The sequence below is a fragment of the Carassius auratus genome, chromosome 30, assembly GCF_003368295.1.
Source record: "Carassius auratus strain Wakin chromosome 30, ASM336829v1, whole genome shotgun sequence".
NCBI classification, from domain to species: Eukaryota; Metazoa; Chordata; class Actinopteri; order Cypriniformes; family Cyprinidae; genus Carassius; species Carassius auratus.
In genome coordinates this window covers 19,365,873-19,654,230 of record NC_039272.1, presented here as the reverse complement: position 1 = coordinate 19,654,230, position 288,358 = coordinate 19,365,873, and the positions used below count along the sequence as shown (strand labels likewise).

Sequence of the window (288,358 nt, the reverse complement as noted above, 5' to 3'; positions counted from 1 at the left end):
TTTTGAATGCATATTAAGAGATTTGAAATAGATTTCAGTGAATAACTCCAAAAACTTCTACTCCACCACAAGTGACATCTAAATACGTCACGCAATGACTTATTTTGAGCTTTAAATCAGATAAATCAGTTGCAAGATAAAGCAGAAAGTGCCCAAATGCAGATACCTCTGTTTATCTGCTCCTTCTGCCCTTGAGGGGTTAATCTCACAAGCTTTATCTCAGCGAAGGAGTTGATGTAGATGATTACCTTAAGAGCAGCAGTTCAAGAACATGAGTGAGGTATTTCAACTTTTTATCTTTGACTTCTAATCTTTGACCAAGGAAGGGAACAGATATTTGTGCAACCTTTCGTAGTTTATCCAAGCTTTCTTATGATTTAACCCTTTCTTCTGAGTTAAATAATTTAGAAAAAAATAAAATATATATATCAGTAACGCTCAAGTACACCTTCAATAAATCAAGCTCATGTTCAAACATAAACATGTTCATTGTAACTCGTACTGAATATCATTTAACATCATTATAATCAAACTTATAAGTCATTTAAACTAAAAATTATTCATACTGTCAGTGATAAACAACTATATGTTTATCTTTTGCAAGTTTTGACCCATCATATAAACTTTCTGAGATATTTTGTTTTTATTATATAAATATGTTTTTATAAATAAAACCCAGATGGATGTTTAAATTTTTTTTGGTGGAATGTAATTATTACTAAAGCTCTACAAGTATGATTTATGACAAAAAGGTAAATGCACCATTATATGCATGTTTAGATGACCATCGGAGGGTCCCGATAGCATGGCAGTGCCAAAAACACTTGTCACACACAGTATGCAAGTCAATAAAAAGCCTTTTTTTATTATCTCGCCAGTGCATTTGTAAGTTATGAGACAGCAAGACAATACAACTAAAACTGGAATTGTGAATTATATACATGCGATCATATTTTACTATGAGTGTTAACCACATCATTTGCATAAAGCAACATTTACAACACATCTTATCTCTAAAAATAAATAAATAATGTGTTTCTCTTTTTATTTGAAATAATTTTTATATCAAAGAGAGAGTAATCTATCCATATTGGAAAGATACGTATCTATATAAGTATCTTTCCAAATGTCCCCGGGTGTACACACACACCCCTGCTTGATAGTCACTGACTTAAGGTTTATTATTTGAGGAACAGATGTCAGTGCTGTTCACAGGTGGAGAGAGGAGGAGTGAAGAAAGACAGAGAGAAAGAGAGGGGGAGTGCTGGACAAATAGACACTAAACAGTGACATTTTGGACATGCCGTTTACTGAGTGATTTATTAGTGTAATAAAGAAATTACCCCAATTATACACACAAACACTAACACATACACACACACACACACACACACACTGCATGAGGCCCTGCCATATTGAAACACTCATGCCGAGGAATGGCTGGGTAGAAGTAAAGAATCACACAATTACACACAACTCACAATTATCATTTATATAAGCTGGAATAAAATGCCTGAAAATCTTCAGTGAAAGCTTTGGAATCATAATACATGCTCTTTTGTGATCCAATCTGGATTAGTTTATCTGACACAACAAAAGTCTCTTCAGGAGTAATCATGGACAAAGATTCTATCAGTGTGTGTGTGTGTGTGTGTGTGTGTGTTCTCTATCTCGGTGCCCACATGGCCAGATGTATTCTGAGCCGCCATTAAAACACCAGAGAAAAGGTCAAGCAAGAGGGAGAGACGGCTGGAAAGAATTGAAGAGGATGTAGACAATAAAGAGCATTAAGAGGGAACAAAATAAAGATAGACAGCATGAGAAAATGCAGAGTTGGAGGATAAAAGGGACAGAGAGATGAAAGTATGGAGTGATGAGGTTCATCATGTTGATCCATTGAACCTGATTGATCTTTTTGTCCAGACACTCAGCCTGAATAATGGAGTCTAATGCGTGTATGTGTGAGTGTGTATGTGTGCGCAGCTCTAATAAGTGGATTTAAATTGGATAAGCTTACCTATGAGTGCCCTATCCTCAGGGGTAGTGAAGTGAAAATACTACATTATGCTTGTTTTTTTGTATTGTGTAACTCACAAATTATTCAGAGTCAGATGCGGAAAGCAGCAGTAATTTTCACAAAATTGGTACATTGGTAATAACTTACAGCACAATTCATGCACTATAACCACATCAGGTATGAGAAATTCAGTCCTCTATCACAGTATAATGGACTGTTTTAGTAATGATCAACATGGATATTTAAAAAAGTGTTGATTGTTCTGTAAGTGTTCCTTATGTAATTTTCTTTTTATTGTTGTTTGCAACTTAGCTGTTGCAAATTAGCATATGTTTTCTTATGTTTTCTTAAATATGTTGTCTTTGGCACATTTTGGCATAGCTAAAGATAAATTAAACATTAAAGATAATTAAACATTAAAGATTTACATTCCCATCAAAGTTTTTTTTACTGTTACAATTAAACATCCTATTGTTATGACTGTAACATCTGCCATTTTGTACTTCCACAATAATTTAACTATATTTGATTTAACGTTTAAGGAAATTTTCTGCATTTTAGGCTAAATATTCTCTTAATAAATATGCAAAAACCAAAAGGTACAGTGTTACAATAATGCACTCTATGTACACGGCTTATCTAAAACACTAAGACAAAGAATGAGAGAAAAACAAAAGAAAATCATCACTGAAATGTTATATAATATATATTATGTTACGTAATGCCACTACTTTGTGGGGATAGTTTTACTTTCTGCAACTGTTATCTGTTTGGTTAGCTGGTCTGGTAAGGGTTAGGGGTCAGGGCCGGGGATTACAAATTAATTAAGTTAATTCTAACTTGTGCTAGATGTCTTGGACGGTTGACGGTTATCAATATTTAGATTGTTAGCAGTGAGATTGCAGCTGTAATGGCATTCTAATATAGAGGTCAGTCACAAACCAGGTTGGATGAGATAATGAAAAGGAGAAACCTTTTAAAAATCAAGTTAAAGTGTTAGCTCAAACTTCTCAGAAACACAGTTTGTGAAAGAATGTTTATATCATAAAATCTTTATGACTCTTTCATGACTTCGCAATGTTAAGTGGCGTAATTATCAAATAAAAAGTAATAGGACTATTTTCCTTTCACCTTGAACAGACTTGAGAGTACACATTAATTATTTTAATTTAGAAAATATACCTATGGAAGAGAAAAAACAAGTATCATTACTTTTTCGAGTTTTCTGGTTACTCCACCTAAACTGTCCTTGCCTTTTACAAAGGTCAAAATATCAAATTCACTTAAAAAAAAATGCCATGATGGTCTACAGGGGTCCTCTCTGTGACATAATTTTCTGTTTTACGGTCAAAAGACAACAAAATGGCTTGCTGATTTGGTGGATAAAAGTTTCCATGTAACTGCTTCACTGCTTATTTCTTCTTCTTTTTGTTAAGTAATGATAATAAAACAACATGCCAAGCTACTTCTTCTTTTTTTAAAGTAATGATAATAAAACAACATGCCAAGCTACTTCTTCTTTTTTTAAAGTAATGATAATAAAACAACATGCCAAGCTACTTATGTGAAAGCATTTTTCTTTCTGTCTCAGTTTTAGCCATTTAAGGAGACAACATCTTATTTGTTTCCAATCTCTAAACAGCTACTCCCCCAACTAAAATATGTCTATTTAAGTCATTGTATGCATTGCATTATATTATGTACTTTTGAATACCTTGCTTAATTGACCCATAGGCTATTATCCATCCCCACATTACCTTTTCCAAAAGAATCGACAGCTCTGCCAGTTTTCTTTTATCAGCAGTATTAACGTTGTGATAATCTATTCAAGATGTTTATAATGTCACAGGATACTGGGTATGTTTTAAAACAAAAAACTTCACAGATTAAATTCACCTGGCATAATCTTTTACTTTAGCTGTTTGAAGCATGCAATTTTTCCCCACTGCAATCCAAAAATAATTTTGATGAGTCACTTTTGACCTATTTAGCTTTAGCCCAGGGCTGTTGCTACCGTTCAGCACGGCTCTAACATGCACCCTCTGACATCCTTCAGCATGTCCTTATGCCGTCTGAGGAATGTGACTCTCTCTCTCCTTCTCATTCCTTAAGTTAGGCGGAGAAAACAGAGCGGTTGACATTCTGTATTCCTCCCACAGAAGAACACAAAACTACAGAGTAGCTTTACTACTTTCACCCTCCACACAGATGAGAGGGGAAACAGTAAGCGGTCAAATGATTTGATCTAAGAGTTCTGAGAGAGTAAGTGAGAGTGAATGGAAGAGACAGCATCTAAATGAGCTTTGTTCTTCCCACATGGCTTTAATTGTGTAGCTGGGAAACAGTAGTTTAGATGATCACATTGTTTGCACATAGTAAATTAATGCTCTGACTCCTCTCCAAAAATAACATTAGAGCTGGCACTGGTCGGCAGCGGAGCCTTCAGACTCAAAATACAATATTACACACAGGAAACCTTCTTCAAACTTCAGTGCAAACACATACGATGGCTGCCTGTCCGAGATAAATTAAAACTGAGGAGTGTCTATCAGATATGGGCGAGAATGAATGTTTTTTGGTTTAAATATTTGCCAGGAATGGTGTAAAATGGAAGTTTGTTTGTTAGAATCTCAAGGTCTCTCTCTCTCTCGCTCTCTCTTTCTCTCTCTGTATATGGTGCAGTGGATTTGCTGGCATCAGAATGCAGATCAGATTCCGTTGAAGTAAACACGAGTGGAAGTCAATAACAGCTTGTAGAAGCTGGTGTGTGTTAAAGACATAAGAAGTAACGATTTTTTAAACAATTTTCCCTCTTAACCCAGCCTACTACTTCCAGAAACATGCTTATTTTCCATTTTTCATACTTAAGTATTTTGTATTTACAAAAATAAATTGTTGGGGTTTTTAATCAAAAGCAAACATTTTATGACATTAAAAGGATAGCTCACCCAAAAATTCTGTCATTAATTACCCTTCTACGTGTGGTACTCTCGTAAATTGACATGGAAGAGGACAATTGTTGAATAAAGTGGTTATTTTTGCTTTTTTTGTGCACAACAAGTATTCTCATAGCTTCATAAAATTACTGTTGAACCATTGATGTCACATGGAAAATTTTTCAATGTCCTTAGTACCTTTCTGGGCCTTGAACGTGATAGTTCCATTGTTTTCTAGGGTCAGAAAACGTCTCAGGTTACAAATGTAACCTTGGTTCCCTGAGAACAGGGAACGAGACAATACGTCAACGACGCTATGGGGAACGCCTCAGGTGTGACAGGTGTCTGAAATCAAATATCAACTCACAGCAATCATGCTGACCGGCGACAGCCGTGAATCATCAGCTTGAATGATGAGCGTGCGACCTGGATATAAAAAGAACGCCTTGAAACCATGACAATATCCTTTCGTCTGAAGGGACTGTTTGGCAGGCAGACCCTGAGGCATGGCTGGGAGACGTATTGTCTCGTTCCCTGTTCTCAGGGAACCAAGGTTACATTTGTAACCTGAGACGTTCCCTTTCGAAGGGAACTTCGACAATACGTCAACGACGCTATGGGGAACGAAATACCCACGCCGCCATGCTAAAGGGAGTGCATGCCCAATGGCAGTGACAACTGTCAGAACCAGCATTCAGTGAACGCTAGAACCACTCACCCTCAGGTCACACAGGGCTGTCAGTGACAGCACTCCCTACGGTCATAGCCCAAGCTATATGATACCACAGAAAACCTCCATAAACATAGTTTAGTGAAAGGTCTACCTGGGCCTGCTCAAGGGCCTAGGACCACAACTTCAACTTCTTAGAAGGGGTCCCTTCTAGGGAATGTGGCTAGGGAACCCGAGGGAACCCCAGCCAGTCACTATTCAGGGGAATGTACCACCTGAAAAGCCACCAGGCAGGCCTGACCTGGTGTCACTACATAAGACACTACAGACTGGCCACTTCCTGTCTGTCCGAAGACAGAGCCTCTGGACACTTGCCTTTAGGAAGGCATCCAGCCCGAGGAACTGCGGAGCAGGCAGTGAACCACTCGGCCCGGATCTCAGAGACGGGATATCCTGGAGAGTATGACTCAGCGTAGTGCTTTACAACCCTTGCCAGCGAGGGGAGTTTCTCTACTCGATCCACGGATCTACCCAGTGTTTGTGTTTCAAAAACACTGAGGAGGCCTGTGAGGGCCTTAGGACTGATCTAACTGGGAGGCCTCATGAGAGGCCTACGACCGACGGACCAGACTCAGGAGACCACATACTCACATTGACCCTCAGTGAGGGGAGCATAAGATCTACCTGGTAGGCAACCAGGCTGTAGCAGGATAAAAAGGTTCCAGGAGGGAACCCGTAGCAGAGAATAAAAACTTGAGCCGAGCCAGGGCGCAAACTCACCTCCAGTAGCTGCCTGATAAGGACTGCTAAACTGAAAGTAAGTGGCCACTAGCTTACGAAACCCAGCATCACCGTGAAACTACTCCCAGGGAGACCTGGAGAAGCCTACTACCTGACAACCACAGTATGTGGGAGCTCACCTTCAGAGAGGCCTGGTGAAGCCTGCTATCTGATAACCACAATATGTGGGAGTTCACCTACAGAGAGGCCTAGAGAGGCCTACTACCTGTTACCAGATAACCACCTTAAGTGGAAACTGAAAGTCATTTGGAACTCAACTCCAGGGAGGCCTGGTGAGGCCTACCACCTGACAACCACAGTATGTGGGAGCTCAACTTCAGGGAGGCCTAGTGAGGCCTACTACCTGATAAACACAGTGCAGGAAAGCTTACTTTCAGGGAGGCCTGGAGAGGCCTACTACCTGAAAACCATAGCTGATAGTGAGCCAGACTGGCAGTCCAGTTGACTGTCTTTGGGGCTTTGCCTTCAGGGAGGCCTTATGAGGCCTACTGCCTGACAGTTCAAAGAAGCGGGAATTCAACTCCAGGGAGGCCTGTGGGGCCTGCCACCTAGTAACCACAGTATGTGGGATTAAACCCTCAGGGAGGCCTAGTAAAGCCTACTACCTGACCACCACAAAATGTGGGAGCCCACCTTCAGGGAGGCCTGAAGAGGCCTACTACCTGAAACAGTCTAATCAGCTGGATGTAACTGCTGCTGGGGACTCGCCTAACAGGGAGGCCTGGGCGAGCCTGCTAGCTGATAGTGAGTCTATTCTGCTACTTTACCGAACACTGCTGGAACCATACTATTAAAAACTTTTCCTATAGTTTTGTCCAAGTGTATGTTCCACAATGTTGTGACCCACCTCAGAGGAGGCCTGTTAAGGCCTACTAATCAGCAGTGAGCCTTCTGCCCGAACTACCAGGGCCAACCATCGAAGGTGAGCTGGCCTAGGAGCCCTATTGGGGGCTATTCCGTCAAGGAGGCCTGCTGGGGCCTACTACCCAACTGCAGCCTTCGCGGCAGAAATCTGTTGCTACAGCATCCTGGTACCTAATCACATTGCCAGAGGCAGTGTACTCAGCAAATAGCAATACCCTTATAGCAGGGGAGTACAACATACGCCATTCTGCCTAGTGGAGGCCCCATTAGGGGCCTACCTACTAAATGCATAGGCATCAGCCCATGGCAATGCTCTGGCTTCAAAGGGAGCGGAGTTCAAAAACCGGAATGGAATGTAGTTTAGAACTCCCTGCTCAACCGGAGCCATCGTGGTGTGAGGTAGATACATACAGAGCTGAGAATGGACTACTCAAAACTACCCTGAGTTAGCGGGGGAGTAACAACCATATGCCCCTGCAATGTTAGACAGGGAACAGGCCTGCAAGTGGCTCCAAAGGGTGACAGGGATTTGTCCTGCGCCCAGCCTAGGGGAGCGGGGGGGCTAAATTGCAAGCCAACCCACTTCAACCCATCGGTCGAGCGATTAGCTCAACGGGCTGAGTGGAGCCAGCTCTAGAGGCCCAAAAACATCTCTGTTCTGCAGGGTCTGACAAACTCTCACTTCGCAGAGCGAAAGATGGCCTAACCCTGCCAGACTGATCCTACCTCAGCTACCACCCTGCATTACTCTATCACCCCTGAATGCAGAGAAAGGGGCGGGCCTTGGCCAACAACTCCCATTTAAGGGAGGAGGCTGAAATCAAGGGGAGGAAGCCTAACACATAATGAATGTGGCAGCTATACTTAGCAACACGCCTCCAACATCCCTAGCATAGCCTAGGCCAGCTACAGAGGCGGCCCGGATGAGGGCCGACCTACAAGCATAGATCTACCTGAGGGCTCGGAGGAGCCACAGCCTACTTGATTGAGAGGCCGTGAAAACACTCAACCTACTGAAACCCAACAGAGCTCAGGGGAGCGAGTACTCAGGATACCAATGTCACAAACCGATAGGCAGGACATCTATCTGAAGATCTATCTGAAGCGCCAGCGTCAGTCTAAACCTAAAGCAAAAAAGGTTTGTTTTTTTTTTTTTTCTAGGAAGACCAACTACTCTACCCTCTGGGTGGCTAATAGCCCTGAGGCTAAACAGAAATGAGCGGTGGCCTACCACGCATATAAAATGTTATGACAGGAAGGCCATCACATACTCAGCACAGAAGCCAAATCTTCTTTGAGCTTCTTCCTAATTCGTTCTAGCCACCAACTGGGGGAGGCTTCAGGGCCCTAAAGTCCATACTTTAATTGCTCCTCTAAGAATGACCCCCTAGGTCATTACAGGGAACAGGGTCTGTAGAGAAATACAATCAGTGTTAGTTATACACACAGAATTTTACAAACCAAAAGTTCACCTGCGGCGTGCGGAGTGAAGACTCGCCAGAGAGTTCTCAATGAATCTGGGGTCCACCACTTTTACATGCCTAAAAGAGGCGCTCACATCAACCAGTTGCTACGGCGGCCCATCAGAACATAGTTCTCATCATAAGGCCCATCCCCAGGGCTGGTGTAACGTAAACGCCTGGGGAGTCAAGAAGAGGGAGAGGGCTGGTAGAAAAAGCCCTCCAGGGAGATCAGACCCTACTTCCGCTGAGCGTTGCAGCGCTTGTGCTGAATGACCTCCCTTAAGTCCCACTTTTTGCGGGAGGCTCGCCTCCTCTGTGTCCTACTCCTCCATGGAGGGGGGGCACGAGAGGCGACACTAGACCTCTGGTCCTGCCTACGGTCCTCAGACCAAGACGGACCAGGTCCTCCCGCCTGCCTGGGCTGGGGCCCGGATCTCAGCGGTATACAGGTCTTAAATGCAGCTGAGCGCGCCTTCGCCTCCCTAAACTTCCCAACCACCGCCTCAACGGAGGTGCCAAAAAGTTTAGCAGGCGAAACTGGTGAATCAAGGAGAAGGGACTTTCCTTTCTCCCCGATATCAGCCAAGTTGAGCCACAGATGCCTCTCTGTGGCCACCATCGCCGCCATCGATCGGCCGATCGCGGCAGCAGTCTGTTTAGTGGCCCGGAGGGACAAATCTGTGGTCCGGCGCAACTCAGCGACCGCCTCAGGGGACAGCCCTGCCCCCTGGTCGAGATCCTGCAGCAGGTCAGCTTGGTAGGCTTGGAGCACTGCCATGGTATGAAGGGCAGCACCAGCCTGACCTGCTGCCGTGTACGCTCTGCCATTCAAGCGAGCCGTGGTTTTAAGGGGCTTGGATGGCAGAGTTGGAGCTTTTAGTGTCGACACCCGCCCAGAAATGAGATAGTTCGCAAACGTCTCGTCAACGGGCGGCATCGACACATAACCGTACTCACCGATCCCCTCAACATCAGCGAAGTTACCCCGCTGATGTCGATGAATACGGGCAGAGTACGGTTTCTTCCATGCCCTCTCGATCTCTGAATGGAGATCAGGAAGGAATGGAAGGCTCTGCTGAGCTGGTGGTCTATGTTCAGGGAGAAACCGATCATCCAAACGACCGCGAACGATCTCTCCCTGAGCGCGCCGCCATGGCAACTGAAGTTTGTCGGTGGCGCGCTCCATAACTTCCACCAACTCTGCGTACACGGGGCAGGATGGCTGACGAGGTTGAGGATCTAAATCATCCTCCTCAGCCATCTCTTGCCCGGCCTGAAGAGCACTCGCTGCAGTATTAGTAGGAGAAAAGTCTCCGTCATCCCCCTGCAGCTCACTCTCGTCAGCCGATGACGCGTCCGAGAGGTTAACGCCCCCCTCGAGACTGTCAGCGAGCTCCATCTGGGAGCCCCATGAAGCGCGTCGCCGCTCTGCCTCGGCACGAGCGGGACCCGATCCGCGAGGACCAGACGCTGAACTCTCTTCCCTCGAGAAGAGAGCCAGACGAGAGCGGAGCGTTCTCATAGGAAAACGCTCACAATTTGCACAGGACGCTCCCTCAAGAGCATCCCGTGCGTGCTCTTCACCCAAACAGCACACACACATCTCGTGAGTGTCACCCGGCGACAAATATCTTGGGCACGGGTCAGCACATTTCACGAAATTTTTAGGACTTGCCTTAGATGTGCGTTTCATTTTCGCTGTAAGCAGACGTTTAAATCAGACAAAACAGTCCCTGAAGACGAAAAGGATATTGTCATGGTTTCAAGGCGTTCTTTTTATATCCAGGTCGCACGCTCATCATTCAAGCTGATGATTCACGGCTGTCGCCGGTCAGCATGATTGCTGTGAGTTGATATTTGATTTCAGACACCTGTCACACCTGAGGCGTTCCCCATAGCGTCGTTGACGTATTGTCGAAGTTCCCTTCGAAAGGGAACTCTGGGATTCCATCCAAAATATCTTAATTTGTGTTCCAAAGACGAAACAAAGGCTTTATGGTTTTGGAACGACATGAAGGTGAGTAATCAATGACAGAATTTTCATTTTTGGGTGATCTATCCCCTTAAGTTTTGTGTCTTAGTTATTTATGAGACAAATGTTAGTATATATGCTTCTCTTCTTTTTCACTTTTGGCAGTTATATACAGCCAAAAATTAATTTTAGAAAACAATATATATAAATCAGTAAAAAATAAAAAAAGAAATCAATATTTTTCAATGAATAAGCTGAGTAAATGATTCAAGTGAGTCATTCATGAAGACAGTCCCTTTGTTTCATTGCTGAATAACTCAGTGCTTGTAAACTAACCATCTAAGCAAATTATTTAATGACTAACTTATAAAAACAGTCCCTTGTTTCATTCCTGAATAACTCAGTGCTCATAAACTAACCATCTACACAAATGATTCAATGACTTACTTATAAAGACAGTCCTTTGTTTCATTACCGAATGAATTCCTTAAGCTGGTTTTAAACAAATCACTTGAGAAAAGGTGGCTGCTAAATTTATTTCAGTATGGCGACGTATTTCCAACTGAAATGGAACACTGAATAGAGGGCTGGGTTTTCTCTCAAACTAACGGTTGGAGGTGGGTGGTTAGGCATATTCTGCCCAAGCCGCCAAACTTGCATCATCATGCAAGAAGCAAGAAGCAAATGTTCCGATTTGGATTATTTTATTTATTTCTTTATTTTTCAGCTGATTAACTTGCATTAATTAATTGTTCACTGTAGGACTAGCAATGTGCCGTAAAAAAATAAATATTAATTTTTGATTTCATGTGGACTTTAAAGATGGACACTTATGTCGTTATGTATGTATCCGGCACAAAGAGTCACTGAAAAATTCCGATCACAAATAAAAAAGTATTTTGGGAACAAACAGTTAAGTAGAGTGACACAAACTGTGGAAAAACCCAGTGCTCCTGGACTAAATATACATTTTTTGAACAATGTTTGGACAATTAAATTCAAGGACAGGGACTGTTGTATAACAGCAAATAACACATGACACAAGAAAAGCTGCACTCCTCAAATGACTTGATAAAGTATTTAATCCAGAGCAAAGGAATGTGAGGTTTATGTTCACTGTGAATGTAGAAGAGGTAAAAATTAATCATGTGAACTTTTCATCAAGGTTGCTCTTCTAAAGAAATGTTTTTTTTTCGAGGGCCTCTCACATGAACTCTTCATTACGGGCCCTCTCAAATACGAACCCTTCATCACAGACACTCTGTTTTACATTAACTCTTCATTACAGGTCCTCAGCTCTCACACATGAACTCTTCATCATATCAGCAGGTGCTAATGAGTTCTACAGAGTTAAAACAGCCAGGGTCTAACATTTGACTCTGAAAGGACCAGGATGGAGAGTGGGCAGGAATTGATGTAGCAAACTTTGCAGAATTGCAAATGAAATTTAAGGATGTATAACTAAAATGAACTAATACAGACTAAAATATAACTAAAATTTACAGAAATAGTTTTTACATTTATAAAAACAATTTATAGAATATTTAAAATAATAATTTATTTCAAATGGTTATGTGTGTGTGTGTGTGTGTGTGTGTATATATATATATATATATATATATATATATATATATATATATATATATATATATATATATATATATATATATATATATATATATATATATATATATATAACCATTATATATTAATATGGTACTATATATTAAATGGTATTTATATAATATATATTTACATTTAATTTTTAAAGTGATGTATATTGTACATATAAAATAAATTTAAGAAGCAATAAGTATTATTTTAACTGACAATAGAGGGTTAATTGGTCAAGACAAAGTCTGAATTCAAACAAGGTGTTGTTTCTTTTTCTTCCTCTGTTCCTCTCATTTAGTTTTTCTTTTCTTTCTCAGTAAATAAATATGCTTCATCACTTTGATTCATCTCTGTCTTTCTACTGATCGAAACCACCTGTGGGCAACAAAACACTAACCTGAACTAGAATGTTTACAAAAAACAATCTCTGTGTGTGCGTGTGTATTTTGGCAATGGTAATTACTGATGGAGTCAAGGCCTATCCAATTCAATTTCTCCATCTCCTCTTGGCCTGATGTGAATCTAAGATATCTTATGTGTGTGTGTGTGTATGCATTTGCCCTTTTCCTGCCATATTTTCACTCTCCCTCTATATATCCTTTTCCTTTTTCAACTGTCTATGCATACCAGTGTGTGTGTCTGTTTACTGTCCTCTGTCACTCTCCATCTCTCTCACCTTCTTCTCAATCTTTCTCTTGCCAGAGCGCTGATGACTGCTACAGCGCCATACAGCTTTTCTTCACATTTCCCATGTATTTTTAATAAAGAGGCTTATGCTTCTGTTTACAATCAGATTGTGTTCCACACCTGCGTGCTCGCACACACATGACGAGGCCCAGCCACTTGGGAAGGTGTAAAGCTGATAGGTTTAAGGGAGGAGAGATTGAGATCTCTGACTAATCTGAACCCTGTTGGCAGGAGGTTTAACCTGTAGATGAGAATCTCTTTCCATTCACTGCTCTGAGGCCTGCCATTTAGATCTGTTTCCCCAGCTGTGTGTTCATAAATGATTCAATTAAGCTCAGCTCTGTTCTGATCCAAGATTAGTCTGAATGCTCCAAGAAAAAACATTCTGAACCTCAATGAAAAAAAAAACTAAACAAAAAAAAACTAACGTATGTCCCTTGATTCATCGCCGGATTTACAGATAGATGGAAGCAGAAATTGGAAATTTGCATAAAAAGGTATGGAATGTTTAATTAACCGTCTGTACACACAGCAGGGGTGGCCAACATCCAGAACTGAATAACTGGCTTCCTTTCAGTTCATGACTTGAAATATTATGTGAACTGACCCCACAAGATGTTAAATCAGAATGGGATCTGAATGGCCAGATGCCAAATTTACTGACTGATTCATTTTGACTCATTATGCCCATTTAAATAATCCCTGATATGTACCAATAATTTAAATGTTAACAAAAACTGGGCCTATTTGATCTTTTTTTTTAAACAAAAGACTTTGCTCTTCAAGCAGGCTTTTGGTTAGTCGAGGTTTTTTGTTGTTGTTTCTTTGTTATGTTTGCGTTTTGAATTATTTTGTTAAATGTATTTAAATTGTTATTGTATTGTTATTTTATTATGAAGAATTTTGTGATTTGTGAATCTGTGAAAATTGCTATATGAATAAATATTCCACTTACTTTACTTACTACTATTTAAAAAAACAGGGGAATTATGATAAATGATTTGTGGCTAATAACCAATAGATTAAAAAAAAAAAATAAGTAAAAAATATGAAGATTAACTAAAATTGAAAAAAATTGAAAATTGAAATTAAACAGCAATGCAAAACAAAAATGTTTTTTTTTTCATATTCATTTTAATATGTAGAATATTTTTTTTCTCAACTGATTTGTGCTGTTTCTTTAAACTAAATTAAATCCCGTCAAAACCATCAAAATGCATATTTTTCCAGTACTAAACAATTTCCATCACATAACATATTGTATTGCGCAATATACCACTAAAGTGTACCAATAATAAACAAGTAGTGCATTAATTCTGTGATATTCCAGATATAATGCAAAATCCAGAATTTACATTTATTCATTTAGCAGATAAAGAATATAACAGGTGTTTCATCCTAAGGAGGCAACAAGTTTCAAACATTGTTAAGTAAAGTACAAGCTAAAACAGGGAGACAGGGCTGAGTGCCTTAAGAATTGAATTAAGAACAAAGTCCCTTTCAGCATAGCATGCCATGGCAGCCATATTTGCAATGCCTCTGGGTAGTTCAAACAAGACCAAGTCCTATCTAAATGGATGGGGGGGATCCTAAACTCTCAAAAACTGCTCGATGATATCACAATTAAATTACATAGTTTAAATCAGCAACAAAATCTGAAATTAACTGCCCCATGAATGTTGTAATACTCAAATAGCGTTAAAAAAGTTTATTTTAAAGGATAGACCAGCCAATGAGCAGGTATAACGTGCATTATTTTTAAATACATTTCTTGTATTTGAATATATTTGACATTTTAACATAAACTAAGAAATCAAAATTCACTTAATCATTTGACATATTAGAGGTGATTGTACTATAAAAACACCCTGTAAGTTTCAGAACTCAAAACTTTCTTGTTAGTCTAAAAACAGCTTATATTGAAGCCAATCTGTCAAGATGAAAGCTTGTGCAATGTGCCACTTTATAATGTAGGCTGGATTTAGGCTGTCAAACATATACAACTGTTAGCCAATCATAGCAGTGTGTAAGACTCCTCTTGTAATTACTCTCCAAGCCACTAGGGAGCGCTGTCTGCTACCACATGTAATTACTCTCCCAACCATTGGTGGGCACCCCCCTGCACCTTAATGAGAACTTTCCAGGCCACTAGATGGCACTAACGGCCGTGAACTCTTTAATTAAGACTGCTCATTAAGTTAATGTTTTCCACCTGTTCTTTGACCTATTTAAGTTTGGCAGTTTCATTGTGCTGTGTTCAGTCTTGAGCCTACCCAGTATGTACTACCTGTGTTGTAGACCTGTTAAGTTTCATTTTCCAGTTGCTTATTGGATTACCTTCTGTTTGGTGCTGTAAAGCTGTAACTGATATTCTGTTTATATTTTTCTACTGAGATCAAGTAAAGACTGCCTGCCTTTGGGTTACCTGAGCCTCTGAGTTTGCCCTTCCTTCTGCACATGGGTCTTCTAAGAAACTGTCTTTCCCAGTAGACCAGAGGTAGAGAACTAACTTACCCTGACTGGGAGACCCGGGTTCGAGACCCACCTCAGGCACTTCGTGCCAGTCCATCGTGACAGCAAGACTGAACCATGGAAGTAGACCCAGCAGAGGAACAGACTCCTCCCTCCAACGTGGAACGGATACTATCTGAGCTCTCTAGTCAAGCTGCGGCCATTCATAAACATGAACAAATCCTGACTGCGATTCTGCAGCGTCTGAGACTTCAATCTGTATCTCAAGCCTCTACAGACCAACAAACCCAGTCCATACCTCAACTTACTCCAGTTCTGCCAGTCCTGTCCCAAGGTACTGCTCCACCACCTGGTCCCCTGCTTGAGCCTAGACTTCCAGCCCCTGAGAGGTATGATGGGAACCCAGAGAGGTGTCGAGGATTCATTACCCAGTGTACCCTTGCTTTCCAACTGCAGCCTAACAGTTTCCCTACAGAGAGCAGCAGAGTGGCTTATATGACAACCCTTCTTGTGGGAAAAGCACTGGATTGGGCTACAGCTCTCTGGGAGAGGAGGTCTCCTCTCACGTACAACAGTGATCTCTTCATAGCTGAGATGAGGAAGGTCTTCCACCACCCTGTTAGTGGAGCAGAGGTTGATCATCGACTTCTTCAACTTGCACAAGGAACCCGCAGTGTTGCAGAGTTTGCTATCGAGTTCCGCACCCTGGCTACCGAAAGTGAGTGGGATCAACGAGCCCTGAAAGCTGCATTCCATCGTGCTCTATCACGTGAGTTAAAGGATGAGCTGGCCTACAGAGACCCAGCCCCTGATTTGGAGTCTCTAATTGATGTTGCCATCAGACTGGACAACCGCATTCGAGATCGTCAAAGTGAACGTTGTCATGAGACTCGACAACCCGCGATCCACACCCCCACTGGTTTTGTGGAACCTTCCTCACTGATTGGGTGTCCGGAGGAGCCAATGCAACTGGGAAGAACCCGGTTATCACAGGCTGAGAGGGAGAGACGAATGAGAGATAAGTGTTGCCTGTACTGTGGTGAGTCCGGTCACTTTCGGTCCAATTGTCCTGAACTGGCGGGAAAAGGCAGCTCTCGCCCAAGACGAGGGGGCCTGGGACGAGAGTAATTACTTACCCCCGACCAGCAGCTTCGGGCCTTTTGATTGATGTTTCAATTTCCTGGGGCAATGAACGTCACGAGCTCATGGCTTTCATAGACTCTGGTGCTGCCGGAAACTTCATGGATTCCGCATTGGCAACACAGTTAAAGATCCAGCCCATCATTCTCCATGATCCCTTAACTGTTACCGCATTGGATGGAAGGCCCCTAGGTTCTGGCCAGGTAAGCCAGTGCACCACATTGCTCCATTTTCAAGTAGGTTCTCATAGAGAAGAGATACAGTTTTTTTTAATTAATTCTCCCGAGTTCCCTTTGATCCTTGGGTATCCTTGGCTAGCTCTGCATAATCCAAGAATTGACTGGTCTTCCAACCAGATAAGTGGGTGGGGGCCTAATTGCTGTGTGTCTGGTTTGTCTCTCTGTCATTCTCTTGAGCCACAGGCAACCTTCCCATCCAAGGAGAGCCTGGCTATATCTGGAATGAGACAAGTGGCTTCCACAGATCTCTCTACCTCTCCCGAGTTATCCCGTGTCCCCCAAGAGTATGCAGACCTCTGTGAAGTGTTCAGCAAGGAACGTGCTGCCTCTCTTCCTCCCCATAGACCTTATGATTGTGCCATTGAACTGCATCCTGGCACCTGTCCACCTCGAGGGAGGCTATTCTCTCTGTCTGCCCCAGAAAGAGCTGCTATGGAGGAATATATCAACAAGGCTGTTGACAGTGGATTCATCCGCCCTTCAACCTCACCAGCAGGTGCTGGGTTTTTCTTTGTGGGAAAGAAGGATGGCAGTCTCCGTCCATGTATTGACTACCGGGGTTTAAATCGTATCACTGTAAAGAATCGTTACCCACTGCCATTGATGACCTCCGCCTTTGAACTTCTACAAGGTGCCACAATATTCACCAAACTGGATCTTAGGAACGCCTACCATCTGGTCAGGATCCGTGCCGGGGATGAGTGGAAGACGGCGTTCAACACCCCAACTGGCCATTATGAGTATCAGGTAATGCCCTTTGGTCTAGTCAATGCCCCAGCCATTTTCCAGGCATTCATTAATGATGTTCTACGAGAGATGCTAAACAAATTTGTATTTGTTTATCTGGATGACATCTTAATCTTCTCCCGCTGTTACCAAGATCATGTCCAGCATGTCCGGCAGGTTTTGTCTCAACTGTTAAGAAACAAGCTCTTTGTGAAGATTGAGAAAAGTGAGTTCCATGTATCAACTGTCTCCTTCCTTGGGTTCATTGTCTCCAACGGCAGCATTCAGATGGATCCTAGCAAAACCCAAGCAGTTCTGAACTGGCCTCAGCCTTGCTCTGTCAAACAGGTACAGCGCTTCCTTGGGTTTGCAAATTTTTATAGGAGGTTTATAAGAAATTTCAGCTCTATTGCAGAACCCCTTACAGCCCTTACCAAGAAGACCTCAAAGCCATTTCAGTGGACTGAAGGGGCTAATCAGGCATTTGAGCTGCTCAAGCACCGCTTCACCTCTGCACCCATCCTGACCCTCCCTGATCCAGATTTGCCTTTTGTAGTAGAAGTGGATGCATCAGATGTCGGCGTGGGAGCTGTTTTGTCTCAACGGGCCAAGAGGGACAATAAGCTTCATCCTTGTGCCTTTTTTTCACGTCGACTCACCCAAGCAGAAAAGAACTATGATATAGGTAACCGAGAGTTACTGGCGGTGAAGCTGGCACTACAGGAATGGAGACACTGGCTAGAGGGGGCCAAACACCCATTTGTCATTTGGACAGATCACCGGAACCTCACATACATCCGGGAGGCTAAGAGGCTGAATCCACGCCAGGCCCGATGGGCTCTCTTTTTTAACCGCTTTGAGTTCATTCTCTCTTATCGACCTGGCTCAAAGAACTCAAAACCTGATGCCCTTTCGCGACAGTTCGACGTGCCAGATGTGGAGGACAGACCTGAGCCCATCATTCCCAGCTCCAAGGTGGTGGCAGGGGTTCAGTGGGGAATAGAAGTGGCAGTAAAGAAGGCTCAACGACAACAGCCTGACCCAGGTAATGGCCCCCCAGGCCGCCTTTTTGTTCCTAATGTTGTACGCTCTGATGTGTTGCAGTGGGGACATGCATCTCTTCTTTCGGGTCACCCTGGAGTTGCAAGAACTTTGAAGCGCATCCAGACACGGTTTTGGTGGCCCAGTATGCAGGTGGATGTCCGAAGATTTGTGTCTGGCTGTTCTGTATGCGCCCAGAATAAAGAGTCTAAGACCCACCCTCAAGGGCTACTCCATCCTTTACCCATCCCAAGACGTCCATGGTCCCATATCTCCCTGGACTTTGTTACTGGACTTCCTAAATCACAAGGTAACACAGTCATCTTGGTGGTAGTAGACAGATTCTCAAAAGCATGTCACCTGATACCTCTGCCTAAGATCCCCACAGCTTGTCAGACCGCAGACCTCATGATGCAGCACGTCTTCAGGATCCACGGGTTTCCTCAAGACATGGTCTCTGATCGGGGGTCACAATTTACTTCTCGATTTTGGAAAGCTTTTGGCCGTCTAATTGGAGCATCCATCAGTCTGTCTTCTGGTTTCCACCCTCAGTCTAATGGGCAGACAGAACGGGTCAACCAAGAGATTGAGAAGACCCTCAGGTGCCTGGTGTCCAATAATCAAAGCACCTGGAGCTCCCGTCTGATCTGGGCTGAATTTGCTCATAACACCCTACACCACTCATCCTTGGGCATGACTCCATTCGAATGTCAATTTGGGTTTCCCCCAGTTTTGTTTTCTGAGCAGGAACTGGAGGTCCAGGTACCTGCTGCAACTCAACTAGTCAAGCGGTGTCGTCAGGCCTGGCGGAGAGCACGTACAGCCTTACTGAGAGCATCACAACAGCAGCAGAAACAGGCCAACAAGCACCGTAGAATTGGGCCATCACTACGTCAAGGTCAGAGGGTGTGGTTGTCAACTAAAGATCTTCCACTTCATCTAGAGTCTCGGAAACTGGCACCCCGATTCATTGGTCCTTTTAAGATCCTTAGGAAGATCAACCCTGTGTCCTACCAGCTACTCTTACCAAGGTCTATGCGCATCCACCCCACTTTTCACATTTCACGTTTGAAACCGGTTGTCTGTTCTCCTCTGTCCACAGCCAAGAAGCCCCCTCCATTACCCCAAGTCGTGGGTGGGCAGCCAGTGTATACGGTCCGTCGACTGCTAGATTCACGTCGAGTCCGTGGGAGTGTGCAATACCTAGTGGACTGGGAGGGTTATGGCCCAGAAGAGCGGTCCTGGGTGCCAGCTAAAGACATCCTAGATCCAAACCTGATCAGAGAGTTCCACCGCCATGACTCCAACCAGAGCCAACGGAACGTCAGGAGCCGTTCCTGAGAGAGGGGCTCCTGTAAGACTCCTCTTGTAATTACTCTCCAAGCCACTAGGGAGCGCTGTCTGCTACCACATGTAATTACTCTCCCAACCATTGGTGGGCACCCCCCTGCACCTTAATGAGAACTTTCCAGGCCACTAGATGGCACTAACGGCCGTGAACTCTTTAATTAAGACTGCTCATTAAGTTAATGTTTTCCACCTGTTCTTTGACCTATTTAAGTTTGGCAGTTTCATTGTGCTGTGTTCAGTCTTGAGCCTACCCAGTATGTACTACCTGTGTTGTAGACCTGTTAAGTTTCATTTTCCAGTTGCTTATTGGATTACCTTCTGTTTGGTGCTGTAAAGCTGTAACTGATATTCTGTTTATATTTTTCTACTGAGATCAAGTAAAGACTGCCTGCCTTTGGGTTACCTGAGCCTCTGAGTTTGCCCTTCCTTCTGCACATGGGTCTTCTAAGAAACTGTCTTTCCCAGTAGACCAGAGGTAGAGAACTAACTTACCCTGACTGGGAGACCCGGGTTCGAGACCCACCTCAGGCACTTCGTGCCAGTCCATCGTGACACAGTGGGCGTTTACTTCAGAGTTTATGCCTATTCAAACGGACCGTTTCGATGAGGGGTGTCAAAACAGGACAGAAAATAGCCTTAATTACTTCTAAATTATCATTTATTTATTTTTTTAATGAAAAATCTAATATTGTAAGTCAGAGAACGGTACAAAAATAATAAAAAAGGCATTTCATGACCCCTTTAAATTCAAATTACTCTTCTCAATCCAGTTTACTATCAGCACAATTCAAATTCAGGAATTGAGATAGAATTTAAAATCCACTGTAAATTTAATTCTACAAGGCACCCAAGCCTGACGAGTAGAGGAAGAAATCTATGCATTCATTAGTAGCCCATGAAAAATGCAGCTCATTTCTAATATGATAATTTCTTTCTCTCCCCCGGGTTCTGGATTCAGTAACGTTTAAAGGGCTTTAGTGTTTAGCGTAGCGGCAGAAAAAAAACCCATCTGCCTTCAGGCATATAAGTTAACAAAACAAGCAGCCCCCATTCTCTCGCTCTCTGATGTCTAAATGGGCATAAAGAGATATTACACAGCACATTATCATCCCTGTTATGAATCAACACGGATGAACTAAATTTCGGTTTCGATAATGGTGGTAGCCCCGAAGAGGTACTGTTCATAACCATGGCACAGGAGGAGACAGATTAAATGACAGAAAGAAGGAAGGAAGGATGGATGGATGGCTAGGTGTATTGTACAAAACACTTGGCCCAATTCAGTTCATAAAGAACGAATCACCTCAGCTCACTGTATTCACTCTCGTTTTCCTGCCAATGCAATTGAGCTCAGAGAAACTGGAATCCGGACAGATCCATTCCGGCTCTAAGCCGTCGGTCACTGGCTCCCCTCCACATTTATAATGTGAACTAGCGGATCAAAGCGCTGAGAGTGTGTATATGAGTCTTGGTCAGAGGCCCCTAAGGGTCCTCACTGAGCCTAAGGTGGCCATTGCATGCCTAAGAAATGGGGGTGAGATTTCACGGAGCATGAGAGGCTTTAGACTGTTTGCTTTGCCACAGAGTTATTGCGAACATATGTGACACACACACACACACACACACACACACGTACACACTCGTGCAAGATGCTGAAGGCATTTTAAATCTCTGTGGTGGGACAGTGATATAATCGCTCTCTGTCCGGTCTCCCGCGGACATAGACGAAGAATCCTAATGATATGAAATGAGAAGAATTCACTCACATCTTAGAGTATCAGTGAGGATGACATATTTTATTAGTCAAAATTAAACTCTGATATAAATCTTTCCCTTGTGATATTATGCCTTTAATAATATTATAAAATCAAATATTTTGACCCATCTATTTCAGTCCTCATCAAACACAGACCCTAAGGCCATCGCCGCTATTTACTGCAGGAAAACAACATTAATCTGTCAGGGTTCACTGTGAGAGCGCACATGGACAGACGTTTGTGCATACAACTCTCATTCATCTCCAGAAACGCAGTCCCGCTCTGCCACAACTTCTGTTTGTGTAGGGACTTGATGTGTTTGGATGGGCAAAACACTGGGATCGTGAAGAGAAGAGCTGACAGAAATAAAGAAGGGAAGAGGGAGAGGAATAGCAAGGGAGAAAGAGCCTGTCCAGCCTTTATGTGGGGGCTTACTGCTCTCAGCAAGTGCTGACCACTACAGCCAAAGAAAACTTGCCTAACCCTGCAAGATGTTTTCTTTAATGTTTATGCTCTCTCTCATTTTGTTACATCCATACCCGCCGTTTCAATGGTTTCTTCAGGAACAAAGATGTTAACAGTCCCAGAGACCACTAGTAAAACAGAAATCAGGATGCAGACTTTATGACACCATTGTTACTTTAGCAGCTGTTAGAGCTCTGGGTCATGGTGGCTTGACGGTGAAGGGTCTGGACTGCTAACTCAAAGGTTGTAGGCTCTGTTTCAAGTAGGGCTGAGCCAGCAGCCAGGGGGCTGGGGTTAGGTTTTGGTTGTGTTATGAATTACCATTAGCCCTTGTAAATGCAGGATGTTTTAAACTGTTCATGCATAATAGGTATGTGCATATGGCTCTGTTCCAAAACTCAGTGAGCTGCCTGCGTAGGCAGCACTTTAAGGCATCATGGGGACGCTTTAGACATAAAGCCTCATACCAAAGTTAGGCAGGCTTTAGAGATAACTCCATTAGACTAAATTAAGCACTTTATAAAAATGCATAATGCATCGCAGTTAAAAAGATCCATCCAAAATTACAGGGAAAGGTTGTAGATATACATGGAATTCATTCAATACCGAAAATTACCATTTGTCTTAATAAAAAAATGACAATTTCACTCAAAATTTGTATATCTGTGCTTAGTAGAGTTTCAGGTTTTTAGCTTAACAACATGCCAAACTCTACTGGAAGTGTCAAAAACACTATTTGAATGAAGTACTGCTGCTGTTTATGTAGTATGCTCCAAATAGGTCATTTATGAGGTTCCATTTCAGTTAGTTTGCTGCCCTAGAAGGCAGCTATAGGCAGTAGACAGTGAGGCAACACACAAGGTTTTTGGAACAGAGCCCGTGTGTGGGAGTGTGTGTGGGCCACTACCCAGGAAGTACAGTTTGCTGACTAAGAAACCATGAACTAAAAATAAACAAACACGAACAATAAAGTCAGCACAAACATTCGGAAAGATTTGTGAACAAGCAGGAGTGCGAGTTGCTTGAATAATTGTACCTCATTACTCCTTCAGTTATATTTTGGAGAATGTACTTGACTCAAGTAGGCCTGTTCCTGAAGTACTCTGTATTCCAAGGCCAACATGATACAACTTCTTTACAATTTCCAAAACCTCCAAAGTACAGTACATAGTACGTTCTTTGAAGTTCATCATGACTTGAATCTCTTTTTGTCAATTTTACTGAACTAATAAACAAATCTAATTACTCTCCCAGCTGAAATTATAGCCAATGACGTTCAATTAACTGCAAGTTCTACTTGGAAAAAGCTACACTCATTTGTCTTTTTGAAGAGACAATACATCAGTCAAGTAAGACATTTTAATTGAAGACAATGCTGAAGATGAATGGACATAACAAATAGGAATGCACCAAAATTAAAATTCTTGGCCGAAGCCGAACAAAATGAAACACTGGGCCGAAGGCCGAATACCGAACATGTTTTTTTTCCCATGTAGGCGACCTATTTTGCCGTTTTTTTTTTTTTTTTTTTTTTTACAGTTCCGTTAATTAAATTAAAAAACTGTTTTGTCCTGCTTTTCAAATGAAAAATAAATTACAAAACAACAATTTAAAAATATTTATTTAACACTGAACATTTTTTTACATTCTAGCAGACATCATACCAACAAAGCATAATTTAACTTAAATTCATATATTGCTGAGCAGAAAATACTTTTTAAAACCCAGATCCCAATTTGAACAATATGGCCTCAATCCATTCAAATATTAACAATTAAAGAATTACAATCTCTAATAATATTATTGTATAGGCTACATAAATATGACGCTTATTTATCAAAACACTTATACTGTAATTCAGAGAATTTTTTTTTTTTTTTTTTTGAGAAAGTAAAAACGCACATGCAAGTTTCCTGTGAGGGTTAGGGTTAGGTGTAGGGTTGGTGTAGGGCCATAGAATATACAATATACAATATAATACAATATAAAAACCATTACACCTATTGGATGTCTCCACTTTACACTCAAACAAACGTGTGTGTGTGTGTGTGTGTGTGTGTGTGTGTGTGTGTGTGTGTGTGTGTGTGTGTGTGTGTGTCTATGCCATCTGTCTTTCTGTATGTCTGCATTTAATGTTGGGGGAGTAAAAGCTGCAACAGGTCACTTTTGGGTCCATTATGTATTATATTATAACTATATGGTAGTTTATATTATACTACAATACACTACAGTTTACTGTAGTAAAAGCTAAAGTATACTACAGTATGCATTACAGTTTATCAGTACACTATAGTTAATATTACAGTATGATGCAGCATTCAATAACAAAGTATTGTAAATACTATATAATACATACAGTATTATACACAATTAAATTACTATAGTATTTTTCATCATTTGTTTAGCACCATTAGCAATGTCAAATTCTGTTTGTTTTGTGATCAGTTGTACAGTAGCTGTCAAATGTATCCATTGTAGAATCGCTGTTGTCTAGTTATGAATGAATGAAATATTCACGTCAGACAATGTGTAATGCAGTGAAGTGAACGTTTGGACTAGCGATGTCCTAAGATTGTACTATAGTGCTGTTCATAGGCTACATGCTTTATAATGAGAGAGAAGGGTATAGGTAAACTCATGTTACTGTCCTGACAGGCGACTCACCAGAACCATTGGCTCAGGAGCAACTGCTGGTGTCTCTCTCTCATTAGGCTCGATATTTGGGCTGCTGCTGCATGCCAAAAATCTATTTGTTTATTTATTGCATTTTGTAGCGCCAGTGTCTAAGGACTTCACTTTTTTTCTTTTAGTTTCTCCCAACCCCCTTTACTGTATCTTTACACTTCTTGCTTGCCATCAAGGTGCGCGAAGATGCATGAGTTCATGGTGACTCAAGCTGGACATGCACACCTGTGCAAACAATGTAAGTGTTTTTTTTGTTTGTTTTTTTTTTGCCTAGTTTGTCCAAGGCTTTTTAATTGCAGTTCGTTTTATTTTTATGGTATACAAAATTTAAATATAATTTATTTAAATACTATTTGTACAGTATTGCTTAAAATTGTCTTGTGTGCGAAATAAACACAAAAGCTTATGATTATTTAAATCAGTTTATATGTATTGCTAAGAATTCATTTGGACAACTTCAATGGTGATTTTCTCAGTATTTAATTTTTTTTGCACCCTCAGATTTCAGATTTTCAAATAGTTGTATCTTGGCCAAATATTGTCCGATCCTAATAAACCATACATAAATGGAAAGATTATTTATTCAGCTAGATGAGGTATAAATCTCAATTTCGAAAACTTAAAGGGGGTTAATCAGTTAATTCCAAGAAATACAATACTATTCACAGATTTCAGGCCGGTATGATTTTTCTATTTTGTATGTCTTTTGTTCACCAAGCCTGCATTTATTTGGTCAAATTTTTAATTTTTTTAATTGTTTTATATTGCTTAAGAGTGGAAATCATGATACTTTGTTGGTAAATATGTAATTCAAAAGAAAATAATTTATTTGAACTATAAAACGTTGAAATGCCCTTATAACAGTATAAATGTCCTTAGTGTCACTTTTGATCAATTTAATGCTTACAGTAGTTACAGTGCTAAATAAAGAACATATACAATATTACTGACCATAGATTTATGAACGGTAGTGTATATTTGCAATTTTAAATACTATATCAGATTAAATTTGTTTAAACACTTAAGTATAGTTAAATGTGAGGGTAAAAACTTAACCTTTCACTGAAGTATGTTTAGCTCACCACATCCTTGTGCATAAAGAGAATAAACCAGGGTTGCCAGCTTTGGTTGCTCAGCTGGAGTGAGATTCCAGTTACTGAATAAAATATTCCTGGCTGGATCCATATGATCAATGTGGTACTAGATGCACTTTTTAAAAACTAATTTGTGCGCCTTTTCTCTCATGCAGTACAAACCCTACTGTAAGTGACATTACTTACCACACAATTGACAGTGAATTGACACGGAGCTAACTTTTAATTTAGGGCCCATGTAATCTATTTGATTTCCCCCTAATTTCTGTTTTCCCTTTTATAATTTTTTTTTCTGGATTCTGTGTTTTATGATTCAATACTAATGTATCATAAAAAAGAATGTCTAATTAACTTAATAAATACACCTTAACAATTAAATCAATCTTTTAACCTGTTAAATGTCACCCCGTCCCGTATACGGGACACCTACGTTGACTATACTATATTACAATCAAATTTAATCTAATCTTGACAAACTATATATCGTTGGAAAGGTCTAAGACTCCCAAATATATATTATACCAATATGTTTTGTTAAAAATTATGTAGGAAAAGTAAAAGATCAATTTATGACAAGAGTGCACCCTCAGAAATCTACTTTACAAAAGGAGCTTTGACCTTTGTTTAAAAAAAAGACTTCCTCGTTGCCTTTTTCTCTATCACATTTTAGAAATCATCAGAAGTTATATATCACTTGAAAACATAAAATGATCTCAGCTTCAGTGTGGATTGTGAGGAACTGATCTCTGCTTTATTACTGTTTGCACATATTTTTTCATCGCGAACGTTGTCTGTCTTCAAAACACCCGTAAAAGAGTTGCACGATAACGTGTCATCACTATGACACACACTTTACGCCATTGTTTCTGGCTTTTGTTCATACGGAAGCCAATCCGGCAATTTTCCGGGATCAACATCCAGTGTGAAAAGGGCTTTAACAAAAAAATACCTTTGTTGTATATATTCCTTACAATTTTTTGTATTATTATTATTATTTGAGAATTACATTTTAGTATACAACAACAGTAATAGATTTCTGTCATAATTTCTTCAAGTTAAATCAGAATTTCATTTTGACATGTTGTCGTGAAGTTCTTTCAGTTTTACTTTCAGTTTCAGTGTGTCTTTGTGGTTTTCTCAAAGTAAATGCTATCAAGCTGCTTAAGTAACTGGAAATTAAGTTAATGTGTTCATGTCCTCATATACTGAGATGCAGACACTGAAATCACTGTCAGGGCTGTGTGTGTTTGTGTATCAGACGAAACTGTGCCATTCATTCACACAGAGACACGCGGAGCATGCAGAGGTAAGGTCCTTGCACACTGAGTCCGAAATTTCCATTTGCGTTTTTTCCGTATTTGCATTTTTTTGACAAAAATTTGGGACTCAGAGTGCAAAGACCTAGTCTAAAAGCAACAAGAAGTGACTGGCTGTTGTCACATTTATTTGTACTGTTAGATTAATCCATATTGTATAAAAAATGTCCAGAGCATATCGTTCTCAAGAAATTTTTTCGCGACTCAATATGATATTGATTTACTTGGGTAGCGTGAGAGTGCGAGACAGAGACAGTGTCCAAAATCACATACTCAGCTGAGTAGTTACTTATAAATGTAATCTGATTAGGTAGTTCTAAATGTAATCTGGACGTAGCCTACTATTGCACACTTCAGAATCCCTCCAGAAGTATTAAGTCATCTGGGGTACGTTTTGCCAACTCTTTCAAGAGTACTGTGAATTTGGACATACTTTTTTTTTTTATCACATACTGTTTTTGCCTACTGTATAGCAAGGAAGTATGCTGTTTCAGATGCAGCCAGGGACTGAATGCGTGTCTCACGCCAAATGTGTGAGAGTTGGCAACGCTGGATAAACCAACATATAGAAATGTTCAAGGATGAGTCCTTTCATTAAAACGCTCTCTTGTCAGAAATTACACCACTAAATTGAGACCTTTCTCTCCTCACTACACCACAGATGAGTAGGTTCTAGTCACATAGGATATGACACACCCAGGGGAGTCATTTCAACTGGCCAATGCAAACACATGCTTCAGAAAGGCGCACAGTTTCACTTCTTTGAACAATTATATTAACATACACACACACAGGCATATCATATCACCTGTCAATCTTCAGAGGCTATAATATAGAAGTGTTTTTCTTCAGTATGGCCATAAACTTCACTGCACTCCATAGGGTGTTATCACAACACTAAATCGACCAGAGGGGTCACACACACTTTAGCTTTAACTTTAATATATTGCTGATGACAGCTTGCACATGTAAATGTATACACAGACACTCACATACACAGACATGGACAATGAGGATGTCCAACGTGTATCTCATACCCTGATGGGGACAGTTTCCACAAAAACATTCACATACTTTACCACATGTCCACGATGGGTGCGAAGTGAGAAAGATTGGAGAGGAAGTCTTCCATAAGCCTCACATTCCTCACTGAGAGCAGTGATAGGGTGGTTTCATTTCCACAGAGAACAATTTCCTGTCAGGAATTACACACACACACACACACCACTGGCTATGCGTTAGGGAATCACCTTACACACAGTGGACCAAAAATCCTCTCAGTGGGAAAATAACCGTTTCGTCTCAGTAAGAGAGTGTTTTATGCCTTTTTGAATTGTCCTGCATGTATTTGGGCTGCAGTGTGCAAAGACCATGAAATCTAAAGGATAACAATGATTTTTGCTCATTGATGTGCTAAAGGATTGTTAAGGAAAATGCTGAGAATCTTTAATCTAGCATCTGAAAATCGCTTAAGCAGAAATGTCTGACGTGTGATCACCAGGATCTTTGGGAGATGTGAGATGAAAGGTTTCCTCTACTGATCTTAAGGTCATACATATTTCACATTACAAATTAACCTTCTATTGTTGAAGGATCTAACAGATATTAACACCCATAGAATAACATGGACAAGCTAGTGTAAACAATCATATTATTGATACTTAGTCTGACTCCAGCATAGAACAAAACATTAACTGTATTAATATATTATTATGATTTAAAAATACAATTATAACCATTCAATTATTATTTTTTTTTTATAAAAAAAAAAAAAATGATATAAAGCTAGAACATACATCTATTGTATATTCACTAATGTTTAATTGTTTAAGGCCAGTACGTTTTTTAAAATCTTATTCAGATGATTCATTACATTTATCAGAAATTACAATAAAAAGTATGTTACAAAAAACCATAAAAAAATGCTATTCATCAAAGAATCTTCATTGAAAATGTATTACAGTTTCCACTAGAATATTAAGCCGCTGTTAATAATAATGTGAAATGTTAATCAGCATTTTAAAATGATTTCTGAAGGATCATTTAGCATTTAAGCAATGGCTGTTGAGAATTCATCTCTGACAGAGGAATAATTGACATTTTAAAACATATTACAATAAAAAATAGTTACCTTAAACTTTACATTTTATGTAAAATTTTATTTATATTTTGAATCAAATATGTCGATGGATGGTGAGCACAAGATACTTTTTAGCCTACCTATAATGGTAGTCTGTGTGTGTGTGTGTGTGTGTGTGTGTGTGTGAGAGAGAGAGAGAGAGAGAGTATACATACTTTTTTCACCATGCCACAAAAAGCAATAGACATATGAAGAGATGTCAGGGTGTGTTACAGTAACAGACCATGATTTAGACCAAATTCACCATGTTTACCTTATTGTAAGTAACCCAAACATTTCTTTTGTGAAATATGGGTATTTCACATGAGGATAAAGTGATATGGGTATTTCACAAAAGGAAACTTCAGGTCATTGTTTCGATTTAGACTAATTCAGGTTACTCTGAATAATTAGCATTCCGCTGCTGAGGCTGAGGCTGAGACTGCCAACGTGCATTATTTGTGTTTTTTTTTCTTCTTCTCTATATTCTTTTGTTTCATTTTGAACAGAGCCCATAATGACTAAAGAGAGAGAGAGAGAAAGATACAGAGCAATTCAGATTCCTTTCCTCTGTATTCATGCTGTGGTTTCTAAATCAAATCCAGCATGTTCATCTGTTCTGCTGCGAGAGTGTGTGTTTGCTGATTGATTGAACTGGGGCACTCTAGAAGTAACACACTGTATCATTACTGTATTAAGTTTTTATTTAATAACCACAGACCAGTATGACATAAATGAATTATTGATTAACTATTGAGTTTCTATCATCTCATGAAGCTTTATGCACAATTACAATGAATTACAATTATGAATACTGTTGCAAATTAATCTAAATGTGTGTGTGTGCGTGTAAGTGAGTGCAAGTGCATGTGTGTGTTCTCATTAGGACTGTAGGAAAAGAGCAGCTGTCCACATTACGCCTCAGTTCCAGCCTATTTCACACAGCTGTGTTAACAACACAGAGAAAGAGAGAATGTTACATTCCGCCCATGTCAGTTGGACTGCATAAAGAAATATCACAGCTCTCGGCGTGCGTGCGTGCGTGTGTGTGTGTGTGTGTGTGTGTATTCACACACATGTATTGGCTCCTCCACAAACACAGCCTGTCTGCGAGATGTGACTTGTCTTAGAATCGCCCACGTGGCATCCCAATAGAGAGCAACATGTAACCACACACTCTTCCTCAGACACACACACACACACACACACACACAATCTCTCATTCTTTCAAATACACATCTGACTGCAAACATACATACAAACACTTATTTAGAAGACATATAATAACATGTCTGTCATAGACTGAATAAATATAATTTCAAATTAGTCCACGGTTTTGAGCCAGGCCGAAGTCTCTTAGACCGATATAGTCTAGTAAATGACACAGTAAGCAGATGCACTAACAGCTATATAAATACAGTTTGAGACCCAAATGACATGGATGTTGCTTTTTAGAAGTGACTGTGCATCTTGATTTCCAATAATTCTGTTATAATTTATCTATCTATCCATCCATTCATCTCTCCATCTAACACAATATATACACATATTATACTCAGTTATAGAAAGTAAGAGTTTCCATCTTTAAAATCTATAAACCTCTGTGCTGTAGTAAACACATTATGAAAAACCTTCCACAGTTAAACAAAATCGTCCAAACTGTGATGTGTTTAAATGTTCCTTTGGGAAATTTGCACATTGTAAATATTTACGAGTTATGCCTGACATCTCGAAGTCTAATTTCATTCGCTCTCTTTTTCTCACACACACACACAGATCTTTTACAGTTGGGGGAGACAGATATCATTTGTAAATTATGTTTGTGTGTATGCTGACTGAAAAGTAATACATTTGTAAACATGAGTTAAATGCTCTAGTGGATACACTATCTTTTTTTTTTTTTATCTGGGTTTGTGATGATCTGTTAAAGTAGATGTTTTAGGATGCTTTTAAAATGGTTTTGAGAGATGTTGATTGTTTAAGTTATGGCAATTATGAAACAAGAGGTTAAAGTTTATTCAAATGCAAGAAATGCAAAATTAAACACACTGGTTAAAAATTTATGATGTGTTGAATGTATAAACTTTTAAGATAAATTCTGTAAATTTGTCAGGAGCAATGTGTAAAAATCTGCTATTGAGCAGAATTTCTACAAGTATATTTTTCCGAGTGTTTCCTAAAATCATCTGCTAACACATTTGGTAATGATTGCGATTCAGAGTTTGCTCTCTAAATCCCCTTTTGTTTGGCTGGTGTGAAACCTACTTTTTGCATCTGTGTGTGGATTAAATATTCAGTCTCTCGTCAACATTAAAATGTCATTCTCAAAGCGATCCCATATGGACCCTGGTTTCGTTTTACATATAAAAGCAGTCCCACCCAAATGTCTACAGCTCAGTAAATAAATCGCTGAAATGTTGAACTTTGTGAATAAAGTGTTAAAATCCAAAATGGTTCCATCTCCCAAACACAAAGGATCACATTACAGAAAGTAACTAAATAGCTGACAATTCACCATGAGCAAACGATATGGAAGCTAATACTGGTTCTAAACTGTGTATGATATTCTTATGTGGAACAAAGTATATTTTAAGTAATGTATTTTTTTATAGAAAGTCATACAGGTTTAGAATGAGGGTGTTAAAATTATGAAATTACATATCTCACTATTTATTATTTAGTGAGTACATGCCACCTCTTTCTTAGACCAATAAATGAACAACCTGCAGATACAGTCATTTATTTGATTTATTTATTTGATATTTAAGGTGGCTTAGTTCAGTTTTAAGCTGGTTCAAATCAAAGTAAACAAAAATATGCAATACCTGTGATACTTCGTGGTTTGCAGCACACTATTGCATCAGTGTGTATGTTCGGTATTCGGTAGCAAGTTTGATTGTAATTGCTGCTAACCACCAAAACGAGTATTTATTTTATTACTCTCATCACTGTCGTGATATGGATCCCAATGAGGTCGTTCTGGAGCTATGCATAGGCACGCACACAAAATGAACAAAGTTTATTGAACGTTCAGATGTTTAAAGGTTGAGTGAGAAAAAGATTCCTTGTAGCTTTTTGTCCAGCAGAATCTTGAACACATTTCGAAAAACGTTGCTGTTCTAGAATGTCTGGGATCGCTGTATCTCAGCCAATCATCTTGCTTAAGAACCACAGAAAGGTTCGGAGAGTCAGTTCGGCAATGAATTCAGCCATGCCTGCATGGATACCCTGAACATCTGGCCAGCAGAGAGGCCCCTGTGATTACACTGCTTGCGATACGCACCGCAGACAAACTCACTCGGAGCTTTAGAGAGAATGTGTGAGCCCTGACAGGAGGAGGGGGGGGGGGGACACAACAGGAGAGAAAACAAGAGAAGGACAGAGAGAAGCAAGAATTAGCAGGCCAAAGGGAGGAGTGAACGGCAGCTGTAGTGTGGTACTGATCACCGAGCTCATGTGAAAGGCTCATGTGTTTGGCCGCAGCTCGCTTTCAGCTCTCCTGAGGAATGCTGGGAGATCTGAGGCTCTTTGGAAGCTTTCCAGACGTTCACACAGCTCAAATTGAACGCTGTAAAACCGTGCACAGTAAGCATTCTGAAACATATTCCTTTACAAGGATTGGGAAAGGTCCCCACTAGGTGGGATTCAGCAGGGAGAGAATAGAGGGGAACCCCCACGGACATCAGAGAGCAACTCCAAGACCACTGGGGCGAAAAGAGATGGTCTGCTCTTTCCATTCAAAGCTGTGTGAGAAACAAAGAGAAACATATTTGAGCTTGTTGTATGATGAAAAAAAAAGTGGCTCGCTGCACTAAAGAATAAAAGCATGTTTGCAATACTGGATTAAAAGTGAACGTCATGCACTTGTTTGGAAAGTGTGTCCTGTGGTCTGCATTTTTGATGAATGTTGTGTGTGATTATTCATCAACAAAAAGTCATTGTTCACATCCTCTCCGAAAAAAAATTAAATAAAAATAATAATCAGGATTTATGGTTTTTCATTACTTCAACCATCACACCATACATCACTGTTAAACAAAAAATGCGTTTGAAAAATTGATCTTGAATCAAAATAATGTTTTCCAAATGGTCCTTTTTTGGTTCTATCTTGGCTGAAAGCTCATATCAGAGAAGAAAGGTTTTATACTTTTCCAGCAGGCATCCAAGTTAGCCTGAGAGTCAAACTGTTCAAATCATATAAATGGTTTTCTTTGATTGAGAAATCCTCTACAACAGTCTAATGCTTAGCAGCAGTTAACAGCAAAAAAGGGATAACTACTTATTGGTCTTTTAATGAATTCTTTCTCTCTTTTCAACTATAGTTTACTTCAACAAATTGACACTTCACATGGAGCTTGACTGACGGGAAATCCTACCAATCATAACCCATAAATCTGCCATTTTTACGGCCCTATGATTTCTACGATGGAGGAAACGCGAATGGAATTGTGTAAACCAGTCATAAAAATGGAATTTACTGTGTAACACCTATGGAGTAGTGCCTGTGAATAAACCACAAAAAAATATTATTTAAATCTTAATCCTGCATGTTCTGCATGTCTCTGTGTGAATGAATGGTGCAGACACGCAGCTTCGTTTACCACACACACACACACACACACACACACACACACACACACACACACACACACACACACACACACACACACACACTGAACCGTGCGTGCATGATGCTCGAGATTTTTCCAGCCTCTGCTGCCTCAATATATAAATACATGAACACAAGTACATCATCTCCAGAGCTGTTTCGAGAGTCACTTAATGAGCATTTGACCATTTAATTTGAGAAAACTATCGTTATACTTTATCATAGGCTACAAACAGAAACTTGAAGGTCTTCAAAGCGACCCATCAAAATAAAAGTTTGGTTAACTTAGAAATATATTAGCCTACTTATAGTAATTATATTACTACTACAGATAAAATTATCATCAAAATATAATTTTTAAGGAATATTTAGCAGAAAAATGATTTACCAGAATTTTAGAAGCTTTTGAATATTAAAATGTAATGAAACTATTGAATTGAAAAGTAATGGAAAACACAGAATTTGGCAAAAAAAAAAAAACAACAACATTTCATAGGCACTTTTTTTTTAGAAAGTACTGGTAAATTGTGTAAGTTTCAAGATTTCCATTAATTAAGCATGCTTTTTGATTAATCATATTTAATTGAACCATTAAAACAGAGTGTAGAAAAATATTTTTCACTGCGTGAGAACATGATGTGTGGTATGAGAACGGCATGGCTTGTCGAACATAGCAACAGTAACTAAGGGGGTGGGTCTTTGAGAAGGGTCAGTTATCCTTAAACTAGTACCAAAAAGGCCTATGTGCTTTAATGATGTTGTATGTGAACTTGGAAATGCTGCTGACAGCCATACGCTTCATTTCACTACTTGTTTACAATCGTCACCGTGGGAACATGAATGCATGTCCCACACTAGCTCCCTCAGATAAGGCTTAAACCCAGGTGCACTATCACCATAGAAACTACTGGAGCAACCGAGGGGACCACAACTTACTAGTATTTCTCAAGTTGTGTTTGTCAAGACACCTAGAGGAAAGACACAAGAGAGTCGCTCCACTGCAAGTGCAAGCCTTAACTGTAAAAGAAGAAGAAGAAAAATCATTCAACATAAGAAAAAAATGTTTTCCGTTAAATGTTTCAAAATGGAAATTTCTTTCCAAACTATATGTAAGTTGTATATGCATATGATTAGTCTAATTATAAAGGAACCATTTCCAAATAAAAAATGGTTAATTACTGTATATAAAAGATAAAAAAAGCTCTAATGTTATGTCATTTCAGTCACAGCAGTTAAAGCTTGCGTGACATGTCCTTTCAGATCAGAAGGAGGCAGTTTATCTTTTATTAAAACTGACAAAACACCTCAGACTTCATGGTGATGTTTCCCTCTGGAGCAGCGAGAGACCTCACATCAGTTTCTGGGAAGCTACTTCGAAACTGTAGTTTGCACTTAAAGTGCTTCAACTACAGTCAAGCTATTCTTTAGAGAAAAGCTGTTTGCTCCATTAAAGTTACTAAATAAAAGAAGCTAACTACTTTAAAGCTACATCTATTTTTAAAATATAAAACATAAAATTAAATGGTCAAATAAACAGGATGATATTTTTGTTCCAGTACTGTCACATTTTTATCCTCAGACAATTCGGATCTCAATTTAAGAGGCAGTTTAATTAGATCTGAACAGATTAATTTGAATAATACACATCAAAAACACTATTTATTTATAATACATAACCGAACAAAAAACAGAATGATGAACAGCAGCATTGGATTAAATATTATGTAATTATTGTAATAAACATTTCATATTATTCATTTGTTTTAATTTACTCGACCAATCAAATGTTTGGGGTCAATAAGATTGCTCAGTTATTTGAAAATAAGTCTCTTATGCACGCCAAGGCTAAAAAATAATAAACATATTGTATTGTGAAATATGATGACAATCAAATCACAGATTTCTATTTGAATATAAAATGTCATTTGTTCCAGTGATACCTCCTGTCTTCAGTGTCCCATGATCCTTCAGAAATCCCCCAAAATACTTTTCCTACTATTATCAATGTTGGAAGGATTCTTTGGCAAATAGAAAGTTTAAAAGAACAGCATTTATTTGAAATAGAAATCTTTTGTAACAATATGAAGTCTTTACGGTCCCTTTAAAACATTGTAATGCATCCTTGCTGAATAAAAGTAATAACTGATCAAATCTTACTGACCCCAAATTTCTGAACAGTATTGTATAATATTTATACTATTGATAAATAAAAAATATAACTTGACTTACCATTGCTTCATTTAAGAGAGAGACTGGACAGTTTGCAAGCTCGTCTAATTATAATAATTGAAAAAGTAGCTTGTTACTGGAAAAGCTGTCACACTACAGACAAATGCAGTTATGGAGTCAACAGCATAACTGCCGAAACACAAACATGGGATGCAAGTTATAATTCTACTGTACGAAACCTGTTCCAGTTATTTGTGACGGGAAATGATACAAGATAAAGCTTAGCCTACATTGAGAATATATTGTATGTGAATAACATAACCAGTTAATATATGTCTGTGCATGCATGTAAGTGTCTCCCCGTGTCTAAGACCATTATTGGCAGAGAAATGTCGCCTGAAATCCACTGTGTGAAAATCATGAGGAACATTCCAGAGCAGATGAACTAATGTAGCACTCCAGAATCACTAGATCATCTCGAGATTTGGAGACTGAACACACAAAACCGTCACATGGACCCCATTACCATCCATATACACCGCTTTTAGAATTGCACGGTTGTTTGTCTTTATAGATTTCTAAGGCTAAATCTATTCCATCTTTGCTTTTCTCGTGAAAAATGAGTCGCTTTTGATGTCATCAATCAACAATTCTGCCTCTGACCCTCTTCAAAGGTCATTTGATATTTACAAAGGAATACTTCCTGTCTAATAACCCGCATCATTAAAAAAGGCTCACCCTGACGGCACATGCAATGGGAATGCTGGTGTCTTAATTACAATCATCAAATCTTGCATTTGAAAACACATGCACTCACTTTCTTTGTGTTTAAATAGTAAAGAAGAGCACTACCTGTAGCAGAAGGGAAATCGCAGCTGGAAAATGTCACCTTTGGCCTAACGAGGAGAGAAGAAGACAGTCACAAGCATGCAAGGGGAGAAAGTGACTCATGCGGATGAGAGACCAGGAGAGAAAAGAGAAGGAAAGAGTCAGTTTTCACAAGGCAGAGGGAGGCTGTGGTGAGTTTAGGCCTGGTTTTGGAAACACTATAAAGACAAAGAGCCGTGCAACCCTAAAAATGCCTGTCTGTGACACGCACACTAAAGATTTTACACACACTCATGCATTTAGCAGATGCTGAAACTTTGTGGCCTGTGCAAGTCTGGAAGTGCAAGCATCTAAAGACTGATAGAGATCACAAGGGTGAGTGCTTGTTGCCGATCTGAAGCGATTTTCTCACATTTTAAAGCCTTATAGAGACAATCTTGACCAAAACCTCTGGATTCTGGTATGTGTTAAAAAGCTGAACTTTGACTTTCTTCGTCTTATGAGGCAAAGTAAGTCTGGCTGTGTCCATTGGCAAAACAAATGACCTTGTAAGAACCCTGTCAAATACCTCAGACAACCTGGAGTTTGGAGAGTTCAGCTGGACTGGCTACACTGTAATAGTTTTTCATTTCATAACAAATATAAAATCACTGAACTGTTGAGCATTGAGCAGGAACAGACAGAATCTGCGGACCGCTTTGGTTTAACATTTTCTGCATAGATTTTGTAGAAGAAATCATGGAATTCTGTGGAATGGATTTAATTATGGTAAAATGTCTTACAATGCATTTACTGTAGGATCAATTTGTTATCTATAACTAACATTTAATTTTTTTTATGAACTGTTTTAAGATTAAGATTGTTTTTTACAACAAGGACACACTGAATTCAAAAGCAATAGAAAATAAATTTATAATGTAACAAAAGATCTATTTTTGGGGTGGAAAATCTGTTCTTTTGAACTTTCTATTCATCAAATAATCCGGAAAAAATATTTTAGATTTTCCACAAAAATATTAAGCAGCACATCTGTTTTCAACATTGATAACACTGAAATGTTACCTTAGAGCCAAATTAGCAACAATAAATCAAGTACTAAATACTGAATCAGTAATAATTGATGTTAAAACTTTAACTTTGCATTTACACTAATAAACAAATAATATTAATACCATTATATATATATATTAAAAAAAATGCAGCCTTGAGACTTCTTTCAATTGTATCATTAACCCCTAATGATGAAAGCAGTGTATACTGTTCATTGTTAATTCGTGCTTTTTTTGTTGTACGATTACTGTTAAAATTTATTTATTAACCTAGGTTATTGTTCATTGCTATTTCAAGATAATGCATTATTTAATGTAGGCCATTTGATTATAGTCCTAACCCTAACTCAGAATATATATATAATTTTTTTGCCACAGCAGCAGAATAACAGTCAAACAGACGTTCTTCACTCGTGTTGCTGTTGGTGATCAGGGTTGGCATGACCCTGTTCTGCTCAGCGCTCTAAGTGCTCTATCAGACAAAGTCAGGTTGCTGAGGCACAGTCCAGAAATGCTCACAGCTGTTTTGAATCGGTTACAAAGCGAATTTCAATCCAAAGTGAACTGCACCAATTCCCCCTAGAACAACCTGGAGTTAAGTGCCTTGCTAAAGGGCACAACAGCTATAGAGCTCTCTCAGCATCGCTGCGCTTCAGAGGTTCACACTACCTGGAATTCAACTCGCCAGCCCAGAAGCTACTAACCTCTACCATGTCAGAGGTGCTGATCACTGGAGAAAAAGAATAAAAGATTTCAGTGTTTCCTTATTCATGCGAGAGACAAAAAATGACCCGGTATGTGTGCACTGGTGTGTGTATGTGAGTGTTTATGTATATGCGGGAGGCTGCTCACGCTGAGGTAAATGGAGTGTGAAGACTTTTCCTCCCCAGACATTCGTGTCTGTCTCTATGAGATCTGATTACTCAGCTGCAATAGTTAAAAACACACACACATCCATGCATGCACACACACACAAACACACCCTTATAAACAGGAAGTCGGGTAGAGTTGTGGTGTCAGGGTGGATCTGTAGAGCCCAGGACACATGCATGCTTTTTTTTTTTATTTGCATCCAGACCTCACACATACACACAGGACACCCTCAGAGTTTTTCCACTTCGTTTTAAAAGCGCTCTGTTTAATCTGGTGGTCTGTTGCTTCAAAACTGACTTTGACTCTCTAAGAGCCCATCATTTCCAGCTAAACAGCCTGAACACATCCCACTGGAAAGACAGGAAGCATTCTACTGGAAACCCCCCGAAAAAAAAATGAAGTCAAAACATTTACTAACTCAGAGACTAAAGTAACCGTTCCACTCCCAAAAATCTCTTAACTTCAGGAATTTTGCATTTACACAATGGCAATATATCTTTAAGAAATTAAAACATTTATTCTGCTGGGTCAAACTCCAGCTGTTGGAACTGAGGACTGGTGAAGAACTTTGCAGTGGGGATCATTGTGAACTCTTTAGTGCTTGCAAATGTTTTATAACAATGAATACTGATTATAAAATATTGATCCAATATTTGTTCTTCAAGTTTTATGCAGCACATTTTCTGTAATACAACACTTAGTTCCTGTCCACCAAGAGTGCTGATAGTGGTGGGGATTTTTCAGTAATTCTTTCTGGAAATTACATCATTACACCAGGTAGATATCTTTATGAATGAGTCAATTAAGACAAACAATTCGTTAAAATACACTGACTCATTCAGGAATGAAACAACCGTGAGTAATTAATAGAATCAGTCAAATAATTTATTCAAAAACACTGATTCTTTTTACAAAACAAGTAACTGCCTATGTGACTAAAACTATTTTTACTAAAGGAGCAAAAACTGATACATTGAAAATTGTGTTTCTAACATAAATTACTAAATATTAACTTCTTGGCTGAACTGTTGTATAACAGCAATATCACACTTGCAATTAGGGCTAGATAAGGCAATACCATTTATATCGATAGTTTGATGTTATGAGCGCTTCTAAAAAAAAAAAAGAAAGCATAGGACAATGTGAGTTGCCTCAAGGAAAGTGTAAAATTGTCCTAAACATGAGACAAGGGTTATCTTAAAGGCTTAAGTTAATAGTTGACGTGTACAGTTGAATATGTATGTTTAATTCACAATATGAGTTGCTTACGTTAGAAAGAATCTGACAAGAAAAAAAAAAAAAATCACAGAGAATGATCTAAACCAGCGACACATCCCACAACATTTTAATTTATACATTATTCTGGGTAATATGGAAGAGATTTGTAGAGAATAAATTTATTGACTGTTTTTGAGGGGAGTACAATATTTTTTATGTATGTATATATAGGGGGTTTAGGAATGTAGACTGGACCATACAGGACTGTGAGAGAATCCATGTCAACTGTAAACCCTTAGAAACCTATTATGATATAGATCAATGAACTAAGACAGAGAGAAAAGGAAAGAGAGCGAGAGCAGCAGAGAAACAAATAGGACAGTTTGTTGCATTTTGTAGGTGAGACAAACACTATGGGGACACAAGAAAAATATGGAGTCAGCAGAAACCCCCTCACACACACACACACACGCGCACACACACACACACACACACACACACACACAAACACACCAGCAGACAGAATTGGGGCGAGAAAAAGGAGGAGGCAGCAAGCAGAACCGATGAAATGTCCTTATGAGGGAGGACACTATTCAGCAGTGTTCATTTCACCTCAGCAAATGAAACTTGCCACACTTATCAGATTTAACCAAAAGTAAGACCACATCAATTAATAAGACTTGGTTCAACATTTTTCTTTTTGGGTTAATCTGAACACTGGGCCAGAATCACTGACACACACAGTGTCCGTTTGTCTGGATTATAACACTGTTGACACCCTGCTGTTTAATACAGGCCTAAGGTCTGTGATCCTGCAATTGACAATGAACTCATGATTAGTGTTTATTTGCAGTCGGAGTTCAGCTTTGCGGTCTGCATCCTGCGTTCACCTGCAGAACAAAAGCAACATCCTGAACCACTTCAGTGCAGTTGCAGAAGCACAGATCTCAAATAAAAATACAGCTGAATCCATTACATTGTATGGACTGAACAATTTTGAGTTTATAAACTGGCTCCCGTTTTATTTATGAGATGGAGGATGTTTTATTGGAATTTGAATTGGAGTGACAGGAAGATGAATTTTCTGAAATAATGAAAACTTAACACAATTTAGTAGCACAATTTATTTGGTGATTAATATAAACATTTGGGGAGTTGTTGTCTCTTCAAGCATGGTCATTCAAATTTAAGTTCATTTAACTTAAAATATCAAATAGTTAGCGTTTCGTTTATTATTAATTTAATCTGTTTCTGGAAATAACCCATATATTGTGTGTTTAATTAAAGCAAAAAAAAATTTCAAATTGTAATTCTATTTTGATTCTACTTTATTCACTTGAAATTGTAATTTTGGAGACATTTTCAATTTGATTCTGAATAGCATGCTACAAAAACGTACAAATTAAAATTCTGTTATCATTTGATAAACCTACATGGAAGTGTTTCCGCCACTGGATAAAAAATTAAATATAAAAGGAAATATAAACTCACAATTCTGACTTTTTTTTCTCAGAATTTCTTCATATAAACTTATAACTGTGAGTTATAAAGTCAGAATAGCAGGATATAAACTCAAAATTGTGAGATATAAAATCACAACTGCAAGATAAAAACTCTAAATTCAGATTTTTTTTTCCCATCAGAATGGCGAGATATAAACAATTTACTATACATGTAAATATTCTACATAGAACAATGTCTGCAAATCTAAAATATTTGCCAGAACAGTTTATCGGAACACTATTTCTTATAAAGAATGACATGGAATTTGCCATCTCAAGTTTAATCCAGCTAGCCAAACGACCACGAGTTAATATACTCAGTTGTTCTTGAGGGATTCCAGGGTCCATGAAGGAGTAATTTGATTCACCCGTGAAGTTTAGCTCAAGATAAATGCAATTAATCAGCAGATTAAATGCAGTTTGCCCAATACTAATGCGGTTTAGCCCAAGAACAAGTTTAATTTGTCCAGAAAAACATCCAAACTTGAATCAATGGAGCCTTGGAGCCAGTTGGTGTGTTAGCATGACAGGGGATTAGCATGATGATATGTGAGCTGGCATGCTAATGCTGTAGTGACAGGCTATGGTCAGATAGCATTAGCTAGTGCTAATGATACCTAACGGATGTGTGAAATGTAATTATATCGCAAGCGCATAATTTACAATATTGCTCCATACAGAATGCTTGTGTGTATGTGTGTGTGTGCAAGTGTTTTAAGCAGGTCCACTTATGTTACTGTACTGCACCAAGCATGTGTGTTTCATCTGGACTCTGAACTGGGACAAGCTCTTTCTGTCCCACGATGCGTGATTGATTCATACCCTGAAGTGTTTAGGAGCCTGGGCAACAAACCATATGTTCTACGCAAATGCAACAAATCCTAGCTCAAATTAAAGTAATTCTTGATCAAAAACATAAAGCCCCTAAGTATTCTGGACAAAACAATCCTTCGCCCTAATGAATCTTTTGGCAAGCAGGACCTGACCCAAAAAATCTACTCACAAGTAATCAAGGTCCTCATGAATCCATTTGGATTTTGCCTCATCTTATAGTAACATTAGCCATTCATACAGCCTGGTTTAAATGAATCTTGGCTAAATCAATCCAGCTCTGCTGAAAACACAATGGGATGGCATGCTGGTGTTTTTGCCAGAGACTTCCTAGGTCAGTTTTTTTGAAAGCGATTAATACTACTTTTTTATATATATATATATATATATATATATATATATATATATATATATATTTTTTTAAACAGATTAAACAGATCAAAAGTGACAGGAAACACACACACACACACACACACACACACACAAAAAAAACTTAAGGGTGGCACGGTGGTGCAGTGAGCAGCTCTGGTGCCTTACAGCAAGACAGTCCCTTGAGTCCAGGAGCCAGGAGGCCTTTCTGTGGAGAATTTCCATGTTCTCCCCATGCACAAAAAATTAAAGAAATAATAGACAACTCTCTTGCTAAAACACACACAAAAGCAAATAATTACAAAATATTTGTAATCATATATTAAACTTTGTATTGTTAAACAGTGCAGACGTTAGATGGGCCGCAGGTCTATTCCATTATTAATGAAAACTCTGATGGTGTTTGTATAAAAGATTGGTGCGTCTTAGTGTAAGGATGCTCTTTAATGTTTTCTCTCTTTTCTTTCTCTTTTTCCCCTCCTAATATCTCTTTCCTTTTATACTCCAGGTTTGGCCCTCCATCATGTGAATGTGACACTGAAGCCTGGAATGATGTCTGTTGAAAATTCAGATTTACCATCGCAGAAATAAATGACATTTTACAATAGATATAATATAATAGATATCAATATATTTATTTTAGTTGAGCTACTTTGAATACTACTACTACTACTACTACTACTACTAATAATAATAATAGGATTTCATTCAAAAAAAAAAAAACATTTTAAAAACTCTTAGCGACACTTTTGGATGGATAATTAATCTTAATACATTAAAAGGTGCTGAATTTAGTGTATTTATAAATTAACATTAGATACAGTAAGTACTGTAAAAAATTTAATCATTGATTTATAAAATACACTAACCAGTGTTAAAGTATTAAACCAAATCACATACTTTGAAGCAGTCAGCATAAGAAACACAATCAATGTATGAATAGACTATAAAACTAATTCTGAATTCTGAACAAAGACATGTCCTCGGTGTCTCTTTCATTGAGAAACAAGGTCCCTGTCTGTGCAAGTGTTTTTGAAGGGACTGCAGCCTGTTGAAAGCAGCTGGTGGTTAGGCTACCCTTGGCCTGTAGCCCGAAGCGCTTTGAATAACACATATACATCCACACACACTCTGCATACCATCACTGATCATCTCCGCACATGCAACATATCCTCTAGACACACTCACCAGAGCCTTAACCCAGCACCTGGCCTGCTCTGTGTGTGTGTCAGGTCTTGGCCATTTGCAGAGACCTTAAACGTGAACACTGCACATATCTTCTATATTATAACTGTCTGTGCTTTACTTTTAAAACAGAAAAGATCTGGTCTGGTCCAGGTACTCGAACACAAATCATACTGCACATCTTTTTCGAAATGACCTTAGAGCAATCTGATGTACAGTAAATGATGCTTAAAAAACGCTCAGCAGAAGTGTGCATGGTGCCTCGAGGTCCTCCTCCGTTCCCAGCACCTCCAGCCCATCAGGGTCACTCCATCAGCAAGCCACTTACAGCTCATTTTCCATCCATCCAAGCATATTTTTCTTCCCCTCTCTCCATTTATGTCTTTCATCCCTCAAACCATCTCTTCCTCACTTGCTTTCTATAATGCTCCTATCTTGTTCTGATAATGCTCTATTCTTCCACTTTTCCCTGCTCTTTCTGTCTCTTACTCTCATTACATTGCCAGTAGCTGAAAATGATGTTTGCAGGCTTGTGATCTTGACCCTTATATGCTAAAAGTCTGTGCCTGCGGGGTCTGTCTCATATCTCCCTTTTGCTCATGGAGAGAAGGCAGAATCCAGATCTCAGCTAAAGCACATATCCAGATTACAAACACATAATGTTCCATTTAAAGCAGAGAGGTTAGCACGTCAGAGAATCCTCGGAGATAAAAAATGTGGACTGAAAAATCGCTGTAGACACAGGGCCATATTTGGTAACTTTATGCATGATTTCCGTTTTTTTTTTTTTAAACATGAGATTGCTTTTAAGATTAGGCTACATCCCGAAATGACAATGCAAAAGCTCCTAACAGATGCCAGCATAAATATAACATTGACTTCTGGAGGCTTTTCATAGGCATGGGTAAGTGTGACATTTACTTTAATTCTTTTGTGTGATTTTTTTTTTACAACTTTCTTTAAAGGTTTATAGATGTTTTTCTGTAATTTTTAAATGACAGACATAAACAGAAATGTTATCATTTGCAGTTTAAACCTATTAAAAATGGAAAGGCAGATTGGATAATATTCATAAATTACATAATTAATCACAAAATATTTTATTTTGATGATAAAGTTGAATTTTCAGCCGTCATTACTCCAGTCTTCAATGTCACTCGATGCTCCAGAAATCATCATAATTATGCTTATTTGGTGCTCAAGAAGCATTTTTTATTATCACTGCTGAAAACATGTGTTTTTTTGCTTCTTCTTTCATGAATTGAAATATTAAATAAAAAGCATTGATTTGACAAAGAAATATTCCGTAACATTATAAATGTCTTAATTGTCAGTTTGGATCAACTTAACGCCTCCATGATGAATAAAAGTAGTTCTTGTAAGTCAATAAAAAGTAAATAATAGAAATACAAATAAATAGTAATAGATTTTTTTTTCTTCTATTCAATTGTATAAACAGTGCACAATATTGTATAAACTGGAACAATATTTTCCAGCTAATATTTTAGTATAGTGACTTTAGGACAAATACAACATATATATATATATATGTGTGTGTGTGTGTGTGTATGTGTGTGTGTGTGTGTGTGTGTTTGTGTGGTTTTAAGTCTATTCATTATATCTTGAAGACGTTGCCACAGTTCTTCTGGATTTAATCTGTCTCAGTTTGTTCTGTTGTCAGGCTCCTTGTGCAAACAAAAATCTCACTGGATTATTATAATTAATAGTTTGGAAATGTGAACTGATATTTCCTATTGAAACACCACAGCAAAAGATAGAAATGACTGACTTAAAACCATTAAATTTTTTTGTGTATCCAGTATTTTAGTAATCTTAAATAAAATCTAACAAAAAAAATATATATACTGTATTTCCAGACGGCTCACAAAATATAGATCTTCAAAAGTGCATACATACACATATAATATTTATAAGAAATAAATAATCCTAAGTAAATATAAACCACCTATAAGACTGAATTTACACACACCCCCACACACACACACGTTTGTTATGGGGGACATCCCATAGGCGTAATGGTTTTTATACTGTACAAACTGTATATTCTATTACACCAACCCTACACCTAACCCTAACCCTCACAGGAAACTTTGTGCATTTTTACTTTCTCAAAAAAACTCATTCTGTATGATTTATAAGCGTTTTGAAAAATGGGGACATGGGTTATGACCTCATAAGTCACCCTCTCCTTGTAATACCTGTGTCATACCCATGTCATTATACAGAGTTGTGTCCTGATATGTCACAAAAACAAGAGCACACACACACACACACACACACACGGATAAAATTACTTACATATTGCACATATCATTTAGCAATATACAGTCCAATATTAATACAAAATATTTTTATTCTCATAAATCACAAAAATCTTCTTCTGTTTAATAGAGGTATCAGTATCTGCTTGCCAGTATTCTGGACAGCACTTGTTGTCAGATACAAAAGAAATCAGTATGGCCCATTTTTGTAATCCAATCATGTTTGTTCTTCTGTGTTGTGCATCAAGTAGTCAGAAAACAGTCCCCAATAACAAACACTAATTGACCATTTCAAACTTTTGTGAACGTTGTGTGTAGCAGTTTGACTTAAAAACACCCTATGAGCAGTAATACACAAGAGACATGTAAATTCAGAGCTTTCCTACAGCATTACTTTAGAGAATTATATATGCTTTGAAACACTGACAACACGTCATTGTTAAGTTCTCTTTTTGATCCGAGCAAAACACTCTGAAGTGCACTGATTTACAACGCTTCAGCTTTCAGATCCCCCCATCAAATTCTACTCCAGAACCCCGGCGTGTTCTCACATTCTGCCACACACCCCCACATCCCCTAAAACCGTGAGCTTGTAAAAAATCAATAACATGGAAAACACTGTCAAAAGAATCCAGACAACTCATAAAAGAAGACATCTTACAAAATGAAAAACAAACACAAGCAGCTGTTCAGCTAGCATGTGCTCGTAAACATCACACGCCGGCCCCAGAAAAAAAGGGGTGGGGGGGGATTCTTTTTCCTAGCGATGACTTTTAGCCTTTCTTTGCCAAAAAAAAAGGTTATCAAGTGCTTGTTAAATACAAATCAGACATTCAATATCCCCGTATTTTCATTGCACTCGCTCTCTTTTATTTTCTTTCTCCAACCCAAAAACACAAAGTTGGCTATGATCCAGACATACTATTACGGGAAATGCGAAGAGGAAGAGGAAAACGATCAATAGGCTAATCAATGAGACAGTGTGACAGAAAAAGGAGATGTGTGTGGGTGAGTGAAACACAAGAAGGGAGATTTAGAGGTGAATCCAACAAGCTTGTTAATGTTGTGTAGCTTTTAAAGGAATGAGCTGTTTTAGCCTAATAACAATCAAAATAAAGATAAACAGAGCACTTCATTAGACAGCCATATCTCCCCAGTGCCAATGAGAAATCGTTTGCCTTAGCGCTAGTTTGCTTGTTTATAAATCGATCTTCAGAACAACAGAACTCTGAACCGATACTGCTTAATTATCATCTTATTTTAAAACTGCATACAAATCTAAAAACTGTGCATAAAGCTTTACTGCATAATGATCAGTGCACTGGAAAAATCCCAGTAATGAATGCAGATTATTGAAGAGACCGCTTGTTTGGTTGTTAGTGCTGTATGAGATTTTAAATTGATACAATAAACTGAGATGTCTCAATAAACTGGTTATTCATTTGCAATTCCTAAATGATGGGGTAGATGAGTAAGGGTGTATCAATCAGGCAATCCCAGGTAACTACCGGGTTCTATTGTAGCTAGGAGAGACAATGACGCACAGGCTAAACATAGAACTCAGGTGTGCACACTGTCTGCCCTACCTGTCAGTGGTTACCATGGAAACACCTAGAGATAAATCGCCTAACTTCCTGAGTTGAATGAGGTCACTCTTTAGCCACTTTTGAAAGGACGTTAATGGGACAACCTCTGGTCCCTCTGGTGTTGTATGTTCCCCAGTCAACCTCATATCTGATGACGCAGCATTTATGGGCAAACTGTGCCTTTCTTCGAGAAATATAATACACTGAGAAGTCAAAAAGTCATATCAGTGGTGTGTGTTTGTATGTAACACACTCAGTTGGATTTTCATTTCAATTTAGTGTCTCGTGAACAGAAAAGAAACAGCATCTATATTATATTATTTTTGTATATCATTTTATATTTTTAATGTTTGTGTTACTGTATATATACACACACAGACCAATTTAAAAAATGTATATTTAAATTATACATTATCTAGTTAATAATTTATCATGAATCAAAGTATCCAATCATTCATTTATTATTATTAATTAATTCAATTATTTGAATTAAATAAATTGTGAACAAACAGGAAGAATCATTCAATAAATCTCTAAACAAATCATAACAAGAGCTTTTTTGAGAAAGAATTCAGCTAGAGGTGTAATGCGTATCCCTACTGTTGTGTATCGAAAATAAATACAGCATTGTTTTAACCACTGCATGAGTTGAACTTATAGTTTTACTATAAGTGGAAACGTATAGCTATATATATTGTTACTTTTGATAAGAAATAAAGTCTTATCTTTCAAATTATGTCATTTTTTCGGGAAATTCAAACAATAAATGCAGTTTTGGTTCTCTTTGATGTGGCGTGACAGATCGTTGAATAAATGTCTTCAGTTCAAACGGCAGCGCTGAGCACGATCAGCCATTGTTCTTTACTACTAGTTTTAAAATGAAATGGTGTGACTATGAATGAATATCCCATGCCGCATGTAATTTCTCAATCAGTGTTTCAACTGCGGAAATACATCAATAAAACAGCTTATAAACAAAATGTCACAGCATTTAATTTACCTCAGGCAAGTCATCAGTGTACACAGTTCATTAGTTCGCTAGAGAAATGGCTGCATCTGAAAACTCTAAAATGCTGCCTTTGGAGAAAGCATTCTATGGCAAGAAGGCATCAAGGCATGTTCGAATCCAAATTCTGTTTGACTTCCTGTATCCGGAGGTACCTTCTTCTGGTTTTGAAGGCAGCATAGATGTATCCTTCACTGCCTTTGATATCCCACAATCCTATGCATTCCATTCCGTGATGGTTGAGCTAAAAAAACAAAAACAAAAAGATGGCTTCTGAAAACTGCGTTTGGTGGTAAGTTTGTGTGTAAATGTATTTTTCTGACTAATCTTTTGCACTTTTAATGTTAGTTCTAGCAAGAAATCAGTATTATAGTAATTCAATATGCATTTAGTTCTCACAAAAACTCATTCTATTTTGTTGTAGATCATTAAACAGTTATGCTGCCTCAGAAGTCTGTCTGAAGTTTTATGAGATGCCTTTGTGCAAAAACGATGTCTGCAAAGGAATTGCCTCATTCGGCAGTGAGGCAACAAGTCAACTGTCTAAATTTTACATACTCATTATATTTTACTTTACCTGTTAGCGATGTCTTATTTAATGTATGTTTAAATTAAAATGTTATGAAACAAGTTATGACAGCCACTGTGTAAATTAATATACTGTATTTCAACAACAAATATAAATTTTATAATTTAGAAGTTCATTTAAAAGCTGCATTACAGTTTGTGCAATTTACATGTTTGCATACAGTTTATTTTATTATATTTTTTAAGTTTTGATTATTATATTTAAAAAAAATAGTAATTAAATTAAAGTTTGGTTTCTGTGTTAACTGTAACCCTATAGTTTAGAGCATAAGCTGATGTAGTTCTTTATCTCTAAGGTAATGTAAATTATAATTAAATTTATTCAAAGAGAGCAATTTGTTTCAGAAGCTACTGTGGAATAAAAAAAGAAGCAATTTTATTTTAGTTTTTAGCTTTTTTCCCCTGCTGTACCGAAACCATACTGTGATGTCAAAACCGAGGTTCGTATTTGAATCGTCATGTTTGTGTACCATTACACCCCTAAATTAAAAATAATTTGCTGACTGCACAGTGTGTGTTTGTCTCTCCATATGTTACTTTCAAAATGTGTCAGTCATTTCACTGGGCTTTTGTGTGTGTTCTTTAGTTTCAGCGTGTCTGTATGCCACATGGAGACTAGTGTTTGTGCTTATGTGTGTCTTAAGGGTATGTGGATCTGTTGGCAATGAAACTGCTTGCAGAGAATGAATGCCAATGTGGACATGTAGTCATTACCCTCTCTTGGCCTGGCAATGATGTGGTTAGTGTAGCGTAGCCTATAGCCTTGAGCTCTTACAGCACGGCCTAACCATCAGAGCACCTGCACAAGCCAGCATGTCTTGTTGCCTGTAGCTCATGCAGAACACTGAAGCACTCATAATGCTCTTCTATCCTTCAGCTGCTCTGCGCTCTCAAAGTGAATACTGCTTTGGTCACACCTTTACAAAAGAAAATTAAGAAAAATTAAAATTAGCCTGTGTTTTACTCACCCTCGAGGCATAGATGTATATGACTTTCTTCTTTCAGACAAATCCAATCGGAGTTATATTAAAAATTGCTTTCATTGCAGTGGATGGGTGTTTCTGTGAACATTCCACAAGACGTCAAATAAAGTGAGCACATCCATAATAAAACATCCCTCACACAACTCCGGGGCATGAATAAAGGCCTCCTGTAGCAAATCAATGTGTTTTTATAAGAAAAATATCCATATTTCAAACGTAACATTTTTCACTCAATTGCTGACTGTCGTACATGGAAGCTGTTCCCACGGATGAGGCTACTGAACTGTTCCCGCGATATGATGTATGTCGCGTGTGCTTCGCGGAGCAAAGGAAGCAAAGTTTCCTTACTTGGTTTGTGCCTCTAATTCGTGACTGGCATTTTGTTCTGTTCCCTCTCCGCCTTCATCATTAATCATGCAATTCCAATATCCTACGTCATCTGCTGGAACTGCTTCCATGAATGACAGATAGCAGAAGTGATAGAAAAGTGTTTATTACATTTGAAATATGGATTTTTTTTTTCACAAAAATGCATGGATTTGCTACAGGATGCCTTTAATGATCCCATGGAGCCATGTGAGGCACGTTTTATTATGGATGCACATGCTTAATTTAAAGTGTTTTGGATTGTTGAACAGAAACACCCACCCACTGCAATGATAGAGCTTAGAAGATCCAGGACAATTTTTTATATAACTCTGATTGGATTCGTCTGAAAGAAGAATGCCATATACACCTAGGATGCTTTGAGAGTGAGTAAAACAAAGGCTAATTTTCATTTCTGAGTCAACTAACCAAGACTCAAAACTCTTACTCATGAGACACGAATGCAATGTTTTCTTTTGTAAGAACTATCAAATGAACTAGATGGAAAATATTTTTCACCTAGTCCGTTCATTGTAAAGAAAAAACATTTAATTAATTACTAAACTTAAATGTCTAAACTTAAATTATATTAAAATGCTCACTTAATAGTAAATTACAAATATTACTAAATACTAAAGTAATATATAAATAAGACTAAATCAGTAGTGTGCAAACATGTTAGCACAAGGTTTTCCCATAGACATTATTGCATTCTGTAAAAATTCATTTATGGAGGTAATTTAATATTATTTAACTTTATTGTGACTTTAAATTAATGTTTGGTAATAAACTAGCTAACCTCTACTGAATGAAGGCTTAATTAACATTGTTATTTCTGGTGCAACATATCCATGTTCACCATTTACAGCACTTAGTATCATTGTACTGAATGTATCTGTGTAGACTGATTGAACATGAGTGGCCATTTGTTGTCTGAACTCCTCACTTCTGACTATTAACTATGCCACCAAAGTCCTCAGCCTTTAATCTCAACCCTGCACCTTGCTAATACTGCCTACAGCTGTACACCTAATCACACACACACACACACACACTGTCACTCTCACAAACACATGAAACAAACACTCTCTTTTTCTCAAGTGTCCAGCTTCATCTTCTTTCCACCTCACTTTCCATCACACACACATACACACACGTCTGACCGGTAGAGATAAGCTACGTGGTGAAGGTAAAATATTCCCTCTCTGAATGTTAAACAGTGGAGAGTTCCTGGGAACATCATTTCTGAGACGGCCAATCGTACCGGCAGACGAGTGGACAGAGTTATCAGAACAGACATCAACTCAATTTTCTCTTGCATCTCCAACATAAAACATGACCCTTTTCAAGGTTAACTTGCTACGGTGTAATAAGTGTAACCGTGAACTCCATCTTAGTTGACTGACTGGAGCTTTAGCCTCTGTGTGAGATGGCAGACTGATTCAATAAAGTGTATCAAATATTTGAAGCTCGCATTTGACTTGCTGATGCGTTTGACAGACTAATGTCTGGGGAACCGCTGCTGGATATAAACCTAAAGCAGAGGATTTAACAGATCTGAACTCGAATAAGTAAACCTGGAAAGAAGCGAAGAAGTGTTGACTCCAGAGCAGTTCAAAAGTTTAAAGCGCTGCCTCTGAAATGGAGGTCAACCACATTAACAGATCCCAGATCTGTTTCATTGACTTTCTTATTATTTCAAAGAGGAAACTTCCTTTCTTCAGTGTAAAACAATCGACAAGATGGCAAATAATAACACTGTGGCTTTGACAGGAAATCTGAAATTGGGTTAGTTTACATGCTATCAATGCAGTGCATTTGTGTCATAAACAGAGCGATCTGCCAAAAGTGCATTTTAGCTGGTGTGTTGACAGCATATACATATAATGCTTCCTCCAAACCAAATATTTACAGACAAGTCTGCTATTTGGAAGCACTGATGGACTCTGCTAGGTTATCGTGACGTCTTGAACCTCCCCAGACATGAAACACATAGAGGACAAACACGCACACGCATACTGACAGTACAACACCAGATGGTTTCAGATGCTGTTTGTCCTTCATTTGGCCTCTGCAAGAGTTTACTGAATCTAAAACTGTTCACAAATATTTAGAAAGGGTAGCTGGCTGAAAGGTCCTGGAAAGAAAAACGACATATTTATAATTAAAAAAGTTCTATTAGTTTGCATAAGATCTGACCCAGCCTTCCTCAAACCCCTCTATCAGGCGTTTGTTTAAATAAGGCGTGACAAATCGTGGAACAACAGATGCGCAGCACTGATAGCATAATGGAATCAGCCTATGACACGAAGGTTAAGACGAGATGTTCTTATCTGATGCCACATAAAGCCATTATTGATTTGATGTACGAACACGGAACTGCAGGGCTGTTGGATCATTCGAGCAGGAGCAGGTGTGGACGTTGGAGAGCGAAAAAAAATAAATAAATAAAAAAACACAATCAGCCAGACCAGGAGCTTTCATAATACATGAGAGGACAGTCTGGCAGTGTAGATTTCAGATAGATTGAGAAACACAGACGTATAGATAGAATGAAATAGAGAGCCAGACAAATGGAGGCATATACGAAGCTGCTTAACAACCTCATGTCTCTGTCTGTTTCAGTGGGAATAGCGCCAGAAAAGACCCCCATTACATATCATATCACATTTCATATGTAGGCGCTGACCTTTAACTACTTACTGCATGGTTAGGACTGAACACATTCCACCCATTTGGCAACAAAAATCTTTTTTCTAGTCAGAATATATTCAAATATATGCTAAATATAGGTTGTAAACAACATAGCTTAAGGAAAAATATTTTTGGGCTACTTTAACATTGCTGCTGCAGGTTGTTTTTCATATATTTTGTTTTCTTTATATGGTTTTATTTTGCATGTATTTTACCCTCCAGAATGCAACGGGGGACTCCCATTGAAACGCAATTGGGCTATTTTTGGCTGGGTTTTGTTGTGAAAAACTGGCAACCCTGTCGTTTTTACTCATTACATTTACTTATTATTAGAATAACAATTAATTATGCATAAATACATGCAAATAACCTTGAGCCAAAACCTAATCCTAATCATATAGTGAGAACATGTAGTTAATTAATATTACTCAGTACTTAAATGTATAATTACACTGTAACAAGGACACCTTAAAATAAAGTGTAACCTATATTTACTTTATTATTATTATTATTATTATTATTATTATTGGCAGTTTGAATACATAAGCACTGCATTCTACACAAGCATGTTTAATTTGCATTCTAAATGTTTCGCAAACCCTGACCCATGGACATTCCTGTCCATCACAGCACATAGCCACACATTCATAGCCCAATGTTACCCATGACTCAGTTATTAATAATGACTTCTCAAAAATGAGTTTAACAATTCCACCTAATTTCTGTGCGTATGAATAGCGTTTGAAGCCTGCAGCCCACGGCGATTATTATTACATATTTCTAGCTATTACAGCATGTCTAGGACAGATCAAACACGCAACCTGTCAAACACAAATGGCATGAGAGACATAAAGTGCGTGTGTGTGTCTGCACCGCTGCAAATTCTCCTCCACAACCATAGAACATTAGAGAACGTGCTTTGATATTGCTTTGAGCCTAATATAGTCAGCAAACTCTCTAACCACAATGAATTTATTATTTCTGAAGAGGGGAAAAAATCTTCAAATGCAGAAATATTAGCTTAAATACAGAGTCCACTCTAAATCTCAGAGTCCCACTGCTATGACATTAATGACTTTCAGCTGAAGTTCAGGCCAGCGATGATCTATCGTTCCACCCCAAATGAAGACAGTGTTTTTGGCTGTCCAGGTTTCATTTCTAATAGAAAACTATTGATTTAGCAATAAGAGGCATTCTGCTGCCATACAGGTGGTCTATGTATGACAGCATGATTTACAGCAGAGCATTAAAACTGTATCCATATTTTACTGCTTTGGATTTTGACTCAGGACCATCATTTGGGCATTAATGTCTATGAAGCTAAAACAGACAGAAAACAGCGGTCACTGTTTTGTTAGCTCTGTGTTCAAAACATTAAAGGTTGAAGAAAAAAAGTGTCATATTTCATCAGCTTTGCCTTACTAAAATCTCCTAAACTCACACACAGAATAAACATGCGAGAAATGGAATTCAAAAATAAGCTAACATATATACTCATGCACATAGAGACACACACACACTTAGGCCAAAAAATGTCAAACTGTGTACCTCTTATTGACAGGTGTCACTAAAACATACTTTGGCCCCTGAAGGCAAATGTGAGGATCAGGCACTGATGAGACTCTGACAGGGTTTTTGGGGACTTCTGCCGGTGGCAATTACTTAATATAGCAAACTGACATCAAGATTATTAGAGCGGATATTAAACAAACACATGCTCTTCTTTGTCTACTTTGTGCTATATTTCACTGGAGCAGTGTTAAAGCAGAGAAGACGTTAATTTAAAGACAAATACATTACATGCAAAGATCTACATACATACAAAATACATGGACTTATATTAATACAACAGTCACAAAGACTCTCTATTCCACATGCACAAATGTTTCAAAGACATTTGATACAAAAACAGATCAAGGTCATTGTGTGTGTGTGTGTGTGGTGAAGATGATGTAAGTGTTTAAATAGGCAATTTCCTTCTCAAACAGTGGCTGTCCCATTTATTCAATGAGCTGCAGTCTCTCTCTCTGTCCTCTCACTCCTCTATTAGGTTACAGCGCTGTGGCTTGTTGCTCTGTGTGCCTGTAATAATTGGGCAAGTAAATGTGTGATCATGCTCTCTTTACGGTCATCATCCATTTCTCCATCACCGGAGAGATAAACAAGTGATAGTATGCGCACACACTGTGGCGGTATGATCGATAGCTAGCCTTCATCATCATCTTCATCATGGCTTTTTGTTGAATGAAACTGACCACACATACTTAAAAAATAAAAATAATAAAAACACATTTGTTTTTCTATCATTGTTGGGTATTTCCACTGAATTCTATGTTTTTTAGTGAGATAAATGTATTTGTATTTTCAGATGGTCATTATTTATCAAGTTTATCATAAGAAAGACCATAAAGTACATGGTGTATTATACACTACTATTACAAGTTTTTCTGTTTGTTTGTTTGGAAATAAATTAATGCTTGCTTTTATTCAGCAACGATACAAGTGATCGTTGAATTGATCCAAGTGAATTCGAAAAAAAAAAAAAAAAAATTACAGGGGTCATATGATGTTGCTAAAAATACCAATATTTTCAGTTTTTAGTGTAATGAAATATGTTCATGTGGTTTAAGGTTAAAAAAACATTATTTTCCATATACTTTACATTATTGTTTCTAGTCTACTCACCGCCTTTCTGAAACATGTTAATATTTACTCATCGGTCTGAAAAGCGAGGTGTGCTCTGATTGGCCAGCTATCCAGTGCATTGTGATTGGCTGAAACGACCGGGACTAGAGTGAAGAATGGCCAACGGATTCGATGAAAGATCATCCGCTGGGCTTGAAGCAACCACATGCTACGACCCCAAGCTGGATGCTGTTTCATCCACAGTGAAAGCTGATCAAGCGATCCACAGTGCAAAGTCGATATATTTCCTCAGTGACCAGCACGGACCAGCTCTATGCATGATGAAGTAGTTTCATTTTCACAATGAAGCGCACAGCGACTCCAAAACATTGCACCGGCGGCAAAAGCAAGAATAAAAGGTGTGCCTTCTTTCTTTGCATGAACATTTGGGCTTCCCACACAGTGACATAGACATGTGGGGGGGTGTTAAAATGAGCCGTTTAAGGAGGACTTGGATAAGTCTGAACTTTTATAAAGAATATCTCTTTATATTTGAGACTTTAGTTTTTGATCTTCTTTATGCACCAAGAGCTTGTAAAAAAGTGAAATTGCAACATATGACCCCTTTAATGAAATTCTAACTATTTTATTATACTTTTGGTCCCCACAATGTTGCAATACCTAATCCAACATCTACCTCTAAATATACAACTTACTGAATTGGTTTTATTTTTTGACGTTATTAAGTTGTTTTCCTCATGGGGACAGATGGCTGGTCCAAACAATGTAGGTGATGTCAGGTTTTACTGTCTTTACTGGGACATTTGGTACCTAGCAGACTGTCAGTTACACGCACATAAATAAATGCGTTGTTTCAACACAACTTTGGGTCAGATATGGACTAACCTAACTTTTGGGTTAAAAATTGAATGTAAGCATTTAACCCAATGGTTGGGTTAGCTCATATTTGTCTCAAAGTTGGGTGGAACCAACCCAGCTATTTTTAAGAGTGTACAATACTGGTTGTTAGTGTGTCGTATTATGGGTAATGACAGCTCTACTTTTTTTATATTTATAAGCAGGAAGGAGATGAAACATCCTGGTGTGTCATAAAGCAGAGTGTCCAGACACCTCGTAGCTGTCTGATAACCTGCCAACACCACAGCAAAAAGCCCTCACTCACACGCCTCTCTCATTGCTTCTGCTTCTGTTCTTCCCTCTCTCTCACACACTATCTCACCTACAGCACACAATCTGTGCCTGTCATATTCACTCAGACGTGCTTTACCTTAAAAAATCTTTAATAAAACTTTTACTTGCAAGAACTCCTACTTCCAACTCTCACTCACTGATGTTTAAAGAACTCTCAATGTTTAATTGATATCTAATGAAGGCAAAATAACACAAGAGTTATCTAGTAAAATTAAGCTGCTATTTTCTGTACTTAAAAAGTGACTGATAACCATGACCCCACCCACTTTGACTTTTATGGAACAGCGAAGCACTCTGCTAATCTTCTGAATTCAATACAATAAAGTAAGGAACGTCATGAGGACAAAAAAAAAAAAAAAAGTACTTTTTTGAGGTAACTACCACTTCATATAAAATGCAATATATGTCTAATGAATTAATATTGATAATGAATTATGAATTCTTATTGAATTAAGATCAAGATCAGGCAGACAACACTGATTCTCTCATTCTTATTTTAGCTTATTAATAATGACATTATTATTAAGGGAATTTTATTTTTCATAAGGGAAATCATTTTGCAATCAAATGTATATAATTTGATCATAAGTCGACGGAAGCTTATGGAGGCAGGTTATCTCAATGTCCCAAAAGCCCTTAAAAAAGTGCAGACAACCTGACGTGTTACACTACGCTCCTTATGGTTAAATATTCATAAAGCAGCATTTATGAATCAATAGATTATTTATAAAAACTGACTCAAAAAATTCATGTTGTAAAAGTAGAAAGTGGTATGTATGTGTTTGTGTGTTTTAATGCAGTATTTCAGCCTTATTTCACTTTTATATATCACAAAACTTTATTTTGGGTATACATACAAATGTAAAACAGACAAAAAAAATTTAAGTTAAAAGCCTAAAGTTATAAAAACAGTTTGGGGTATGGTTATTATATAGTAATTAACATGGATACATACTGTATATGTGTGTGTGTGTGTGTATTAAAAAAATAAACTTTTTTTTAAACCTGTAGCTTTTTTTTTTTTTTTTTTTGAAAGTTGTAAAGGATATTAATAATTACTTACTGTACATACTGTACATTATGGGGACCATCCAAATTAATGACAAGGCTAGAATTCCAAAAGGCTTATGTGAGGGTTAGGTTTAGGGGTTGAGGACAAGAAAATATTATTAACCTAGTATAACAACAACAACAGAAACCCCATCATGATAGAAAACAAATCTGAATGTGTGTTTTGTTTGTGTGTGAGAGGCGGAGGAAGAGAGAGAGAGAGAGAGAGAGAGAGAGATACACATTTGAAATGACAAACTGCTCAGTGTGAGTAGTGAATGCTGGAGCTTCATGCTGTAAACCTCTCAGACAAGACAAAGCGAGTGAATTTGCAGAATTAACAGTCCTGACAGAGAAGCTTGACTTCAGAGACACTGTCATACTGACAGGACATCACCAGAGCTCACCCTGCTGGCCACAGTAAAACCCTACAACCTCGCTGCACACAAAATATCACTAATTTCACTATAACACTATAACTATGACACCCTCTGATCCTGGATGAATCCAAAGTCATCCTAATGTCTGTAAAATGATTATTATTCAAATGACCATACTCTTTAATTGCAGTTCTACAGAGATCCTTCCTCTTCAGTCAGTTACAAATACAACATATCAAGCATGAGGAGTGAATATAAATGAATCATTATCTCACTCACATATTTAACATGCTAGTGTATTAATATCATACTGTAACGTCCAGCATTGGTCAAGACTTAATTGTTGCACAAATAAGTACTTTGATATTAACACAGATACTTCATCTCAATACAAAAAGTTATTTCAAACATTCGGAACAAATAACCTTTCATGTTATTTTAAACACACACGGTAACCCTAAACCTAATAGAAAACTTTCTGCATTGTTAAATATATATAACTAATTAATTAATGAGAACATTCCCAAAAGGAGGTCTTGTCAGATTTAGCTTACTTCTGGCTAATAATTTGATTTGTCTTAAAATACGCTTTGTCAGATTTAGATCTTCTGGGGACAAATTTGTCCTCAAACTAATGCTAAGTATACATACACACAGCTCTGTGGTCTGGATATGATTTCCATGCTTTAGGAGTTTTGGAAGTTTTTGGAGGCCATGCCTACTTAATTTCCTCTGAGGAAACACAAACCCTGACTCTAATCACCCAAACACACACAAATAATATGTATAGACACACACACATACACACACACACACACACGCGCGCGCACACACACACACACACACATAATCACTACCTCACTGCACACAATATCATACTGTTTATTCCAAACAAACTACTAGAGAGAGTGTGAGTCAGAGCTGTGCCATAGGAGAGACGAAAGACAAACAGAAAGAGTGATTACAAGCAAGTGAACAAGAAAGACAAAAGCAAAGGAAAAAGTAATATCCTGTTTGGCTGAGGAAAACAAAAATAAACACATTAAAAAAAGACGAAGACTTTTAGAATACACACACACAGAGAGTTTCCACAGAAGAAAACAAGCCTTCATGACAGGCTTTTGTGCATTTATGATCATTGGTAAGAATTTCTGTGTTTATATATTAATGTTTTCATTTTTTAAATAAAGAAGGAGGTTGTATGTACGTGTATGTGGTTGTGTGGATGTATTTGTAGGGCAGCTAAAAGCAGGTACAAGGAGAAATTACCACACTCATTTATCACCTGTGTTATCTGTCCTAAAGGCCAGCACATAAACACACACACACACACACACGTCCTCAACACAAACTAGTTACAGGAACATCCAAAAACTTTCACAACAAACTTCGAGCCTTGAGAACTCTCCATAAATCCTTGAGAGGCTTATGCATCAAGATTAACAAATTCTACAAATTTGGCTTTTCCCTCTGGAAAACATTCACAGCGACAAAGTATTAAACGTTTGGTATTAAGTATTAAGCTCAACTCATTTCTCTCTCGCTTTCCTTCCTTTGCACAGGAAATGTGATATTTACTATTCATATTTCTAACATATGTTGCTTGATTAAAATCTTAGAAACTCAGCAAAGTTTTAACAAAAAAAAAAAAAATATTATTCTATATTTTAAATATATTTATAATATACATTTTGTGCATCCTCTTGATTTGAGTTGGAAGTTCGCAGTTTTTTGTAGTTTTAAGTTAGTTGCAAAGACCGTTCAATCAGGTTTAGTTAAGCCATTTCTTTTCACTAAAACCTTAATGAATCATTAACATGTTTAATCCACTTTTGACATAAGGCTAGGACAAGTCTGTAATGAACTAGTTAGACTGGTAAGGGAAGCTTTATGCATGTATAGTGGGATTACCTCAAGATAAAAAAACACTGAATTATCTGGAGATCATCTAGAGACCCCCGCCGAACCGTATCTAATTTAATCCAAATGCACTGAATTTTAAGTCAGAGGTTGGAAAACACTGTCTATGTTCTCAGGCAAGGCCATGTCTGGGTCTCCAAAGCATTTTCTCTATTTATATTCATTTCTTACCAACATGGCCTGACCAGTATATACCACTTTATAATATCCTGAATAATAATTCATTAACATGTTTCAAAATTCTAAACAGATCAGTAACTGATGTGTTTAATTTACGGATAACAGTCGAGATTAGACGTGCTCATCTTCACTTACATTTAGGTGAAAAATAATGCTGTCACGTATTAAACAATTAATATTAAAAAACACTAATATTTTAACACCACTGATAAAAGAAATACTTAAATTCACCTTAAATAGCACGAAGAAAATTAATTCAATAGCAAACAGAACAAATACTGCAAAATTTATCAACTTGGCAGAACCATTACTACATGCTGTAAACTAAATGCAAGCACAGTCCCCTGCAGCAACCCGACTTGCTCAAGGGCAAAGTCTTGATCTCAGTAAGTCTGCATCATGACTTACCTGAAATTAAATATCCTCCCTTCGTGTTAATACACCAGATCATTAACCATCCGGCCGTGATCTGAGCAGAAACTTTGAGGAGGAAATATTTGGGCACCGTGCTGGAAGACTAAAAACACACTGGAGGAAATTTGATTTATCTAATCTTTTATGGTGATCAGTCAGTCTGGAGGGAAGCGGAGAGTCGAACCGTTTTGGTTGGTACAGTTCTGCGCACAAGATTTATTGATTCTTCACTTTCAGCGTACATTTAAGCCTCTGAGAAAATGTGTTCCTTCGAGTTATTTGAACCAAGTGAATTATAAAGCAAAACATGAAAACAAACTTGAGGTTGCTTTCCGTGGAAACACGTGTTTTAATGTGTTCACTACAGGCATGAAAAGTATGTTTATATATTACTATGACTTTGATGTGTGCTCCAGATAATTTGCCAGCTATACCGTTGACACAATTAACATGCCGCACACATCTACAAATATTATTACGCATTATTAAAAATGTATCATGTGCCAGATGTTCAAATTAAGAGCATAACCACATTAAATACAAGGATTTCAGACTACAGACTCGTTTCAGTATTTACTCTCTGTGGATACAAATGCAGGTGTTATCTAAGAGTATTATATAGTTATACACTTAACATATATACATATAGGCCTATACACATTCCCATTCGTGTTTCCCCAGCCTGTCCTGAATACAGAGAGTCCATGAAGAGTACTTAGTCCCAGCAGACCCAACATCATCTGGGTCAAAGATTGAGTGGAAAACATGTGTTCCAAAGAGAAACACAGAAAGAGAGAGAAATGATGTTCAGATGTGAGCATACAAACCACTCACTGTGAGAGGACATACAGATATGGATCAGCTGAAACTCAATCTGAGCTGCATGTATTGAATTACATAAGAGATCTAAGAGACGTCTATTGTTACCCCCCACAGCAAAATACTTTTTTTCTTTCTTACACACACAAAACAGTCAATTCACCAGTCAATACACTAGCACTGGGACCATTAGGAGTCATGTTATAGATTTTTTTTTTCATGTCAGACGTGCTGTGATTCTTGATCTTTTTAAAATAATAATAACTGTATAATTAAAAAAATAATACACTCACTCACTCACTTTGGATTGATATCGGATTCACACACAAAGCAATATTACTGACCACCTCTATATTAAACACACACACACAGTGATCAATGTTTTCTGTCAGACTATAATAACATGAAATGAAACATTTACAGCCTAAACAGTGCCACCTCCTCGGTTCCAATGAGAAAACTAAAATTCACACTTTATATTCAGTGCAGGTAATACGTGTGATGCATTCCTCTGAGGACTACGCTCTTGTCTTTGTGCTTCTGAAAAACGTGTGGATCTGATGGAGGGAGAGAATGGGTCTTGAAGAAATTAAGCAGCTGAAAGCAGCAAGTCAAAATACTGTATGTCAGATGACATCCTAGTATGTCAAACATATGTTGTACACACCGACACATGCACAGACGCAACTCCTAAGCTTCGGTATAGTTTGAGCATTTGAACATCTCTAAAAATACAAATATGCACCGTTGCTGGTTTCCTTATTTATTTTTTATATTAAAAAAAGAGCACAAAGGGAGGAAGGGCGGTGTGAAAAAAGCTGTAATAATGGCGGCAGGTTGAACTCTCCTGTGTACGCTCTAATACGGCACCATTTTCACATATATTTTAACGCTGAAAATGTATCACTGGGGACCACAATGTGCTGAAAAACAGGCCTGCTGACCACTCACACAACATAAAAATATGTTCAGTACCTATTGAATATTTTCTTAAATATAGTTGCGTTAAATTTCACTCATTCATAATGATCATCAGAGACAGAGATATGAATGCTCACAATGCAATTTATGTTTATTTATCTTTTTTTTGTACTTTAGTATAGGGCCTAATTTTCACTATTAACTAGTTGCTTATTAAGATTCCTATTATTAATCTATTGACTGTTTATTAATATGGTAACACTTTAGAATAGGTAACACCTATTAGTTGCTTATTAGCATGCATATTACTAGAATATTAGCCATGTATTAGTGCTAATTAAGAACATATTAATGCTTTATTCTACTTGATCTTTTTCTACATCCCTAATCTTACCCAATACCTAAACCTAACAACTACCTTAATAACTATTAATAAGCAGCAAATTAAGAATTTATTGAGAGAAATATCGTAGTTGATAGTTAATAAGTGTTACCTATTCTAAAGTGCTACCATTTATTCTATCCAATACCTATACTACTTAACAACTACTGTACCTTATTAAATATTAATAAGCAGCAAGATAGGAGTTTATTGAGGCAAAAGTCACAGGAATTGGTTTGTTAATAACAAGAATGAAAATAAAGCGGGAAAAAAAGTTTAGATTACTTTTATTTTAAATTAGACGTAACTGTTTTTTTACAGCGGAAGAATTAAAAACATGATGAACTGATTTTCTTGATAAGGAATGTTTCTCACAACAATTATGGAAATTGGATTCTGAAATAATGTGTTTTGAGTTTGGAGGCCTAAATATTTGGGAAATGAAATGAGTTTTAAATTGAAAATATTAATTCTTTTGTGTGAAATCCATTCAAACAATCAACAAATGAAAAGTACATCATTTACAGATGAAGGACTCACTTAACAGCCCTCTGTGTTCGTGGGTGCATGGCTTTGTAGATTAGAGTGCGTATTGTCCCTTTAAGAGCACAACTAGGTCGGCGGTCGCTGTGGCGTCGGCTGTGTCTGCGAGGCTAGTGATCTGATTGGTTGTGATTTGTGGGAGAGCTGATCTGATTGGTGGTGATGAGGTCTGTTTCACAGGGCCTGGCTCATGTGGGCCAGGTGTCAGAAAGCATCGTTTCCACGCCAACGCATTACAATGAGACTGGAACAAAAGGGCTGACGGCGCAACCTAGAGAGAGAAGGGGGGTATTGGGGGTACCGAGCGAAAGAATGGAGTTTAACTCCAGACTTGCCTGACATAACACTGAAAATGCAGATTAACCCCTACTTTCAGAAGTGGAGCAGAACCACAAGCGGTCAAACTTGCCTCACCTTGAAATCATCTACACTCATCCTATCAAAAACACAGCAAACGTACGTTTAAGCTCTTTTACAAGTAATTCTTTCAAACACAGTCACAAACAAACAGCTAGGCCCAACCTCCACAGAAAAAAGTAAGAAAACATCATACTTCTATCAACATCGATGCCCTAACAACAACACTGTCACTCCTTAACTCATTAACTACGCTAAAAGGCACAAATATTTGGCTGTGTATCTACACTTCCCGTGAAGTGCAAAGATGTCAGATAAAGTCTTAACCATGAGGACCATTTCAGCCCACTATCACACTGAAATATTCTTGCACTGCCCCCTAATGGTTCACTCCCACACTGCAAGGCACATGGCATCTCTCCACAACAGATGGGAGAGCGTTCTTTGAAATATTCTTTAGATATCTCACATCCCATCTATACGAACCAGAATAGTCAGCTAATGCATTAAGTGACAGTGTAGAGGTAGGTGAGAATGTCATTATCACTTAAGAGATGTCATTGACAGGGTGAAGTTTATTTACTGTACAGTGATCAAGCAGAAGATCAATATGTGTGTGTGGGTGTGCGCATTCGCACAGCGAGAGGATGGTCTAATTATCTAATCGTTTCTGTTGAACGATCGTTCATCCCCAGCGTGGCATTTGGAAGACAGGCATCAGAAACTCATTTCAATGCCTATTATTAGTGCACACAATACTGAGAGTAGGAGTGCAGAAGTGAGGAAGGGAGAAGGGTGGGCGGCTCTGAATGTCAGATTCTCTTTTATTAACGCTGGAATTTTTAAAATCTAATTGAATGTTTTCTCAGGTTGGGCTGAGGTGCTTACCTCAGTCAGCACACACACACACACACACACACACACACACATTCAGTGCTGTTCAAAAGTTTGGGATCAGTAAGATTTTTTATGTTTTTTTAAAGAAGTTTATTATGCTCAAGAAGGCTGCCTTTATACAGATATACAAAATACATTTTTTTTGTGAAATTTTGCAATATTTGAATATACTTTTAAATATAATTTATTCCTATTAAGCAAAGCTGACTTTTCAGCATCATTACTCCAGTCACATGATCCTTCAGAAATCATTCCAATTTGCTTATTTATAATCAATGTTGTAAACAGTTGTGCTGCTTCATTATATACATTTTACAAACCTATCTATACACACACACACACACACACACACACACACACACACACATATATATATATATATATATATATATATATATATTTTTTTTTTTTTTTTTTTTTTTTTGCTTTGAGATCTTTGATACATTTCTAAGGATTCCTTGAAAAATTTAAAGTTAAAAAGCCTTTGAACGGCAGTGTATATAGAAATTTACTTGATTACTTGATTAACTTTATTTTCATACAGTTTAACGAATTAGGACGTCCTCAAAAAGGAGGTTCTGTCAGGTTTAACTCACTTCTGGGTAAATATGATGTATTTTCTTTTTAAATTATTGGTATTAGTCAGCACTGAGATTTCCTTTGATGTAATCTAACAGCTAAAGTTATTTAAAAGACAAATAAATAAATATTTTTAATTGTTTCTTTTTTCATATTGTACTTTATAAAGATGTGATGCTTAAATTAATTTGTTACATTTATAACAACTGATTTTAGTTTTTAGGTTTCAGCCAAAATAATGATCAGATTATCAGTATCAGATATATTTTTTTAATCATAATAACAGTAACAAATACTGATTCAGAATTAACACTACTATTAACAGAAACTGTAAGATGAACAACCAATTTCTCCCACTTAGTGATATCAATGCAACATGTTCAGATCAGTTACAGCTTATTTGACACCCCGTCCTGCATTGATTTGCTCATATATGCATTGATTTTCTCCTCTATTCAACTCAATACACATGTCACGGAACAGAAGCTCAAGGCATCTGATCATCATTTAGCACGCTGGGACGATTCCCATCTCCCAGAACAGTGAAAGATCCAACACTCATATTGAACTGAAACATTCAAAGCACTTGACTTCCCTCTTCTAATTGGTTCAAAAGGGTCTTTGGTTCAGGAAAATGTCTCTCAGCAGTAGTTCTCCAGTTTCAAATACAAAACTAACAGCCTTTAAACATAAATCAACACACACACACACACACACACAGACCAATTGACATACGCAAGGGACCACTGATCTCAACTACAACCGTTTAGTACTCATTCAGGGAGGATCTGAAAAACATTAAACCTTAATATAACCCTAATATTAATCTTGATGAAAACAGTTTCATTTCTCTGCAATAATGAAAGATCTCTAGTAGAAGAAACAAATAAACCAACCCTCATATATGCCAGCGGCTGTTTTTCTTCATAAGCAAGAGCATGAAAACAGCCCTGAACGGTAAGCTCTTTCATCTTGAAGAAAATGAAGAGTTTCTTATCCACGGATGCTTAAGCACCAAATATAAACTGAGACAGACACTGCGACATTATTGTGTTGCCTTTGTAACTGCTTTTTTTTTTTTTTATAAAAGAGACTTTTTGCTTGAGATTTCAATATTCAGGTTTTAATTTTCAGCACTCAGATTATTCAATGCATACACAAGAATATAATGAATCTGTAAAGACCTCTCGGTGCAACCCAGATCATCAGATCAATTCACAAAAATCTGTGTGTGTGTTTCTTTGTACAGTAGCCTGATTGTTGAATCTGGGGAGTAAAAAAAACGATGATCATTCAATTAAACGAGCTGGTTACCATGTGTGTACACTTATGTGTGTGTGTATAAAATGGGAATCAGAAGGAGAGTGCGTATGTGTGTGAATAATCATATCATGGTTGGATGCCTGTTCACTCACTGTGCAGCCAATGATGAGCTGATTAACAAGGATTTTAATTATTCATCAAAACAAGGTGCCCTTTCACACACACACACTGAAACACAACAGTAGCAGACAGACGGTGGCATCCTGTGGCGCCATGGTTCTCTGCAGGCACTGAGATGTTCATTGTGCCCACCGATTTCTGTCTGGATTTTTCAAAACACTGCAAGAAAATATGATGTGCGCATGCACAAAACTGAACACATATGCACGAACACAGGCTAAAGTGCAAGGGGAACGCAGCTGGCGAATCCTCTGGTGTAACATCTGATGTAATTCAATTTTAAATGGGCTGCTGTATGGTAAAAAAAATAAATAAAATAAAATATCATTTCTGTATATCTACATGAACAATTCACTCACTCGATTCCCATCTGGGAAGTGTTGAGTAGAGATGGACTGGAGCAAATTTGTTTGTGAGAGACAACCAAATGAAATGAGCTTTGCTGAACGCTCGACTGCACATCATGACACTACAGCGGCTGAAATCTTGATCTAGTGAAGACGTCAGCAGACAAATCTTTGAGTGCAATAGTGCAGCGAGAGCAAATGCTTAGGCGGGATTCTGGTAGCGGTGAGCTTTATTAAATGAGGTCTTGCTGAGCTCATCTGTTAGAAAAGATGTGCAAGTCTAAATGTGACTGAAGAGCCTCCTAAAGAGTTGTGTGAAGTTTTGGGGTGTCCAATTCTGTGGCTGTGGTTTTTGCTTCAAAGCAATGTGAATGACTGGAATATAGATTTACTAGAACAGCAGAGTTCAGTGAAACTGCTTTCAGCAGCTTTGGTAACCCACGTCTAAAACTGGATTGATGACAGTTCCGTTCATGAATATATTATTTAAGGCAGATGTGATGTGAATGAAATGAAAAATAAAAATAATGTTTTCATGGATTAATCTAATTTAACATATTTAGATCATACACACTTTTCTCAAGGTGGGCAGAGTGGAACCAGAAACAAAAACTGCTGCTGTGATCAATTTGTTCCAGCCCTAGACAGGGTCAAAACGTTTTTTAGGATAACAATCCAAGTGAAAAGTTGAATTGACAGATTTTTTTAAAGAAAAAAGTTAAAATGGTTGTAACGATACTACGTTCGTAATCATCGGGAAGAAGGAGGCGGGAACCGGCGCACAATCAAAACATTTTAATATTCAAAAATAAATACAAAACAGTGCACCAGCCCCTCACGGACGACTGGTGCGCATAAATAAAAAGCAAACATAAAATAATGTCCCAGGCCTGGTCCTCTCTCGTCCTTCACGGTCGTCGCTCCAGTTTTATATCCTTCCATCTCCTACGTGGGACTCGATATCACCGGCGGTGGGGCGCAGGTGCAGCTCATCTTCAATCACTACACCGGGCCTCACTCCTCGTTCCCAGGCCTCTCGGCCCCGCCCCACTCGCCACAATGGTCAATCAAAAATATACTAAAAGTTGATTTGTGACCTGGAAATATCCTTTTTTTTTCCTTGATTTTAAACATAAATTGATTTTAAACATAAATAAACTGCCCCATGGAAATTTGGATCAAATGCCAACTAAAATGCCAATTCTTCTAATGGAGTATTCCTGGAATTCATTAAATCATTTCAGAAGAGTGCAATGCATGCCACTTTAACTGCCCTTTAACAAAGACATGGTATTGCAGGTAATTTGCAATAATCAATTTCTTAAAGGAACACTTTTTAAAAAATAGGCTCATTTTCCAACTCCCCTAGAGTTAAACAGTTGAGTTTTACCATTTTTGCATCCATTCAGCCGACCTCCGGGTCTGGAGGTAGCACTTTTAGCTTAGCTTAGCATAGATCATTGAATCTGATTAGACCGTTAGCATCTTGCTCAAAAAATGACCAAGATCTCTAGCAATATTTCAATATTTTTCAAATATTCATGGTATGGCAGCAAAGTTCCTTGATTACACCGGAATGAGAGTATAGTTCCTAACCATATAAGCCTAGAAAATCACTTTTCATTTTCATTTTCCATCGGTGTTAGTATACGATGTAACTACTGAAGTCAAGTTTTAAATAGGAAAAATACAGAAACTCTTTGGTCATTTTTGAGCGAGATGCTTATACAGTCTAACCAGATTCAATGATCGATGCTAAGCTAAGCTTAAATTACCGCCAGACCCGGAGGTCAGGTGAATAGATTAAAAAACTGTAAAACACAACTGTTTAAAAGGGAGATGGAAAATTTGCCTATTTTCATAAATGGTGTACTGTTCCTTTAATGAATGAATCTAATTACATTTATTGTTATATCAAGTTAAAACAGTGTCTTTTAAATATACTAACATTTGATTTGTGACCTAGAAATAGTATTAATTTTACAGTACATAGTTTAAAACATTAAAAAGACTGATTACATGTACAGTGTGTGGTTTCAAAATGTCTATGGCAATTGGAATCAAACTGAAATTGAGTAGATTATTTGGGGTGAACCCTGAGTGAACCAAACTCATAATTAGTTGGGACCACCCTGCCCCAGATATAATTGTAATGGATGTTATTGTTGTCTGAAATGTGGAGGTCAGAATAGGTGGGCTGGAGCACAGCAACCAGACATGTCTGCTGGCATGCATAGTCACTCAATGAAAGAAAACAAGAGCAACGCAGAATCAAAATATATGTTACTAACTCCCTGAGTCCCTGATCTTAATGGCAGAAAGAGCTCAGGGCTGTAAGTCTGAAGACAGCAGACTCGCAGATTAGTCAAGAAGTTCAGCCAAACACTAAAACAGATGTTACAGTGCAGGGTTTCCCAAAAGGTGGCCCATGGCCTTCATCGGGACAAAGTCAAACTGCTGGTTATGTTGTTGACTACAACTAAAACTAAACAATTTCAATTGGTTGAACTTACTTTCAAATGAACAAGAAGACATGTGTTGTCTGTATATATACTGTATACTGTATATACACGCACACATACTGTATACACATGCAAAATCTTTGTGTTCTATAGAAGTTATTTCTTATGGAGGTTTGTATGACATTACAGTGAGCAAATAAACAAAATAATAAAAAAAAAAACTGTTATTGATGGAGCTCTGTGGGTGGACAACACAAGGGTCTGTTAAGCAGACTAACTGCTGCACTCCCAGCACTAATAGCATTTCACTGCATTATTGATAAAGCAGTGTAGTGTAGTGTGCCAAACTGTGCGAGAAAATAAAAGACACCATGGATACTGTGACATGGCTCATAAAATTTCCAGCCCATAACATTAGTTCTCAACCTCTGTTCAGTCTTGCTGCAGGAAATGCAAAAGATTACAACCTTATGCTGCATAACAATGCATGCTGGCTTATGGGCCGAATGTCGGAGAAAGAGTGTGAACTCAGAGAGACCTTTGTTCTTTTTAAGCAGCCTACTGAGCAAAAAGCCGTAATTCTTTCACAGTGATTCACTGCTCTCATCTCAGTCTATCTGAATGTGAATGTCTCACCTCAATCATCTTAATTTGCAATTGGAACGCAAGAACCACAAAGTATGAAACCGACGAAGCTTTCCAATTCCATCTCGCCTTTCCTGTAGTTCAAACAATGGAGCACTCTGCTACAGTACATTGGTTCAATTCCCAGGGAACGCATCAACTGATAAATTGTGTACCTTGAATGCAATTTAAGTCTATTTGGATAAGATGATCTGCCAAATGCATAAAAGTAAACCTGGCGTGTTAGAATCAGATCCAGACAGAATCTGTCGTGTGAGCACAAAAAAAAAAAAGGAACAAAACATGGGATGCACACTAATGCATATGTTCATGACAAGACTGACAGAGGATTTCAAGGAGCATCAATCTCTTAAGTGAAATCCTCTGGTCTATGCAAACAGACGTTTTCCATTTCCCTGGCCTGAAGACTGCTGAGGCCAAAAAGCCTGGAGCAAACATCTCTTCTTCTGGAGAATTCTTGGAATTCATTAAATCAAAGCAGAAGAGCGAGACTGGGTGCAACTTACGCTGGCCTTCAACAAAGAGGGGGTTTTACAGGTGTTTTGAATGGACGGCTAGGGCTAAGAGGGTATTTTAGGCCTGCCCTCCTCCATTTGTCAGAGATTATAAAGCTTTATGCATCCTAGATTGATGATTCAGGTACCAGTTGCGCTGTCCTGGTCTCAACCATGCCAAAAACTGAACTTGATAAAAAAAAAAAACTGCATGGTCATGGAGACCCTTGTTAGAAAACTGGTACACTACAAGCTATAGAATTACCTGCTGGGTCACTGTTTCTACATTACTAACAATGTCCTTGAAGGCAAGAAATAAAACGCAAGGTAACCCACAGCTTCTATGAGATTCAGTAGATTTTTATCACAGTCTGACAAACCTGAACAGGGAAGACAAGAGGGAAGGCAAGATTCTGGTATAACCCATAAGCCATTATGTTATGGACAATAACCATTAAATGAAAGATTTTATTCTGATTTTTTTTGTCTAAAACACTAAAATGCATATTAATTCTGAGAAGAGCTAAAATTACATTTGCCGGTGGTAAATTATTAGTTTTTTACAAATTTTAAGAACTTTCATTGAGCATTAAATAATGGCAAAGGTAATCTAAATGTAAAAATAAGGGTTTAATGAGTATGCACAATGAAATGCCCTACTCTTCTCATACTGTAAAGATGATGCTATATTATTTTCATGATTTACAAAAACACACACACAGATCCAGCTTCCATCATCCATTTTTAGCATCTCTCCTTCATTGTATTTCAGGAGGATTGATCTGCGGTGTCAGCAGCGACTCACATTTCATTTTCTCAAATGGGTAAAATATAATCAAAGGGAGGGAGAATATAATACGGCCAATAGAAGATTCTCTACTGAGTAGACAATGAAATCAATTGCAGTGCGATCGAAGCTCAAATTAAGTTCTAAAGAAGACAAAAACTGACAAGAAGATTGAAAAGAGGTTTTGATTACTTTTCATTTAATACCTGCTTTCTTTTTTCTTAAAGTGCCTTACAATACCTCAGTTGTCAGGCAGGCTTCTGGAGCAAGGCTGGGTTAAATGAGTTTCTCAAGTGCACAACAGTGTCATCCACACCAGGGATCAGACTTTGACCTTTGTGTTTCCAACTCAGATCCTTGATTGCTAGGCAAAAGCTATAGAAAGCCTTTGAAAAGAGCCTGAAACAAAGAGAAGCATTTATATATTGACTGGTTAATGCATATTTTACATGAAATCAGTTGAATATTATAAGAATTTATTTAGAAAAAGCTCAAACAAGCAGTCTCAGTCTGAACTGTTGATCATCTTTAAAGTGTGAGCTGCAAAGATGCTGAAATGTCATTCCACCTTAGGTGAAGGTTACAGAGATGCTTTTGCTTTTGGAGTCAGAATGATCTCATACAAAGGAACATAAATCAGCTGTAATGACTTACAACACATGGGACTTCTAATAGGCTTAACATGAATGCCTGATCATTACACCTGAGTGTGAGAGAGACAGAGAGAGAGATGAAGGTGAACAGAAGGACTGAGAGATGGAATGTGATCTTAATAACATGAGAGACGATGAGAAATATGATCTAAAGGGCCTTCAAAAAGTGTTCAGAAGTGTCACACAATAGCCTATAATAATCATGTTCTTAATATCTTTTTGTAATCCACATATGGCAAAATTAAACATAAATAGCATAGATACAGATACTATCTATCTACATGATGTCCCACAGATCCATGTTAAAACTGAGCCAACAGAAATCCAACATAAAATAGAAGAAAAGTCCAGATTGAGGAAAAAAGCAAATGCAAAGAGTCTTTACAGGGATAGTCTACATCATCCTTCTCATTTCAGAACTGTATACGAATTTTTAAATAATGTGCTAGTCACTGCTTTCCATGCAATTGCTATGAATTCAAGGTCATGAAACGTCCAAACAATTATCATCAGTTATCATTTCATAAAAGTAGTTCATACAACTCATGCACTATAGAGTCTTTTGGATCTGAAGTCATTTTTTGCTGAACTAATCCCTTTAGAGAAAACCTAAACTATTGCATAGTGTAATACGAGTCTAACAGAAACAATTTTGCTAAAATAGCTTATGAAGCTCAGCCAAAAGCAGACTTAAACATCAAAAAATGAAAAGCCTGTAAACTACAGCACATAGAGTAGATGCCCTCAATTCAGTCCGACCGCACTAAAGAGGGTCTGATAGTAATAAGAACAAAAAATTGCTAACTCAACAGAATTCAAAGTTACAGTTATTACCAAAAGATAATAATAAATAATAATAAAATGTATACATAAAAATATGCCAATGGAGGGGAAAAACAAAAGTGTAAATACAATCCAAGTATGTGTGTTTGCTTATTTATTTGTGAAACAAAGAACAAGGCCAAAAACACAGATGATGAAGATAAAATAGGATGGATTTCCTGAAATTGGGAAAAAGGAGGCTAGTCTGGGAGATGAGTGTGGTGAGATGAAAGGTCAGAATCACTGCAAATGTCAGACAAAAAAGGAATATTTTTAGAGGAGATATTTAGACAGACAGACACAGAAACGGAGACTATGATGCATCCACTCTGTATATTTTGATGCCACCGGTGCCATTTTCAGCTATGATGTTCAGTGATTTGATGGAGAAGAACAATCTAAAGGTCATTTAGTGTAATCTGAATACAGTGGTGTTTATCTGAGCAACATCCATTTGAATACAAGATCTAGGCTGTCCTTCGTGTTTATGAATGAAGGCAGCAGCAATCAGAGGATATTTTTTCTCTCGTTTGGCTCATGCAATCAAGTCCATTTATGAGAGAGAATGAATCTGAGAAACGAAAGCAGCAATGTTATGACTTTCATCTTTCTCACACACGCACACACACACACACAAGCTCAGAGGGATTCAGACCGGCTAATCTTAGTAGCTTTCCTTCCAAAAAAAGACAGAAACATAATCGTGATTGCTGCCACAATTGTTCCTTTGAGACAGATTGTCTCTGCTCTCATCCTTTGAATAAAATTTACTGTCATTTACTCTGCCTCTCAAGTTATTATCTGCTTAGGCCTATCTTGTAATAAGACTAAAAATCTCGGTTTCACACGCACAAAAACAACCAGAACAGAGCCTTTCTTAGCTGACAATTCAAAAAGAAATAAAACTCCGAAAAGAGTTTCTTCTGTATCCAGATAAAATTTACAGACTCTTTTGTTTTCGGCGATATTTTGGCTTGTTTGTGCTCAGCCTGAGGTTCTGTGTCGATCTACCTGTTGCAACCGAGCTGTCACAGATGAAATAGCTCTGCCACCTAGTGATCATAAAAATGAACTACACATCTGAGATCCAATGCAGAACATTAATGGCTTCTCACAGTAACGTAATATATGTCTTAAATATTTTTTTAAACATTAATCATCCCTTAAGTAGGGTTTAAGTTTAAGTTCATTGGGGTCAGATAGACCACAAACTTTTACAAAGCGATTGCATAAGGACTATATATATATATATATATATATATATATATATATATATATATATATTGCATAATATGATTAACTATATATAATTTCTTAAATGTTCTTCTCAACTATACATTTATGATGTGTTTTTTGTGGATATTTTGTAGTTTTTTTTTTTTTTTTACCTACTTAATGACTTAATGCACAATTACTTTTTTAAAATAAAAGAACATTTTATTTTAATGATGATCTTAAATCTATATTGTATTTTGACATTGCTCCGTTAGAGATAGAATACTGCCATCTACAGGTTTACAATATGAGCTGAGGCGTGGCATTATACTGTGTACAGTATCTAACTATATAATATGTATTTTTACAGTATATTGAGAAATTTGCCAGTATTATATTTATACAGTTTTTGACAGAAATACACTGGCATATATGTTCACAATAAAATTGTACTGGCCCTAGATTTTAAATGGTAAGAAAGAAAGAAAGAAAGAAAGAAAGAAAGAAAGAAAGAAAGAAAGAAAGAAAGAAAGAAAGAAAGAAAAAAGTCAATATATTTTTCTGATGTTTTTAGAACTACACTGATTTTAAAATAACTTTAATGCAGTTCTTTACCATACAAGAGTTCATAGTGACCACTGCTGTCAAACAGTACAAAAATGAATTTGTGTACTATAATCTTCTGAAGCCATAAACTGTGTGCAGAATAGACAGAAATGTGGGTCGTTTTCATGGAAAAACTTACCCTACATTTTAAATTGGCCAGGGCTCACTGAGCCCAGAGGTGGAGCTGCACAATAAGACCCAGAGGTGGAGCTGTACATCAGGACTCATTTGAAGCTAAGGAAGAGCTGCACCACAGGACACACTGAACCCAGAGGTAAAACTACACCATGGGTCCTACAGAGCCCAGAGGTTGAAAAAACACTAAACCCACAATGCCCAGAGGCAAAAGTTGCACCATTGGGCATACTGAGCCCAGAGGTGGAGCTGCACCATGGGGCCCATTAAACCTGGAGGTGGAGCTGCACACAAAGCCCAGTGTGTCTTTATAATCATAACTAACTTCTTTACCAGACTCTGCTGCAGAAGGCTTTATAGAAGAGCATCCCAAAAATGTCTGCAGTTTCATAGGATTCAGTACAGAGCCAGTCCATTTTCCCTAGCTTGACTTGACAGACTTTTTAACCAAATATATAAAAAATACGATAATATAACTAATCATGATGCTGTCTTCAGAAAACAGATATTTATGTGATACTATCATGTAAAATTAATTTTTATATGATTATATTTTAGAATTGGAAGAACCCAAAAACTAAGTTACATAAGAAGCTTGTGTTTATATTTGGTGATTCTGATGGGAGTTGACTGCCTTTGAAAGCAGACACTAGTGTTGAGAAAAGATCCTAGATGGGTTTAAATATCTGGTCAAAGTGAATCTGCTTCCATCACCTGTCATGAAAACCTCCCAAACTTCACTAGTAGTTACCTGTCTGACACCATCAATGATGGCAGGTCAAGGAGATGTGGATACTCGATTTGCGTGCATGGTTTTCTGTTTCTGTCTGTAACGGTCTTCGCAAGATGTTATGGAGAATGTGATATCCTTATTGAACTGTATCAACACTTTTGTTGTTGTTGTTAAAGGGATCATATGATGCGATTTAAAATGTTCCTTTCAACGCATTCGGCCAATCATAACGCACTGAATAGCTGGCCAATCAGCACACACCACGCTTTTCGGAAGGATGAGCTTTGTAAAAATCAACACATTCCAGAAATGTGGGGCATAAAGAAGCAACTACAATGTAAAGTATGTGGGAAATAATGTTTTTTTGTTGTTGTTGTTTGTTTGATTTACCTAAAACGGCATGTTACACCAAACACACAACAAAATGTTATTTTTTGCAATGTAATTTTGCTAAAAGTTCCCATTGACTTCCACAGTAGTAAAAAAAAAAAAAAAAACTATGGAAGTCAATGGGAACCACCAACTGTTTAATTACCAGCAATCTTCAAAATATCTTCTTTTATGTTCAACGTGAGAAAGCAACTCACGAAATGAGGGTGGGTTAATGATGACAGTTTTCATTTTTGGGTGAACTATCCCTTTAATTCTAATTAGCTTTAAAACACTCTTCATTATAGACTACATTGCTAGACGCAGGCATTACGATCTCCCTTAGGCTTTCTCCAAATGTTAAACCCTTAAAGTGGAAGACTTAGAGTGAAAGTCATTAGAATGCTTTACCTCTCTACTTTATGCAGAAATCCGGCTTCAGTACTAATCACTAGAATACAGCTAATCCCTTAATTGTGATCATGTGTTTTTCATTATGATGGCCACTAGAGGGCATGTTGAGATCATAATTTCTAAAGTCTCCACCGACGGTTCAGACATCAAAGGAAACAGCTGCTAAATGTCATACAATCTGATAAAATGTAATTAAATGAACTGGCACTGACTTTTCCCTTTCAAATGAAAGCGTAATATTCAGTTACAAAGCTTTTCTTGAGCTCTAAATTTCCAAAGAGCATGGGAAATTTCTGTCAAAATGTCCTCAAGCTGCAGGAGCAAAGATCAGAGAGTTTGTTGTTGTTGTTGTGGCGTGAATAGCCGTGGTTACTGGTTTTATAGAAAAAAGTAGGGTAAATTTTCTAAATTCGTGATGCCTGGAGAAGATAACAGTTTGGGATCGGAAAAATAAACTGTTAGGCTTAGGTAAAAAAAAAAATACAGAATTGTTATTTTGGCCTGAAATAAAATCTTTAGAGGGATCCATCCTCCTCTCTTCTGTGCGTGGTCATACACATCTGACAGTGCTCAGTCTCTACCCTAGGAATTTCACTACCCACTGACAGTCTCCACACATACACACACACACACACACACACACACACACACACACAGATCAGGACACCGATTACTGCAATATTGTTACAGCCTGGGGAAAAGAAAATCAGGTTAAACTCAAATAAATGCACGGTACAGATAGATTGAAGTCACTGATCCCTTATCCAGCACACACCTCAAAACCGACTATAAAAATAAAACATATAGGCTACAATGAAATTAACACTTTTGTTTAGCAAAGATGTATTACATTGATCAAAAGTGACTTGACACTAAATAATTTTACATTTAAAATAAAACAATATTCTTAGAACATCAATAAAAAAAAAAAATGTTTTCCACAAAGATGAGCAACACAATTGTTTTCAACGTTGATAATAATAATAATAAATGTTTCTTCAGCACCAGACCAACTTATTAGAGTGATTTCTTAAGGATCATGTGACACTGAAGACTGGAGTAATAACTGCTGAAAAATTCACTCTGCATCACGGGAATACATTACATTTTAAAATAATTTTTAACAAATAAAATGCAGCCTTGGTGAGTGTAGGAGACATCTTTCAAAAACATAATATATATATATATATATATATATATATATATATATATATATATATATATATATATATATATATATATATATATACTAATAATTATATACATATTTCATTATTAGCAATTATTTTGACAAAAAATTTGAATTAAAGAAATGTACATTTGCTCATAGTTAAAGCAATATACGTATATACTGACCTACTCGTTTGCAGAAACACAAATCTTTCCCTCCAACCAAAGAACAATTTCTCGCCCTGTCAACACCCATACCGTCCCACATCAACATGCTTATATCTGCACTAACACCTACAACCCCCATCAATAACACACACACACACACACATCACTGTCAGCGTGAACTCGAGGACCTCCTTTAAACTTTAAAAAAAACCTTGATATTCATGAAGATACTCATACTCATATAGCCCATACTTCCATGACTCATGTCACACGCTGTGATATATCCACATCTGCTTTTAATACACAAGCACTATTAAGAAACCTTTAGAGACTTAAATTACTAGCTGGTTTATAATTAAAAGTTAACAGGGCAAAGACAATAAGACACACTCTGACTGGAGGAGCCGTGGGACAGCAGGAGCGAGTGTGTATTAATCTGACTCGCACCAGCGTCCACTACTGAAAAAGTTCTTGCCCTACTGCTGACTTTTGTTGGCAGCTCTCCCGAGCCCATGAGGAGAGACAGGCTGGACCGATCCGTGCTCTGCAGCATGATGTGGAGCTCAGCAGAGTGTTTGTGAGTGAGACTGTCTTGAGGAGCCATGTGTCAGATTTATTAAAAAATCAATGGTTTAGTTACTTGCAGTTTGCAATTTAATGTGGTATCTTTTTCAAGACACTCTTGAAACTGATTAAAATTATCACACATTAACCTTTGCCCACACGCAGGCCTGTAGAACCATCCTACAGGGAGATAAGCCTGTTATATTCATGACACATATCCCACTGGGTTAATGTTGGGACAAATCTGAATATAGGCCTGTGTATTGTTTACCAGCACAGGAAGTGTACACACACACTCTCATATAAGTGTTTTTATTTCTATTTGTGAACCAAATTCACACCTGATGACAAGTCAAAAGGTCTAAAGTAATTACTTAAGAATTAATCTGCTGAATTAAATATCACATCACATCAAAATACCATTATGGTTTAGCTATCATTAACAACATACAAACATAACTAGTCTCAAATTACAAACTGTAGAATTTTGTTTTTTAAAATTTTTGCATAATTTGACAAAATTACATCTTAACTGGAAATGACATAAAAACAATTAGCTTTTATTTTGATAAAATAAATATAACACAAAAATAAAAATAAATTATAGATAAATAATAAAAAAATAATTTAAAGACCAAAAATACATTTGCCCTCTCTGCTGGATAAAGGTTTACAGTACCATGTATAAACTTTTGATATGATTCTTATAACTACATATTTCAAAATGTTATCTATGTAAAATACTAAATGAACCATTCTATTCAAAATTACATTTTAACAATTTGAATTTAATAACTGATGACAAAACAAAGTAGAATGCAGTGAAAAAGATTGATCTGAAATGTAACATGAATGACATATAGGCATATGATGTTCAACATTACATGTTTTTTATGGTAGCAAAGATGTCTCAAATTTACCCTTCCCTCAAGATTTAATTTGAACATTTTACTTCAAAATAATAAAATAACTGGAATTTTTACTTTACAATCTAAACACTTTTGTGTCCAAAAATCCCTCATTAATTTATAAGGGGGCAGTTGTGGCCTACTGAAAATAGTGTTTGTGTATGTGTGTGTGTGTGTGTGTGCGCACGCACTTGTATGGGGTAAATGCAGAACACAAATTCCAAGTATTGGACACAATACTTGGCCACGTCACACACTTTCCTTTCCTTAAACATACATTAAAAATTTAATATTCAGTAAAATAACACAGATTGTTTTATTCCAGATACAAGATAAGATCAATACTGACTAAATCTTGCAAATTTTGACATTCAAATTAAATGACAAAATGAAAATTAGCATAAGCATTCATCAAGAGCTGAGATGAGATTTTGTGTTGTCTGTGATTAAAGGAGTATAGGTGTGTCATCTTACCCTATAAATGGCTGAAGTTTAAATAATGGTCAAGTATGCAGCTGCCTGAAAGCTGCTCACCTTCAAAAAATCTCTGAAGAATAAAATCTTAAGCAACCAGTTTATACATCACATAGTGCTGGCTATTTTCTGTTATCAACAATCTATCAAAATTTGAACACATTTTCTCACTTCTAATGAACAGTTCATTCTTCAATGAGGCATTCACAGCAGGACTGCATGTCAAATTTTTCTCATTACACCACCGAACAACTGCCAACACGACCTTTTTACCCAAAAATAGCATCTCTAATTACAGGACAGAAGTTTTAACAAGAATCTAATGAAGACATTTAAAAACAAACCTTCATTTGCAACATATTTAAAATAATTGGCACTGATGTTCTTGTATTACTGCTACACTGATTATATTATAAAAAGATAAATGTGTCATATGTAGTGTGTAACCTGACACAGATGATAATCCAGCCTCCCATTTTCCAAACCGCTTATTCTATTTAGTGTCATTTCTTTTGATATACATCTAACAAAAAACAATGCTCATCTAGTCATATGTCAGCAGCAGATGAGCCCTCGATCTGTTCATTACAGACGGTTTGGTATGGTGCCGGTCTAGCATGAGAGGACTATTAACTGCACCTGTGCAGGTACAATGTCTCACTGGGGTTTGTGCAGGTGTGAAATAATGCTCATGTACTGTTCACTGATCCAGAATCTGATCATTAATCACGGACCGCACCGGACGGAGAAACACTGGCCCAGCCATACAGATACACACATCTTTCTTCCTGCAGGTGCACATCATCACTGTTCAGAGGTTCTCTAAGAGGTTCTGTCCACATGGCACTTCCAGTGATTTGCTTGATCGATCTTGCTCACAAAAATGAACAGAACAACTGAACTGAACATGTGTGAATGTGACCATGACACATGCCGGGTTGAAGGACAGTTACACAAAAACTCTATTGCAAACATTACACAAACACAGTGGCCTTGAAATTAAAACTCTGTTAATGTCTGTATCTAATAGAAGATTAAAAAAAGATGACAGCTGATGTAATAAAATTCTGTTGTTTTTATTGACCATTTAAACAAATCTGTGAAAAAAAAAAAAAAAAAAAAAACTTTTCCTCCCTTCATACACACAAGTGCACAAATACACACACTCTCCAGTAGCTACATCTAGACATCTCATTCATTTGCTCTGTCTCTCTCATTTACACACAATCTTCATTTGAACTGGTTGTCAATGAGAGTTCCCTTCATCTTGGCTTTCTTCGCCTCAAGCTCCGCCTGTGTGGAGAGAAGCAGTGTTCAGATTGCATATGAAATCAGTTTAAATCTGTTAAAATCAATACCACATTATCATTTAAGTCAGTACTGATACCACATCCTCTAACTGAACCTTTCTCTGTGGGTTTCAAAAATAATATATGGTAGCCTTACCATTCACATATTATTCACACATTATTATAAGCAACTGTCATATTTTCTTTCTTTCAAAAGAACATCATTCATGTACAAATCACATTAACAGAGTCTGAGTGAGTGTGTGCAATAGCTAAAACTAACTGCACAAAGAAACTCAGCATCTCCCGCAGTCTTTACTTTTGCCTGGATCTGCAAAACTCCCAGAGTGAAGTTCTATAGCTCAAATGGACTTGAGTTATGGGTTTTGTGTGTCTGCACAGCAAGTGTTTCAAACTAAATGGGAACAGGGAAGTTCTCTGTCCATCCCCTGCAGTCCATATATAAATATGAATGTGTGTATGTATACATGGTATATACATGATAACTAGCCGACCGCAATAGAACAGCAAATCCTGTGAGTAGCGCACTTGAAAACAAGTTCACTAAACAGTGAACATTTGGTGACTCTGAATGCGTCTCTCACAGACTGACAAAGCAGTATACTTTTAAAGATTGTGCACTCAACTGTTTGCGAAATGGAGCTATGTGCTCATGTATCCTACCTCTCTCATTCAGCACAAATCCAAATATTCCATAATATTTACATATTTGCGATGTAACGTATATAAATGCTAAACTATTATTTATTATGTTTGGTTCATTGTGTTTTATTTTGATAAAGTACCAACTGTGCTGTCAAGTTAGCAATGCTGGAACTGATGTGTTTTGTCAAGTTAAGTCAAGTCAAGTCACCTTTATTTATATAGCGCTTTAAACAAAATACATTACGTCAAAGCAACTGAACAACATTGATTAGGAAAACAGTGTGTCAATAATGCAAAATGACAGTTAAAAGCAGTTCATCACTGAATTCAGTGATGTCATCTCTGTCCAGTTTAAATAGTGTCTGTGCATTTATTTGCAATCAAGTCAACGATATCGCTGTTTTGTGTGTGTGTGTGTGTGTGTGTATGCATGCGCCAGCACAATCAAGTCAATTGTTTCCTTATACCAGCAGAATCAATTTTAACTTGTATTGGCTTGGGGAGTCGTGGCATAGTGGTTAGAGAGTTTGACTCCTAACCCTAGGGTTGTGTGTTCGAATCTCGGACAGGCAATACCACGACTTAGGTGCCCTTGAGCAAGGCATTGAATCCCCAACTGCTCCACGGGCGCCGCAGCATAAATGGCTGCCCACTGCTCCGGGTGTGTGTTCACAGTGTGTGTGTGTGTTCACTGCTCTGTGTGTGTGCACTTTGGATGGGTTAAATGAAGAGCACAAATTCTGAGTATGGGTCACGTCACTTTCACTTATTAATAATGCATCACTGTATAAAAGTCTACAATAGAGATTGTTTACAATAACAAAGAAAACAATACATTGTGCTTTTGTAAAATAAAGAAGACAAATAAGATGTTGCTTTCTGCCATTTGAGTTTCCTTTCTGTGAACAAATTAAGCCTGTCACAAAAATTAACTGAAACTCAGCTTATTTAGGCAATACATTATATTATCAAATATATTTTACAGATTTATACCTTGCATGTACACTTGTACTGCAGATTATATATATTTAACAATGTAATAATATTTCGTATTTTCACATCTAGGTGGAAAAATGTGTAATTTGTACTACTGTCTGTTGAAAATAAATTAAAAGAAACCGAGCATAGTAGATTTAGTAGAACATAGTAGTTATTTTTCCCCCGCTGTACCGAAATCGTATTGAACCATGACACCCGAACCAAGGTAAAAACCAAACCCATATATTATGGGCTGGTAAGTGATTAATATTTGAATCTTTTTAATTGCGAATAAATCAGACATTACTCCCAAACGATGATGTAAATTCATTACAACAGACATTACAAAAAGTACCTTTCAGCAAGAAGTATTTAGTTTGATTCAACATAAAAATGTATAACATATACTCTTTCAGACTATGAGGGTGAGAAAAGGATGACAAAACGTTCCTTTTTGGGTTGGTGAAGCCTTTAATAATTGTATTATTATTATTATTATTATTACTATGAAAATATGAAATTATTTATTTAATGAAATGATACCCTAAATAATAAACTAAAACTGCCAGATAGTAGTGATAAATGTCTTAATAATTAAGTCATGGAGCCATCCATTAATTCATTTGATTGGTTCAAATGGCTGATTCATTCAGGAGTGAAGTAAATGCTTCTCTTTATGATTGGTCCATTGAATCATTAGGCTTGTTCGACTTGAAGCGGATAATGACCATCAGACCTGATCGGTGTGTGGCATCAAAGTACCAATAGAGAGATCAGAGAGCAAACTCTGCATGCTTTTTAATCGCTCTTGCGGCACTTTGATGTCTTACGCCGATCTGTCTCTGCAGTGCCGCTTCATATCCATCGAGCCTAATGGTTCACCCATTTCTTTCAATATGTGCATTAAGAAATGAAATCTGCAAATGAAACTTGCTCAGAGAAAAACAGTTCTGCTTTTTCTTTATGTTTTCCTGGCAAAATTGAGCAAAACATACAACATTGTGTCTAAAATAACAGAATATTAACAAATTATGTTGTATTAAAAAAACTGTTGTATAAGATCGGTATCACATTTGCACTCGTGTGATATTGCTTAACTATATGATGTAAATATGAGACAAACACTCATATAGCAGTGAGATGTTGCCCTGCCTCATATTTGTCAACTGTATGAAATGTCAGATGACCCACATAGGTCTGGGGCGGGGCAAGTGTGTTAATTGCGTTAACGTTTTAACGCATTATTTTTCACCCTAATTAGTTTCAATAAAAAAATGTAAGCTGGAAACTGCTTCTGAATTGTAATAATTTTTCACATAAAAAAACTTAATTTGAAACAAAATATACAAAAGCCATGTTGTGATTATCACATGAAGTTCATTTAGCAAACAATCGGTCAGACTGAATCACAACTATAACTTTTGAGTTTGTTGTTCATGTCGAGTTTTCTTGCTGATTTTCATTAAACAGTTTTTAACAGCAAGTGAAATCTGTTCATGACCTGGCTTCATGCTGGCCTAATGTGTGTTTAAAGTGCGACTCAAGAACTTGTGTGTGCTTATCTCCACATTTTTTTAAGATAATCAAATACAAGCCCTCAGCTGCTTAACCAACCCACTTTAAAGAGCTGCCAAAGTAAATAAGATTAAGAGTGTGCGTGTGTGTGTGTGTGTGTGTGTGTGTGTGTGAGGGGTCTCTGTCATCTTGAACTCTAAATTCATTAACTGTTGCAGACTATATTAAAGTTTCAATCTGCCTGAAGCATGAATGCACATCGCCTTTTCTTTCATCTTCCTGTGTGTGCTCTTACCAGTTCCTGAAGGCGTCTCTTGCTCATTCCTTTCCTCTCCAACTGTTTCTCAATCACTTTGGCATTCTGGGCATAGGAATCCGCCACCTCCCGCTGTAGGATAAACAAGTCACAATCAATCAAAGCTCTTCGACAAAGAGAGATGATGTAAGGGATGAGTCAGGCCAGATAGGCAGCTGATGAACTTAAACTCACCGCTTCAATCTCTTCCTCTTCTTCATCGATCGTTGAAACAGTAACAGAGCTGAACTTGCCCATGTCTTTGGTGCGTTTTGTCATCATAACCTACAATGCATATTACACAAACTTATTCACCTCATATTCTGCAATTCTCACACATCTTTTCAAATTAAAATGTGGTGTCTTACCCTGACTTTCTTTGGCGTCTCTTGTTTCTGGCTGTATACGCTTGTGTTTCCAAATCCCTGGCCGAACTTCACCAGCGCTCCATCCACGATGAACGTCACTGGAGTGCTTTTCATCTGATGCTGATAGAACAAGAGCAGACCACACCTACACAGAAAAAAAAAGTAAAAAAAGTAAAAAAAAAAAAAAAAAACACATTAAAAAAACAGCTGATTTCTCAAACTTGACAATCTTTCAATATTGATTTATGAGAAAATACAGTTTATCAGATTTATGCCAATTTCACAATGTGTGATTGTTGCCACAATTTTGGTCGTCTTAGACGAATTTTGAAAATCCTAAAAGATTTCTATAATCCTAGGCTAAAATCTGTAGTCTTTGATCGTTAGTTTGACATGTTCACCGGCAGCCGAATAATGGCCGTTGCGCTCATATTTGACCTCCGACGAACTACTGGCAGTGTCAGAAGATTTGGTGCACAGTCCTGAAGTGAGCCATCTCCTACGACAAACCTCAAACTGTCTTCGTTTTTCAAGACAACTATGATCAGAATTAATGCTAGAGATTTCTTCTAACTGCATAAACTCCAGCGCTTCTGTCCTCCGCTCACAGAATTCATATGATACTTCGTCTTTGCTATGATAAACACTGATGGCGCTGCCATTTTCATGTGGGTTATAGTGCTGCTTGCACTATTCTTCTTAAATATGCCAGTATTGCCGCCATTCGTATACTTCATACACATTAATATACATATAGCCAATATTTCAGCCCTGCATGCAATGCAGCTCGCAGTCACTGAATGTGTACGAGTTGATCATGAAGAACTACAGACAAGTTTTCTTGAACACACTCATTTTTAACATGTGTTGACTGTCGTACAGTCTGACATTAATGACAACTGAGATCCCACAGTGTGCCATGATCATGTTCGTACAGTCTGACAAGAAGTCAAGTACAATCCTAATAGAAAAAACCTGTGTGAGCTCAGCTTTAGACAGTAATCAAACTTGCTAAAAACTCTGAGATCACACATAATTAGCATATTTCACAAGCAAAGTGCCACTGCTGCCACTTAGCTTCTCTTAGCCTTGACATCAGCCTCTTGGCCACAGCATGACAGAGTCATCATGGTGACACAGGAAACTTGATACTGACTGTTGTCTTGTGCATGCTTATTTAAGGACAGGAGATAATATGACTGGAAAAGACGGTTTTCATGATTGAGTCATAAACTGAGAGACTAAGTAAGGACGGTTATGCATCATCCTAAAGGGGGTAATTTATGACTACATTATACAGTATACTACAAACCTGCTAAATAAATAAATAAATGGACACGGAATATTGATTCAATCGTTTTATTACACTTCTGTTTAAAAGTTTGGGGTCCTGAGATTTTTTTTTTATATTTTAAAAGAAGCCTCAAATGTTCACCACGTCTGCATTTACCAAAAATACAGTTAAAACAAAACTACTGTGAAAAATTATAATTTAAATGAATTATATCATTTCAATTTAAAATAAATGTGACTATTCCAATATACTTTAAAATTATTATTTTCTCCTGTGATGGCAAAATTGAATTTTCGTTAGCATCACATGATTTTTCAGAAATCATTCTAATATGCTGATTTGGTGCAAAAATGTATTATTATTATCAGTGGTTTTTGATTAAATTTGTGCATCCTTGCTGAATAAAAACACTAATACATTTTTTTAATAAAATTAAAATCTTAATGAACCAAACTTTTGAATGGCAGTGGTAAAGTTTCCTACTAGCTAATATGAAATAATGGCCACAGAAAGGAGTGGTTGACTAATCAAATTCAAGTATTCCAGAGAGCAGTGGCTTGTAATAATTATTACTGAATGAACTGTATGCTATAACCAATGATGTATAATTGTGTTCGTATGTAACATGTTGCATGCTGAAGTAGACAGTTTATTATCACACATTCGGTATGCCTGATGTATCTTCTGTGCATTGTGAAATGAGTAAGCGGGCTTACTTACTTCCCACATTTTTTGCGAAACTGTCTTTCGATGCCCTCTGACCTGCAGAGAGACATACAGCGGTAAGTGAATCTTAATCAGTGTCTCAATTAATAACTTCAAAACAAACGTACATACAAACACACACCTCTTCAAGTACACGGTCTCATCTTCCTCCATGTTGCAGAACTTGTGGGCATGTTTTGCTGCATCAATCACTCTGGCTTTGTCCCGTGGTCTCATGGGTAATTTTTCTATCTGACAGTCTAAAAAAAGAACACATGGGCTTAATTATGTCTCTCTTTACTTCTAACACAAAGCACACACACTGCAGAGCCAACAGACAAAACCTACTCTTGTAAAGCAAAAAGGTGATGTCTTATTGACCAGTATGACTGACCTTTCCTGGTAGATATCATCCAGAACATGCAGATGTCTGCAATATTTGTCTATACTGATTGTACACTAAACTGTATTGGATTAATTGTAAGTTACATTTAGTTGAAATTAGGGGTGCTCCGATCACGATCGGGCGATCGTTATGCGCATCTCGTCAGTAAAGCCGGTTCTCTAATCAGCTGTTAATTCCATCAGGTGCGTGATTTCACATAGAGTAGCTGTTAATACACAGAGCCGTTGTTAATAGAGAAGATGCGCAAATCACGTTAATTTTCAGCGTTTTTTGACGCATCTTCTCAGTTAACAACGGCTCTGTGTAGTAACAGCTGCTCTATGTGAAATCACGCACCTGATGGAATTAACCGCTGATTAGAAAACCGGCTTTACTGACGAGATGCGCATTAACGATCGGCCGATCGTGATCGGAGCACCCCTAGTTGAAATTCACCATAATGTAGTAAAGAATAGACATTTCAGTTGTGTAATTGTCTATGGAGGGTCAGAAATCTCTCGGACTTCATCAAAAATTGTCAATTAATTTGTGTCCGAAGATGATCAAAGGTCTTACAGGTTTGGGAAGATATGAGGGTGAGTAATTAATGACAGAATTTTCATTTTTGGGTGAACTAACCCTTTAAGAAACAATATTTTGGTTGCCAGCCTAAACTAATCAGATTAAACCAAGTGTATATCTGCTGAATGCAACAGTTTGACATTTAGACACATTCCGGAACAGGATTCGGATGACACAGATGCTCCTGTGCTTTGGGATGCCCAAAAAACCTGAGCATCTCATATCACGTCCACGTGCCAAAGTAGAGGACAACACATTTTGAAGCGCCATGCGTATAAGATGACACCTATCTTACAATATTCACAGCATAAGTGAGGCTGAGTGGGACAAAGCCCTGTTGTGTGAAAAATCAGTCCGTCTGCTCTAAAAGCATTTCCCTGTTCACACATTCAGCTGAGTTCAGGTGCAGACACATAGGTGTGAGGAGAACACAATGAGGTTAGAGGACAAAGCTGAACAGTGTAAAGGATTTGATTCAAACCATTTATTTGAATCATTTGAATCAGTAAAAAAAAACTTTCAGTGCCCCTGTTACACCAGTAAGTGACTGTCTTTCTGACACTCTTTATGAATGAGTCATTGAATCATTTACTGAACCAAAAAAATAATCATTTAGATTTGAAAGAAGCAATATGATGACTGATTTATAATAAAGAGGCCCGATTAATCATTAAAAGGTTGCAATCTTGATTCAAACACCCACGCGATCTTATTTCTAATAATGAATTTTAAAAATTAAGAATAAAAAAAGAGGTTACATAAAATAAATAGTACAATCAGTTTGACGCAGCGCAGTACTCATGTAGTAAATGTACAGCTAAACAGACGTGTTTCTAATGAGTCTGCATTTAAATGGTCTGCACTTCAGGCCTACAAATAACCCTAAACACACACATTTATTTCTGCGAATTGTGGGGACTTTCCAGAAACTCCTATTATTTTTATACTGACCTTTCAGATAAACATAATTTACTATTTTTAATATTTTTTCCCTCATGTTTTACTATCCTTCTGGGGACATTTGGTCCCCCCAATGTAGAGTTATCAAGTACACACACACACACAACACAACACACAGAGAGAGAAAGATGAATCGAGAAAGCTTCCGTTATAATTGGTGACGCTGTCCACACCGCAATTTTGTCATAACGCTAAAAGTGAACATGGGACAACAACATATTAATAGGGATGGATTAACGCATGGGCAGTTTGGGCACATGCCCAGGGCACTAAACCAGAGAGCACTAGACTGCTCCTCCAGGAACGTGATTTCAACCGTGCCCCCACAGGATTTTAAGCAAAGTGGATTTTGGATACGGCTTCCAAAAGATGGGTTTTATATGGTAGGGTGAAGTCAGCTAAAATGGGCCATGCTTTGGTAAATGACTTATAATACCATCAAATAAGCTATGCAAGATATCTACAGATATATAAATATATACATACAGTTAGTATGAGTCTCTTAAATATATATAGGCCTATATATATTTTAAATGTGAAAAAGTATAATTATTTTAAAATTATGAGAGTTAGAGTATCAGAAAGTACCTTCTTGAGCCTAGGCTCACCATTCAGGTAAAATGGGCCAACAGTTCTGTTAAAATGGCCCAGGTAATTTCGGCTGAAATAATTTTATTTTTAATAGTAAATTGACACTATTGTCTTCAGCGTGCCATTGTAACAACACCATGAATGTTTTTCATGAAATAGAAAGTCGAACCAATATTTAATTAAACAATGCAATTAAAAATGAAGTGATCATGATGTATAGGTGTGTGTTTCAGTGCATTGGTGTCTTTTGTGTGCATGCTTGTCAAATACTTGTCAAACATGTTGTTGCAGATAAGGACATATCTGACAAACAAACAAACAAAAACAATTTAATATTTCCTATACATTTTTTGAAAGAGCACGTCAAAACCTTGTTCATAAACCTTGGTTTGTTGGTACCCTTATTAGTGATTGATGAAATTTGACAGGCTCACTTACCTTAAAATTTCTCTGACATTAATGTAACACTCTGCCCTGCCCACCCTAAAAACTCAGACCAATCTAAATTATTTTTGCATGTCAACAAGTGTTTACCTACAATGCAAGATCCGTTATTATGATTGGCTACAACAATTTAAAAAGATATGAGGCTACAACCTTTTTTGTCAACCTTTTTACCTGATAGCCCATTTTAGCTGACTTCTAGTAAATAGATTATACTAATATTAAGCTACTTTGCCATTCGACCATTAAAAATAAACTAACCCAATCTATAAAGGTGAACCATGTATTTATTTTCATTTAAGAATCATGATATTTTATGATATAGTTAAAAGTCGGGAAAATTTCGAATAAAAAAATAACGAAATTTCAACTGAAGGGGCCTTAAATAGTTCTGTGCATATTAAGCAATGGAAACACGATGATTTCTTAAACTTCAGTTAGTCTGATAGCTGGTGACTGTTCGCTGAATGTAAACAGTGAATTACTTGACGGCTAAGATCATGACTGGAAACTTGGGCTAACGTTACTCACCCAGTACAAGGACCATCTGGCCACACAGACAGTAATACACGTGCAGAGGTTTCTCCCCGTCATCATACTCCTCCCTGTCACGGGTGTCCGAGCACACCACACTCCGAGACACCACCTTGGGCATATTAAATCTTCGTTTACTTTACTTTTAAGTTCAGAATGTGTTTTCAGGTTTGTTTACTCCCCTGTTGTCGCCCGGTGATGACGTCGTCGTACGGTTCTGTGACGTTAGGGAGTCCCGCACATCTTTGGTTTCCTCTAGATGGCGCTGTGGATGTTAAAAAGTACTAGAATCCTGTGCGTAAAATCTTCTGTCTGTAAACTGGATATGAGTCACTACATAACAACAAAACACAGATTAAAATGAGTTCTAACGTTGAAAGAAGGCGCTTTTGCTGATACAGTGAATTATTATTTTTTTGTCATACTACAACAACAAATAAAAGCTATATATATCATATCATAAAGAGTCTTTCTCACACCCCAAAACATTTAATAATTTTTTATTGAAACAACTTTCCTGCATTCCTTGATAGACGTAGACGCCTTTAGTCCAGCTACTTGTAAGTTATGTTTAATTTATATGATTTATTTATTAGTTATATTATTTATTTATAATTTGAGGCTTTATTTTTTAGCACTCCTAATTTATTATTTTATTACTCCTAATTGAAATTATTTTACTTTATTTTTTATTGTTTGTTTTAGTTTTTGACATTTTGCTTAAGTACGTTGCTTGCATTACACACAGCTAACTAAGATGGTGCAAATTCCTGCTAATTTAGAGGGATCTTTACCATATAGTAGTTTTTACAATTTATAATAAATAAAATACAACCTTTGTGTTTCTGCCTCTTACATTCTGTAGACAAATATACACATGCACATTTCTGTTGTCAACATTAAAAATACTCTCTACCTTACAAAGTCTTAAAAGCAAAGTAGCAACAGGATGCCTTAAATCAGTGGTTCCCAATCCTGGTCCTGCAGGAGAACACCCCAACACATTTTGGTTGTCCCTCTAATCTGACACAGATTTTAAGTCTTGGAGTCATCACTAATGAGCTGATGAGTTGAATCAGGTTTGTTTGAAAAAGATACATCTAAAATGAGCAGTGTTTGGGGTTCTCCAGGACCAGGATTGGGAACCACATGCCTCAAATAATAGACAGAGCATGGTTTTCCTTACGCAAGCACATGTGTGTGAGTGTGTATTTAGAAATCATGCTGGTTTGGAAGAGAGTATCTCTCCATGTCCAAGTGCTATCTCTGTGATATAGATGTGAGTTTCTCTCTCTCTCTCTCTCTCTCTCTCTCTCTCTCTCTCTCTCTCTCTCTCTGTGTGTGTGTGTGTGTGTGTGTGTGTCTCCATTGCTCAGATCAGCAACTAGCAGTCTAGGAGATACACACTCACTTGTCTCTCAGAGCACCACGCATCATGCTTCCTCCTCTCCTCCTTTCCTCTCTCTCCTTTTCCCTTGCTTTTCTTTCAGGTAAGACCCACTAATGTTTTTCTACTCCGTCTCTTCATCTCTAACTGTATCTGACATGGCTTTCTCATTCTGAACACAGGTAACCGCATGGCAGATGAATGAGAGAATGAACCATCTGTTGAATGAGTCACTATAGTTAATGGGTTGCACTTTTCAAAAAAGCTTTATCAGTACGAGTCGAGAATGGTTTTATAAATGTGACTGAATGAATATAAATGCTTTTTACAATGTAAATGAGCTTCAGTCAGTTGGATCTGCCTTTCGGGTCAGACCTTTTAATTAATATAATTAGAGGTTGTATATCAATGCCTGTAAGAATTATGCTGGAAAGAAATGGAACGCTGGTTCTACTTTTATATGGCACTTTTGTGAATGGATAGTCTGCAGAAATGACTTGCACATATGCATTTTAATTTTAGTTTTAATGTTAGTAAAGAAATGTTTGATGATCCAGTACAGTATGTGCGTCCTGTTGAGGTTTCCATGTAGCTTTTATAGATATGCTGTAATTGTTTGGTATTTTTTCATTATGAGAAACTCAACCTGTTTTAGATAAGATTGTGCACATAAGAGTATCTCCTAAAACAGGTACAAATGTGTGTGTGTGTGTGTGTGTGTGTGTGGTTGGGAGAGAGAGAGAGAGAATGAGAGAAGGTGTGTTGAATTATTAAGAAGTCAGAAGATTGATGGACGCAGATACACACATGCAAGAACACACTCTGTGCAAAATTCCCCAAGGTGCTGGAAAGCAACACCATATTTATTCACTTGTCTGGAGATTTTATATTCTGTGATATGACCTCTGGCATCTCTCATGATCCATAATCTTTTGTGTTTTGGGTCATGGACAGTCACAAGTATGAATCAAGAATTCAGTATTCCCTCAAGGACTGGAGAATGTACGCATCCTTCTATGACACTCTCACCTCATACATTGTCTTTGAAATCCTTCTGTTGGCTTGCAGAGTTTTGTTCTGGTTATTAAAATTACCCTAATTTACGTGAGAAGATTGGTATCTATATCTAGAGTACCATATGAGTTTAATTTTTGAACCTATTGGTATCATTCAGTATTGAATATTTAATTGTGCATTCTCATTTTTCCTCTCTGCTGTCATCAAATAATCACTTAAAGTACAATATTCAAAAGTAATAATAATGTAATAAGCCTAAAATAAGCCTAAATAATAATTTAATAAGCCTATATATATATACATACATACATATATAGTGTTTAATTATTGGTTATTAGTCATGACATGATAACAACTATCAGTGTTTATATCGGCCAGAATTGTATTATCAGTTTAGTCCTATATGTACATCGTTATCTTGTTCATTTGTCTTTTTGAAAGCTTATACAGATGTTAATCAAGGCTAAATACATCTGTAAATGTTTCACTTTTTCTTTTGGGGTTTAACGTGACCTTCTAAAACCATTAATCAGTTAGGGAGTCTCTGCTTAGAGAACAGCAGCTTAAGTCCTTTGGTATTTAGAAATCTTGTTTGATGAGGTCAATTATTATACCTGTCTCCAGGGGTGTATTCCAGAAGGTGGGTTTTGTTGGAAACTCAAGAGTTTGTTAACCCCAGAAAAAGGGAAACTCAGTATTTTCGTTCAATAAAAGGCAAAACTAAACCTCTTGGTGAGTAAAAATTCTGAAAAATAATCTTAATGAAAAAGTAAACAGGATTATTTTTCTCACCGGACCACTTTCATTTTAATCATGCAGACACAGTCAATGTGGCAAAAATGGCGTGTCTTTTTATAAGGGATCCTGATGAGGAGGCTGCATTAGTTTGTGGGGACTTACTCAGGAGAGGATTCAATTTGATTTGTTTATTTTGCCATATCCACATGCAAATTTATTTGAACGTTAGTCTAACATTTTTAAATGGGGTTCACTTGATAACATCTGGTTGAGACCTCTAAGAAACCTAATAATTAGAACTTCCTTTAGGATTTCCAGTGTGGTTGGATGCATTGATTACACGCATGTTCTCACCGTCACACCTTCTGAAAATGAAGCTGATTACCTTATGGAATGGAAGGATGCCAGATGGAAAGGTAGTGCAAGATAAATGCTCGGTATTGTGGCCCTCTCCTCTTCATCTGTCAGTGATGCTGGTGCAGGTTCTCCTCCCATTTTACAAGTCTCTGCCTTTTTGCGGTTTGCTTCTGAAAAGAAGTAAAATGTCTTTCATTAACCTATTTAAGAAATGTTGCATGTTGCATTAGATAACATTTATTTATGTGAAAAAGAATTAGACTATGTGGAAAAAGCTGCTGAACATTTTTTTCCCCTCACGGTGCACGCACTAAACCCTAGAGACAACCTACTCCGAGTGGATTTAACAACTCTGTTCCGCTGTTCTAAAACGCCAATCTCAGGGTATAAGTCAACTCAGAGTTCACGTTTTAACTCAGAGTTTGTTGATCATCCTTTCTGAAATACACCCCAGAAGAGCACATAGAGTTTTTTGTATTTTGAAGAACGTTTATTTATTTTTATTTTTTATGGCAGCATCTTATTTTAAATGACGTCATTAATGCTTAGCCTTGAAGGTTGGATGAATTCTTAATAGATGCCTGTACTAGGACAAAGAGGAATGAGTCATATTGGGTAGAGGAGCATGAAGTGTGTCCATGAGCAGAATGTGGTCGTTTGAAAATAATCTCATGCATGCAATCAAATTGCAAAATAAACTGATGAAGAAGTAGTTTCCAGGTTGGAATCTGCCTCATCCCAGAAATACGCTGAATTGAGCAATTTAAAAAAAGAAAGCAAGAAAGATACATTGATGACTTAATGAACTCAAAATATTTATACTGCATATCAATTGTCCCAGCTCTGAGAAACAATTTTATTTAATTTGTGTTTAACGATAGGTAGGACAATTAAAATGAATGTTGCGTCCAATCAATCAGTTTAAATGTATCAGTCTATTTTTATTTTACTTATACAATACAATAGTCACCTTGGGCCCAACGGTGGCTATATGGGCACCCTCAGAAAAATGTGCTAAAACTGCATGTAAGTTAAACATTAGTACAACATAGCTATACACAAGGACGGTATCCTCAAAAGGGACATCTTTTCACTTTATTTATTTACCCTTGAATGGTTCATACTTTAGGAACATGATCATACTTTAAGGTCATAATACGAACATTTTACACATAGATATGAGTACAAAGTTGTCTCTTTTAGGATACTGCCCCCATGACAAAACAGTTGCACTGGATATAATGTATCTCCCTTAAGGTGATAAACTAGAGCGAGTTAGATTCTGGACTGCATGATGGTGTGTGATAGAGAGAGAGTGCGGCAAACACACCTTTCCGTTTCAGAGTCACACATCAAGTTAGATTTATTTTTCTTGTCTCACAGATTTTCTTTAGTCATGGTGAAAAGTTGACAATGCAGATCATCTGTGCATGTGCAAGCAGATGTGTTTTAATTTGTGCCTGCCTGTGTTTGAGAGATTTCAAGAAGGAAACACCAGAGTGTGAAGGTTACGGTGCTGGAGAGGTGAGCTAATTGACTAGTGTGTAGTTCGGGGCAGACAGACTTAGCATATACATGACTGACTTACTACCTGATAATGATGGCAGAGCTGTGAGTATATTGGCAAGGTGTTCAAGAGGATTATTCAAGTGTTTACATGTGTGTGTGTGTGTGTGAATAATGGAGAGAGACCCTTAGATTTGATGGGGATGTGTAGAGGTGTCTGTGCTACATGACAGCAGCTCCCCGGAGCTTTACATAGACCAACCACTGCTTTATATTCATCCTGCAGACAGAAAGAGAGAGAGTCCATTGACTAGAACATAGCGTAGATGAAAAGCAGAATGAGGAATGTGGAACGGACAGTGACTAAAGTCAAAGAGTCAAAGAATGAAAGCAAACGAAATGCCACTGTTTTCTATGATGTCATCAAGACTGTTTTCAGGGGGAGACAACATTGCCTTGTTTGTGTTGAGAAGGACCCTCTAAGACTCTATGGTATATCATACTCACTGTGGGCTAAAGGAATCTTACCCATAAATATTTGATCCCCGACTGTGTATTTTAACAGTGACCCAGCATCAGAAATGAGTTACAAAGAAGTAAATGAATAAATCAATAGCACACACTTAGTTAAATAAATACTGCATAAATAAATATGAAGAAAGTGGCATAGATTAGTGGTTTTCAACTATGGGGATGCCAAAGGCTGAGAACCACTGCTTTAGAAGTTTTTCTTAGATTATAAGATATTATGTTCATAGCTTTATAATTATTTCATAATGAAGTGCTCATAAGTTCATTTAAACACAGTAATTAAAAAAATGAATTGCCTGATGTACAATAATATAGACACGATGTTCTCCAGTCACATACTGGCAGATATTATCCTCCAGATGTCTAACACAGTTATTCAGATGAAATATGATAGATAAACCTGAAGCAATGTAAACTTCTCCTCAATCCAAATGCAAAAAAAAAAAAAAAAAAACCTGTCTAAGTACCCTGCAGAGCGGAGAGAGCTTTGAGAGCTTTTACTTTAAGAGCTTTATAAAAATACTTAATTTATTTTCCTCGCATGATTCCAGTTCAATAACTTTCTCTCAATATACTGTAATCCTGGCTGGTTGACTTTTGTTGTGTTACTTTAATAGAATCTTTTATTGGAAGTGGCAGATACAACGGGTTTGAAACCTGTTCATTGGTTGCATATCTCAGGTTTGAATGTAAAGATTTACATATTAAAAACTGATTATCAGGTAAGATTCCACACTTATTCAGAACCTTACATTCCCGAGGTGTTACATCACAGCTGCAGAGTCCTGTAATGTCATGGGTTTGAGACATACTGTACAATGTGATGCTGTCATGAGGCTGAGAGGTCACGCGAGTGGTGGCAGGGTTACCACTAACCAACTTAAGTCTTCCATCAGTCACGTGACCTACCTGCATCGTGAACTCTGACCTCCAGAAGTGCAACGAAAGGGACGACAACAACATTCGCATTATTTCAGTTGGGAATCAGTTCTAAGCAATACAATGTAACTACAAGATATGTTTGACCAGGGATTTTGTGTTTTATACGTGTTTATTTGCCATTTGAAGATGTGTATGTATTTATGTATCTCTCATATTCCACATCCACAAAAAAGACAGCTTGAGTTGAGAAGTTGAGCACTGAACAAACAGCATGCAGAGAGATTTAGACAAGGAAAAGACCAAGGACAGGGACAGGGACAGGGACTCATTCAGTGTAATGTGATAAATGAATCAATGTTGCTGGCTGATTGATTAAGTCAGGACTGTTTGAAATGTGTCTCTCACTTGGATTTGATTAATTCTGGAAAACATATTCAAAAATTTTCATCGCAATTGTATTTATTTATGACTAATTCTGTTGTTGTTTATTCTGACAGTAATAAAAATGTACTTAATTTAAGTCAAAACCTAAAGCCATGTCTGAGCAGATATTGGCATCACCTTGTTTCTGTTAATGGATGTGTTGTGTGAATGTAGATTCTTCAGGCTCTGATATGTGTCCATTGGGTCAGTTTCCATGTGGGAATCTGTCAGTGTGTTTGCCTCAACCACAGCACTGCAACGGGCAGCAGGACTGTCCCAATGGAGCAGACGAAGAGAACTGCGGTAAGACTGTGGGCAAGACATACGGACAATAGTTTGTATATACAAATGCATGCACAATAATGCAAGTGTGCAGAAATTTCCACATTATATCATTATATCATCATTAACAGACACCCACATACACATGCAGAGCTATGTGTGTGTAACGTAATATATTACATCATACATTTTAGGTTAAATATTCAGACTACTTTTTAATTTAAATAGAATGATCCTATACAATATTTATATAAAAATAAAGTGTGTAAAAAATATATTCCATTCCTTGTAATTAATAACATGAAGTGTATATACTTTCACCAAATATATTAGGTGAAAGATGTTCAGATGACAAAAAAAGTTTGGTAATGCTTATATTACATGTAAAAAAAAAAAAAAAATATATATATATATATATATATATATATATATATATATTCAAGGACATATATATTTTTACATGTGATTGACTGAATGTGAATATACTGAATGTAAATAAGCAGTAGGCTATTTTAGTAAGGAACATTTAAAAAAATGAAAAATAGGAATTAGGCAGAATTAATAAATTATGAATAATTATTTGCTATTGTATATTATGTATTCATGTAATAATAATAAAAAGTAATTATGAAGTTTAATTAAAAATGTAATTTTTGTAATTCTAATTCCAAGTATTTCTTTTTTGAAACCTGATTACATAATCCAGATAACGTATTCAGTTACTACCCAGCTTCGTACACATGCACACAGAAATATGAATATTCAAGATAAATAAGTGTCAATATCAGAAATGTGTGTGTGTGTGTGTGTGTGTGTGTGTTGCAGTGGATAACAGTGGTTGGCCCCATCTGTTTGATGCCTTCATGAAAACAAGGGTCCAGGAGTCGAAAGAGTGCAGTAAGTATTCTCATTTGTCCTTCCTTCCTCTTTTCCTCTTTTCCTCTTCATTTGTTTTATCTTTGCATGTATTTGTGAATTGATTAAGGATAAACATCCAAAAAGACTACATATACAGTCATTAAAGGCTGATTATGTTGTGTTGAGTCCTGCAGCACAATGTTTCTCTGCTATACAAAAAAAAGACATGTGAGCAAGGCTTTCTGTTCACAGTTTTCATTTGCTTTCTATATAATCTATATAATACTCCTCTTAGAAATAAAGGTGTGTAAACCCATGAATGTGAGATGGGTTTAACACTTACCAACTCTCGGTTAGATGGAATAGATCCTTTGAGTGCTATCACTGGGTATTATCTATAGGTGTTATAAAGTGATGCTAACACTAGATGTTATTGTGTGGCTTTATCATTGGGTGTTATTTGATTTTAGAATTAGGTTTCTTTCTTTATATATTCTTTTTATTTTCTTATTTGCCTATTGAACAGGACAGTAAAGATTAGTTAAGAACATAATGTGCACTTCCTCTGATTTTAAATCATATTTCATTGAAATGTTTAATGGGAAAAGTTGTCTTTTTTATTCCCTTGAGAACTGCTTTGAAATTCTAACAAACAGAAATAGTTTTATTTGGCCAATCTCTTAAATTTGTAGAAATTTATTTCTAAAATAACCCTATATGACACTTCTCAACTGATAGAACTATATGAATATGGCTCTTACAGTTCAGCTTCAAGAACTCATTGAGTTGTTTGTCCTTCTTTCATATTTGAGTGCCAGAAAGAAGGACACAGGCAATGTGTTAGTTTGGTGAATTTATTGGACACGCTTCATTGTCTCACTTCTGAAGATCAATTTGTTTTTGAAAAAATGCAAACAACAAACTGTTTCAAACTCTGCAACAAACCAATCTGTCACACTTCTGATTTGATTATAAAAACTTCTAAGCAAATTGGCCTAAATGAAAAAGTCACCCAAAAGAGATACATTTGCCTGGATGAAAGGGAAGGAAAAGAACGAGAAAGAAATTTAAACTTGACAACTCACACAATATTTTTTAATGAGGTTTGCTGCCTACAATAATCTGCAAAGAGAGTGAAAAAATGAAAATGTGTTAAACAGAACTGAAATGTAAACTCAGCATCCAGTTCAGCTAAATGTTTTATTGTCTCCATAACTGTGCAATTAAAATGTAGTGATGCATCTGTAATGTCTTTTTTATATATAGCCTACATATGTAAATATGCTAGGCTTAAAATGTACAGAGGGCAAAAGTGATGACCTGTATTCAGTAAAGACCTGCCGCAGTTCTCTGCAAAAAGAAAATGCTCATCTTGAGAATCCACTCTTAATGCAAGAGGTGTTACAACAGTGTAGCATATGGAAAAGGAAAGGGCCCGAGGGTAGAAGAGCCAGGTTCAGGTTGCTTTATTGTGGGAGCAATGCAGGTTTGCTTGGGGACAGTTATCTTGAAGTCTGATGATACGACACGCTCTCTCAACAGACTGCAAACAGATTGGGTTAAATGAAGTCACCAGGAAGGTCATAAATACTGATTTGCACTTTTGTGTTTACGCCAGCTCCATTATGTATGAGAATCAAAACATTACTGCAAAAATTCCTTCCTCAGAAAACTCAATCTTTCTTTTTGTTGCCCAAGTGAAGCCCTTTTACTTAAAGGTTCTTGACCCACCTAAGCTGTATTAAGATAGCAAAGCCTTTGGTTTCCACCAATTACTTTCGGCTGGCAAGAGGGCTGGTGCAGTGTTAATAGACTGACCATAGTGGCATGAACTCAAATTCAGATCATTTGAACATTATTACCCGGCAGTGCCAGGACAGGAGTGAGAGAAAAACTAAAAGAAAGCTTTTAGAGATTGATAGGAGAAAAGGGTGATGGTGGTGATGTCTAATTCCAGGGTAAATATACTTCTTATTAGCTTGGTGCCTGCCCTCTACTATCACATATGACTGAAGACCCTAATTAAACAAACATGATCCAACTAATCAAGTCTTTAGGAGTGCCAGAAACTTCCAGGCAGTTGTGTTGGAGCTGGTTGGACATGTGTTTGACACTCCTAGCTCCTTAATACTCCTTGCATCCCCTGCAAGGACCCCTTTTGTAATAAAATGTAATTTCATTACATAAAAAAGTACATTTAAAATTAGCATTTTCATACCATTTTTCTTTGAACATTTCCACACATACCCATTTGAAAATCTCTTGTTCATACAGTCATTCAGTAGCACAGCAAAACAGAGCTTTGAGTTTCATGGCAAGCAATAAACTGCTGCTGATTTCTGAAAGAAACTGTCCTATCTGGGCTGAGAGGGAAGTGATATTCTCACAACACTACTGTAAAACCTTAGAGGAAACAAGGCAGAGTTCTGCAGAGGTTTTTTTTTTTTTTTTGAATCCTTTTTGTAGAATGATTTGTATTTTTTGAGGTATACTGCAGCATAACTGACTGGAAAATATAATAAAATAAAATGCTCTGTAATTTTACATTTCGACCACAGATGGCGATAAAGAGACCCAAGTTCTGCAGCGCAGCTTTCATTAAAAAGCACTCTATATTTAAGCCCCTATCTCTGCTTGTCTCATGTTCTACATGCAGATTGATTTCCAATGGATAATGTTTCTTTAAAACCAAATACACAGTTTAAAATGATCAATGACAAATACGGTCCTATTCAATATTATAGCACTCCAGAGTTAAGGAGATTGTCTTAATTTTCTTACTCTCGTGGCATTCCAAACCTGTATGACTTTGTTTCTTCTGCAGAACACAACATTTAAACATATATTTAAAAGAATGTCTTTGTTCGTACAATCAGAGCCAGAAGTTTTTGAGTACACAAACGATGACAGCTTTCAAGCTACATTCAAGCAATCGCCCTTAATTCTTGCAATGAATTTGAACATGTCTGAACTTATAATACAGATGTGGGTGATAATAGAGAATAAATGACGCAATGTGTGTGTAATATATGGAATCTGTGCAGGCATGTGCTGATAAATGCTGACTGCCTGTGGAAAGAAAATGCTAGATGTTCCTTTGCCTCGGGTCTGATAGATAAATGGGGTCCTTCCGTAGGGTGGAAACAGGGTCACAGTGATGTACTGGACAGTATTTACTATCCATTACAAGGCATTTCTGTCAGCACCAACACAACTTCTCTAGGCCAGAGTGAGTCTGTCAAGAAAACTCTCTCCCCCGTGACGCACCAGCGGGAAAAGGTTCTGCTTGTTGATTAGGGTGTGTGGTAAGATTGTGTTGAAAGCTGAATTGAAATCAGTGCATCCTGAAGTGGGGTCTTTACTTTCCAGGTGACCCGAGTGTGAGATGAATTGCGGTTGTTATGGCATTCTCGGTTGAGTGGTTATAGGCATTCTAGTGCGGGTTCAGAAGAGCTGGGATGGAGGCTTTGATGTATGCCTTGACCTGCCACTCTAAGCAGTTCATAGCAACGGAAGTGAGCGCCACGGGGGGATATTCATTCAGGAACCTTTCACTGGAATAATGATGGTAGATTTGAAGCAATGGAGGATGAAGTACATCCTGTATACACCAGTTGCAATGTCTGCTTACAATAAGTACATTCAAAAGTTTATTCAAGACTTTGTATATTTTACAAGTACTTGTTTATAAGGACTACTATTTACTGTAGTTAGTCGATAAAGGTGAATGTCGGTGATGCAGCTCAGTTCAACATTATTATGAATTATTATGAACCACTGACCTAAATATGTATGATCTATTTTAAATCAGTGGTCAGCAGCACACTTTAAAAAACATTTTTAAAATACAGTTTCTTTGTTCGTTTTGAAATGGGCAAGTCCCAACAGCTATTTGTTCAATTGAGAGTTGCACCAACAAGATCTCTGAATCAGAGAGTTGTTAACTGCTGCATTCATATCAATTAAATTCACTGGTGAATCATTAAATGCTACTTGTGAATCCATCCAATTGGTTCTTTAAAGTAGAATGCTTAATTCCTTTCAATTTCAGTTCAGTTCTGAGTAACAGTGGATGGTATGTTTTATTCCAATGATATCCAAGATATTAGTTTATACTTTGGAATGTAGTAACTTTTTGCAGTATTATGCTTTTTCAATCCCAAACAAACACTTACCTGTACTAAAAAATAAAAATAAAAAACTCGCAGGAAATAATGCTTTACCTGACTGTCGAGGTTAGGTGAGAAAGACACAGCTGTCTCAAGAGCCTGAATGTGTTGAAAAATGATTATTTCAGTCTCACCGGGGGATTAAGATGTGGATGTCTCAAATCTGTCAAATCTGTCAGAAACTCTTAAAATCTGTCAAACCACAATGGACAAACAATATATGGGATGACCAACTATAACAGTGTTTTTATAATGAATGCTTCAAAATTCTGAATAAAATTTAGTTGATCTTTCAGTTTCTTTTCTTTGACACATTGAAAATATATGCATATTTTATTTTTTTTGTTTTTAAAGAATAAACAAAATGTGACAGTTTAACAAGAATAAAAAGTTAACATGAGTGCGATGCACTTTTTATTTTATGAACTGAACAAAAATAGAACTGGAGCAGTTTACTTTATTAATGAGGAATGTGAAAGAATTTAATCGTATTTTATTTTCACTCTCTCTGATTTCAGCTTAACATCAGTACACATTATTTATTTTAACTGGTGCAAGCATGAAACATGGCACTTTATTTAGCAGGGAAACAAAAGCTTATGACCCTCGTTGTGATGATCTACTGTTTTTAAATGGATTGAGCAAGGCATAAAAAGAACATAGATTTTATACTCTAATGGATAACACAAAAGGGGTTTGAGAGAGTCTGAGACAAAAGCCAGTTTTGTCATGTTAATGGCAGGAGTTTATCTTTTCGGGAAGACATAAGGTAATCTGTCTCTGTCTCTTTCATGCATTCTGTCTTTATCAAATGATTTCTGAAGTATAATGTAAATACTTATTAGCACAGAGCCTGTAGATGAAACATTATAGCTGGTCTCATAAAAGCAGATAAATACACACACATACAGATACACACGCTGTCAATGAATTTTAATTATACACTTAGTACCTTTACAAGTGCACATTACCCTTCTTATCTAAAATGAAATGAAATTGACTAGCCAACCATAATCATTATTAATATGGAAATTATTGCTTGGCAAATAGTACCATTCAGCATTTATTTTCGATGAGCAACACTCCAATGACCTGTTTATGTCAATTTGTTTTCAGTGTTAGATGTCTATCCAGATGTGTGTCATTGTGAGGGTCGGAAGGTGAACTGTAATGGCAAAAACCTCCTCCATGTACCTGTTGTGTCCTCTAATGTAACTGCACTGTAAGTATGACAGAGTATAACTCTTCCATTATATATAACAACTAGACTCTGAAATGTCAGGGTTACTGGTTTCAGAGGGCGATTAGGTACTAACTGGCTCAAGCGGAGCCAACTAGGACCAGCAACTTTTTTTAATCAACAGGGAACAAGAAACAAATCACTATATTTGTTTTCCAAATGTAATAGTTGCTATTTTCCTCCCATGCTGCCTTCAGAGAACTGAACAGTAACAGGATCGAATCTCTCTCTCGTGATCTGTTCATCCGCTACAGACACCTGGAGAGACTGTGAGTGACACATCTCATCTTCTCCTTCCCTAATCCTTCTTTCTTTTATCTCTTATCATTTCTCCTTGCCTCGAGCTCAAGTCATGATTTATATATAACGATTAGCCACAGCTTTGCAATGATGAGTTTTCCATTTTCTATAAAACACCAAACAGAGAGGTTTCAGAATATGTATGTATGTGTTTACTTAAGGGTTCAAAACAACACCTATGAAATTATGAAATTGGCCAGTTGGATAATAACTTTAAAAAGAACTGCAAATTGTAGTGGAAACTGTAAGAATAATAGTCTCTCCCCAATGTAAGCAAAACAAGCTGTTCAAATTGAAGAGTTTACATGGCCAACAATACACTTGCCATTGTCAGATGTGAAAATAAAATCATTTGAGACGTGCATGATTATGTTTGTGTGTGTCAGAGCTCCATGCATCGACATAATAGCACCTTATTTTATTCAGACTCCTCATTACCTTACATCTTTTCTTTCTGCTGACAAAAAAGAAAAAAAAAGAAATCTTAATTTGTCACTAAGTGCAGTGGAGGTTTTAAATCTCAAGTTCCTTTGTAGATTTCAGACAGGATGACGTTTTTATTGCACATCAAAGTTCAGCTGTGAAGCTCTCAGTATAGCCAGACAACATTTCCTCTTAGACAGATGAAGAAAGACAGAGAGAACCCCTCACAAGACATCTCATTAATTAATGATAATAAATGACAGACACTGCATCGAATAGAGTAGCTAACCAGCATGGTCATAGTTTGGTCTAAACAAACAAACAAACAAAAATGATCTTTGAAAGGTTTAGATATGTACAACACATTAACTACAGATTAAAAACAGGTAGTATGTCTTTTGATCTGCATGCGAGCTCCATAGTTCATTAATTGTGTAGACATAGTTCTATTTTATATCTAATATGCTGTGTTATGCGAATTATTTGTTTCCAATTGAAGGGTTTATAAGTGTACTTCCATTCAAACGTTTGAGGTTGGTTCTGATGTTTTTGAAAGAAGTCTCTGTGCTCATTAAGGCATCATTCATTTGATCAAAAAGCAGAGTAAAAATATTATTACAATTTGAAATAGCTGTTTTCTGTATGAATGTATTTTTAATATTTTATGGATTCCTATGATGGCAAAGCTGGATTTTCAGCAGTGGACTGTTTTTTCAAATTGTTCTAATATGCTGATTTAGGGCTCAAGAAACATTTCTTTTTAAAATTGTTACATTTACTTTAAACAAAAACCTTTGTAACATTATAAATATCTTTACTGTAACTTGCAAGAAATGACTGACTGACTAAATATAGACCAATCATTACACAGTAACTTAATAATAAATGCAATATTGATTTAATTTAAATAGAAACTATTTTATTATCTGAGAAGAGCCATGAAATGCCATGAAAACCATGAAACCTACACACTGTTGAATTGGCTTCCAGGCACCTGGCAACAAATTATACATTATTCAAAACTTTTATACAACAATATTTGACTGCAGGATGCTGCAATTGACTATTCATTTCTTTAGGGGTAAAACTTTTTTAATGAGGCAAAAAAAATACAGAGCGCACCTAGAGCGCTACCTCAAACTGCAATGAATATTCTCTCTCTCTCTCCACAGACATTTGGAAACGAACAGTATAGAAATGATCTCCAAGAGGGCATTTTCAGGACTAATCTCTTTGCGTAAACTGTGAGTGACGTGTAAATGAATGGAACGACTGTGTGTGTGAGACTGTGCACAGTTATATCAGTGACATGTCGTGTATAACATGACATTCATCCTTCCCTGAGCTCCTGTTTAAATAATTGTGTAACTGTACATCGCTGACAATCTGTCTATGTAATTATGAGTGTCCCATCTGTTTCTTCCTATCAGCCAGCTTGAGGCTTTCATCATCTACCCATTCATATAAAAGAAAAAGAAGGGAAAGGAGGATGTAACAAAGAGGATGGTGGATTAGGCTTGATTCAGGCAGAACAGATCCATGATCTAAGAATGAATTTTAATGCATCCTCCTAGTGCTAATGCTTCAATGTGTTCACGGGCTCTTACATTCAGAGTTGTGCTTCAATACATACATAATCCACATTAAACTAATACTAATCAGACAGCTAATATAAAGAAGAGACAGAAAGGAAGGAAGGAGACAGTAGAGGAAGGAGGAACAGTAGTGATGGTCACAGCAGAGGGTCTTTGTAATAATGGCACATTTAACCCATTTAAACATCAGATCTGCATTAATGTGGCCTTCTCTTTCTCTTTGTCTCATTCTGTCTCTCTCTTGTTTTTTTTATGCAGTTTTTTGAGTCAGAACAGAATTGCATCTCTGAAAGCGGGAATCTTTAGTGACCTCAGAAGTCTGGAGTGGCTGTAAGTAGAAAAGCACATACACACTCACATTATTGATCAAATTGGATGCCAGGTGTGATTCGGCTGGGAATTGCAATTTCTCTTTCTTTCTTTGTCTCATTCAAATTTTTGGTATTCTGTAATTATTTGATGTAATTTTGTCTGTGTGTAGGATTCTGGATGAAAACAGACTATCATCCATGCGTCAGAAGTCTTTTGAAGGCCTGAAATCATTATTTTTCCTGTAAGGATGACTTGCTAATTTACCTTGGCAGACATATCAAAATGATGAATTTTGATATACAGTATGCAAAGCTATTGTGCATTGGCCTATGAAAGTGTATGCCTGTTTTTCATTCATTGTAAAGTAATTTCTTTGTTGATTGAATTGTATTGCTCAACAGTGAGTCTGCATATCTATATATTTTGCAGGTCTTTATTAAATAACTCTGTCGAACAATTTCCTAAAACTTCGATTTGCCTTGAGATGCCCCGTCTCAACTGGCTGTGAGTTAAAAACATAGTACTTAACTATCTTGATATCCTATGTGAAGTAGATAGATATAAAATATTTATATTTCATAAAGAATAATGTATTTACATCACTGAAGCTGTTTCTTTCTGCAGGGAAATGGAGGGGAATAGAATTTCATCTCTCTGGGCGTCTAGTTTTAAGAACTGCTCCTCTCTTACTGTCTTGTGAGTATCCACAAACCATACATGCACATTAATGGGATGGGATCCAGGGCATTTACAGTATAGACTGTTTATTTGTCACAGCTGAGAGTGAGAGAAGGGGACAGAAGTGGGACTCATCTACAGCTTCTTCTGTGTCTCTCACAAATAAATACAGATTTAGGTTAAACTGAATAATTCAAGACCTGAGTAGATTAAAGACATCGGAAGTGAATAAATGACAATATTTACTCATGTTTTAGATGTACATGTTGACGTTTGAAGGACAGTCTGTCCTGAGGGACCGAGCCTGCAGCATCATCTTCAACTACAGGCACTTTTATGTCCCAGAAGTTGTTTTTAATGAAAACTAACCAATTTTAGTATTTCATTATTTATTTTTACTTAGATGCATGGTGAACTTTTATTAGTTTGCAAATAAATGAATGTGAGTGTATGACTCAAATGTGCTTATACAATAGTTAAAGAAACACTCAGAATAAAAAAAATACTCATTTCATTGAAGTGTAAATGAATATTCCAGCATCTGACAGGCTGAATTCTCTCTTCTACTCGTTCGGTATGTTACTGAACCTTACATCGACTGAAGTGACGGTGTGTTTGTTGTGATATCTGATCCAATCTCAATTCAAAGCTGTTGTAGTTATCAACACAGGCCAGATTTATCCAAATATGTAAATAATGCATGTCTTTTGATACGTCCAGTGCTTTTCAGACCTAATCTGGGACTGTCAGTGTGTCCTTGTGTACTCAAGCAATATGGAAAATGTTCCTGGAAGCATGAACCAGATGGATAGTTCTTAAGTTTGATCTTAAGACCCAGCAAATAGGAAGAGCTGATTTACATATAGATGTACAGTATTTGACTTGGCCTTGGTGAATTGGGGTATATTTTGAGGCAGTGCTACAATACACATGTTTTTTTTTCCGGTTTAGAGCATTGAGAAGAAATCGCATCAGCACAATAGAGGAGGGAACATTCACAGACATGCAAAGATTGATAGACCTGTGAGTATACACACAAACACATGCACACAAGTAAATGGAGGCATTCATTTTTAGGAGTCCCTAGATTACATTTTTTTTCACCATTTTTTCAGTTCATTGCTTATATAAAATGTGTGTGCTGGACAGAAAGAAAGAGATTGTATTTATGAGCCTTTTAAGGGTTAGTTCACCTTCAAATGAAAAGTCTGGCTCTTGTTCTCATTTACTCACCCTCATGTTGTTCCAAACCCGTATTTCTTTTTTCTTCTCCGGAACAGAAAAAAGGATGAAAAATGTTTACATGGCTTTCTCCCATACGCAAAAGCATATCAAAATGAAAAGCAGAAAAGGGCAGAAGTTTGTATAGATTCACAGCTAAGGTCGAGGCCAAGAGTCAGAGTAAATAAGTTAAGTTTGGCTCATTCTGACAAAGCAGTCACATGGCTTTAAAAGACAATGAATATAGTGCACATATTTTGTCTATGAAGCACTTTTTCCCCTTCATTTTCCCTGTTCATGTTTTTTTGTTAAATAGAAAAAAACTACATTATTCAGCACATCTTATACTGTCTTCTGCAAAAGAAAGAAAGAAAGTCATACAGGGTTGAAACAATGTGTGGGAGAATAAATATATGGTGGCCCAGTAGTGCACAACAGAACTAAATCTCCATGACAAAACAAACACAATGAGATTAGCAAAAAATCATGGAAACAAGATGCAACACAATGAAATTAGCACAACACAACAAAAACAAGCCGCAACATATTGAAAACAAACCACAATACAACAGAATTAGCACAACACACAGGAAACAAACCGCAACACAATGGAAATAAGACACAACACAACGAATTTAGCACAAAACAATGGAAACAAGCCTCAACACAGAAAAATGAGCACAACACAACAAAACTAGTCCTATGTGTTGTGTTGTGTTGTGTTGTGCTCTACTGGGCCACTATAGATCTATCTTTTTTAACCAATCTTTGCTGAGATTTGTGGGACAAGAAGAGAGACACCTGCAGAAATAATTTCAGCCTGATAAGCACAAACCTTGGAACAGATCTTCAATTTGAAGCTATTCTTTTTAGTTTAATTTATTTCATGAACGATTAAGTTGAAAAATGAGCTGCTGAACTTGCTTTGACTTGATTTACAGAGACGTGTCTATGAACAAGATCAAAGACCTACCTCCATCTCTGTTCCAGAACCTCCAGAACCTGAAACAGCTGTAAGAGCCACATTCTGCACTTTTTTTTATTTCTGTTGCAAAGGGTGTTGTTTATCAGTTCTTGTTCCAAGTTTATATTTTTATAGATATTTCTCAGTGGCACAATACTTCAGTGTTCATTTTGCATTTGTGCTGAACTGCCCAGTGATTCATTGACTGGTTGAAAGCCTCTTCAGACAAAGTGACAGGCCTTATGAATCACAGAAGCAAAGTGTGGACTTCATCGATAACTATTTTACTATTTGTGTCTCTCTGTGTGTTTGTTTCAGAAATATTTCAAACAATCCCCTGTCACACATATATGACAATCAGTTTGACAGTCTGGTGAATCTGCAGTCACTGTGAGTAAAAACCACATCATTTAAGTTATTATACTGATGCTGTGTAGTAGGGTAGATCTTGTATTTATTCATGTGTGTTCACAATGTACATAGAAATCGATATCATATTTACAGGTGCTTCTCAATAAATTTGAATATTGTGGAAAAGTTCATTTATTTCAGTAATTCAACTGAAATTGTGAAACTTGTGTATTAAATAAATTCAATGTCTTTTGTTCTTTTCATTATGATGATTTTGGCTCACATTTAACAAAAAAACCCTCCAATTCTCAACAAATTAGAATATGGTGACATGCCAATCAGCTAATCAACTCAAAACAATTGGAAAGGTTTCCTGAGTCTTCAAAAATTTTCTCTCAGTTTGGTTCACTAGGCTACACAATAATGGGGAAGACTGCTGATCTGACAGTTGTCCAGAAGACAATCACTGACACCCTTTACAAGGAGGGTAAGCCACAAACCAATCATTGCCAAAGAAGCTGGCTGTTCACAGAGTGCTGTATCCAAGCATGTTAACAGAAAGCTAAGTGGAAGGTTTGTCAGGCAAAATCGATTCAAGAATTTCACAAGGAATGGACTGAGGCTGGGGTCAAGGCATCAAGAGCCACCACACACAGACGTGTGAAGGAATTTGGTTGCAGTTGTCATATTCCTCTTGTTAAGTCACTCCTGAGGGGTCCTGCCTGGGCTAAGGAAAAGAAGAAATGGACTGTTGGGGTACAGTGTCATCTGCTGGTGTTGGTCCATTGTGAAATGGAGAATCTATGGGGTATTGAGAAAAAGGAAATTGAGAAACAAGAGACCAAACAATGCAGATGAGCTGAAGGCCACTGTCAGAGAAACCTTCCATACCACCTCAGCAGAGCCACAAACTGATCACCTCCATGCCACAGTACAGTAAATGAACATACTTTCCAGAAGGCCAACAGTTCAATAAAAATGTTTTATTATTATTATTATTATTATTGGTCTTATGAAGTATTCTAATTTGCTGAGATAGTGAATTTGTGGGTTTTTGTTAAATGTGAGTCAAAATCATCACAATTAAAAGAACCAAAGACTTAAACTTCTTCCATCTGTGTTCATTTAATTTATTTAATACACACGTTTCAAAATGTATGTAGAATTATTGAAATAAATTAACTTTTCCATGACATTCCAATTTATTGAGAAGCATCTGTACATGCCCCTCACGTTCGATACATGACTACTGGTCTCAGCATGTGATCAAGCACAGACTGTTAATCAGAGAACAATTAAATATCTAAAGTCACATTGAATGAGCTCTTTACACATGCTCTGATTAGGCAGTCAATTAAAGTTACAAACACATATTACATTAATCTTAAACGATGGGTTTTATTTTAAGGGTAGGGGTTGGAATAAAGAGCTTGGAGGTTTAACAAGCATTCAGGTGCTGTCAATGATCCTTGCATTTTCCACAGTCTCTTGGAGAGAAGTACAGTAGCTCACTTCTGCTCTGTAAACCTGCACTACGTGATTTACAGAATATTCCTGGATCGACATCAAATGTTGTTTCTGGAAATTATTTTCTTTCAGCCAATTATAGCCCCAGGCATGTTTAGTGGTTAGAGGACCAGGACACACATATAATCCTTAGGTTAAATAAAAATAGAACCAAATTAATTGTTGACATAAAGTAAAATTAAAAAACAAAAGTTGTCATTTTATGTATTCTCACTACTTTATATGCACAACAACTAAGAGTGAGTTCAGCCAAGCCTATAGTGAGTTCTGCTGACCACGGTCAGAAATTAGCAAGGCTTTATCAAAAAAAGTTTTAGTCTTTCATGTTGTATTCTATACTGATATTACACTATATTTTATTGCATTGTAGTTTAGGACTGTTAGGAAGATTAGTATGTGTTTTAAGCATTTGATGTAAGTAAATGGCATGCTCTGTGTTTTAATATGGTTTTGATTATGGTTATAATTAAAGAGGTAAAACTGCACCTGAAAATCAGTTTAGGGTAAATTTTGCCCCTGGTCAAAAAAAAAAAAAAAAAAAAAAAAAGTACCATTAATTTTGGTTGATTGTGTGTTATTAACAACCAGAGAGAGAATTATGCAGAGGTAAAATAAACAAAAAAATAAATAAATAACCTTATAAATGATAATTATCTTGACTTTAGGCATACCATATAATCACAGTGAATGTTGTTTTGCAGTCCACAGATGTAGATGATCTGTTTAGTAACGTCCAGGACTGCAGTTTTCACTAGACTTCTGTCTGTAAAATATTCATTGATATTTTTCTGGGAGTTATGCCAGTCATTATTCAGCTGACTTTACTGGCCTACCATTCTTTGTTTAATTGGCTTTGAAAATTTACTTTTATTCTGGATAGATGAAGGTAAAATGTGCATCTGCTCATTCTGTGTGCAGGAGTATGGAAGAGGTAGATATTCCCAACATCAACATCAGGATGTTCCGACCCCTAACTAACCTCACGCACATGTAAGCGTACTCAAAATTACAACTACATATGTAAATTAAATATGTAATATGTGACCCTGGACCACAAAACGTCTCAGGTTACGCATGTAAACATGGTTTCTCTTCAGGAACTCAAGCTGCATCAGAGAACGCTTTGGGAACGTCTCCAGCGTGACCGACTCTGAATCATGTTTGTAATCAGACCAATGGATGGGCGAGACACCATCGGCAGGTGACGTCAGAGACCAGGAAGCTTAAAAGCATGTGTGGCAAAGTCGGCATTTAGTCTCAGGAATGAAGAAAGCACCGGCAGAAATGCTGGAAGTGTAGCACTGCGACTCAGCATCTTGTTCCCTCGAGGAACCATGGTTACATACGTAACCTGAGATGTTCCTCTTCAGGAACTCGAGCTGCATCTGAAAATGCTTTGGGATTGAGAATGCCCACACCACCAGACTTACAAATCTCTGTCTAGTGTGGGAAAATGCACAGCTAATTCGGGAAGAGCCAGGAGTGGCTTGCATATCCAGTCTACAGAACCTGAGAAAGGTTGGGAGTGTGGATCAACCCGTAGTGTCACAGATGTCCCGCATGGAGACACCCGCTAAGAAGGCCTTGGATGCCGCCACACCTCTGGTAGAGTGAGTCTTGACCCCCAGGGGCGAGGGGAGATCAGAGGACTCGTAGGCTGTAGAAATGGCCTCTACAAATGGCCACTCTTAGGGGGGCCATAACAAACAAATTACTGGTCCGCCCTTCTCCACAGGGCAGTTCTGTGGACGGACGTATGTATCCAGTGCTTGCAATGGACACATACAATTAAACTTCTTCTGATCTGGCTCCCTATAGGGAGAAGGAGTGAAGGCCTGGAGTACAACAGGCCGTGGTGTAGAAGAGGGGACGTTATGGACATACCCCACTCGAGGGTAGAGAAAAGCTTTGGCCAGACTGGGTGCAAAATCTATATAGGACGTGGCCACGGAGAGGGCCTGTAGGTCCCCATTCCTCTTAAGAGGAGATATCACTTACAGGAAAACCGTTTTTGTAGTGAGAAGGCAATTTGAGATCTCCTCGATAGGCTCGAAGGGAGGGCCACAGAGAGCCACAGCCAGGTCCCACATGGGGACACGAGAATGTACCGGAAGCTTCAGCCTCAGCACACTGCAGAGGAAACGTGTAACTAGGGGCTGTCTGCCCACTGACTGGCCACCCGAGAGGGGCGTGGTAGGCTGCAATGGCCACCACGTAGACCTTCAGGGTGGAGTGGGTCAACCCTGTGGAGAAGCGGGCCTGCAGGAACTCCAGCACTGTACCAATCGGGCAGTTAACTGGGTCGAGCTGGCGGTCTCCGCACCAAGAAGTGAAAAGCTTCCATTTCAAGGCATAAAGTTACTAGTAGCAGACGGACCCTATCCCAGTGCACTCCCACCAGAACATGCAGAGCATGGAAGCTCCGGCATGGAGTGCCAGCTAATTTCGCAGAAAGCACTCATCCAACTTGCTTTTCTGTTGTTCAGCCTTTTTCTCGATAGCCGACTCTGAATGCTCCACTCCAAGGTAGATGTAACATGGGCAGGGAGGACAATGCTTTTTTGACCCATCCATTGGTCTGATTACACACATGATTCAGAGCCAGTCACGCTGGAGGTGTTCCCAAAACGTTCTCCGACTAGCTACTCCGAAGTGGAACCATTCTTTAGTCGCTGGGGTATATTTTTAGCATTAGCAAAAAAAAAAAATTGTATAGGTCAAAATTATCGATTTTTCTTTAATACCAAAAATCATTAGGATGTTGCGTAAAGATTATGTTCCATGAAGATATTTTGTAAATTTCCTACCGTAAATATATCACAACTTAATTTCTTGATTAGTAATATGTATTGCTTTGAAACTTAATTTGGACAACTTTAAAGGCGATTTTCTCAATATTTAGATTTCTTTTTGCACCCATAGTGCGAACTACGGGGGAGCTAGGGGGAGCTCGGCTCCCCTTAATAAGACATGGGCTCCCCTGAAAACGAGAAATCTGAAATTTTGGGGGGTCTCAAAAAATACTGACAATGTGAATATTTTTAAGTGCAATTTCAGTTTTGTAATGTGATTATGATGGCAAAAATATTATTCATTCATGCATGACGGCGATTAAAACCTAATTAACTTGCAACTGCAAGCACTGGTAAACCTCAAGCCAAGCCCACTGTGAAAACGCATGAAGCTGAAGAAAAGTAATCTCTGGGATCCTAACCCCTCTTGCTTCGAGTCCTCTCTCGCGTTAAACTGGAACAGCCAGCAGTGGAGAGACTGGAAGAGCCAATATGCATGGCTGTGTGTTAAGGATGGAAGCTTGGGGTGCATCACTTTGTAACGCGTTGTGTCAGGAGGGGGAAAAATATGGATAGCTCACAAAGTAATTAGGCCAGACAAAACTCACGGAGGCGATTGACATTTAACAAAGACTCGTTTTATTTCTCCAATCGAACTCGGGCAATTGTCTGTCCCATGTTCCACCGTCCACAGCGTAACCAAAACAAAACAAACAAGATTAAAACAAAATGATTTCCAAACAGAGATTACTTGCATACATGGGGGATTCGAGTCGCGCTTGTATACATTATCATACAGAGTGCATACCGTTTTACAGGGAGCGCGCAGCTCTTAAAGGGGCCACATTTTTTTCCACTCGTTGCAACTTGTAAGGACGCAAAAAACCTTCTTCTGTCTGAAAAGGTACCTGGCACGCACTTGTCTGAGGAGTGGATTAATGATTAATGCTCAGAACCAGTCGCGAAAAATTATATATAAATACAGGGACAGCATTGCACACAAGATGTCCATTGAAGTGGCATTGACTAAGCAAAAGGCGATTCTGGCAAATAAAGTAATTGAGGTGAATTCTAAATTAACGGAGGAGACCGCAACATCATTCAAGGCTGTCTTCCTGACCTATCAATTTGTGTCGATAAAGTATAATAGGGCATATTGTGTTATGTATCTTTGTAAGTCATTATATGTCCTTTTTTGAGGCACTCGTGTCGATAATGTATAATAGTGCATACACTTGTAGCTGTTGTAAGTCCTTATTTGAGGCATGCGCATGTGCACGACCTCCACCCCCCCCCCCCCCCCCCAAAAAAAAAGAGGTGGGCTCCCCCAAAGGACACGGTATAGTTCGAACACTGTTTGCACCCAAATAGTTGTATCTAAGCCAAATATTGTCCTATCCTAAAAAAAACACACATCAATGGAAAACGTATTTCTTCAGCTTTCAGATTATGTTTAAATCTTAATTTTTTCGAAAAATGTACACTTAAGGTTTTGTGGTTCTGGGTCACATATATACATTTATAATTTTATCTTTTGTACTTTCTTTGTCTACCTTTGTCTGTTCCATATTTAATTTTTTATATATGTTGATACCCTTGTGTGCCCTCTATGGAGAGTTATCAGTATGTTCCAGACTTCCTCATACTTCATAGTCTCTCATGAGTCAAGACAAACAACAAAAACCTCCATTAAGCCAATAAGTCACACAGCACACCCTCTAAGTGAGATACAGAGAGAAGTCATTACTGTTGAATGTGCACTGGATGGTAACTGTCCATCGCAGGGTGAATGATAACTGCATTTGAAAAGTCAAACCTGCTGGTAAATACAGCTCAACTTGAACTCTTGATTTTTCGAAGGTGACAAGATTGCTATGCTTCCTTAGGCTTAAGAATTATCTTGAACTTATCTTCAATAAAATGTAATATCTCCAGAACAGATGTGAAATGGAAATTAAATAAAAAAGTAGTAGAGTGAAGGCCCTCAGAGAGATTTTTAAATGGAATGTCATTATTTCTTTATGAGGAATCAGTCCCCTCCACACCAAGGACTGAACAAAAGAGCCGCCGCATGCCAAGGAGAGTTGCTGCATCGAAGTCTTTACAGCTCTGAACCTCACGTTGAACCTGTCTGCACTTTGATGTGGAGATGAGGTTTTCGGGATTGTTATTTTGCAGATATAAGCTGCACTAGAAATTCACTTTTGATCTGAGACAGCCCCACTCTAGCAGACTGTGACAGTAACAGAAGGTTAGCTCTGCATTTTACAAACCTGTTGATGAGATTGATGAGGGGTACATGTGAACAGAACTGTTTGGATGTTTTGTAGTGACATTTGTTTTAAGAACAAACTGAGGAACAGATACTATGCTTGTGCTGAAGTGTTTGACTGTGCAGCAGGGTAAAGTGTTCATTCAGGTATAAGGATTAGGTAAAGGTTTTTATTTAAACGTGCTCAAATATGTCATTTTACATTATAAATATGTTTTTTTAGGGATTCTGCCAGAATTGACTCGTGCTGATTCTAAATTATTTTATTGAATCTGTGGAGCACACATACACAAAATTAAATTCCTGTTGTATGATGATTATGAATAATAATTAAAGTGGTTCATATGACTTGTGTGATATGTTCCAAGTTCTCTGAATCCAAATGAAAGCTTTGTGTAGCACTGAAATCTCAGCCATAGGAGTCAAACAAAAGATCAGTGTTCACTTTAAGTAGTCTTTTTTTTATTGGGTATTACCAAATAAATATTTGTTCAGTTGTTTATGAATCAGACTTAACTGTGTTTTGAATATTGTTTCAGTGTTCACTGGTTGACCGCTCAATGAGTGATTTTCAAATTAGTCCTATTTAAAATGTCCATTATGCAAAACTATAGAAGCTGCATTGACTATTTTTTTATCATACTTTTATGACACATTTATGACACAACCCCGGTCCTTAGTCAACTTATTATACTGAAAAATAAAAGAATATCAGGATACTGTACCTTTCTGGTTCCACAGAAGTCATACAGGTTTGGAAAACATGAGTAAATGATGAGAATTGTAATTTTTTGAGTGAAAAAACATTTTTTAACCACAAAAATGCAATTATGTGTAAAATAACTTTGCTTTTTCTCTTTTTATGTCATTTATGTGTTGGACCATTTCAGTTATTTTAAGCGTTTTGAATTCTGTGGATATTCTCCCAATGTGCGGAGCTGCAAACCAAACACAGACGGAATCTCATCCTTCGAGAATCTGCTGGCAAACATCATTCTGCGCGTGTTTGTCTGGGTCGTCGCCTTCATCATTTGTTTTGGAAACATCTTCGTCATCTGTCTACGTTCCTGTTTTGCCTCAGAGAATCAACATCACACAATGGCCATCAAATCCCTTTGCTGTGAGTCCATTATGCATCAAACATGAGCGTGACACAACAAGTAAGCAGCTCATACTCAACCCAAGTGAAGCTCAGATGATCAATCAGTCCAAATTCATTTCATGCATTAAAAAGTGAGACAAAATCTTGCAAACTCAAATTAATTGTCTGACTACCAGATAAGAGTGACATTTCTACATCTCCACAATACAATAACGTAAACACCTAAAGTCAAAATTAAATAGCATTCACATGGCATTTTAATTCTGTAATACTTTAAAATTCAAACAAAGTGTTCAACTAGAAAATAGATCTCAACTATATTTTATCCATTAGGAACTGATTGGATTATGAAAGACTTTCTATACCAGAATGAAGCCAGTAGATTTAAGAATTTTCAATATTTTTGAAAGAAATCTTCAATGCTCACCAAGGCTGTATTTAGTATATTAAAATCAAAACAGTCAAAACAATAATAACATCATTCCAGTTTCAATAAGTGTTTTGTTTGTTCATGTAATACTAATTTTAATTTAAACGATTCCTCAAGTTGAATTTTCAGCAGCCATTATTCCAGTCGTCAAATATCCTTCAGAAATCTTTCTAATATACTTCTTTCAGTTTAAGAAATATTTATTTACATTATTATTATTTTTTTTTATGTTGCAAACAGTTGCTGCCTTTTCAGTACTGTTTGATAAATAGAAAGCTCAAAAGAAAGCTCATTACTTAAATGAAAATTGTCACAAACCAAAAGTCTTTATTGTCCCTTAATAAATGTAATGAATCCTTTCTGCGTAATGGTGTCAGCCCACAAAATAATTAAAACAATAGAAATACATAAATTATTTAATTTAAGCAGGAGACAGGATTGCCTGACAAACACTTTTTCTGAACACGTTTTCTGAAATGGAAGCCTGTGAATGCAAGGTCTAATTTTGGAAGTCCACAGGCGTCAGACAAACAGGCTTAAAGGGTCGTCGTCCCCTCTAATTGGAGCAATTACACACACACGTGCCATTATACACACTCAGCTAATCATACACATCAACACATTACTCTGAAACTCACTAAATTATACATCTATGCAGTATCACAAGCTTTTAATAAACATCAAAACACAAACACTCTTTCCCGCCCGCTAGGCAGATAAATTATTACAACAGTTGGCATCTTTAGACACAGAGAGAGAGAGAGCTTTGTGACTTATGCACGACCTCGCTGACACATGACGCACACTGCAACAACACGACTCGTACCTGGGCACACACACACTTTCATTCAACTACAGAAATGAAAAGTGTTATTAGAAAAGGTTGGATCAGCTTACGGTATCTAGAGCTGTTCAGCTGAGGATCAGAGTCTGAGGACTAATCTGTGTCTCAATGATGGAGAGAGATACTGTAGCAGACAGGGGGCTGAAAAGAGATGGATAGATGAACAGATGGCTGGAGAGGTGCAGTTTTTAACCCACATAGAGTTGAAAGGACATGTCTCTCTCTCTTAAATTATCAAAACCTGCCGCCCCCTCAGATGAGAGACATGCAGAGAGAGGTTAGAGCTCCAACTCTGGAGTTTCCCACTGGCTGACAGTGGCTAGAATAGGTTTAGTAGTGGTGGTGAAAGTTGGAGGGGGAGGGGGAGGGTTTAGCTGTCTCTGTAGGCCTACTACTCATTCAACTAGGACTACAATAACACGGTATCATTTCTTGCTTGCAAAAACCCATTCACAGTGTGTGAAACATCTCACCTTGGCATGCTCTGATTTTGATGAATGAAAACCGAAGTGGGGAGAGACATCTGTGAGGGAAAGAAAATGATTTGGAGGCAGTGCAGTGAATGAAAGTGTGTGGCTGATTTGGTGCTTGTTAATTATCAGCTGAATCAACTGCTCAGCAGGTTTCTGGGACACACAAATAGAGAACTGCAAAAAAAAAAAAAAAAAAAAAAAAAAAAAAAAAAAAAAAAAAAAACCAACCCTAATAACAAGAGACACAAACTGGCCTGACCATGCACACACACCACAGAATTAAATATAGCACAAAGAGCTAGAACAAGACTGACTGATGGAATATGAATAAACAGATGGATCGACATTACTATTCCATATTGTTTTTCTGTTTACATGTGTTGAGCTCTGTTTTAATGGTAATCAAAATCATGTCTAATTAATTAAAATCATGAAGCTTACACAATTTAAAAGCAATTTATTGAAAGTAAAAAAAAAAAGCCCTACAAAATGTTCATTCCGTAAAAAATAATTTTATATTTAATAGTATCATAACATTAAGTAATGTAGGCTATTTCTGTCACAGTTTCTTCAAGTTAAACCACACTTCCTTTTTTTTTTTTTTTTTTTTTTTTGATGGATTGCCATCAGGAACTTTAAGTTTCTGTTATGATATGATGATAGTTGTTCTAAAAAAAGCTTTAAAATTCTCATGAAGTGACTCGAGATTTTGAGGCTTAAGATAGGTGGTTAGACAAGACTGTATGTATGGCAGATGATCTTATAGATGAGAATTGATATATAGATTGACGAACAGGTGTTAAATAATATATTATTTATTTGTTTACCTCTAATAGGTGCAGACTGTCTCATGGGTGTGTATCTGCTTTTCATTGGTGCCTTTGACATCAAGTATTGTGGCGAGTACAACCGTCATGCTCAGATATGGATGGAGAGTCTGTCCTGCCAGTTGATTGGCTCTCTGGCCATGTTGTCCACAGAGGTATCCGTCATGATGTTGACCTACATGACACTAGAGAAGTACCTGTGCATCGTCTTCCCATTCCACCATTACCGTGCCGGACGAAAACAGACCCTGTGCTCACTGACCTTCATCTGGTTGCTAGGATTTATCATTGCTGTTATTCCCTTCTGGGATAAACAGACCTTTGGGAATTTTTATGGGCGGAACGGAGTATGCTTCCCTCTTCACTCAGACCAGACGGAGAAACCTGGAGCCAGATGCTATTCTACAGCTATTTTTCTCGGTGAGGGCAAAGTGCAGTGAAGTGTGTAAAGTTTGTACTGTGTTTGTGTGAGACCTGGATAAGCCAGTGTGTGTGTGTCTGTATCATTCTCTGGAGGTGACTCAGCTTTAAATTGGGCTTTTCCAGAGTTATCTAATAATTTAACTGCATTTCCCGGGAGATTCAACAATGCTCTTTTCTTTTTTAATAAAGTAAACTCAGAAAAAGATCCTCCCTTGTAACAACAAAAAAAAGGTCTATAATCACTATTGTTCTAGTTTTCCAACAAAAGTAGCTAAGCATCCTTAAGGCATGGTAAATCTCTTTGGAAAGACTGTATAAAATATTAGGATTTGTCTTCAGAGAATACACACTAAATTAAGTTGAACTAGCCTAAGAATTTTTAATTTCCCCATCGTCAGTCATTTGTTTTTAAATGGAGTAAAAAAAGACAATAAAAAATTTGTCCAAAAACCTAATAAAACACAAGTCTATTTTCCATATTTAGTATATATATATAGATGTATGTATATACTAAATAAACTATAAAAAATTCCTTCCCAAGTAAATGTTTTGTTTTGAGTACGGGGTATTTAAAAAAAAACTGGAAATCAATTCAGTCAATTCAATGCAGTCATTAGCACTAGAAAATATAAAATATATAACAAAAATATTTTTGTGTGTGTATATATATATATATATATATATATATATATATATATATATATATATATATATATATATATATATATATATATATATATATATAGTAATTCTAAATTGGGGAAATGAGTCAAATTCACGTTTGTTGAAAAGGTTATTTAGCTCAACACAATGAACTTGACGTTGCTAAAGATTTGTGTGTGTGTGTTTCTTCGTCAGGTCTGAATCTGCTGGCCTTCGTGGTGATTGTATTCTCTTACTCCAGTATGTTTTACTCCGTTCAGAAGACAGCGAAGACAGCACGTCAAACAGTATTTGATCGAGAAGTCACAATTGCAAAGCGATTTTTCTTCATTGTGTTCACTGATGCTATGTGCTGGATCCCCATCTTCCTCTTAAAGATACTATCACTACTAAGAGTACATATCGCCGGTAAGCAGATCCGTGTGAACACATATTACAAGCAGAAGCTAATATGTGTGAAAGAACACACTGACAGGATATTATTTATAAGTGTATCACTTAACTCATAATTGCCGTGACCGCAGTCTGGCTGCACATTAGCTAATGATCTGAATGAGGCAGCTCATTAATATTATACCATGCTTAAATGAGACCTGTGTATTGCAAAGCCTAGCCTGCTTTCCAGTTAATAAAACTGCAATTCCCCAAGTTTGTTCTTGTGGATGTTTGATCGATATAGAAGGATTTTTCAGAGATTTACATTCTCTGATCTGGCCTCTCCACTAAATATTGATTTGATTTTTTACTTTTTGAAACTCGACACATTGCACAAACACAATTACTATACATAAAAATAAACTGCGTCACATGGACGACAACTAAACACACATACATCCACAAAAAATAAATATTAAACATTAAAATAAAATATCAGTGTAGGTACACTATGCATTTTTAAGGTAGAATATAAGGCACAAAGATATCCCTTTAAGTGACAAGATGTTGTACCCCTAGGTAAATATATTTTTTTCAACTAATATGCTGTCTTTTCTAGGGGGGTTACAGCTCTTAATATGCACATTACATCTGATGAATGGGTATCAATTTTTTAAACAGTTGACTTTATCAAGTCCCAATGAGCCAATTTCATTCTTTTCCTTAATCCTGAATTTTAAGCCTGAATCCAGATATAACTGTTTACTCCTTGTACAAATCCGGAGTAAACATGTGAGTTAAGCAAGTAGCCGGTCTGAGCCGAGAGGCATATTTTGATTAGTAGATGGCTGAGGAACTGAAGCCCTGGGCACAGGGAGGATTAGACATTCAACCGCTATGAGCACCCATGAACACTTATCAGCTAGAATGGCTTTGCAGTTCTTCCCTTGGACAATACGGTTTAATCTGCACTTTCTTTTCTCTCTCCCTCTGTCTCCTCCAGGTACCCTCATTCTGTGGGTGGTGATTTTTATCCTTCCCATAAACAGCGCCCTGAACCCCATCCTGTACACTATCACAACCAGCGCCTTTCAGCAGAAACTCAAACAGTGTTTGAAATATCGCTGTCAGCAGACTAACTGACACACACACACACACACACTATGCACATGCTCTAAGATTAATATTCCATGTGGAATAAAAGGTTAATAGATGACAGGATAATGACCACACACACAAGATGCTCTCATCCTCAGCACAAGTTAATAAGGCTTGTAAGAGCCTGTAGGGTTGAAGTAATGAGAGCACACACCGCAACATTCATATTCAACCAGCAGTCCATCATAAACAATATATGCTTATGCAAGTAAAACCAAGCCTTATATGAAAAACTAAGAAATGACAAACATGCAAATCCAAGAGACTTCAACTGCCGTATAGACTTAGAGCAGTGTGTGTACATGCAGGGTAAGCCAAACTCTGTGGCTGTCAGAGAATGCAGGGAGGAAGGGTTCGGGACAGACCCCGGTGGGCTGAGGATTGGAACCCTTCCGACTGATTTAATTGCATTTTTAGTGTGCTTGTGCTGATGTGTTTGGAAAACAAAGAGGCAGGTGCATGCAGTCAGGATAAAAAAAATGACCAAAAACTATATGGTGGTGAAGATCACACTAAAACCAATCCTAGCATCTGTGAAAATAATACAAAGAAATACAGATCTTTATGGTGTTCACGTTGGCATCAAAGGACACATTTATTCCAGATTGCGGTTATTAAGATTCCATGAAGTTATTGTATAAGTCTATTATTTATGGAATTCACGGCTTTCATTTTCACCGTCTGCTGTAATTTGTCAGTTGTCTACAATATGTAAAATGAATGTAACATCCAAATAATTGCAATGAATAAATTATAATTATTTCATTACATTTCATTGCACCGGTTTGTCAGAATCATCCTCTGTTCTTCTGCTCTGACGTATATGTCTTACCACTAAATCAGCTTTTAAGAAAGATTTATAGACTTCATTACCAGAGAGCAGCTTCACTGGATAAAGACATTCATGAGCTCCCTGGACTGCACACACAGTCCTAAAAAGCATCCCAGGACCATCACCTGTCTACTGAGCTGGATGAAAGTTTGCGGTTAGACTTTTAGTCTCACAAAGTTACATAGCATACAACCTGATCCAGATTTCAATGTATTCTGTTTAAAAGCTGTTTACCCAGGACATAAACTCTTATCATACCTGCTACAAAATGCCTTTAAACAAGAATTTGACTGTGTAAATATGGAAAATCCAGTGACTATTTCATGCTCTTTACCAGTACTTTATTAGCACATTTTTGTTTCCATGCACTGAAATTACCTTGACTGCCAACCTATCATTTGACTGCTATGGGCATTTCATATGAGGCTGAGACAATGCTTTGTTTTGATCTCCCAGCTATTATTTTCAATGGGTCCTCAAATCAGCAGTGGAGGCTCATTTTAATAATCTGTATAATAACCTTACACCGATTTAGAGCTTATAATGTTGCATCAGGAACAGCTAATGCTACATTTGATCCGGTTACACAATTTTATTCAAGTATATGCTGACATAAACAACATTTTTACAAGAAATCCTTTCTAACGGGCCTGAAATGTGGCTTTAATAATTTTTTTTCAATCACCTGAGCCAGCCAAGCTGTCAGACAATCCATTTATCAAATCGATACAACAGATGAGACACAATCAAGACAGAAGAGAGAAAATGAGAGCGAGAGAAAGAGAGAGAGTGAAAACATCGCAGTAAATCAAAAACCAACCTCATCTGTGACCCTATGAATAAAACTTGCAAAATGCATTTATGCGACCTGCCACATCAAGTGCTACGGGGAATTTTTTAAAGGGAGACAAATAAATCTACAGTAGTCAACATTTGAAGTGGATCAAAAAAACACAAGAATGTATTTTAGTTTTAGGACAACTTTGATGAAAGGTTTTGATCCACCGAATGTTGACTAGTGTATATTCTTTCGTTATGCTGTAATCTGTAGCAGAAGATAACAGAGGAAGCACAAAAGAACAAGGAAATTAATTACTCTTCAAAAGACCACTGGCCTGTGAATAGCTCTGAGCCAAGCTGCTTGAAATAACAGGAAACACTTTGGTTTCTAGGCAGGTGATCAGCAGGATGTTACTTTCCATTATTCCTGACATGCTATATTATCTGAAGCCCCTTTGAATTGGGACGTCCTGCGTCTGGGGTATCCTGGGTGTAGTGGGTAAGTCCTTTGCTTAAACACACATTGGTCCTGATGAATTTAACTTCTCAAGTATATAACTTGTTTAATAGATGTCAAATGGCTATAATTTCCACATGGTTCACTTGATAAATCTGGAAATACAAACTTATCTAATCTTTACCTCAACTAAACTCAACATCGGGGCCTGTGACATGGCTTGTTTTCAGTGGAGGAGTGTAAAGTATATTCACTCATACTGTACTAATTTGAGGTACTTGTAATTGAGTATTATACATTTTGACTGTTTTGCTACCATTGTATGTATCAGATTTTCATTCTGTGGGTCTTGTATGAGTGTCTGAGGATGTTTAAGCATCCAGTCGTCACCCAGTAAAGTTTATCAAGCACTCATGACCAGGCGTCCAGCTGTCCTTTTCTGGTTACTGTTGTGTTGAAATCAATAATGCAATGACTATTTTTGAACATATTTATACCTTTCTTGAACTGCTTACTTCTTTCTTTCTCTATTGGAGGTCAAATGAGTTTCTATGAAGACTTCCCATTCAAGGAATAACTCATAGACACACTCTATTCTTTCTAAAACCTTGCTGCTTTGGGGTAGCACTATTTAATCAGATGCTAAACTTGCTATCAAGCATGATGAAACTCCTAACTAACTCTAGCAATGAAACATTTATTTATTTATTTTTTTGGAACTGTTGCGTTTCATCTGTTTATTTGTCTTATTATTATTTTAAGATGTTTAGCTGTGCATGTGGTTCTTGACAGTTCAAATCGTGAATCATGGAAAAAAGTTCACCAAGCTTCCCATGGCCCATATATGGGCTACATGCTGCAAACACAGCAAGAGTTAACAGGCAGAGAATGAAACAAAACATTCTGATTGGCTAAACAAAGAATTCAAAAGCAACGGACTGGTGCTTTAATTTTCTATAATTACAGAAACAAAGAGGCATCACAGTTCAACGTGACAGATATTTTGGTGATAACTTTCAGGGAATATAATTTTTTTATAAAATAATTTAATAAATTAAAATCACTAACAGCTCCTGTAATGATAAAATGGTCTGCTAATGACAAAAAAAAAAAAAAAAAAAAAATCTTTCTGCAGTTGACAGAGCTCGAAATGTCTCTGTGAATAAACTAAACTTCCTTTAAAAATCCAACCCATTGTGTATTGTATTTCTGGCCATTCTAAACACATTTCAGTCTCATGTAACATTAAAAGGTGCTTGGGAACTGCCGCCTGTTAGGCTGTCTGCACAGCATAATTGGCCAATTTTAGACACTTTAATAATTAACGAGGCAAAAAATAAGGAGCGCTTTATCTCCCCAGAGAAATGACAGCTCACAAGGAGTTTTCACTGTGACAGGGCAGACTGTCAGCCCACAGACCGAGACTCAGACGCAGTAATTACTCTGTATCAATCAAAATAAATTTGTAATGAATACCGTAGAAAAGCAGCTTGTATAAATGGGAGCTCTCCATCACTTTCCCTAAAATACATTTACCGACATGTTTGCCCACTAAACCTGTGTCCTTAGGTGTCCTACAACACCTAGTGCCAGCAGGACACCAATGTGGTCTAAATGGATTGCTGCACACTGTAAGACACCTGTTAGCAGAATTAAATTCTGTTTTCAGGCTTAACATCTTGGATTGTAAAAAAAAGGCAAACAGAAACACCAAAACTTTTTTTTCCCCTTTATTTTAATTGCACTGGAGGCTAAATTGGCACGATACACAAGAGAGTATGACTGAAAATGTATCAAATCAACATTATTATAAAATGACACCTGTGTTTAACACTGAATTATCGATCTATATATAAACAAAACAAAAAAGCGACTTGAAACAATCAAATAATCAATATATGTAAATGGATTTCTGTACATCACAAAAAGCACACATAACCACGTTGTGGGACTTGAACCATTTCACTTTGAGGCAGAATGCTTAAAACAACATACATGCAGTTATACTTTAAAATAAATAGAATACTATTATTACATAATGCCCTGGTGAAACAGCACCGATTTAATGACAAATATAAGATGAAAAACAAATAGTCAGTTTTCTATTTAGTTGCTCAAGGCACCTTTAAGAACAGTAATAAAGAGTGTTATCTAATTATATCACAAAAAAATATTTTTTTAGCTCTAGAGAAGATAGAAATGTAAAAGTAAAAAATTAAAGCTGTATTAAAGTCTTCTGAATATCATTCCCATGGATTCCATGCAGACTTTATTAAAACTTCACAAATGAAGTTTGCCAGATGCAAATGGCTGATGCAAATAAATAAAAAGGGGGTAGGAGAAAAGGAAGAAAGGGAACAAGGTCACAAATATAACTAATGTATACTGTATCAGTGGGAAGCGTGTCATATTTGTTGAACAGCACCAGTCTCTATGATTCTGCTGGACTGATGATGTACAGAATGAAAAGCACACAGGGAGCTTATAACAACAGACCCAGTGTCTTATAAATGTAATACATGCTTGGTTGTTTCTGTTTGCCAGCTGGTCATTATCAGTGCCACATGGCAAAATTCCTGTGCAATTAAAAAAAGCGAAACTTGTTTACATTTACCCTGAGAATGAATGAGCTGTTTGACAGACCACATCAGATTGTTAGACAAAGAATTTATGGCATAACATGTCTACATAGACCTACTGCTTAACACAAACCGATATAAACACTCACACAATCGAAACACAAGCAAGATTAGACGCAATCTCAACAGTATGATTGTGAGCTTGAGCTTTTTTCACATTAATCCCCCATGGCTTTTAAAACCACAACAGGTTTGTTTTTTTGCATAGTCCTTCTACTATTCTACACAGTACTGTCTTCCTTTTCATCAATTCCTGAACTGATTAATAAATCAGGTAAAAAAAAAAAGCCATTCTCTACTATTCTTACTCTTCCACTTTCTGACTTGCGAGGCCATTTTGGTTTTGCACCTGTGCTCTCAGAATTTTAATTCGTTATCATTCAAAATAGTCTTAGATTTAACCCAAGTGGGTTCAGAGTTTGGTCTCAGGTCCTTGTGGCGACAGAACAGGGAAAGAACTTCGTATTCTTGCAACCTCCATTGCACACAGATGACCGAACACTTTGTTATACCAATCAGGAGAGCGCCCCCTGTGGGAGAGAAATACATAAGGTTCGAATTAATGTCATTTTTGTAAACAAGCCTGCTATTTTAGTTTTCATCATATTGTAGAGACTCTAAACAAAAGCATGCCGTTGAGTGATGTGGCAAACCATCATGTCTTACCGTAGATCAGCTCTGCAGTAATGTGTGAGCCGGGACCGTCCCATTCCACATGGCTCAATAAAGATGCGTGATGTCAAAAGCACGGCCCGTAATCCTGCCTCCAACTGGACATTATCATGTTCCACAGAAGATGACACTAGAACACACACCCCTTTTGGTAGATCACACCAACGTCTGCAACACAAAATGCTACATTTAGGGTGCTTTCACTCCTGTAGATTGATTGCTTTGTTCCAAAACAGTGTTAGAAATTATTACAGTGTTGCTTTTTATTCTTGGTGCGGTTCGCTTTCACATGGCAAAGTTTCTAACGGACCAAAATTGTTATTACAAGTCACATGCGAGTAAACTGGCAAAGTTCCACGATTTATTTTCAGGAATTCCACCCATAGCTGTAATCCATCATGGATGGAAAGACAACAGATTCGAGGGCTTATTGATGGGTTTTTGTAGCGGTCATTATATTCATTTATTAATTTATCTTGGGAACTCGGGAATATAAAGGATTTCTAATGGACTTTCTATCATAATTTGGAACCGACAATCCTAATGGAATCCCAAAACAACCTAGAAATCGTGATCTTAGTCTTATTCAAGAATATTCTTATGTGATCCTATTAAGGTCTAAACATGTACAATGTACATGAAACATTTCTGTTAGAAGTGTGTAAGTTGGATGTAACACAAAGAACTAAACCGATTACACACAAAAAAAGTTTCCTGCAGCTGTGTACCTGAGCACTACGAAGTTTCTACGAGGATGTGGAGCCATGCTGTCTGTGATGTAATGGAAAACCTCTGTGTTGTTTTCCAAAGGCTCAATGACTCGACTGTGCAGAAGGTCTTCATCCCACAGGTGGCGCTCTCGCAGAACACGCTGCAGCACCACAGCAGGCGGGGCCTCTATCTCCACCGAAACTCGCCACAGACGCATCGGGTGCCCGTCTCCTACCTGCAAACAACCAGTCATTAAATGATGAGGGTCATGCCAAAACTACAATGATGAATGTATCACACATAATAACACAGATGGCTTTGAAAGTTTTGGAGGTGGATCTTTAGCAACTGGAAATGAGTCGATCAGAAGAGCATATTTGTGCATTTCTCACAGCGGACCACCACAATGAGCTCCATTAAAACCAATCCATTTTGCTTAGATTTTACACAATAAATAGGTGAAATCAAAACAAGTCAGCACATGTTTCTACAAACAGTAAGATATCCTCGATAGCGATCTTATTTTGTATCTCTACTGAAAGTACAGAATATGACTGAAATTTGATGAGTTAATTATACAAACTTTTCTTCTTATTCTGACACATATTGTCTTCATTCAGAAGGCAGGACTGGGAATCTTTCCCAAAAGTTCATAAAAACTGGAATTATCAGGAAAAAGATAAAAACAGCAAGGTTTCTAACAGTTTTAAAAACTCTTATGTAACATAACAATACTCCAATTTAATTTGCTTTTGTTCTTCTGCAAAGTCTCCCTGTTGCTATAATCTGCTCTAAAACTAACTGAGCTGTAAATAACATTCAGAATGAACACTTATTATTTAGAAAGCTTATTAAAAACACAGCCCATTCAGATGTGTGATCGATGTGTTTGTTTAATGATTCAGACATCTGAGGTCATTTCTAAATGTTCATTAGAACAGCCAAAATCCATTAAGTGATTTCTGAACCATCACGGTCTTGTAGTTTATAGTTAACATACATGCCTGTCAAAATAAAAATATCTGAACCTCACAAACAACATTTACATCAAAGGCAATTAAGAGCTTATTAGGTTGTTTGTGTGATAAAGAGAAGCTGTTATGTATAGTGGTTGAGGGAATTAAACCGAACACCTTCCAAGTCTTTTTAATGGAAATGTAAGAATTCAAGACACACTGTGCTAAAGAAAAAATCTACACACACACACCTATATCAAGCTACAGGCGTCATCCTCTAAGAATAGCCGTGTATCTTCATCAAACCACAGAACATTCTTCACACTTTTATTTTCAGATTCCTTCTGGCCAACTGTATATGTCAAATGACTTTTTAACAGTGAGTTTCATCTGCTCCAGTGCCACTCTAAAGCTGTGACTGATGAAGTACTGTGGAAGAGGTTGCATGAACTGTCTCCAGTCCCAGTCCCAGCCACTGAAACCTGTAACCTTCATACACAGTCACTGTGTTGAGGACAGCCTGCTGTAGATAGATTTACAGCTGTGCCACGCTCCTTTCCATTTCTTAATCATTTCTAAATTGATTTAACCACACTCTGATAGATATTCACAGACTTGGAAATGTGCTTGGAACCATCCTAGCTTCATGTTTTTCCATTCCTTTCTCACAGAGTTGCTAAAGTGCTTCTTTTTTTTTGCCACAATTTTGACTCACCAAACAGTTGCAGAGGTGCATTTATACTACAAACAACTGAAATCCCTTGACATTTATTTTAATATAGATAATTATTTTGACTATTTTTATAGGTGTAATTAAGGAGTATTGCTCTACTGCAAAAAATGTTTTTAATCCACTGTGAATCAATGCTGTAACAGCATATTACACAAGAGTCCAAGGGGGAATAAAACTGTTTATAAACACAGTTTCCCTCGAAAGGGTCATAAATGCGAACTAAAGTCTAGGCTGATCTTAAAGGGTTAGTTCACCCAAATATTTTGTCATTAAAGGGGTCATATGATGTTGCAAAAAAAAAAAAAATATTTTGTGTATTTGGTGTAATGTAATGTGTTTATGCGGTTTAAGGCAAAAAAAAACACATTTTTTACAATGTACATTATTGTTTCTCCTCTATGCCCCATCTTTCTGAAATGTGTCATTTTTTACAAAGCTCATAGTGTGCTTTGATTGGCCAGCTATCCAGTGCACTGAATGTTTCAAGCGTCTGATGGAAATGTTACGCCTCTCAACATATGCTGTTATGGCATGTCCCGGTCAGAATACCGGCGTGACAGGACAAAAATAATAGAACCCATTACAAACGAGGCAGTTGTTGCATCCAGTGGGGACATAATTACAATAGTGCACAGCGTAAACATAAAACCATGTCTGCATTTGCGATCAGAGAAACGACAAACAACATGTGCTACTCTCCACTGCTCAAAATTCACGTTTGAATCATCAGTGGCAAATCTTTACATATGTAAACCTACTTGCATACTGTGAGTAAGAAACGCCAGAGAGTCCTTGCAAACAGTGAGGAATGGCCTGCGGCTAGAGTAAGGAATGGCCGGGGGATTCGATGAAGGAGTGGCCGGGGGCTTGCAGAAACCACATGTGATGACGGCAATCCACTGTGCAAACTTAATGTATTTCCTCAGCAACCAACACTGATAAGCTCTATGCATGATGAAGCAGATATCATGCTCTTTTGAAAGGCCAAACAAAGTAGTTTCACTTTCAGAATGAAACACAGTGCTTCTCCACAACATGGCAATGGCGAGAACAAAAGGTACGCCTTCTTTCTTTATGTGAACATTTGGGAGGCGTTTTGCAAATCTCACCACACAGTGATGTAGAGATGTGGGGGCATGTTAAAACGAGCCATTTAAGAAGGTGGTGGATAAGTCTTAATTTTATAAAGAATATCTCTTTGGATTTTTGGATCTTTAAAATGTAATTTATAAATATAAAACAACACAGCTGAGTGGGCCTGTTCAAACCACCGGTAGTAACACAATCTCCTCTATGTGCACTAGTAACTTTTCACACACACTGCTGTGTGTGCATAATCCCAAAAAAGACTGTAATATGTTTACATGCTCATGCACTACAAATCATCCTGCACTTTTCCCCAGCTAGCTGCTTGACTTACGATGTTTCTCTTTGCACATGTACTTTATTATGTGAAACATTCGTAAAGTCTGTATTTTTTTTAGTTTATGTATAGGTAAACATTTATATATAGTATATTTATAGTCAAAATCTGTCAGTGGGTTAGTTGTAGGTTTATACTGTCTTACTTAATTGTTGTATGTCTGTATTTATGTAGCACTGTGGTCCTGTGAAGCACGACATTTCGTTCCCACTGTGTGTCCACACGTAGTAGAATGACAATAAAACTCGACTTGACTATCTCTACCTTTTTATAAGTCAGCTCAGTGTTTTCAGGTCCGTGGGCATGGTGCCAGCCTTTACTCCGCTCAGATGCCTCTCTGAGAAGACACTGAATGTTGTCTTCTAGGTACGCCCGATAATCCACAGGCTTGCCTAGGGCATTCACCCCGACCCCATGGAGAGGCAGCGGCTGAGCATCAGCGGCCACATAAGAATTCCTAGACTGAAGCATCATTTCATGTGGGATCTGCAGAAAGAAACAGTGACCGAAAGCTGATCAGTGCAAAAATGAGCTGCTCCCTGTTCCCACAAATGAATGGTTTGCCTGCCTGTAATGTGTGACATCAGAAATTTAAAAAGTGGCTACCTGGAATAGCTTCTTGCATTCTGTGATCATGTGACTAAGGCAGTGTGTGGCAGCCATGTTCTCACTCAGGTCCTTGTGGTCTGGCTTGGCTCCACCCTTCCTGCTTATGAGCCTGTAACAAAACAAAACATAAGTAACAATGATCAAACTTCTAACAATGAGAGAAGTTGAAAAGAATACATGCAATTGGATATGGGTAAGCATTTTGGACTAAGAGTTGATCTTAAAGATTAAGCATTCATTTCTAATTTAATTCTATTTCCTTTGACTTCTTTTTATGCAAAGTCACCTTTCTTGAAACTTTTCATTCCTTATTGATCCCCTAATAAAGGCAAAACTTAACCCACACACACACACCTTGGTGAAGCTCCATCTTTCTTGGAGGCATTCAGGTGAAGTATGGAGGGTGCGAGACACACAGCCAGACTATCCGCAGTCATCTGGTTTTCCTGTGCAGATGCAATGTCACTGAGGAAATAGAGCAACGTCTGTAGAACCTCTCTGTTCTCATCTGGCAGCAGGATCACGGCTGCCTGCACAGCCTGTAAACGCTGCTCTGCTGGAACAACTACACACACATACAGACCGGGGAGAGAGCTGTAGAGCTGATTGAAGCAATGATGCATTTGGCACATAGAAAAAGGTGAACTTGCAAACATTAAAAATGTGTGTCACTTACACTGGTACACATGTAAAAACGTATCTGTAAGTTTGGAGGTGAGCACAGGTTCAGGCAGATCCCTAAAGTACTGTTTAATCAGGTCAGCCACATCATAAGCTGATTGGCCCTGGTAGGTCACATGATCGGGGGAATTCTCATTGAGCTGCCTGAGGGCCTGGATTCGGGATTTTACCCCCGATTTCCGGAATATTCCCACCTATAGAGAAGAATTACAGTTAAGAAGTGGAAAAGAAAATAAACTGTGGATTTGTGTTTTTGCTTGCAGACCTTCTCTAGACACTGGCTGCGTAGGTATCTCATCGCCTCCTGGATGCTCTGAGGCAGAGGCTGACCAGTTCGCTGGACGTTTACGATCGGCGGAACTCCAAACACATGTTTATCTTTATAATCTGGAACTTTGGAACGTTTCATAAACTTCGAAACCACCCTGACCAATGAGAGAGAAAAAAATGCATTTTTAATTGAGTATATACTGATATTACTATGTACCATAATTATGCATAGATGAGAAAAGGAGGTTTAAAAAGCACAATAGTACAATAATCCAATATATGGATGTACAGAAGGAAACTGCAAGGTCACATGATTCAAAATCGCAGTGGCAGGCTGTAGTGTGTGAGCAAGACCAAATGGAATTGCAGTATGTATGTATTAACCCTGTGAAAATTGAATCTGTTTGCTGCTTATGGCACTGACGCCAGCCTTTGACTGTGGGGTGTGTGAGAATGGACAAAAGGGGAAAGATAATGCCTCCTCAGTCATTGGTGCAGAATGAAATGAATCATCTTTTAGATCTGTGAGCCATGACAGTATCTAATAGACCTATAAGCTTCTCATCAGAAGTCCTTTCCTGCAGCTGAAGTTTAAAATGGACATCTGCAAAAATTCTAAACCAATTTACACTCCGCTTCTGCAATGCCAAATAGAAAATTACCAGAGAACGGATCAGTGTGTGTTTGTTTGTGTGCGTGCATGCATGCATCTGTGTGTGTACATAAATAGAACTGTAATTTTAGCCCTGTTGGCAGAGGTAGATATGGAATGTAATTTTCATAAGCAATAAAAAGCCAGCGGGGGAACAGATAGAGGAAGAGAGAAAGATCCTGTCATTAACCATATCTATTAGAGCTACTCTACTCAACTGATTGTGCCATTAAAAAACACTTTTGGCAGAAATGAGATTTCTTGCCTCAGACATAAGAGCATTAATGCCACAACTGACCTCACAAGTCAGAGAATGTGTCCACCACATCAATACGTGTACACAATCATGCTATTTTTTTTTTTTTGGAGGGGAACATGCCTTGAGCTACAATCTTGTGGGTTATTTAGAAAATGTGTGACAATGAATGAGTTTGTGTGAATGAGAATATGCTTTCTCACCAGCTCCAGCTGTGTTTGGTGGTGTCTGTGTGTTTCTCCAGAATGGCGGTCAGTCGTAAAAGGCTGAATTTCTGCAGAAGATTTAGCTGAGCAGCTGACTGCCTGTTGATTTCTAAAGACGCTGAGGTCACGCTTGGACGATGAGAGTTCTGGAAACTGTGCCAGCGCAACTTTCTGAGGATAGAGGAATAGGTGAAAAAAAAAAAAACACTATAAAAGGACAAACAGATGGATATAAATATGAACGCTGGCCCATTTACTTGGATTACTCTTTCATGTAAAAGTCTCAGGTGAATGACACCCCAAGCTGTAAAAAACTTACTTGATAATTATTTAATTTTAAGAAAACATACATTTGCTCAAACCAAATCACAGTGTGCCTCCACCTCTAATACGGTCTCCATTTTGTGCATTGATCTCCGTGTTAAAATGTCAATTTATAAACAAATGAATAGAACTGGTAATTTGCAATTTTCACAGAGCCCAATGCTCCAACATCAGGTTACCCCACTTTTGACCTGTTTAAAATTCAGCCGCTCTAATTTATATGTTATAGACCTGTATTTCAGAACTATATTTGTCAAGTTCTTTTTATTTTTTTTTATTTTATTTTCTTAAAAATAATAATTGTGTTTGCTCACTATCAGTATTTTTATTTCAGTGTTTTTCTCTATTCTCCATTTTTTGTCTTTCTTATTTTGTAATGTATCTTAATTTATAAATTATTCATTAAAAAAAATTAACCTATGCTTATAATTAGAATGAACATTTTTATTGTTAATAAAATAATATATATATATATATCCTTATTATCTTACACAATTTTGCTCTATAAAATTACAAATCTATCTTATTTTAAGAATGCTTAAATACTTTCATTGGAAAACAAAACAGATTTAGACAGAAAATGCATTTTTCCAGTAAACAAATTTGGTATACCCCAGGGTTCCACTCTAGGTAATTTAATCTTTATCAGTGATGAGTTTGCATGAAGTGGAATTATGTTATTAATATGGAGGAGAGAAGAAAAAAATTATTAAATCCCAAACACGGGTGAGCTGCAAGTAGGCTTTCAAGGTACACACAGCTGTCACCATCTCCAGATAAAGACAAATTGAGTATCTCTCGCTCTCTATCACATTATCTCACAGCACTAGAAACTCCTTGTCTAGATAAGTGCTAACATCACTCTGCAGTGTGGACAGGCCAGAATTTCCTATCAACTCTAACCACCAGTTTTACTCACCTGCTGGGTCTTGTGAGTGATGCCCCCACCCCTGAGTCCCTCCTTTCTCTCATTTCTCCTTCTCCCTCATTCACAGAGTTTCCTGGACTATCATAATCGCTCACGGTTGTCCCAACATCCGACATGGATTGCTCATCATAGTTCAGACTACTGGGTAATGTTGTGTCAGCTGTAGATTCAGTCTCCACATTTGATTGGTCCTGCGATTGAATGCCAAGTGACCGCGACCATTCGTCGATGTTGTGCTGTAGCCCATGTACATGCTGTAGAATGTCATCCAGATGCTGAAAGGCTTTCTCTTTTCCAGGGTCAAAAATATCACATGGACTGCCTGGTGTCTCAGAAATATTGTCATAAATGCTTCCAACTGAGCTCAGAGAGTTCCTCCTCCTCCCAAAACCTGAGAGAAAGTCTTGCGACCCACTGCGACTAATACTTCCATCCAAGGACAGGTCTCCATATTCTCCTGCCCAGTCAATATGGTCATGACTTTGAGAAACAGAAAGCGGACAGAGACTTTCGATTGAGAGAGACTTGGGGAAAGTTCCAGGCTTGTGGTCAAAAGGGAGGTGGACCACATGATCCTCTTTTCTCAGACAGTTGTTTTGATTGGTTAACTTGGGTATCTCCCAAGCTAACTGGTAGTCTTCCAGGTAAAGGCATGCTCTGTGAGGCTTGTTCCGAGTGGCTTTTGGGCTAACTTTACTGTGGCATTTTGTATGTGACCTCCATGTCACATCTTTGGCAATTCTGCACTTATTTGTGATTTGGCCTGGCAAACTTGAATCAGATGTACAGTGCAGGTCTGAGGGTGGCTGGTGTTGATTTACCGTTGAAATGATCCTTGGGACCATCTCTTGCTTCTTTATTGATTCTTTCCTCCATAACAACGATCTAGAAGGACGCTTTGGCTTCTCTCTTACAGACGGCAGGGAAGATGAGGATCCGGTGTCATCATTCTCATCTTGGCCAGCTGAGACACAAACTAATGATGCGCCCTCACCCATTGTGACTTCACTGAAAGCTGCAACTTTTGGAAAAGTTGTTTCCCGGGCACTGTCTAAGCTTAAGCTGCTAGCACTGAGGTCAGAGGTCAGTGAGGTGACATCTAGGAGACTATTGTCACTCAGCACGCTATCGCTACTGCCTGAGGGTCGTAAAGTGGAGGCCCGGTTGGCAGCAGGGGCAGGTGAAAGAGAGCGGAGACGGGACCAAGTTTTACTTTCACGCTGAAATGCCCAGCGAGAGCTAAGGGCGCATGAATCATCCTCTTCGGAGTCCTCACTCTGCTAAAGGTAACACACAAATGGGCACCCTTAGATAATGAAAAGCTTTTTCCATTGAAAGTATTTTTAAAGAAGCAAAATAGCTAAACAAGAGTACCAAAAACAGCAAGAACATAAGGGCAAATATTAGAACTAAAAGGATTGTTAAAGTTAAGTGTTTAAGCTACCATCCAGTGGAAGTAAAAACTAATGCAAACAGAAAAGCAAAGTTGCAGTTGTCAGCAGACTATCAGATCACATAATTGAATTAGAAGTGGATGGCATGTTTGTTTGTTTACCTGTTTACACAGGAAATGAACCTCTAAGCTCATCGCAGCACATTTGTTCAGGGTTGCTAGCCTCCTAAAAACACACACATAGACAGAAGGAAAATAATTTTTGAATGATGTATGATTTAAAAATCTTGATCTGTAAATAATAATAAAAAAGCAGTAGGTTGAATTTTTAAACATGAAAATAACCTTTCAAAATTTTGAAATATGTACCAAAACACAAAACTTCACAAATCATCTTCAAATAAGCATCCACACTCAATTATGGGGGAATATTCAGATTTTTGTCAAATATTTACCAAGTAAACATATGAGCAATGTCACAAAACCAAAGAAATTATGAAATTCATAGACAAGTCATTTATAATGACTGAAAATACAGCATGCCATGTTACATTAAAATTATGTACAGACTAGCTTTCAAATCATTGATTATATCTCTATATATAGATTATCTATATTATGACTGTGTTTCCACTATGTTTCACATCGGCACACCACTAGTGGCATCACTCGTGTGATCACTCACAAATAACACACAAATTATTTAGAGCTCAGACTTGTAAATGTGACTTTGCTTGGTCATTCATGTGCTTGGAAATTGCAATTATGATCGTTCCTCATTTGAAAGGGCACATTAATATCAAGTGTAAATGAGGCCAATGTGTCGGAGCAAAACATTTAACCTCAGTTTGCCTCAAAGGGACTGTTTCTTTAATTAGTGTACGAGTCACATTGAATAAAAGTGTCAGCTAAATGACAGCATAATTTGAGTACAAATGATATGTTCTTGTGGTAAAGACAAAACCACAAATTAAAACAGCAATGCAAATATGGACATACTTTCTGTTAACAGCAAATGCCAGAGCACTATTTAGCTTTATTGTTATTATTCTCTCACCAACTAATCCAAGCCACAAAGATCAACACACTCAGTGAGTTTGTGTGTGTTTTTCACAATGTTGACTGAGCCCTGACGATGCTCCCAATTGAATTGCATTAATGCCACACTTGACAGAGTGATGAATCTATCAGCTCATGTATCTTTTCTAGAACAGTTTGAACTTGACTCTGCTGCTCCCTCCATCTGTTCCCCATCAGCTATGACATGACTGTAGTTTTGTAAGAGGTAGTGAGGCATTCATCACCTTGTCATTATCTGATTATCAATCTGTTAACAGTTGATGCGAGTAGCCTCGTAAGCGATGCGTTCATGAGCATTTGGCCCTCTCAGTTAATTAGTGTGCTGCGTGATCTCATTCCTACTCTTATCTGTGCATATGTAAAATTATGAATCATTTTCATGCATGTAAATGTCTCCTTATGATTGAGCTGAAAAAAAAAAATCATTACAGTTGAAACAGATATTGTGAGATAAAGATAAATACAGTCCACTTCAGCCAGTATGAACAACTACAAGCATAAATGACTCTGTTTTGACTGATGGGAGTCGATTTGCACCAATGCTCACAGTAACATGTTTAGTCAAACTATAGCGATTGGCACGAGTGGCCACAGGATTTCTGTTCGAAATATTGCTTTTTCTGCATGACAGACCAAAACTAATCCAAGAAAACACAAAGACACAAGAGGGGAGTGTGTTTGGTGTGGCATTTAAGATACAGATAATAAAAGAGTCTGTGAGTTTGTGCTCCTCAATATATTAAACAAATTTCTCTTTGTGAATTATAATCAGTAAGAAGACAATAAGGATAAAGAGTTCTAACAAGAAGCTCGAAAGAACACAAACACTCAGAAAGAATTTAGCTGTATGCATCATTAGGTTTTTTCGCTTGTGTGCTTGTCTGCCTTTTCTTTCTTTTTTTCCCATATGAGTTAACTAAGCTACTTTGTTGGCTTGCTTGTCTTTCTTTTCTTTCTTTTTTGAAAGAATTAGAAAAAATCAGATTATTAAGAATACGAATCAAACTAAAACTCCACAATACAATATAAATAAAACATGTGACTGTGTCTCAAGCATTGATAGTGCTAGCAACACCAAGGTCATGGATTCGATTCCCAGAGAATGTAAGCAGCAGATAAAATGTAGAACTTGGATGCAATCTGGCATATGTAAAAATGTAAATGGTCATCTTATGAATCAGCAGAATTCAAAAATATCTAAATATGGTCCTTCCTTTTTTTTTTTTAAACAAAAACAAACAAACAAAAAAAAAAAAAAAACTTTAGGACTGTTTTTAAGAGAAAATTTAACAGTAAATTATTGTTAGCACTTTATTTTACAGTCCTGTTCCCCATGTACTGTACATACTATGTAATTATTATAGTAATTACAATAACTATGTAATAACTAGGTACTAACCCTAAACCTACCCCTAAACCTAACCCTACCCCATGTAGTTACTTTGTATTACCAGAACTTTCTTAGATAAATACACTGTAAGTACACTATAGGTACATGTAAGTATACGTACTGTAAAATAAAGTGCAATCAAATTATTATTTTTTTAATCTTAAAAAAAAAATAATAATAATATATGGCTTATTTTTGTGTTTAAGAAGCTAATCTTGTTTTAAGCCCTGGCTGATTTTTGACACTGATCTGAACCAAATTGTTTAATGAACACAATCACAATGTAACACTAATCACTAGACTAATGCTCCAATGTAAACACGTTTTCTACATTCACAGCCACTGCCATAGAAGTGTAGAAATTAAGTCGAGGAAATTTTACCAGATGAATAAAGCTCATAGCGGTTTCCAGTAGACAGCTGACTGACAGCAGGACATTTCAACTGAAGTATACTTGGCAGACTAGTTAATCTTAAAGCTATTTGTTAACATGGCCACACTTACATATTCACTCAAGCAGTGATGCAAATTCACAGACAGACAGTCAGGGATTTTGAAGTGCACTAGTAACCTAAACTCTTAAAATGCAAGAGGGTCATCGGGTGCGAGTTTTGCAAGTGGTTTTGTATAGGAAGACTGATTTTAATAGTGCTGCTGCAAGAGTGAATACCTTAACTAGGCAAAACTTTGACTGAACATACTAATACACACAAGGGTTGTGAGCTAAGACATATACAATATCAAAATCATGGATCTCAGATTTTTTTACTTCATCAAACAGACTGGGGCATAGTCTCAACAAGTTTATTCAATATATACATATGTATTGAATTAGTTTATGTAAAAACCAATACATGTTTATTTAAGATCGTGTGACACTAGTTTTTGCTGATGCGATGCTGTCTTAAAACAAAGGCACTTTCTATACAAATATAGCACAGTACATGTGCATCTCAATAAATTAGAATGTCGTGGAAAAGTTCATTTATTTCAGTTATTCAACTCAAATTGTGAAACTCGTGTATTAAATAAATTAAATGCACACAGACTGAAGTAGTTTAAGTCTTTGGTTTTTTAATTGTGATGATTTTGGCTCACATTTAACATTTAACAAAAACCCCAACAACAATCTCAACAAATTAGAATATGGTGACATGCCAAACAGCTAACTAACTCAAAACACCTGCAAAAGTTTCCTGAGACTTCAAAGTTGTCTCTCAGTTTGGTTCACTAGGCTACACCACCATGGGGAAGACTGCTGATCTGACAGTTGTCCAGAAGACAATCATTGACACCCTCACAATGAGGGTAAGCCACAAACATTCATTGCCAAAGAAGCTGGCTGTTCACAGAGTGCTTTATCCAAGCATGTTAACAGAAAGTTGAAATGGAAGGAAAAAGTGTTGAAGAAAAAGATGCACAACCAACCGAGAGAACCACAGCCTTATGTTGGTCCACTGTTCCACTGTGTTAACCAAGAAAATTTGACCATGGTGTTGGTGTGCTTGACTGGCCAGCAAACTCACCAGACCTGAACCCCAAAGAAAACCAAAACTCCACAATAGAATATAAATAGCATTGACGGTGCTAGCAACACCAAGGTCATGGGTTCAGTAAATGATAAAATGTAGAACTTGGATGCAATCTGCCATATATATAAAAATGTAAATGGTCATCTTATGAATCAGCAGAATTCAAAAATATCTTAATGTGTTTCTTCCTTTTTTAAAAGGCTTTTTTAGGACTGGTTCAAGAGGAAATTCTAAATTTAACAGGAAATTCTATGGGGCAAAGGACCACAATAAATATATACTGCTCCCTACGTGATTTTTTTATATAAAAATAATAATAATAATATATGGCTTATTTTTGTAATTTAGAAGCTATCTTGTTTTAAGCCCTGGTTGAGTTATGACATGAATCTGAACCAAATCCTTTAAATCAACACAATCACAATGTAACACTAACAACTAAATACAGATCCAATGTAAACATGTTTTCTACATTCACATCCACTACCTTAGAAGTGTAGATATTTAGGAAAATGCCCTGCAAAAATACACAATTCCAAATGAATAAATCTCATAGTAGTTTACAGTAGACAACTGACTGATCATTAACATGGCCACACTTACATATTCACTCAAGCAGTGAGACAGGCTCTGCATGGGGCAAATTCACAGAGAAACAAGACACCAAAAAATGCAGATGAGCTGAAGGCCACTATCAAAGAAAGCTGGGCTTTCATACCACCTCAGCAGTGCCACAAACTGATCACCTCCATGCCACGCCGAATTGAGGCAGTAATTAAAGGAAAAGGAACCCCTACCAAGTATTGAGTGCATGTACAGTTAATGAAACTAAATTTCCAGAAGGCCAACAATTCATTAAAAATGTTTTTTTATTGGTCTTATAAAGTATTCTAATTTGTTGAGATTAAAAGAGCCAAAGACTTCAGTACTACTTCAGTCTGTGTGCATTGAATTTATTTAATACACGAGTTTAACAATTTGAGTTGAATTACTGAAATGAACTTTTCCTCTTCATTCTAATTTATTTAGATACGCCTGTATATAGTCAAATACATATATTTAATGTGCAAAATAATAGTCTTAGACTTTGTTTCTAGTGGCAGGGTAACCCAGACAGAAGCTATAAGAGTTTTTATTAAATTAAATGATACTGCATAACCACAATACCAATAATATCCAGAGAAAAAGTAAATACGTTTATGCATAATGCAGGATTTGTAAACAAGCCAGAAATATACCTCCACATTTTAAAAGCTTTACTACTTCCAGCTGCTTGTTCAAAAACATGGTTATAACTAAGTGCAGATTTTATCTCCATCTGCAATATATTACATGAAATCTATAAAATAAACATGGTCATCATTTATCAATGATCGATCCCAAATGAATGCTATTAATTGATTGTGAACTGCTCTGAAACGCAAGACTGAAAACAGAATCTGCAGTGGTCCCATGTATTTAATTAAACCATTGCCTTTTGAAGTTTAATATTCACATTAGGCTGTATCATGATTCCCCCTTTTTCTGACCCCAAGATCCCTTAAAATTATAATTAATAACACAATTTAAGGATGATTAATACTTTTTATGAGACATTTTAAGACAAGAGCCCTGCAGAGTAATGGGTAAGGTACTTATAAATTGATGCTTTTGCAGAAGTCATTCAATGGTCTTCTCATATTATATTACATTTTACATTAAAAAAAAAGGCTTAGCACCATAATGAAATTTATTCAAATCATGGAAGTTATTTAATAGGAAGTATTCTATTAAAAGGTTCTTCCATCAGACGCCCATGGCTGTTTATAAGTTGAAGATATCAGATATCCAACATTTTGGATACAATCCAGCACTATAGAGACACACATATAGCTTCATTTTCTTCACAGCTTTAAATGTAGATAACTATGCACATGCCTATAACTTAGAGTTCTATTATTTCACATTTTGCTGTGTGTGTGTGTGTGTGTGTTTCTGTTCTCTTAATTTATTGAGCCTCCTTGAAGGTATTTTTATTTTATTTTTTTATCAGTAGCTAGCAGCCAAGCATACAGTGTGTAACAAGCCACTGCGGGACAAATGGTATATATATCCAATCTCCATCTCTCTCTTTTTCTATCGCCTTAGGACCAGTGACACCAGTTGCACCCTAGGAAATATAATTTCCTCCTCTGTTTATTCCTTATCTTTTCGAAAAAGGCCATTCAACTCCAATGTGACTTGGGCAGGTGTGACCGGTCACTTAATCACGCATTCCACATTGAGGGGTCAAGAGAAAAAGAATAAAGTTGAGAATAAAAAATACAGAACAATGAACCGTAGCAAGGTCTGCTGAAACAAACAGCCTGTCGCCATGGTGATTAGCGATGCATATTGAAAGACTATAGAAAAATCTTGAATGCCATAGTGCAGTCAGGTACATAGGAAGTTAAAAGCAAACCAGAGGGGATTACGGTGTAGGATGGGATATTTTTAAAGCACTGTAATTAATATTTAAGTGAATATGCAATGGTTTCTCACCTGCATAATGCCTTGAGAGAGTCCTGATCCAGAAACTCATGGTCTCTCCTCACAGCAGAGATCTCGATGGGGAACAGAGAGGCTGAAGGCACACAGAAACGCACCCATTCATTTATTCATTCAACTCCATAATAGGGGTAATTAAAACCTACTGAGACCAATTGTTACATTTAATCCAGTGGTCAGTTAAAGGGAGAAAGAGAGAAAGAGGAAGGAAGAGGAATCACACAAACATCACAGGACATGGTCAACTTTAACCCTCACATGAGGAAGCAGAAAAAGAAAGTGTTTGCATGTGGTTGTGACCATGCATAAATCTTCATAAAAATACATAAACAGTTTATTAGCGAACGCACATCAACATTTATAAAATTGATATTCATGTTTTCCTTTGCTATAACTCTATATTATACATGTTATAATGTTTATATAAAGAAAAAAAAATGATTGTTTTTCTAATTGTTTGGAATCCTAAAAAACAACATCACGTCATTGTGAATGTAAACTAAAAAGTGGTTTGAGTTCACTTTGAAGTCATGGAAAGTCAATGCAAAAACTTTTACTTTTTTTTTTTTTCTTCTTCAATGAACACATCAGATTGATGCATTTCACTTTCAATCGAAATGTACAAAAAAAAAAAAAAAAAAAAAATTCAGGGGGAAAGAGGTTAACCCTAATATCTTATGGGATACACTGTACAGTATTTACATGAATATATTTATAGTTTCATGACTAAAGATGTATGTTTCTTTCTGTTTTATTTTGGTAGAGGACAATAGAGAAGAGCCAGGAAAGTGGAGAGAGGATGTGGTGGGATGAGATTGAGACATAAAGGTCAGATTTGAACATATCCCTCATAACACAATAGATAATGGGCCTCATTTATAAAGTGTGTTTATGCACAAATTTGATATTATAGTGTTTGTATGCTTAAATCCATGCTGATGCTCATGTTTGTAAGAGTCAGTTTCTGAGCAGATATACACACTTGTTCCTTGTAGGGGTACTGTAATCTTTTGGAAATGTAAGCTGTTCTTGCAGCTCACTGTTCCAAATGAAAGAATTTGGACAGTGACTGGTAATCTTTTATATATTAATGACATTAATTAGTCTAGAAGTTGTTTACAAGGCAGAGAGCTGAAACCATTCGGTTGCGCACAAGTTCAAGATAATTTGTTATACATAGATTTCACATCTGAAAGAGACGCGTATGTGCATTTTCTGTGCGCATGAAACACATGTATGCATATTTGAGGGATGTTCGCAAGATCAAATTTAGCATGGTCTCTGTGCAACATATATATTTCTGCTATAACAAGCATAAGTATGTATGTTTAACAGGGGTCCATGACCGCTTGGGGGTTATGTCTATGGCTTTCATCAGTTGTTGTTGTTGTTTTTAAGTGTTTAAAGAACATATGATAATTATAAAGTAGCTAAAATTCAGCTTTATTTTTAATTATGCCAGTAATGATGATTGTAATGTTAAAATTAGACTTCTACATGTGTGTAGTCCATCAATCCTCTACTAAGGGGTCTGAAAAAAAGAGATCCTTGGATGAAAGTTGAAGAACCTTACTCTGAAATAAAGAAATGCATACACTATGATGGCAATTATGTCTTACAGCACATTTTTAGATGGAACAGAGAGACCGAATGCAAGTGCGTTGTACACCTGAGTATTGTGTGTGTGTGTGTGTGTGTGTGTGTGTGTGTGTGTGTGTGTGTGTGTGAGTGAGAGAGGGAGTGAGAGGGAGTGAGAGAGAGAGAGGGAGAGAGAGAGAGAGAGAGCGAGCGTCAGCATTGCTGAGGTGTCTTGTTTCCAGCTTTTGTTTCAACCTCCTTCCTCTCTGAATTCCAGGTCCAACTAATGACAGTAGTGCCAGCAAGCATTCAGTTCACACCACAAGAACTAAAGAAAGAGAAATCAACCTGCTGCCAATCAAAGTTACACTGAAATCAAACTAGGCATTTCTCCAGTATGCAATACAACATGACACATACAGTGTCAGTGTGAACTTTAAAAGCTGCCTTTTTTTTCTGTTTATCAGAGAACGAGAAGTTCTTTTTGTCTCTTTCTCTCACAATGTCACAGGAGTTCAAGGAACACCAACAAGTTTTCTTAAACACACACTTTTTAAGTTATCATATTTCATACTCTGTTTGAAGGAAATCAGGTTGGTTGCTCAAATTCAGAAGGCGAATTCCAGACACAAATGAACAAACAAGCGTCCAGACCAGTCTACTGAATTACATTTTTTGTCTTGTTTTCCTAAAAATACAAGCATACATGTAGAATAGAACATAATAGTGTTCCTCATTTGAAGTCCAATTATTTTCTTGGTGGCTTGGAGAAGCCCAACCATTTTGTTTGTTTATGCTCCGTGCTTTAGTGACAACAATTATCCTCAATTATTTTTTCCAGTAATAAATAATCTTTTATTGCCGTATGCTCAATTTTCAAAGGTATTATTACACATGGGCCTGTTTTCAACATCTGCAAAGAGACAAAACACACACCAGCATTTCTGCGGTTTTAAAAGACAGCAGCGACTACGGAGTTTTTGACAGAGCATCAGGGGATGATGCAGAGATAAAAGTCGGAAACTGCTGACTGTTACACTGAAACTGGACATCAATACCCAACAGAGATCACACAATGCCACAACACTGACCTATAGCGATTCATAGCAGCTACTCTGTGATCAGGCGCTGCTTTATTTAATGTCACATCTTCTTTTAAAGTTATTTTTATGTAAATGTCAAGATGATGAATGATTCCAAGTTCACTTTGATATATATTGGTTTTAAAAAAAATACAATACAGGACTTTCACAGAGAACAGCGGGAACATCCTGGCAACCAGCATATCATTAATTCAGCACATCTCTGTTTCTGTCACAGCCAACGCGGGTCAGGCCACTGCCAGCTTACTCTGCGACATGAAGCAGGAAAATAGACTGCATTCACCTTTCAATTTTTATCACTGTGCAGGTGGCAGAATTTGAGGGCAAGAAAACCATTATAGTTATTTGTTTTAGGGAAACAAACTTAATTATTTAGTAAGATTAGCTATTATTATATTATATATATATATATATATATATATATATATATATATATATATATATATATATACACACACACACACACACACACACACACACACACACACACGCCATGAGGGACAGCTTGTTGAATGGATTGTACAGTTGTTTCACAACAAACATTACCAATCGTTCAGCTGACCAAACATTGTTCATCTTTCTGAAATAGCTTTAGTAAACAACTGTTTTAAAACAGTTTTGAGAGTTGGAGTTTTGGAATGATGTGATCAAAAAGTTTATACAGTGCATGCCATTGTAAAGACAGTCTATTACTCATCCAGCAACTTGTTTTTATCTTTAATTAACATTTTAAATGCAAAAGCATATGAAGGCATAATTAGGAAGGTGACAAAGTTTTAGATTAAAAAAACATTAAAAACAGACCTGACAGAATCATGGCTTACTAATGAAAAGAGAACCATAATTTCAACAACAAAAAGACACTCTTCTATTATTAAAATGCATGAAAAAAAAGAGACATTTTTCAGAGACATTTTTGTCCTTATTTCATATTCATAAGTGTGAAGCTTACTGAGGGCTGATGTTAAAAAATTTGGATTTATCTACATCAGGTGCAGGTTCAGCCCTGCAGTGAAATCTGAGTAGGCTAATATTAGAACTTGTCTGTGGATTTGTCACTGTCTGGGTCACAGGCACGCCTGCTTTACACAGCACACAGCATCACCGACAGAATCCTTTAGGTGCTGTACCAGTAAAAACATCAGGAAGTAAAGAATCATAATAGTGTGGCCTTTTGAGACCACAGATCACTTAAAAAAAGCGAGTGTTCACAGATTAAAAAATAGCTCAATCCAAAAATGAAAATTCATTCTAATTACCCCAAATAGTTCCACAACTAGAGATTTTTTTTAATTAAAGAGTATTCTTGTGCATAAGACTCAAAAAATTTAGGCTTTTAGGTTTGAAATCTTAACATTTGATCACAAACAATGAAAAACATTAAGTGTGTTTCATGACGCCAAATTGGATTTTAAAACTACATCACAGGGGTTGCGTTTTAGTGATTATGGACAAAAATGCAGTTCTGTTTAGTGATACATTTATGACAAAAATTAATTCATGCATCGTGTTAATATAAATTACAGTATGAAAATGTTATTGAGATTTGCTAAAATAAATAGCATTTAACAGTTATTAAAATATTAATATCAGTAAAATATTACCATCTATATAAGTGAGTGTTAGATGATGTCAAAAGTAATCTAAAAGTTTCTATTGTGCATGTGTAGTCCTGTTCGGCTTAAGCATTTGCTGAACGTCTTATGCATATGGCACCCAAAATTGGAAATGCTTCAGGATTTTTGAAGATGTCATCAGATTGGCTGAATTATACAGTATTTCCAAGAAACGTGTGTCACGTTCTTTAACGTTCCACATAAAAAAAAAAAACAAGGATGCCATGACGCTAAACAAAAATAAAAAAAAAAGCCGTCGTGTTTACAATTGTGATGACGAATGCTTATCAGGTTCAACTATACTCTGGATTTTCAAAAGTATGTGAAATATTTAACATTTGCAGCATAGACTCTTTGCAATACGTCCAAGAGTTTTACACACCATCCATGTGACATCAGAGGATCAGTTAGAATTTTTTGAAGCATCGAAAATACATTTTGGTCCAAAAATAGCAAAAACTTCGACTTAATTCATCATTGTCTTCTCTTCCATGTCTGTTGTGAAGGAGTTCAAAACAAAGCAGTTTGTGATATCAGGTTCACGAAAAAATCATTTGATTTAACTGGATCTTCTTGAACCGGTTCACCAAATCGAACTGAATCTTTTTAAACTGTTCACGTCTCCAATACGCATTAATCCACAAATGACTTAAGCTGTTAACTTTAATGTGGCTGACACACCTCTGAGTTCAAACAAACCAATATCCCAGAGTTATTCATTTACTCAAACAGTACACTGACTGAACTGATGTGAAGAGAGAACTGAAGCTGAGCCAGATAATGAACAAAAGATTGACTCGTTCTCAAGTCAAGAACCGTTTCTGTCAGACGCGTCCGATTCGGGTAAACCGAAGGCTTGAATCAAGGGCAATCATCGCAAATGAAGTCATTAAGTCGAGCGCAAAAGAACCGGTGAACCGTTTTCTTCAACCGGTTTATTGAATCGAATTGTCCGAAATAACTACTGGTGATCCAAAAACCCATGCAACCGGTTCTTGACTCGAGAACGAGTCAATCTTTTGTTTGTTATCTGGCTCGGCTCGGTGTTCATCTCTCTCTTCACATCAGTTCAGTCAGTGTACTGTTTGAGTGCATGAATTACTCCGGGATATTGGTTTGCTTTAACTCAGAGGGAGTGTCAGCCACATTAAAAAAAAGTTAACAGCTTAAGTCATTTGTGGATTAATGCGTATTAGAGATGCGAACCGTTTAAAACGATTGAGTTCGATTTGGTGAACTGGTTCAAGAAGATCCGGTTACATCAAATGATTCGTTCGCGAACAGGATATCACTACTCTGCATATTTTTGAATTCTCTCACAACAGACACGGAAGAGAAGACAATGATGAATAAAGTTGTAGTTTCCACTATTTTTGGACCAAAATGTATTTTCGATGCTTCAAATAAAATTCTAACTGACCCTCTGATGTCACATGGACTACTTTGATGATGTTTTTTTTACCTTTCTGGACATGGACAATATACCATACACACAGTTTCAATGGAGGGACTGATAGCCTTAAAGGGTTAGTTCTCCCAAAAATGAAAAGTTCAGTCAATGTACTGTTTGAGTACATGAATTACTCCGGGATATAGGCTTGTTTGAACTTAGAGGGAGTGTCAGGCACATTAAAAAAGTTAACATCTTAAGTCATTTGTGGATTAATGCGTATTAGAGATGCGAACCGTTTAAAACGATTCAGTTCGATTTGGTGAACTGAATGATTCGTTCGCGAACCGGATATCCAGACTGCTTTCATTTGAACTCTCTCTCACACAGACACGGAAGAGAAGACAATGCTGAATAAAGTCGTCGTTTTTGCTATTTTTGGACCAAAATGTATTTTCAATGCTTCAAAAAATTCCAACGGACCCTCTGATGTCACATGGACTACTTTGATTATGTTTTTCTTACCTTTCGGGACATGGACAGTATACCATACAGACAGCTTCAATGGAAGGACTGAGAGCTCTCGGACTAAATCTAAAATATCTTAAACTGTGTTCTGAAGATAAAAGGAGGTCTTATATGTTTGGAACAGCATAAGGGTGAGTTATTAATGACATAATTTTCATTTTTGGGCGAACTAACCCTTTAACAGTCAGTCATATGTCCTCTTGGCTATTCAAAGTGGTTAAGGGTCCCAGACCCTCTGCCGTCAGTCTGCATGTTCCTTACACACACATCTATCGTACAGCTTCAGAAGACTTGAATATGACTCACTTTTATCATACTTTGTGCTTTTTTGTAATTGTGGAACTTGACAGCACCTGTCCTCATTTACTTTCATTACAGGAAATACTTTCATGCTTTGCGGGAAAAAAATAATTAAGTTAGGTGGTTTGGACTGACATGAGGGTGAGTAAATGATGACATAATCAGATTTTCTGATGAAAGAATTTTCATTTTTTGGGCGAATCTGCCAATTATTTCAAACTCAAACGAATTTCCCCCAAAAATGAATTCCAATCCACATGTGAAGTGAGCCTGCATGTGCTTTCCAGATTTGTTAAACTTCAGTGTGTATGAAATGGTCTAAATCAATCTCTTAGGGCCAGCAGGATTTAAAAAAAGCATACTCTGAATATCTGCAGAACCTGTGTTGGCTCCCGTGGAACTTGGTTCAGCATGGCTTTACACTCACAACCCAAAAGGGATCTAAACCAAAACCAAAGGCCATCTGGTCTCACATGTATTTCCCCAATCACTAAGCCTGAAACAAAATAATACCAGTGCTTTCTGCAGTGGAGCGCTTCCATCCATTGAGTCACGGACATAAACAGAGCATCTCTGCACCTTTCTAAAGGGATGATACAGAGGGAAACCAGAATAAAAGAAAATGGGGAAACAACACTGCGTCAAACAAAGGAGCAGAGCTAAGGGGCAAATGAAAGAGACAGATAATAGTGTGGAAAATAAAGGGATGATTGGACTTTTGTGGGATGAGTTCTGGATTACCTTCATAGAGCTGAGCATACTGAGGAAACCCCGCCGCTCGAAGCCACTCACAGGCCTCCTTCGCCTCCAGCTCTGAGGGGAAAAAATATGAATGAACGAAATCAGTAAGACAAAATACTCTTTCAATAGGGTTGATGTAAATGAAAGAAAATTATCAAAATTAACGTTAAGCTCTTTATTAAATCAAAGAAATGTATCTTTCATTAATCATCACTTAATTAAAATAAAACAGAATACCACAGACTTGATTACTCATTTTACCATGAATAAGTTTAAGGTTATTTAGATAATATGTGGTCACACACAGGCTTGTCTGTGTTTAACATGCAATGAGACTGATACAAGAACATCAAGACATGGTGCATGTGACGGACAATGACTTCAGACTGATTGGAAACATGCAAGATCACCACGTAAGATTGACAGTTTACACAGCACTAGTAAACACTCAATATTCTCCGGTATTGTCCCTAGAAAGTATCCAGATACAGTTTGATGTACATTTGGGGAAGAGCAAAATATTTTTTATTTTTTTATTGAATATATTGATTTGGTATTGCATAGGATAAAATAGGGATTTATTATGCTGAAACACATAATCCTAAAAGAATGCGAAATATATTTGAATGGCATATCAGAATATGCATTTGATGAAACCATGATTAACTGCGACTGTGTCCTGTGAATGCCAAAAAAAACAACAACAATAAGGTGATTTCATAAGCAAGTCACATTAGCATAAACATTCTGAGCATAAACCATTGCCATTTGGGAAACTAACCAATCAGATCCATAGATTCACTGACTAACCAATGACATTATTGCGTGAGGCAAGAACCGGGAAACCAACATTTTCAACAGAAACCCTCCCAATCAAAATAATAGCTGTGGCACAAACCTGACATTATGACTAAACATGGAAAAGCAACAATTTAAAAGAGTTCAATGTGTGTGAACCGAATCCAAAACAATCATACACAGCTTGCAAATGTTGTCAGTAACAGTCTTTGTATTCATAAGCAGGCTGGGCTGATATAGCTGTCAGGTTGAGCTGGGATCTGAAATTCTGGCCTATTTATAAAAAGCCAGCAATGGTCTGATGAAAGCCCTTAAAGACTATCTCTGGCACACTGAAGCAAATTTGTATTTAACCCTCTGGAGTCAATCCCTGAGTATATGCATTATGAGGCATCTTTTCCTGATAACCCCGAAAATAAATTAAATGACACTTTCAGTTTTGATCATACAGATAAAAGTAAAACATCAGTCGAATCTGTAAAGGGTCTACTTTTATTTGTATCCACACATAATAACAACAAAACTTTGTGCATTTATAAAATAAAGATAACAAACAAGGTGCGCTGTCTGCAGATCTTCATTTAGAAACGAATCATTAAAATGAACTGTAACTCCGTGAATAATCAACAAAGAGACATGAGAGAGATATCTATAGAAAGCTTGACATGTCTACTTTAAACTAAACAAGTGCCAGAAAACAAATATTCTTGTGACCACACCCACACGCTGAACGCGGTATTGAGATTTTAATGTTCCACGTGAAGTCCGCAGCATGTATACGCCCATACCACAGAAAACAAAGCAATTAATTGCACAATATTGCACAATATTGTTATCGTGGGCACTTCTAAATACCGTGAATATTTATATATTACAAATTATTCCGAATTTGGAATGCATTTTAAGAATACTAATTGCGTAGTTTGATGACGCTAAAGAGGAGGGTGGAATGATGGTTTCATGATTTAGTTGTAAACATTAGAGATATTGTTAGTAATCAGCTGGACAAAATATATAACACTAGCCTAGTGGTTTTTGGATATTTTACTGCAAATATCTTACAAACCTTTAACCCATTACTATGCTGCTGATCTGCAATACGTAAAATTAACAATCTTACACATTTGTGCATATAATTTTCTATCACTTATAAAATGCTGAATACGTTTTGTAATAATTTTTAATTTTCCACATTTATTTATTTTTATGACCTTGTAAAATGTGTTTACTGGCAATGAGTGTACTGGCACTGCATTCTGAAAAAATCTAAATATTTTAGAGATGCTAAAATAGAAAAATACAAACATATTGTGGGCAAATGCATGAGTCTATTCAAGCGATTCTAAAAAAATAAATTCTGTTTGCCAAAAGCCATAACCAAAGCACAAGAGGAAACGAAGGTGAAAAGTGAAGAGTAAAACAACAGGTTTTTTTTTGTTTGTTTGTTTGTTTTTTTTTTTAAATCGCAGAATACCAAATTATAATATCAGATGCCAAGAGAACTAAAGAAGACATGAAAATATATGTGTAAATATTAATGTGCACATTAACACAAATGGTCACGTACACACACTTTTCATTCCTATGATCAGATCAGCTTTGTCCGTTTCCTGCCTCCATGCTCTGCCCCTTCAGCATTCCAGAACTCCCTGATTCCCAGCAGTGCTCTGGGATTTCCCGCCCAGACGCCCTCATTTCTACTGCCTCTAGATCACACACAAAGTCAGGCATATCTGACAATCCATTCAAATGCTGCTTTCCATCCACAAATATGATATGTGGCAAGAGTATAGGGTTGCAATACCAAGAGATTTTCACAGTACGATAACCGTTTCAGGAATGTTTTGTAACTGAAAAAAAAATTTGAAAGCACTAAAAACACAATTGTTTTTTTTCTACACAAAAAAAATATCTTCAGAATTTCAATATCAGTAAATGTATGTTTGAAAGTTTTTGGGATGTCCAAAATAACTCTACACTGCTGATTTAATTTACTTTTTTTCAGTGAGGGATGGTGCTATCAGCCTCACTTCTCTCTGACATTTTCTCCACTGCATACATTTGTCTGGCGAAAGTCGATTCAGTCTGAATCTGACAGACATTTGAGGGAAAGGATTTATGTACATGCACTTGACATTTTCCATCCGGATGATTTTTTTCAATAACATAAATAAGCAAATGCACATGGTGTGACAAGCAGGAATTTTCTGACCATGATATATAGAAACCACATCATATCTCAGGAAAGGTGGAAACCTCCTAAGTAAAGTGTTTCTTTTCCCCTCTCCTTCTCCACTACCCCTCCCTCTCTCTTCCTTTTGCCACCCCCTCCCTCATTCTCTGGTCAATAAACAGGAAGTCTAAAGAGTTATGGTATCAAAAGTGACCGTCACTAATATCTGTTTGTGAGGCTGATAATGACGCAATCATTTTCAACTGCAGATGTCAAATTCATGGATTATCAAAGATCTGGGAATTTTTCACTAGTTTCTATTTCAGTAGATATGAACAATCATTTCCAATCCATGACCCCAGCAGACACCTTTACTATGACACACTTGATTTCTAGTGATTTCAATACTAAAAGAGCACCATGATAAAAGACATTATATTTTATTGGAGTTGCAAATGTGAGGTAAAGTCTGCACTGAATGTGCAATAAAAAGATGTAAAAAAATATATATATATATTTGTCCTTGCCAGCTGCAAACAAACATATAGTGTGACCAGTGTGACTTGAATCACAAAATAAGACCCTTAGGAGCCATTTCTTTTTAATGAATCAAAAAAAAAAGTCATTTTAAGGCAAGTCATTTCACCATCTTCGAAAGTCCTCTTGGACAGCTATTTTATCTCTTTAAATGGGGAAACATTAAATTCTCCAAAGCTGTTCACTCAGCTTACGATTTAAAGGGTTAGTTCGCCCAAAAATGAAAATTAGCCCATGTTTTAATCACCCTCAAGGCATCGTAGGTGTATATGACATTCTTCTTTCAGACAAATCCAATCAGTCATAAAAAAAAAAGAATGGGTTGCTCTTCCAAGCATCAGAATGGGAGTAGGTGGGTGTTTTTGTTCAACAGTCCAAAAGTAGTCAAATAAAACACACACATCCAGGCAAATCAGGGTCAATCAAGGTCTCCTGTAGTAAATCCATGTGTTTTTGTAAGAAAAATATCCATATTTTAAATGTCAATGGTTTTTTTCTCACTTCTGCTTAGTGTCATATGTGCAAGTCATTCCAGGTGGATGACACAGGACATATGCATCGCGAATGTGCATGCGAGATTTGCTAGTTTCAAGACAAGCAGAGGAAGTAAAGTTTCCTTACTTGAGCGAAAGCCACCTACATTTTTCTTTACAAATCCTCAATTTGTGTTTCTAATTCATGACAAGCTTTTAGTTTTGCTGTCTCTCCTCCACGTTCATCACTAATTACAGTCGTGTGTGTGACGCTTACGCCCTTCGTCATCCACCCGGAACGTCTTGCATGTCTGACAGTCAGCATAAGTGAGAAAAAAGTGATTATAACATTTTAAATTTGGATATTTTTTTAGTACAAAAGTGCATCGATTTTATAGCCGTGTGATATATACATACACACACACACCTTATACACACACAAAATATAATACCAGCACAAAACCAAAAATAAATTAGAGCAAAAAAAATAAAACACGAAGCTGTGTTTTAATGTGAATTTAGAACCACTAACTTACATTGCAACACTGTAACTGTAGCCAAGCCAACTAATTCACTCACATAGGAGGTAAATGACAAGAGCAGCAAACGCAGTTCAACACAGAAACAAAAACTAACTTTATTTGATGTACTTTCTTTTTTATGAAGTTTCTAAAAGACAATGATGTCACGCCACAAAAGTGTGAGTGACTGTTGCTATTACATGATAACTATAGCTTTTTCTGTTATTACAGATCGTTTGATATGTACTGAGTATTAATGCTTTTTTAACCTAAAACACAGCAGTGTCCATCTGTGAAGTATGTGTGTAAAAATCTTGATAACATTATAAGTGGACCTCAGGAGAAAAGTAGTTCATGAACCCTTTAAAAAGACCCCAAATATACCCAAATTAATAATAAAAAAAACAGATCAAGCTGCATTAAAGTCAGATTTATATCAACAGCTTGTGAATCAGATTTAAATTTTGAATTAGAAACCCTACAGCAAAACTAGTCTCCACATACAGCAAAAACATTCCTGTAAATGCCTCAAAGGCAGCTGCTTCACTTGGGTTTTTTCAGACATTTCTGCTGTGTCCTCATGAGCGTGAACAGGATGCTAGGATATCCCTGATGACTATGTCCTATACTTCCAGATCAATACACGCTGTCAAACTGTGTGAACCACTTGATGTTTTATAAAACAAGGATGTGATAAAAACACTCTTTATTAAATTATTCTGTTGAATGTGTAATGAGTTACTTTTGAAAAATAGTTAAAAAAAAAAAAAAAATCACCAAATTCTCAGCATTTGACACTGACTGCACTTCATCTATAACATCAATACAGCCCAAAGACATGTCAGCTAGGCCCGTCGCAATAATCAATATATCGACTTATAGCGCATTATATGTACATGACCTCAATCATTTTTGGTGACGCAATATATCACCCATTATATTTACTTAAAATTACTTATAACGTTTATTTACTAAAGGTTTTTAAGGTATCTAATATTTGGATACTTAACTTTAACGATTAAAATTTTCTCAAAAACTAAAAGTTTGTTGTCATTTGGAAGTGTGTAGGCCTTCTTGCATTTTATGCTGTTACATTATGATTTTATATTCAGTGGAATAAAATGGTCTTTAAAATGAGAATAATATCGATTAGCGCAATTACTTCTGGGGCACTATATCACATAACAAAAAGTTGTTATCGTGACGGGCCTAATGTCAGCCACAGCTCTGAGCTAAATAAAGCTCTTGTGATACAGGGAGTGTATCAGCATTCCTCCAACAGCTGTTTCAAAAACATGCTTTGAGGTTTTACAGCATTCGTAAGTGTCTCTATGTGTTGATATGTGACCTGAATAACACAGAGCACTATAATCTGGCTCTTTTGACACGGCTAGCTGTACGTGCAACTATTTGAGATACAACATGGTCATGCAGTGAAGGAATAAAATAAATTCTCTCATGGAAGACAGATTTCAAGATAATTTGTATAAAAAAAAGCACACAGATTAATAACAGTAATAATAAAAAACAGTTTGGTATGTTTTATACATCACGCAAACATTCGACCGCACGTCTATACCATTTTAATGGTATTGACGTTTAAGCAACTCCTGTGGTTTACAAATGTAATCGACTGCATTCATATTGCAATTCTGAGACCAAGCGCATCAATCACCAACTAATGCAGACATCAATGCAACAGCAAGTCAACAATGTTTTGATCCCATAAAAAAAAGAAACAAAATTAAGTTCTTTTTCGTAACTTGATTTGACATGCATGCTAAAACGCTACACAATATCTCACGCTATGAAATCGCTCTTTCTCCGTTACTGATATTTTGAAATGTTTCAAAAGTATCACTTGTTATCTAAAATAATGTATGTTGACAGCCGCTGTAACCTCTTGCCACTGAGCATCTGTCTTGTTAGACCGGCAAAGAAACCAGCAAAGGATATTTTTAGACCACCTACTTTTCTCGTAGAAGTGCATTGCTTTGTTTCACTGTATACAAATTCTGTGAAAAATGTTCATATGAGCTCGTTTGGAGTTAGTAAGATAAATATAAGATTTAAGAAATTATTAATTTAATCTATTTATCAAAAGTGACAGTAAATTTCTAATAAGTACTGTTCATTTGAATTTCCTATTCATCAAAGGACCCTGAAAAAGTATCACTTTCCACAAAAATATTAAGCAGCACAACGGTTTTCAAAATTGACAATACCAAAAAGCACCAAAATCACCATATTAGAATGATTTCTGTAGGATCATGACACTGAAGACTGAAGTAGTAGCTGTTGAAAATTCAGTTGAAAATTCTGATTCATACAGTTGAAATAAACCATGTACTAAAAATTTAAAAATTTTAATTTAAAGTGAAATATTATTTTATAATATTACAGTTTTACTGTACTTTTGATCAAATAAATTTAATCTTGGCAAACAGAAGACAAAGCATTTAAAAAATATTTAAAAAACGTAAGACCCCAAACTTTTAATGGTTGTTCATGTGGATTTAGTGAAAATATGAACTTAAGGCCCTATATACATTATATGTCGCCATCACACTCACCACTGAAGAAGAGATCAACTGAACTGTCACTATGACTTCTCTCTGATTCCCCATCATATTTTTGGCCTACATTACTCACTAAATTTTATTAGCAAATCAATGTTAAGTTCAACAAAATGAGAACAAGAGCACTGGAGGAGGCAGGTGATTGCAACACAGTGAATCAGGAGGTTTTACACTGTGAATTTGTGTGATGTTTATTTGTCCCTTCAGGGCATGCTGTAGAAAGTACATGTTCATGTCATCAGGCACTTGTCAGTTTTAGTTAAAACCAAGATTCACATTCATTAAATACAGACTGTTCTGCCTCCAAAAAAGGGTTCTTCTGCATTAAGACTTGGGTTGGTTTAACCAAAAGTGAAAATTCATCATTTAGTCATCATCATGCCATTCCAAACAGTCCTGTGGAGATTCTGAAGAATGCTGTTTTTGTCCATACAGTGGAAATCAGTAGAATTCAAAACAACCCTGTAGCCCACTGACTTTCATTGTATCGTCACAAAAACTGGTTTTGTGTTCACCAGCAGAATGCAAGTCATAGAGGTTTGGAACAATGGAGTAAACAAGTCTATGTAAATAACTTCATAAAACTTCACAAAAAAAGCACTATTTGTCTTGTACAATTAAGGTCACATTATTACCACCCACAGAAAGCAGGTGGTCATTGTACTTTAATTCAAAAGATGTTTGTGTACTTTTTTTTTTTTTTTTTAACTGATCAAAACAACAGTTATTCATCAAATAATGACACATTATAACCCAGCATGTATCCGGACCGGAATTCTGCAAAATAACACTACCAGTGGCAAAAGACACAGAATTTCTACAGCTATTTTAGGACCACATTTTATAAGCGATGGCAACCTGGATTAGTGCAAAAGAACTTCAATAACTAACAATTGAAATAAACACAGCATGATTAATAAGATATGCTCCCACTCACTCCGTCTCAGCTCCAAACCGCACACAGACGGCGCTGAGCGGGTGAGAGTGATTTGTAGTAAGCCTGGGTAATCCCTGCTGCATGAACAAAACAAACCAGAATTAGACTGAGAAGCATTTAAAGCACTGAAAACCCTGAAGCAGAAGAGAAAAACACTACTAAATGCTCCCATGAGCGCTGACAGAGCAAGCAGAAGGAAAGTACTTCATCTCATTTTGAATGCACTTTAAAAGCCTGTTGGCATCCCATATGTGTGGTATCTGTATGTGTGTGTGTGTTTGTGATGGGGGGGCTCGGGGAGTGACCTTCGGAAAATTGAATGTAGTGTGAACCTGCTGTGTGTCGGGAGGAAGCCTTACTTCTTTCTCTGCATGTGTGAGGGTGTGTGCTTCTTGAGCGGATGCACCAAGAGCAGATGGTTTTAAGATGACCAAACTTATGTTGTGTTGTGTGACAGAGAAAGAACTGAGTGAGACGAGAAAAAAAAGCTATAGAATGAGAGAGATGCAATCAAATTGCGCCCCCATTTAGAAGTATTTTATGCATAGGAAGAGAGTTTGCACCCCCATGACAGGAGGTGAAATAGTTTAATCACTGCTTGCATGATTATATATAAATATTGTAAAATGATTATAAAAATAATTTCTGCATTATTGTTGGTGGGTTTTTTTATGAATGCATTACTGTTTGATCTGACAAAGCATGCAACAAGCAATGCCAAGGTTATGGGAATTAATAAAATATGTTATCATATCGGTTTATAATTTGTACACTTTTGTACAGTTAAGGGTACAAGATTTCTCTGCCTCCTTACACTCCCACAAGTGAACACTTAATCTATTATGAACAAATATGAATTAACAATAAACAGTACATTTATAAAATTAATATAAACCTAGATTAATAAATGTAAAAAAGTTAAGGTTAGTTAACGATACTTAATGCATTAATGCTAAATTATCTATATATTAAAAAAAAAAATTATCTATAGTCCACACTTCTTCAATATTTGCATCTTTTAAATCTGCATCAAATTCCAAGTGAACAAAAGTTAAATTCCACTGACTGGATCCTTAACAAAGCATATTTTTGTCTCAAGTGTTTCGGTTGAAAGCAAACAAGGCCACTCCATTGACTATTTCAAGAGGTCTTCTGGAATATTTCTTAATGTGCAAGGGTACACTTTTGATAATTCTATGACATCTTTGTATCACTGATGAAAGTGAAAGGTCACAGATATATCCAGAGGCTTATTAGGAAAACACTGTGACTGTTCAGAAACGGACTAAGAAGCCTCTGTGTGTTTCTGAAAAGTCTCAGTGTTGCGAAAGACTGCATTTCAAAGAGTGTCTTAGCATTTCTGAAGAGCGCCTGTGTTCTTGAGAGGAGCTTCTGAAGAGTCTCCACGCTTTCCACAGAGTATCACTATGTCCCTGAAGAAGATTCCTGCATTTGTGAACTAGCTGCTCTGGGGTTGTGGATATTTATGGTACATGTACAGTACACGACTGATTCTTCATGAATTTACACATCTGTTTAAAGAGAACCGGATCACGCCCACACATGCTGTTAAAGGAACAGTGCACCCTAAAAATTCTATAACTTATTCACCTCATGTCATTCGAATCCTGTATGACTTTTTCTTCCATGCAATGTGCAAGAAGATATTTGAGAAATGTTTCAGTGTTTCCGTTTTTTTTGTTTTTTTGTTCAGTGATGGATGTCATTGATAACCAAGCCTTTAGACAGAAGCATCTGCTGTATGACTGAACAGCATCCGTGAAGTGTGTGTGTGGGGAAGGAAATGTTTTCTGCACTCTAGCTATTTGTGTGTTTGGCTGACTACAACTCATTGTTCTCAGTGGTTCTTTGGCTTCTACCCACAATCCCATAGTCCACCTCCACTTACACCAATTACACTTCTCCTTCTTTTCTTCTACCAATCCTGTTTATGCCTCTCTTTCTCCTCTTACACTTTTCCTCTCATTCACCCAACAAACAAACAAGTGTAGATTAACATTCCTTACAGACTGACATTAGTTTCAGGGTTCAAAGGTCACATTCTCACTAAACCCTTCGTGTCATAAGCAGTGCTGCACTTCCATAGCAGCTAGTTCAGCAGCCAGTAGTCTCGCGTAACAAGAACTTCAGACTGACGGCTGAAGGTCAGGAATCCATGGTGCTTTCATTGGCCAAGGCCCACCCGTGAAGCCGTTTGACCAACATGTCAAACAACCAGTCACAGTTTGTTTAGTTTCATCATCACGTTTCGGGGTGAAGAAAAGTTGCCACAATAACAGACTGGTGTGTAAAACTCTTGGACGTATTTTAAAGATTCTAGGCCACTAAATATTTGGCGATTTGTGGCAGCAAAGTTTGAAAAACCCTGATATACAGGATCTGATGCACATCAACATGAATGATTTAAATCACTCTTCACATTTCGGAATTAAAATCACACAGCTACAGAAAACTAGCCAACAACCCGGAGGCACTTAGCATGGAGAGCACAGCCAGACGCACTGAAGAATAAAGTGAGGTTAAAACTCACCATGACCCTTTCGATGCTGTGTGGACGACCACTCCATCCTAATCACTTAAACTCCAGTGGTCCAACATTACGTGTTAACCATCAAGGCGACACAGAAAAGTGCCTGCAACAGCCATTCCCAAACCTAAACCTGCTTTAGACCAAAATACACTTTTACATTTCCAAACAGAAAATTCATTTTTATCCAAACAAGGCCATAGCGAAGATTCACGTTTAACCAAATCGTCTCTGAGAAGTAGAGTGGGATCTGATTTACTGTGGCGGCAGTATCCTGAGGGGAAGGGGGAGGGGGTCCAGCCCTTCCTGCCCACGCCATTTACACCATCTGGATCCTGAGACCAAATGTTCGGCCCTCGAAAACTCCTCCTCCACGTACCACACTACAGTCTGTGGGTGCTTGTGTGCCTCAACATGCCAAACAAGCTCAAGCGCTGTAATCCAGACGGCCTGTCATTAGCCTTATTAGGGTTGTGTGTTAGGCCCTGAGGGATTGTTAGGTGCTTCATAAAGTTATTAAATTTGGTGAAGTATAACATAACAACCAGCCCACAGCCCAACTGCACACCTGCAACTCTCAGATAAGGAGTGTGCATGTGTGTTTTGGTGAGTTATTGTGCTGAACATGGCACTGTGCAATTCTGACAAACAATTTGTGGGACTTCTGGGATTTTGTAACAGTAATGTTAATTAGATTTTTTGTGTGTAGAATGTGTGTGTGTGTGTGTGTGTGTGTGTGTGTGTGTGTGTGTGTGTGTGTGCATGTGTGTGTGTGTGTGTGTGTGTGTGCGTGTGTGTGTGTGAGAAATAAACAGTAGGTGGTGGCAATTCACTTAATGAGTTAGTCACTGGCTGCATACATACATCCCCAATGTAAAGCAGAATATTCTGCTACGTGAAGAGAATATTCTGAATTCACCTCAGGCAAAATATCCCTGGATAACCTACGACTTCCAGAGAGACTCTAAAGTGCACAACCCATGGACACTTTACTATCCCATGAAACCATGAGAGAGAATTTGTGAATGGCAGCATAGCAATTTCCTGTTTTAAACTGACACAAAGAGAAAGAAAATATTCAACTTTTTCAATAATATCAACATTATACACTGGATTAAAAACTACATTAAATCTAGGGTTTCCAAAACTGGGCTTAATGTAAGAACTATAGTGGGTTTGTGATTTGAGGTCATTTAAACACTTGAACACTTGTTATACATTAATGAACAACCATTAATAAACACGAATATAACAATGATATTACACATCCAAAGAGTTCTCGGTTTGATTTTCGATTTTTTGTCCAGACCTCCCGAATCAACAGTAAATGAAGGTCCCTCGATATATAATGAGGACAAAGAAGTAGAACAATCTCTCGTGCAATGGTTCTGCTACAGCTTTGTTTGGAAATATTTCTATTATCAAAAACTGATCATATTTAGTTCTGTAAAGTATTTGCGTGTAATAGCCTATGTGTGTCTGTGTTACACTTCTTATACAAGTTAAAAACTCCATATTTTCAATTCTGAGGGTATTCTAACTTAATTCTAATAGGCTGAGTCAGTGCTAAAAGTGCTAAAAAGTCCTCTGATTTGATAGGATGTTGAAAAGAAATTTAGCATTTGAAATTCTACAATAGTTTTGAAAAACAACTGAGAGGAGTAGTTAAATATAGCAAGTGTGTTCTGATGGCACTGTATTAATTCTGATCGGAACATAAGTTCAGACACCCTGTAGTCATTTCCCATTCCCTGGGATTTCCTGGTGTCCTATGAGAGTGAGGGCAAAGGAAAGGAGAGGGGGGGAGGACAGACAGTTCAGGAAACAAGGGATCATACAGGAAAGCACAAAGGAAAATGTTACGGCATGAAAAGGGTGTGGCGCCATCATATACGCATCACTTCCTTTTCGATGTCTATCAGCAACAGACAGGCAACACACAAACACACATAAACTACTCGCTAACCCCAGATACAAAAAGATGGGGAACAGGACAAAAGCGAATCATGAGAGTGAGACAGAGAGACGATGTAATCTAAAAGAGGAAATTAATGACAGGGAGTAACTCAGCTTTGACCTCACAATCCCAAAAAATGATGGACACTAAAGACTAAAGATGAACACGCTAAAGACCAAGTCAGCACAAAAACTAAGACAAACTGGCTTCAGAAGAACTAAAGGCATGACAATTTCCCCTTCTTTTAAATACGGACACTTTACATATGCACACCTATACATTCAAAGAGAATTATCAGCACACACACGAATCTACTGCTGCACACAGCATTTCCACTTCAAACCCAAACATAGCATTACTAACATGAACACACACACACATACACACACACAACCTAGGAAGAGAACTAGGAAAAAAATCAAAAGCCACTTCAAACGTTTTAGATTTCTTCAAACACACTGTGCATTTTTAAGCAGTGTGAGCTTAGAACTTGCTGCTAACCAAAAATATTTACTGCTGGTAAAATGATTCAGCATGACACTATTAACTATTAGAGTTAAGGCATTAATTTGGTAAAAACTTTGGTGAGATTTCCACATGCAATATGTTAGTTTAGAACAACACGATGAATGTAAAAGCATAGATGCCTTTTTAGAAAAGCAGCAAGTTCAACTTTGCATTTCTGTCGCTTAGCAAAAAAAGTATGTTCAATTTGTAGGATGTACCGTATTTTCCGGACTATAAGTCGAACTTTTTTTCATAGTTTGGCTGGTCCTGCGACTTATAGTCAGGTGCGACTTATCAAAAGTAATTTGACATGAACCGAAAGAAATGAACTAACAGAAAACATTACCGTCTACAGCCGCGAGAGGGCGCTCTATGCTGCTCAGTGCTCCTGTAGTCTACACTAAGCAGCATATAGCACCCTCTCGCGGCTGTAGACGGTAATGTTTTCTCCTGGTTCTTGGGTCTAAATAAATGCGACTTATGTTTTTTTCCTCTTCATGATGTATTTTTGGACTAATGCGACTTATAGTCCGAAAAATACAGTAACCAAAAGGGTGAATCTTATTGGTTGGCTGGTTTTCTTGCAAAACAATTAAAAAAAGGTAAAATAAATAAATAAATGAACAGATGCCTTCCAATTAAACTACTTATCGTAACAAATTTTTACACCAAACATTCATCTTGGTGTGGACGTGCCATTAAGATTGGGAATAGAACCATTGTTTTATTCCAAACCAGTTCCAAACACTAATGGTAAAGAATAACTAAAATAATTACTTACTTATTAAACCACACATTATTTTAATAATACGTATTTGAAATTCAAAGTGACCTTCTCATTCGTCAACAGGACACTGAAGACAGAACATGTTAAACAAAGCACATTACTCCATTTCTTTTTCAAAAGTGCAAAGAGTAAGAAATCAACTAATCAGAATCATTAAGAAAAATCAGAATTATTAATTAGGAGGATAATTTTTATTAGAATTATACATTTTTAAGAATTGCTCAAAGCATGTAAACATGAAAAATCACATAAAGAATGAATCTATAAATCCATCCACCAATTCCAATTATTTATTTAAAGAATTACATTACAGACGAGACAAAAAAAAAAAAAAACATTACACATTCTATTTACATCTGTAAACATAAAATAACAGAAAATAGGTCCATTTCACTGAACTCTCCCCAGTCAAAATCACTATGATCAGCAGGCGAAAACGCAAGGTAACATCAAACAAGCAGCTTGTGGCCTGTCTTGTAGACACCTGTATATTTGGTCTAGAGCTCCAAAATTGAGAACAGTTATTTAAAGGTGCTGCACGTTTATGACTAAATCATAAAAATACCATAGTTTGTTTGCAGACATTTAAGAAACATGCTAAGTTAACATACCTGTTTATCTGAAAAACAATGCTACAGTCAGTTATTCTCCTTTGAAAATGTGAGTTCCGGTGCCGGAATGTTGGTCTCCGTTTTGGTTTGTGAAACTCACCCACCGCCAGTTTACCCAATTTCGGCACATGGGTTACCATTTGGCGGAAAAAATAGCGCATTTAATTTCAAATCATCATTAAGTGCGCTTGTTCCTGTTGGTGTCATCAGTCTGGCAACCTGTGAGTGCATCAAGTCTGAGGAGGGGGGACAGAATTTGGACTGCGATACCTAGTTCAACCATTCTGTATCAATCCTATATACAGCACCTTTAAGTATTTCCCTTAAGCCCCTTTCACAATGCTTGTCGGACAAGGCAAATTGCCAGAACATTGCCAGGTGGTCTTCTGTGTGAAAGCAAATACGTCCCGGGATTGATTCCGGCATTGAACCCGGGTCGGGGTAACATTGCCGGGTTCAGTCCCGGAATGACCAATGTGTGAACAAAAGCCAGATCTAGTGCGGTGTTGTAGTGGTGACACACGTTATCGCGCAACTCGTTTACTGGCTGTTTTGAAGGAATATCAGCGTTCATGACAAAAAATATGTGCAAACTGTAATGAAGCAGAGATCAGTTAGTTCCTCACTTTCCACACTAAGACGGAGATCGTTCGCCAGCTTCAGTGAAAGTGTAACGTACCTAGCACTTTCGACTCGTACATTACATGTCACACTCTAATGTCACGTGTCGTAACGGGACCTTTACGGGTTGTGTGTGAAAGCACACACATATTCCGGGTAATCACTGGCAGTGTAAAAGTGCTAAATCTAGCGACCCAGGAACAATTGCCGGAACACTTTACCCGTGTATTTGCCAGAATCACAATTTGAATACACACACAGGCACACACACACAAGATGTTTCTGCATGGCTGTAACTGCAGTGACCTTTTCTTGAACAAGGCCTCGGAAATCCAGCACGCACACACATATTACACTAACGAGAAAGAGAAAAATAATGAAACAGAATGTGAGACCGTGTTACACTATCCACTTCCTCTTGTAGAAGCTTTTGGGCTGTTTGCACATGACTGTTTTTTGCTTTGTACTTTCATGCCCTTTTGTATGTGAGTGTCTGTTGTGTTGTGATACGCAGCCCTCACTGAGTTTCTTGCAGCAGGGGTTGAAAAACAGTGGTTTCCTCTGTGGCATTTTACAACTGTCTGGATCAAGATAAACACAGGAGCAGAAATCAACTTCAAACACACTGTTATTTGCAGATGCAACAGAGAAGATCAGAGTGTCAATTTTGTTTAAGGTTAATCTAGCAGACCACTGAGACCTCATCAGACCAACATGACTGGCCAAATATCGACCCAACAGGTCAAGATACAACTGAGATCTCATCAACAATCCCAACAATTTGGACAATTTTATAAAACATTAAACCTTTTACAGAAATTCTTTAAGAGGCAATTTTTCATTTATCTCAATATGAAACTAACTTTCTAAATGGAAAATCTAAAATGCCTCTTTTAAGTTAATATCACCTCTTCTTACTGGAATTTTAATGCGTTCATTACCAAAGAACAAGGAGGAGGGCACAGGATGATTGCATTCTTTAAAATGTTTTGCCACTGGTTTTGCTATATCCCCTCAGTTAAGCGGATTCCTGGGTTGGGTAAAGCAATGCCTTCAATGGCGAGATGTTTCTCCGACATACATTTTTTACAGGGGCATCATATTAAATATATAATTTTTTATCATGTTTTTATTATTATTATTTGATGATTAGACTGCAATTTACCAATACATTCCTGCTAAAATTTCTAATGCACTTAATGTTTGAAATTATTAAAAATAAGTAGTATGAAAATATAATCAAATTCCTGACAAGCCTACATTTCCACTTGCCTTACAACGGTCTAGAGGTCACGATCTCATCCAACAAGAAACAGTAGGTTAACAAAGCTTAAAAAATTTGGACAAATATTATAGTCTATCCATTTCTCTCTGGATATGACAAAGTCAGAAAAATTGCCAATAAACACGACGCAGAGAGAAAAAAAAAAAAAAAAGAAGCACCTCTTTTTTTCTGTAATAAAGTAAAAGACGACCTGGGACCTCGAGTATAAAACTCTCCTTAGATTTCATCCTAAAAGTTAAAAAAGCTAGAAGGTTTTCAGATTCATAAAACAATGCGTATGCCAGGACCTGTGCAAAAATCCCTTTATAAATCCCAGTCATGGGAAAATTGCGCATACGTGCATTTCCACGTCTCCTCCTCAAAATAACCATATATGGAGCATACAACGCCTAGTTTTATGATGCATAACCTCATCTGCTAGGGATGCACGATATTGGATTTTGGCCGATATTCGATATGCCGATATTTTCAAAATAATTTTGGCCGATGCCGATACCGATATCGATATATATACAAATATATACTGATATATTTAAACTTTAATTTTACTGAAGAGAAATCCATGTATCTCTTCTGTACTGATTCTACCATAAATTTATTATTTTACAAATGTAGACAGACATTCACATCTGAAAAACAGGTCAATTATTTCACTTGGAGAATATCGGTTTGGCTCATCGGCAGAAATATTCATATCGGCCGATACCGATAATGGTCATTTTAAGCTTTTATCGGCCGATACCGATATTGTGCCGATATTATCGTGCATCCCTATCATCTGCATATCATTTCCATGTATATTCCCATCCACGTGACAGCATGTTTAACCCCGCCATCCAGAATGTTTTAGAATATTTTAAAATATCCATCAAAACAAAACTGTTTAGTTCTCAGACCTTTTTTTCCAAGTTGTGTCCTTCAAATAGAGCGGTATTTTTCATAGTGTTGTGTAGATGGCTTCACACAACATCAAAAAGAGTGTGTACGCACAGTCAAGAGAATCCATACGTTTTTTTATAATTCCAGATATGTGCATGGAAAACAGCGTAAGCACATTTCTATGCACATTTTGTGCATACACATTATTTATACATGAGCCCCCTGGACATCTCAAATTAGGACTTTTTCAATGAACCACACAAACATTTTATGTTGCAAAACTGGATTTCTATGCTTGTTTCCTCTCAGCTGACATTCTACAGAGGTTACTACTTAACATTAATCAAAATATGACAATTGAAAGAAACCTCAAGAGACGAACCATGCGCAAGCTCAAAGCATAAAGACACAGCAGCATATACTGTATGACACACTCACTGCCTCCATTCAAAAGTCATATCATATCTTCTGAAGGATCCCAATATTTAAAAATAGCGGCTGAAGTATTATTTTATACAAGACCCTTGATAATTTCAATCTTAACAATTTGTAAATTGTTTGTACAATGCACAATGCAGAATGCAGTTAGGCTATTACTTAATGATGATGGACCAGTTCAAATATAAAAACATCAGCTCACAGTCATAGAACTTCATTTTACATGCAAATATGGCATTACGTAGGACTCTTAAAGGTACAGCTTTTAGTTAAAATATTTTAAAATTGGCCTCAACAGGCCCTTAGCTTCAAAAGTCGCCCAATAAACTAGTCAAAAAATTCTAAATTATTCATTTATTTGAAACACTTTGGTCAATGATAAACCTGCTCATCACATGCTCATCGAACAAATCACAAGAAAGAGGAAATGTAAATTCTTTGTAAAAGCAGTTGATTTTTTTAAACTACTCCTTTTAATGTCAAAAAACCCTTTCACAATGACAAACACCCCCGCCATCTGGGGCAAACCAATGCAACATGATAAAAGTCCACTAGCACAAGGCAACTACTTCTAAAGACAGGTGGTGCACTTCCAAAACTCATTAAGATAAATCACAGTCTCAATGAAAATTGGAAACTCACAGTCATGTTTGTAATGAGATCAGCAGAAAGTTTCCTTATAAAAAAAAATAAATAAAATGACTGCAGGGATTGTTAGAATACCAAAGATGTGAACACACATATGCCATTTAAGTTAATTGAAAGGCAATTTCAAAATCTTCCATTCTTTCTTTCACCAGATAAAAGCTTTGTGGGCAGCCAAAGATGGTTATTAGCAGTGCTATGTTAATGTATACTGTATGCTGTCTCAAAACCAACTGAGATTCCTTCCTAAACAGCACTTCTGAACAACACATGCTTGTGCAGCAACTATCTAGGTAGGAAGGGCGTTATGATTTAAGACACAGGCAGTACACAGACTCATTTTACCATGGTAAACATAGCTTTAGTCAAAACGTGATCGTTTCTATGTAAAAAAAAAAACCTCTACACAGTCTAGTAAGACTTAAAAAATAACTTTGTATTAGCCTAATTAAAAATAGATTCGTCTATTTGATTATATAGAAGTAACGTAATCTCATCTATAACTGTACTAAATTGGCTGAAACCATGGTTACCACGGTAAATTTCCGAGGGTTCAGCAATGCCTGAAGGGAATCTCATGGGTCTTTTTCACTAATGCAAACACATTAATTCACAATATTTCATATATATATATATATATATATATATATATATATATATATATATATATATATATATATATATATATATAAAACGTTACCCAAAATCACACAGAAAGCAATCTTGGACAGACTTTCGAACTCCGTTCAAAGGTTTTAATATATTGACTCGTTGCAGTCTCCCTCGATGCCTTAAGAAAATATTACTCTCCTCAAAAAAAGGTGGAAAATAACATTCTGTATAACTTACCCGCTATCTGCCTCTGTTTCGCCTTCCTCCGCAGTAAAGTTAGGGCTCTGTAAGTAGATTCTCTGAACTTTGAAGTTAGAGATCTCGTTTGTTGGCCATTGCAGTTTTTATCCATTTCCAAACTCCTTCGCCAACACTCTCCTGACTTCTGAACTTAACTTTTAACCCTGAACTTTTTCTTTGTGAATCTCTTGATTCTTGATGCGTAAGTCCTAGTCCTAAGTCATTACGCATGCTGCTCCGTCATTAGATATTAGCGTTTTCTCGTTTCATTTCTTTAAAAACTCTCATTAAAAAGACTTTCCGTAGACGCTCACTGTAACCATTCAAACCGCTAAGCATCATGGGACATGAAGTCTCTTCACGTGTGCGTCTTTTGACTCTAGTAGTTTCCTAGCGGACTTTTTAAACTGTCCGAGGTAAGACGTAATCAAAAGGTCGACGCTGGTATGGACAAATATTACATATTTAAAATAAAAAATATTATTATTATTAATATTATTTAGTTATTTTTATTTATTTTTTTGCATATCAAGAGATCCAAAATCTGACACAATAATAGTGATAAAGTGTGTTTAATTTTAAATGTAATTTTTCCACATAACGTGTCTTTTTTTATTAAAAAAAATACAAATAATTATTTCACATAATATGTGTCTTGTTTTCCTCATCAAAACTCAGCCATAACATGGATATAACACAACAAATTAACAAATTATATAATATTTGAAGTTGTTTAAATAATAGTTTCTTTTGGATGGGTTGGTCTGATGCCCGGTAGATTCTGATGCTGCTGCCATTGTGGACTGATACTTCGCAGACTTTGATCTGAATGAAACTGTAAATATACAAAGTAAATATCACACACTTGTGTTACAGTGCTTGACCAGTCTATGTGACTAAAAATATATCTAATCTGAATTTACATCAGAATGACTGCTGGGGGGGGGGGGGGGGGGGGTTGTTTGTTCACATGCCAGAGAACAGTGACAACATGAAGCAATCAAACTGAGTAAATAAGCATTAAGAGACCCTGACAGTAAAGAACCAAGCTATCATGCATGTGGCCTTAAGATTGCTCATCTGTGCATTGAATTACAACCACACACATTAGTCTGTTTACTGAACTTGTTCATTTCCATAGTTTGTGGGGACCTTTGCAAACTAGGATGAACTACAAACATTATAATTAGAGTCAAATAAACCATATACCCATAAAGTCTCAACAGAAACTGAGAACGGTCTGCTTAAAATATGCTTCCCAAAGGGACTGAATCCTATTAGTTATTTTAAACTAGAACAAGAAAATACTTATAGTCTTATTTTAATGTTCATGCAAAGATCAGCAAGTAATCATCCACATAAAACATACAAATATAAAATAAAAGCTATACATTGTACTTTTTATTTTTGCTTTTTTATAGCATGCACTTCCAGAAAGCGGCTCCTAAAATGGCACACATAAGGACTCCTGTGCCTCACAGTCTGTGGTGAATAATTACACATTAGATATCTACCATGCCATCTGAGGTGTGTTAAAAATAGTATGATCTACTTTCTGTGTCACGTGATCCAATGACTGGAGACTACCATGACTTTCCTAAAATGCAACTGGGTGACAACTACAGTAGATTACTGCACGGAGAGGGTAGAGGTCAGCTCAAACTACAGATCAGGAAACATCAACAAAGTAGCATCAGAGTGTAAAGTAGAACCACGGGATATTGCCTCCAATCTACATTGTTTACATATATCTTCATTAAACGTGATAGTAGGGAGACTTTTTTTTAGTATCATTTCATTATGTTATTTAAGAGTGAATTGCGTCCACTTCACTGCCTGCAATTTAACTCAACTCACAGTCTTTTTCTAGGTGCTCTAGCAGCTGCCATGGTAATGTTGTTAGTGGCAAAGCCATTCAGCTGTAATAGAATCTCACATCCTTACCTGAGCTCTGGACACGACAGCAGGTCAGCTTCTGAAACATCAGGAAGAAATGTCATATATTTGTCATATTTGATATAAAATAAAAACATCTTTGTGTCTGCTTTTATCGGGGCTCTCTCACTTGTGCTTCAGCATCACCTTGATAAAATAAACCCTTAACAAGAATACTTGAAGTACATTTTTTACTGAGAAGCTATACAGGCTTTTCTTCGCATTAAATTCAATGTCAAACTGCTTACATAGCTTATGCATGTAGCTTGTATGGGGTCAGAAATATATATTTTTTAGGAGAAAAGAATACGTCTATTCAGCAAGGACACATTAAATTAATCAACAGTGACAATGAAGACTTTTATTATGTTACAACAGATTTATTATTAAGTCAAAACTGTTCTTTTGAATTTTCAATTCATTACAGATTCCTGGGGGGTGGGGGGGTGGTATCACTGTTTCCATAAAATAAGCAGCACAACTGTTTTCAAAATTAAGCGTTTCCCTTTAATTTTTTTAAATATTTTTTTTATTAAATTGCAATTAATATTTCCCGAAAATAAAATAATTTAGTCTTGGTGAACAGAACAAACTTAAACTGAAAATCTACCCAACAAATAATTTTTCAGTAACAGAGTTTGTTGAGTGAGTGTGTGTGTGAGTGTGTGTGTGTATGTGTGTGTGTGTTTGTGTGTAATTTCAGCTAAACAGAGATTCCACTGTATTCTAAGTCTGAAATGGAGAAAAAAAAAACCTAAATATATCAGGATCTCTCACTAAGGAACGTTGTGATGTCATAAGGTTTGCAGTGTAGCCTATTGGCTGAGCAACGTGGAAAGGGTGAATGGGTGCTTTTAAAAAGACGTTGCCCTGGTAACAGAGTTTTGGCCGACTCACACTTCACTATGAGTAGCCAGTGAGTGAGTCCAGTCCAGCAAATGATCATTTCCTTGCACCCACTGAACCACCCAAACCACTTACACATGCTCATGAAGTGCCTTCTAAAATCTATTCATACATATATTCTTCAAACCATTCCTTTTCAAAAAAAACTCAAACATTTATATTTTACTGTGTAAAATATTCATATGCCATGGTACTCAAAGAAAATCATATCCAAGAGCATGGTAACCATGGTACTGTTTGAAAGTGTTCAGAGCCTATAGCGACAGAGATTAAGAGCAGTGGTTTGGTTTCTCATATAGACCTGATCTTGATAGCTGTCAGTCGAAGCAGGTATACTCATGCTTTTAAATCAATGCACTGTGTTTTGTGTGTCTCTCTTTCTCTCTGTCTCTCTGTGTCTTACCTTAGCCTGGATGATGAGTGCTCTTAGGCAGTTGACAAAAGCCATGTTCACAGGTACCCACACTGAGGGTCAGGTTCAAAGGTCGTGTCGGAACAGTCATGAAGGTCTGGTCAGATTAACGGCTCGATGAGAGTCTGATGGTCCAGAGTTTAGCGGCTGGAAGAAGCAGATAGGGAGGGGCCACAAGGCCATATTTCAGCAGTCCAAGAGGAAAGATTCTCTGCATACCACTGGAGCAAGAGCTAAATGCTAACACACAGCGGGAAAAGCACTGAAGCCCAGCCGCATCTGCTATCAGCAAACCATAGCAAGCTTGTTACTCCACTATTATTCCAATCTGGGATTCTTTCCTTTCTTCAGTGAAATACAAAAGGAGATGCTGTCCAGAATGAGCTACTGTTATTTTATACCATTCATCATACTCATCATAATGTTCGAAAAGATTTGTGAGATTAAATTTATTCTACAGACAAAACTATTATAGTTGCATTATGGACTTGCAAAGACTTGGGATATTGCCCAAGGACCATTTTATTGTGTTTTTTGTCCTTTTGTTTCAGCAGTATGAAAAACATCAACGTGAATAGTGTGCAAGAGTCATTCTGATATTCTGCCAAAAATCTGTGTATTTTCTGTCAACTTTTTGTGTGTTACAGAAAAAGGAAAATAACCAAATGGAAAGATCATTTTTGAGTGTAACAACACTAACATACAGAATCTCACAAAAGTAACTTCACGCAATTGTTTTAACAATCCAAAATATTCAGCTTGCTTCATTGGAATCGTAAAGAGCTTTACTGTGAAATGAAAAAATTCATACACCCTAAGTTAACATTTCAATATTATGTATGTGCATGTTTCTCTGATGTTGGTTAATGGTCACATAACATGCAGGTGAACAAAAAAATATTTTATATTTTTTAGTAAAGATTTTATTTTGACTGTTGTCTTAAAATGTTTTTATTTTTTTTTTTTTATTTTTTTTTTTTAAAAGCCCAGGTGAAAAATATATGTATATATAATATAAGTACATTTATTTCATGCTAAGTATACTACAGATACATTTACATATTTTTGTGGAATGTAGTTGTATTTTTGTATGCTAAACTGGTATACCTAAAGTCTGCTAAATCTGCTTAATGCACTTTAATTATGCAGAAGTAGTGCTGACGTCCAACTAAAGATTAAATATATCTGATCGAGCTAAAGTGGAATTTTTGCAAGTATACTTTAGGTACACTTTTAATATCTTGCATTTATTCAAAGATTATACAACCCTCATCAATAGTGACATTAAAACACATTTTAATAGGAAATGTGCACAATTAGCACTCCAAATAAATACTTTTTATATCAGTAAGTAATATGTCAGCAAATATGTTAATAGATTTGAATTATACTTAGTATGAAATAAATTCATTTTAAATGTATTACATCTTTTTTTTTTTTTTTGCCTGGGAAGACCCTGCTCTAAACAACTAACATATGATCACTGGTGTAAGGCCTATGTATATTTGTTGTATATTTGTAAAAAATTATAGCTTTAACAGTTTAAATGATGTGAATATAAAATTAAGCCAGTATTTATGTTCCTGGATGCCTGCCTATTGCACTTTTTGGTTTCGCCCTTTATATCTGATTCAACTGTTTAATTCAGTCTTGAGGACCTGAGATGGGTATATTTTAGATAAGGGAGACCACCAAAATGTGTAGTGTCAACAGAACAGGGGTGGGAAACACTTAAAATCAAAAAGGGATGACATTGTTTCAGACTATTATATCAGACCCCTGCAGGCAAACAGACACACATACAGTATATACTGTTTGAATATAGTTATCAGTAGCTCTCTTGAGAAATCTCACCCACTGTTGTTATGTGTCAAAGACAGAAAACAAAAACTAACAGTGTTTTCACTCTCCCACTTCAGCATGCCAGAGATCACACACAGACACTCCTTTACACAGGCCTACACACAAGAATGTGTCCGATTCCCATGAGCACCTCCGTCAGCAGATTTTCTCACTTGAGAATACTGTATTAGAGGAAGTTCTGCTGCAACTAATCAACATTCAAATCATTTACAGTCATTTGGAAATTAATCACCACACAGACAGGAAAAGTGGAATTCATTTCCAAAAGTTCATTCACTACATGCACAACCTTGCTTTCCTCAAATACACTATTGTTGGCTCATGGCTGGCTTCATGTGGATATTAAACCAGACACATTAATATAAAAATGTTATCAGTATGTGCGGTCAATTTGATTAATAATTATAGTAATAAGGACATTACTTTTTTTACTCTTGCACTCACCCTGACTGATAAAAACACAATTTACATACAAAGTCCAAGATGATTCTGAATTCTAATTGATTTCATTTGTAAGTGTCACCCTGCAATATCCCATCAAACATAACACTCATCTTTAAAACAACTCTGTCATCGCCGTCATCGTTGCTGTTTCTCTGTCAAACACAGAGAGAAGACACTGTAAATGACCTGTCAGTAGACATTAACTGAGTTTCTTCACGTTATCTGATTCATTCTCAGTCAGGAGAAAATGACAAATCCAAATCTCAGCCAGCGCAGACTACAATATATGCCCTTCATTATTTCAAAAACTCTCAAAATTACTTCCTGAATGAGTTTTTTATGGTTATGTGATTCAAAGGCTCACTATGGAATATATGTTTTTTATTAAAATGATAATGATTCTCTCTTTTTCATTTCACACCCATTTTTTATACACATATCTGGTAAAAGTTGGGTTCAGAAGAAATGATGTTTGATCAGTTCCACTCCAAGAAGAAAAGGATGACCGTAACTGAACAAAGTAAAATGAGAATATGCAAACAATATGCTATAATTGACCGAGAGATGAATCATTGAAAAGACCATGCATTTAAATAAAGAGTTTCCTTAATGGCTCTGCCTGTGGAAAACAGCTGAAACATTTAATGAAACAACATATGAAATTTGAACTGAACTGAGATAAACATAATATTAAACCAAACATGAATGATATATGAGCTCATAACAAACCACCAACATTTCTATGATGCATTTTCCCATAACCTGCTATAACCAGTTTTGCTCTCAAATGGAAAAGGTTCTGCTAACTCTTAAGCCAGTTCCATCCTTCCAGGGATATAAACATGTAATTTTTGGTTCCATCTTTTGAGAGAAATTTTTTATTGCAACCAGATGTGGCTGCAAAGGTATCTTAGAAAAGAGCTGTTACCAGGACCAGTTTATGATATGTGCTTCCTGTCTCTAATAGAGGCATTTAAGGGTTTGAAAGAGCAATCTGTTCTCTCATCTTTCAAGAATGTCATTTAAACTGTGAGCAGAGAACAGGATTCCAGGCATCAATATCTACATCAAATACTGCAGACAACAAATGTTCCATTGACATTCAGGTCACAACTGCTACTTCCTCAGAGATGGGCTCAGTGTTGTCTTTCTCTTATGTTCTGCGATGTTATCTCCAAAGACGAGAGATTATAAGCTGAGAAATTCTTTTGCTTTCCTGTGCAGTGTTGTTCTTTTCTGCTTGTGCAGGACTGACTCATGTTATCACAAGCAACACCAACATGCATTATTGTTAGGAATGCCATGTTCCTTTACCTTACATTACAACAGTTTTTGAATGGCATGGCAGGCTAATACAGTACCACCCACACACACAACCAAGGAAGAAGCATACCCTGATAGCAGTACAGAGAACTGATTGTAAAAATTCAGATGCCAATATTCACTATAGCGCCCCTTGCAGAAGCTCTGAAAATCCAAAGTGTACTTGCATTGGTTATGAACTGCAGGTACATTTCAGAACTCAACCTTGTCTGACATCAAGTTGCTCTGCCAGATGCATCGCACAACCAAAATATATCTTTGTATTGTGTTAAATCTTACTTAATCTAAGCTAAATACATTCTTTCTAAATGAAAAAAGGAAAAAAGAACAAGAAGTAGAAGGAGAAAGAAGAAACATGCTTAAAAAATACTTCTCTATCAAATACAAGAGAACCGTCATTTTGTAAATTGTCAGTATCTGGGGTTTTTAAAGACCAATTTCACCTTCCTGCTCTGCTCCCACAAAATCTTGGCAGATACTAGAAAGACAGAACAGTGAAAATGTGTCATGTGCTCTGGGATACACCTCATGTCACTTATAGCAAGTGTCAGGAAAGACTCTAAATATTTAATAACTTTAAAAAATGTTCCTGTGCAGACTTTAATTTGGCCTGTACTCTCTATGACCAAAAAAAAAAAAAAAAAAAAAAAGGTAGAGTAAATATCCCAAACTTAAAATAGGTCTGCATACAGAGTAATCTAGTATACATAGAGGGCAAAATATATATATATATTGATGATTACTCTGATTACTGGGGTTCAAGAGATTTAAGGCATTAAAATACATTTTAGGCCTATATAATTTAGCAAGCCTGCAAACATCTAAATTACACAACCAGAGCAGTGGGCAGCCATTTATGCTGCAGCACCCATGCATGACACCAGGGAACAGTTGGGGGTTCAGTCCCTTGCTCAGGGGCACCTCAGTCATGGTATTAATCCCAAGACTCAAACCCTACAACCTTCGGCGATGACTTCCCCTAACTAACCAAACTGTAAAATTCAAAAATTTTTGATAATTACTGAATTCAGACAATTGTACCTTATCGTTTTTTTTTTTTTTCTCAAGATTGACCAAAAAACCCAGGACTAGTTTACAAAAGTAGGTACATTTTTTTAGAAACTCGTGCATAATTAATGAGTGACTATAGCGTATCTTTAGGCAAAGTTAAAAATGAGAAATATATCATTTGATATGAATATTGTGTGTATGCTGGGTGTGCCTCACAAGTCCTGAAAATGAAGCTGCGGTCACGTTGATCACTTCCTGATAGCTGGCTGGAGAACAGGTCAGAATGATGGTGTGAGTACTACCATTTCTCTCCAGGTTTCAGGTCTCTACGACTTATGGTTTGGTTTTTAGATGGAGAATACTGATCCTTCTAACAATTACAATAGGGTTTCAGTAGTTCAAACCAAATCAGTGCTACATGCTTGAAATCCTAAAAAAGAGATTAAATATAAACTGTAAGTAGCTGATTAATTAATTTGTCACCAAATCTTTTACAATTCATCATTTGGTTACGCAATTTCGGTGGTGATCATTGGAATTGGAAGTCCCAATACAATATAAACACCTATATAGACAGCTAATTTGAGAGGAAGTCCAGCCACAGAAATCTAGCAGATGAGGTTTGATTCTGATTGGCTGCTGTATCAAAGCCATATGGGAGTCCAGTGCTACTTCTGTCCTGGATAACAGGTGAAAAGCATCTTTGGGTCAACTAAACCAAAGTGCACCAGCAACAGCATTAGAAGTTCAGACAGAAAGAGAGAGTATAAATTCTGGAGTCTGAAAATGCTATAATGATCACATTAGAGATTTTGAACAGCTGGTCTGAAGGATCTTTCACAATTAAAAGTGACCTTTCTCCTCTGCCCCAACAGTGAACTTTCTCATTGCTGTTATGTTTATAATAAAACATGTCTCTCTCTCTCTTACACACTTTCCACTGCCTTTTTGTGGCATTTTTATTTGTATAGTACAATATACAGTGGACAGAAAGCAATGTGGGAGAGAAGAAGAGACAAAAAAAAAAAAAAAAAATGGGCCAAGATTCGAACTCAGGTTGCCCAAAGCACAACCATGAGGTTGTCGGCTCCAGCAGAATGCTTTTCCAGAGGTTTTAGAGCAGGCCAATATGGTAAAGCTCAGGTAACTGGTACAGTAATGAGGCTGAGCCCCCTGTGCTGGGCATAGACCTTGGAATAGGATTGCTCTAGTAAGGTTCCAGCACTTTAGCATCTCATCATGCCCTTGAGTGACTGAGAAGGATTTTCTTTCTCTGTGCCATAGATTGACGGCGCTACACCGGGGATGGTGGGAGGAATATAGCCCTGTCAGAATTTTTAATAGCCACGGTTTAGCCCCATTTCTTTATGAAGTAACTCTGATGTCATCAATATCATTTATTTTCTTAGCACCCCCAGATATTGGTCTAGCCCCACCTTAGCACCAGTAAAGGAAAAAATTCTGGCACCGTTCCTGGTGCCATAATCTCTGGTGGGCCAGAAACAGTACTTCGGCCAGCGTTCACAACGCTCCGGGGCGCCTCTACAGCAGCCTAGAACTGAACCACAGAGAGTCTGGACTGTGATCATTCATTCTGACAGACTGCAGCTGCTGCTCTGATAATGACTCAAACAAGCATGATGATCTGGAAAAATGTTATTCAATTTGAAATAAATCTATCGTAAACAAAGCTGCATTAATCTGAAAAATACAGTAATACTTAAAAAGAAAAGAATTGCAATTTTAAATAGAAAAAAAAGAATTATTCCACTTGAATTCATTAATTTCATTCCACTTGAAAATGAAGTTAGATTTTAAACATGAATCCCATGAGTCACATGATCCATCCGAAATTATTCTATTATGTTGTTTTTGTGCTCAAGACACATGCTTTTTATTAGTGTTGAAAACAGTTATGCTGCTTAATATTTTTGTAGAAACCAGTATAAATTATTTGATCATTGGAGCATTTAAAAGAACAGCATTTATTTTAAATAGAGATCTTCTGTAATTGTCTTTACTGTCACTTTTTATACAATTTATTTAATCTTATGTTTAAAGAAAAACAAAACAAAAAACAAAACTTATGCATGCTAGTGTATAATAAAACTATTCTTTTATTATTACTATTTTATGGGATAGTGGAATAGAGATTGGAAAGTATGGCTGAGAGAAAGGGAATGTGATGGAAATGGAATCAAGACAGATTTCAACAGCTCTTACAGTGCTGAGCCACTGTATCACAGCTCTGACATCTGCTGTTTATTAAAATGATTAAGCCAGATGGTTCTAACACAAGTAATTCACACCTAGAAGAGCAATTAACAATAGCAAAATACAACAGTTTGTTGGGCTGCAGCGCATATCTATGCATTTCATATACGGTCTACCTTTACAGAAGCAAGAGACCTCAGTTAGTGAAAGTGATGTAAAAAGTGAAAGTGAAAGTGACATTCAGCCAAGTATGGTGAGGCATACTCAGAATTTGTGCTCTGCATTTAACCCATCCGAAATGCACACACACAGAGCAGTGAACACACACACACACACACACACACACACACAATGTGAGCACACACCCGGAGAAATGGGCAGCCATTTATGCTGCGGCGCCCGGGGAGCAGTTGGGGGTTCGATGCCTTGCTCATGGGCACCTGAGTCGTGGTATTGAAGGTGGAGAGAGAGCTGTTCATGCACTACCCCCACCCCCATTTCCTTCCGGCCCGAGGCTAGAACTCACAACCCTTCGATTGGGAGTCCAACCCTCTAACCATTAGGCCACGACTTCCCTAGTTAGACTTCAAACAACCTATCACAGGCTTTAATCAGCTGCTAACAAATCATTAACATATTAATTATATCTCAAATTCATTAACATGAATCTCTTTTAAAGTGCCAACATAAAATGTCACACCTCATATTAACAGATAGCTGGAAACCAGTCTTTGCTATTGTTTTCCAATTTGTCCTTTTCCTTTCCTCTTTGTTCCATCATCCTTTGGTTCTCGGTTGTCACACTTGAATAATAAAAGATGGAGGAACTTCAGCACACACAGCAAATGGGTCTGTCACTAATGATTAAATCCACACACAAAGCCTGATATTTATTAATTGTGCTGATGTTGCTATGAAAAGCACTTAAAGGGATAGTTCACCCAAACATGAAAATTACAAACATGAAAAACATGAAAATTAAATAAATACATAAATATATACCTAGGCCATCCTAGGTATATATTTACATTTAGTCACTTAGCATATGCTTTCATCCAAAGAGACTTGCAAATGAGGACAATGGAAGCAATCATAATCAACAAATGAGCAATATTCAAGTGTCAGTTAGCCTAACGCAGTACACGTAGCAAGGTTATTTTTATTTTTTTCATTATTATATTATAAATATACGAAAACCGATTAGAAAAAGAATAGAGCAAGCTAGTGCTAGACGCCTTTTTTGCTTTTTTACTAACTGTATAATAAATAAAAGAAAAACAAATAGAATATAAAAAGACTAGAGGAAGCTAGTATTAGTTTTTTTCAAGAATAGAATTAGAATAGAGAGTTAGAGGGTCAAATAAATATGGAAGAGATGTGTTTTTAGCCAGTTCTCGAAGATGAATTGAGTTGGGCAGGTCATTCCATCAGGAATATATGTCTTTCTTCTTTCAGACGAATACATCTGCAGTTATATCTTTATTTAAAACTTTACAAACTTGCTTCCACTGTCATACGCTAGAGAAAGAGTGGTGTTCCAGCAGATGATGTACAATGTGGGCATAGCATAAACTATGGTGAAAATTATGCTAATCTTGCACAAAAATAACTTTTGTTTCAAGCAAAGTAAAACCAGTCTCTTTTTGGCTTATACTGAAATCCTCTGACATTTTTCTTTACAAATTCTTGTTTTGTACTTCTAAATCATAACTGCTTCTCATTGGAGATTACACTATGCCTACATCCTGCGTCATTCACTGGAATGGATGAATCACTCTCTTGTGAATGTAAATGCACGTATGACAGTTAGTTGAAGCTAAAGATTATGGTTTAAAGTTTTAAATATGGATATTTTTCTTACACAAATGCATTAATTCGCTTCAGAAAGGCCATTATTAACCTCCCTGGAACTGTTTGGAGTACTTTTTATGATGGATGGTTGTACTTTATTGGACTTCAAAATATCAACACCCATACACTGACATTATAAAGCTTGAAAGAGCCAGGTCTTTTATATATATATATATATATATATATATATATATATATATATATATATATATATATATATATATATATATATATATATGTCATTTTTGTCTGAACTATCCCTTTAAATGGGTAGTTCACTGTAAAATGTAAATTCTGTTATTGTTTACTCACCCTCATGTAATTCCAAGCCTGTTTGACTTTCTTTTATTCAGTGGTAGACAATGGGCAAAAAAGCACTGAGATTTCTCAAAACACCTTCTTTTAAGTTCCACAGCAGTGATGATGACACTGAGAAATGAATAATAACAGAGAGGCATCATAGCATCACAGATCAGCAAACACAGCACTGTTGGATACAGACATATAAAGGTCAGAAGAAAACACCGTCAATTTTCTAACACTCACACACCGTTATTTAATCAGTGCACACACCTCAGTTGCACCTTATTGTTCAGGTGTTGCAATGCATTAGAAGTGAAAATTAAAGTCTTTTTTTAGACATACAAGATGGAAAGTCTAATTAGAATTTCTATCACATAGAGTGGCAAAGGTAGAGAGACAGGAGTGAAGACTGTGTGCATGTGTTTCTCTATGTGAGGGAAACAGAGAAAGACAGGTTGCCGATGTGTCTTGAGGAGACACTCCGTATGGAAAACTGTCTTTTTCAGACAGGCTGACAGGAAGATGTGTGTAAAAGGATTGTTTAAATGACACACTACATTTTAAAAGAGAGAAACAGCACTTTCAATTCAACCTAATGATAAATTTTTCATTTTCTATGTGCAAAAAAGAGAAAGCACACACCATATAAGCAGCGCTTATTAAAGTCCATCTTTATTTACCTTTGGAATGTATTAACTTCCACCGATGAGAAATAAATGCAATGTAGGCCAAACATCATTTAGAAAAAAAAAAAACTAAGAAAAGAAACGCGTGCAGCAATGTGTATAGTAACTGATGTGTGACCTGATGATAGCTGATTTTTTTCCAACGGAGATAATACTCAATCAGACAATAAGAAATACATGCACCCTCACATAGTCACATACTATGCATGAGCAAGCGCACCCACACATGAACACACACACAGATCATCATACACCTCCACGTTCGGGGTGCGAGAATCTGGAACACTAGCACTAATGTTCCTCTCACAACAAAACATTCTTACAATGAATACATGTAGGCTGTTGTTAAATTAGTAGTTAAATTAGTAGCACTGAAGGATTAATGTCCTCCACTTCTTTTCTCTCCACTTATTCAACTGAATGAGGGATGGGGAGGAGCAATATCTATGCAATAATCCACTTACTGCCCTCGGGTTGTCCCTTTATAAATATGTCCATCAAAGTGTTACACTTTTTTTTTTAGGCTAGGCCAACTCTAGCCAGCTCCCAGAAAGTCTGCTGGTTGTCTTAGCAAATGGGAGGAGTTTATCTTCCGATTGGCATAGGGTTTATATATGCTAATGAGAAGGCGAAAATGTCAAAATCATCCAGCCAATCACGAAGTAGAAAAGGAACACTGGATACACGACCAGGGCCTTCCTATTGGGCGGTTGGCTGTCTGCGAGAAATGCTGTGGAGGCTGTGAATGAAAGACAAACACAGAGATATTAACTCAGATCTCAATGAAATCCCCTAAAGACTGTGTGTACGAGAGAGACGATCTGTCATCTGACATCTGTGTCTACTTATTATTGGTAAATCTAGTCTAATTGTCTTCTTCAGCATTTGAATAACTTGTTTAACTGACGCTATCGCTGTCATTATATTATTGGGAAAAAAAAACCAGCTGGTAATTGAATATTTTGTCTGAATTGCAGATTTGCAGGTTAGTGCAATATTTCCTGTCTGCACTGCAGACTAAAACATTAAAATTACTAAAACTAAAATAAAAATTAAAACTTTCAAAAAAGGCACACGCACATAACTAAATTACTTAAACTTATTAGAATTAATATGAAAGCTGAAAATATAAAAATGAAAGCTAATTAAAAATAGTAAATACTATAATAGTAATATATTAAAATAATACGGACTATTATATTAAGAATTATAGTAATTGCACTTTTATTTCTTTATTTTGCACTGTGAGCCATTCAAATGTAAAAAAAAAAATATATCATGCATATGAAGCTCAAATACTTTAACCATAAAACAAAACAAAACAAAACAAAAAAAACATTAAAAGAGTCTACACTCCCTCCTGGTGGTCACTGTATGCACTGCCTGAAGAGCTTGTTGGCTAGTCAGGCTCATCTGGTGCAGAAAACATATATTAATATTTTAACCACAGGGCCTTTAGTATTCTGGGAATGCTGAAAAAAGATAAAAAATATTGATTGATTCTTACCAAACGTTGACCAGCTGAAGGAGGCGGTGACAACTATGAGACGGACTACAAAACTGACGAGGCCTGAGCCTCCCACGAGAACTATACGACACACGATCATGGCCACAGTCAGAGGCAGAATACAGTACCCCAACACACAAAGACTCTGGAAAAATGATCTGTATAGACAAAGAGTGAAAAAGGCGAATGAACAAATCTCTTCAGAGGGTTACCATCTATTTATGTAATGTGAAATTTCTGAACATAACATGATATTGAGATTGAAATCTATATGATGCAACTTTTTTTAAGCCGAAGGGCTTAAAGAATAATATAGCAGGCTTATAAAGTAAAGAAACAGAGGCTGACACTGATCCTTTTAATAGCTATCACCATTATGACGGGACAAAAGTTGCTATTAAGTGCTACAGTTTGCTAAAAGTATCTGTTATCTATATCAAATTTGTTTGTTTTTTCTAGTGACACCTTGAAAATGTCTTTGACATCTATATTTGATCTAAATTGAAATGTTCTTAAAAATGAATTGACATTTAAATTGGTAGATTAAAGTTTTTATTACACTATTTAATTGATCAAACACATTTGTGTCCTAAATTAGTTGTAAAGTTAAAACTTTCAATTATTTCATCCAAAATCAGTGGTGAAATTTTGCTACCCTGTATTTTATTATATTTTTTGCGTAAACATTATTTTTTTTACTAATGGCTTCATAAAGGCATATTTAAATTCAATTAAATTAAATGTATAAATTAAAATTATTCAATTTATTAAGAATTTGAGGAGCTCTCTTTAATGCAGGCTTCTAACAATCTAATAAATAAATGAATATCTGAATTTTACTCACATAGTTCCTCCCAGAAGTTTGGTATTGAGAGTGATGATTACCGAACCGAACCAGATGATGACAAAGACTTCTGCAAACTGTGGCCTGCCATCCTCCTCACTGTCAACAGACCCACCCTGCAGCATTCTGGGATAGACAATATTATAAATATATTATATCTGCTGGAGTCATAGTGACAATAGTTCAGACAACAATACTACTCACAAGGCCAGAGTGACACAGAGGAGGAGAGGGCCCCATAAGTCCCCTAAAAAGAGCACATACATGCACATTAGACAGCTGATGAACATTTAGCATTTATAATAATAAGTGATAATAAATAGCCCACATGTAATCTGTGATTGATAACGTGTCATCAGTGATTGATGGTGGACTCACAGTCTCTGAGCAGTGCAGAACTTTTCTTGGGGTACATCACATGGACAAACTTCTGTCCAACGGCTTTCAGATCCCTCAGCTGAGACCCACAAACAGGGCAAAAGGACAGTAAGAAACGATCCTTAAACTCTTTAGACAGAACTACTGATGTTAAAGGGGCCCTCCATTGTTATACAGTATACTATGAAATAATTGTTTCATTTACGGCAATATTTTTAACCCTGCCTGTAATGCAAGGTTCCACCTACAATAGTGTCTTTGACAGGCTCATCCAGGGTGGAGAAATCATTGTCTGCACTCTGTGAGCCCACCGGCACAGATATATCTCCCTCCACTGGAATGTCCTCCGAGATGGAGATGTCAGACAAACCCGCAAACTGTGACATAAAGAATGGCTGGTTAGATGATTCATGGCAAATCCCGTTAACGAAAACTTTAGGTGCAGCTCACGTTCATCTACAGCAGTGATTTTAAAAATGTGGTCCACTGGTGGTCCGTCCAGAATTTAAAGTGGCCTATGAGCTGACTGACTATTTAAACAACAGCAGTATTTACAAAACATAAACATAACCTAATAACATCAATATTTAATTAACTCAGTTATACTAACATTTTTTTTTTTTCTTCATAATAAGTGACAGTTACTATAGTACTACAGTCAGCTCATTTAGCTCAAAGAAAAGTCTAATTTATTCAAATAAACAAGAATAAAACAGTCAGGGAAATTACTGAATGATAGAAGTGACACTATTTCAAGTTCCAGGTTGTATACTGATGATAATATGAACACTATTTAAAACGGTCAATTTTGTCCTGAAACCGGATAACCCTTAGGCTCCTGCTGCCTGGCCTTGTTTAAAATGTACCTAATGAAATTTGATGTTTGTTACACTCACACTTCGAGCTTTTAAATGACACACTGTATACCAGGGACGAGCTCAACAATTACTTTACAGTAACGTTTACAGTAAGATAGATCAGTAAATGGGGACGAAGAACAGCTGATGTTCTATTTATTTCACAATCACCGAGATGTAGCCTATGTACACAAAATCACATTTTTAGGAACATTCGTGTAGGAACAGTAATGAAGTTTAAACTTATAAAGGTCAGACAGTGCGTCGACAGTTTCAGATTTCAGATTGTGTTCCATCACTGTTTACATAGTTTGGTAACACTGCACGATAAAACGTGTACTATTGTTTTTTTTTTTTTAATAGAAGACAGCTAATATATCAGTATGGAAATTTGGGCGATCTTTGAAAAAAATTATAATTTAATAATTTTACAAACGTTCAATGTAGTAAATGTTCACTTGAGCTGAGAAACGACCATCTGCGTTTACATGTACAACCTTATATAAACAAAGCTTTACTGACACATTAACAAATTTTCAAGCTTCCAGTCAGGGTCGGTAACCATACAGACAAAAACAAAAACTCGACGGAAATGCTGACAACGTGTTTTAAAGACGTGTAATCGTTTTAAAAGCATGTTTTGTCCCTTACCAAAGGCTTGCTAGACTCCTCTACTTCCGCCATCTTCACACGGATACGTTTACGTCACGGACACATGTGACGTCAAAAACGCCAACATGCCACTAAGCGGATTATAATGAATAATAATATATACAATTATAATTTATATAACAATATAATAAAATACATTATACAATTAGAATATTTAAACAAGGCTGAACTCCATTACATTTATATATCAATTACTCTGATAGCCTCTTTGCACTTTAATATACAAATTCAGCTCGTTGTTATATTAACAACATGTCAATTGTTAAGTTCACATATTTTATAAGTAGCCGAGAAGGCACGTTAAATATTTTAAGTGTCGTTAATATATCATATGGTCTATATTTTAAACTGGTCTAAGTTTGTAAATCATAATTTAAAAATCAAAAGTGCTTTTGGGTCCAGAGGAGTGTCGGTCTCTTTAAGGGTCGGAGCAAGTGTGGGTTTAGAAATACAATGAGTAGAATGGCAACTAACAAGAACCAGAAGTAACAACATAGGCGAGGCTTAGTGGCCCAGATGTGGGACAAGGACGTGCATGATATATAATAATTGTCCTGTTTTAACTATTAACTGTGATTCAATGCAATGCTTATTTAAATTTCCCTCTGTCACTGTTTCAGGTGCAACGCTTTTGTCCAAAACACTTCTGACGCTCCACTTTAGCAGCTTATCACGTTGAACGTGTTACTTTTCAAAGCGCTGCTCAGGATGGACCAATCATATTCGTTTATGATTGCTGAATACCACAACCAACAATTAACTATTTTTACAGAAAACTGAAAGGGCTTGTTTCCATTTGTATTCCAGGTACAAATAATTTAAAATAAATAGTTCAATGATTGCATGTTTCAGTCTGTAAACGTCTGCTGTAAAACAAAACACATCCTTACATTTTAATGAAATTCAATAGAGAATTTATTTTCGTGAGCCCTCAAGCGCCCCCCAGAGGAAGGCAATGTGCGTATGATTAATTTTTTTTTTTTAGCTAACGTTACTTACTAGTGACATTTTGCCGCCCAATGGTGTGGGAGTACTCAGTATGTAGCCCTGCCCGCGTTTGTCAGTCCCTCCGCTCCTAAAACAAGGAAAAGTGTAGAAACAAAAATACTTTCTTCATCAGCACTTTTACAATTTTGTTTGCATCCGTGTTGCTAGGCTGAAGTAACAAAACCGCGTGCACACGGAAACAGTTACTACTGGAGCGCAGGATTATTGTTTTTACAACTGCATTTCATCCAAATGTCAAATATGGGAAATCATTAATACAGCCGAGTGATCGTCTGTCGTGGTTTGTTTTACTTATTTTTCTGACAACCAAAGGCCGGTTATCTTCATTGATCGATCAGAGGGTGAGAATGGGGCATCCTCCACTAGAGTTCAGCGACTGTTACTCCGACAGTCCAGATTTCAGAGAGAGATTGAAATGCTACGAAATCGAGTTGGAGAAAACCAACAAGTTCTTAAAAGATGTCATCAAGGACGGCAACAATGTGATCAACACGCTTAAAGGTAAAATTGTGCTTTACAGCAGACGTGGTTGTCTTCGCAGTGGGAGGTGGATGGAGGGAGGTCTCCGCCTTTGCAAACCGAGCAAGATCAGTTCATAACTGTGATTTAATGTTAGGCATATTTCATTACAATTGTAATGCTTTATTATTTTTATTACATTAATTTTATTATTGTATGGGCTTTCACTTGCGAGTACTTGCTTACTTTAAAGAGGATGAATTGTAGAGGGAGGAAGTGATCTGGCAGATGGTGAGCAGCTCTTGGAAGATCCCCCTCTCAGAGATGCTGGCAAGCCCTTTCAGGGGACGGTTGGTTTATTTATAGCAGGCACCTTTAATTTTCCAGATTGGTGAATGGAATTGAACTGGAAAGTTTAGAGATGGTATGAAAGTGTCAACAAAACGATGAAAACTGGAGGGAGAGCCAGTAACGTTAGTCATATGAACTCAGATACTGTGACTAAAAGCCCTTCTCACTATTCTGCTTATCTCAAGTCAATTAAGGCACTTTGCATCCTCAGACTGGAGGAGAGAGAGATGGAGGCTGTAAAACCAGCAGTCTACAGAGCATTCATTTCTATGGAAATACACACCCCAGTGGGTGAAACGTCTCTCTTCCTCTTTCCTTTTCGGTTTGGCTTATTATTCACAAGTGTTTTGAAGCAACAAAATACTAATATAAAGTTTTCACAGTCCAGCTCTACCACCACTGTTCCCTCCGAACGAGGCCGTTGACAGTAGAGGAAATGTCACCGCAACAATGCACTTTTGACATAATCTTCTGCCTAATGATAAGCTGAACTCAGTATATCTATATTATTGTATTTAAGATATAAAAGTAATAAAAGCTCTATGTATCCAAGTGCACAGCTCATATGTGGTCCTCAGTGTCAATTTGGGGTTCAGGGAAATATCAGGGACTTATAAAATGTGATTTCCAGGCCTGTTCATGGAAATTAATACAAAAATAAAAATAGCTTCTTCTTTTTTTTTTAATGGAAGTAATAGAGTCATTAAACTAAAACAATTTTGTTAAAAATGTATAAAATATTACAAAGTTATTGCATTTTTTTTAGAATTAACACAACTTGTTATGTGTGGAGGGAGTTAAGAGAATAATAAAAATAAAAATATATGAGCATATTAAATGCATCATGTAAATAAAATTAACTGGTCGGAGAAAGCTGGAACTGTGTCTTTGTAAGATGTTTTCTTGACTTACTGGAGAGTGATTGGTGTTTTTTTCAGTTTTTCCGTCTGCATTTTACTACTCAAAGTTTGGCATGAAGAATTGACAGCTGGTCTTCTTCAGTGATAATATGATGATTCAGCTTTAATCTATCTCCTAGAGTAAAGTTCTTTTGGCTTCTTTCCCTAATTTCAAGGGAAGCCATAAACACGCTAGTTTTCTAACAACACAGAAGGGCTGATAGCATTTTTAAGTTTTTATTTTGCCTGAGGGAGTATGCAAGATTGTAATTTGACTAACCATAAGCCTTGTTTTATACCTAATAGTGCAACACTCCAAAACCAGAATGCTGAGCCATTAAGGCAGATTTCCTTGTGGATTTGTGCGATGCATGAATGGCTGTAATTTGATGACTGCATCTGCTTTTCGGATGCTTCCACTGTCTTGGAAGGAGTTCCTCAGTGCTTCAGTTTTTGAAAGAGTCACTAGAGCCCAACCTATATTTTCTCTAGGGTTTCCGCTATTTGAAGTTCTGCAGTTTCTAAAGTCATATGACCTGACTCAGAGCTTTCGATATGCTTACTTCCTGAGTTTATGTAGGTTTGCACATTTTGAAAAATACCGTGTGTGCTGTGTGGATATGAAACTTAAAACAGGAAGTGTAGCAATTCCTTTTCTTCAACGATGAGGAACCTCTTTGGAGATCCAATTGCTGCTGTTATGACTAAACAGAGAATATCAAAACCATGTCAGGTTTTCAGATGGATTGAGGAAGCTTTCATATTAATCTTAAAGGGTTCATATGATGGGATAAAAAATTGTCCTTTCTCCTTGAGTGTTTCAAGCTCTTGGTGCATATATTTACATTTATGCATTTAGTAGACATATTGATAGGGGCATGACATTTCCATCACACCCTTGAGGCATTCGGCCAATCACAGCACACTGAATAGCTGGCCAATCAGCATACAGCTCGCTTTTCAGAAAGGCGGGGCATAGAGGAGCAACAATAATGTACATTATGTGGAAAATAATGTTTTTGAAACTTAAACCACATAAACACATTTTATTACACCAAATACACCAAATAATGTTATTTTTAGCAACGTCATATGACTCCTTTAAACAAGTGAGCCAACTGCCCTATCGGTAAGCCCCACCCCCCTTAGTTAAGTGAAAAGTGAAAGTGACGTGACATTCAGCCAAGTATGGTGACCCATACTCAGAATTCTTGCTCTGCATTTAACCCATCCAAAGTGCACAAACACAGAGCAGTGAACATACACTGTAATTATAAAGACTCCATAATCATCGGCAAGAAGGAGGCGAGAACCGGCGGACAATCAACTGAAACTTTAATAATCCCAAAATAAACACAAAACAGCGCATCAGCCCCTCACGGATGACTGATGCGCACAAAGAAAAAGCAAAACATAAATTAACACCCAGGCCTGGTCCTCTCTCGTCCTTCACAGTCGTCGCTCCAGTTTTATATCCTTCCATCTCCTACATGGGACTCGAGACCGGTGGTGGGTCGCAGGTGTAGCTCATCTCCAATCACTACACCTGGCCTCACTCCTCGTTCCCACGCCTCTCGGCCCCGCCCCACTCGTCACACACACACACTGTGAACACACCATTTATGCTGCGCCACCCAGAGACCACTAGGCCACGACTTACTGTTGCTCATTTGTTGGTTATGTGTTTCTGATAAATTGGGACACAGATGGACCTTCAAGTGGGACTTAAATATGCCACGGAGGGATATATAAAAGATACTAAAACAAATATGTAAAAATACAGATCACATTGCAAATTGGAGAAATATGTTACAGTTGTCACGATCGTAATTAAAACATCCCGGAAGATATATAACACAGATCAGATACTGCAGAGTTAGATTAAATGAATTTACGTTTTACCAGATTAATATGAAGATGCACTCTCATATGGACCTTCGTTTATGTGTTTTAGACTGCACTGCTTCGCAAGCCTAAGAAGTTCGTAAAAACTATTGGACGACTGATCTTAATATTACGATCTGTTTCCCAAAAGCATTGTAACTTAAGTAGCACTTGAAAATCGTCGTAGATCTACGGTTGCTCTGGAGAAATCATAAAGCCCTAAGTGCTTCATAAGAAGACAGATTTATGCAGTCACCTGCAGGACAATCGGCAGATTAAACCTTTAACTTGATTCAAGTGCAATGTGATTATAATATAAGGATTTGATTGTGCTTTAGTGTGCACTTTATGACTCGGTTTTTTTTTTTTTTTTTTTTTATAAATTTATAAATGAAATAATTAAAAGGGGCAGAAAAAAACAGAAATACACATCTAAATAAAAAAAACATGAAAAAAAGAACTAATGTAGGAAATGCTTCAAAGACTGGGGGGAAAAATATATCAACAACTTGCTGAAATGCACAAAAACCAATAACGTCTCTCTCTCTCTCTCTCTATTGATATAAAGTACAATATGTGATTATGTAAAGTATAATAAACTACAATATAATATTGTACTGTATATATCTTGGATATAGTTATTATACCGCACGTGAAACAATAACAAATGATCTTAAAATATTCGTAAAAAAACCACTTTTAAACGCTAAGATCAATCATTATCGGGAAACCCAGCCCTATTTAGTTAGTGCAGTCTCTTTCTGTCATCTGTTTAAACTGCACTGAGTGGTTCTCAAATCAACCAAGTCTGGCTGTCTTTTATCAGGTGGTTCTTGGACTCATTTGAGGTTTAGTAGCTTATAACTTGCAATACAAACAATGGGCACTATAATACACCCAGCGCAATGCGATGCAAGCCGCAGCGCAAGTGTGGTTGCTAGTTTCAGTCCGGTGCATTTTCCCGTCCAGTGCCATGCCGTTTAATTAGCAAATGCATTTGTGGGCCATGAAAAGGCCAACAAGTGCTAAGCATCTCTCAGGGAACTCCTTCAAGACTATTGGAAGACGATTTCAGGTGACGGCCTCTTGAAGCTCATCAAGAGAATGCCAAGAGTGTGCAAAGCAGTAATCAAAGCAAAAGGTGGCTACTTTGAAGAACCTAGAATATGACATATTTTCAGTTGTTTCACACTTTTTTGTTATGTATATAATTCCATATATAATTCCATATATATATAAATGCATACATATCATAATGGATAGTCATCGCATGTATTAGAATTAGGGTATATATTTGCTCGCACACAAGCAGGTCCGTTTAATCGTGTTCTGTCTTTGCGCTTGCCAAATTCTGCCGTGTAAATAGCAAATCCATCATGGTACGAGTGCAACTGGCTCTTTATTGCATGTTACGCTCCAGAAACAACCATTACTATTAAGAGAATAGGGACAACCCGTTTAGACCATGCGCCTGGGCGCGCCAACTGTTTGTCCAACGTTAAAATAGCAAAAGTGGATTTGGACACGCCCTGAGTGCACCTGCGCCGTGCGCTTTACACTTTGCATTTAGATCATTAAAATCAGGCCCAGTGACCTTAACACGTTGTCATACATTCTATCATGCTTTTCAAGAACACCTGATACATAATTTCTAGTCTAATGTTGAGAGAGTAAAATAGCGCTCTTTTGAGATCCGTGTGTGTTTTTGTCACAGGGCTGAACAGGGTGGGTTTTGTGATCTGGTTTGGAGAGTGTAGTCCGTCATGCCAGCTCCTCATGCTTTAGACAAACACACTCTTTGTGTCCTTTTCATCAGAGGGGATATAATCATTTAAACTATCTCCTCTGTCACAGAGCGTGCAGGCCTAAAACACAGCCAGAGAGAATGATGAATGAATGGCTCACATGCAAATTGATCAGTAATAGAGAGTAATAGCTGAAATCAAATAGAGTTTCTCTTTTCTGGGTGTTATTTGCGTCATAAATTGCATAATAATGATATTGACAACCCATGGTCTTGACAGTTAGAGATGTGCTGAGATCCCACTTAGGGGTGGGCGATATGACCAAACTCTTATCATTATTAAACATTATTAACATTATTAACATAATTAAATTCAAATTATCAATTGAATTTAAGCTGAATTTTAACTCCATTCTTCAGTGCAACAAGATCTTGCAGAAATCATTCTAGCATGCTGAATGCTGGTACTCAAAAAACGGTTCCCTAATTTTCTCTAAAAATGGTCATAACGAAATGGTATAAAAATGTATTTCAATTAAATGCTGTTCTTTTGAACGTAAAAAAATGATCTCAGTTTCCACAAAAATACAAAGCAGCAAAAGCTGTTTTCAGCATCATGTGACTCTTGCTACGTTTACATGCACCCAAATAATCCATTTGTAATCGGATTGACGGTTCAATCGGATTGAAAAACATTCATATAAACACCTTCGATCCAAATGAAATTTCGATCGGATCGAAGGGGGGGGTTATTCCTCTTCTAATACGATTGAGCGTGCATGTAAACACTCGATTGGAATGAACCACGAAACTGAATGGACTGAATGAACAGTGACGCAGAAATAACATAATGACATATGACGAACGGAACGAGTGGCTCTTCCTTTTAAATAAAGTGTTGTATAAACGCGTGTCCTGTCATTATAAAACTCTCCTTTCACTCAGTAACTGTGAAGTGGAGCAGGACAACATTGTTTTGGATACTCATCCACAGGCAACACGTTTTGGGAGCGGGGAGGGGCTTTTTTTGTGTGTGATAAATATGAGCAGCACAGCACAGTGGTTTATGTGTATATTTATTAGGGCTGTGAATCTTTGGCAAGGCAGCGATTCAATTAGATTACGATTCATAGGTTTTCGATTCGTTTCAAGAACGATTTTTACAAATTTAGAACGATTCAATTCGATTCGATTCACAATTAAATTCGATTCGATTCGATTATAACAATTCGATTCTGCATTCTTTAAGTGCATTCACGGGATTATTTAAATGCTTCTACTAAATTCTTTAAATGCTTAGTCAGGGGGCAAATTACAGTAGCATTTATGGTTAGAGAACCATAGGTTAGAAAAAAAAAAAAAAAAAAACTTTAGTCCATTGTTAAATGCTAGTTTAATGATGCGACATGGCATACGTAAAAGTGTATGTAAGCCAAGTTTTTAAAAAAGAGATTAAAGAGTATTATGTATAAGCTAACATTTTGTCACACCAGGGGCGTAGCCATAATTTCAGAAGTGACAGAAATGTCAAATACAATCATTTTATGTATGTAGCCTATATAATAATAATAATAATATATTTTATATACTAGGCTACATTTAATTAGCAATTATTAAAAATTTCTGCACAGATTAAGGTAGAAAATATACTTTATAGTTTCTGTACTGTAATAAATGTCAATTAGCACTGCATCATTCATAAATTGTTTGTGGGGTTTTTTTTTTTTCATCAGTTCATTCTGCTTTTATTCAGTTTAGCTGCAGATATAGCCTGGCACGTCTATGAGAGCGAGGTCGCTTCTCTTTCATTGTGAAAACGTCTTCATCTCTATTTAACTTTTCCTCTCCATCAGCAAATGATTCTGAAAAAAAACGCGCCAGATGTCTGTCTTGCTAATGAAACAAACGCTACTTTCATGCATCTGATTATCAGCTAAATCTTGCGCTCTTGTTTCAAGGTCGTTGTTAATGCTGTGGTTAATTTTAAAAGTTCCCCTCTGGCCAGATGAAACTAGCAGGTTGATCCATGCTGAAGCAATGGCAGATTGTGCAAAGGACTCATCTGGTTCCCGTGGTCTTCACTGGGGATGTCTCTGGGGCTCATCTAGTTGTCATGATCTCCGCTGAAATTGACCTTGGAATAAGAAAGAAACAGACTAATATTAGCGTAGATGCTATTCTTCTTACAATTTAACAAGTACGTATTTAACTGTTCAAGCCAGGGTGTATGAAGCTCCCGTGCTTTAAGCACCATCATGACAGTCTCTCACACAGTGTGTCCCAGCGATAATAATTCTGTAAAATGCTTTGGATGAATGCATTAGACAGTGGTCTGTCTTCCTGTGTGTGTGTGTGTGTGTGTGTGTGTGTGTGTTCTGGCACTGGTCCTGTGTAGTGGGTTTGAGACATAATTCCATCCTCACTGATCCCCACAACATCTGATTTCACTTAGCAATAAAGCTGCTTTTCTGATTTCTCAGAGTTTCAGTAATTAATGGCTTCATATGTTAAGTGGCAAGCAACCAAGCAACGTGGTGAAAGGTTGTTTGCGTTTGAATTTCCTGGCCATGGTTGTCTTTCAGTTTTTTGTGAAACTTTGAGAGTTGACATAGAGAGTGTTTTATTGGGGCTGGGCTGAAGCCAGAGACAGTATGAGGTGGATGAGAAGGACCACTTGAACACGAATGTCCTGCCTTTCAGTTAAAAGAGCCATTTGCCTTATGAATAGAGGCACTGATTGTATCTTTACTCTGGAACATGCGTGCACATTTGCTTGGGAGTATGATTACATTTTATTAAAGTACATAAATTGTCAATATTTCAGTAACATGCCTAGAAAATAGTTGCCCAGGTATGTGGACGATTGGACTGGCTGTAATGCTGCTAGCATGTGCGACCCATATGTTCAGCCAGGCAATGCTTTCCTATTGATGTTCTTCATAAGTAGCAATTTATTCTGACAAATAACTACAAAACCTACAGGGACTAATGTGGATTTTTGATTATTTTCTTTATAATTTTGATGTTATTTGCAGAGTACTCTCTCGCAGTGCAGAAGTTCTCTCACACCCTTCAGTCGTTCCAGTTTGATTTCATCGGGGACACTTTGACTGATGATGAGATGAACATTGGTGAGTTGACAGCAGGTCTGATTGGAGTAGTGCTAATTGGCCTGTCCATTTCATTTATGTGATGTATTTGCTGATTTGTTACCGTAATTACTTCTGCTGAGTTTGTATGTGGAGTGAGTGTGTTGGACTGTGCCTGCATGTTTGTGCCAATCTCTGGCGGTTGGTTTTGTGCATATATTTGTGTTTCATTTGTATGTGCAGCTTACATCACCACATGTTTTGTCTACACAGCTGAATCATTTCGAGAGTTTGCTGGTTTGCTGCAGGAAGTGGAAGAGGGTCGAATGATGCTGGTTGGTGGAACACATTTCTTCCTGTACCCTTTCAAAACCCTATCAATCTAAATCGAACCTTGTATAACAAAAGCACCTAAGATTCTCAGATACTGTGTGTCAATTATTAACATTCTACAAGATTAGGCTTCTTGCGCTGATGGCCAGTTGAACTTGTGGTTTTGTTTGTTGAGATGTCTGTGCTCTAAAGTTTTGTAGCTTTTATACCTAAAATTTCATCTTTAGAATTCAGGCTTGATTCTAAATCTTATCTGATCTAACCATGTATAACAGGAAAATCCAGATTCAGACAAAAATACCTCTTCCTTCCTCAAAAGGTGTAGGATAAAAATAATCATTTTTATGAGAACAATACTCATGCTATACTCATGCACAATCATAAAGCAATGGAGTGCTTGACTGAATTTTATTTATTCCAAAAAATCCACATCCACAATTCATAAACAATTGTTCCCTATATAATATAGACACTTCCAAAATTTGGATTTTTAATATTTTGTATACATTTTATATAAATGTCTTTACTGCCACTTTAATTTAATGCATCCTTGCTGAATAAAAGTCTTAATTTATAAAAAAAAAAATAATAAAAAAAATACAGACCCCAAACCTTTGAATGGTAATGTAGCAAGGAGTATTTCACACATTAAGCTGTCAGGATAAACATATGATAAAACAGTATAACAATGTTTGTGTAATAGGAGCTTCACACAGAGATAAAGACTCATATTATATGATAATATGAGTGACACAGAGTTTGTGCTAATATGGAAAAACCACTCAATAATACAATTTTCATATAGACAAAAAAGTGGATATTATAATATAATACAATATATAAAAAAATTATTATACACTTATTTCTATATTATAATGTATAAATAAACATCATTTTTTTGGCAGTTAAATTTATTCATTCTGCCAGTGTGTCAAAAGTACATTTTGCACTCTGCTATTTTGTTTCTACTCAGGGCCCCTGCCTTTGTGACACTCAGACATACTGAACAAAAGCAGGCACAAGACTTTCTACTGTAGATACATTAAGAGACTTTAGGAAGAAAACAGTTGTGCTCACGCGTCTTTCTTGCTTGCAGGTGCAGAATGCATGTGACTTGCTAATCAAACCTTTGGACAAGTTCAGGAAAGAGCAGATTGGCGTCACAAAAGTGAGTGTTTATTATGTGCATTTAGACACATTAAGAACACACACCACATTACCACATGCGTGAGCCTACTCCTCATTTCTGCCTCTACTTCCTGTTTCAGAGCAAAGTGATCAAAATCATGCAACACACAAATAAATAAATATATATGGTTCTATCCTAAAACTGTCTATGGTGCTGTATATGGTTCGATCCTAAAACACACTGCCATGAAAGGCCATGCAAATATTAATGTGTCATATATACATACACATTAATGTTTGCATGGCCTTTCATGTCAGTGTGTTTTAGGATTGAACCATACACACAAAATAAATTAGAATAATGTGTCAGCAACTGGAGCATCCATGGAAAAACTATTAGTTTTAGATAGACTGAGAACAAGTTACAGAGCTATCATGATTCTAGAAGGAAAGCGAGATCATTTGTTGGAAAAACAACACATGGAAAGTTTCAAAATTCCAAAGACTTCTCACTGGATTAGACTCTTTCCACTCCAGCATGCTTCAGTTAACATTACTGAAGTGTCAGTTTCATTTCGCTATTGTTTCAGTGTGGTTACTCAGAGATTATTGCTTGCAATTATTGGTGGTAACTTGTAAGGAACTGGTTAAACAAAATGCATAAGAACAATTTCAGTATTTTGTTTTTCATGAGGAATTGGTTTAGTGAGCTGGAGCACATCCACTGTAGTTTTCAGTCTTGTTTTCTCAGGTTTGCGTTATTTGTTTGCTTGTGTGCATGTGTTTCAGGATAGACGAAAGAAGTTTGAGAAGGAGAGTGAGAAGTATTACTCTCAGCTGGACAAACATGTGAACATGTCCTCAAAGAAAAAAGAGGCACAGCTACAAGAGGTATATCTGTAAAAACATTAACCTAAACAAAAACAAAAAAAGACCCAATAATATAATCTTTATTTTTTGTGTGTTTATGCGCTTATAGGCTGATGAACAGTTGGAGAAGGAGCGTCAGACATTTTACGAGTCGTCTATTGAATATGTGTTCCAGATCCAGCATGTTCAGGACAGGAAGAAGTTTGATGTTGTGGAGCCTGTATGTGAGAGCTTCCTTTTCCTTTAGCACATGCATTCTTGTTTTTATAGATGCTTTGTGGTAACAGATGGTGTGTTGCGTGTACAAGATGGCATCTACAGGTGCACGGATAAAAACAAGTCTGTAACATACACCGATTGTGTTCATGCTGATACAAACAATGAATTGACTAAAGCATGTTATGCTTAGAGGGGTGTGTCCTTGTTTGTGATTGACAGGTTTTAGCATTTCTTCAGAGCATCCTAACACTGAATGATCTCACTGTGGAGATGACGCAGGACTTCCTTCCATATAAACAGGAGCTGCAGCTCAGTCTACAGAACGTGAGAGCTTCACCAATCAATAATGAATCTAACTTTCCATCCTTATTGTCACGTGATCAGATCAGCAGATTATGAGTCATTCAATATGCTGCTCTGTGGGGATTTTTTTTTCTGAGTGGTGGTTTAGCAGGTGCTTTTATCTAAAGCGTCTTACAAATTACAGAATTTCCACCTGAAGTCCCCCACTAATTATTAATATGGTTTAGGCATTAATAAATGCAGATTTGCGCAATTATTATTTTAATATTTTAAATTTAGATTATAGTTTAGGCTGCATTTATTTGACCAAAAATACAGTATAAACAGTAATATTGACAAATACTGTTATAATTTAAAATGACTGTTTTATTATTGCTTATTTTAATATATTAAATCATTTAATTTATTCCTGTGATGGCAAAGCTGATTTTTTTCAGCAGCTATTACTCCAGTTTTCAGTATCACCTGAATCATTCTGAATGGCTGATTTGCCGCTCAAAAAGCAACTTTTCTTATTTTTAATGTTGAATTTGTTTATGCTGCATCATATTTTAGTGGAAAACCTGATACTTTTTTTTTTTTATCTTTGATTAATAGGAAGTTCGAAAGGAACAGCATTTAGTTGAAATAGAAATGCTGGCATACATGTCTTTACTGCCAATTTTGATTAATTTTATGTATCCTTAATGAATAAAGCATACTTTTCTTTAAAGCAAAATGACTTACCCCAAATATATATTAATTATAGTTTACATTTTGGAACAAAAAACAGCAGCATATCTTTTGTAATTGTTCCTGATTTTATGTAAAATGTAATGTGTGTTTGATTGGGTGCCAATGGTTTTATTGTTGTAGACCCGTAACCACTTCGAGAGCACCAGGGAGGAGATGGAAGAGCTAATGAAGAGGATGAAGAAGTCAGCACAGATCTGTATTAGACACGGCCAGCAGGCGACTATGGAGGGATACCTTTATGTGCAGGAGAAATGTGAGTGCTTTTTAGCTGTTTAGCTGCTATAAGCCCTTTTCCACCGCAGGAGCTTTCCCCAGGAACTAGGGACTTTGGGCCGGTACTCAGTGTGTTTCCACCACGGGAACCAGGATCTAAATAAAGTTAAGGGTAAAAATTTGCCCCTAAGAAAGTCTCTGCTCACCAGGCATTACTTTTTCAAAGGTCCAGAACTTTCATGGGAGGGGCCAGGGCGCTGAGCATGCTGATTGGTTGAGTTCACACAGCATTGTATTTCAACCACCATTTATTTGCATCATTTTTAAAAATATTATCGTAAGTGAAATGTAGTTTAAAAAGTATTTCAGGTGAGAATTTGTTTTAAACGCAAATCTACGATTTATTTAAAAAGACAGCACCTATTTGAAAATATGTGTCGCTGATTTCGGAGATGCTGAGAGGGAGCTCAGTGCTCTTGTATCCCACCTAGAGCAGCCTACACTCAGCTAGTCCTTCTCACATCTGCCGCTGGCTCTGATGTCTCTAGTGATGAAACATGAGATATAATTCATTCTGGGTAAGTCTACGGGCAGTCTTTAGTCTCATGAATCTATTATTTGTTCCAGGTCGTTTCGTTTTGGCTGAGACTGGAGCTTGGCTGAGCTATGATGAACTAAGAAGTTATCTGAATCCTTTTTAGGATAGAACTACTTTATTTAGGTGTAAGAAATTGTGATTATACTTAACAATGGATTGAGATTGCAAAACATCAACAAAAGGCTTGTTGGTTTTGCTTTAACATCCTTTCCGTGTTCTGTCTTGGTATGCTTTGGTGAATATCAGCCATGAAATAAGATAAAATTGTATGAAACTTACACAAATAGGTTTCAGTCTCATGCTTACATGTGTGTAAGGGCTATCCTTTAAAAAAAAAAAAAAAAAAAAAAGTTAATTACTGGAAAAGCTTTTTCATTAATTTCTTTAAAATATGGGACAAGTCAAAATGGGACAAAAGTGCAACCACTAGGAAATATTTTGTTTGTCAAAGAAAGAGCATCTAGTAATTGTCTGTAGAAGTCAGTGTCCACACAGAGCACAAATCTTAATAAGAGTTATAGTTAATAAAAGACTCCATAACACACTGTACTGATTGGTCAAACAGCACTGTGCAGTAAAAGTTTTTTGAATATTGACTGTTATATGAGGCTAAACTGAGTAATTGATTGTTGTTGGTACTGAATTTCTGGTAGTTGTGATGGATTGGTATCTCTGTTGTAGATCTCTGTGATCTTCAACTTCTCACATTATAAAATAAACTCATCTGGGTCAGACACCCTGTCAGGATTTATTTTTGCAGTATTGACCAACTGACCATACAGTATTGGATTTATTGGAAATTGGATCACACCCTGTATATAATTAAAATTATAGTATGCTATTAATCTTTCTCTCCTAGGGACTCTTGGCATAAACTGGGTGAAGTATTACTGTAAATACTTCAAAGACAGCAAGTTATTCATCATGGTGCCGATGGAACAAAAGACAGGAACCAAACAGGTGCAGGACTATTACAGATACGATCATTACTTTGTGAAGGGTCACCTTTTTTCTTACATCTGTCTCTTTGCTTCTCTTAGACCACATCTCAGCTCACACTGAAGTCCTGTGTACGCCGTAAAACAGACTCCACTGACAAACGCTTTTGCTTTGACATTGAAACAAATGAAAGGTGAGACTCCTGTCATATTCACTCATATTCTCGAATCATTTTAGAAAGTTCACCTATATTGAAAGTTTTAGTAGGATCAGAGGAGGGTCAGCAAACTGGAAAGTTCATATTTTTGTCGAAGCACATTTTCTTGTTTACTTGTGAAGTTGCTCTCCAAAATGTAGGCATTTGTTTGATACTGGAGAAATTTCACACAAACAACGAGAGACTTTATTTATTGAAGTTGTTTGTGTTGTGTCCCATAGGTGCAGCCCTGTCCTGCTCCAGGCTATTTCTGAGGTCAACAGGAAGCAGTGGATGGAGGCCATGGATGGCAAAGAACCAGTTGGTTTCACATTATCACTATTCACTCCATTAAGAGTCTGTCTCGTTGTATGACCGTGCTGCTGATCCTTTGTGGTTTCTGTTCCAGATTTATCATTCTCCGAATCAAAAGCAGGCAGAAAGTAAGTATAACTTCACTTCATCACAGCACTAGCGTATTAGTATAGATGCTTATTTGTATCAGAAACAACGTGCATGTATTTGCTGCATACATGTAATAATCAGTTAGACTGCCTCAGCTCTTTACTTCACACAATCTCCAAAAATCCAACATAAATGTGCTAAATTGTTCACAGGAAAATAGCATTTGCAAAAAGGGTGGACTGCTCCTCAAGCAATTTTGTTTTGCCTTTTATAGCACCTAGGAATGTCACATTCTCTGGATACACTATGGTTTAAAGGATTAAAAAAATAATAATTAATACTTTTGTTTAGCAATGTTGTTTTAAATTGATCAAAAGTGACAGTAAAAGGCATTTATAATGTTAAAATGATCCCTGCTCAAATAAATGCTGTACTTTTGAACTTTCTGTTTGTCAAAGAATCCTGAAAAATGTATCAACTTGCACAAAAATATTAAGCGACACCACTGTTTTCACCGCGGATAATAATAAGAAATGTTTTTTGAGCACCAAATCAGCATGAATGAAGATCATGTGACACTCAAGACTGAAGTAATGATGCTGCAAATTCAGTTTTGCCATCAAAGAAGAAATTAAATGTTTAAAATATATGAAAAACATATATTGGTTAGCACAAGACCTCTTTCAAAAACCAGAAAAGTCTTGCCTAATATGTTTGTGCAGGTGTGATATCTCAGTGATGTCTGTTAGCTATTAAAGAGAGAAGTTGCAGAACACAGGAAATTCTAAAAATAGGTGGATTTAAAATGCTGCTTAATAGGTTCTGATATTTGCAAGCCTGTGCAATACCATGTATAAAATTGCACCATAAATAGTGTGCAGTAACCTACTGAGGAATGCATACAGGGATGATGAACTGTGTTTATTATATGTAATATGAATTTCCTTTCTCTCTCCTCAGTGGAGCTAAATGACCTCGGCTTCAAGTTCGTCAGAAAATGCATCAATTTTATGGAAACAAAAGGTACCATCTCACATTAGGCTAGTAGAGAAGATCAGTGACTCTCTCTGCTGCTTTTGCACTTCATGGCCACCATATGCCTTAATTCATCAGAGATGGGATGACAACACAATGCCGCTATTATTTATTATATTCATGTCTCAATTGCAGCCAGCAGAGGGAAGCAGCACACCATTTGTCTTCACAAGCATATCCAGCACTTGAGCCAGCTGTAAATAGAAAGTATTCTTTTCCAGAATATATTTATGCTGCTGATTGAGCCAAAAACCAGAAACACACACACTTAAACAAATAATCTCATCAATAACATATGCAAATTAAAAGAAAAGAAAATATTTGTGCGAATACAAATTGATAGCAGACATGTATACGCTCTCCCTCACTTTTTCTCCAACATGGCAAGTCATTTGAAACCGGGCTATAGTGTTTCTGTGCTAGAGGCTGTTATACTGTAGTATGAGAATAAAATGACGAAGAGGCAGTTCAAGGCCATTAATAAGCGTGATTACACTGTAGCGTTGTCTGAGGGACTGTAGCGTTGTCTGAGTCGCCAAGCGTGTCGTTACTCAGATTTCCCAGCTGTTTTAGTCCAGCCCTGTCGTCAGGCACAACATGGTGTATGTTAACAATCAGTAAACTCTGACAAACTATCCTCTGAGATTATTGCACAGCTAATGACAGCTGAGCGTGAACCCAAAGAGGGACTGGAACATTTACCGCTGATTTTTTTAGGTAGAGCTGTACTTTTCCACTGCGAGACACTCCCCCCGTTTGTTCTCCTTCAAGCCAGGTTCATTTTCTCGGTCAATATATCATGCATTCTTTTTCTCTTTCCTTCTTTTTTTCGTTTTCTCTGTTCTTCTCTTTCTTTCTGCTAGGCCTGACTCAGGAAGGAGCCTACAGGACTGTGGGCAGCAACATTCAAGTACAGAAACTTCTGAATGCCTTCTTTGGTGAGGAAATGGCCAAAAGAACATCTGCTGTGTGTGTGTGTGTGTGTGTGTGTGTGTGTGCGAGAGGAAGACATGCAAACATGCTCTCACACACACATACACTCATTGCGCTGCTTATTCTAGTAAAACTGATTTCTACACAAACATTAACAGCCAGACATATAAACATGTTTTATTTCTTGTTAAGAAGTTTAGCATGTTTTATGTGGAAGATAAATTTCTGGAATCATAATTCTGAGTCCAGCTTATTGTGGCGTGTTTAATATCTGCAATGAGCTTTTTGAACTTCCTAAAAAATAATTTTATGCTGAGGAAACCAAAGCAGAGATATACGTCCATGAGAGCGTCCTTGAGCTGTTACAAAATCCCTGACACATACTAAACAACAGTAACAACCGTCTGAGGAAGGCCATTTATCTCTCTCTCTGTCTTCATCTGTCCTCCTCTCTCTGTAGACCCAAAGTCTCCAGCGGATGTAGATTTCGATTCCACTGACATGGACGTTAAGACCATCACTAGTGCTCTGAAATTCTATCTACGGTGAGTTAAGCACACATGATTTTATGATGTCCAAAAGAGACTTTTTTTAAAAGTGTGTTTTGTGCGTTTGCATGCTCTTCCAGGAGTCTGAGTGAACCGCTGATGACCTACAGCCTGCATGGACAACTGATCTTAGCAGCAAGTATGACAGCGAACACACACACAGACAGACACACACTATTATGTGTGGGGACAGGTCCATAATAATAGTAATAATAGTAATAATAAGAAGTTATAGTTGTAGTAATAACAATAATAAATATCAGAGTGAGTAACTAAGCAGCTTCTGGGGTGTGCTTTTCATTATGCTTTGTTAACCCTAAAAAAAAATATGCAGCTTTTATTTATTTATACTACCATTCAAAAATGTAGGGTCTGTTACTTTTATATTTTACTATAATACATTTATTCCACAAGGATCCTTTAAACTTATGTAAACACAGATCTTACTAGAAAATTATACTTCAAATAATTGCTCACTACTTTAAATAAAATCATCTTGAAAGAAAATGATGGTTCTGCAAACTTCAACATGGATAATAATAAGAAATGTTTCTTGGTCATCAAGCATATAAGAATGATTTCTGAAGGATCTTGTGACACTGAAGAATGGAGTAATGGCTGCTGAAAATTCAGCTTTGCCATCACAGGAATAAATTACATTTTAGAATGTATTCGAATAGAACACTCTTTTTAAATAGTAATAATACTTAACAATTTTACAGTTTTCACTGAATTCTTTTATCAAATAAATTCACCCCTGGTGAAAATAAGAGACTTATTTGAAAAACATTTAAAAAAAAATATACAGACCCCAGACTTTTGAAACTATTTATTTTGTTCAAAGTACCATTAGTTCAAGTAAAACTGTTTTAATAATATTACTAGTAATGCTAAATTATTTCCAATATAATATTTCCAATATAGACATTAAAGGAACTAGGATTGGATTTATACCAAAATGTCAACTTTTGTACAATCCCAGTCCATAGTCATTCTAAAGTGATACCTCAAAATTACCAGCCTCATGAAGGAATAAAAAAAAAAAAAATCTATATACGCTACAACTATATTTAATGCACACACACATATTTTCATTTGTACTGGTTGTATGCTTTGTGCCATCCTGTAGGCACTCCATTACAGGAACATCTGGCAAACTTTGTAAACGTCCTTATATTAATATGTATTTATTAAGCTATGTTTTACACACACAATTAAATAGAATTCTGAATTGTGAACCGAAGCAAGATATTGCAGTATTAACGATTACCCTACTGTTTCTCCTTTATACAATGAATAAATGAAGCCAGGGTAAATTGCACCTTATTTTTGCGCTCAGACTTAAGTTCTCTGTAGTCGTACAGAAAAGCCCTCTCACAGTATCCGATTGCTCTCTGAATCCCTGTGCTCACGCTGCTGTAGTCAAGCATGCAGCTGGCCGAGAAAAAGCCATTTACAAGACTGACATTTACATGAACGTATAATAAAAGCGTCATTAAAAGAAAAATGGCTTGTGTTGTTAGATGAATCTTAAGTAATGCTTGACTCATCATATCATCCCCCAAACTGACGTGCTTCTGCCTGTACTGTACTGGTTTTGTGAAGTCTTCCCTTTCGTTTAACACTTTTGGACATTTTACAGTAATTTTATGAAAGCGATGGGTATTATTAAGTCTGGCTTCAAGTAACCGATTTCTTTTATAAAATGACGACAATATGAATATGACAGAAGACATTAAATAAATAAAGATTTAGCATTCAGAAAAACCTATTCTTGGAGGAAATATAGTTCATTTAGCATTATCTTATGCTGTTTCCTGATGCCAGCAATGTAGTATAATGATACACGTTAGAACGCAGCTCATCCAATCAGAAATGAAAGACCAAGTCATCCTCTATGTCTCACTATTTGCATGAGTGTGTGTGCTTCCAGCTTCGAGCATTTCAGTGAATTGTGTTGAAAGTGCTGAATTGTAATCCTCCCCATAATACGATTAGAGGCCATTAAAGCAGCTTTAATTATTGTAGCATGTCAGCTGTAATATATATAGCACACAGCTAAACAAACTCCACGGAGCAGAGGAAAAGGCTACACCTGCCGAGGGATTAACGGCTCGCTTTAATGCGCTTTACTCGCTTGAAACCAAGTGACCTCCCAGTCTTTCATGTTTTTTTTTGGTTTGTTTTTTTACATATACAGTATATTTTAAAGATGTCAAGAGGGTTTGTCCGACTCTTTCAAAGATGCTACAGCAAGTCTAAAAAACACTGTGAGCTCACAATAAATCGTATTCGCTCCACTCACTACAAAGTAAGCTTTGTTATGGTTCAGCACAGGTTGTATCTTTAGATAATGCCGTGTTTATCCAACACTTCACAGTAAATGAGTCTGAACTGATCCTTTTAGGATTTTATAAGTTATCTTTGTACGAGCTGAGAGACGCTTGGCAAACTGCCGTGAGATGGCGGCAGGAAGAAAATAAACAAGCACTTCTAGAAACCGCCGTATTAGCTTTACCAGCTCTATTAGTTTTAGCGTAGATGGAGAAGTGCACTGACATGTACTGTCTGCTTCATTCTGCCTTTACGCTGCATTCTTTAAGGTCTTTCCTTTGGTATAATTTAATGTGAGTCATGGCAGGGAAATGTAGCATGAACCGTACTTTCTGTGGGTGCGACTGTGACGCAATAGTTAAGGTAGAACAATATGTGAATAATTTATAGTGTGTGCTTGTGACTTCATTGACTACATTTTTTCCATAGAGTCAGAGAATCCGGACTATCGGTTAGGGGCGGTTCACTCGCTTGTTTACAAACTCCCAGAGCGGAACAGAGAGATGCTGGAACTGCTAATCAAACACCTGGTCAGGTAACCACGCACACACAGACGGCTATGCCAACCACACACACACAACACTCACATTCTGTGGTTTTTCTAACCGCTGCTCAGCTTGCTTGGGTGTACCTTTTTAATTGAATGTTCTAGTTGTATTTGATTAATGTGACAGGTTGTGTGTGTGAAAATGTGTTTTGACAAACATGACAATAAATCATCCGAACTATAGCTCCATGTCTCATGTTGTTGTGTTGTGTGTCACGTACAATATATTCACATAAGTAGCTTGAACTTTATACTAAACAAGCTAATGTAGTAAATGGAAATTAAATGTAGGGAGTTTTGGTAAGATTTTCAAGGCCACACTTATTTGATCAAAAATCAAGTAAAAACACAGATGTTGTGGAACATTATTGCAATTTCGGTTAATTTATTTTAAAATGTAATTTAAAATTTAAAATGTTGCATGGTTCTTTAGAAATCATTAGAATATGATGATCTGATCAAATTACCGTTTCCCATTGTCTGTTGAATACATTTGTGCTGCTTAATATCTTTGTGAAATAGGAAGTTCAAAAGAATAGCATTTATTTGAAATAGAAACTTGAAAAATTATGTCTTTACCATAACTTTTGATTATTTGCATGCATTCTTACAGAATAAAAGTATTCATTTATTTTAAAATCATACAATATAGTAAGTTATTTTCTATATGTGCCGTAAATTACATTCATGAAATGTTTAAACACTTTCTAATCTATTAAGTCAGCTTGAGCACAATACCTTGGTAACAAGTTCAACTATTTTCAATACATCACAGTAAACCAAACATTAAAGTTTGCACGGCATAAGAACATTTATATTATTAACGAATGTAAAATCCAGTGACAATGCCACACTGGTCCAAAAGACTTCCTTAAACTCTCTCACCCTGGCCCTGGGCTAGCGGGCCTGTTATAATAAGCCGCAGACACTCTGAGTAACATTTTTCAGTTTTATCCAAAGTTATACAGTACTTATCACAGGGGACAATCCCTGTAACCTTTCCAAAAACTTACTCCATTATCTCTGTGTTTTTATAGTGTTTGCAGCCATAGCGCTGAGAATCTGATGACCGTGTCGAATATGGGTGTGATATTTGGCCCAACTCTTATGAGAGCAGAGGAGGAGACTGTAGCGGCCATGCTGGATATTAAGTTCCAGAACATCGTCACGGAGATCCTCATCGAGGACTACAGCAAGGTCAGACATGCACCCTTTATCTTTATTATTTATTTTAAACCAAAACAGAAATGCTGCGTGATTTTTGAGAGAAGAGTTTGTACAATATTTTTTCACCTATTCAGTGGCACTAGTAGTGAAAATAGATTGATGTAATTTGTTTTTGTAATTACTGCCATCTCTGATGTTCGCAGATCTTTAAGGGTCCTCCTGAAGAAAGCACTCCGCCTCCTGTCCCGCCTCCGAGGGTGACCGAACGGAAACGGCAGCCAATTACAATCTCAAAACGCCCACCTCGTATCTCGCCTGGCCTTCAGTCTCCAGTTTTTGAGCGTAAATAGTCTTCAGCATGATAGCCGTCATCATCATCATCACCATCATCATCATCATTTCGCTGTCATATAATACATGTTTTTTTGGTCATATCACTGAATTATTATGAATGTCAATTATGTTTTTGAGAATTTATCTGGAGCATGGATAAATACATTTTTTTTTATATTGTACTTTTAAAAACTGTATTATTTTTTATTTCATTTTTACATTTTTTTAAGATTGATTACGACTTTTTGATAAAGATCTAAACAGCTTAGATAAGACATATTATGTTTTAGATTTATTTCTATATATGGTGTTTTTTAAAATGATTCTCGATATTTTTCTTCGATTTTTCAGCTTTCAGTCTTCTACATGTTCCTTTTTTGCTTTGAGCTTTTCTGCAGAGGCCTTTTTTGTGCCGCGAGCTTAAATACACAAATACACACACATCTTAACAATGATGTTGTTAGCAGGCACGCAAACATAACAGCTGATCAGGTTTCATATGTTCTAAAAGGGGCCTTGGACTGGATCTGTTTTCCTTAAGTGATTTAAGGAAAGGAATTTAAGTGAGGAAAATACAACCAATCCTCCCAGATGTTCTTGTCACACACATAAACACACACACACACACACTCCTCATGTGCCAGTTTAGAAGCCTCCATGCACATTGCGCAATTAATGATTAAATCTGCAGGATCTTGAGGCATGTGTGTGCGAATGCGTGTCTGCCTTGATAAATGTTCGTTCTCTGACGTGTTGTCCTCCCCTCATTGTGAGCCATGTTATGTAGTGTTTAACAACACTTAAGCTTATAGTACACTCACTAGAGCATGAAAACGAAATGACTACCTGCCTTTCTGCAGTGTGTGTGTATGTGTGTGTCTGTGCATCAGTGCCAATGGGTCTGCAAGTGTGTGCGAGTGCGAGCATACTTGTATTTTTTTAATGCCTGCGTACAAGTGTTGGTATGCCATCGTGTGTGTCCTGTGTGTGCAACCCAGTGATTCTGCATGTGTTTATGAGTCTCTCGTGATCTGTTTCTGATTGGCTTTTGGACCTTTTTCCACTAATAAGCTATTTTCATTATTAACATCTGAGCCTTTCTTCTCCATCTTGATCGAAAACGACTGCGTGCATTAATCCATTAATGTGACTCTCTGATTCATTTGTATATTCATGAAATTTGGCTTATTAAAGCATGCTGGATCCTTGCTTGTTCTGAACAATGGAATAAATTTATTTCCCCCTTCTGGTGTACTTTTCAATCAAATCATTAATCTGAGTAGATCATAACTGTTCATTTCCTGTTCGTTGAATTTGTTGGTGGTGGGATCTGTGTGTTTGTGCATGTGTGTGTGTGTGTGTGTGTGTGAGTGTCAAGCCACCTGTTTCAGTGCATCTTTGATTGTGCTTAAACTTGGCCCTGTGTGTATGTGTGCGTTTCTGTGTTTGTGTTGAGAATAAAGATACGGTCATGGAGTATTAGGAGCAACTGGTTGTGTGGGAACCCCGCCAAAATACGAATGTGTTTGTGAATGTGTGTTCATCAAATGTGTACAAGTCCAGTTTGGCTAGTTCACACACAACTGGTTGTTTTGACTGGTGCGGTTCACACACACACACACTCACAGAGAGCTCTGTTTCACAGTCTTGTCCTTGGTTCACACATGGCCATAGCAACCTTCTTTCCCTTTTCTTTTTTGATATGACACCTTTTCAAACACTAAACCGGAGACTGTGAAAAGTTTTATTCCTACCTAATGTCTAAGCAAGGTACTTTCTGCCCTACATTCACATTTTTTCAGTTAAATAAGCAAAGTCTATAAAACACTTTTCCCTCCATAAAAAACCTCATTGTGTCAAAGAAACTTTAGAGTCTGGTGTAAATGCCAACAGCGAACAGAATTTGTACTCTTGGGTATATACTAAAAGCAGTTAGCTTTTACCATTTGGAGAAAATGTCATTTCTTTAAAAAGAGATAATTAAAGTTAAGTTAAAAGCGGCAGGCTTTTCAAAAGATAGACTTTGACCATGTGGCTTGAGCTAATAACAATCAGCTTGTTTGAGTTAAGCCATTCATGGCTCCTTTATATACTTTTTTATATTTTTTGAAAGCTTCCGATATGTTCTGGTTGTGTTGATGCTGTTGGAATGAAATGACTCACTTTGGATAATTAGATTTTGACTAGTTGAGTCTTTATTGGCTTGTATTTCTCGTATTGTGGAAATACAAGAGGACGGAGCATCTGTCGAGCTGTTCTCTTCCTTTATTTATCAGAACCATCAAGGCCTCCCCTTTTAAGCCAGAATTACATGAACAGGAAATGTACGATTTTAACGACACCCCTGATACAATCTCCCCTGTGCGGAATGTTCAGGGCTCAACTGTTGCAATTATGTTCTGACCTGCCTGACGTTTAGTAGTGTTTTATCTAAACTGCCTGCATTCTCTGACTCTGCTTTGCAGGGCGAGAGCAGAACGGCGCCACCCACAATGGCGGTGAATCCGAGGGAGACACTGGCCTCACCAGTCCGGTTCCTCATCAGAGAACAAAACTGGCACCTCCTTCCATCTCTCCTCCATCGATCCCGCTCTCCTCTCCGACATCTCGGAAGCCTGCTCACCCCATACCTGCTCTCCGGTCCTTTGATTCGGACATCAGTAAGCTTGAAGTTAGGATGCAGGCTGGTCAGAGGTCAGACGGCATGGTGACAACCAATGGGGAATCAAGAGTCACAGTGAACCGAGCTCAGTCTTTCCAGGCAAGGAGGCCACAACACAGAGAAACAATCGGTAAACAAGCAACAGACATGCTTAAACGGTCCATCACAGTTTTTTTTTTTTTTTTTTGGTGGTGTGATACAACTGTCCTGATATCAGAAGGATCATTAGAATACTTGTTTTTCTTTTGTTTGTTTTTTTGGATAACCTTATGAATTTGGCATAAACTTTTTTTTCTTATTTATTCACTGTCCACTGTTTATAAACATTTCCAAACTAGTGTCCATCAAAAATCTAAGTTACTTGGTTCAACTAACATCCACTCAAAAAACACAAAACAAGAAATGATATAGAAGGCCAGTAAGTATCATAAAGTATTAGATAATATGACCTTTTTATGAAATGCAAGATGTAAAATGAATAATACATGAAAAAACTTAATGCCTTGAAAATTTATTTTAAATAGTAAAAAAAAAGAAAAAAAAAGAACATTGAAACAATATTAAACCAAATAGCACATTTCTAAGAATTTGGTATGGGTTTATTAAATTATTTCTCTTTTCTGTATAACGGGCCCTTTTGTATGTCAGTGAACCCTAAACAACTGATTCCTGTGATGTAAAGGCACAGCATGGCATTTGAGGTTTGATTGATCATGATCTCGAGTCAGCAGGACACAGACGTACAGTAACCCTGATGCAGTGAGTCTTGGTTGTAACAGGTGTGTGTATGTGTGTGTAACAGGGGAGGCTCAGGGGGCGAAAGTACGATCTTTTTCAGAGAAGAGTTCCATCTGCCGGCCCCCCACTCGACCACCAGATCCACCCTCTCGTGTCCTCAATAAAACTCCAAACGAAGACTCTCCAGCATCATAGTGAGTGCACATCACTCACCACAAACCCTGCTTTACAGTGAGGATCCTACTGATTAATGATTTAATGATTCTCTGTGGTAATAGATTTTGGAAAATTCAATTTTGATTTCTTTTTTGCAGTGTAATTTCTTTTTTTGTTTGTTTTATATTGCCAAAAGCTGAAATATGTTGCACATCTCACAGGGAGTGGCATTTGTGCAACAGTGGCAAGATACATCTGAGCAGCATTGGATTTGCATGATTTGCATGCTGCTCAGGTGTTATTTGGCACATTGATCCAGGCAGATTTGCACCACATTGTTCCGGTTACTTGCTCGACACCTGTCCACTGCAATTTTCAAGTAACGCCATAGTTGGATTGAGTTCAGGACTTTGATTGGGCCATCGAGATACATTTTTCTTCTTCTGCCACTCTAATGTTCACTTAGACATACTGTATCTGGACCTTCTGAAGGAAGAACTCCTTTAGATTAAAACAAGCTTTTCTTTTGCACAATTTTAATGATGCATTCTATACTGTGTATCAGCACCAAAACTTTTCAATCATAATTTTATATATATATATATGCTTCTTTATATTGTAGTATTTTTGTGGATTTTGCATTCTCCATTCTCATGTTTTTTATGTACATGCCCGGTTCTTAGCCTACCTGATGGCAGCACTGCAATACTTTGGCATATGGATGGGGTTTTTATGTGGTGTGGGCAGATATACTGTAGATTTGTGCCACCCAGATTGTTTTAGGCTGACCAAGAGCTGATCGTTTCCCACATTGCAGCTGGATGGCTTTTATGCATTTTGGCAAACTCCTGACATGCTTTCACATTATTCTTTTTGAGGAATGGCTTCTTGCTGCCACCCTCCCCATACAGGCCAGCGTTTTGCAGGACTCGTGCAATGGTTCTCTGGTACATGTTTACTCGGTTGTCAAGGAGCGAATGCTGTAGATCCTGCAGATGATTGCGTAGTCCTCTTGGAAGTTTCCTGGTTCACACAGTTTTGAGGGATGAGCTTTTCTAGGCAACGTCTGGGAGGTTTGAGATTTTATCTAACCAACGGTGCCCACTGGGACAGCCAAACAGTTTAATATAGTTTTAAATGTTTTACAAAATGTATGCATTTGTTTAAATGCAGACCCAATACTGCTCTAAACTCATCATTTTCACAGCAGTCCTAAAGAATCGCAGCTAGAGTAACGATCCCTTAACTGTAGGGGTTTTATCCAGAAAATGCAACAGTTATTTTAATGCTTCACAGGTAGAAGTCAATTTGATGGCATTTGTGTAGTTGTTTACCAGCTGTGTAAACTCAAAACCTCTGCGACAAAGGCAGGGAATTCTTATTCAAACATCTTTAGTTTAAAAAAATATATATTTTTAACAGAAAAAAAAAATAACATTTCTAGACAGCCACATTACATTAATGTTGAGTTTCAGTTCTTGGGAATACAGTTATCCAATCTCAGTAAAGGATTTGCAGGGATGGAGAAAACTGAGAGAGTTAGTCAATTAAAGGGCAAATCTCTCTCTCTCTCTCTCTCTCTCTCTCTCTCTCTCTCTAAAAAAACCCCAAAAAACAACAGCAATACAGTTGTTAATAATAGTAATAATACTAATGAAATGTACAGATGAATTAAAACCAACTATGTCTTAATTAAAATCTAAAAATAGGCAAAGGTGTTTTAATTAAAGAATCTCATTAATTGTAATCAATATGTCTCATGGACATCCTCAAAAGTGTAAGCACAGCAGTACCAGTAGTTACATCAACAGAATTAAGATATTTATAAATGAAAAATGTAGAAAGAACTGGTTTAGATAATCAAATCATTATGTACAGTGTTGAGCTGTAGGACTTTTAAGTGAACAGCTTTGCTTGCAGAATTAACTCACTCAAACACATATATTGATGCACATTTTCATAAATATCCCCTGCACAGATAATAAATTTAATGTACTGATGAGCTTGAACTTGAATGTGCCAGACAGAATGTTTAACTGAGACTGTAAATACAGTATGTTGTTGCCATAACCACATGCCCTGCATAATGCTGTTCCCTATAACACAGAAAATGATCTACTATATATAGTATAATAAAAGCATAATGTTCATAACAAAGTGCATGCTTCAGTATATTAATACGCCTAGTTCAACAGCTCAGATTTTCACATGTGACATTTTGTTTATTTGCTTAATAAATTAATAAATGTATAAAATAATTTTATAAAACACATAGTTCCGGTCCTTGATTCTGATTGGTTGAGCCACGTTCGAAGCTGTTGTTAATTGCTCTGTAAACATACAAATTTGTTGACATCTGTGTGTTGCTCAGCAACCACTTTATTGCAACCACGAAAGTTTCTGAGGAACTACATTGTTAGCAGTTTTTATTAAAATCATATTACATATCAACTTACAACAACGCCCTTTAGCTGTTATAAATTCACTGTGAACCATGGCTTTTTGGGGCTAATTGCTTTATTTTAAGATTGTTTGAACATTTTTGTTAATGTTTTGTGTTACATTTTTGTCCACTGTGAATTTTGTATACATACAATACATGCACACGCATGCAGTTTCAATGCAAATGTCAGTACATGTAAATTAAATTTAGTGACTCGGAACTCGAAACAACTTTCCCATATTTAGGATTCAAGACTCCAACTTCAGCCTCAGAAGAAACTATGATCCCTGTCATGTCTGTAATACTTGTTGCAGCATGTAAACAACAACTGCACGCAAAAAACTAAATGTTAACGATACGGACAACATAGTTATATTCAGTTTTGTCTCATGTACTGGATGATTTCTGTTCCCGATCAGCGATGCATTGATGTATTCTTTTTCTCTCTTTCCTCGTAGTGTCGCCTCGAAAACCAAGTTTTTTGAGAACGCTTCCAGGCACATGGGGAGGTACGTGTGTGTATGTGAGAGCATGTGCTGGCTCAGGAGTGTGTGCGAGTGAACCTTTCATTGGTTCAAGCAGCTGCCTGATTTCACTTAGTGTGCAGACAGTAAACCTCAGTGCGCTTTTGATGTGGTGCTTTTAAATAAAGTTGTGTTTAAGACAGGACCACATGCTGAAAGTCCTTGTGTTACAAACCAAATACAAAACTAGACTAGACACACATCTGATCAGTTGTTTAGTCCTGTTTTTTTTTTTTTTTTTTTTTTTTACTTCATAGCAGGTAATTCAGGAAAAGGCAACACACACACTAAGATTTGCACAGATTGCACAGTAGTCTTATCTGAACCCTTCAAAAATCAAGATCATCTTCTTTTACTCGAGCACAACATGATAAATTATGAGTCATAATCTAGCCACCGTTTTTTTTTTTTTTTTTTTTTTCAAGAAATTTCAAGTGAATTGATTTTCAAGCTTCTAAAAGGAAGTTAAAGCATCATAAAACTGGTCCGGTTTGTCTCATGTGCTACACCTCATTACCACAGGAGCCTTGTGTGAGAAAGAGTCTGTTCTAGCTCTTTTCTGACCAAATGTCCGGGTCATGAACATTTTTTTCCTTTTTTTTTTTGGTACTTTTGGAGCTTGATATCCCTTGGTCATAAATGCAATGGACCAGTTCAATGGCACTTTCCTGTTGATTTTCTGTCAGTTTTATGCTTGGAAACTCTAGTTCTCAGTCATTTTTATTGCATGAAGTAAAGCGACATTCTTCAGATACCTCCATTTATGTTTCCTAGAATATTGAAAGTCTCCCAGTTGAATAAGTTAGGACAGAATTTTCAGTTTTGGCTGAACTATTCTTTAAGCCCAAGGGTTCACGTAAGGTTACTTGTGCCTGTAGCATTTTGCCAGACAGGAATGTGCAGAGAAGTTAAGCTATAGTTTTGCGGTGGAAAGCGAGCTACTGCTCAGATATCAGCTTCTGTGGACAGTTTGTGCGTAATTTAAAATCAGTATGGCCTGATCTTTTAATAAACGATGAACTATGAAATGAGGAGCAGTTTGGCAAGTTCAGCCGCCTGTTCATGTTTAGAAGGATAGTCTTCGGCGCTCATGGCTGCTCTCCAAGCCTGTGCACACACTTGTGCAGTTCAAGGCCTTTTACAATGCTAGGACAGATTCCTGAGGGAACTCACAGAGGATACTATGATAAAAGGCTTGAGCAATGCAAAGCATCAAAGTTAACAAAAAACGAACGTCTGTAATAAAACACCACACCCCATTCATTTCACGAGCCCGTGCACAGAGCTCACTGTGCAGGTGCCCGTATTTCAGGGGCATAAAATCTAATGTACTGGTGAGGTGACTGAGCAAGGGACATTTTAAAGGAATAATTCAGCCAAAAATGAAATTTCTGAAAATTCTGTCATCATTTATTCACCCTCATTTCGTTCCAAACCTGTATGCTGTTATTTTATTGGAATACAAAAGGAGGATTTTGAAGATACTATATCTTATGTACTATGACAGTTTCCAGTGATCATGGGCTGTCAAGCTCCAAAATGACTAAATAAATGGTCGATATATGCCTCATACATTCATATATTCCAAGTCATCTGAAGTCATATGCTGTCTAAAACCAAGTATGCAGCTCTAAGATGAAATAGGGATGGATATCAAGAACATCAAACATCACTGTCTTAAGCATCAGTGTTATATCAGTATTAGATTATTTTGTTGAGATAGCATTTGTTTTTTTAGATGTTCAGTTTTCATTTGAGTTCAATTGCATTGTAATTTTGCTATGTGTTTTCATAAATTTTATTAGTTTTAATTCTTTCAGAAGTCCTTTCTATTGGTCCTTCTCGTTATTTAGGTTTAAATATATCAGTTTTATTTATTTATATTAATAATTTTCAGTACTGCAACAAACATATTTCAGTTAGTTACCATGTTAACATTTGTCATCTTTTAGTTTTTCATCTTATATCTATATTTCATTTCAGCTTTATTTCAGTTAACAAAAGTGTTTTCAGTAGTTTTAGGTAACCTTATGATGTCAAAACTGTGAAATTTTTGTGCTCATCCCTTTGTACTGCCACTGTAGTCAAAACTGAAGTCTGAAATAATACGTTGTTAAAAAAAAAACATGTAACAAGAAGATTAATGACTAATTTGTCTTTATTGGGTGAACTTTGAAGTTGCTGAAAATAATTAAATATATAATAGCTTACCGTTTTGTGTCCTACAGTTCCTCTCCAAATGACTCACCTGCAGCTTCTAGAGATGAGGTACGGCATGTTCATTCTCTTTTTTTTTTTTACTCTTTAGCCGCCAGCCACCGCCGACACTTTTATCATTTTTTATAAAACTTGAATGGCCCCCAGAATGTTTTGTTGTTTGAATATCTCAACATGTAATATGCCAAAAGAACGCATTAAAAAGCTTCATGCATAATTTTTTTATCAACACTTGAAAGTGAGTATGTCAATGGCAGGGGAAGCGTTGTCTCATAAATGATGGAAAATTCCATCAGTGGCAGGAGGTAACCTATAGTGTTAATGCTCATTATTGTCACTTGTTTATCTTTGCAGAACTCAAAATAAGAACCGTCTTCCAGTCACTGCTAAAACTGAGTGTGTTATGGACCAGTTAACACACATCAGTGGTCATGAGACCGTGTATCCGTGTATGGCACAGGCTGGCATCTGGTCATGGTTTTGAGAGATCACTTATTGTTACTGACAGAGCATGAAGGAATGCCCCTCAACTCCAGTGTAGTTTTTTTTATTTTTCTGAATGAGTTGGAAAAGGTACTGTTTCTGCTTTACTTTATTAAAACCAAGTCTTTGATTCTTGCTTGGATCAAAGAACAAAAAGAAAAGCATTGAATGTTTTTACCTTCCTGCACACAAATGGAGAACTCCCTTCCATTCTTCCGCTTATTGTGTCTATCAGTATCTCCCCCTTTCTGTGACCTACTTAAGAGACCGATAAGACTTACGCTTTCCAATCTCACTCTACAGATGCTCTACTGACTTCAATCTAAAAGCGATAGAAAGTGGTATAGCCCAGATGTAATATATATAATACTCTGAATCAACACTAATCAGTATTTAATTGCGCAAAAGCTGAACATGCTTTATTAATTACCTGTTATTATCTGTGTAATTAGTAACTGGAGAGAGATGAATGACCTGGGTGCTGCTTCTAAATGTTTCTGATAAACAGAGTAGTTACTGTAATTGCAAAGTGTTGCTCCTTTTATCTGCCGAGACATGCTAGTGGTGTCCCAACAACAACCAAAAAAACCTTTCGTTACTTCGACTAGTCCACAGAGCAGAGTTTGCTTCAATGATCTTTTCTCTCTCGCACTTTATCTCTTTATCACTCTTTTAAATTGTCAGTCGTAGTCAGACTTTTGTCAGACTTAATTTTAATCATTGTGAATCTTGAATGCGAAAGTTAAAGATTTTCTTTCATTCTCATGTTCACACAACTGTAAATTTGAAAAAAAAAAAAAAGATGATATGTCAATGTTTTTGGTACTTAAGATATTTTAGGTCACTTTATGCGGGTTTGGCATGAACTCAGCTTCAAATCTGAAGCAGACTGGAGCACATTCTTATGTAATATTATTATTATCATAAAGCTCCAGATTTCCAGTTGACATTTTATGTATTTTTTGTAAATATTTTGTTTTTTATCTGTTTGTCAAGCTCTTAATACCTAACAGTCCCTAAACCTCGTTTGAATGTACTGCTGCAGGAAAATACAACTTTATATTAAATAAAAAAAATAATTGATGGAATGTGTTTGTATTTTCTTATGAACGTAAGCTGTAGATGAAAGTGCACTGAGCCGACACAAAGTAGAAATAACTCCATACAATGTAATGGCCTCATGATAATAATCAATAAATAATTGGGAGGAGAATAGACCCTTGGAATCCAATTCAATTAAAACAGCTGTAGGCCTATATCAGTCAAAATCACAGAAAAAAAAAACAACAGAAACGCTTCTCGTGCAGTGCTTTTGCATGATATTGTTTAAATCCACCCAATTCAGGGTGTATATCACAAAAAAAATCACAGGGAACAAATTTCATAGATTTTCAAATATTTTTTTATTGAATTGGATGCGGTAAAACACAAACAAACCCGATTTACACAGGTTCTACACAACAGCAATCAGATAAGTATTTTCCACACAAGTAGAAAGCAGTTCGCAAACTGCTCGAAAGAAATCGCTAGTTAACAACTGTCAATACAACATTTAATAGCAGTAGGCCTACTAAATAATCTGTGAAAAGCGTGCATGCACAGACACACACCCACTCTCACATACAACTGCTGTAAAAAAAGACTATAAAGTTACAAAGATTTGAGTAACAAACATTGTTTAAGAAGCCAGAATTTCCTCTTCTAGTCATATAAAGCCAAACTATTTAGCTCTTCCTTCTGCATAGACAGGAATTATTCACACCAGAGAAAAAAGCTGTAAAAAAGCATTCGCTAATGATTAATCGAGTAATTGCTTGTGTCAGCCAGCAAAGAGAGTTAAAGAACCAAGTCATGTTACATGTGCAAGTTTTTATACGGTTCACAAAGCTGAAACAGGACTCAAATAGATGGGGGAACTACTGTATATCAGTGAGAAATCGTTTGGTAAAATCCCCCCCAATTTATGAAAAAAAAAAAAAATAAAATTAACCACAGGAAGCATCCTGGTGACATGCAGACTGTTAAGACTCTAGGTTCTCTTGTTCATGTGAGAGCAGAAACATTGGTAGGATTCAAGCAAATCTTTTTTTGTCATTAACAGACCAAATTCAGTATTTTGTAAAAGACACCAAAACAATGTCCTTACTGCTTTCTTCCCCTTTTAAGCACATAAGGGCGGCGAAGCAGAGCCTGCTAACAAGAGCGCATATAAACATACACGGTTTGCTATTTGTTGATCACACCGCACACAGTAAATCCTAAGACTTTAATTGAAAATCAACACACAATGTTTTACATCATAGCTTATAAGAGATGTGTTAAGAAAAGTCTCAAGTCATCCAAGCACAAGTATTTTCACGAGCGCAGCGCGAGGTGTTAAAAGAGTGTCGCTAACTGACATATTACAAGCTTTCTATTGTAAACAGACAATAATAAGACCGCGAGAGAGTGTGTCTCTCGGAAAGTCGGTGTTTGCATGCGAGTGTCCCCTCCGAAAGCCGGCTAATAAAAAACTTTCTGATCAGACTTTGGCTTCGGCTCTGTCCTACAGCGTTGCATGTTTGTGTTGAAAGTCGCGAGCTCTTTTTTTGGCAGGGTACAAGTGCAGTTTGGAGTTCTGCAAATTCTAATGAGTGCTTTTGGGCCGTCTAAATGGGTAAACACCTGCGTGTAATTGCGCGGCGCTCGGTGCTGTCAGCGCAGAGGAGCTGTCTCTGACAGAATATTCTCTGCCTGGCGCATTCAAACCGTCAACATGCTCTGCGGCGACAAGAGCTCGAGCAGCTAAACCACACCTCGTCGTTTTAACTCGGCGGAAAACTCCGTGCTCTGCCGAAAGTACACCCCAGGTCACCCCAGGCCTGACAAAGATAACACAGCGCCGCGATTTTGGGGCTCTTTAAAGAGTAATCTACATACATAACGCTGCAGGTATTATTCAATCATTTAGAAACGAAGAGCGCGCGGAGGGAAGTTGTTGACACGACGTCTAGATAATACGCGCTGCACCAGGGTATGAGGAAAGCGAGTAAAGAGGTTCCTTTCTGACAGATAAATAGAGAATGATTTAATTGAAGCAGAAGCCGTTTTTTTTTTTTTGTCTTTTGTCTCATTGAAAGCCATGGCTCATCCGAAAATAATCCCTCAAGTTGTTCCAAACCTGTAAGAGTCTTCCCCCCCCCCCCCATTTTCTACCAAATATTGAATAAGAAATTATAAAAATAAATAAATAAATAAATAAAATTCTGTTTACCTAAAAGCTAATATAGCATTTTTACCATATATGCAACTTATTGGTTACAAGGAACTGTTCAGTTACTAACAGTCTTCAAAATATGTTCCTTTCAGAATAAAGCACTCATAAAGGTTTGAAACAACTTGAGGTTGAGTAAATGAAAGCTTTCATTTTTGGGTGAACTATCTTGTTAAAACCCTTGAGGGTGTTAAAGGACAGCTTTAGCACCACTTGTAGTTGATTTGAAAGAGCTGATGGTGATTAAGATATTTGGTATGAGTTTCTGAGAAAAAAAAAAACAGTTCTGTCCCATGTCAGCACATTGGCTACACAAAGCTCATTTTCTTTTTTTTCTTCTTTTTTTTTTTTTTAAAGCTGTGCACCATTTGAAGCATGTTTTGGTATTCTAAAAAAGCTTGTTAAAAGAGTGTCTTAAGCATGTGATTATTTATTGCTAGCGGGGAGAAATACAAATCTCTTGTTATAAAGGAAAGAGAGGAAACTGTACTGTAAAACTATTGCCTACATCCATAAATTAGCACATTGAAAGGTTGAAAAGAACCACGCTTAACCTTTACATATACTGTATATACAAGAAGGGATGGACTGGGAGTAAAAAACAGCCCTGGATTTTCTCCCAAATAGGCCCACCACAACTACAAAGTCATTACTATCTCACAATATTACAGCAATCCTATCGCATTTATGGCAAATAACATCACGAAACCCATGGTGACCCTGCTGACAAAAAACAATAGAAACCATCACTGAAATTTGAATGATTCCCAATACAAATACCATTACAAACATTACAAACCATCAACTTTTAACAATTAAAACCATTAAATAATGGTTTCCTGTAGTGTGTTTTGGGACATATTACATTAAGATTCAGTGGCTTTAGCAAAAGTAATGAATAGAAGGTGACCAATTACCAGTAGAGACCAACAGGCACCATTACAGTTTCCATTAAAAACCAATACAATTTTCATAATAACCAGAACAATCATTACAAATTACGTGATGGTTTCTATTTCTTTTTTTTTCTACAGAGGATTGAAATAAATGTATTATTGTATGAACTAAAATATTTGAAATCTACATAAAAAAAGCAGAATGCTAAATGTATATGACAATGATAAACATAAACCTAGAATCTAGAAACCTGAAACAACAAAATTCTGCAATTTGATTATTCATATGTCTCAAATTGTGTGTGTGTGTGTGTGTGTGTGTGTGTTTGTGTGTGTGTCATATTAATCAGACTAATCACCTTATATAGGCTCTTTAATTTACTAGATTTTCTAACCCAATAGCTCTCAAATGTAACCCGCAGTAAAATCATTGCTGTCTCTTTTTGAATGAATGCGACAGTGTGGAGTGATAAATAGCAGTGGACGCTCGGACTAGGGTTGTCCTGGGATTTGACTCTAGAGCTAAAGGCTACATGCTGTGTATAGAGAGAGAGGCGGGCAAAGGTAACCTGATTTAACTGTTTGCTTTTTTTTTCCTTTAAGCTTCTCCCAACTGCCTTTATCTTCACGCCTTTTGCTTGGCATCACAAGCCCACTCTCACTTTTTTATAAGCAAAAAAAAGATTGCATGAGTGCCCCCTTTTGTCAGCTGTCAACGTCACTTAATCTGACACTTTTACTTTGAGAATGAAGGATGAAGAAGTCCAGCCAGGACTTCTCTAGAACATCCAGATGGTCAGTTCACCCCTGTATACAATAATATTACCTTGCCAAAACGTCCATTAAGGATATTGAAAGAGAAAGAGAGAGTAACTTCATAAGAGCCTTATGGGAAACAATACCGTTTCCTAACAATATCAATTTAGCTTACTGGAAATGCAGTTTGGTTTGTTTGAATAGCTAGGACTTTAGCATGCAATAATTTGTTTGTTGTTTTGTTGATGGATATGAAGACAGCATGCATAGATTTTTATATATGTCCTTATATTTGAAGATCACCTGTGCTTACCCAAGCGTGGCTGTATTTATGTACAAACTGTCAACAAAATCCTCTAAAACCTGCTCTAAAATATCCAGGTTGTACAAGAGGGCACTGAGCCCCGTCTTAACAAAAGTCTGCTGTCTGGACGAGGCAAGTTTATGACTGCGAGATGTTTTTGTTTTGTTTGTTTGTATAAAATTGTGCTGTTGTTTCAGTCTTAGAGGCAAACCCCAACTGTGACCGATTTTCAAATTAAAGTCACAAATTGTCTGACCCCAAATGAATGATAAATGCCTTTTAAAAAGCTTTTAGAAAGACCCTCTACATTTCATAAGAAATGAATGAAGCGCTTGTTTTACAATCAATAAACTAATAAAGGAGGGAGGAGACTGAAAGCCAGCCTGCTGTACTGAAATCCATACTGTTGTAATACAGTACTGTATTTAGAAGTGTGTTGTTCTAACTAAAAAGAGTAAAAAAGCGAAGCAAAGAAACGGTCATGGTTTTTTGTCACATTCTTATGTATTCACTATGCATGCTGCTTGGCTTTGTCCTGATCTCTCAAGTCAATGGACAATAAATGAAACCTTTTATCCTGCGATGCATAGAGATTGGAGCCAGGTCCCAGACTCTGATAGAGATCTGTGCAGTGTCCTTGTTTATTTTTTTTTATTTTTTTTGATTAAGGGCTCAAATGAAAATTCAGTGTCATAATTATTTTCCTAACTGTCCACAAGGCAACATATTGTAACTCTTTAAGGATAACTGCTGGTAAGAAGAAAGAACAAAACCTGCTTGATACCATGCTGTCAGTTTGAGAAAATGAGCTCAAATGATCTCTGCTGAGAAGATAGACAACTGTAACGATGTAATGGTCCCACTACTTTTCAGGGCCATTTTTCAAAGAGAGAGAGATAGAGAGATGACACTGATATATATAAAGGGAGGGAGGTATAGAAGGGGAGAAATTCTAAATAAAAAAGGGGGAAAAATCTGTATCACTCAGTCCCGTCGCTTGATTCAAGTCCAGATTAAAAGCATTGCAGGCTGGTTTAGGCTGGATCAAACTGGATTAGGCCAAACTGACCGGCTCATATGGCCTGGGTAGGGTTGGTATGGATCCGTTGTTCAGGGGTGTAGTCTTGTCATTTGTGGAACAGGATTGGTTTAGACAGGCCGGCGAGGATTTTTGGCACCTGGACCGAGATGATTTCTGCAATCATTTCGGGAAAGCTGACCTTCGTGGGCAGAGACCGAGCTTGGACAAAGAGGTCAAAGGTGAACTGGTGCAACTTCCGAACAATCTGGGTGAGGGAGAGAAAAGAGAAAAAGAGGGGAAAGGAGAGATAAGAACAAGCACAATGACAACATGAAAAACATGTAGGGATAGAAAAATTCAATAAGTGTCATGTAAAGTATCATCATTTCCATGTGCTGCCTGCATTGATTTAGAATCAGATTTACTAAATAAATAACAGAACTCAGTTAATGGCACTAACAAAGCCAAAAAAAGAATAAGAAATTACAGTGAACTGAATGCACATGTTACAGATCACCATCTGAGGCCGGTTCTGAGCGTTTAGGTGTGGATGATGCAGCAGACTACCACAATCTGGCATACTATGCTGAGATTGTACTAGGGTTGGGCAGATAGACGATGCAATCGTGTATCACCAATGGCTGACAGACAACACGATGTTGAGCAAGCATCGTGATACCTTCTCCCTACCCCTTCAGTGTATTATAGAACCCTTCAATTTGAATGCGAGCTTGTATTTTACTTTCATTTCACTTTCAAACTCACTCAGTTTATACTATGGAGCAGCAGTATTTACCACAAATTATACAAGATTAGATGTTTGTCAGTGGAGCTCAGGATAAAAAAAAAAAACATTTACCATCTTCCCCAGTAATCTCTTCTTATTCTCTTTATGTGATGGTGAGTGAAATTGTTTGTACTGTAAGGTAACAGGCTACTGCAGGCAAGTGGCTTGCCATTTCCCTTTAGTGAACACATTATAGAACACATTATGTATTTTCCGTGCCTTTTCACGGACATCGTCCGATGCCCATTTGGTAGACATCGCCCAACCCTAGATCAGGGTTCCGCTTGGCCAGGAGGGACAATGCACGGCAGAGTATAGGTCCAAAATCACCTACCTACCAAACTCACCTACCATGCTCAGGTGTTTTTTTTTTTTAGGTTTAGAGCTACACTCTGCAGGAAAGAGGATCTCGTGGGCCATATTTGAGGATCCCTGCCCTAGATTGCACAGCATTCACCTGCATTAGCTCTTTAAAATGTTGACTACACAGCACATATTCCTGGTCTTAATGATCTTCTCCATCATTTGATGAATTACTGCTGCCATCATAAACAAAAATATACACAAAAGTCTAATTCATAAAATTAATTTTACTTTATGATTAAAGATGGAATTATATAAAAGGAACAAAGGAATATCAAAGGAACAAAACATTAAATATTAGCTTAGTGCACGTTTAAGTGTAACATAAGATAAATTAGGCATTACAGTAGCTTGGAAAGTAGTGCACTGTGCCATCAATGACACGGTCAAAGGTATAGTCCTCCCAAGAATATTTAGAAGTATGTGTGTAACGTTTGCTGATCCCTTTTGACTTTCAAAGTATGAAAAAATAAATAAATAAATAAATAAATAAATAAATATATATATATATATATATATATATATATATATATATATATATATATATATATATATATATATATATATATATATATATTCAATAAAAATAGATATACAACCTTTAACTGTTTGGTTGCCCAGAGGTTTGAAACAACTTCAGGGTGAGTAATTCATGACATAAAGTCTGAAGAACTAGGTCTCAAGCAATGGATCAACTGAGAAAATGCACAACCTAAATGCAGTGTATGTCACTTCAGATCAAAGTATCTGCTAAATTAAAATAGCGCTGAGTATTGTCATCAATAATGAGCCTAATTTACATATAATGGTGTGTTTGTGCTGAAAAGAATGACAGTTAATTTAAATACACTTTCCGCACATTTAGCATCTGGTTAAAACCGGACTGCAGATTGTTAATGATAAAAAAAAAAAATGCATGGAATAGTGGCACAACTTTTTAGTGAATTTGTCTGTAATTGTCATATTTGTGTCATGTGTATGAAAACACACACACACTTGAGAAAAATTGTGGTCCTTTACATTTTGTGGTAACCATACTTTTTTATTAATAGAAAGTTTGAAAGAATAGAAAACTTTTACTTGAAATAGAAATGTTCTGTGACAATGTAAGTATCTTTACTGTCACTTTGATCAACATAATAAATCTTTGAATAAAGTATTTATTTATATTACTATCACCAAACATTTGAATGGTAGTGTATCATGCCAGTATTGCATATAAGACAAAAATCAGTATTTTAGTGTGTGGCATGTGTGTGTGTGTGTGTGTGTGTTACTAACTGGTTGCAGTGAGTCCATCAGTCGGGTCAGCTGTTGGAAGCGCATGGCGCAGTTGGTCTTCCTGCCATAGTTGATTAAACGATCAAGCTCATTTATGTATGTCAGACGCAGATCATCAAAATACTTCTGACTCTTCAGCCCCTCCACTGGAACTGCAGAAATGGAAATATAAACCTTCATTTGAACATGCACACATACCTGCATACACTTGAAAAATAACATGATTTAATTGAAATGTACTGAATTTGTGTGTTTGCTTATTGCATTTTGCATGATTTATTACACTGTGCTGGTAATGTTTTTTTTGTAATACAAATAGGAAATACCCTAAAAACAGGGTACACAAGGTACCGGAACTCTTAACACTAGTCTCTTAGTTTTTTAAAAAATTATGTTTTTGTTCTTTTTTTTTTAACTACTATTTAAGAAAATGGTCAATGAAAGGGGGTACCTTTAGGGGTCATGCTAAATATTATATTTGATTTGTTGAATACGGTCTAAAAGCTCTTACAGACTAAGTCAGGATAGATATTTTCTATTAGCTTCTTGAAAAGCTTGGCTCATTATATGTTATAGAAGATTACATAACATATATCTCACACCGGAAAACAGGAATGATGCCTCTAATTATTATTATTAGTTGTATTTTAATTTGGTTTATTTTAGTATCCATACGAACAATATTCTGAACACACACACACACACAAACAGCAGTAGACTCACTGATGCTGAAAAGGAGGAGGGCCTTCATGCACAGGAACTCTTCCTGCGTGACCTGCAGCAGCACAAACTCCTGCGAGAGGTGCTTCATCTGAACACAGTGCTCGTACATACTGGAGATATGCATCCTATGACTGACAGATGAGGGACAAATTAATTGACATACACAGAGAAAGAATCGAACAAAGAAACATCTGAAAATAACGAACAGCTTGTAACAACTTTCTTCTTGCTAATTACCATACAATACTGACTACTGAGTAATCATCTAATGATTCCCAAATCTCTCACTAAACGAACTGTAATACACAAGTTCTGTCATCAGCAGTGGTATGGGATTGGCCAAAATGCATTTAGGAAGTTTTCTATTTCAGAAAATGTTGAAAAAGGCCATTGAGAGCATGTGAACCCCCCGAAAATCCAATCTCTCCTGGGATTGTGTTTGTGACAAAGATCCTCCACACCATAATAAGCCAGCAATAAATTATAAATGAATCTTGGAAGAATCCACGACGGGACTCTTATTGTGTGCATGAAGTACAAGATATGTAGCTGCCCAGGAAAGAAAGAGAGAGACAGGGGAAGATAGAGAGGAGGAATGGGGTAGAGAAAGGGCCGCCGAGGAGAAATGAAAGAAAAATGAGTGAGAGGAAAGATGGATTTGAACATATACGAGACAAACAAATGGACAGAAGAAAATGGAATGGGAGAGGGAAGGCAACAATGCAGAACACAGATGGGTGTCGGACTCAAAAGAAAACAGGCAAATAAGAGCAGAGCGGATGTGAAATTGAATGAGACTGACTCATTGAAGACCAGGTCTGGTGCAAAGTACAGCATTCGCGCGTTGGCGTTCTTGTAGGACCTCCAACCCAGTGCAAAGACCATCACTCCCATCCAGGTGTGTTGAATGACTGTCATCTGATCATCTACATGCAGGTTACGGAAACCTGAGAGACAGGAGAGATGGGAGAGATATTTGTGGTTTGTGTTTGCTGCCAATAACTTACAGTTTGTCTGCTGCTTGGGTAATATTTTTTGAGACCAACTGCATTTTCAACTATTTCAGTTCCACCATCTCATGCCATGAATCACACTTCACTTGATGTTACTTTCAGAAAAAAAGTATGCATGTCAATCTGAACCGAGGATTTTCAGTACATTGATCTGAACCAAATAAAACAGTTTGTAGAAGACCAGGCAGCATATGCACCACTTTCAGGAAACAAAGGGGAAACAAGCTGAACGTTCTGGGATAAACTTGATCTCACTTCCCTCATAACACATTTATCATTGGATTCAGTGCAGATTAAAATGCCAGGCCTCACAGTTTTATTAATGCTATCAATAACAGGAAATTGGAGAACTGCAACCAATCACATCAAGCTGATTCAATCAACCGATCATACACTGTCACACTGAGCTTCAAAAAAGGGTTCTTGCCAAGCCACAACCCATTCGCTTTCTATCTCCCATCCTGGTGTTTTTCTCTCAGTATTTGATGGTTTGATGCCACCGCTGCATTTTACATATGACTGAAGTCTGCCTTTGCTTTTCAAAAAGCCATTTATCAAAGCCATTAGAGTGAAGGAGATTACACAACACCTCTCAAGCCTCTGAATTAAAATACAAACCATAATTAAATCACTGAGAAAAAAAAATAACCAAATCAATTTCCACTGATGTCCCGACTTGAATCACCAGACAGGATCTGATCTATATCTGGTTATTATACTATTGTGTCAATCATGGCCATTTTTGGGGGATTGGGTAAAAACTAATATTTTCTTTGTCATATGAATACATGTCAATATACAGATTTAAAAAAAAAAAAATTCAAAAAGTTTCTAATTCTATTGCTGAAGGTAAAATGTTTTTTTATATATTTTTTTATTTTGGCAAATATCATTAACTAACCATTGACAGATAAATATATCAAGTGTTTGGTCATATCACATGACATTTTACTAACCTTGTCTTGTAATGAAAATGTCAATATATATAGACTCGCTAATCTTTACAAAGTCATGAGGAGCTGCAATATTATGAGAATAAAGACGAAATGTTTCGAGAATAAAGTTGTAATACTATGAGAATATAGTCTAAATATTACAAGAATAAAGTCGAAATGTTTTGAGAATAAAGTCGAAATATTATGAGGTTAAAGTCTAAATATTATGAGAATACATTTTCACATATTTTGAAAGTTTTGAAAGTATTAAAAAGTTTAACTCAAATTGTTTCACATAAATACAGTGATTTAATGATTAAAGAGCTATAAAACTGATTTTGAAAGCTGAGACATTAAAAGTAGGTCTATCAAAAGCACAAATCTTATTGCTATTGTGTGGCTGGTGCTCTTCAAATAACGAACGCAATGGAAGATATGAAATATTATTTCCAAGCATACTGTCTCCGCGAGTATGACACATGGTATGATTTCTGCTAATAATCCCACATATATTTATGAGCTACAGCGCCCCCCCCCCCCCCCCCAAGGAATGTAGATTGTGTGTGAGCTGATGTTAAGTTAAAAAGTTGTTATTCTCGTAATATTTCGACTTTATTCTCAGAATATTTCAATTACGATTTTTTTTTTCAAAATGCCAGAATTATTGTATAATTCTGAATTGGTGAAAGAAAAGCTTTTAAAAAAATAAGCACTAAAGTGGCATTGTTGTTGCTGTTGTTGTTGTTTTCAAATAAATAATACATTAATTTCTGTCATGACAATTCTCTGAGGGACTGGCATGGTTATGTACATAACAATCTTAATGTATTTGGTCTTGGCGGAAGAGATCTGCTACGCTTCTGCTGCTGCTGCAGAGCAAGTACAGAGACTTGCTACTGCCAATACATCCACAACATGCTGCTGTGAGCATGTAAGAAATATTGCTGCTGCAAATATGACATACATGAAATAACCCCCATATACTGTAGCATACATGAATCACCTCATAGCAGATCTATACAGGTGGAACTGGGGAAGTTGGAGGGTTTCTGAAGCAAGCTGTAACTGCTACAGTAATCCCTAGTCATATATTTGAATGCTGAGCAGCGAGCTCATTGGATACCAATACAGGAGAGAAACCAGTCCCCTTATGAAACAAAAATATATTGCAGTATATTGGAAAATATCATGTAATATATTAGGCATATATTCTTATATATATAATTTTTTTTCCAATATATTGCAATATATTGAAAGCGGCAATCATTTGTATATTTTGCAATATATTATATAATATAGGTGTCATCAATATATTATAAATTTATTCAAATATATAAAATATTAGAAATAAAAAGGGAAAATAATATATTACAATATATCACAATATATTTTAAGAAATATATTGGTAAATATATTTTCCTTTCGTTAGGGTCAGCTGTGCCATGTGATGATGTCATTAGGTCAGATTTAGTTAGACTTATTGGACTGAGCCTTCTAGAGTTTCTGAATTCAACTGAATTCAAATTATTCTTTCAAAACAAATTTTGAATGAGGCTTTTTTTGTTGTTTTTAATATACCTTGACCGTTTTAATTATTTTCCATCAAAATATATCAAAATACATTTTGATCTGTGATAAGGTAATCACCCCAGTCTCTGTTTGTTGAATGATGATGCAGATCTTGATCTTACTGTTAGCCAGCGTAGGATTCTTCACACTGCTCTAACTTCAGCCAAAAAGATAATCTTTAAGATTTGGCATGAGCCTACAATCCCAGCAGGTAAATTGTGGCTCATAGAAATTAAATACATTGCACTATTAGAACTTACTACAGCGAGAATTAACAAAGCCAAACCAAAAACACTTAGGGCCTGGAGTGAATTTGTTACAAAGCTATCTCTGATAATAACTCAATAGGCCATCCGTATGGATAACTTCTGAGCGCTATCAAGGAGGAGCAATGGAAATCCTGGAGCTGGGTTGTTGTTGTTATTCCACCCCTTAACTTAACTTAACTTAACTTAATTTTTTTTTTTTTTTTTTTTTTTGTACAAGCAAACCCTGGTCTTGTACATAGTTATTTGTGGTCACAATTGTGGACCTTGTTCAACCTTGGAAAATAAATAAATAATCATAAAAAAAAATAAAATACATTTTGATCCAAAAATGTAAAAACATGTTCAGCATAGAGGTTTAATCAAATTTCTATACAATTTATGTTTGTGTAATTTATTTATTTATTATTAATAGATGCAAAAAAACAAAACATGAGCATCAAGGTTGTGACCCCTTTATAAAAAGCAAAACTGAAATGTAAATGTGACATGCTTAAATTACCTGGAAGTCCTTTGGCCCATTTCACTACCTTGACAAGTTGCCTCTCTCCCAGCTCATTAAGGCTGGTGAGGAGAGCAACTGCCGAGTCAGGCTGAGCATGATCATGGCCCGCGTTCACCACCTCGGGCTCAATGGACTCCAGGATATTCAGGAAGATCAACTGTGAGTGGAACGTCAGGCTGGGCTTGGGCGACAGGCACTGGATTGTCTCTGATGGGCCCTGAACAGGGCCAACCTCCTCTGGACCTTTCATCTGTCCGATCTTCCTCAGCTTGCGGGCTGCGGCACAGAACAAAAGCAATATACGGAAATAAACAGGGTGGGAGTACTGCCTTTGTTAATTCAACCTGCACAAAAACACATTATTAATCTCGAACACTTTTTTATTTTATTCAGTACATATTATTTTGAAGGCAGTGAAGCAGGTGGTCTCTAAATAATGAGGTTGGCATGATCTTATTTCTGCTCTTGAATATCTCTATTATACAACAGAAGATAAAACCTGCACTGCGACGGCTAGTCTCTCCGCCACATTATCTCCTGCCAGTCAGCACAAAGAAAGATTACTGGCCACAAAACACACCTGAGACAACATGATTTTCACTACAACAAAAGGACCTGACAGGATTAGCGTAATTGCATTGATATATTTCAGTAATGTGGAGCAGAACTACAGTCATTCAACAATGCAAAAAAACTATGTTTCCATAATTGTGCGGATGTGCATTCTATTCTTTCACCAGAAAAGGCTGTTTACTATACACAACAGAGTAAAGACATCTGTATTCTGAGGCTGCTGCTAATAAAAGGAATTAAATGAAGATATAAATATGCATGCGAATGTGCATGTGTGCTTTAAGTAGTTTTGACAGTAGCAACAGTTTCACTCCTGCTCCAGTAAGTGCCTGCAGTTTTGTTATGATGCCCAGCATTCACAGTTTCCACTCTGAATTATAAATCAGAGATGCTCATTATTCATTGGGCAGAGATAGGGTGAGAAATGAAAAACTTTCGGTTGAGATGATTTACAACTCGCAGACTTTAATGGCGCATTACTAATGCCAATCCAAAATGTAAAAAACAAGTTCTATTAAGAAAAAAAAATTGAGGGCAGCTTATTTAAATGCCTAAAAAGCACTTCGTTGCTGGCTAACAGGACAAACTCAACATGATAATGATTCAGCCCTCTGAGATCCCCATAAAAAGGAGGCTCCAATTTTGCTGACGAGAGACCAGAGCCTCTCTGCTTGTGGTCTAAAATGAAGTGTGGTAAAGAGACAGAGAAGGGAAGAGAGTGAAATAATAACTTTATCCTGAGGTGGTTTATCAAAAGCCTATGGGTTTGCGGTAAACTTGTGGCAAGGTGCCAAAGACACCACCACTGAGATTCTCTTCAAAAGACATAAACCTGCCACTCATGCAAAATACAAGCAAAAATGTAATGTAGATGGCAAATACAGCAAAAATTGCTGCAGCAAAACCCCCATATTCTCTTGTAAACACCAATAGTCTCTTGCAACATTTGCTAATTTTGCTGATATGTCTTCAGCATGGAGTAGAACTTCACTCCAGTGTAGAGAGGAGTAGAGCTTCAGCTTCAAACAGGCTCTAGAAAGACTTCAAATTAAAAGGAAGACTTATAATTCTGTATATTCTGTAATGTTAACATTCAGTGCATAGACTGTGGCAAATAAACACCAATTGTGCAAACCAGCTTTGCACTGCAATGTCTTCAGATGCCAGTTTAGATTAGCATACGTCCATATCCAGTACTCCTCAGAAGATAAAGTCCACCCATGAGAGAAGATGCATCATCAGGTTATCTCTAAAGTGAACTTACTCAATTGGGCATTTCTGAAACTCAAAACTTTGAAAACACATGTGAAGTCATCCAATTGAGTTTCTCTGAAGGTGTGTAATTGGGTGAATGGTGCTGCTGAGAAAATCTTCTCAGACTTAAGAAGGAACTGGAGGAACGAGATGAATGTGTTAAAACTTCACAGATGAGTGAGGAAGCCAGTAGTGGATGCCGTAGGTAAGTGTTTACTTATATATAGTGTAACAGTTTACTGTTACATGAAAGAAAACGTTTTGTTTCGGAGTTTTGGAATTCTGGGTTCCACTTCGAATCTGTGAAAAGTTTTGAATGATGTGAACTTTGAGCCATGATGACAGATATGTGCATATAAACTTATGCCTCTCACTGACAGAAAAACAGTTTTGGGACTTTTTGGATGCTATAAGTTCTCAGTCTCAAAAGCGTTTTAAACAACTTAGGCATGAACTGAGAGACCATTTGAGATTATGTACATACTGCCAAATCAACTAATAAACAATCAGATTTTTTGTAATCCTTATTTGTGAAGAAATGTTATTATACAAAGAAATACTTAAATAAAAAAATAAAAAACATTTTGTCTGCTTTGAATTTGTCGATTTTCAAAAGGAAAAAAGTGGCACTCTTTAATGTGGTAATTCTTTAATGTGTAGTATGTTGTTTGTCTGTCAAAAAAAAAGAACAAAAAAAAATCATATTTAGAGGTCCTTAAAGAAAATAACAAGACATTTCATACTTGTTTGAGACGTTCCTTTTTTTTTTTTTTTCTTGGAAAAACTCTAAATGTGTTTCTGAATCAAAATTGCTCAAAATGAGAAGGCTAGATTTTAGTGAGCATAAAACCCTTCAAGGCAAAATGTTCAGGAAAACCCAGATTAGAAGAAAACCTGTCAGAGAGAGCTTCAAACAGACAAAGACGTGTTGCATTGCAACTAAAATCACAAAATAAACCCCACAAGTGATACATCAGGGACCTACAGGATAATGCAATACCTGATTGCTCTGTTGGGGTGTATTTTTGACTGTACGTGATCCCTTCTGTCATATTTAAATGTGTGATTGCTCTATATGGTTATCACAATTTCTGAGTAGGTGTGATCATATTTGCATAATTATAGTATTTTGTAAAGAAAACAAAGAAAAAGTATATGGGGTTTTTTTTTTTTTTTTTTTTGAGCTGATTGCATTACACCAGAGCCTCATTATTTCTGAGCTGTTTACTAAGGAATACAATTACAACAAACACGACCACAAAGAAGAGAAAAGTTGAGATAAAGAATATTGCTAGCGTTACAGCATGAATAAGCGAGAAACAGATAGGATGCATTTAGTTGTATATTGATCCACAGTGTTATTTGAGTCCAAAAGGTGAAATGCTTTTAGGCTTTTAGGACAATTTAGGTTTGAGTTCCACAATTAAACATTTACACAAAAACAAAATGAAAAAGAAAGCTGAATAAACCCCCGAAACAAACTAAATAGCTAGTGAGTTTTTTGTTTGTGTTTGCTATATTGATTTTTGTAGTCATACATCTTATTGTGTTTGCATTCTTATTTATTCAAATGTGATGTGATTATACTGTTGAAAGTATTAAAGATAAAGGGGATATACAACTTGTTAAAAATGAAAAATCACATTATATACTGATTAAACGAGCAGAAATGCATTTTAGACTTCCTTTGTTGTTGCATTAAATACCTGAAATTAGATGAACAAAACATTAAGAAAGACTAGGAAGACTTATATAAACAACAGGAACGTGGCCTGGTTTGGTCTTAGAAGTTGTGAGCCTTGGAAAGTGTTTTGTGGCCATTTTTAAGCATTTTGTAGTCCATCACATCACTGTCACATCCACACTGAAAGATGATCAACAATCCATCTATAAATGGAAAAGATTTCAGAAAAATCTGCTAGGCTCATCCCAAGAGCTGATGTCAGTCAGGGTGCAAAAGTCAAGCATCCTAAAGAGACTGCATTACTTTGCACTGTGTGAGACATGCACAAGGAAGATGAATGTGAGGCCATCTGTTACAAAGCTGAGTCTGAGATGTAAGTGGACCTGAAATATGATACTCTGTTCTGTTAGGAGGAGTGAGCAAAAATAAAATGAGAAAAGAGACTTGACTGTTAGAGACTGACAAATTATGATAAACACCAGTAGTTTTTAGCCAAAGCTATAAAATCATTTAAAAAGGACATTTTCACTTTTACTACCCATCAATTTCCTTAAAACTCATGTAATTAAAGGGGATGTCTAATGCTATTTCATGCATTCTGAGTTATTTACATTGTTAAAGGGTTGGATTCTCATGCTAAACATGAAAAAAAAAAGAAGTTGGACGTATGACAGTATTTCTGTGCCAAATACACATCTTCAGGGTTCGTTTCTGACAGTTTTTTTAACTCTCTCTCTCAAGTATGTCCCTGTATGACATCATAAAGGGCAAAATTCCTTGATTGAACACTTCCCAGCACTTCATTCAGGTTATAGAAGTCATTGGTAAAGAAGGATTTGTTGTTTTGTTTAATAAGTAATATGTTTTTGGCTGTGAGTGAAAGATTACCCGCTCAACTGTTTGAGCATGAAGCATAAAAGCTGTAGCCCATATATGTCTTTTATAAATCTAATAAAACTAAAGACTCTTCAGAGATATGAACGATGCAATACTACTCTAGGTACAAAAGATTACTGTAACATGAGACTGGCAGAAACAGAGTGTCCCCCTTTTAAATATGTTTACCCACAGCACTACCGCTAAAAGAAAACGATGTGCTTAAAAACAAAACAAAAAAAAAAAACACTAAATTTTTATCCTAAATGGAGAACATTTTATTAATGTAAAATGTAAAATCAAAACCAGATAGGATGTAAAAAAAGAAGTGGGATTTGATTTTCATCAAAGCATCTGTTGTTGTTGGTGCGTTTAAAACAAACATAATAAAATGAGCTGTAAATATGCTTTGCCTTATGCCTTCATGAAGACACACATACAGTATACTGTACGTATACGAGATACCCAGGGCAAATTCTGAACAATGTTTCCATCAAAGGGCAACCAGGCGAGACACAGGGCCCACAACTGATCTAAAGTATCCAGACAGAGAGTTGCCCTGTCTCAGTGGGAAAGCGCCCAAGCAACATCGCTTGGCAACAATGCCCTGCTGCATTGATGAAAAAGTTGCCCTGTTTATCATCACTTATACTCTTAAGGTTGGATTTAAAATACAGTAAAACTGTAATACTGTGAAATACTACTTCAATTTAAAAGGACAGTTTTGTATTTGAAAATATTTTCAAATGTTATTTATTCCTGTTATGCCAAACCATTACTCCAGTCTTCAGTGTAACATGATCCTTCAAAAAAATCATTCTAATCCACCTTATTTGTCCAGTAGAAGCAGGCGTGGCGATTTATAAAATGTATTTATATGGTTCCCGGGTTTCATTCACTTGCAGTTATTTTTAGCCATACAAAACAGCTTGTTTTATTGCTTAATATTGCAAACTGGTGTGTCTTATTATTTTAATGCATTATACTAATTATGAACTCTGGTCTGAAGTGCAAACAATTTAATGATTACTACACTTTGTTTTCTTCTTGCCATTTCCCTACAGCAGCTAATGAACTGGAAGTCTCACACATTCACAGAAAATGGCTTATTTTTTCTTTGAAAATTAGGTGGATATGCTGATTTGCTGCTCAAAAAAACTTAATATTATTATCAAGGATGAAAAGAGTTGAGGCGGTTAATATTTTTGTGGAAACCAATTTTTTAAATTAATTTCTTTCTGGATATTTGATCAACAGAAAGTTAAAAAGTGCAGCATTCATTGAATTATTTTGTAATGCTGCGAGTGTACTAACCATCACATCAATAAATGTAATTCAGTCTTGCTGAATAACATTATCAATAAAAAAAAAAAATTAACAGCTCTATTTTCCATATGCAGATATGTTGAAATTTCCATTGTACAAACCAGCTACAACCATGCAATTAATCAACCAATAAATAAATAAACAGCTGTTTTACTATCTCTGCCAATATAAACTGAAGCACCAAACAGCTGAAGTTTTTTATGGCACAATACCTCCACAAAACCCACCTACTACCATTCTATACATTTAAAGATACCTCCACATAATGCAGGCACCTAGAGAAGGAGCTGTACCTTCCGTCTAAACATACCTTCACCTACAAACCAAAGCCTTGAGTTAAACTGTCTCCAAACACCAAACTCTCAGTGGCTCTTAAGTGAAGTTTTTTTTATAATTCTGAAGGGACAGAAGATCATGAGGCAAACATTAATACATCAAAAAAAAAAAGAAGAAGTAATGAATAGGCCACAGTTCAGAGCCAGGGGGCGTGGGTGAGGGTGTTCTCAATATCTGAGAACTGTCTCAGTTGTCTACTTAAAACCAGACACATTTATCTTTTTCTGCATTATCTGAAACCACACATTTTTATTACTCACACACACACAAAATGTGCACATTGGGCTACCATTGCTAAAACAGTGTTTCCGCTACATTCGTTCTGCCATGGCGGGCCGCCACCAAAATCATTTCCACCACAGCTGCAGCTTCTCAGTGAAATCGCAGTGACGCCACTCACATTATTTATCATTCACAGTCTAGGAATTAGAAGAGACCTGAATTTGATCGCGGTATTGTGGGTTTTGCCAGTGGCATAGCAGACAGGCCCACAGTGCCCACGTATGGGGGGGGGGGGGTCTTTCGATAACCTTTCAGTGCTAAGTTGCGTCACATCATGTATCAACAAAAGCCAGATACATTGTCAAAAGCAAATCAAATATAAGCAATATTAAGAGTATTTGGCAATTCCAATTAATGTAGGCCTGTTACTTTCTTATTATTAGGTAGGGATGCATCGTTCCAATCGTCAGGATCAGTATCAGCTCCGATACTGGCATTATCTGTGAATCGGGTATTGGTCAGACGAGACCAATCCAAATCCGATATTGCGTGTACTATTCTGTGTTATTGTTGAGCCCCACGAAAGTCACAAAAACATAAAGCACCAGATCATTTCTGTGCACATATTTCAAGTATTCTAAAATTGTTAAATAGTTCAGTGTGAGGTACAGATTAATACTGAAGTCATTAAATTCAAGTACACCCAAATTCTTCTTTCTGCTGCGGCTCTCTGTCATCCTCCTTTCAGCAATCCAACTGCGTGTTGCATTCGGTTACCACAGTCAAAACTAAGAGACTCTCTTCAAGAGCGCACAGTAACTGAGGTTTAAAACTGTTCAAAGACAAGGCTCATTAAACTAACGCACAGATTTAATATACTACATATCAATATCCCTTTGTGCTAGTGATGACTAGTGATGTCCAGTTCGTAAACGAATCATTCATTTGAACCGGTTCTTAGTGAACCGGTTGAACCAGTTCACCAAGTAGGACTGAATCATTTGAAATGGTTCGCATCTCCAGTAAGCATGAATCCACAAATTACTTAAGTTATTCGCATTTTTGACATGGCTGACACTCTCTCACAGTCGAAATAAACCATATATATATACATATATACATATATATATATATATATATATATATATATATATATATATATATATATATATATATATATATATATATATACAGTTGCAATCAAAATTACTCAACCCCTCAGAGACTGAAGTACTTTACAAATACAAGCTTTTCTGAAGATCCAGGATAAAATAAAAATTGTATCTATAACAATTCACTGGCATATTAATAATTATATTGTCAATATATAATGTAATATTTTTGAGTTATAAGATTTTTTAATAATACTGCTATGTCATAATTATTCAACCCCTATTCAACATTGCTGTTTTTAAATCACTTATTTGCATGGTGGGGAATAAAACAGTCTCAAAACACAATTAAGTTTTTAGAAACTCTGTTACAAACAGAACTTGAGCTAGCCTATGCATGTGCTGAAGTTGAGTAGCAAAAATGTCAACAGAGATCTCATAAAATGTGATGTTCTCCGCAGTAAAATGTCTTTCAGGTCAAGGGGGTTGAATAATTTGAATAATTTTGATTGCAGCTGTATACAGTATATATGTGGACAAAAAATGACACATGCACAATTACATTTTCAGAAAGCACATACTTTGTGAGCTGAGCCTAAAGTGAGCCTAAAATGCAAAACAATAAGCCTGATTAGTGTTAGAAAAGATCCATCCATTTTTGTACCAAAAATGTGCACTCTGCAACATACACAACTCTGATAAACCAACACAATATAAATTTATTAATTTGCAATTCAGAGGCAGTTTTTGCATTTGAAATTGAATGAATGAATTAATTAATGAATTTATTAATTTGCATATTGATTTTGATTGCTTCCATTGTCCTCATTTCTAAGTTGTGTTGGATAAAAGCATCTGCTAAATGACTAAATGTAAATGTAATGAATGAATGAATGAAAGTGACTAATAAATGGTCACACTTTAGTTTAGGGAACAATTCTTTCTGTTAACTATTAACTATGTCTCCTATTTTGCTGCTTATTAGTTAGCAGTAGTTAGTAAGATGGTTATTAAGTTTAGGTTCAAGGTAGGATTAAGGGATCTAAAATATGGTCATGTACGATAAGGCATTAATATGGGTTTTCTAACTTTTAGCATAACAGCTAATATGCTAATAATATGCATTCTAACAAGCATCTAGTTAATAGTGAGAATTGATCCCTAAACTAAAGTGTTACCAGATAGATAAGTGTAGGTAGTCAGGCAGGTACGTTCGATTATTTTTACCAGAATGATAGGCTGCCTCTACCCTTATTCTATTTTGTCTCTTTATTTTCCTTTCTTTTTCTTTCTCTGTTCTGCTTTTTACATATCCCTTAACCTCTTAACTCTTTCCCCCTCTTAGACTAAAAGAATATTCAGTAAGATTAAGACTAAAGCAGTTGATCTGAGGGGCCTTGGGGAGAGAGATTACCTGTGCTCCGTTGCTCGGTCTGTCTCTAAGACACCATGTCCCATTAAAAATCAGCAATACTCTGATCCTTCTCTGACTCTAAGAGCTATACCAATACACATCGTTTCCTGTCTCACCCCACACAAACAAACACACAGTTTATCTTGCTCAGAGTAATGGGACAGTGGGTCAATATTCAAAAAAATTATTCTTACAAAAGGAGGCAGAACTCAAATGTATAAAATAGATAGCTCTAAATCCTCATGCCAAGAGTTAAATGAACAGTTCACCTGAAAGTGAAAAGCCATACAGTTATACAACACATTTGGCAAATGTGTTATGATAATTTTGAATGATATATATATATATATATATATATATATATAGCGGTGAGTGATTTTCTTTCTTTCATTTTCTTGGTTTAACATTAAGGAAACTGATAGCAGCTAGTAAATTAGGCACGGTCACTTTAATAGACAATGCATCTATTGCAATGATAAACATCCGATTTCTTTCTCCACTGTTTACTTTCACTTTAGATATAACCAACAGGTTAAATACAGTTAAATACATACAAAATTATGTCAAAAGAACTGTCTTGTAGTTCCGATATTATATCTCACAATTCTAATAACGAAAAACAACTTGTCATTCTCTCCTTTCCCCTCAGCTCTTAATTTTTTTTTTTCTCAGAATTGACAAACTCAACTCAAACTATTTTTGAGTTAATTGACTTATAAAGTCATATAAAGAGGAAAAAAAGTCAGAATTGCGAGACAAAATAAATAAATGTTACGTAAAAATTTTAATAGTAAGGTTTGTAGGGCTAATACAATACATCAACAACAAATGTGAATATTATGTAGACCTATTGTTTAAATCAAATGTATGCTTTAAAAGTAGATTAATCATAGCAGTTTTCATCCAAAATATGTCAATTTAAATGTCAGCTTTTAGCTTCAAATGGAGTCTTTGATGACAGTATTCTATAAAAAATATTTGCATTCCGATCTTGACATCAAAAGGCACAACAATATATATATTTTTCACTTATACCATGGATTTTACCCATTTACCTCCACTTGCAACCACTATGCGTGTGCAGCTGCAAGTGGCGTAACTGTGACGTCTACTCTGAATTGGTCTATTAAGATAAACAAAGTTTGGCTCAACTTTGAAACTTTAGAATCACAAACTATCATGCTTACAAGAATAAGCTACATCCAAAAATATAATTAGAAATACACTGTAAAAAATTTCTTGTTGTTTTTACAAAAACTTTTTGGCAGCTGTGGTTGCCAGAATAATTTTGTAAAAATACAGAAAACTGTAAACACATTTACGTCAAAAACTGTTAATTTTACAATATAAAGCTGTAATTTACAAACAAGAAAATGTGAATATAAACCAGTAAATTCAACAACACACAAAATTAAATCTGTTTTGTACCTTGAAAATACTGACAACCACCATAATAATAAAGATGGTACTGTATAAGAGAAAGTCACATGAAGTATCAAAGCTCATCACAAGTAGCTTGACCACAAGCAGAAGTATATATTAACATATAGAAGGTGCACATTTCTGGAAACACAAAACACCATCATGGTAACACATGTGATACTTAAATAATGCAAAAAACTTTCATTAAGCAACAGAAGATGTAACATAAAGCTCAAATGTACATAACTGATAACAAGAACTCTTTAAAAACATGATTATTTAAACAAAATACTTTCAAACGTGGAGTGTCACGCAGGGAATTCTGGGAATATCAGTTTACAGTTTTAGACTGTAAATTATACATTGATTTGTTCTTTTTTTACTTCTAAAAGCTGTATAATTAACAGAATTTTACTGTAAATTTACATTAAATGCTTTGTTAGATCTTTTACAGTTTTTCCCTGTATATAGTACGGGAACTTACTGTTAACCTATTATCAGTTTTTTTCCGTAGCGTTTTTACAAAATTTTACAGTTAAAATTACACTTATTTTTTACAGTGTACAATTAGCATCAAGCTACACTTGAAAATGCATTTGCTTACATCATTGAGTGCTTGTGATAACTTCCGATTGTGATTTATAGTTGATTTTTATTCTATAATAAGCAGACAAATGCACTCTGGGGCGGCTGTCTCGGTCTTTGAGGGTTAAACCATTCCTGTATTTTTTTGGTACACATGCAAACCAAATTAAAATTTTGCAATAGAATATTTGTACCATTACATCCCTTGTTGAAACACATTTGCAACTAATAAGTGTAATGCAGTTTAATCTTCTAAAAAAGTTATCCACAAAACAATTTAAGCGTGGACAAAAGTGCTACCATATATAACTGTATCAAGCAATGATGTCACGGGGCAACCAAAATAATAATTTGGCTCCTACATTATGAATTTAAGCAATCGTGGACCAATTTTGTACTTAAGTATATTTTTTACATCTATACATTATCAAAGTATTTTCATTGTGGGGAAACTTTTATTTGGACTGCATTACAGAAAAAAAACAAGCCATTATTCATAAACAAAGAAATAAATAATGTAAAATAAAATAGGCGGTAATCAGTTCTGGTGGTAAATCCCTCTCTCATGATTGGAGCTCTCATAGTGTTCTGTGCAGCGTCACATAACACAACAACAATAATGACCACACTGGGAGTTATAAAGAAATGTACATCCACATTTTTACCTTGCACATAATCAACCAGTTGACAGCTATTTATCTGACAGATGGATCATGCAGCCAGTAAATAGTTGATTCCAGCAACATATGTGTTGTTTTTACTGTTGGTATTGTAGTTTCTGACGTACAGTATAACCACATTTGTCATTTGAATCATAAATAAAAAGCACAAAATAAAAAAGTGAAAGGTAGTCATTCATGATGGTTCAGATGTGTCTGAATGTTTAAAAATTTATTTTAAAGATCTGTCCATTGTAATGGACTGAATGCATCAAATTGTTAATTCATTTTGAAAGTTTAATCCTCTTATACTGCATTAGGATCATTATTAAGTTTGCTTATTTGCAAATTATGCATATTTAATGTTTGCATCCACTCAAATCTCCTTTAACTGGAAATGATTTACCAGCTGATTACTCATGATGATAACTCAATGTCAGATTGAGCTATAACCTATCTGTGTGACTGTTTAGGTCCCTGCTTTAATAGGAATCTGAGCAGGAGGCAAGAGCATGCCGAATTAATCAAAAGCAAAACAATTGTGTGCAATGTTGTCCAGACAATATCATTACTATAGACAATAAAATACAGCAATCTGCAAGAGTTAAAAAATATAAAAAATATACAGAATATCTCTTTTTCATTAAGACATAGCTGATGTTAATTGGCCTAATATGTAAACACACTCACAGTAGGGACTGATGACATTTGTGATGCAAAGAACACAGTACATAAAGCAAAAGCAAAACAAAAAACAAAATAAAACAGAAATGAATTTATGGATCCTCCCGTTCACCTCACAATCTTTATGTTATTCCAGACAGACTGAATGATGATGAGATCAGATCTCTGTGTGGAGCACTGGCTGCTGTCAGACTCCTTGTGCGAACAGAAATCTCACTGGGTTATTACATTTAATGGCAAAAATAATGTTTTGAAATGAAAACTGATATTTCCTACTGACACAGTCATTTAGCAGATGCTTTTATCCATATGCTTTTATTAACACGTAGCAGTTAATGCAGTACACGTAGCAAGTTTTTTAAAAATCATATAAAAAATAAAAAGAAACAGACTGAATAGAAAAAGAATAGAGCAAGCTAGTGTGTTAAGTCTTTTTTTTTTTAAGAAAACAAGCAGTTAGTAAATAAATAGAGTGCAAGTCTGAAAGGGGCATGTTTTTTTTTTTAAGAATATAATTGGAATAGAGAGCGCTAGAGTTAGAGGGTCAAATAAGGATGGAAGTGATGTGTTTTTAGCTGATTCTTGAAGATGGCTAAGGACTCTGATTGAGTTGGCCAGGTCATTCCACCCAGAGGGAACATTTAATGTAAATGTCCGTGTAAGTAATTTTGTGCTTCTTTGGGATACCATGATGTTCACTTGCAGAACTTGCAAGCTTCTAGAGGGCACATAAAACATGCATTTACATAAATGTATCTGTATACAATAAAGCCACAATTCCAACCATTAGGAGGTTTCCAGCTGACAGCAAACATTTATTTTGCCTATGTCACAATATGAGGTCGGCCCTGTACATGATACTGGTTTTGTTGCCAAACTGGTTTGGAAGTGTTGTTGCATAAACAACTTAACGGAACTATTATGCTTGTCTGCCTGCTTGACAGACATTTTTATTGATCACTGAGAGAGCATTGACTTATGATGCTGATTCAATTTAAAAATTATTATTATTAAAGCTACAGCCCTGTAATGTAGCAAACGAAGCTGGTGAAACAAGGATCATGTCATTTGGCTCAATATCTGATTTCACATTGAACTACCCAATAAATCAATAAGTTAATATACCCAATTAGTTAATATCACAGCCTATTATGATAATGCTGTAAATAAAAATGTGAAAAGAAAGAAGCTTTAAATAAATTATTTTTAACTAGCATGAATATATCCAACCACCTGTGTGACAGATCTAAGTTGCACTTTCCACGATCTGTCAGAGGAGTATCTTGGCGGCTTCTGCCGGCCAATGTTAACACCTTGTTCTAACCAGATGCAACTCGACAAGATTTCAGTGACAAGCAATTTGGCTGTCCATACCAGATATTACACAACACCACGATGCGAGAGAATCACTCGAATATCACAGCCATTGAGAAGAACAGAAGCACACTGCACTCCCAACGAAATAGACAAGTTTATGATTTTAATTAATAAATATTAAAGGGTTATTTCACACAAAAAAAGTATTTTTATTTTTTTGTTTTATTTACCCTCAAGGCATCCCAGGTGTACATGATTTTTTTCTTTCAGACATATCCAATGGGAGTTATATAAAAAAAATATCCTTGCTCTTTTGTGTTCAAGCTTTATAATGGCATGGGCGGGTGTTTTTGTTCAGTAGTTCAAAAGCAGTCAAATAAAGCACGCACATCCATAATAAAATGAGCTTTAAACATCTCCGGAGGGTGAATGAAGGCCTCCTGTAGCGAATCCATGTGTTTTTGTAAGAAAAAAAATCTTATAATATTTAAAAAGTTATTTCCACTAGACCTGTATTAAAATTTTATTTTAAATATTTTTTTAAATAATTAATTAATAATTCAATGGCAGTTGATCATACTTATTTCAAAGTTAAAGATTCATTAGTTTGAATATACATTGAAACAAAAACTAACATAACATCTTCGTTGATAATTCAGTATACTTGACAAAAAATCTCATGTTTCAGTAGTGGCTGCACATTTTCGGTAGTGACAAAACATCCCATGCTTTGGTAGCGACCACATCACATTACATAATTTTAACTTGCATACTAAAACACTACTAAAACATACTAAAACATACTAAAATACAAAAAATATATATATAATTCTAAAATTTTATTTCTCTCAAATATGAGGATTATGTGTTTCTCTTTTATGACGTTTCAGTTGTGATAATTTAATGGGATAACTTCCAAAAAACAAAGATGTCCACCAAATGTTTTGGTAGTGACTGTTTTAGTCGTGACAATTTTAGATACTTTTGAACCTAGCTCAAAGATGCTAATCAGCACATAGTAAGTTAGCAAAGTTCTGAACAGCGGTACAAATATAAAAATTAAATGTTTACGTTTATGTATGTAGCAGACACTTTTATCCAAAAGTAACTTTAAGTGCATTCAGGCTATAATATTTTTACCAGTATGTGTGTTCCCTGGGAATTGAACCCACAACCTTTTGCAGAACCACAACCAATGCTCTACCACTGAGCCACAGGAAGAGTAACTCCCAAAAAAGTGTGCTTGATTGCAGAAAAAAAGGTGTTCGATAGTGAAGATTTACTAACAAATTATGGGAACTATCTACTCATACAATGGAGCTATGAGAGAGGGGGACACAGGAATATTTTCTGATCATAAATTTAGAGGTGTAGTTAAAATCAGAAAAAATGTTAATATATAGGAATATTCACATGAAGACGTTAAACAGATGGCCTTTAGGCCAATTTTTCTAGAATCTAAAGCATACATTTCTGTTGAAAAACATAGATGTGTGAAACTGGTTTTGAATAATTATGTAAGTTTGCATATTAATACATGTGAAATACATGCAACTACTGCCAATTGTATTAATTAGAGAACTACGCAAAAAGCCATACTGTTGCCTTGAAATTCATAACCGTTACTGATTTCACAAAAGGCCAAAAACAATATGATGAAAAACTACAATGTTCAATTATTAGTTTTAATATAGTAACATTATTATTTGAAAAATTAATAATAATATAAATTATTAATAAAACATAATTAAATTATTTTATTTAAAAATGATATATAGTTCATTAGAGAATCATCATTAGAGAATGAAGTGTTGTGAATAAAACACTTGGTCATTAGCACTAACGGTTGCTCAGGTTGTAAAGTCCTTTTAGAGTTTTCTTGCTCTTACTTGCTTTCCACTCTCAAATATGAACGTATTCTAAAACAGTCATTGATCTTCATTTCATTTCACCTTTTCTTCTCATAAATCCAGTAATTATTCCTTCTAATGCAAACAAGTAAATTAAACCTGATTCTGCCATCATGTGTAATCAAACTGCATGAAATTTATAATTCACATTTAATGAAGAGTGAGGAGAATGGGTGGGGGGGGTATTAAGCAAATATTACAGAAGTTTTGACTTGGTATCTTCATCAAAATTATACTCGCTCACAGAGCAACTTGGTGTGTGCAATTCTTTGTATTGTGACTTTTACTGGTAGTCTGATCTTTGCATAACACACTGTAAATAGGTCAGGTTAGACTGACCTGCTCGTACTCGCCTACTCCACCCACTGAAATGAATGCCAACACAAATAGAACAATCTCTTAGCCTTGAGCTCATCCTTTACACACACATGCACACATACACAAACATATAATGATTATAACTGAAATACACACCCATCAAATATCTAATACCGAACCCCATTAAAAAAAAAAAAAAACTTAAATACAACAGATCCACACTCACTCACTCACATAGTCTGGTTATGTTGGTATTAATTTGCAGTGGATGAAGCAAACCGTGAATGTGATTGTGTGTTTGATTCAGAAAAATGTATTACTTCCTTCAACAGATGATGTCAGGTTGACTTCAGAGAAATGTCCTCTTATTACTTTCTTTGGAGCTTTCATAGTCCATACTTGGGTGTGGTATGTCTACCAAATTGGCTTCAGATGATGTCTACAGTGAATGAATGAATGGATTCCTGGATTTTTTTGTTTAATGTCCAAAAATATAGACTAAACCCAATCCCTACCCCTAAACCTAACCCTACCCATCACTGTAAAAAGTGCTACACCCACACAGTAGGTTTTATATATTTTAAATAGTTGTAATCTAGTTTATTTTATTTGTTTTACACTAAAAAGTATAAATATACTTCCTCTTTACTTAAAATATATCACTTTTTACATAACAATATATTTTAAGTAAAACAATAGCAATTTATTTGGGTAGCTTTTTGTATGAGTTTGTTGTGTACAAGAAATGTTATAAAAGTGAGTTGAAATACACAATTTATTTGAGCAGCTGTCGATGTGGCATGTGTGTTCATCAAACTTAAATATTTGAAATAAAAAACACATAAAAATTAAGTTGGATTTATCCCTTTTTCACTGGCGGGGACTTTCCAAGGCAGATGCTTCCTCGGCACTTCAACTGTTGGAAAGCTGCAGCGGATCTAAATTTCACAGACTGATTAACACGGTAAGATGTGCAAGTTTTGGCAATTTATTGGTGATGTAAAGTCACGCAAAATCGTTCACTCAACTAGGAAGCTAAAGTAAGGTTTGCAAATTGTACTGTATAGCTAGCTATCCTGCACACATGGCAAGCTAAGTTGGCTACACAGTGCTAAGCAGTGAAGTCTTGTATGCAACGATCAGAAGACAACAGCAGTTAAGACCGTGTTGTTAATATGAAATTAAACAAGTGCTTTAGTAATGCCTATTATGTTTTAAGACTACTTTCGCTTTAATTTTACCAATAATATCACTTTTAATCGTTAGTTAGCGCTAACTTACCCTGTTAACTGCCATTCACATTTTTGAACATAGACTTGAAAGTGCATGATCCAAACCTATAATTCACGACTGAAAACATTTTGTAACATGATTTTGATGTACAATTTTCATGGTAGATGAATTTAAAATGGGTTTCAAAGGATGAATTTTGAGATTTAATGTTTTCAGGTGATATATAATGTTTTCTAAAGTGTGATGGACCACTGGTTTTTAAACTTATTCTAACATGCATATTTTTTCTGTCTTTAGGTAACCAAGCGTTTTTGTTACCTGGGGTCTTCAGATACAGGTAAGAAAAACTTCAGAATAGATACAGTTAAAGCTATAATTATTCCCAGGTAAGTAAAACATAGGTAAAATTGCAAACAATAGTGTTGGCTCCATACAATTACATTTCTGAATTAGGTTTTATGTACCAACCACCAATAGAAGGCAGATATGATCACCTTTCTGCTTCCTACTACTGCACTAATAGAAGCTTGATTCATACTGATAAATACAGCCTACATGGTCAGTTAAATCTCAATTTTGTGAGATGCTGGTGATAGTGTGAGATCTTGTACAGTACAGTGGTAGTGGTGTATGTATAGTACAACCTTTTACATCAATTGCATGGTTGAAATACAGAGGTTATAGTACCACTCTATGACATTGTCATGGTAGACTTCACTCTTGTCACATGCTCTAGTCAAAGTATCCATCTAGTATCCATCACCTTAAGCAACTAAAAAGTACAACTTTGACTTTGTGTCGTATCTGTCTTCTATCAGTCTGCTATATTCATCTCAATACCTGTTTGTCTGACCAAACTCTTGATTCTTTTTTGTCTCCCCAATAGAGTCATGATGAAACAGAGGTGCACGCTGAGCTTGGCAGTTCCCCACTGACAATATACATGCGCCATCAGCCAAACACGATTGGGATTATCACAGTAGAAGGACAGCCCATGGTCAGAGGTGTGCCAAACCTGTAGAAAACCTCCTGTTTGGACTTGTCTATGCCCACAACCTCTAATATCACTCAAATCTGGTGTATACTTCTGAGATATATCACAGGCTCTTTGTGGGATTGAACCCTATGCATACTTTTGTATGTTTTGTAGGCACTGTTAAAAGTGACACTAGTTGACATTGAATAAATGTTATTGTCTTTAATCTGTCTTCCCATCTTTTTCTTCTTCAATTGAATTTGTAATTGTTATTGATAAAGTCTGTTTATGTAAAGTGATTTACTGTACTGCTTAGAATATAGACATTTAGATGTATTTTCTGAGGTAATAGCCAGGACTTAATTAAAATGTTTATTCACACTTGATTAGGTTAAATTTACTATGAGCATAAAGTTCATAAAACCTAACTAAAATGAGTACAGGTTACTTGTAGCAACACATAAATACGTTACATATACCAAGAACATTAGGTTTATCTAACTGACTAATATAGCACTTATTAGTTAACTCAACTTGATTTTGTTGTGTTTGAATTAAGTAATTTTACAGAGTTTATTATACTTGAAAAAGGCTGCAAGTTGACTCAACTTAAAACATCCAATGCAGCCACTTGCCTCACTTTTTATAAGTTTGATCTAGGTATTACTTTTTACAGTGCATAATTTATTCCTAAAATCAGTGTTTGAAATGAACAAGGGTGTAGAAGCACCTATCCTTTATCGTAAGCCTAAAACAGATATTTCCTGAAAGGTTATCCCTCGATTCTGATTCGTTAATTGAAATTTTGTTCCAGGATCATCAAGGATGTTGATCCAGGAGCATGTTGTACTTGTTGAGCATGTTGAAATCATGATCACCATTTGGAAAGGCATGTAAAACAAATAAAGCATTCTACTGTCTTCTGTGCCTGAGGTATAGCATCTTTATTTCAAGCTCAAATACAAGGAAATACTTTTGATAGATACGGAAATACTCACAGCAGGATACAACCTCCACCCTTACAGTAGCAAAAAGCATGTCTTAAATAATAGAGCATTAAGCAATCACTACCACTAGCTTAGGATACATTAATATACTTGGATGGGGCCTAATGGTTACGGATGTGGGCTACTAACTCGAAGGCTGCTGACTCAATACCAAGAAGGATTCACCCAGGAGAGTTACTAAGATCACAGTTCGACTCTGCAGGTCCTCTAGAGTCCACTAGAGTGAATAACTAATGTCAATTAAGATATTGCTGCAAACAATTTGCAAAATGACCCAACTGAGAGAACATATGATACATAATCATCACAGGAAGCTCTCTTAGTAGGGACAACAGTGTTGGGTCCGAGCCCACCTTGTCGATGCTAAAAAATCAACTGGGCCAGTAGAAAGAACAATCCTTAGCGTTGATCTATGATAAAGTCTATGTCGATTAGCATTGCATTATTATATACTTTATTATAATGAAAATGGTAAGACAAACTCAGATAAACCATATATTGTCATTGTTGTGTGTTTATTAATCACATTGAAACAATAAAAGCAGTTAAATCCTTCTGTTTCGAGTATTCAAATAATGTATCTCTTAAATTGTGAGTGTAGTTGCATCTGATCAAATGTGTCCAATATATGTGCAATTTTTCTCCCAATCCACTTCAAGCGCAAACTCAGCCCACAGCTGATTTTAAAGATTTTATTGGTTGTGCTAATCACAGTGTTGATTTCAAATTCTATGCTACAAAATTGCTAACCTCTAAACCTACCCCACACCTGACCCTAACCTTAACCAGTGAAATGGACTGCACGGCAGGATATGTGCTTCATAGCGTGGTAAAGAAAGATGCAGTTCAGGGGATAAGCAGTTAATAAAATTATGCAATGTGAGATCGCCAAGCTAGGCTGTTCCGTAACTCCCCAAACGGACCTCAGCAGACAATGTCACATTTTTAGTTACACCCAGTGTCACTACACCCCTCAAGCCCTGGGACGTCCCCTTTGCTTGGAACAAAGCGACAGAGTGAAATCTTTCCCCTGCTCTGCACTGGGACAGCTCGTGGGAGAGCTCGTGGGCAGTCTTGATGTTAAATCCACTCCACATTCCCCACATTTACATTACCAAATCAGAAAAATCCCTTCAGCCGTGATTTTGCCAAGCAATCCCTTCAGTAAAGTCAGAATTCAAAATCGAAAGCCTGGCATAGATATTTGCAAGATGATAAAGAGTATTGAGTAACTTATCAGTTTAGAAAGAAATAAAAAAATATATACTCTCAAGTGTGTAAATATGTTATATGTTATCTTTACTAGCTAAACAGTTTAGTTATGTAGTCTAGGCTTGTTGTATGTTTAGCTACATACTTGAATAGAAATGCATTTGCCTTAATTTAAACATATTTCATGGGAAGGTCCGATTTTAATCTGCACCACAGGCACAGAAGTACCTTTTTCAGAAGCTGTTCTTGTATCTGTCAATCTTGATTAAGAGTCTAAGCTCACAGAGTTTCACAAAGTTTCACTCAGCTAATTTCTACTCCTTTTAAGGTAAGAAATCATACTTTCTTCTTGACTAAATACTTCTTCTGCCTCGGATTTCAGTGGAATTTCATCTTTTGCTACGATTTGTTTTGAATGTAAGGTTCTTTCCATTTGTCAGCAATCTCTTTGAACAGGCAGATCCAAGGATCACTTCATTTGAATTTCCCCAATCCTTGATTTATTTATTTTAAATCAGTACAGTCTTATTGGCAACAGTGGGAAGCTATGGTTTTATAGGCTTTCCCAAAGGAAGGATGAGCTTCACATTTACAATGTAATGCTTATGTTAACATTACATTTATGCATCTCACAGACTTGCAGAAACCTGTTCAAATCGATGAAGACAATATGTGCTAAATTTAAATCAGTATTTGAATGAAAGGTTAGCAGAACCAGGCCACTAAATTTGACATAACTCCAATATTTGATTTTGTTTCTTTTGTTCAAATGAAGTAATGATTTAACACTGAAATAGAGCAGTGTAACAGCTCTAGTCTGCTAAAACAGAAGTCATTTAAAGAAATATTGCTGTTTTGACATTCATCGAGCCAAAAAGTAAATCCCAGTTCATTTCTCAACTATAAATATAAACATGTCTCACATTCTGAGTCTCATAAACTGACAAGATATCAAAGCAGCTTATGTAAAGTTTGGTTTGACCTGAGCTGAACAGTAAAGAAAGATTAGGTTTATCACTTTTAAAGCATTTTTTAAAAACCCTGTTTTGTACCTTATTCATAGAAGGTACCATGCAACTAATCAATGATCAGCAAATCGATCTGACCTACTGTACAAGGTACAAGCCTACGTCAAGCATTTTTTACTGATTTTACTCTTAGCTGACATAATATACCCAAATTAGACAGTGACTCCTCACACTAAAGAAGGAGGAGTAAAAGAGGGGAAAACACCATGGGGCAGAAATACACCAAAAGAGAGTGGCAGATGGTTTAGAAATATGAAAAATAAATCCATACCCAGAAGGAAAGGTGATATAGCAGCAGACATTGCCTGTGTAAAACAACACTTAACACAAGCATCACATTTGTCCTTGCAGAATATACTTTGTAAATATTCCTTAAAGTCCAAAAAGGTGAACATGGACATTTGGATGTTAAATTGTAGCTTTCAGGCTAGAAGTCTAAAAATGTGTAGTATCTCTACATGTTTTCATGTACCTAGTTTGCAGGTTAATCATATATAATGAGTCTGAACTTTTCATTACTGAACCTCTTTGTCCGTGTTTCTAATCCATCTTCCACTCTCTCTTTCTGCATCTCTCTCCCATGGTGTTTTACCCTCTTTTTCCCTTCCTTCTTTCCTCTTGTATGCCCAATGACTTTCATCACATATTCAATTTTCACCTAGACCCCTGACGATCTTACCGAGGAGCAGAGGACTGTGTAACAGTGTGTATGCGTGTGTGTGTGTGTGTGTGTGTGTGTGTGTGTGTGTGTGTGAGACAGCAGTGTGAGAGGTGTTGAGATGCTGTTAATATGGCCTCCAGCTGCCAGAGAGGGTCTAGAGGAGCAAAAGTGCCATAATTCTATAATGTGCTGATAACACTCTTTCTCCTCTCTTTTCTCTATTCAGAGAGAGACCGCTCTCCTAATCCTCCCCATCCTGTCATTTTTTTTTCTTTCAGTTCCTTTGGAAATACCACACATCTATCATATTTTCTGCCAAACTTTATAGTCTCTCTCACACACTCTATCTCAGTTCTATCTCTTATTCCTGTAATTTAGACGCTGATGGAAGTTGTTACAGATTTGACTGATCATAGTATAATACATGCTCTCGTTCTGTCTCCTGTTCAGCATGTGCTCAATAATAACTTCAGATGGGTGCATTCAGAGTCAGTGTCCAATTGAAACTGGATGTCTCCTCCTCATTTAGATCCCTTACTGTGCCGCCACCTCCTCAGCAATCAAAGAAAACAACCTCAGTGTGCTGTAATGCTGCCCTATATCAGCTGCCTAAATATAATAAGTGCAAGTCAAGGAGTGCACCTATCTGCTCAGGAACTTACTACTTGATTACCTAAAAGCCATGCATTACTTCAGAATAAAGCACACCTGAGGAATAATTCGGACCGGCATTTGCTCAGATTATTATTCAAATTTTGATGTAATTGCAACAAGCCTGCATCTTAAAACTCTGATTTTATAACATATATGCCAGTGGATGTTCTAGATAATAGCAATTATACATAATTTATTAAGGTCAAGGTGATGCTGTCTATAGTTGCATGGGGGAAAAAAAGCAAAGTTCTGTCACAGAAACCCTCAACTTAATTTTGACCTCTGTACTTTCCTGACCACATGGATTTTTTTTTTATTAATGAGTAATTTGTCTGCTATTGAATACTGCTGTAACAAAATTACAGTTAAGAACTGTATTTTGCACAGCTTATAGAGCTATAAATTATTCTCAATATATCTCAAAATAACTACATATATTGGTAATTATAAGGAATCTTTCTTAACACCAAATCATTAATCAACACGAAAAAAATTTAATCAAATCACCCCAAACTTTTGAATGGTAGTGTGTACATATATGCACACAGTCGTGGCCACACAAGGGCACTGACATATTTTAACATCAATAAGTGCACATTTCTTTTAGTTGAGACTGCTCAGACTTTTTTATTATTTTGGGATATATTGTTAGTTGCTTTTAAACTGCCCACTGTTCTTCAGAAAACTCCTCCAGGAACTGCAAATTCTTTGGTTCTCCGACATCTTTCATGTTGTCCAGACATCTTTCATCTTTTCATCAATGTCTGATTTTAAGATTCCTATTTTCACACTTTTATTTAAACCTTTCTCATTCATTTAGGTCTGTTCTTTGGGAAGCTTCTTAAGTCATAATCTGCAGAAGACTAAATAAATACAGATTACTTCGACCATCCAATGTTTTGCCTTCTTGAGTATCAATGAAGTTGTACTTTTAAAGTTGTAATTTGTGCTCAAGCAGTACTAATGAAATATTCTTTGAATTACAGTTTAATTAGTTTATTAATAGTGGATTGGAGTTGGAGTTAATTTAATCCATTCAAGAATGAGACAGAAAAACTAAAAGAGGATCAGTGATTACAATCAAGCTGATTGCAACTCGTTACCCAGTGACCTACTGAAAACAGTCTCAAAAAAAAAAAAGTTATAAAACAAACTGAATGAAGAATAAGTATCCTGTAATTTAAGTGATAAAAGCAGCATACAATAAACAATTCTGTTCCATTATCTATTGCTGTGCAAATTTATTCAATTAGTGAAAGCCCTTTGGAGAGACGAAAGGAGGGAGACCTCTTAATGTAGACCAGAGAGATAAACCCTTAATTATTCATCAATAATTCATCAGAGTGTCCTAGAGGGAGAGATCATGCACTACTTCAGGAAAGGAGTTCCCCACAGATGACCTGAAGACACCCCCCACATGCATTCCCTCTTTCTCTCTCAAAGCAGTCTTTAAAATGGCTCAGCTGCCATCAAGCTGCATTACCATGACAACTCAATTTATCTAAAGATTCAGAGCTTCATACACAAACAAAATCAGCACTCTCCGACAGCCATATCCTTGTAAACATTGGTTCTGGTGAGTTACTCTTCAACTGGCAGGCAACTTTATTAGGGGCATCGATGCAATACATGGTTTAAGCGGAAGTGTAAGAATGATTGCATGACTCACGCTGATGGAAGCCACAGGAGCGATTTAAACCAAAGAAATACAATCCATGTCCAAAATAATCTTTTGCAACTTGTGTATCCTTAGTGGACAGTTTACCTTCTTACATTTGCCTGGAACTGCATGTGGTAGGATACATAGGATATTTCTCATATTAATTCATCCAAAAATGAAAATTCTGGATGGATTTCTTTCTTCTGCTGAACTCAAAAGAAGATATTTTGAAGAACAGTTTCTGGTCCCCATTGAAAACTTTTTTCTTTCCATACTATGGAAGTCTATTAGGACCAGCAACTGCTTGGTTACCCACATTCTTCAAAATATCATATTTTATGTTCAACAGAGACTCATAAAACAAATCCATACAGGTTTGGAACAGCCTGAGGGTGAATAAACGATAACATAATTTTCATTTTTGGGTGAATTACACTACAATAGCTGTCACTGGGGCGGTACCTTTTCAAAAGGTCCATATTTGTACCTAAAGGGTCAATTTTGGTACATTAAAGGTACATATTAGTGCTTAAAGTGTACATGTTAGAATCTAATAGGTACAAAAGTGTAACTTTTGTAAAGGTACCACCCCAGTGTAGGCCTGTCATGATACATTTTTCTGGACGAAACATTGTCTAAGAAATTATCGCGATAAATGATAATATTGTCGTTCTAAGACCAGTTTCAACTAATATAATGATAATGGCATAATTACGCAGGTACACTTTTTCAAAGATCAATAAACTTTAATCTTATTTTATGGCAGATTCTGAGCAAGAAATACCAACATGTTGACTTCGTGTGGCTTAAAACTAATACATTTTGTATGTTTGTATGTGATATTATTTTTATATGCCAGTTATGGATGCTCATATTGACAGTTTACATTCATGTGTTACATTACATATCATGTGTTTTGGGCACTCAAGTTCGTTATTTCAATGCACACTCATAATACCTAGCGCCTAGCGTTTTCCGCGCGTTTTTAGGCACAACATGTGAATGGCCCCTGTGTTTGTGTGTGTGCAAAACATCGCAAACGCAAACATCCACAAGCAAATGAAAGGCACTTCCCAAAGCAGGTCATTCTAGCCAGAAATTATTTCTTAATTCTCTGTCCACAGTCTGCGCTCTAGACTAACCCCACATTATGACATTTTTTTTAAGTAAAAATTTAATAAGGAAGTTGTTGCGGCCAAAAAAATTATCGAGCTAATTTTATTTTATTGTGCAATTAATTGATTTATAAACTATCGCGGTAGGCCTACCCCAGTGACAATGTTTGTACCTTTATTTTGTATTTCGTTGCCTTAATGTATTTCGTTGCCTTGTACCCACATGTGCAATGACAATAAAGTTGAATCTAATCTTATCTAATTTTTATTTCTTTATTTCTTATTCCTGCAAGGTGCCAAAATGGAAATATAATACAGTCATTTGCATTGTCTGTCAATAAATTGCAAGAGAAAAATGCTTAATAACTCTTTTGTAATATGGACAAAAATGTATCAGTTCAATAAAATTAGTTAAAAATGCATTTTCATGGCCTTTGAGAATATTTATAGTCATTTTTCTCAATTCAATGACAAATGGCAGGTGCTGTGAAAAGTTCATTTTGGCCCTTTTACACAAAAATCAGCCACGGTGAGGGCTTTTTAGGTTGATCAATACTCAAATTTTCAAATGTAAATTATCTTTGTAATTTCCTTCCTGTATAAATCATAACAGTGATTTATGTAATTTAAGCCATCCGTCATATCACATAAAACAAAACTTTATGCATTACCAAATGACCAGAAACAGTGAAATTTGTTTCCATAACTTAAAAGGACAACCTAGGGTTACTTAAGATAACTTGATCCTTGCAGTGATTGAGCCAGAAAACCTCTCATCACTATGTCTGGGCTGTGAAGAAATAGTTCACCCAACAATGTCATTATTGAAATGTAAGTCCACTTTCTCTGCTGATGTTATTTGAGGTCATTTTGTGAACAAATTATTCTTTTGAGTCAGTTCTTTTCCATGATTGATCTGAGTGACTGTGAGGTTCACAAATCAAATTGAATGATTCGTTCACAAATTTGACTGATTCGGTTCACTACTGGATGATTCACAGCAGTTCTCTACCCACTGGAGGGAGAAGAATAGTGATTTAAAGTTTTGACCTGTTCCTCACACAAAAAAGTAGTATGCCTTCAAAAGACCTGGACAAAAGTGCAAAACTTTTTTTCAGTGGTCATAATGAACTGTAAGACTGAAGAGACAGTGAACTGAAATGTAAAAGACATGAGCGAGGATTCTTAAATCTTTCTTCTTGTTCCACAGAAAAAAGAAAAATACAATGATAAAGACTCAGACCCAAAGTTATTTAAGTATCGTTGAGATATTACTATAGTTCTTATATATAATTTTTTGGGGAAGGTTTTAGTGTTTTTTGTCATTTTGATTAGTTTTTCGTTTCAAAATATGTCTAAATAAGTTTTTATTCATTTTTATTTGAGTTTTAATTTTATTTATTTTAGTACATCATGTAAAACTAAATGAAAAAAAAAAACATTTTAATTAATTAATGAAATTACTTTAATATAAAAAGTATTTATTAATTGTTGTAATATGAAAATTATATTTTTTTTTTTCAATTAAAAAACAACAAATCTGGTTTTAGTTACCTATAATTTGGAATTACATAAGAGTACATGAAGGGCAACATATTTGGGTGAACTATTAGTCACTATATAGCACATCAGAGTAGAGCACATATGGAAGCACACAATTTACCTCCCAGGGTCATCCCAGCCTCGAAACACTTCCTCAGACGGCAGGATGGGCAGTTCTTCCTCCTCAGTTTATCTATGGTGCAGTCATTCCTGCTAGCGCAGAGATACTTCTGCTTCCCTAGAAGAAGAAGCAGATGTTTTTCAGAAGTTTAAACTTTTGGTCAGTTGGCAGCCAAAGTAAAGCTCTGTATCTGGATGTAAGATGTATAATTTTTACACCAAGATAAAATGTAGATCAGAATAAAAATGGAGAACACACACACACACACATACACACGCAGAATGCTCCAATTAGAGGGAGCTGTTACATGACTAGCCAGTCGCAGCCCTCACTCTGGGCACCTGGGGACAGCCAAATGAAAACTGCAGAGTGAGATTTGAAAAGAGGTTCCACGGTGTGTGTGTGTGTGTGTGTGTTTTAATCAGGAATACAGAGAAACTGCTGCAGTCATGTCTGACATAAAATTACAATGACATGTCACAGACATCCACTGCGAGACCTACATAAAATTAACAAGATCTAAGAATAAAACAGAAGTAAAATCTAATCAACATTAAATTGAGTGCAAAAGCAATGCAATTAACTTATTAACTTAATTTATAAAAAAATACACACCATGACAATCAGATTTGACATAATGCCAAACAAATGTACAAACTGTAATCAGATCTTGCAGGTTATCTTTTTACACAGCTGAGATGTGTTATTTATAAATCTTTCGTCAGCGCACAGGACACCTGTTTGAAAAGAGCGACTCTTCTTAGAAAGTGGCGATGCTAAGTTGTGCAAGAAATGATGTCACCTTTGAACAAATTCAGAAAGACTTCTCTAACCTTACACATCTGTCTACAATTATTCATAAAAAACAATAAGACTGCTCCATTTAGTATACTGTTCCAGGTCTCCATTAATGACGGTTGAAATGGTATAATAGTGCGCTATTTCTGTATTTGATTAAACTGAAGTTCATTGTTGGCTGTAGGGCAAGATCTTTTAACTCCTCTTAACTTTGATAAATTGTTTAGTTCCACAATCTGTGGATGTTCAAAGCAAAAAGGTAATGACTTTATCAGAAGAGTGTATTATATTTTTAATTTGAACATTTATTTGAAGGGTGAACATGGGTTAACTTTGCACACTTATACAGATCCTAAAATTATCACTTATGTCATTTCTTATATATAGCATATATATAGTTCATATATTTGTATATAATGTGTATATTCAGTCTACCCTCACCTCATAGTCTGTATTCATTTACTGATCCTCATGTTGCAAACCTAACATAAACTACCATTCAAAAGTTTGGGTGTAAAAGGTACCTGTAATTACTTCAAGTGAAGAAAAGCAGGATTGGCACTCGTTTGTATGCATCTTAATGATTTTTGGATTTTTTTTTTATTTTGCAAAAAGCACACATGGAATATAGCACAAATAGTTCATTTTAAAAGAATTGGGACTACAGATCATCAGGTGGGAACTCTGATTACAGGTTCATCTTAACACAAGCGTTAGCAATTTCTAAGCAAATATCCTGTTTTTTTTTTTTTTTACATGTTTTAATACTTGACTGTACACTGAATTTTCAGCAGGCATTACTCCAGTCTTCAGTGTCACGTGGGCCTACAGAAAAAAGTTTTCTGAACACAAAAAGTTTTCTATGAAGATATCAAATAGAATTTCAAGGCCTGCTTTTTTTTATACATTGAAAATGACCAATAGAAACTCTCCCTGGCCTGGTCCCCACCCACTTTTATCAAAGAGAACAGATCATCTTGCACATTCTGCCTAATAGAAAAAAGAAAAATGGTCATACAAGTTTGGTATGAGAATGAGAAAATGAATAAGAGACATGAATAATGCTGAAATCTATGCTTAGGGCACTTTGAGCTAAGCATTTGGGTCCCACTAGCGTTTCCACTTTCAGGCCAAAAGCAAGCATGCTAGCGCGTGCCAGGGCCAGTCATGTTTCCACTGTCACTTCCAGGGCTTAATCGTGCCCTGTCAGGGCTTCCGCGGGGCCAACGGCCAGGGTTTTTTGCCCCACCAAAAACCTTGGGCTAAAACGAGGCGGCTCAGGCTTGAGAAGTGGTTATGAACAAAGGTGGAGTTTCTCCACATCTGGAGGTCATCAGCACCACAGATGATTTCATATAGTTAACAGCTAACAGTAGCATTTAAGTCTTTTAAAATAATTTTAGCTCAGAACTCACTTTTCGACAGAAGTGAGTGTTTGAAATAACCTGTTTGAGATGGAAAAAGTATAGAAATGAACATTCTTTCTAAATGTGAAACAGAAACAGACACGAATATGTATGTCCTCATTCTTCGGTGAAATAAAAGTAAATACCACTTTATCTCTGTGTGACTTATTTTCAATCCTGACAAATTAATTCATTATGATCAATGTATCACTTATTACTGTAAAACTTGTAAAACATTGATGCTTCTGGATTTAAATCTTAAGTAAACAACAAAATATGCAAACAAACAGAATCTTTTATCATTTTCATTTTGTGATCTTGTTATAATTACAGATTTCTTCTGATAACTTGTCTTTGTTGGGGAAATGATGGGGTTGCATGACGTTTATCTAAAGAGGCACGTAAACGGTGGGTTTTAATAAAATGCAGCAGAGCTTCTGGCCCAATGGTGGAAACACAGCATGATTTTGGGCTCTGTGCTACGGGTCTGAGGTTATTAGCCCTGCCCTGCCCTTGGAAAGCCCTAGCTCACACTGGCCCCACAGGGGAAAACCAGCTACTGATTCCTAATTGTTTGTGGCGGGTCTTCAAACATCTCACAACCAAGTCTGTAATTTCTAGGCTTGTGAGTATTAGATTTCTATGTCCTTTTGGCTTGCATAATAGGGAAAGCATGTGTCCCTAATTTCTGTATACTTAAGACACAAAGTGTCGCCTACTTGCTCACTTTTTGTTTTCTCTTTTTTACTGAATTCCTGAATGCCTGTGTGTGATGTGCCAATTGTTGCAATTTTAAGTGATATGATTAAAAACAATAAAAGCTTTACTGGTCAGAAAGTATATTCGTTCTATGGCAGCGTTTAATGCATCTTTAATGACAGTTTATAGCTGCATTTTAAAGTTTTAATTAAAGTGATACATTTCCTCCTCACACATGGTGAATATATTTAGCCGTTAATACAATCCGAAGCCAGACTTTTGTTATAATGAGTGTATTTATATTACCCTCAGCAGCTCTCTTAAAGAACACTTTGCAGCTTCCACAAGTGAGGGCTCCATAGTGACATCCAGATGCTTCATCAGAGCAAATTAGGCACGTCCTCTGTGGAGGAAGGAAAAACTCCATTGGGAAAATGTCACTCCTCCCTCCATCAAACCTAAACATAAAAACACAGCATAAACTAATGGCATAACAAAACACTGACATTCTGTTATATCTGCAGAAAAAAAAACAATTATACTACAAACATGGAACTTGTCCTTCCACTGTAATGTCAATTGTGAAGAAAATATGAGATACATAATAAGTAATTTGAACAGATCATGCATACCAGCTTTCATCCAAACAAATACAGAAATGTAGGAGTAATGGGCATGCATGTGTACATTCAGATGAGCAGAATAAAAATAGTGTAGGTTGTAGCTGAATTTCTCTGAAGTTTTACATCAGTTGTCTAGTGTGAGGCTGCTAAATTAGAAGTTTGCAGGTCCAGCATGCAGTGATACCATTCCCTATGACAATGCACAGTTGAAAGCTGGTGCATGTGCCTGTGTGTGTCATTGGTCAAATGATGGTGGTAAGTAGAGGTGACATTATCCTAATGCAAGTGCCAGGTCTCTAATAAAGGGTAATAACTGCTTCATTCTTTAAGGAATGATGGAAAGATTCTGAGTTAAAGAGAGTCATTCAGCATGATTATTCCATTCTGATGATGGCAGCCAATTCTGTCCCCACACACAGTAGGAAAAGTGAACGAAATGACTGCGATTAGGACAAGGGCATATTTCTGATATTTTCTTGGCTGTCAAGAAGAAGTGGTCAAATGTTGTATATTATAATAACTTTTAGTAAAAGAAAGACTAAAATAAAGAAATAGAGAACTCAGGCAATACATTGTTACAGTCCAGACCTACATAAAAAAGGAAAAAAGAAATCTCATTTGTCACCTTTGTTTTCTATTTTCTCTTTGTTTTCACCTCTTTATTGCTTACATACACACGATTGGGTGCTGCTGGTTCATGATATTTCCGAGAGTCTAACGATCTGTGTGCTTGATGACAAATTAATGATCAACCCCGTAGATGAATGAAAGAATGGAAAGATGGCCATCTAATAATAATGGCAGGAAATAAATAACGAGAAAACCACCATTCATTTCAACTTGAAAACATGTCTGCATTAGGTATGTGAAATATATATATATATAAAAAAAAACATCTACATTATAAAACTTTGTTGTCCCCTAGTGTTCAATTTTTTCATTCAATTTAATCAGGAAATAGATATTTAATAATATTTTTTAAATTTATCATTAAATAATGACTAAACGTGTGGGAACTTTTGTAAATCACAATACTAGAATTTTCCAGAAATCTGTGCAGATTCCAGTTAGGCCTTGATATGGGTAAAATCACTCTTATGCTGTATGGGAGTCCTGGCATTCTTTGGATGTGTTTTGGTTGTTTCACTTACACGACTGACCTGCCAGCTGTGGCACTTTCCAAAGAAGCTATATCAATCACAGGGTCTGGGTGTCTCTCACTATCAGCATTATGGCAGCTATTGCTTTGACCTCATGCATCGCCATGTTTAAGAAGGTCACTTGGGCTAAAAATACAGTTGCACTGAGGTTCCGAGCCAGAGCAGTCACACCACACACACTCTCACCTGGGACTCAGATGGTGTTGGTTTGCTCTCACTTACTATTACCACTGACAAGATCTTTAATCTTCCTCACTACTATAGATACACCATAACTTGATAGCTTAACAACACCCAAATCACATTTATGAAATACTAGAAGGGGAGCATGCGTTTATCTTCACCTTTGCTTAGTAAATTTATTGCCATGATTTGTGCCTCTGTTGTTAGGTGTACGATTATTTCCCATGCTTCCTCACCTAGTGTGAGGCTTGTGTTTGTCATTCCTTTGCTTCCAACACTCTTTTCCATTTTAACATATCTCAGATAAAAACATATTTTAGACATAGACATGTTTTGCCCATAAATAAATTTTACATTAAAGGAATAGTTCACCTAATTAATCCTCACATTGTGCTAAACCTGTATGACATTTTAGAATTTTGTTTTGTACGCCAATCATTTTCCAGCTGTGATTCATATTTTAATTATTTGTACTTTACTGGAGTAGTTTTATTTTGAGTAACTTTTACTTCACTACATTCCAAAACATAATTATTATACCATTTACTCCACTACATTTCATAAAACATATCATTACTCCTTATTTTGAAATAAAGAAATCACAAAAGTGTTGTCCGATTCATGAAAGGACTGATTCTTTTCAATGAACCTGTTAAATCGGTTCACAGATCACACCAAATGATTAATTCATGAATTGGACTGATCTGACTGCAGCTGTTCATGAGTCAACAACTCACTGATTCAAATGATCCATTCAGAACGAGTCTCCAGTGAACTGTATCCACAAGTCTGACAAGGACCGGAACCTGACTGATGCCACAAAATGAAGGGTATTGATGTTGAATTTTAAGATTAATTATTGTAACTGAAAATCATATTTAATTCACAACTGTCAGTTGTTTTTGAACTAAATCTGATGTAAAGATAGATCTGTTTAAGCCCACTGAAATGAAAGCAATATCCATGCAATGTCTGTGTTTTAGATCAAAGAACAAAACATTAAAATAACACAAATTAACATAACAAAAGCACGTTCATTAAGCCTGCTGCTTAATAAAATGTTATTCATTTAGCCCTATGTGATGTCTGGTTTTTGTAGTTTTGTCAACCCAAATTGCATATAAGTATCTGGATCAAGTAGTGAAGGCTACTTGACAATTCATAATAATTAATGGATAGAGTGGGTAAAATTGCCCTCCAGTAATTTTTTCTGTGAATCAAAAGTTAAATGTGTCTATCTAAATGTGTTTTTTTGCAGTGACATTTCATAAATTAGTATAAACCAAGTATGTAAAATGTCCAGAGTTTTCATTTTATATATATATATATATTTTTTAATTTGGCTAAATTTGTTCCAGGGCATTTCCCACAGGTTGGGTAAGATTCTGCCACTCTGACAGAGACATTTGCTTTGAATACATTCATAGAAAAATCAAAGAACAAGCAGTTATCGCTTAAAATGAAAAAGACAAACTGAAAAAAAATATGAATGTTTATTCCTAACCGTGCTGAAAATCAGACAGCACTGTTATCTGATGCTAACTGTCTAGCTAAATAGCTACTGTAGCTGACCCTAACGTGAAATAATTAAAAAATATAATCTCCAAATATTTTTATTCATCCACCTATATATATTACAATTCATGGAAAAATAAATGATGTTATGTTCAGAACCTAGTAACAGCCTACACAGACTAGGCTTGAAAAAAATATATGAAAATATAATGATATATTTCTTAAATAACATGTAATCCCTAACATCAGGCCTTATTCTCATATCATATATTATCTGTGATGTTCTGCAAATGAACAAGCTTTAAAACACTTTTTCTTACTGTTGAAAATTAGATCACTTATGGTAAAATCTGTTTTCTCTCAGGTACAGTGTAAGCTCTATGCCAATGTAGTCCTCCATAGCAACAAAAAATTATCTTGACTCCATAGTGGTTATTCTGAGAAAATCCCTGGTATTTTGAGCAATAGGATTATATAAAATATATAATATATAATACATTTATATAAGTAGTCTACATAAAATCAAATTTTATGTACGTTAAAATTAAATTACTTTTGTACTTTCGCTCAAGTAAAATTGAAAATTAGTTATTCATACCTCACTGGAGTATTATTTTATTACACATATCTGTACTCAAGTACTTGATTTGTGTACTTCATTCACCACTGCCACTTTCATTGTACATGTGAAACAATCTTTGAAAAACCTTCTTTTGTGTTCCACAGAATAGAGAACGGTTTGGAACGACTTGAGTTTGGGTAAATGTTGACCAAATGTTCATCACATCAATGTCAATGACAGTGTTTTGATACTGATGAAATGTAGATGTTTAAGGTAGTATGGTTCTCTGGCTTATCAGCTCATGTGAACTGAACTCACATTTTGGCAGGGATGTTAATGACACCTAAATATAACACAGAGAGAGTGTCGGTGTGTGTTATCATTACTGATGAAAGGTAGAGACAGGGAGTATGAAGTTAAGACTGAGCAGGGACAAATTTGTGTGTGTGTGTATTTGTGTATGTGTGTGTGTGTTTGTGAGAAGACAACTGCACCACAACCAAGTAGTTGATTTGACACAGAGTACAGACATAACTATAGTGGCATGAGATTTCAAGGTTATGCACAATGACAAACACACATAACAAACACTCACATACATGCCCTATCTTTCACTTCTCTCCCTCCCTTTATTTTTCTCTGTCTCTGTTGTGCTAAATATTGGTTACTGTTATAATATGTATCAAGGCACTAGCTAAAGAAATAATAAAATCATTCACTCTCACATGAATGAATATACAGGTGCATCTCAATAAATTAGAATGTGTCAAGAATTTGAGTGAACTTCACAAGGAATGGACTGAGGCTGGGGTCAAGGCATCAAGAGACACTGCACACAGATGTGTCAAGGAATTTTCTGAACCACAGACAATGTCAGAGGCATCTTACCTGGGCTAAGGAGAAGAAGAGAGCAAGTTTTGTATTTAATATGGAAACCAAAGTCCTAGAATCTGGAGCAAGGGTGGAGAAGCTCATTGCTTGAAGTCCAGAGTTAAGTTTCCACAGTCTGTGATGATTTGTTTAACAAGAAATTTGGAGCACTTCTGCTGACCAGCTTTTTGAAGATGCTGATTTCATTTTTTCCAACAGGATTTGGCACCTGCCCACACTGCCAAAAGCACCACACGTTGGTTAAATGACCATGCTGTTGGTGTGCTTGACTGTCAAAGAAACCTGGGCTTCCAGACCACCTCAGCAGTGCACAATCTGATCACCTCCATGCCACGGCGAATTGAGCCAGTAATTAAACCAAAAGGCGCCCCTACCAAGTATTGAGTACATGTACAGTAAATGAACATATTTTCCAAAAGGTCTTATGGTCTTATGAAGTATTCTAATTTGTTGAGATAGTGAATAGGTGGGTGTTTGTTAAATGTGAGCAAAAATCATCAAAATTAAAAGAACCAGCAACATAAATTACTTTAGTCTGTGTGCATTTAATTTATTTAATACAAAAGTTTCACGATTTGAGTTGAATTACTGAAATAAATGAACTTTTCCATGACATTCTAATTTATTGAGATTCGCCTATATTTTCTTCATAGTGAAACAATAAGCAAAGTCAAACAAGTGGACATAAGCATATTTCATCAGCACTGGAAATGTTTTTCTTTCTTTATTTCATTTTTTTAAGAAATGCCGTAGGATCCTCAGGTTACTTCGACTGAAGCGATAACTGAGTCTTGCAGCTCCATTGCATGGCAAAATACGCAGTACTTGTTCTGTATCTCAGGGAACCGAGGTTACATTAGTAACCAAGTACATTCCCTATCGATACTTCACTCATACTGCTTCTGCTAAAACACTTTGGGATACCAGTACAATCCCACCGTGCTATGCTAGAGGAACAAATAATACTTGAACTTGCCTTAAGCACCCAAGTGGGCCCAGAGGGACCAAGTATTTTTCAGGTAAGCCCGAAGAATGCACCAAACACAGAATTTGGCAAATGTGGATGGCAAGGCCCAGCCAGCCGCCTGCACAAATTTCTGCAATGGACACACCGTTAGACCTTGCCCAGGAAGAGGCAATGCTCTTACTCCCATGGGTCATTAAAAGGCCCAAAGAAGAGTATGCTAGCATAATAGCGTCAATTATACATTTGAAAAGTCTCTGCTTCTTAACCAGAGATCACTTGGTGTGGCCACCGAAGCTTACAAATAGCTGATCGGTCTGCCTGAACGGGGTGGAGCGCACAACGTAGACTTTCAATGCCCTGACGGGGTAGAGTAAGTTCAGCTCTTGGTCTTGCTCTGAAGGAGGATATGCAGATATAGGTATTACTTGTGCTCTGAATGGAGTAGACACTTTATGTCATGATCTCAGTGGGGGCTGAGGCCTTTTCTGTCCTGGAGCACATGATTTGGGTTTTGCTGGCTCTCCAGGTGTTTCACTTTTCTCGCTATGTTTTCTCCGCCCCTCTTGTTATCCCTGTTAACGTTTTCTCCCTCACCTGCACCCTGTATTACTCTGATTATCTTCCCTTTATCTTACCCTTGTGTTTGCTATCTTGTGTCAGTCCGTAAGCGTTGCTAGAGTAAGTTTCTAGTTGCTTGTCTTAGTTTGCCTGACTTCGGTTTTTGTATCTTTCTCTATCTAGTCGGCCTGCTTTTTTGTTTTTTTTCCCTGCTTGCCTTTCGTACTCAGTAGTCCTCATCAACCAGGCGGCTGTCTCGACTCACCTGTGCATCGCCTTCGGACGCTTCGGCTCGCCAGCGCTGATCTGCCACCTGTTCCTCTATGCTGTGCGGCGGTCGCCGTAGGGATCTTCGAGCTGGCTGTACATGCAGAGCGCTGACTCTCTCATGCTCCAATGGATTAAGTCCTCTGAGTAACTCAATAAAACGCCTCATTCATTCTACCGCAGTTGGGTCCTGTTCCTTTCCCTGACAGTACGGACTGACCAGAAATGGACCCAGCGGGTGAAGAGTTCGTTCGATCGGCTATCGCTCATCAAGGCGCTCTCCTCGGCCACCAAGCCAGCCAGCTTTCGTCCACCGCTCAGGAGGTAGAGACACTCACTACCCAAATGGCCGAATTAAGTGATCGCTTCCGTGAACTACAAAGTGTTCTGTCATCCGCCGCCCCGATGGGTTCCCAGCCTCTCGCTCAGCTCGAGCCCGAGCCGCACGCTAATAATCCGCCCTTGTATGACGGAGATCTGAATTCATGTCGGGCTTTCTTGTCTCAATGCGCGTTGGTGTTCGCGCTGCAACCGTCCCTACATTGGCCAACTTCAACCCTTGCCCATTCCTTCTCGCCCCTGGTCACACATTGCCTTAGATTTTGTCTCTGGCTTGCCTGTCTCAAATGGTAACACTGTTATTCTCACAGTGGTGGATCGCTTTTCTAAGGCGGTTCATTTTGTGCCCCTCCCCAAACTCCCCTCTGCCAAGGAGACCGCCCAACTGGTAATTGACCACGTCTTCCGTATCCATGGGCTTCCGGTGGACGTAGTCTCTGACAGGGGTCCCCAGTTTGTCTCCCGGTTTTGGCAAGAATTTTGTCGACAGATTGGGGCCTCTACAAGTCTGTCATCAGGATTTCACCCCCAGACCAACGGTCAGTGTGAACGAGCCAATCAGGATCTCGAGCGAGTTCTCCGCTGCCTGGCATTCCGTAACCCTGCCTCCTGGAGCCAACAGCTCACGTGGATTGAGTATTCCCATAATACTCTTCCAGTAGCATCCACAGGTATGTCACCCTTTGAATGTTCTGTTGGTTACTCCCCTCCCTTATTTCCCTCTCAGGAACCCGATGCTGCAGTTCCGTCTGCCCTAGCCTTTGTTCGAAGATGTCGCCGCATCTGGAGGAAGGCTAGGAAGGCCCTGGCCCAGGCCTCTAGGCGGACCAAGGCAGCGGCTGATCGCCACCGGACCCCAGCACCCCGTTATGTCTGTGGTCAGAAGGTATGGCTGTCTTCCAAGGACCTGCCTCTCAGGGCTGTCTCTCGCAAACTGGCACCCAGGTTCATTGGCCCATACCAGATCAACAAGGTCATTAATCCGGCTGCGATACGGCTCAAGTTGCCCTCCTCTCTTGGTCGGGTTCACCCTGTTTTCCATGTATCCAGGGTTAAACCAGTTTTAAGATCCCCTCTTAATACCAACAGTTTCTCCCCTGCCCCCCCTCCCCCTCGTCTAGTGGATGGTTCTCCTGTCTATGCTGTTAGGAGATTACTAGATGTTCGTCGTCGTGGCAGGGGCTTTCAATACCTGGTGGACTGGGAGGGTTACGGCCCGGAGGAGAGGAGTTGGGTCCCAGCTCGGGACATTCTGGATCGGTCGCTGATCGACGACTTCCGCCGCAAACATGGTAAGCCCCTTCCTTAGGTCGCCTGGTGGCGTTCCTGGGGGAGGGGGTACTGTCATGATCTCAGTGGGGGCTGAGGCCTTTTCTGTCCTGGAGCACATGATTTGGGTTTTGCTGGCTCTCCAGGTGTTTCACTTTTCTCGCTATGTTTTCTCCGCCCCTCTTGTTATCCCTGTTAACGTTTTCTCCCTCACCTGCACCCTGTATTACTCTGATTATCTTCCCTTTATCTTACCCTTGTGTTTGCTATCTTGTGTCAGTCCGTAAGCGTTGCTAGAGTAAGTTTCTAGTTGCTTGTCTTAGTTTGCCTGACTTCGGTTTTTGTATCTTTCTCTATCTAGTCGGCCTGCTTTTTTGTTTTTTTTCCCTGCTTGCCTTTCGTACTCAGTAGTCCTCATCAACCAGGCGGCTGTCTCGACTCACCTGTGCATCGCCTTCGGACGCTTCGGCTCGCCAGCGCTGATCTGCCACCTGTTCCTCTATGCTGTGCGGCGGTCGCCGTAGGGATCTTCGAGCTGGCTGTACATGCAGAGCGCTGACTCTCTCATGCTCCAATGGATTAAGTCCTCTGAGTAACTCAATAAAACGCCTCATTCATTCTACCGCAGTTGGGTCCTGTTCCTTTCCCTGACACTTTAGCACTTTAGGTACGTAACCATGCCTAGGTTTCAGGATGGCCTAAGAGTCGTTTGGCCTGAATTAGAGGCAGGTGGGGCTCATTGATAGTGCCTGCAGATCCCTCATACACTTTACTGATGCTTATGCTAAGTAGCAGAGCAGTTTTAATTGTCAGGGGACAAAGGTCAATGGACTGTAGCATCTCTAATGGACGGCTCTTCAGAGCCCTCAACACTGTGGGCAGATCCTATGTAGGGACGGTTATGGGGTGGTTTAGCCTTCTAGACCCCTTCAGAAAATGAACAACTAAGTTGTTCAAGCCCACCAATTGGCCAGCTATAGGAGTGTGAGATGCTGCTGTGGCTGCTACATGGACCTTGAGCATGGATGGGGAATGGTCTTGTCCAACAGCTCTTACAGGAAGGACAATTTTTTATTAATTAGCTTGGGTTAAACTAATTTTACTTTGTTGGATCATCAGCTATGCTAATGATGTCTCTATTTTGTTTCTATGTAACTAGGATTTACACAAGCTCCAGTCTGGATCCAGAACACCTGAGAAGAGATGATGCTGACCCTCAGAGGACCCCAGATGATGCTAACCTTGAATCAACAAACAGAACTAACAATTATTGCTAAATGTGGGACTGCATCATATAATAACTATTAATTACTAATATTGATAGTTCATCGTCTAGCTGACTACGTCTTGTATTATTATTATTTTTTATTTTTTCTAAAATCCTGTCAAACGTGCACAAACTACTAGCTACTACTAAATAGCGCTATACAAATAAACTTGAATTGAATATCAGCCAAGTGCAGCTTTTTTCCAAAGGTAATCCAAAATACTAACATAGTGCAAAAAGAGACTTGACTCGGCATGAACAGACTTGAACAGACTTGACTTGTCACTGACAGCAGGTTACAACATCAACAATAGACAAAAGACAAAGGCAACAATAGGGATATGTATATCAAATATAGGTCACATGACAAGAACCAACCAGTGAGAGACAAGACACATGACTGAGATAACCATTGAGAACATGACACATGAACCAAAGGACCAACAGCAGGATAAACCCCCAAAAATAAAGTTTTGCTTAATGTGTAGAAATTATGACGGACATATATTAAATTTTTTTACTAAAATGTACTTCTTAAAGTATTAATACTTACAATTATATTTTTAAGAAATATGCAAACCAGATATTTTTTTAACCCATGGTTTAACTTATAAAGTTCTGTTTTGGAGCAGTTTATTTGACAGACAAAAAGTCTATATAACAATATTTTAAAAGTATATATAAAAAGTAGCCTATAAAACAGCGGCAGCTAGATGCAATAATCGTTTAGTTTACACTCTAAGTAGATTGGTCTATCGAAGCGATATCCCATATTCGTCGGTCACTGACGTGGCGTCGAGAGTGACCGACTGAAAGGATACAAGTCATATTTTATTTTAATTAAATTATAAAGTGTTAATAATTTATTTGTTTTGATTAATATTATTATTATTATTTTGATCATTTATTTAAATTTGGTTTTAAATAATAAAAAACAAAATCTAAAAATAAATAAATAAGTAAATAACAAGGAAACAATAGAATTTAGGGGGAAATACTGTATAATGGATTTCGTAGGGTCCAAATGTAAAGGTAACTTATGCTTTAGAGTTTAAATGTGACCATTCATTCTCAAGGTTCTACAGTATAAATCTTTAAAAAAATCTTACTTACCCTCAACATTTGAACAGTACTGTACATAAAATATATAACAAAATACAGGAAAACTTTCTATGAAGCCTGTATTTATAATACCTTATAAGGGCATTCTTAAGACATTGTAATGAATGCACAACATGTTGTATCATCGAATGAATATTCATAAGAACCGTTTTAATATATTATAATATTTACTTATTTGTGGATATAGCTTTTAAGAGTATGACTATTTATAACACAATGAACACGATGCATCCACTTTTACAATGGATTATATTTCTCATAATTATAATGTATGATAAGTCTCATATCTGGCCATTTTTCTTATGCTACTTTACTTAAAGCGGTCAAAGACCACTTATAAGCAGTAATAATAATATAAATGATAATACAAAAAATTATCTCATACTAATACTCTAATGAGAATGAGTTGGCATGTAGTTGCAAAGTTGCTTATAGTCAATTGATAAAGAGGACCATCAATAAAATCTAAGCATATAAAACATTGCATTTTTTTCAGTTGGAGTATTAGGCTCACATCAATTAATTAACATTAGCTCCACAGTATACACTCAAATAACACTCAACATCTAATCACTCACAAGCTGTAGTAAGATACTGTGCAGCTCTTAAATAAACAATGTCAAGATATGATACAGTCCATTATTCTGTAAATGTAATATGGAATGTTTAGTCTCGCCTCTGTGAAGTTCTGAAGGCGTTGCCCCTGGTAACTGATATTATCTCCTACCATCATGGCCGACCGGCTCAGACCCAAATCAATCCAAATCGGCACGTGACTCCTCACTCTTCTGAAAGGGGGCCGGGAGCACCAGCTCATTTCCATTTAAAGAAACACACAAAAGACTGTGCATTTTGGCTCATACCCTAATAGTGGCTATAACAAGCTATAAAAAATGATCTGTGGGGTATTTTGAGCTAAAACTTTACTTACACTCTTGTAAAAAGGGGCATAATAGGTCACCATTCATTTTACTTTCATTTCATTTTTATTTCTACTCAATTTAACCTTGATGTAATGTAGCTTGGTTGATTTATGTGATATGCAATGTTATTTTTGAATAAAGAACCACATAAAGCACATTTTTGTTATCTGACAAGTTCTTACAGTCACTCCACCACAGCAATTCAGACACTTGAATTACTAGGTGTGCCCAACTAAACCACAAAACACCATGAATGATTATAACCCTAATTTCCATAATTTGATCATCCTTTGATGAATAACTACTGTCATGACCAAAAATAAATAAATAAAAATAAAGAAATGCACACAGACATGTATAAATGAAAGTCAGTTTACCGCCTGCTTTCCGCATATACTGTAGCACTGGCTTCTATGAGAAAGACTCTTTAAAGAGTCAATTTAAATATACATAGGTAGAAGTTTGTTTCCCCTCAAAGAATAGCAATGGCATTACTAAAATGCAGTGCTAAGTCAGTGATTTTGCAGATCCATTATGGGTATTTAATGAAAAAGTTGCAGAGTTTCATGTTAAAAAACAGCACATAAACTATTTTGTGAATTTGCCCCAGTGTTTTTTATGGGAAGTCTATCAATGGATACACCAAACCGTTATATGTGCACTATCAAACACACAGTATTAAGCCTTATCACAAAGAGCTTCCAACAGCTGTCCATCTCTGGCAGCATTACATAATTAGTGGAGTGTCATATAATATTCAAGAGAAAAACAATTTGAGAAAGAGTGAAGAATATTGCTTCTATACTAAAAGCTGTTAGATCAGTCATTAATCTGCTTATTTTTTCTGCATTTAGGTCCAGTTTTTTATGATATCTCCCAGTAACCTGCACATTTTGCAAAGTTCTGTAGGATTCCTTCCACTAGATACACAGAGTAAAACAAATATTAACTTTTAGGCTTTTAATTCCTGAACCCTTTATGTTCTTTGGTTGTGCTGCATGTGCTGTTTTTTTAAAGCACATTAACCCTGAGTGAAAGCCTGTCAGAATTACATTTGATAATTTTTGCGCAAATCTGACCATAAATGGAACACAACTGACTTATAACTGAGTTCATCAATGTCTGTTTTTCTACCAGTGACATTTGGATGTTCTTATTCATTTGAATCTATTCCACCCAAAAGCTATTAAAATCTGCCAGAACAAAACCTGAAAATACAAAACATTAAAATTCAAAATGAAGCTAATGAACATTTTTAAAACTAACATGATAGAACAAAAATAAATAAATATAAAATTTTATAAATACTAATTTTAGGGCTCTCTCACTCACATTCTCTTTCTAAGAGTAAGCTTCAAACTTCTTAGAACATTTATAAATAATAATAATAATAAATGAATAAATAAAATGAATAAATGAATACAACAATAAAATAAAGATGTTGACAGTCCTGTAAACAAAAGGTGCATTAGCCACCTAATATTGCTAAAGCCAGTTATGACGAATGCTCTTTCAGAATTGTCTGTAAACATGATAATAATGAGAAGCCAATGAGGACTATAGGGGTGGGCGATATGGAAAAAATATCATATCACGTTTTTTAATTTGAAATATCACGATTCATGATTTTATCACAATTCTTTGTCATGTTGGTTTTACTATTTTGCAAGTTGTCTGAGCATTCCAGCCAAACTAATTTCCCTATTATAAAGACAAAGCCTTTTAAGATTAAAAAAAAAAACAAAAAAAAAAACTATGGCAGATATTTAAGCCAAAGAGGGCGAAGATAAAAATCACATTATTTAATGACAAAGATAAAAGAATAACAAAGATACACATTGCAAACTGACTCCTAAAGCAATTGTGTCAAATTTCTTCACTCAAGAGCAGTGAGTGATTTTTCCCTTTGTGTTTTGTTGTTTTATTAACATTAAAATAATAGTTCACCATAGTACATAGTACACAAACATTCTGTCAGCTGTCTGTCAATTCTGTTTTATTTTTATACCACAATTTACACAATCAAAGTTAGGTTAAACCTAAATGAGTTTCTTTCTTCTTCTGAACATAAATGCTATTTTGAGGAAAATAGCGGCGTTGCTCCAAAAGCGTCTGCTCCATATGTCGCTCATTGCAGAGCCAGGCACATTGTAGCAGGAGTCAGATTTCACCGATCACATGAAGAGAGGCGCTTTAAGCGTGAGCACAAGGCATAAGCTAACTATGCAGCTCCATAGGGCCGCCGTGGTATTTATTTTTGTGATATATTGTGTCAGTGGACGATGTTCATTATTATATGATAATAATAATTACTGTTTCAGAAAAGACGCGAGTATAAAAAATGATGCGAGTGAGTCTGCTTAATTGTTCCGAGAGTCATTGCTATGATTGACAGTGATAACTAGCCAAACGTCTGACAAGCTGATGTCATAAAAAGAGCCGTGCATGTAGTGATGTAGAGTTAATTGTTTGTTAAAAAATATATATACAAAAAAAAGCAACAGATAGTAAGATAATGGGTGAGTCAGATTTATAGTGTGCAAATAATCATGCATTGACAATAATCAGATGTATTTGCAGCACTGAGGGGCCGGTCATTGCTTTATATTATCATTACATTTATGCATTTAGCAGACACTTTTATCCAAAGCGAATTATGGACCTTTTCTGCTGCATGGTACGGCACAGTAAGGCTCGGTATGGTTCACTTTTGTTTTTTTTTCCACTGGGTACAGTACCTGGTACCTGGTACTTTTTTATGCCACCTCAATTGAGATTCCAAGTGAACCATCATTACCAAAACGTGAAGTGTGAACTCTGCTGATCACTCATTGGCTGGAGAGAATCTTCGCTACCTGCGTCACTGAATTTGCAACGCATGTAGCTACAAATGACATGAGAACAATCCTGCCCACTCTAAAGCGGTGCTAAACTGCAGTGTAAACGCAAAACAAGCCAAGTCGTACTGTACTGAGACGTACCACACAGTGGAAAAACACCATTGAAGTGCATTCAGGTGTAAAGGAAACAGGTCAATTTAGCTCAAAGGGAATCATTTAAGATTTTAAAGGGAATTTGAACAGAATAACTGTTTCACGGCTGGTCAATTAGACGCCCTCGATTCAGTGAACGAGCCGTTTAACATAAAATCTGCACTGGATACTAATATCCAAACTATAGTGAAACACTATCAATTAGCACAGTAACAAGATCGGCAGTTTAAGACATTAACTTGTAAGCACAAAACACAAGATACTTCTCTTTTCAATATGAATAAGGCTTTATTAGATAAATCTAAGACATATAAACTAATCTAACACATAAACGCATACACTCACACATTCACACAAGTTGCAGGAAGATCGAAAGTTAGGGAAAGATGAGTTTAAGAGAATGGAAATATGGAATCCCAAGTTTACAGCAATACGTTAAATTGCATAGACATGAACAACCATCAATCACGTAATTAGCGCTCGCATTGAGTTCCTCAATGAGGTTAAAATTATATTAGATACACCAGTAAAGGAACTAAACGTCGGAGACTCGACGTTATAAAACTCAGAACACGAAACTCTCAAACGGAAAAGAAAAGAAATAAAGACTAGGTTGTGTTCCTTCTCATCTTGGCTAAGTAGCAGCAGGCTTGCAGGCTGAAGCACGCTGGAACCGCGCTCAAAGAACAGTGATGATTAAACAGCATGGCTAGAAGCTAAAAGCTAAAGCTAGGTAGCAAAGCTACAAGCTAAAAGCTAAGAGCAGGCATGACTAAAAGCAGACTAAAAAGCATGACTGATAGCACGAGCAAGGCTAGAACTAAAAGCAAGATTTAATGGTGTCCAAAGTATTTAAAGTGGTCTGTTGGCCACACCTCAAATGTTGTCTTGACCAAGCAGATATTGTCTTGGCTCGGGAGTATCATAAATAATTTGTTTATCTTACCAAGCATGTGGTCCGAATTTTCCTGCCTTGCAGGGTCTAATTTTGGACATGATTCCTATTACCAGGTTATGATATATTTTACAAATAAATGATTGAAAATTCGATTATATCAATACTAGACATGACTATGTATCCTATAGTTATCAAAAGACATACACAATAAGTGATTATACATGATAGTCAAATGTGTGGGTTACACTTAAATGAGTATGGAGTTAAGCGATGGAATGATTCATTTATAAGTCTTTTTGAGTTCATTCTGGTCCATATACATGTACAAAAAGCAGTTTCTTTGCCATTCTCATGACATAGGGATGTTCTGTAGAGACAGAGGTTTAAAGCCCTTCCCCCTTTAGGAATTTCAGTCTGGTTCTGCTAGGTGGGGGGAAGTCAGTGGAAGTGTTTAACTCATGGGTTTCCACATGATGTCCAGCGTTGCATTTCAATTACGAACAACACATTTGACACCAAATTTCTCTTCTTCGAATTGGAATTGTCAATAATTGTTCTAGTGGTGTTAATGTTGAAAGCTGTTGTGTTAACAAGTTGGTTGCTCATCTTGCTTGGGACTTGTGGCACAAGAACTGATTTATGACTTCCTGAGGAATTCGGCTCGTGTTTCAACGCACAGCTTTGATAGACTCTTTAATTTGTCTGGTTCGACTCATTTCTGTTACACAGGCTATACATTTTTTACCAGCATGTGTGGTCCATGGGAATCAAACCCACAACCTTTTGTACTAACACAATGTTCTATCACTGAAGCACATGAACTTTGAGTGTAGAATCTGGTTTATACTTGCCATGTCAGCAAAAATTTGGTTTTCAAGCTAAAGTTAAGTAAAAGACAGCTTCTTAAACCAGAGAAGATGAACATGTTGGTATTCTTGTGTTAAAAAAACAACAACAAGTATATATTCATTATAATTTTTTTTATGAAAGACAAGACAAGAAAGAAAAGTGCTAGTATTTGTCTGGCGAAAAAGATAATACAGCATGTGGTGTATGCCATGCATCATATTATTGTTTTATCTTATATGTTTTTTTAAACAAACGTTATGTAAGCTAGTTTGTCATTGTAGCCCACTGTTTCACTGTTTTTGTGCTTTTTAATAAAGAATAACAATGAGTCAATCTTTTGTTTTAGACTTAATAAGTGAAAGATGTATAGATGTCAGCAAAACAGACAATTGTATTTTCTAGTAAAACGTGACAACAAGATCAGGAACCTGAAAGTTAAAGCATCTGTAGCCTATATCTCATAAAATAGCAGGAGGAACTCCCGTTCACAAAATTCATAGCACAAATAATAGTACTGATAAAAAACAGACGAGTTGAATGTTAACCCCTTTCGTTACCATATAACTGTAAACTTTGATAAAAGTTCATCAGCATGCACTGATTAATCCCATATTCTAGCAAAAAAAAAAAAAAGTGACTAAATGAGAATGTTAGTCACAAAAGAGTGACAAGTGGGAAGAACAAGTCTAGAGCCATGTGAACTGTTCAGATGTTTAAAAAATAAACAAATAAAAGAAACATACATATATGGAACTGTTGATTCTTATAGGTGCTGAAGGCTCCTTATCTGATTTTTTTTTTGTCTGGAGCCCTGACCAGGATAACAGCAGATTGCAGCCTTTTATATAGATCATCTCCCCTTGATTATTAACCAATGAACGGGGTTGCTGCCAAGTGTTTGTTTCATCATTTACAGCCAACATTTGCCTGTATGAAAGGGACAATGAGCACATTTATGTTTCAGTGCTAAGGGTAAATGTCGCCCACATATCAAAAATAAAATAATATCTAAATCACCATATATTGTTTTGTTTTTTCAGGATCTGTGTGTGTGTGTGTGTGTGTGTGTGTGTGTGTGTGTGTGAACTTGTGCTTGATTGAGATAAATTGCTTGACCAAAAAAAAAAACCTTCCAGAGACAGTCATCTTTGGCACAGTACATTTTCTTGAACTCAGTGATATTTGACATTTGGTTTCTTATACATCATTATACAAATTATATTTAAGTAATTAGGGCTTAGATCTGAACAGACAAACTTACAAAAAAAGTGTAGGGTAATGAAGAAAATGATCTACACATAGCAATAGCACTTAAGAAAAGCTATTAAACATAAGGTGTTTAAGTTAAAGTTGCAATTGCTTTCAAAACAAAATGACATACACAGCCATTTTACTAATATATTACTTTAAATAAGACTTCCAGGATAATAAACAGGGAAAAAATCCAAAGGAAATTTACTGATGTGTAAAAAAAAAAGGTGTCTCTGTGTGATTTTTGTTGAAGTCCTTTAAGAGGAGGAGAGCTATCTAATAAGGTATGCTGCTTACAATAAGACCAAGACCATGTCAAATAGGGTCAGGTCTCAATTCATGTGGGGACCAGATCATGAAAATTCAAATTTCAAATTTCAAATTAAAAATGTTTGATGCATGATACATTTTAAAACTTTCAAAAAATACCTCCCATCCATGGAGGCTATTTATTAATGCTTAGTTGTGGAAATGGTTTGTTGAAATCTGCAAGCTTGTGATGCGATGTCTACTATGACCACATTTTCACATTAACACTTTTCTCATTAATACCTTCAGTATTCATCAACTTTTCACCTCTGCATAGCCTTCCAAAGGATCTCAATGTAAGGGCTATGTCAACAAATCAATATTGAGAGGAATTGTTATTAATCATTGACGTCACTTCCCAGGAAAAGAAGTGCATTTAAAAACAGCAACAACAACAAAAAAGCCATGGGCAAGTTCCAGCAAAAATAAAATGGGGGGGGGGGGATATAAAACTAGCACGAGTAAATGTACACTAAACAGCGAACCTTGCTCAAATGCTCAAAATTAGCCTATATTATAATATAAACAAAATGGCAATATTCCAGAGACAAGAGACGTTAAACCCACACATTAAAATGGAATATAGCTAACCACTTCTCTATACATCTCCGATTGTGGGGAGCACCGTGTTTGCATTTTTAATATCATAGATTTTTATTTTTTTTGTCTTATATAGAAAGATTATTTTTTGGAGCATGAGAGTGAGTAAATATTAATAAATGTGTTCATTTTTTATCTCATCGTTTATGTTGTTTCAAACCTGTCTGATTTTTTTCCTCTGTGAAACACAAAAGAACATATTCTGTATAGAACACTTAAGTCCAAACAACACCGGACCCCACTGACTTCACTGTCTGAACAAACACACTAAATATTTGTCTCGTTCACAGAAGAAAGCAAGTAAAAAGAGTTTGAAAGGACATGAAAGTTCATCATTTATGACAGAAATTTGGTTATTGATTGAACTATCCTAAGCTACCTGAGACTTGTTATAGCACTCGTATATCATTGCTCTTTTGTTGATTTCGATTGCTTCCGTTGTCCTCATTTGTAAGTGGCTTTGGATAAAAGCATCAGCTATGACTAAATGTAAATGTAAACTATCCCTTGTAGTAATCATTTGTTCTTAGCCCTGCTGCTGTGTTGTATGCCTTCAGCACTGTAATACAGCACACAATACACACTTTAACTGCTAAATACACCTAAAATCACAGTCATTTGTAAATAAAACCACTTTGACTGAGGGTTCTCAAAACTCTAGTGCAATGGGGCTACAGTGAACTCTTCTAGGGTTCTCGGTTCAAGCCACATGTTTCTACCTAGAACGCTTTGTAAGGAACCTTTGCCTTGTTCAGAATGCTGTTTGACTAGATTTGAATTTGACCAAAGTGTACTTCAGATTATTACCTAACAGAGACACACGTACACAAAAAAATCTCACAACCCTGTAACCCCCCCTCTCCCTCTCTCTCTCACTGTCTGTCCCACTCATACACACACAAATAAATACGAACAAATTTGTACCACTAACCCAGCTATCTATCTTCAGTGGTCATCCAGCAGTTCACAGTTTGTCTATTTTTGCACCATCCAATCATCAAAGTCACCGTTTATTAAACATGTTCAATATTGCCTTCAGCACTGTAATACAGCACATAATACACATTTTAACTGCTAAATACACCTAAAATCACAGTCATTTGTAAATAAAACCACTTTGACTGAGGGAAAAGCCACTTTAAATTATAGCTAGTTGTCAAGCAGACTACCACAACCATAAAAAAAATCAATATGGTGGACTGTACATGTAAGTAAAAAAATTCTTACTCAAATGAGTAAAGTGTACCCTAAAAACTTTTGTTGTGGTATTCACAAACCACTTTTTTGCCTAAATGTGGCCTTGTTGTAAGACTCATGTTCAGAAGATTTATTATGTGTGATATCAGGTCAAGACCAGTATAAAGTCCCTCACACTTTGTCTCATTATTTGGGTCTCTGTGTGTCAGTTTCATGTTCTGGCTGGTGTCTTTAACCATATTTTTCGCAAAGATCAAATGGTTTTTCATCCAACACAAACCCCAAAGTTGTAAAGGTTAAACGCACAACTAAGCACAAATTCCTTTCAGGAAAAAAAAAGAATAAAAAACACATATACACTAAAACACAGCCTTGGAAAAAAATGCTTGTTTAACAATGGCTCAGATTGAAGCACCAAACTGTTCTTTAGAAAACCGCAGGGACACGCAACTGGTTTTCTCCATATAGTCAGCTTGCATATTTTCTAATTAATGTTCTGCTTTTGTTCCAGCCAGTGCAGATCTAATTGAAACCCGTTTTTTAAAACAGCCATCCCACTGTTAAGTCAAGTCAAATTATATTTATGTATAATTAAAGAGAACATTTTAAAACAATACATTTTGACAAACTGAGATATCAAAACAACCAAATAAAGTAAAAGATATAAATGCTTAAACTGTTAAGTCTATGCAATGTAATATAACTAAAACCTGTCAATGAAAATGCACAGCATGACAGTTGGACCTCCATGTCAGTGTGTTAATCAAAATGTTCCCTTTCCATGTATAGTTTGTGGGTGATTAAATGTGTGAATGACTCAGAACGAGAACAAGAATACAGAGAGGTTTAAGGATAAGAGCTATGAAGCGCATGGTGTCTCTGCGCTTGGTCACAACTGTGTGGGGTTGCCTTGATGGCAGGATCCCTGGAACCCAGCTACCCTGAAGAAGGAGTGAGTGTGTTAAATGTGTACAGCTGCCTCTGTGGACTGGTTTACTTGGCTGCAGACATAAAGAGAGGAACTTCAAACAAATTAAGGCTTCCTTCAGGAATTTTAATTTAATTCCTACCTAATAAAATGGTCCTGAAGCAGCTGAACCCAGTCCATTAATAGAAAACCAATAAATAACATTCCTATACTGAACTGAAACAACACGAAACCAGAGATCATGTGAAAGTAACTTACTGGTCTTATAAAACAAAGCCTTTTATTTTAAATATTTCACAAACTCTGTGACTATGGGTCAGCAGGTTTAAAATAAAATAAAATAATTATTATATTGGAATAAAAACTCAATTATGCACTTCAAATTAGTGCATAATGGTCCTGTGCATTGTTTCTTGCTCATTTAAGTTAGGCATTAATTATGCATATTAAAATCAATAAAGACTGTAAACAAACATTTCTACAAGTCTTTTTCAATGTCCTGCGCATAGTCGCATTTCGGGATACAACGACACGCGTGTTATTTAAGCGCGCGCCATTTTAATCAACTTTATCAACGTTACGAATTGGTTGTAGCGCACAACATAATTTGTGTGGAAAGAAAAAACACAGCAGTGCCCCCTCTTACCTGCCATCCGTTAATGATGTTACATCCAGCCAGTTGCCCATCTCGTTTTTTAAGCAGGGCATGTTAGGGTAAGGGGGACGGGTCAACATCCCGCCGGGGTACCACTGTTCGGGCGGAGGTCGCTCCCGTGGAACCAGAGCCTCGTTTCGGCCGTACTCGTAGGGGTTACAGATAAAATGCGTATCATGGCCAGATGCGTATGGGGTCCTTTGTTTGGGAGACCCGTACTGGCCGTTACAGTCCTCAGCGTACCTATGCGGATACGCCCAAGTGTCATTTAATTCACGGGGCATCATCTCCGCCTTGATTTTGACGTTATACAGATTAACGTAATCCTCCACAGGGCCCGCAAACTCACCGGACATCTCTGCGGGCTTTGCGAAGCTCTGGTTCGGTCCGTTTTCGAGCTCCGGTTGCACGAAATGGGCCATGCTCACGGGCAACAGTTGTTCGAACTGGCACGAAGCCGCTCGCGTTTCGTCCATGTCCGGTCCTGTCGTACCTTCTGAACTCAAGTTGGCAATGTCCCCGGACACGCTGGCGAACTCATGTACACCCTGCGCATCCGCGGTTAGGTGTGATCGAGACGCGCTGCTGCACTGCAAGGTCGTCACCTCACCTGCTAGCTGCTCCAGGTCGCCACTTTTAAACATCTCGAGCAGTCTGTCCCTGCCCCGCAGCTCTGCGCCTCTGTCTCGTCCCGCCGCGAGAGCGTACTCTCTTTCTTTCCCTCCTGCCTCCCGTTCACTCACTGAGCAGTTGAGCAAAGGCATTCCAAACAAATAGATTCTCTCACTACTACTTTTAGTGGTCAGGGGCGGCGGCACATGGTGCGGTTCCACATCGCCCAGTTCGCTGGACTCCATAGCTAAGCCCAAAGATACGGACACAGCTTTGCACAGCTCTCGCGCTGTCTCCGAGATGCTACTGCTGCTGCTGCTGGTGGTGGTGTTGCACGCACGACTACTACTCGCCACTCTTGCGTCACGGCGCGAGTGAACTTCAGCCGTAGCGCAGCTCTTTTGTCCGCTCTCTGCGCCCCGAAGGAAACCTGCGCGACTGCCGCTGCTTTCGGTGGCGTCTGCGCGGCCCGAGCATGACAGGGACGTGTCGCTTTTACTTCCTATTGAACTCCGCATCACTGAACTCGCACTCTCGCACTCTTTCTTGGGGCAGCATATTATTCCCTTGCTGGGGGACAGCTTGCTTGGACGTTTTTCCGTCGAGGCGGTCTCCTGTAGGCAGCCACGCTTCTCGGAGCTAGAAAAGTCCAAACTCTCGGCGTTGTTCGCTCTCGCGACGCACACGTTTTGGAAAACGCTCTGGTAAGTTCTGTGGAAAACTGCGTCTGGGGACTCGCAAGCCTCCCCCGGAACATCCATAGTCTTCAAACAGCGTACAACACAGGCCGTGATGGTTTAAAGGGGACTCACCGCAACAAGTTCATTGACGAAATCCTTGGAAAAGTTCGAGCCAGACACCAAAGAGCTGCGCTGCGCGAGACAGTGTAAGCAAAAATAATCAAACGAGCGCTCACGCACGCCGGAGACGCATAGGCGGCTCTTAATAAACGTCAACTGAAAGTTTTCCGAAAATGCACGTGAACAGCCTTCTGCTCGTCACAGCGTTATCCAGTCCCGCCGTATGCTCAAGTCAGACTGCAGGCTACGCGCGTTGTCCATAAATGAGCGGATGAAAGTGAACCTTACAAGGGTGGGAATTTATCTCCGCCGCTCGAGTTGTTTTCTGTCTAACTTGAGAACAAGCGATAAGATTTGCTTATCGCTGCCTGTTTTCCATGATCAGCCCGACTCCGGTTACTACAATACACCAAGCACATCACATCCCACACTTTCCTATTTAAAGTACAATTAAAGCCCCTTTCTCTCGTGTCAGGTAGTCTCCTGGGCTCAGGCGCAGGTAATGCGGGGAGAGCCTGCTGTTTCACGGTGTTTTGCGAGGGTAAGCAGTTATTTTACGGAGAGTTCGCTCGGGAAAGTCCTTGAACGCTTTAACTGTCAGGACTAAATAATACAGAAACAGGAACGGCGCCAATAATATGGGTAAACGAGAACACTCTACAAATACGAGCACTGGATCACAACTCACTTTCTCTAGTAGTAAAATAAAACACTGATGTATGTATGTATCATAGATTTAAAGGTGAAAATATAATAAAATCAATGAGCCCCATGTAGTGCTCTATGAGAGTCTGCACGGTGCGCACTTTATATGAGTTATGGGCCTCTGTTCTGTGGAAATGTTTCCCATGGCATTTATTACTGAGCACACATTAAATCCACAACGGGACTGTAACATCCACAAAATTAGCCAGTTGAAGAGCAAAACAGGAAGATGGCCATTTTTATTTTATTTATTTTTATGTTATTTTTAGTTTTCAATGGCAGAAAGCCATATTTAACCTTGCCAGAATAAATGTTTTTGTCTGGACATTTAATGTCAATTAAATATGTAAAAGGTTGTTGTTGTTTTTAGTGCATAATTTAATGGACTGTTTTAGTAAATAACTGATTTTAAGCTCAAATTAATTTAAGGTCAGATTTGTAAACACTGTAAACGCCCCAGGGAAAATGTAAATGTTTGAGTTGAGTATATGAAATATGGAAAATGCAATAAAAGGAAATGAGAAAGAGTCAGAATTGTTAGTTAAATAGGCTCTGCATGAATAAATAAATGAAATCAACATTTTTGCTTGGACTGTTGTTGCTCTGAGAAAATCAAGGTACCACTTTAGGTTTTCCTTAAGCTCTAAAAGATGAGAAAACATCAAGACAATAATTACATCTACTAAACAGTCAGGTCCTGTGTCTTCTCATTCACACCCAGCCATGAGGACCAGTTTGATCAAAAGGCCATTATCGTGAGTCCTACAAGCAGTATTATTATTTTTCTAGAACTTTCACCAGTGCAAAGGTGATCCTTTTTTATTCACTGTAACTAAATGTGACCTTTATTGTTTTCTTTGCCGCAAGGCTCAGAAGATTTTAATGCTCCTCAGTGAGAATGCAGTATTCATTACTAATCCCTGTTGTCAGTTCAAAATTAATAACAGTGTAACATATAAACTCTTAGGTTACAAGAAGAATTATTTCCTGGCACAAACTGTGCTCTATTAAGAAGCTAGAGTTCAGAGAAGCACTTCACATGCAGCAAGCATGCCATGTATGCAGTGCAGGAAAAGGATATTGCATTTGCAGTGCTGTGTTGTCGTGAACCGTGTCTGATTTGGATGAAGAAAGCTCCAGTGAAGTGTTTGAGGTTATTCAGAACGAGTGGCGTTATTCAGAATGAATTGGTCAGCGGCTGTGGGAGGAGATGACAGAGAGGGACTGAAGTTGAAAGGGCCGTTTTGGTTTGTTTTGGCCAGAGATTGCTGAGATGAAGGGAAAGTGCTCCGGTGCGTTGTTTATCAGTGGAGGCTGAGTTCTGGTTATATCTCATCATCACGTTTTTTTGTTCATCATTAGGAACAGGCATTCTTCATATCTGTTGCTGGTGCTTCGTATTTTTTTTTTTTTTTTTTTTTTTTTTTTTACTCTGTCACAGCCATTTGGGAGAGTGTGTGTGCATGTGTGCAGCACCTGTTGCTTAGTAACTGAAATTCCACATATACTCAGATAATTACGCCAAAGTACATCCCATTTAGTCTGATTGAAAAAAAAAATGTTCTTGTATTTATTTAGAGTAATTTTGAAGGTTATGGAGACCTGCTAATATTATGTTAAAAGAACATTCCAGGTTCAGTCAACTCAATAAATAGCACAATGTGTATAATGCTGATTACCACAAAAATGTATAAAGTGAATGGGTCAATCCATAAACACTAATACTTACTGTTTCAAAAATACAAGCATAAAGAATAAGCATGATTAAAAAAAAATTTCAAATGAAATGATATACAATTTTACAACTTTGATTCCATGAAAACATACTGCCTAAAAACTCTGAAGTAATCAAAAAAATAACAAGAACAACTTTACAGCTCAAATAAACAAGTTTCAACAGAATTGGGTGCTTTATAAAATTCTAAGTTTCATAATTCTGCTTTTAAAAAGAAAATTTGTCTCATTCATTTCCATTGTATGTGGTACCTCACTATAATTTTTTAAGAAAACAAGGGAAAGCTCTGAATAATGTTTTATTAATCAACATTATTCTGCAAACACTGTTGATTGAACTTAACGTCTGATGTTAATGGAATGCTCATTTAATATTTTCTGTAAATATTTTCTTTATTTATTTGAACCTTAGGCTGTCACCAGAATCAAGATTATATGAATCCTCACACGTTCAAAGTAAAGTCTGTCTGTTTTTTCTTCAGTGATGAGCAAAACCTTTTGATTTACAGTTTATCTCACCTTCAGCAGCAAGTAGGCTAGGCTTGATTGTGTTTATGGGGTGCAGTCTAAAA

The 288,358-nt window shown here is 36.9% G+C and overlaps 6 protein-coding genes and 1 long non-coding RNA gene across 12 annotated transcripts; 2 read left to right on the top strand and 5 right to left on the bottom strand.

Moving 5' to 3' along the window:
* Positions 1-32,179: 32,179 nt before the first annotated feature.
* On the bottom strand, positions 32,180-37,433 carry LOC113050041 (uncharacterized). Its single transcript, XR_003276704.1, has 3 exons — positions 37,059-37,433; positions 34,974-35,054; positions 32,180-33,171 (listed from the first exon to the last, which is right to left on the bottom strand). It is a non-coding gene; the product is annotated as an uncharacterized LOC113050041 (long non-coding RNA).
* Positions 37,434-81,342: 43,909 nt separating this feature from the next.
* On the bottom strand, positions 81,343-91,085 carry LOC113049550 (UPF0428 protein CXorf56 homolog). Its single transcript, XM_026211982.1, has 7 exons — positions 90,858-91,085; positions 87,507-87,624; positions 87,380-87,421; positions 85,366-85,510; positions 85,193-85,282; positions 84,998-85,090; positions 81,343-81,547 (listed from the first exon to the last, which is right to left on the bottom strand). Exons 1-7 carry the CDS (start codon positions 90,979-90,981, stop codon positions 81,485-81,487), a joined length of 675 nt encoding a protein of 224 aa, XP_026067767.1. The 5' UTR covers positions 90,982-91,085; the 3' UTR covers positions 81,343-81,484.
* A 1,139-nt stretch (positions 91,086-92,224) lies between these two features.
* On the top strand, positions 92,225-123,919 carry LOC113049549 (relaxin receptor 1-like). Its single transcript, XM_026211981.1, has 18 exons — positions 92,225-92,350; positions 97,876-98,004; positions 98,809-98,880; positions 104,127-104,232; positions 104,448-104,519; positions 106,146-106,217; positions 106,827-106,898; positions 107,050-107,121; positions 107,310-107,384; positions 107,505-107,576; positions 108,510-108,581; positions 109,721-109,792; positions 110,062-110,133; positions 112,540-112,611; positions 117,576-117,805; positions 120,371-120,781; positions 121,643-121,855; positions 122,826-123,919. The coding sequence occupies exons 1-18, from the start codon at positions 92,296-92,298 to the stop codon at positions 122,963-122,965; spliced, it is 2,079 nt and encodes a 692-aa protein (XP_026067766.1). The 5' UTR covers positions 92,225-92,295; the 3' UTR covers positions 122,966-123,919.
* A 2,848-nt stretch (positions 123,920-126,767) lies between these two features.
* On the bottom strand, positions 126,768-173,803 carry LOC113049547 (stAR-related lipid transfer protein 13-like). 6 transcript variants are annotated; one of them, XM_026211978.1, is made up of 15 exons: positions 173,679-173,803; positions 172,379-172,409; positions 151,287-151,358; positions 144,025-144,106; positions 137,665-137,728; positions 136,101-137,389; positions 134,855-135,028; positions 133,739-133,898; positions 133,469-133,667; positions 133,147-133,357; positions 132,790-132,901; positions 132,448-132,669; positions 129,089-129,306; positions 128,355-128,528; positions 126,768-128,218 (listed from the first exon to the last, which is right to left on the bottom strand). In XM_026211978.1, the coding sequence occupies exons 1-15, from the start codon at positions 173,721-173,723 to the stop codon at positions 128,101-128,103; spliced, it is 3,171 nt and encodes a 1,056-aa protein (XP_026067763.1). In that variant the 5' UTR covers positions 173,724-173,803; the 3' UTR covers positions 126,768-128,100. The 6 variants fall into 6 exon arrangements, with proteins under 6 accessions (XP_026067763.1, XP_026067762.1, XP_026067761.1 ...); XM_026211977.1 differs by lacking the exons at positions 172,379-172,409; positions 173,679-173,803 and adding exons at positions 159,305-159,381; positions 159,664-159,929; XM_026211976.1 differs by lacking the exons at positions 172,379-172,409; positions 173,679-173,803 and adding an exon at positions 170,432-170,802.
* Positions 173,804-183,342: 9,539 nt separating this feature from the next.
* Positions 183,343-187,691, bottom strand: LOC113049546 (protein YIPF6). Its single transcript, XM_026211973.1, has 7 exons — positions 187,620-187,691; positions 186,360-186,488; positions 186,112-186,190; positions 185,938-185,980; positions 185,734-185,859; positions 184,890-185,047; positions 183,343-184,121 (listed from the first exon to the last, which is right to left on the bottom strand). Exons 1-7 carry the CDS (start codon positions 187,650-187,652, stop codon positions 184,000-184,002), a joined length of 690 nt encoding a protein of 229 aa, XP_026067758.1. The 5' UTR covers positions 187,653-187,691; the 3' UTR covers positions 183,343-183,999.
* Positions 187,692-188,643: 952 nt separating this feature from the next.
* On the top strand, positions 188,644-220,221 carry LOC113049545 (oligophrenin-1-like). Its single transcript, XM_026211972.1, has 24 exons — positions 188,644-189,149; positions 197,021-197,116; positions 197,348-197,409; positions 198,504-198,575; positions 199,325-199,426; positions 199,515-199,625; positions 199,844-199,948; positions 200,783-200,915; positions 202,333-202,433; positions 202,514-202,605; positions 202,851-202,929; positions 203,018-203,051; positions 203,974-204,036; positions 204,912-204,986; positions 205,442-205,526; positions 205,610-205,668; positions 208,293-208,398; positions 209,448-209,607; positions 209,781-209,919; positions 212,376-212,702; positions 213,375-213,504; positions 216,368-216,418; positions 218,662-218,701; positions 219,005-220,221. Exons 1-24 carry the CDS (start codon positions 188,996-188,998, stop codon positions 219,014-219,016), a joined length of 2,388 nt encoding a protein of 795 aa, XP_026067757.1. The 5' UTR covers positions 188,644-188,995; the 3' UTR covers positions 219,017-220,221.
* A 296-nt stretch (positions 220,222-220,517) lies between these two features.
* Positions 220,518-285,404, bottom strand: LOC113049544 (androgen receptor). Its single transcript, XM_026211971.1, has 8 exons — positions 283,927-285,404; positions 262,916-263,067; positions 259,707-259,823; positions 232,803-233,081; positions 229,320-229,464; positions 228,518-228,648; positions 227,795-227,946; positions 220,518-225,628 (listed from the first exon to the last, which is right to left on the bottom strand). The coding sequence occupies exons 1-8, from the start codon at positions 285,306-285,308 to the stop codon at positions 225,470-225,472; spliced, it is 2,517 nt and encodes an 838-aa protein (XP_026067756.1). The 5' UTR covers positions 285,309-285,404; the 3' UTR covers positions 220,518-225,469.
* Positions 285,405-288,358: the final 2,954 nt, after the last annotated feature.

What these genes read in the sequence shown, in the direction of transcription:
- LOC113049550 (XM_026211982.1), bottom strand. Translation starts at nt 90,981, where the DNA reads ATGCCCAAGGTGGTGTCTCGGAGTGTGGTGTGCTCGGACACCCGTGAC. An exon ending in AGACGCCAAAGAAAGTCAGG is followed by an intron (nt 85,283 to 85,365) that starts GTAAGACACCAC and finishes TATGCATTGTAG; the next exon opens with GTTATGATGACAAAACGCAC. An exon ending in AAGAGGAAGAGATTGAAGCG is followed by an intron (nt 85,091 to 85,192) that starts GTGAGTTTAAGT and finishes TTTATCCTACAG; the next exon opens with CGGGAGGTGGCGGATTCCTA.
- LOC113049545 (XM_026211972.1), top strand. Translation starts at nt 188,996, where the DNA reads ATGGGGCATCCTCCACTAGAGTTCAGCGACTGTTACTCCGACAGTCCA. An exon ending in TCAGTCTCCAGTTTTTGAGC is followed by an intron (nt 209,920 to 212,375) that starts GTAAATAGTCTT and finishes TCTGCTTTGCAG; the next exon opens with GGCGAGAGCAGAACGGCGCC. An exon ending in ACAACACAGAGAAACAATCG is followed by an intron (nt 212,703 to 213,374) that starts GTAAACAAGCAA and finishes TGTGTGTAACAG; the next exon opens with GGGAGGCTCAGGGGGCGAAA.
- LOC113049547 (XM_026211974.1), bottom strand. Translation starts at nt 159,476, where the DNA reads ATGGGAGCATTTAGTAGTGTTTTTCTCTTCTGCTTCAGGGTTTTCAGT. An exon ending in CGGTTTGGAGCTGAGACGGA is followed by an intron (nt 151,359 to 159,304) that starts GTGAGTGGGAGC and finishes TTTTCCCCTCAG; the next exon opens with AGCTGGAGGCGAAGGAGGCC. An exon ending in TCACTCACAAGACCCAGCAG is followed by an intron (nt 135,029 to 136,100) that starts GTGAGTAAAACT and finishes CTCTATCCTCAG; the next exon opens with AAAGTTGCGCTGGCACAGTT.
- LOC113049546 (XM_026211973.1), bottom strand. Translation starts at nt 187,652, where the DNA reads ATGGCGGAAGTAGAGGAGTCTAGCAAGCCTTTG. An exon ending in AGCCTGTCAAAGACACTATT is followed by an intron (nt 186,191 to 186,359) that starts GTAGGTGGAACC and finishes TGTGGGTCTCAG; the next exon opens with CTGAGGGATCTGAAAGCCGT. An exon ending in CTTCAGCTGGTCAACGTTTG is followed by an intron (nt 184,122 to 184,889) that starts GTAAGAATCAAT and finishes TTTCATTCACAG; the next exon opens with CCTCCACAGCATTTCTCGCA.
- LOC113049549 (XM_026211981.1), top strand. Translation starts at nt 92,296, where the DNA reads ATGCTTCCTCCTCTCCTCCTTTCCTCTCTCTCCTTTTCCCTTGCTTTT. An exon ending in AGCAGACGAAGAGAACTGCG is followed by an intron (nt 98,005 to 98,808) that starts GTAAGACTGTGG and finishes TGTGTGTTGCAG; the next exon opens with TGGATAACAGTGGTTGGCCC. An exon ending in GGCCATCAAATCCCTTTGCT is followed by an intron (nt 117,806 to 120,370) that starts GTGAGTCCATTA and finishes TACCTCTAATAG; the next exon opens with GTGCAGACTGTCTCATGGGT.
- LOC113049544 (XM_026211971.1), bottom strand. Translation starts at nt 285,308, where the DNA reads ATGGATGTTCCGGGGGAGGCTTGCGAGTCCCCAGACGCAGTTTTCCAC. An exon ending in CTTTAAGAGAGCTGCTGAGG is followed by an intron (nt 259,824 to 262,915) that starts GTAATATAAATA and finishes TTCTTCTTCTAG; the next exon opens with GGAAGCAGAAGTATCTCTGC. An exon ending in GGCTGGGATGACCCTGGGAG is followed by an intron (nt 233,082 to 259,706) that starts GTAAATTGTGTG and finishes TCTGTGCCGCAG; the next exon opens with CCCGCAAGCTGAGGAAGATC.